Here is a 271020-nt window from a genome sequence, read left to right as displayed (position 1 = left end):
ATCTGCTTGTGTTTCCCACCCTGCCAGCTTATCTAGAGGCTGCAGAGGCCATCTCTGCCCTGCAACAAACTTGAGTGCAGTCACACAGCACTTACAGGATGGCCAAGGGCTCAGGCCCAGCCAGCATGGGTTTAGGAAGGGCAGGTCGGGCCTGACCAACCTGATCTCCTTCTATGAGCAGGTGACTGCCTGGTGGATGTGGGGCAGGCTGTGGATGTAGTCTACCTGGACTTCAGCAATGCCTTTGACACCGTCCCCCACAGCAGACTCCTGGCCAAGCTGTCAGCCCCTGGCTTGGATGGGAGCACACTGCGATGGGTTAGGAACTGGCTGGAGGCTGAGCCCAGAGAGTGGTGGTGAATGGTGCCACAGCCAGCTGGCAGCCAGGCACCAGTGGTGTGCCCCAGGGATCAGTACTGGGCCCTGTGCTCTTTAACATCTTCACCGATGATCTGGATGAGGGCATTGAGTCCATCAGCAGTACATTTGCAGATGACAGCAAGCTGGGGGCAGGAGTTGATCTGCTGGAGGGTAGAGAGGCTCTGCAGAGGGACCTGGACAGGCTGGAGATGGGCAGAGGCCAAGGGCAGGAGATTGAACACATCCAAGTGCCAGGGGCTGCACATTGGCCACAGCAACCCCAGGCAGTGCTACAGGCTGGGGTCAGAGTGGCTGGAGGGCAGCCAGGCAGAGAGGGACCTGGGGGTGCTGGTTGATGGTAGGCTGAACATGAGCCTGCAGTGTGCCCAGGCAGCCAAGAGGGCCAATGGCATCCTAGCCTGCATCAGGAGCAGTGTGGCAAGCAGGAGCAGGGAGGTCATTCTGCCCTGTGCTCAGCACTGCTGAGGCCACACCTTGAGTCCTGTGTCCAGTTCTGGGCTCCTCAGCTTAGGAAAGATGTTGAGCTGCTGGAAGGTGTCCAGAGAAGGGCAACAAAGCTGGGGAGGGGTCTGGAGCACAGCCCTGGGAGGAGAGGCTGAGGGAGCTGGGGTTGCTTAGCCTGCAGAAGAGGAGGCTCAGGGGAGACCTTGCTGTCTGCATCTCCCTGAAGGGAGGTTATAGCCAGGCAGAGGTTGGTCTCTTCTCCCAGCCAAGCAGCACCAGAACAAGAGGACACAGTCTCAAGTTGTGCCAGGGGAGGTTTAGGCTGGAGGTTAGGAGGAAGTTTTACACAGAGTGATTGCCCATTGGAATGGGCTGCCTGAGGAGGTGGTGGAGTCACCATCACTGGAGGTGTTCAGGAGGAGACTTGATAGGATGCTTGGTGCCATGGTTTAGTTGGTTGGGTGGTACTGGATGATAGATTGGACACAATGATCTTGAAGGTCTCTTCCAACCTGGTCTATTCTATTCTATTCTATTCTATTCTATTCTATTCTATTCTATTCTAAACAATTTTGAGGAACCCAACAACACAACCCTGAAGCTCTCACTAGCACCAAGAGAGCCACAGCAGTTTGCTGTTCATGAAGAGAAGCATGGAGAAATTGAGGTTTATTTAATGGTTTTGGGGCTATTTAGGAGTCCAACCACCTTTTTTTACCTTCCTCAAAGGCATTTTTAATCCCTCTCCACTAAAGGGGTAACAAATTCTGTCATCCACAGCATTCCTAACATCTTAAGCAGGTTTAAAAAGCTCCTATGAAACCCAGGTTCTCCCATAAGCTTAGCTAAGTCCACAGAGCAAGGCAGGGTTGGTTTTACCTTTCCTTTGCTGTAGTCCCAAAGTTTAAGAGTGCTAGAAAACAACAGGGGAGGGGGGAAAAAAAACACAAAGAAAGAAAGATGTTGAGTTCTTTTGACTATGGTGAAGAGCAGCAAAATCATTTTGTCTGATACTCAAAACACTTCCAAGCCTGGGAGATTTTTTCTTCCCTTGGGTTTATGAAATACTTACTTGTCCAAAGTTGCAGCTAAAATGTATTTGCCATTGGGGGAGAACTTCACAAAAGACACAGGAGGGTTATCATCATCTACAGGGAGAAGAAAACAACATCAAGCAGTGGCAAAGAAAAGCAAAAGCAGCATTAACCAGTGGGGAAAAAACCCAAATGGAAATCAAAAGCAGCATTAACCAGGCCACAGTTGTGCTGCCCCACAGCCAGAGGATTTGTTTGGACAACACTTTGCTGTGAATTGCTTCACTGAGTTAGACTGGACCTTAGGAAGGAGTTCTTCAGTTATCAAGGTGGTGAGACTCTGGCACAGGCTGCCCAGGGAGGTTGTGGCTGCCTCCTCCCTGGAGATGTTGTTCAAGGCCAGGCTGGATGAGGCCTTGAGCAGCTGAGTCTGAGAGATGTCCCTGCCCACGGTGGGGAGGTTGCAGTAGATGATCTCTGAGGTCCCTTCCAAGCTGAGCCATTCTAGGATTCTACTACACAACACTCAAAGCTTATTTCCACTCAGGAGAGGATAGTTCCTCTTACTGCAACAGAAAGGACAACACTCTACTAACAGAATGGTGGCAAGACAGTAAAATAGAGCTTAAAGAAGCCACTGTGCACAGTGCAAAACATCTGTGTCACAACTGAGGAGCAAAACACAGAGCACAAAGAAGAAACATGGATGGGAAGCTCAACATGTGCCAGCAGTGTGCTCTTGCAGCCCAGAAAGCAAATCACATCCTGGGCTGCAGGAAGAGAAGCAGAGCCAGCAGGGCCAGGGAGGGGATTCTCCCTCTCTATTCTGCTCTGGGGAGACCACAGCTGGAGCTCTGTGTCCAGTTCTGGAGCCTCTGTTACAAGAAGGATCTGGAGGTGCTGGAGCATGTCCAGAGAAGGGCCACAAAGGGCTGGAGCTCCTCTATTATGAGGACAGACTGAGAGAGTTGGGGCTGTTGAGTCTGGAGAAGGCTCCCAGGAGACCTAATTGTGGCCTTCCAGGATCTGAAGGGGGCTCCAAGAAAGCTGGGGAGGGACTTTTTAGGCTGTCAGGGAGGGATAGGACTGGGGGGAATGGAGCAAAACTAGAAATGGGGAGATTCAGGTTGGCTGTTAGGAAGAAGTTGTTCCCCAGGAGGGTGGTGAGAGCCTGGCACAGGTTGCCCAGGGAGGTGGTGGAAGCCTCCTGCCTGGAGGTGTTTGCAGCCAGTCTGGATGTGGCTCTGGGCAACCTGCTGTAGTGTGAGGTGTCCCTGACCATGGCAGGGGGGTTGGGACTGGCTGATCCTTGAGGTGCCTTCCAACCCTGACAGTTCTATGACTCTATGAAATGTTCCTACTCACCAATCAGTGTTTTCAAGCACTGGCCTGATGCTGTATCCCAGATTCGACTGTCAAAAAGACAGGAGAGTCATCACTGGGGGTTTGGAAGTCTCTGTTCTCATTTTAACATCACAAGCTTTAAGAAAACAAACCCAAATCTCCCTTTTCTTTATTAACTGCAGAGGATTGGAGCTGTGACACAGACTTACCAGAGTCCATCATAGCTACTTGACACTATCAGGGATCCATCCCGGTTAAAATGCACCTACAACAGCACAAAAGGGCAAAAGTCAACTTTCCTGCTGCTCAGAAGGATGACTTTCTAAGCTCCACTGGAAGCATTTCTCTCCCCTTACTGCCACTGTGGGTGGATGGGAGCAGTAAGTCCCCCTGAGACAAAAGCCAGGCAGGAGTTTGGAGGGATAACATCGTCAGCCCCACAATTTCTTTTCCCCCTCAGTCTGCCTGGCATGATTACAGAGAGGGAAGGATGTTCACAGCTGTTTATTCAAGCCTCAGGGACTCCAATCCATGTTTCTTCAGAAGCTAAGCACATGAACACACAGACACTGTGTTCAGAGAGCCTTAGCTGCTCAAACAACAGCAGGGAGATAGCACCTTATCATTCTGAGGGCATGGGATTCTTCACCTCAAGCAGCCCCATATCTTTCAAGATCAGTTTATTGCCTTGAACTGCACTCAGAATAATAACCCAGGCCCCAAATCCCTACCACTCTTACAGAGCTCATTTCATTTTGGCTGAGCAGTGGCCACTGGGAAATCCACCCCAGCCTATTCACTGCACTGTGCAAGGGCTTAAAAATAACAAGAGTTAGAGCAGAAAGCCACAAAGAGAGGCAGGAGAGGAGCTGTGCTAAGCCAAAGAAGCAGGGTTGGAGCATTTATTTAGCAGCAGGGACTTACAGCTGAAACTGGGTCAGAGTGAGCAGGCAACGTCTTGAGGCACTTCCCTGTCTTCACATCCCATATCCTCACGCTCTCATCAAACTGGAGATGGGAGAAAGGCACAAAGTGCTTTAATGAGGCACCTGTTTGAGGCCTGCAAGGTTAACACCTCGACTAGAGCTTGACACAGCTGGACTAGACACAGCTGCCCTGCCTCCAGCTGCGCTGCAGCAGCAAGGAGACCACCACCACCCAGGGCGAAACCGGCAGACCGGGGAAGAGAGCTCCCTGAGCTCTTCCCCTGCACACAGGAGAGCTGCATGTTGAGGATGGGTTAAGGGTGTGACTGTGTCCCCAGGCAGAGACAGCAGTGGCACTGGGCAGTTTCACCTGGCTACAAGCTGGGTTTGTGAAGGAAGGCAGAGGATTGAAATGGGAAGGGGTTGTGACTGGTAGCATCCCCTGCTGCCAGCCCTTGGCACCGTGGCTAGCACAACTAAGGCCAGTTTATAAGGCAAGCTGCCATTCTCTGTGCCTGAGCAGGTCATGTGTTCATTCCTTTTCCCTTGTTAACAGGCCCTGAAAATCCTGTGGAGCAAGCAGACAAAGCAAACAGATTTCTCCTTCCTCCCCTCCCCACCAGCCTCAAGATTCCTGGGCACTGGGCCGACTACTCCCTTCCTCAGCCTTGAAGGCTGCAGGCACTTGGCCAGCCTGGTGGTGCTGATCACCCATCCCAGGAGAGGGAAACATAATCACATCCAGAGCACTATGAACTCTATGAAACCAAGCAGCTTAAAAGTCCTAAGTGGGGAATACAGACCAGAGCTGCTGCTGGACAGGGAGATCATAACCCCTTCAGTAGCTGAGGACACCTTCCTCTGAGGATTGAGTGAGCCAAGTCTGGGTGATAATTGTTGTACTGAGACAGCAAACCCTGAATCAAGACCTGACCTGATCTGCAGAGGGTGCAGGTGATTAGAACTTGTGCTCCAAGCTAGAATCTAGGTGACAGAAGTGAGAAGTTGCACCATAAATTCTGCATGCCTACAAACTGCACCACATGGACCCTGCTGGAAGCAACCCAGTGCCACTCCAACCATAAAGTCTGTGCTACACTCATCATAACATCCTGCTAAGAAAATAAAGCTTTGACTGTGACTGTGATCTAGTGCTGTGCCAAGGATCCCTAAAAGGGCCTGCCTGTGCCCTTTGGTGCCAGCTGAGAGGGGTGTGCAGCTCTTGCTTTGCACAAAGGAGAAGGATAACAGCCAATCACTCACGGATCCAGAGACGATGAGGTTTGACTGAGGGTTGAAGTTGCAGCAGAAAACGTAGTTACTGTGCCCTTTCAATGTCTTCAAGCACTTACCCTGCAATAAAAGGCAGCAGAGTTAAATATGCAGCATCCTTCAGCATGATGAATGCAGCTGGGTGAGCTGCACTAAGGTTAATCACCCTGCAGCACCCAAGCCCTAACCCCAGACTGAGATGGGGAGAGGACCAGCTGCAGCAAAACAACAGGGGAGGAGAAAAGACCCAAACCTCAACCCATTGTTAATGACTGCAGCCAAGCTGGAAACCCTTTGGGCAACTCAGGAGGACCAAGAAGTTTAAAGCACCCACTCAAAATTCAACCCAATTGTCCACCTCTCATTGTGATCACAGAAAAGGATGAGGGAGAGAGGCAAGAAGTGAAGCTGCAATATGAAGGCTGCACCCTGAGAGGCTGCTTCCAGAAAGGAAGCCTGCAGTTGCACTGCCACCATAAGGCCTGAGTGCTCTCAGCAGATAACCAGACTCCTCATGGTGCCCAGAAGCATCCCAAAAGCAGAGAGCACAACTCCCTCATGGCCTCATTCAACCAGCAGCTCGTTGCAAGCAGGAAAGAACATCACCCAGAGAGGAGCCAGTGCTTCAAACTCTACCTTCTCACATCACAGCTGCCTCTCAGAAGACCATGAGTTAAGATGCCAAAGCAGAGGAGAAGGAAGGTGAGTGAGCTGCTACCCTTACCGAGCTTACATCCCAGATTTTGAGAGTTTTGTCATCAGAGGCAGAGACAAGAAGGTTGGAATCTGATGACCAAGCAACATCAGAGATGCCCTGAAACAAAAGGAAACAATTCTCATTCTCAGCTCTGTTTGTTCACTGGCACAGAAAAACAGGCAACACAGGCTGCATGTCATGTTCAGCTGGAGCCTGAGAGAAAACTCAGCACTGAGAGCTGGCAATTCAATGATCTCAAAGGTCTCTTCCAACCTGGTCTGGTCTGGTCTGGTCTATTCTGTTCCTATTCTATTCTATTCCTATTCTATTCTGTTCTATTCTATTCCTAATTCTATTCTATTCTATTCCTAATTCTATTCTATTCTGTTCTATTCTATTCCTAATTCTATTCTATTCTGTTCTATTCTATTCCTAATTCTATTCTATTCCTATTCTATTCTGTTCTATTCCTATTGTTCCTATTGTACTCTATTCTGTTCTATTCCTACTCTATTCTGTTCTATTCCTATTCTATTCTATTCTCTTCCATTCCTCCCCTCCCCTGCCCTCCCCTTCCCTCCCCTGCCCTCTCCTGCCCTCTCCTCCCCTCCCCTCTCCCTATTCTCTTCTATTCCTATTCTATTCTCTTCTATTCCTATTCCTATTCTTGAGAGCTCCTTTGACACTTGTCCATTTTAAGCTGAGCCACACACTCCAAAAACATCAGGGGCTTGTTCACATAGCTCTGACTGTGGCCACCACCACCCTTTCTTGGCACTCAGAGACTCACAGAGTGGTATGGGTTGGAAGGGACCTTAAAGACCATCTAGCTCCAACCCCTCTGCCTTGGGCAGGGGCAGCTTCCAGACCAGGTTGCTCAAGGCCCCAGAAATGACAAAAAGAAGTTTTGTAGGCCAAAGAAATGATTCCATTTTCCAGCCTGACAGTCCTGGATTTCATGCCAATTATTGTATCTAGAAAAAGGACCTTTTATGATACTCCCTGAGATGCACAGATGGGCAGGGTCCAAGGGCAGGAGATTGAACACATCCAAGTGCCAGGTTCTACATATTGGCCACAGCAACCCCAGGCAGTGCTACAGGCTGGGGGCAGAGTGGCTGAGAGCAGCCAGGCAGAAAGGAACCTGGGGGCAGTGGTTGACAGTAGGCTGACCATGAGCCAGCAGTGTGCCCAGATGGTCAAGAAGGCCAATGGCATCCTGGCCTGCATCAGGAACAGTGTGGCCAGCAGGAGCAGGGAGCTCATTCTGCCCCTATGCTCAGCACTGGGTAGGCCACACCTTGAGTCCTGTGTCCAGTTCTGGGCTCCTCAGCTTAGGAAAGAGGTTGAGCTGCTGGAAGGTGTCCAGAGAAGGGCAACAAAGCTGGGGAGGGGTCTGGAGCACAGCCCTGGGAGGAGAGGCTGAGGGAGCTGGGGTTGCTTAGCCTGCAGAAGAGGAGGCTCAGGGGAGACCTTACTGCTCTCTCCAACTCCCTGAAGGGAGGTTGTAGCCAGGTGGGGGTTGGTCTCTTCTTCCAGGCAGTCAGCACCAGAACAAGAGGACACAGTCTCAAGCTGTGCCAGGGGAGGTTCAGGCTGGAGGTGAGGAAGAAATTCTTCCCAGCAAGAGAGATTGGCCATTGGGATGTGCTGCCCAGGGAGGTGGTGGAGTCCCCATCACTGGAAGTGTTTAAGAGGAGCCTGGATGAGGCACTTGGTGCCATGGTTGAGTTCATCAGACGGTGTTGGGTGCTAGGTTGGACTGGATGATCTCAAAGGTGTTTTGCAATCTGGTTAATTCTATTCTATTCTATTCACTCTTTCACTGTGTAATTTGGTGTCCTGGCAGTATGCCACAGAAACCACTCTGGGTGGCTTCTCCTCATGGGAAATGCTTTGCTCTTTACATTCTGTGTCCCTAAAGGCTGGAGAAAAAGAAGATTCTATTCTTTTTATTTCTTTCAGGCAAATCCTTATCCTTGCTTAGGAAACTTCAGTGTGTAAGGAACTTCTGAACCCAAAGCCCAAAGGGTCTGGGATTTGTGCTTTCTTCAGAGCTGTGCAGAATGAGTAAGTGGTGTGTTTGTGTAGGCAAAGCCACAAGAAAAGGGCAGCCTCCTTAAATGGCATTCCCATCCCCCTCCATACACAGAGGGAAGATGGAGCAGGACACAGTGTTAAGAGCTGACAGGGACTTCCACCCAGGAAAGCCAGCTGCACCCACAGGGAGGCTGTCAATGGCTCCATGGCCAAGTGGAGGCCAGTGACAAGGGGAGTCCCTCAGGGATCAGCACTGGCACCAGGCTACTTTAACATCTCTGTTGGTGCCATGGACAGTGGCATTGAGCACAACCTCAGGCTTGTTTCATATCTTTGTTGGTGCCATGGACAGTGCCATGGAGCACACCCTCAGGCTTGTTTCATATCTTTGTTGGTGCCATGGACAGTGGCACTGAGCACACCCTCAGGCTTGTTTCATATCTTTGTTGGTGCCATGGACAGTGGCATTGAGCACACCCTCAGGCTTGTTTAACATCTTTGGTGGTGCCATGGACAGTGGCACTGAGCACACCCTCAGGCTTGTTTCATATCTTTGCTGGTGCCATGGACAGTGGCACTGAGTACACCCTCAGGCTTGTTTAACATCTTTGGTGGTGCCATGGACAGTGGCATTGAGCACACCCTCAGGCTTGTTTAACATCTTTGGTGGTGCCATGGACAGTGGCACTGAGCACACCCTCAGGCTTGTTTCATATCTTTGTTGGTGCCATGGACAGTGGCATTGAGCACACCCTCAGGCTTGTTTAACATCTTTGTTGGTGCCATGGACAGTGGCACTGAGCACACCCTCAGGCTTGTTTCATATCTTTGTTGGTGCCATGGACAGTGGCATTGAGCACACCCTCAGGCTTGTTTAACATCTTTGGTGGTGCCATGGACAGTGGCACTGAGCACACCCTCAGGCTTGTTTCATATCTTTGCTGGTGCCATGGACAGTGGCACTGAGTACACCCTCAGGCTTGTTTAACATCTTTGGTGGTGCCATGGACAGTGGCATTGAGCACACCCTCAGGCTTGTTTAACATCTTTGGTGGTGCCATGGACAGTGGCACTGAGCACACCCTCAGGCTTGTTTCATATCTTTGCTGGTGCCATGGACAGTGGCACTGAGTACACCCTCAGGCTTGTTTAACATCTTTGGTGGTGCCATGGACAGTGGCATTGAGCACACCCTCAGGCTTGTTTAACATCTTTGGTGGTGCCATGGACAGTGGCACTGAGCACACCCTCAGGCTTGTTTCATATCTTTGTTGGTGCCATGGACAGTGGCATTGAGCACACCCTCAGGCTTGTTTAACATCTTTGTTGGTGCCATGGACAGTGGCACTGAGCACACCCTCAGGCTTGTTTCATATCTTTGTGGGTGCCATGGACAGTGGCATTAAGTGCACCCTCAGCAAGTTTGCTGATGACACCAAGCTGTGTGGTGCAGCAGACAGCTGGAGGGAAGGGATCCATCCAGAGGGACCTGGACAGGCTGCAGAGCTGGGCCCATGACAACCTCCTGAGGTTCAACAAGACCAAGTGCAAGATCTTGCATCTGGGTCAGGGCAATCCCAGGCACCAGTATAGGCTGGGCAGGGACTGGCTTGAGAGCAGCCTTGAAGAAAAGGACCTGGGGATGCTGGTGGATGAGAAGCTCCACATGAGCCTCCAGGGTGCACTTGCAGCCCAGAAAGCCAACCAGAGCCTGGGCTGTAGCAAGAAAAGCATAGCCAGCAGGGCCAGGGAGGTGATTCTCTCCCTCTACTATGCTCTGGGAAGACCACACCTAGAGCTCTGTGTCCAGTTCTGGAGCCTCTGTTACAAGAAGGAGCTGGAGGTGCTGGAAGGTGTCCAGAGAAGGAAGGGCCATGAGGATGAGCAGAGGGCTGGAGCTGCTCTGCTGTGAGGACAGACTGAGGGAGGTAGGGTTGTGCAGTCTGGAGAGCACTCTGAGGAGACCTAATTGTGGCCTTCCAGTATCTGAAGGGGCCTCCAAGAAAGCTGGGGAGGGACTTTTGAGAGTGTCAGGGAATGATAGGACTGGGGGGGGATGGAGCAAAACTAGAAATGGGTAGGTTGGGATTGGATGTTAGGAAGAAATTCTTCCCTATGAGGGTGGTGAGAGCCTGGCACAGGTTGCCCAGGGAGGTGGTGGCAGCCTCCTGCCTGGAAGTGTTTGCAGCCAGGCTGGAGGTGGCTGTGAGCAACCTGCTGTAGTGTGAGGAGTCCCTGCCCATGGCAGGGGGGTTGGAACTGGCTGAGCCTTGAGGCCCCTTCCAACCCTAACAATTCTATGATTCAATTCTATGATTCTGTGAAAGCACAGCCCCATGACTGAGGTTGGTGCTACTGCAATGGAGGGAGTCAGGGAAGTGGGCAGGCAGTGTGCATGCAGGTACTTCACCAGCAGCCTGCACTTCACCCATATTTCCAGCCTGACCTGGTGTTACTTCAGCAACTCCAGTTGCAGGCTGCTGCACAGGGGCTGTGTAAACAATGTAGTGCAAAAGAGACTGAAAACCAAACCTTTTACAAGTCAAATGAACCAAGAATGAAAAATTTCTGGGGAAGGAAAAGCAAGCAAAACTCTTCCCAGGCAAATCCATGCCCACAGACACAGTGATCTCCTCATACTCACCAGCTTATGGCCAGATACTGTTTTTTCAAACTTGCCATCATATGCTCCCCAAATTTTAATGAGCTTGTCAGCAGCTGGAAAAGAATGTGCCAATTAAAAGATGAGCAGCACTCCAAGGCACAGCTGTCCCCTCCAGGTGGCATGAAATATGTTAGCTACCCTGCAGCCACTGAGCAGTTCTGCAGACCTGAGTGTCTCCATAGGATGTGATTGGTACAGAACAGTTTCTTACACACCAGGCTGCAACAGCTGAGATGACATAAACTGCCTGGAATGCAGAGAGTCTCCTGAGCTTTAGTTTCTCTCTGATGACAACTTGGGTTTCTACATTTGGTTTAGGCTGCCAGTGGTTAAGAGCAGCACTGCTCCAGAGGAATGCTGAAAAGGCTTTTGCCCCAAAAGGAACAAAAATCACACCCCAAGCTGGACTGAGTTAAGGCCTGCAAACCCCCCAGCAGATTTAACCATGTTAACCTGCAAAACACACCAGAGATTGGTATTTGCCAGGGAAAGAGGTTGCAAAACCTGGGTGGGTGAGAAGGGACTTTTGAGGATACATCCAGACAGAAAGGATTTTTACAGGGCTCACTGCACAGGTTTTAAAGCAACATGCAGTTGAACCAAAGATCTAAGTCATTCCCATGTCTGGAAGATGTTCAAGTGGCCCTCACCATCATATCCAACAATGTTCTCTCCAATTGCCCTTTCCTGACATCCAGATCCTCCCTGGATACCCCAGGGACAGATAATCACATTCTCAAAGGAAAGCTGTCAGCAATATTGACTGCCCAAAAACTTTTAGGAGACAGTAAAGCTGACAGGAAGAGGACTTGACCTGCCACTTAAGGCAGTAAATAGTGAAATGCTCTTGAGAATAACCTTCTGTACCCTTCAGTGGGGTAGTGAAAGGCTCTCAGGTATTAAACACCACAGGCATGCTGACAGAAGCATGTGGTCAGTCCTCCACACCACACTCTGCAGCCCAGTCCAGCAGCACAAAGCTACCTTCCTCACCTCCCAGAGCTAAGCTTTGCCTGAAGATGCTGCACACAATGTTTAATTTAAGAGCTTAGGCTGTGTCTTTACTGACTACAGAACAGCACCTGGGGTTTCTCTGCACAGGAGAAGAATCCTGTGTTTGCTTTTTGCCCATTTGCTCAGTAAAGGAAGGTGAAGACTCTGCAGCAAGGCAACACACAGACCCTGTGCTCAAAGCACCAGAGCTTAAAAAGCTTGAAGCACATTATGCCCAAGACTGACAGCCTGGGTATTGTTCCTTTTGAGCAAGACCCATGACATGCTTCTCCCATCTGATGGAGACAACACTAAAGACAGGCAGTTCTCAAAGGCCCCCCATTTAAATGAGATGCCAAGACAGCAATACTTACAGGAGCTGGCAAGCCACTCCCCATTGGGGCTGAACTTTACTGAGGAGACTGCTTTTGTGTGTCCTGCTAAGGTGAACTTGAGAGCGTAGTTTGGTTTCAGTGGTGCAGGCTGCAAGAAAATAGCCATGAATGAGCTGAGGAAATGCCCCACTTAGGATCTCAGCAACAAGCTCTGTGCCAGACTGGGTCACTACAGCCATGGACTGCATGGATCCCCACCCTATCAGATCCCAGTGTTTACATTCCTCCCCTCATCCCTCCTCTGAATCCAGAACAACAAACTATAGAATCAAATCAGAATCACAGAACTGATTGGAAAAGACCTTTCAGATCACTGGGGCCAACTCTTCTCTAACTCTACCAAGTCTGTTGCTAAACCACAGCCCTCAGCACCACATCTCTGTGTCTTTTAAACACCTCCAGGGATGAGGATTCAAACACCTCTCTGGGCAGCCTGTTCCAGTGTCTGAGAACCCTTCCAGTGAAGAAGTTTCTTTCAATGTCCAACCTAAACCTCCTCTGGCACAGCTTGAGCTGTTTCCTCCCATCCTATCACCAGCTGCTTGGAAGAGAAGACCAACCCCACCTGGCTCCAACCTCTTTGCAGGGAGCTGCAGAGAGCCAGGCAGCCTCCCCTCAGCCTCCTTTTCTCCAGGCTAAACAATCCCAGTTCCCTCAGCAAAAGATTTGTTCTCCAGACCCTTCACCAGCTTGCTGCCCTTGCTGTCTGGGGTTATAGGCACAAGACCACCTCATTTCATCCAAGCCAATAAAGCCCAGCTGAGAGTAAGCCAGCAGTCCGACCACAAAGCGCCTGACAGATCGAAATAACCCTCTTGGTATTGATCTGTGGAGTGCCTTTAAGTGTTTGCAGTTTTCATCCTTATCATGAATTAAATCACAGGCCAATTTCTCCATACTCCTGAAGAAACAAAACCCAAACCACCCTGCCTTATTCTTTTTCCCCTTTTCACCCCTTGTGAAGGCTTCACAGACAATAACAACTCCTTTGTGAGCACCTGCAGGCCTCAGAAGAGTCTCAACAACGACTGCTGCCCCACTTTGCACCTACAGTGGGGGATTCACCATGCCAGTCACCTTTAGGCATTCCAAGGATACAAACCTTTGGAAGGCTCAAAGCAACAAGAAGCATTTCCTTAGCAAGAACTTCCCCGAGGCCCTGGCACCGGGGAAGAGGCTGAGCTCCATCTGCCTTTCCCATCAAATCCTCTGCATGCTTTCAGACAGCAGCAGCAGCAGAGATCTGGAGAAGCTCTTGCTGAGGCTTCAGTCCTCTGGTTGTGGCCTGCCTGTTGCATATGCAGGTAGCTGCCATGTGTATTTACAGGGATATTGTTCGGAGCCGCACGCACGCACGCACGCACACACCTTGCTCTGATTGGTCGAGGAGGAAGGAGTAGATTGTGTTTTGGTGGATTCTGCATCTGGCTTCTTTTCTTCTGTTGCCATGGTTCTGGAGCTGGCAAGTGAGACTTATGGTGCTTGAAGGGGAGAATGAATGCACTGCTTCAGTTAAAAAAAAAAAAGAAGGCAGGCAGCGCTCGCCACGGAGAGGAGAACCGCGCTGCAAGGAAAACCTGGAAACCAAAGAGGAGATCCTCAGCAGCTGTCACACAGCTCCCCAGCAGCGAGAAGGGGCAGAGCAGCCCAACTGCAGGTGGCCAGCCAACTCATATTCCCCTAGCTGTTCAGCAGCACAGCAGGATTTTAGGCCCTCAGGCCTGCCAACGTGGAAGACCGAGATCCCTTCGGCACGTCTCGGGAAGCTTCTCTCCGCTCTGCTCCGCTCCAGGGAAAGGCTTCCAGAGGCAGAGGGGGTTTCACATCTCAGTGCCCAAAACATTACTACCAAGTTCTGAACACACAGAAGCACAGCATGGTTCAGGTTGCTGTTTGGGTAAAGACCTTTAAGATCAAGTCCAAACACTAAGCCAGGGCTGCCATGTCCACCAAAGCACACCAGTCTCTGTCAAAGGTGGGAGAACAGCCTCCAGGGCCTCCCTTTCCCTGATTTAATAAGGTGCAGAATACAAGATCACGACAAAGGCAAAACCCAGCAGGCATTGCCAAAGTTTAAGGCCTTTCCTTCATAGAAACACAGAATGGTTTGGGCTGGAAGGGACCTTCAAGATCATCCAGGGAAGGGGTACATACCTCCCACCAACCCAGGCTGCTCAAAGCCCGATTCCAGCCTGGCCTTGAACACCTCCAGGGAGGAGGCATCCACAGCCTGCGTGGGCAACCTGTTCCAGTGTCTCATGAGGACGAATTTCTTCCTGATGTCTGATCTAAATCTACCCTGCTTGCAATGCAAGTTATTTCAGGCTCATATTTCCACCCCCCTAAAATGGTTTGAGCATCAAATCACACCCTTCCCCACCTGAGACCTCCACCTGACTGAAAGCCAGCCTTGTCTTAGTCTCACCAGACTCGCTTTCTGTAACAGAACCTGACCCTGCACCGTGCCAGCGCTCAGCAATCAGGGTTGATGCTGCAGATGGAACAAATCTCCACTGCAGCTCAGCAAGGTTTAGCTCAGCATTGGGGAAGCCTCCAGCTCAAGCTGCAAGGGTCTGTCTCCAGAGTACGGTCCCCACGGCCCACCGCTGGCACCATTCTCTTCGGGGGTGGCAGCAGGTTTGGGAGCAGGAGCATTTGCTCTTCCAGCAACCGCTGGCATTTGAAGCATCTCCTCCTCGGGAGGGTGCAGAGCAAGGCACCACCAGTTGCCTGCCTGCTTTCCTCAGCCCTCTCCCCACACCACGGATGAACTGCTGGTCGCAACAATAAGAAACTCAAGTTTCCTAATGCAGATTAGATCTGTTCCATCCGGAATTAACCTGGGAACTTCGACGAGCATGGATCTCACTGCCAGCACTCAGCACCACAGCATCCCCCCGCACAACCCTGGGCTCCAGCAGCCCACACCCCTCCAACCATCTCCTCCAGCAGTCCCCAACCCTCCCTCTCCACTCCAGCACCGTTCCTCCATCAGCAGCTCCCGTCCCTTCACCAGCACCCCTTCAGCATCTCCCACCTCTCCAGCAGCTTCTATCCCTCCAGCAGCTCCCGCCCCTCCAGCATCTGCCACCCCTCTACCAGCAACCCCCCGGCATCTGCCACCCCTCCACCAGCAACCCCCCGCCCCGGCATCTGCCACCGCTCCACCAGCAACCCCCACCCCCGGCATCTGCCACCCCTCCACGATCGCCCTTCCAGAGGCTCGCACCCTTCCAGCAGCTCCCATCCCTCCACCAGCACCCCACCAGCACCCCACCAGCACCACCCCCCGCTTCCAGCAGGACCCCAGCTGCCAGCCCCGAGGGTCTCTCGGGGGTCGCGGCGCGTTCCCTACCACCTCGCAGCAGCGGCACAATCCCCACGGCTGCCCATGCGGTACCGACACGGCAGCACCAGGCCGCCGGCTACCAACCAACGCCCCTTTCCCACCCGCCCTCGCCTGGCCACGCTCGGGGCTGAGGGGTGAAGGCAAGTTTCCTTCGGGGACCACCAAACTTTGGGGGCGTGTGTGGGGGGATCCCGGGCCCCGGGAGGGGTCCCACCGGGCTGCGGAGCCTCCCGCCCGCGGCGCGCGCGGGCTCGGTGCGCGCGCCCCCCGCGAGGAGGAGGCGGGAAAGGAGCCGGAGAAGGAGGAAAGGGGGGGGGAAGGGGGGGGGAGAGAGAAGGGGGGGAGTGGGCTCCTGAGGGAAGGCGGCGCCGCGCGCGGGGAACGGCGCTTGCGGGAGCCCGGCGCTTGGTGAGGAGACGGGAGGAGAAACCGGCCCGAGCCCCAAACCCCCGCCCTGCGCTTCGCGGTGACTTACCGGGGGAAAGGGGGAAGGGAAGGGGAACAGGCGGAGGTGGCGGTGCCGCCGCCTCCTCCGCGGCGAGGAGGAGCGCGGCCGCGGGAAGGGGAGGGGGCAACGCGACGGCGGCGGCAGCTCCGGGGCCGCCAGGCGGGGGAATGTGGGACGGCGCATGCGCGGTGCGGGCCAAAGGCTGCACAATGCCGCTCTCTCCCGGGAGGGCTACGGATGGGCCCGAGAGCCAAAAGTGCTGCGAACGCGAGCGCGGGCGGGCAGGCCCAGGCTTGGCTGCGGCCTTTTCCCCTGCTCTCACCGGGAGGCTCTACAGGGGGGTGTAGGCAGGCAGAAAGGATCCGGTGGCTGAGGTCAGTGGGATGAGGCTCAACAAGGCCAAACGCTGAGTCCTGCACTTGGGTCACAGCAACCCCATGAATGAATGTGCTGCCCGGGGAGGTGGTGGAGTCCCCATCCCTGGAGGTGTTTAGGAAGAGCCTGGATGAGGCACTTGGTGCCATGGTTGAATTGGTCAGATAGTGTTGGGTGATAGGTTGGACTCAATGAGCTCAAAGGTCTTTTCCAACCTGGTTGATTCTATTCTAGTCTATTCTAAATGCTGCAGCCATGGGGCAGAGTGGCTGGAAACTGCCCAGAGGAAAAGGATCTGGGCATTGGGCAACAGCAGCTGAAGGGGAGCCAGCCTGTGCCCAGGTGGCCAGCAGGAGCAGGGTAGTGATTGTCCCCCTGTACTCAGCACTGGTGAGGCTGCACCTGGAGTACTGGGTTCAGTTTTGGGCTCCTCACTCCAAGAAGGACATTGAGGGGCTGGAGAGAATCTAGAGAATAGCAATGAAGTTTGTGGAGGGCCTGGAGAACAGGCTTGTGAGGGAGCTGAGCTTGTTTAGCCTGGAGAAGAGGAGGCTCAGGGGAGACCTTATTGCTCTCTACAACTACCTGAAGGGAGGTTGTAGCCAGGAGGGAGTTAGTCTCTTCTCTCAAGCAGCCAGCACCAGAACAAGAGGACACAGTCTCAAGCTGTGCCAGGAGAGGTTTAGGCTTGTGAGGAGAAAGTTCTTCACAGAGAGAGTTGTAGCTGTTGGAATGTGCTGCCCAGGGAGGTGGTGGAGTCACCATCCTTGGAGGTGTTCAAGAGGGGATTGGATGTGGCACTTGGAGCCATGGTTTAGTAGTCCTGAGGTGTTGGGTGGCAGGTTGGACTTGATGATCTTTGAGGTCTTTTCCAACCTTATCGATTCTATGAGTCTATCTCAGGCAGTTCTCATCATACCAGGGTACATGGGCCCTGACTCAGGAAAGTGTTTAACTTTGATTCATTAAGGCCAAACAGCCAACTTCCAAGTTCAGCACTTTTTCTGGAGAGCAGTGGTTTTGCTCCTGAACCACAACCCCATGCCACACAAAACACATTACAGTCTGCTCTCAGCTAGGAGGGAAGAAGAGGAGACACATGTCATTTGCAGGCCCTTTAACACAGGAAGATCTCTGGGCTCCAAAACTTCCTAGTGGCAGTTGAGGAAGCAAAACCAACAACATCCAAAAAAAACAGGCTGTGAAAAAGCTTGTGGTGCAGTGAAGCCAAAGCCCTTCTCTTCCAGCTTGCAAACCCCCCAGCAGAAGTCTGGGGAATTAATCCTCCCACCTAAACTCAGGGAGGTAAAGCACAGACAGATAGAGGAGCTGCACAGCCCTCCCACAACAGCATCAGGAAAGAAAATCCAGTGAAATTCCTGGTGCTGATTCTTTCAGGAGGTTTGGGCTTCAAGTTTTCACTCTTTTACAAAACTAAACCATGACCTAAAATGAGAGAGCAGGAATCAGATCAGCTGTGTATTTCTATCACTTTCCTGGGAGAGGGCCAGGGTGGGTTTGTTTCTTTCATGTTGGAGATCAAAGTTGGTCTTTTGCCTCTCTCCAGAGTGTCTGCTTTGGAAGTTTCTGTCTGATTTATATATAACTAGATATATGTATATGTATACAGCTATAAAATCCATCCATCCATATGTATACAAAACCCTATCTGTACTGAGCACTGCCTCTCTGGAACCTGAAAACTAGCCTCAGCTGCAAATTAATTCTAGTCCTAACCAACCCCTTAGCCTCTAAGTGTCCTGAGGTTTATTCTTTTAAACAAGTCTGAAGTATGATAAACTCCATTTGGCAACCTGCTGGGTCACATGCTGGGCTGGGATCTTGACAGCATGGCGCTTGCAGGGGAAGGCAGCTCAGTGAGCAAGGGCGCTCCTGTGGGGCTGCACAACGTGAGTACCTGGGGATTTGCACTGACAGCCCTTTGTCTTGGAATGAAATTGAACTTGTGGCTTATGAGTCATCTGTGAGGGGCTCTCTTGCTCTCCCAGCCACGCTGCCCCAGCTGGGGATCAGCAGGATGTGGTAGCTGTCCAAATTCCCTCTCTGGAAAGGAGCGAAGGAGTGGGGCTTGGCAGGCTTCTGCCTCACAAAACCTTTCATTCCATTTGGTTCAAAATAGCCTGAACTTGGAGACATGCCAGGTGCTCTGGGAACGACACCTGTCTGAGGGGAGTTTAGGGAGAGCAGCTTCCTGCAATCCTGAAAGGGAAAGGAAAATCCATGAGTGGCTCAGATTGTTTGGAAGGGACTGCTTTCAGTGCTCAGGTTGTATGGAAGGGACTGCTTTCAGTGCTCAGATTGTATGGAAGGGACTGCTTTCAGTGCTCAGGTTGTATGGAAGGGACTGCTTTCAGTGCTCAGGTTGTTTGGAAGGGACTGCTTTCAGTGTTGAGGTTGTTTGGAAGGGACTGCTTTCAGTGTTGAGGTTGTATGGAAGGGACTGCTTTCAGTGCTCAGGTTGTTTGGAAGGGACTGCTTTCAGTGCTCAGGTTGTATGGAAGGGACTGCTTTCAGTGCTCAGATTGTATGGAAGGGACTGCTTTCAGTGTTGAGGTTGTTTGGAAGGGACTGCTTTCAGTGCTCAGATTGTATGGAAGGGACTGCTTTCAGTGTTGAGGTTGTTTGGAAGGGACTGCTTTCAGTGCTCAGGTTGTTTGGAAGGGACTGCTTTCAGTGCTCAGGTTGTTTGGAAGGGACTGCTTTCAGTGTTGAGGTTGTTTGGAAGGGACTGCTTTCAGTGCTCAGGTTGTTTGGAAGGGACTGCTTTCAGTGTTGAGGTTGTTTGGAAGGGACTGCTTTCAGTGCTCAGGTTGTTTGGAAGGGACTGCTTTCAGTGTTGAGGTTGTTTGGAAGGGACTGCTTTCAGTGTTGAGGTTGTTTGGAAGGGACTGCTTTCAGTGCTCAGGTTGTTTGGAAGGGACTGCTTTCAGTGCTCAGGTTGTTTGGAAGGGACTGCTTTCAGTGCTCAGGTTGTTTGGAAGGGACTGCTTTCAGTGCTCAGGTTGTTTGGAAGGGACTGCTTTCAGTGCTCAGGTTGTATGGAAGGGACTGCTTTCAGTGTTTAGGTTGTTTGGAAGGGACTGCTTTCAGTGCTCAGATTGTATGGAAGGGACTGCTTTCAGTGCTCAGGTTGTATGGAAGGGACTGCTTTCAGTGCTCAGGTTGTATGGAAGGGACTGCTTTCAGTGCTCAGATTGTTTGGAAGGGACTGCTTTCAGTGTTTAGGTTGTTTGGAAGGGACTGCTTTCAGTGTTGAGGTTGTTTGGAAGGGACTGCTTTCAGTGCTCAGGTTGTTTGGAAGGGACTGCTTTCAGTGCTCAGGTTGTTTGGAAGGGACTGCTTTCAGTGTTGAGGTTGTTTGGAAGGGACTGCTTTCAGTGCTCAGGTTGTTTGGAAGGGACTGCTTTCAGTGCTCAGGTTGTTTGGAAGGGACTGCTTTCAGTGCTCAGGTTGTATGGAAGGGACTGCTTTCAGTGCTCAGGTTGTTTGGAAGGGACTGCTTTCAGTGCTCAGGTTGTTTGGAAGGGACTGCTTTCAGTGTTGAGGTTGTTTGGAAGGGACTGCTTTCAGTGCTCAGGTTGTTTGGAAGGGACTGCTTTCAGTGCTCAGGTTGTTTGGAAGGGACTGCTTTCAGTGCTCAGGTTGTATGGAAGGGACTGCTTTCAGTGTTCAGGTTGTTTGGAAGGGACTGCTTTCAGTGCTCAGGTTGTTTGGAAGGGACTGCTTTCAGTGCTCAGGTTGTTTGGAAGGGACTGCTTTCAGTGTTGAGGTTGTTTGGAAGGGACTGCTTTCAGTGCTCAGGTTGTATGGAAGGGACTGCTTCCAGCACTGCTGTGGATCCCTGTGGATGGTTTCAGGGATGTCAGAACAGAGCTGAGGCCCTGGGTCCTGCTCTGACCAACCTATACAATTTTTCCCACAGGTTCCACCGAGACCAGAACTAATCCAGCCCTGCAGATGTGATCCAAAGGACACTCATGTCTGTGGAAAAGCTCCCACTAACTTCAGCCCATGCTGGATCTGCTCTTTAGACCTGGCTGCTGCAAACAAGCTGGTGCTTACATTTGCAGTGGTGAGTAATAAGGCTCTAAGCTTACAAGCTGTGTGAGCCCACATTTATGTTTTGGCACAATTAGCAGTCTCAGGACTTTTATTTGCTTGGGCCCCTCAGCAGACAGAGGAAGCACAGAGCAGACTTGCTGTGTGTTACAGGCTGCTGAAGAAAGAGAGGGAGGAAGAACTCATAAGAGACCTGCTGCATCTTTAAGGCTTTTAAAGAGCAGCTGATCTCTGACATGGAGCTGTTTCTGTATGCTTGCTAATATTCTGCTCTGGTTTTCTCTAAGCCCCAGCTACATCACATTCATATGTTTCTTCTGGGATTCAAAAACAAACACTGAACCTTTTCCAGGCTGATATTTCTACCTCCCCCACTACAGTATGAACTTTACTTGCATCACTGCCAACATTTGTTCATTTAAAACTGGGAAACCTTACCCTGGTGGGGAGCAGGTAGGATTTGATACATTCTGCCCTGCAAAGGATGTGTACAAACAGCTATGCTGGGCACAAGGGGCCAGTGGGAGTTGAAGAACTCCTTCAAAATGGGATCATTGAACACTACATGTATCAGGACTCCATGTTAGTAAAAGACTGTTTAGGAGTCCATGGTTTTGAAGAGAAAGTAGGACTGCAGACAGGGTTGGAGTCCAGCAATGTGCTATAACGTAGCATTCAAAGCAGATTTCCTTCCCCCTCCCCCAGTGCATGTCACAGCCAAGTCAATGCAGAAAGGCTGCTGATGGGAGAGCCCCAGACTGCACCACACATGATCTGACTGCCAGATGTGATGACAGCCTGCCTCTCCCAGCCACTTCAACTGGAGCAGCAGGTTCTCAGCACTTCTGTGCATCAGGAGCTTCACTCTTGGCTGGTGCAAATGGTGGCAAGGCCAGTGGACAGGCAGTCCAGCACCATCCACTCATGCCCCTGGGAGGCTTTCTGGGAGATCTGAGTATATTTATTACTCCTTGTAATTCAGAAATCAAGATCTTTGCTGGGGTTACTGCTCACTTAGAGCACCTCTTGTCTTTCCAGTCTCTGCAAAAGGGCAGGAGGAAAAGTAAGGAGACACAGAGGAATCCATGTTAGGGCTTCAGCAGGTTCTAGTACCTGTTAGTGTAAACTGCCAGCTCAGTGGCACAAACTACTCACAAGCTTACTTACCTGTGCAAACCCCTCTGTTAACAGCAGGTGCTAGGTCTCTACATCACACTGAATGTGTAGCAGAATCACTTAGCTGCAGCTAATTTGGCCAAAGATATGTAGCCATATTGGCTGGGCAGTTTCTCTTCACCTCCCAGATCCTGTGGCTGTGTTCCTTTCTTCTCTCCCACAGTGCTTCAGGCCTTTGTTCTGCTTCTTTTCATGCACACAAATCTTAGACCATTGTGTCCCACCTTCCAGATTCTCCAGGTAATGTTTCTTGCCACATCCTGATATGAGACACCAAGGTCAGGCAGATTATTTTGTGGGCCCTTCACACCCTTCCTCTCCATTGCAGGGGCAGCCATTCACCTCTGTTTCTCTGGTTTGAGACCTGCCAATCTGGAAGGACATTATTTAAGCCCACTCTGGACCTTCTGTTGGATATTGGCTGTCTCCAGACCAGCATTTAAATCATCATCAAAACTTATATTTGAACATTTACAAGATCCTTTGGGGTTTGGAGAGCTCAATTCCTTCCTGCCTTCCCACCACTTACCTTAGTGTTGTGTCTTTTGGGGCTTATAGACATCCTGGCTCCTGGGTTCCCTCTCTGGGGGCCTTGCTAACCCTTTTTCAGATGAAGAGTGAAGACTGAAGGGACAAAAGTCCTGCAGGCACTGAGTAGCCAGGGTGGCCTCACCAACTGGTGTGTCCAGGTTCTCAGAACTACAAAGAATGAGTCAGAAGAGCTGAGCTCCAGTTTTGTCTCTGTCCATGATTCTCTGCATCATCATCATCATCATCATCATTCTTTCTTAGCTTCCCCAGCTGAAAAACAGGGCTCATAACATTTCCCTACCTACAAAAGCTGTTAGGAGGCTTATTGCATTGTTGTGAATTCCACAGATGAAAGGTACTGCAGAAGAGCAAACTGCAATTACTCTTTCAAACCTCTGCCTTAGTCCTGTCAGCCTTAACTCACTGAATAACACTCACTCAGTTGAGGAAATTCTACCACTACAGTGCAGAGAATCACTGGTGAAGATGAGTCCCTGTTGCAAGAGGAGGATTTATCCCCTTGTGTTCAACACCCTTCTCTCTTCCACTGGGATGATCAGAGCTGTATAATCCCAGACATTGACTGCATGCTCTTAAGCAATCTCCTCTTTGGGGAACTATTATTTCTTTATCCCAAACCTGACTGTTAGTGAATAAATTCTGGGTTTGTTTTGTGGGTTGGGGTTTTTCTTTTGCAATGTATAACACCATCCCCACTAGAGAGAGCAGCTTCTCTGCTCCATGAGCTCATGCTGCTCCTGGGCTCTGCTGGTGGCTGAGGTTTCTTGGAGCCCATGGTGGCTGTCAAAATGGTCAGAATGGCAAAATCTGCTTTGTTTTGGGGGGTGTGTAGCTCACACCAGCCTTTCATGTGCATATCCATGTAACAAAGATGATTAGGAGAGCAGAATGTCTCTCTTAAGAAGAAAGGCTGAGGGACTTAGGGCTTTTTAGCCTGCAGAGAAGACTGAGGGGGGATCTTATCAAGGCTGAGCAATACTTCAAGGGTGGGTGTCAGGAGAATGGGGCCAGTCTTTTTTGTTTTCAGTGGTGCCCAGTGGCAGGGCAAGAGGTAATGGGCACAAACTTGAACATAGGAAGCTCCAGCTGAACATGAAGAGGAACTTCTTTATGTTGAGGGTTGGTAGAGCACTGGAGCAGGCTGCTCGGAGAGGTGGTGGAGGCCCCATCTCTGGAGTGATTCAACACTGCCTGTGCAACCTGCTCTGGGTGACCCTGCTTGAGCAGGGGGCTTGGGCTGGATGATCTCCAGAGGTCCCTTCCAACCCCCCACCATGCTGTGATTCTGTGATCAAATGCATGGCTGGTGTGGTATCCATACCCCTCCACAGCCTTCTCCATTTGGAAATCATTGACAATTCCCAAGTGCAAACAGGAACAAAGAGCTCCCATGCAGGGTAACTATGGTTTTGCTGGTGAAACAAGCACTGGATGGTGAGGTAGAGAATTAGAAGCTCACAGGTAGTACCCATAGCAAAAGTGCTCCAGGTTAGTGCTCCCAGCAGTCCCTGGGGGGGTCATAGCAGACACTGAGTGTGGCCAGTTCTCACACAACTAACTCATCAGTCCCACAGCAACAAGCATCTGGGGTTTTGGGGTATCTGTTTGTGTCTTTTCTGCTTTTGTCCACCCTGCTTTTCAAAAGATTCAAGTCCTACCCTGGCCACCAAGAACAGAGAAGTAAAAAGAGTCAGCATTTGCCAGCCCTGAAAACCAGTCTGATTTTTCTCTCGTCAAAGCCTGTGCACAAAGCTCCCTGGAAGGATGTACCTTGTGTTAAGGGTTAAAAATAGTGCCATGACAAGGACTAAAGCCACTGCAGGTGTTAGGTAGCAAGGTACTAATTGGGTAACTGGAGGTGTGACAAGGGAGCACAGAGGCTCATCAAGAGACTTTGGGTGAATCTGGGATGTTCCTTCGAGCTTGGGGAGGAGGAGGAGAAAGTAAAAAGCTGCTGCTAGAGTCTTTTGTGTTATGGAAAAGCTGGGGTTAAGGTGAACTAGAACAGGCAGAGGGTTGCATCTGGTGTGTAAAAATGCTAGGAGACAATCAGATCAGAAATTAAAGGTTGCAATTTGTCCTTTCCTCAGAGGGCTTTTACTTTGGGCTGGGAATGTTGTGCTTGAATCGTGCTGCTCTGATTTCACTGCAGCTCCTGTGGGGCTTTTCCAAATGGAGTCAGCCTGTGCCTGTTTGGTTAAACCTTCCTCTAAACTCACTGCCTTGCACACAGGCAGATTTGAGGCTCCCTGGAACATGTTTGCTTTCCTTTTTCTGTTTGAAGGACGTAGTTGGGTTCCTCAAGCAGCCTTCCAGGTAGGTGTGTGAGTGAGTGCTATGTTCCAGGCTGAAAGCTGATAGTGGTGAACTCTCTGGGGACAGTCTCCCATGTGAATTGTTTTGCTTGCTCAGCCTGATGCATAGTGAGCATAACAATTTGGGATGAAACTGTCTTACACCCACTGTGGGTGAGATAAGGACGTGTGAGGTGTAGTTGGAGACTGCTTTGGAGTTTGTCACATTCTCTATCAATGAGCTGCTCCTAAAAGTGGATTTGCAGTGAGGCTCAAACTCCAACTTTTAACCTGTGGTTGTTAGAAAGAAACTGGAGATTAGATTATTTGTTAATAGTGAAGTGGTGAGACACTGGAACAGGTTGCCCAGGGAGGTCATGGATGCCCTGGAGGGGTTCAAGGCCATGATGCTGTGATTCTCTGATGCCCAGGACACTTGTGGTTGCACAAATGGATGGGTCCACATAGAAACCCCAGAAGTACTCCTTCTATGCTGGTGCTCAGATGTTCACAGCATCACCAAGGTTGGAAGAGACCTCAAAGATCATCGAGTCCAACCTGTCACCACAGCCCTCATGACTAAACCATGGCACCAAGTGCCACATCCAATCCCCTCTTGAACACGTTTCCTCTGGACTCACTGCTCTCTACAGCTCCCTGAAAGGAGGTTGTAGTGAGGTGGAGATTGGTCTCTTCTCCCTAGTATGAGGTGGTAGAACATGAGGTGGAGATTGGTCTCTTCTCCCTAGTATGAGGTGGTAGAACATGAGGTGGAGATTGGTCTCTTCTCCCTAGTATGAGGTGGTAGAACATGAGGTGGAGATTGGTCTCTTCTCCCTAGTATGAGGTGGTAGAACAAGAGGAAGTTGCCTGAAATTGTGCCAGAGGGGTTAGGTTGGATATTAGGAAAAAATTCTTAACCACAGGAGTGGTCAGGATTTGAAACAGGCTCCCCAGGGAGGTGGTGGAGTCCCCATTGCTGGAAGTGTTCAAGAAATGTGTGGCCATGGCACTTTGGGACACGGTTGAGTGGCCAAGGTGGTGTTGGGTTAACTTAATGACCTTAGAGGTCTTTTCCAACCAAAACAATCCCATGGTTTATTTTCCAACAGCACTATTAATTTCCCCCCCTCCCCCCCACTCCTTTTGCTCTGCAGCAGTTCAATCCTATTTTGGGTTCCATCAGCAGCTTTTCACTTCTTGTCAGTGGATTGACTTGGGGATCTTGGTCCCTGATCTGCTTTGTTTGGAGCAGCGTTTGATGCTCTTCTGGTGGGTCTGTTTATAAAAATCCCTGCTCTTATTATGGAAATGACTTCCTTGTTTGGAGCAGCTGACAATACCACGACACTTACTACTCCGACTCCATCAGCCCGTGGGTTTTCCCGGTGGATTTTTGGTTGGTTGTTGGTTTGTTTTTGTTGTCACTTGCTACAGCCTGCACCGGTCGCGTCTATTTTTATTGCAGCTCGCATTAGTCGTTGCGTAATAGCTGGGAGCGCGCATTGCCCAATGCCAACCGCGGCTGAAAATACAACAAAAATGAAAAAAAAAGGGGGAAAGAGCGAACCCGCAGCTGCGCTTTCAACCTCCACCCACCCCGCACCGCGCGTAACCCTGCGCGGCTTCCAGCCGCGGGGCTTTGTGGGGGGGGAAACCCGCACCGTTTGAGCTGCACTTTTAAGGGCTCTTGTACCTTTTCGAGCCCGAGAAGCGGCGGGGGGAAGCCGCGATGTTTCCTGGTGGTGTCTGCCCGGAGAGGAGCCTCCAGCCGCTCGCTCCCCGCGGCTTTCCCCCTCTCTTCCACCCGCCGACCCCCGGCCAGGCTCCTTCCCCGCCGAGGGCAGCACGTTCACCCACCCCGCCGCCCGCTGACCGGGGCATCACCCCCGCTGCTTCTCTCCCCTGCCCGCCGGCCCGGGGAGGGAGCGGAGGCACGGCGAGGGAGAGCTGCAGGCTTCTGGGACTCGTAGTCCGGGGGCCAACAGCCACGTCTGTCCCGGCCGGGTGCTGGACTACCGTCCCCACATGGCCTTGCGCCCCGGCGCATGAGCTGTCGGGCGCTGTAGCGCATCTATTATACTGCCTTGCCGAGGATAAAAAGAAGAGCAACTGGAGGGACTGTAAGGCAAACGTTGCTGGAGCTGCCGGGGCAAAGTAATCTATTTAATCTTTCCCTTTATTTGTTAGATGCTTGGGTGTGCATTGCTAGCGCTGGGCCGTGCTTTCCGGAGGGGAGGGGAGGCGGGAGGAGTGTGTGTGGGGGGGGAACCGGGGAAGAAGGGGGAAGGAAAGCAAAACCCACTTGGGAAAGGCCAATGCTGGCGGTTTATTTATTTATTTTAATTTTCTTTACAACCTCCCCCCCCACCCTCCCCCTTCCCCTTTCCCTCCTCTCTTCTTCTCTGCTCCTTCTTCTTGCGAGAGCCCCGCGTCTCTTTCCCCGCCGCCCCGCAGCCTTTTGTGCGCCGCCACAATGCAACAAAGCGCGGCGGGGCTGGCTGCAGCCTGGCCATTGATTTCCTCCCGGCCCCGCCGCTCCTGCCCACCCTTTTCTTCTTCTTCTTCTCCTCCTTCTTCTTCTGCCGCTTCTTCACCATCTTCTGCTTCCTTCCCCCTTCCTCCTTCTTCTTCTCGCCCAGCTCCCGAAGACACCCCCGGCCAGGCGCAGCCCCGGCCCCGCTGAGCCCCCGCGCAGGAGCGATTTTCTTTCTTGCCTCTTTATTTTTTTGTTGTTGTTGTTTTTCTTCTTCTCCTTCTTCTTCCCCCTTCTCTCGCTCGCTTTCCCTCGCTCTCTCGCTCCCTGCCCGCCATCTTTTGAAGGGGAAAAATTAGGGGCGAGGGAAAGGAGGGATTGCAGGAGCCCTGAAAAACAAGCGGGGGGGGGGGGTGGGGAAGGGGAGGGAGGGGAGGAAGAAGGGGGGGTGAGGAAAGGGGGGGTAAAAAAAGGGGGATTTAAAAAAAGAAAAAAAGAGATTGGGGAGGGCAAAAAAAAAAAAAGAGGGGAGGGGAAACACAAAAATCAATTTAAAAAATTAAAAGACAAAAAGCTGGGGAGGGCCGAAGCGGCAGCAAAGCCTTGCTCCGGGCTGTGCGCGGTTCCCGCGGCGGGGCGCGGAGCGAAGCGCGGGGCGAGCACAGCTCCAAGGCGACTCCCACCCGTGTCCCCCCTCCCTCTGTGTGTGTGTCCCACTGCATGTCCCCCGCCTGGGCCACTGGCCGGTGAGCTGGGAAAAGGTCTGAGCAGGCTGCTTACGATGGGCGAAGAGTGCGCGGTTCGCGTGTTGTCCGCGTCTGCGTGCGTATGTTTGCGCGTGTGTGTGTGTGTATCTCCGGCTGCTTCCCGCGCGTAAATAGCCGGCGTTTACCGAACTTCGGTAAATAAACGGAACCCCGGGGGTTCGCTGCCTGAACTCGATACGCTTTATAGGTGTAAAAAGAACCGCAGCTCCCAGATTTATATATAGCAGCCTCCCGCTATAAATAATGCCACTGATAATCGAATGTAAAACTCCCAAACTCGGACCTACTTTTTTTCTGCCGCCCCTCCTCCCTCCCTCCCCCCAGTTTGTGCTCCTTGTTTGGGTTTTGCCCCGCGCCCCTCCCGCCCGGGACACGGGGGTTGGAGCATTTGTTCGCCAGCCTCTTGGTTTCACTTTCAGACAAAGCTGCAGTGTTCAGGTGGCAGAGCTGAGCCTCTGAAGCCACACGGTCCAGTCGTGCGGGAGCTTTGGAGGGAACTCTCATTTCCTACAGCCTGGCTTTGACAGCGTGGAGCGTGCCTTCCCTGAGCTCTGTGCTAAAAAACCTCTTGACAGGTCCCTAGAGGGGATGGACCTTGCTGTTGTTGTCTTCAGGAACCGAAAGCTGGCCAAATAAACTCTTTTTGGGGGGGGTTTGGATGAGCGAATGCAGTGCTTCCTCTGATACTTCCAACGTTTATGCCTTGGTTTTGCATCTTAAGTTCCCTAGTGGGGATGGAGCTTTCTGTTGTTGTCTTCAGGAGTCAAAAGTTGGCCAAATAAACTTCTCTCAGCAAATCTGACGCTTCCTCTGATACTTGCAATGCCTATGTCTTGTTTTTGCATCTGAAGTTCCCTAGTAGTGGGGATGAACCTTGCTGCTGTTGTCCTAAGGAACTGAAAGCTAGACAAATAAACCTGTTCTTGTTAAGCAAACACGATGGTTCCTCTGATACTTCCAACGTTTATGTCTTGGTTTGGCATCTTAAGTTCCTTGCTGCTAGTAGTAAACTGTAGGTTGGGGGGGTGTGTGTGTGGGGGGGGGGGTTGAAGACAATTAGTAAAGCACACCTGCTGTTATTCCTCGCTGGGAATAGAGAACGTGGGGTGTTTGTTTCTTTCTTTTTAAGGTGCTTGTTAGTATTTTTAACGTGTTCACTGCATCTGGAAATTGAGGCTTGAAGCTGAAATTCCTTAATTCACCCAGTTAATAAGGGATCAGAGTGGACTCGGTGGCTGCCACATGGGCTGCACTAGATGAGTGAGAAGGGCAGAGTAAGTAGGAGTTAATTACAGCAAGCAACAAGAAATTCTCAAAGCAGTCTGGTTGCTTTACAAGCAAGGGGGAAAAAAAAAAGCCCCCAAACCAAACCCAAAAGTGGTCTGTATTGCTTACAACCACCCTGCTGCTGGAGTGCGCTGGGAATGCGACAACATCCTGCCCCCTCATCTGCAGATCTCAGCCTTCATCTGCAGACCCCAGCAGCAGACAGCTGTGGATCCTGTTTGATTAGTTTGGGGATTTTTGGGGGGGAATGCACAGGAAGGCTCCTGCTGGCACGGAGTGACTCTGATCCCAAAGCCTTTCTGCTTGGAAAGGAGAAATGCTCAGGCCGTGTGCTTGTTTCTCTGTAGTCCACATGGGTTAAAAATACTGCTTGATGCATGCATTGAGTGCTTTGAGACAGTGTTTAATAAGAGGGTTGGACAGAGGGTGACAGTCTGCTTCAGTGCTCAGCGTGAGCTTGATTGCAATATTGTCTTCTGCATTCCCTGCTCAGTGCTGAGACAGTGGAAGGCTTTTGAGTTGCAGTGACCTGTTGGTGTAGAGCTTAAATCCAGAAGGAATGCTCGTGCAACGTCGAGTGGCTGAGGTTTGGTCTCCGAACTTGGCTTTGGAGCATTAGGTCTGTTACCTGCAAATGAAAACTTGGCTCCCTTGCTGCTGGAGATAAAACTCGTGTCGCTTAAACACCGAGGTGCTTTCGAAAGCTTTAGTCCTTGTCATTTAAAAAGCCAAACCTATGTAGAGGAGCATGGTGAAGATGTCTGATGTTTCCAGTTCAGCGAGCGTGCAAGGCAGCAGTGCTCTTGGCTCTGTCTCCAGAGGCGGTTGTGTTGGTGGCTTGCGAGTGTGAGTGTTCTGGCGTGGCTTTGTTGTTGCTTTGCACCGGGTGCGAGGACTTCAATCACGGTTCTTAACAGTCCTCCAAAACGCTCCTTTTTCTGAGCTGAGAACCGTGTGTTTAAAACTTCATCCTTCAGTCTGCCCCTGAGAACGGTGAGGGGTCTGGCGGGGCTGCTTGATAACCACAAGGCCCAGCCTGCCTGGCCTGAAGGTCTCTCCCCTGAGCCTCTAGCGAGCTGGAGGAGCACACAGATGAAGCAGGTTGCCCTGGTGAAGGCAGGGGCTTCCCGCAGCTTTATACAGACATCTTTTAATTGGTACAAGTTCTGAGGGATGCTGTTAAATATTTACCTCTTAACGCGGAGGCAGGGGCACTTGTGCCCTGCTGCACGCCTAGAATCTCACTCCCTTCTCCCTGGAGTAATCTGGGAAGCAGATCGTTGACAGCACAAACAACTCGGGAGTCAAATCCCTCTCCTCTGCGGCAGCTGAAGGATGCGGCGAGGTCTCACGTTTCAAAGGCTTAATTACTTTTACCAAATATGTTTCTCTTTGTCTACTTCGGGGAAGCTTATCAGGTGCTTTTAGCACAGACAGAGCTACACTTGGCTAAACAAATGACCAGAGAGTGTTTTGCACCTCGCTGTTGTTTGGGTTAGTTAGTCCTTGGGTTCCCCCCCCCCCCCCCTTTCTTCTTTAATCCTGTTTGCTCGTCTGCTAATTTGCAACGTTCATTAATCTGCAGCGGGTTCCCCGCTCATTACGGTGAACTGCCTGTTTTGTTTTGCGGTGTGTGTTGGTTTTTGTTTTGTTTGGGGTTGGTTTTGTGTTTTAAATTGCCACATTCTTCTCCGGTAACAGCCCAGGACACCCTTGCAGGCAATGAGAGTTCTGGGAATTAGGAAGGAGCTGTGGTTTGCTGTGCTGCTCAGCGAGCTGTCAGGGGGCTTTGGAAGGCTGTGTGCATCTCCAGCTTTCTTGTTGCACGGTATCTCTGCGGCATTAAGTGTGGGTTTTGTCAATCATTAGCGCTCGTCGGAGGTGAACGACTTTCTTTGTGCCCGCCTAACTCTTTAACCCACTTGTTGCTAAAGCCAACGTTGGAACAGTTTAAATTCTTCTGGAGAGCAGTGTGGAAACTCACTGTAACATGCTGCTTTTTCTACTTGTTCTTCCACAACTCCTGTTATGATACCAACTGAGGAAACACTCACCTCTATGTGGGATTCCTTTTGCACTTCTTCAGGCCTCAGTCTCTTTCCAGCTCAAGTCTGATAAGAAGAGACCATGTCTGGAAGTATTTTAGCGACGTGGATAACCTGGCAGAAGAGAGGATTTGTCTCACCAGGGCTTGACATTCTCCTCTCCACCAGCAATGCAGCAGGTGTAGCAAAGACAGACTGAGGTGAAATCTCTGTGCCTGAGGGACCAATCTGGATCAGAATGCCCCGGCTGAACCGGTGCCGCTTGGATTCGTGCTTGGAGGTTTAGATTCAGTTCCAATTGACACTGCTCTGCTTTGGGAATGATCCTGTTTGCTCCTCTCTGTCCTTTACAAAGACAGAGGCAGAGCCAGAAAAGGTTTGCAGTTTTCCTTCTGGGCTTTGAGAGCTGTTCCTCTCCTGAAGTTACCCTTGGAGCACTTCACTGATGCAGCCACACTGATACCTTGCAGGGTGCGCTGACACAGATCCACGATGCGCTTGGTGTGCGTGCCTCGTCCGTCGTAACCAAATCCAACCTGTGGTGAAGGAAAGGCACATTTCTCCTTGTGTAACTCCTTTCAAGTCTCAGCTTATCCTTGTGTAACACTTTGGAGGGTGCCTGCTTGTGGATCTTGCATGCTCACAACCCACCAGCATGACTGTGCTGAGATAAATCTCTTTTCTGAAGCTGCCCCAGCCTGTAGGTTTGGCCAGGAGCAAGTGTGGGGTTTGCAGTCCTGGGTTAGTTTGCTGGGAGGGGACACAGGTCGTAGCAGCCTTTTTGCTTACCAAGGCTGGTTTAGGCCCGTGCTGTAGCCAGTCTGATGCACTTATAAATGTGTGTGTCCATGCTGTGTGTGCAGAGATTGTCTGTGGGGATCACAGAATGCCTGGTTGGAAGAGACCCCAAGGATATTCTGGTCCATCTCTCTGTCTTCTCCTTCCATGGGGATGATGGAGAGTGCTGTTCCTTCTAGGAAAGTGTTGCCTCTTCACAGCTGTTCTGTGTTGCTACAGTTCTGGTTAGGGTCTGGGAAAGTGCAGCTCTTCAAGATGCTGTGTGAAAGGAGGTGAAAATGTGCTGCTCCAGATTGTTGCTGGCATCGGTGCTTGTCTGACTCTGGGCACTACCCATCAGGTGGTAGGATGGAAGTGTGGTCATTTTCTGGACAGGAGTAAGCTGCACAGGAATAAATGAGCATACGTGTGTTCATGCTGTCATGGCTGTGCTTCCTTTGCCTTGAACTTCATCCATATGCAGGAGCTTTAGGAGAGGCTTAGGGCTTGTCTGTCCTCTCTGTGCAGGAAGCTAAGCCCTGGGTGCTGTCAGCAGGAGGTGTGCGTGGGGAGGCTCAGCTCTTCCTGTCAGGAGCCTGTCTGTCTGCCCCAGCACTGCTCCTCTGGGTGTGTGGAAGGAGACCACCCTTGGGTGTGTTAGGCAGTGGGGAGCACCCTCCTTTTGTCCCCTGAATTAGCAGCCTCTTCTTGCATAGGGAGGGGTATTAGACTCTCAAATGTAGATTTTTCCCTTTCTCATGGGCTGTTAGGGAGTTCCAGTCAGACACATAAAACTCAGGCAGCGGAAGCTATGCTGATGCTCTCTCAGTGACAGCAGCTTTGCTATCACAGTTTATTCACACCTTCACTGACCTGCAACTTCCTTGTGTAGCTGAGCAAATTTATGGAGCTGCCCAACCTCAGCAAGGCACTTCTCAGCTGAAATAACCGTGCCACATGCAGCCTTTTGCACTTGTTTGGCTGTGTTTGCTTTAACTTAACACCTTCAGTTATTCTGGGACCAGGGGCTTGTTCAAAGGCAAGGCACTTCACTCGGTGTGGAAACAGATAAAGCAAAGACAGTGCAACCCATTTAGGGGAATGTGTAAGGGATGAGTGGTGGCCCTGACTGGGAGGGCTACCACAGTGTAGAAGTTTCTGCTCTCCGTGGCTAAGCTGCAATAAAAACTTGGTGGGTGGGTGGTGTACTTACTCTGCCCATTACTAAGTGTAACATTACTGAGGCTCAGCTAATGAGTACTATATTTATGTCCTGGTAATTCAGTCACTTTCATTTCATTCTTCATCCCCTTACACCGACTGGACTGTTGTGTATTGATTTAGGAGGAGCTGGCCTGGGGAGGTTGCAGTGCTGGAGCTGGAAAGCCAGAGCTTGGTTAAACCAGTAGCAGCTCATTCACTCTTACCACTTGGAAAGCTGCTTTCTTTTTTTCCCCCCTGTCCTGCAACAGATCTGTTCTTTTTTTCAGTACACTTTAAAAAGTGCACTGAAAAGACACATGGAGTACTACTGCAACTTTTTTAAGTGAGGTTTTATGTATGTCCAGCTCTGGAGTCCTCAGCTCAAGAAGAAGGGCATTAGCCCTTTGGAGTGGGTCCAGAGGAGGTCACAAAAATGACCTGAAGGCTGGAACCCCCTTGCTGTGAGAACAGGCTGAAGAGAATGGGGGCTGCTCAGCCTGGAGGAGAGAAGGGTCCAGGAGACCTTCTTGTGGCCTTTCAGTACTTAAAGGGGTTGAGCAGAGTGATAGGGGCATTCTATCTATCAGGGCCTGTTCTGACAGGACAAGGTGTGATGGGTTTAAACTAAAAGAGGGAGTTTTAACCTGGAGAGGAGGAAGACACTTCCTCCCACTGAGCTTGGTGAGACCCTGGCTCAGGTTGCCCAGAGAAGTGGGAGCTGCCCCATCCCTGGAAGCATCCCAGGTCAGGTCAGGTTGTTTGGGGCTCCAAGTTATCTGCTCCAGTTGCAGTTGTTCCCTGCTGACTGCGTGGGGTTTGGCCTGGGTGAGTTTTAAAGATCCTTTCCAACCCTAAATATTTTATGGCTTGTGAAACAAATGAAAAACTGGAGGGGGAGCAAGCAGTGGAGCAGCAGAAGTGCACCAGGGAGGTCTGTTGGTGCAGGTATTTTCCCTCATGAATCGCTTTGGTTGTGCTGTGAAATGCTCCTAACGAGTCAACGTTGGGATCTGTGTCTGTTTACTACGAGCCTGTTTCCTCTGTTGACGTTTGCATGGAGCTGCCCCTGAGGATAACATCTGTAGCACTTGTAAATGATATTAATAATGCTGATGTATGGCCGTGCAGCGCTGCTGATGTAAGGGAGAGCTGCAGTGTGGGTTAGGAGCTACAAGAGAGAGCAGAAACCAAGCCTTTAATGAGGTAACACGCAGTAATTGAATGCTCTTGGCAAGGGCTCTGGATTTTATACTTTGCTGGGAATACTTTGTACTTTGCTTCATTATATAGAGGTAATCTTCCTGCCTCTTACATTCAGTTGGAAGTGGAATTTGGCTGTATCTCAACCCCCCCCTCCCTAACAGGTGTCATGAAGGATCTCATGGGTGTCGTGGTTTATCTTTCAGAAACGTGTTCAAAGAGCATTGCAGTGTGGGGGGAAGGGATAAAGCAGGCAGCACTTGGGAGCTTTGCAGTTGCTTCAAATGCCAATTAGTGTTGTACCTACTCAAGAACAGTTAAATGTGGCCAGAAACCCGCTGGGGGATCCGAACACCTTGTCCATAGAGATTCCTCTCCGTGTTTGCTTTTTAGCCTTACAGTAACACTGAGCAGGAATTACCCTGTTAAATGCATGAGACAAGAGTAAGGACGTTAATTGTGGACGGTGGTGGGACTCTTCCTGCCCCCCCCCCTTTTCACAAGTCCCACAGCATGGGCTGTCAAGGACTGAGCTGAGGTGTCAGCATCCTATTTTCCTACCTGGCTTTTGGGTGATTCTTTACAGGTACAGCAGGAGCTCCAGAGCTGCTCTGCCCAGCAGGGTAGCATCCGTGCTCTTGGGTCTTTTCTTTATTGCCTTTTCAAGACGCTTTTGTGTCCAATAATCTCCCTCTTTTCTTTTGGAAATCAAAATGTAGGAGGGTAAAAAAAGGAAAAGAAAAGAAAAGAAAAGAAAAGAAACAATCAGGACAAACCCTTTTGTGTAAAGACTACGTGTAATTTATTCACTACATGCTGAATCAGACCGAATGAGTGTCAGGGGTGGTTTTGTGGTGGCTTGGTGTTGTTGTTGGGTGGTTTTTTTTTCCCTTCCCCTGCGTTGTAAAAGTACACAGAGCACCATATGCTGATTAAAAAGGGGGGGGGGAGGGCAGACTCTCTCCTTTGCAGAACGTGAACGTTTAGCTCTGCAGCTTTAAAAAGCAAGGGGAGAAGCCTGCGAGGGTGTAGACCTGAAATAATCCCATTAGGAGTTCTGAAGGCTGCACGGGTGTTGCCACGTTGGGCTTTACTGGGTGTACCTCGAAATGCTTGTGTTGTGCACGTATCATCTGAAACCTGGCTTGCTGCCAGCCTCCGGGGGTTTGGTTTGGTTGGTTTGAAAGGATGGAACTGCAGCCTGCTTCCTTGGCCTGGAAGTGGCAAAAGCGATTGCTGGGGCGGCAGAGCCAACCAGTGTGCAGCGGCAGGAGAGGTCCTGCTTTGGAGGAGGTGGGCTGTGAAGGAGGAGGTGAATGGAGGGGAGTTAGGAGACAGAGGCCTGAAGGAGGTGGGTTGTGGTACTGTCCTGCACTGTGATTTTCTTCTTGTTGAGACTATTACTCCTTGGCACTTTGTGCCTCCTTCCTGGCCTGTCTAGACTGCTGACTCCTTAGGGCAGAAACTCGGTGGATGCTGTACTGTGTCCTAGTCAGGGCAGTGGAATCTCTTGGTCATAGTACACATCCTGATGAAACACAGCTAAGTGGAGTTGTTTGACCTGTCAACTCATTGCCTTAGGTGTCAGGCCCCAGATTTTCCTCATCTCTCCATCCCACTTGCAGTGTCTGCTCACAAGGACAGGCTGGAGGCTCCTACAGTGTGTTCTGTGCTCATCCAGTGTCTGGTGGTCACAGACTCACCAAGGGTGTAAGAGACCTTAAAGATCATCAAGTCCAATCTGTCACCACAGACCCCATGACGAAACCATGGCACCAACATCCAATCCCCTCTTGAACACCTCCGGGGATGGGGACTCCACCACCTCCCTGGGCAGCACATCCCAATGGCAAATGACTCTCTCAGTGAAGAACTTTCTCCTTACCTCCAGCCCAAACTTCCCCTGGCACAGCTTGAGACTGTGTCCTCTTGTTCTGGTGCTGGTTGCTTGAGAGAAGAGACCAATTCCCTCCTGGTACAACCACCCTTCAGGTAGCTGTAGAGAGCAATAAGGTCTCCCCTGAGCCTCCTCTTCTCCAGGCTAAACAATCCCATTTCTGCTTCATGCTGTATGGCAGTAAGAACCCTGACTAAGCCAGGATGAGCCCCACCAGGGCTTCCCTCCCCCTGTGGCCAACCCTGCAGGGTCTTTTGCTGTACCCATCAGCGAGGTTGGAATTTGGGATCACCTTTTTTTTCCCCCCCGTTCTCAGCTGGCTCTCCTGTAAACATGGAGTCTCCTCATCTTGACTAGGCTGTGGTTTCTTTTTGTGGTGTTGTAGGAAACAGGATAAAGAGGAGCAGGATCTCAGTGCTCTTGCATGCCTTGTGCAGTGGAACTTCTCTGGCTGGGTTCACCTGCAGCTGTCCTGCAGTGAGAGGATGTGTCTTCAGGGCTGGGTAGAGCTAACTAGATCAACTATCATGGCTATTATACCTGCAACAATGGCAGCACCCACAAGTCTAATCGCTCTGAATAGACTTTCCAACCCCTGATAACCAGCATTTAACCCCCTTTGATACTTTATCTCTTCCCAATAGCTAAAGAAGAGATTGACTCAGGTAGAGAGGCCAGAAAACCTGAAGAGCTTGAATTCCTGTCTTTGCTTGAACCTTCCTTAGAAAGAGATCTTTCCTGATTGACCAATTAGTTATATCTTGTAGGTGGTAAGTCAGCAAAACCCTCTGTGGGAAGGTGCTGAGCCACAGAAGCCCTGTAGCTTATCGAGAGGGGGAAAGTTGCTTAGCACTTAGCAGGTTGGAGCTTGAAGTGGTTACTGAATCACAGAGATCTGAGTTGCTGTGTTGTGGTTTCTACCATCCTTCCAAGGTGCCTTCAGCCTTGTGCCTGCCTCCCCTAGGTCCCCCACCCTTCTGTCTTGCTCCTGACATGTTGGGAGCTTGTATGATACGTGGCCATGTGCCAGCATCTTCCCAGTGCTGCTTTTTACCTGGTGTCCAAGGCTTCTGCTGGTCGTTCGTCATTGGGATGTGCTGCCCAGGGAGGTGGTGGAGTCACCGTCCCTGGAGGTGTTCAGGAGGGGATTGGACGTGGCACTTGGTGCCATGGTCTAGTCATGAGGTGTGTGGTGACAGGTCGAACTCGATGATCTTTGAGGTCTCTTCCAACCTTAGTGATACTGTGATACATGAGCTCTCGGGGGCTGCAGCGATCCCTGCAAGGTGCTAGAAATTGCTCAAGAGGCTTTCAGCGTGTTGCAGAGCATGAGATAAGAGAGATCTGCCCAGAAGCAGGTTTGCCTCCTCTCCTTTCTGTGTAAACCGTGCCTTGCCTGCTGTCTGGCTTTTTGCTGGCTCTTCCCTTGGTGGTGAGGTGGTGTGGGTTCAACCCTGTGGGTCATGCAAGGTAATTTCATTCTATCTCCACCTTTCCCCCTAGGAAGAAGTGGCACGGGCAGGCTCTGCCCAGACATGTGATTCTCCCAAACACTTCCCTTCCTCTGCCAAATCTCTCTTAGCAAAATGAAGGCTGAAACAGCCCACTGCTCCTTTTCTCTTTTCCCACTGCCACAAAGGTGTCGTTGGTGTGCTTCGTGAGGGGCACAGCCCCTGGCGTTAGGGCTCTCCACCACTGCAACAGGCTCCCCGGGGAGAGGCGATCGAATCCCTGTTCCCGGAGGCGTTTAAAAGACAGAGAGCTGCGGTGCCGGGGGACGTGGCTTAGCACCAGTCTTGGTAGGCAGATAATGGTTGGACTGGCTGCTCTTAGAGGTCTTTTCCAGCTGGAATGAGTCTCTGCTTTTCCTGTGAAGCACCAGCCCATTCCCATCCTATCGATTGGACTTTCTCTCCCCAGATTGATTTTTTTTTTTCAAGCCACCAGCTGCTCTCCGTCCTCTGAAGCCTGCTCCTAGCTGCTTATTTCCACTGCTGCAACGAAGCATTTGTTAACATTTTCATTAGAGGTCACCCAGTTAATTTGCTGAGGTACTTCCAGGAAGGTTTCTTTTTTTTCTTTCTGCCAGTGCAGTTCACTTTATTTTAGCAACCTCAGTCCGGTCCTCGCTGCAGAGGCAGGTTGCAAAGCTGTGGCTGAACTCCTCCAGTCAGGAAATCTCCAGCACAGGGTGAGCTTTTTCATCATTTACACTCTGCTTTCCTCCTCTAGCCTTGTTAACAAACCCATCTGTAACTCCAGAGCTTGCACAAAACCAACATATGTCCCTCCAGCTATTCAGAGGACCACAAAAAGCAGGGCTGCAAGAAATGGCCAGAGGTCACTCTGGTCTCCTCCTCCATCCAAAACAAGGTCAACCATACCTAATCCATTACCCAGGCCAGTTGTTTAAGCTGTGCTCAAAAGGGAATTTAAGGATGTGAAAATGAACTTGTTCCAGCCTGAAACATCCCTCCCTGCACGGGGAACTGCAGCTTGAGGAGGCAGTTGAGCCCCACATGATTTGTGTGCTGCAGGAGGTATGTGAGATGCACCTGAATTCTTGCTCAGGCTTGATCAGGAGGTGCTTCCAGTGGCATTACTGAGTGGAGAGAAATACTCTGGCCCATAATTATCAGGAGAGACCACAGTTTTAGTTGAGGTAACCAGAACAGTGCTTGTGAAAGTCCTGGGTTTTAGGACTTTTACAGATTCATAGATTGCATTGGGTTGGAAGGGACCCTCCAAGGTTGTCTGAACCCCTCCTGCAGTCATCAGGGACACCTCCAACCAGATCAGGCTGCCCAGGGCCACATCACATCTGATCTTCAATGCCTCCATGGACACCTTGTTCCAAGATAAAGTGGCTTTTGAGTACCCCTTAGTTTGAAGGCATGTGAGACATCTTAGAGCAGCCAGATTTGCAGGGGGCATCGAATGGGTATCAGAAGTGAAGGCCCTTAAGTGGGAACAGTTACTTCTTAACCTACTGGTTAGAAACCCACAGGCTCCTTACTGAGGAACCACCTGCTCTTGTAATAGCCAAGGAGAGACCAAGGGTGGGAAATCCATCTGCATAATCTGATGAGCATTAAACCAACCAAGTCAAAAGCCAAGGAACTGACTTAATCTTCTGTGACCTTTTTTTTTCCCCCTTCCCTCATCTCGAGGTAATTTCAGGATGCAGTTGCATCTCCCAGTCTCAGGGTGTTGCTGGGGCTGTGCTCAAAGTAACATGCATGAAGAGCAAATCTGATGGGTGGAATTAATGATTTGGGAGGTGCTGGGGACAGCTGAATGGTCTGTCACTGCAAAGCTGTGGTGTGCCATAGGGGCACTCAAGCCAAATTCCCATCTCCTGCAGCGAAGCCAAGTGCAAACGCTTCATCCCCAGGTCTTGAGGGAGTTGGCATGTTGTGTGCAGCCTGTGTGTGTCTGCCAAGGCAGTGTTGGATGGTAAAAATTCATCTGTCAAGGCTTGGCCTGAAATTGAAGGGGGGGTTTGAGTTTGATGAGAACATCCCTGCTGACATGGAGTTGGTAGGTAGTGAAAGCTGCCTGAAATTCAGTTCCTATATAGGGCTGTGAAGGGAAAGGAAGGCAGAGTAGGAAGAAAAGGAGAACATCTGCCAGGTTTGTTTCCTTCTGGGGAGCTTGGAGGAGTGGTGGTGTAGCCCACTGTAGAATGAAATGGGTACAGCTGCCCTCAGTCTTACCTGAGTTAAGGTTGTGCTGGGAGTAGTAGCAGTGGGCTGAGCCTCTCCTGCAGTTGTAGGAAAGTCTGAGCAAGGTGGTTGTGGGCCTGCTGCTTCTCTGAGATGGGGAGTAGCATATGGTGGCAAATCTGAGCAGGCTGCCAGGTATTGCTGCTGTCAGGGGAAAAGGGACTGAGCGTCTGCTTTGGTGGCTCTGTGCAGGGGAGTAATACAGCAGCGTGAGGATGCCTGCTCCAGCCGCCCTGCTGGCTCAGTGTGGTTCTGCCTGCTGCTTCCATCCTGCCTTCAGAAAGACTCAGTTGCTGCCTTTCATGCTTTGCTTCAGAGGTGCAGTTCCTCTGATGGGCTGGTTCATGAAGCTGGGTTCAGGGCTCTGCTGCAGGCTCCCCAGCTGGCCCTGGGCAGGTCACTTGAGCACGGTGTGCAGTGTGAGATGGGAGCAGCAGCTCTTCAAGGCATGACCAGGGTCTTGCTGTACTGCAGAATCACAGAATGGCTTGAGTTGGAAGGGACCTTAAATCATCTATCTTCAACCCCCCAGCCATGGGCAGGGACATTTCTCGCTAGACCAGGCTGCTCCAAGCCTCAACCAGGCTGGTCTTGAACACTTGCAGGGATGAGGCATCCTCAGCTTCCCTGGGCAACTTGTTCCAGTGTCTCACCATCCTCAGTGGGTCTGCAGAGTGCCAAGTACTGAGAGACCTTGGTCTCTGCCCAGCTTCCCTGTGCTACTGTAATGTAAATAATAATGTGGAGACAACGATGAGGTCAAGGAACCTCTCTTAAACTCGGTAATTCTGCCTGATGGGAAGATTCATGTTGCTGTTTCTGGCCGGGCTGGAGCAGCGCCAGCTTTTTGTTGGGTGTCTGTGGAACTAGGCAGCAACGCTATAGCAAGGAGGGGGAAAAGCAGGGTGGTGGGGCTGCCTTGCTAACCTAAAGCTTGCTACCTTCTCATTCTGCAATCCAAACAAATCCCACCCTGTGCTGCAGCCCCAGCAGCACGGGAGGGAGGGAGGCAGGCAGCCGTTAGCTAGGTGGGGAGCGCTGCCAAAGGAAGTGGCAGAGCCGTTAGCTGAAGCAGCAGGCTGGCTGGCACAGTGCAGGCTTCATGGGGCTTTAGAGCTTCTTTGAAAAGAGCCTCCACCACTGCAGACAGTCTGTGGGCTGCATCAGCTGAGTAAAATGCTAGCCTGCTAGTACAGGGAATTATTAACATGTTTTCCCCCTGCCAGCTGTCTCTGCGCTGAGTGACCCATGCGAGCAGCTCAATGAAAGAGAAGTTAGACGACAACAACAACAACAACAAGTCCTTTCCAACCTTAGCTGGGTTTGTGTGGTGCCTGGCTTGGCTGAGGGATGTCCCAGACCCCATAGCTTTGCTGGGTGCCATGCTGGGGTTGCAGCTTGGCACAAAGGACATCTCTCCTGTGAAGAAAGACACAGAGACCTGGGGCTGTTTGGGCTGGAGAAGGCTGAGAGGGGAACTGATCAGTGTCAGTGCCTCAGGGGTGGGTGGCTGTTGCATGTCTGTCTCCTGTGGACTCCACAAGCCTTGTTTTGGCTTAGTGATGAAAATGTGCCTGTGAAGAGGCAGTGCCTGTGAAGAGGCAGTGCCTGTCCAGGAGAGTTTGCAGGGTGGAGCAGATGAAGACATCAAGGGACTATCCCTATCTGCGTGGCGCAGATGAGGAGCTGTGGTGTGAAGATATTGAATGCCTTGGGCTAAGGTCAGAGGGAAAGAGTTTGAGAGAGGCAAGAGCTAGTCTGTGGGTTTTTTTAATTACAGTTGTGGGATTTGATACAAATTAATTAAAACCAGCTCTTATCAAATGGAGTTTGAGAGGCTGGAGGACACCAGGAAATTCAAGTGTGAAAGAGAATCGCTGTATTTAACCTCAGATTAAAGGGAAGACTTGGGGGTTACAAACTGGTGACCAAAATCCTTTACAGAAGTAGGAATTGCTCTCTGGGGGCCTTTTATTTCCCTTCCATCCTTGCAGTGGATTCAGTTTGCTAATCAAGAAGACAGCAAACAAAAGGCTTCAGTGGTGGTCACCCAGGGCCTGCAGTCAGCGTTGTGTACACTTGGATGGTGGATATTGCTCAGAGGCCTTGAGGTCTGAGGTCCATGCTGAGAGCTGCCCAGGAGGAGACTGAACAAAACTTCCTCATTATCTTCTTTTTATTTCTTGGTCTTAATCTGAGGATGGCATTTTGCAATACTTTGAATTGATGGGATGGCAGAAGAAGGTGCTGCCCCAGCCTCTTCCAAATCCGAGCTCCCAAGTAACATCCTAGTCTTGAAATTCCCTCCCCAGAGGGTGCCAGGGTCCCTCCTGGCTGCAGCAGCGGCACCAGCAGGTGTGAGGTCTGAGGAGAGGCTGAGGGAGCTGGGGTTGCTTAGCCTGCAGAAGAGGAGGCTCAGGGGAGACCTTCTTGCTCTCTACAACTGCCTGAAGGGAGGTTGTAGCCAGGCAGAGGTTGGTCTCTTCTCCCAGGCAACCAGCACCAGAACAAGAGGACACAGTCTCAAGCTGTGCCAGGGGAGGTTTAGGCTGGAGGTTAGGCGAAAGTTCTTCCCAGAAAGAGAGATTGGCCATTGGAATTTGCTGCCCAGGGAGGTGGTGGAGTCACCATCATTGGAGGTGTTCAGGAGGAGACTTGATAGGGTGCTTGGTTGCATGGTTTAGTTGATTAGGTGGTGTTGGATGATAGGTTGGAATCGATGAGCTTGAAGGACTCTTCCAACCTGGTTTATTCTATCCTCTCCCTATTCCTCTCCCTATTCCTATTCTATTCTATTCTATTCTATTCTATTCTATTCTATCATCCTCGTAGCCTCCTTTGGGCTCTCTCCAGCAGTTTCCTGTTCCCCTTGGACAGGGGAGCCCAGAACTGTACACTTCAAACACTTAAGAGCAGAAGTACCTTAAGGTGCCTACTGGAGGCAAGTATCTGTACTGACCCCTTGTCCTCTTCCTCTCCTTGGCTGCAGGTTGTATGACTGGACCCTGGAAATGGGATGTCAGTCCCGTTCAGGGAGCATAAAGGAAGCCAGAAGATCTCCCGGGTGCTGCCGCAGTGACCGCGAGTGAGCGCACGAGCAGCAAGATGTCTGCGGTCACCTCAGCCATCCAGGCTCCTCAGGGCCCTGTGAATCCGCCGCCCCCGGAGGTCACTAACCCCAACAAGCCTGGCAGGAAGACCAACCAGCTGCAGTACATGCAGAATGTTGTGGTGAAGACCTTGTGGAAGCATCAGTTCGCTTGGCCTTTCTACCAACCTGTCGATGCAATCAAACTGAACTTGCCGGTACGTGGCCGCCCTGCCCTGGCCTCGGAGGGCTTGGTGCTGCTGAGGTGCTTGCTGGTCGCTGCAGCAGAAGGGTTGGGTTGCATTCGGGGGATTTCCTTCAATGCTCTTCACTCACTGAGTTAGAAGATGATGGGTTTCAGAGCTGGAGAGGGGTAGGTGTCTGAAGGAGAAAGCTGCCCTCAGGTAGGAACGAGAGGTCTTGGGTTGCCCAGGGAGGTGGTGGAGTCAGTGTCCCTGCAGGTGTTTGAGAGTGTGTGGACATGGCACTTTGGGACATGGTTTGATGGCCATGGGGGTGCAGCCCAGAAAGCAAATCACATCCTGGGCTGCAGCAAGAGAAGCACAGCCAGCAGGTCGAGGGAGGTGATTCTTCCCCTCCACTCTGCTCTTGTGAGACCACACCTGGAGCACTGTGTCCAGTTCTGGAGCCCCTAGCACAGGAAGCATCTGGAGGTGCTGGAAGGTGTCCAGAGAAGGGCCATGAGGATGAGGAGAGGGCTGGAGCTGCTCTGCCATGAAGACAGACTGAGGGATTTGGGGCCGTTCAGGCTGGAGAAGGCTCTGAGGAGACCTAATTGTGGCCTTCCAGGATCTGAAGGGGGCTACAAGAAAGCTGGGGAGGGACTTTTTAGGCTGTCAGGGAGTGATAGGACTGGGGGGGATGGAGCAAAACCAGAAATGAGTAGATTGAGATTGGATGTGAGGAAGAAGTTGTTCCCCATGAGGGTGGTGAGAGCCTGGCACAGGTTGCCCAGGGAGGTGGTGGAAGCCTCATGCCTGGAGGTTTTTGCAGCCACCAGGGAGGTGGCTGTGAGCAACCTGCTGCAGTGTGAGGTGTTCCTGCCCATGGCAGGGGGGTTGGTACTGGCTGAGGCTTGAGGTCCCTTCCAACCCTGACAATTGTATGATTCTGTGATTGGACTCAATGATCTTAGAGGTCTTTTCCAACCTGAGAGCACACAGGCAAGCTGTCTCAGAGAACTGAAGCATGGTGCTCCGTTTGTAGCTTATTTCTCTTGACTTTTATGTGTCTTTACCTCCTGTCCCACCTCTGCCCAATTAGAGTGAGTCTTGAAGCCCAGGTTCCTCTGAGGATTTGGCACTCAGGGCAAGTTGTGGCTGTGCTGGGCTGCCCTGGATCTGCTGCTGACATCAGGAAGACAGGAGAAGCTAATGGGCAAGGGTGCTTTGGAGCTAGATATATTCAAATGCTGCACTGAATTGGAAAGAGCAGAACAACAACTCTTAGCCATCTGCTTCCTGGGCCTGATGGTAGACACAGTGTCAGACCAGAAAGCACAAGATCTGGCCTGGTTATTCACACATGACCAAAGTGCACTGAGCTGCATTCTTCCAGGGAAGAGCCACAGGCTCTTCACATCTTCAAAGGGGTCCTCTGAGTGTGAACACTCAGCAGTGGAGGCAAACCCCAGCCCACCTCCACTGAAATACAGACAGCAGCACCCCCATCCACCCTGCTCTCTGTTCTGCTGGGCAGCCCAGGAGGAATTAACTCTGGCTGCTTTGAGCAGGAGGGTTGCATTGTAGGATCTGGGGGGAGTGTGGTTCTGAGGTGGTTCAGGAGATCTCCAGTGACCACAGGTTAGAACCCAGTATTATGGACTGGATCAGGGAGCTTTTGAACTTCAGTGCTGTTGGTGGGTGCTATTTAAAGGGCAGAACATTTAGCACCTTTATAAACATTTCTCTAGGTCTGTGCTTCTTTGTGGCTGCTTCTTAATGGTTTTAGTTTCTCAGTGAGGCATTTTTGAAGTGATTTGAGGAAGTTTAAAGGGAGAGTCCAAGTTTTTCACCAGTAGAATAAATCTGCACAAGCCCTGTAGGCAGCTGGATTGCCTTTCCTGCCCCAGCCTGCCTTGCCTGGGAATATTGATGCCTCAGATGGTACTTGAGGGCTCAGCTCAGAGAGTGGCCAGTGGCTGTAGATGGCTTTGTGTGCATGTGCAGGGAGAGGACCTGCTGCTCTTCTCCAGAGTGAGAAAATTACAGTGTGGAACCTTGCATGCCTACAGCATCTGCAGGCTAATCACAGCCTCTGCAGATGCTTGAGACCAACCCAAAGAGAAACTGGGTTAATTTCAAGGGCTGAAATGCCCATAAAAGAGAGGCTGGGATTTCTAGCACTGTCTTAGCCAGTGCTGGCACTGATCAGCTTCCTTAAGTTCCAGTCATTTAAAAAGGGAGGCAGAAATAAATGCTGTTTGCCAAGCTCCCCATTAAACTGGACACCCTTCCAATGCTGGTGCTGACCCTGCTGCCTGACTTTGGATCCCACACAAGCAAGAAGCTCATGTCTGCAGAGTTTAGCTCTTGAGGTGGAAGCCCTCCACCCTGCAGCATGATCCCTACAGGGTTATCAGGGCTGCAAACAGCTTCCAGGGAGAGCTACTCATGAGGCATGCTTTAGGAAGGCAGTTTGTGCATGCAAGTAGAGTGGAATCATCTAAGAGCTGCAGAACATCAACATCTATCTTGGCTCCTCCAAGCAATCATGGTCAAGCAGGTTTTGAACCAATTGCTTTCATCATGAATGATTTGAGTGCCATGAGCAAGTGACTAGAAGTGTTTAAGACCAGGCTGGATGAGGCTTTGAGGAACCTGGGCTAGTAGGAGGTGTCCCTGCCCAGAGCAGGGGCTTGGAACTAGATGGTCTTGAAGGTCCTTTCCAACTCAAGCCATTCTATGAACCTGTGTTTTCCTCTGCACCTTACTCTTGGTGCCTTGCCAGTCCATCTGTCCTGACAAAAAGCAGATGAAATGATCAGGGTCATCTGTGTGTGGCTTTGAGCATGAGCTGGGGGGAGCTGGGGCATACTGGTGGTTGTAGATGGAGTTCTTATGCCTTTTAGTCATAGAATCACAGAATAGTTTGGGTAGTTTGACCATTTAGTTCCAACCCCACTGCTGTGGGCAGGGACACCTCTCACCAGCCCAGGCTGCTCAAGGCCTCATCCAAGCTGGCCTTGAGTGTGTCCAGGGAGGGGGCACCCACAGCCTCCCTGGGCAACCTGTCCCAGCTACACATCAGAAAAGAAATGAAAGCAAAGGTGATATGTGGCCACTGGAATGTGCTGCCCAGGGAGGTGGTGGAGTCACCATCACTGGAAGTGTTTAAGAAGAGCCTGGATGGGGCACTTGGTGCCATGGTTTAGTTGATCAGATGGTGCTGGGTGATAGGTTGGCTCTTTTCCAACCTGGTTAGCTCTATCTGCAGCTTCCAGTTGAATGTGGGGATGTGGGTTTTTTGGGAAGGTGAATGGAGGAGAAGGCTGGGGGTGGAGGGAGGTGTGAAGAGCACTCTGCTGGTCAGGAGGTGTAACATCTTGCCCGTTTTCTCCCCCAGGATTACCACAAAATCATCAAGAACCCCATGGACATGGGGACGATCAAGAAGCGCCTGGAACACAACTACTACTGGAGTGCCAGTGAATGTATGCAGGATTTCAACACCATGTTTACAAACTGTTACATTTATAACAAGGTAAAGAGCCCAGACAAGCTTGGAGCTGGGGCACTGCCTGCCAAAGACCCACCTACAGCTGTCAGAGCGCACGTTTCGAGCAGGGCCAGCTCTGCCGCGCTCTGGGCCCTCCTCGTCAGGATTTGAAATGCCACTAATTACAACCACATTACTTGAAACACACAAAGCTGTCTTTGTGCTGTGTCTTTCTTCCCCCCCCCCCCCCCAGCCTAGTTAAAAAGGCACATTTTTCCATTTTAATTTGAGGTAGGGGTTTTTTTTGTTGTTGTTTGTTCTGGGATTATGTAGCAAGTTTGGGGTTTGGGGTGGTTTTTTTGCTCCTTTTATTTCCAGTGAGGAGCTCTTCCAAGGGGAGCTGCAGTTTGTGCAGTGCTTTGCAGGTGTTGGTGCTGTGTGTTTGGCTGGTTGGCCAGCACTCATCAGCATCTCTTAGATGAAGAGAGGGCAGAGAGATCAGGTAGTAGAGTGCTGTCCTCTGCTGATGTCTCATCCATACTTGCACATCTTTAGAGCGCTGCTTATGATTTCGGGGTTAGCTTTGTTTGCTCTTTTTGTTGGGTTGTTAAGAGCCTCTGTTCTTTGTGTTATGTTTTCTGCAGTGGTTTCTCATCATTGACCCACACTGGAGAGCAAGCTGAAATAAACAAATTAATTAGTTTGAGCCACAGAGTATGTGTTTACACTCTGCTCTTGGACCTGCTGCCGAGCAGGGGAGGACAGCTCATCCGTTCCAGTTTGCTGCTTCCACTCTGTTGCACAGGATGCTAGTTATCAGGCTCTTACTGGAAGTCCTGATAACTCTGGATGCAGCATGCTTAGAGGCAGTAATTATTGCATGCTAGACCAGAGCAGAAGAGCAGGAGGGTAGTGTGCAAGGAGGGAGGGGAGTCTGTTTCTTGTCAGCGCTGGGGTGCCATCATCTATTTGAAGGGCACTGGCGGTGGGGATTTCAAAGCCTTCTCTTGAACCTCTCTGCTTCTCAATACTATGGATCATACAGCACAGGCTTGTATTCTTTCTGCAGCCCACAGATGACATTGTCCTCATGGCCCAAGCCCTGGAGAAGATTTTTCTGCAGAAGGTTGCCCAGATGCCTCAGGAAGAAGTCGAATTATTACCCCCAGTTCCTAAAGGCAAAGGTCGCAAGCCCTCAGCAGGCACTCAGAGTGCAGGTACTAACCTCACCTGGGGACACCGAGTGGTAGGAGCTTGCTGCTGAGGCCTGACCCACCTTCCAGACTGCCTGGCTTTGCAGGTGGTGGAGAGGCTGGCAAGGGAGCAGCATGGAGTCCAAGGGGTGAAGCAGTGGAGAGGGAAGTGTGAGATGTCTGGGTAATGTTCACCCAGTGTTTCAGGGTTTGTCTGTCTTAAGGTCACTCACCTTTTGTCATACTGGAGAAAAGGAGGCTGAGGGGAGACCTTGCTCTCTACAGCTCCCTTAAACTCAGGGCCAGTAAAGTGCTGAGGAGACTGGAGTGGGAAGGCTGAGAGAGCTGGGGCTGTTCAGCTTGGAGAAGAGGAGGCTGAGGGGGATCTTATTAATACTTATGAATACCTAAAGGGGGGGTGTCAGGAAGATGGGGCCAGGCTCTCCTCAGTGGTCCCCAGTGACAGGACAAGAGGTAATGGGCACAAGTTTGACCATGGAAGTTCCATCTAAACATAAGAAGGAACTTCTTTCCTTTGAGGGTGTCAGAACACCAGAACGGGCTGCCCAGAGAGGTGGCTGAGTCTCCATCTCTAGAGACTTTCAGGGCCCACCTGGACATGTTCCTGCATGATCTGCTTTAGGTGGTCCTGCTCTGGCAGGGATGACCCTGAGAGGTCCCTTCCAGCCCCTACCATTCTGTGAGCAGAGGTTGGAGTGAGGTGGGGTTGGTCTCCATCGGAACAAGCGCTAGGACCAGAGGGAATGACCTCCAGTGGCACTGCAGCCAGCAGCCCACCGCAGCGCCCTTTCCCTCTGTGCTTTGAAGGAGCGCAGCAAGCCGTGGCCGTGTCTTCCGTCTCCCCGCCGGCCCCGTTCCAGAGCGTCCCTCCGGCCGTGTCCCAGACGCCCGTCATTGCTGCCACCCCTGTGCCAACCATCACCGCTAACGTCCCGCCCGTCACCGCCCCCCCCGCCGCCGCGCCCCCTCCGCCCGCCGCTCCGATCATGCCCGTGGTGCCTCCTACACCACCGGTCGTCAAGGTAAATGGAGACCCCGACCCCTTCCTCGCCCGAAGTGCCCAGCAGTGCTGCCCCCCTCCCTGGAGGTGTTCGAGGCCAGGTTGGATGAGCAACCTGCTCCAGTGGGAGGTGCCCCTGCCCACGGCAGGGGGTTAGAACTGGGTGAGCTTTCAGGTCCCTTCCCACCCGACCCACTCTGGGAATCTGTGGTTTTCATCCCTTCACTGCTGGTCACGTGCAGTCCTCCTCTTCACACTCCACTCCTAGCCTCTCTGGCCAGCATTGTCCCTTTAGAGTGTGCTCAGACAAGGGCTTGTTGATGAGTTTGAGAGGCTTGAGGAAAGCTCTGCTGGTTTTACCACCCCCCAGTTGAGATGATGTCAAACTGTAATTGCTCTCAGCTCAGTTACAAGCTCCCATCCGACCATAGCCGATGCTGGTGCTCCACAGACCAGAAGCTGTTGGAGGCTGCCCCCATTTTGCACCCGTGAGCCCAAAGCATCTTCTCCCTCTCTGAGCCCCTGGTTTGGCTGGGACTATTCCTTTAAGGTTTGCAGACTCCAGCACTAGGAATGTTCCTCTCTGCCATAAACCAGTTCAAGACAAGCCTGTTGCTCCAGTCGGTGGAGAGTGATGTTGCCTGCAGGTTTTGGGTGCATTAGTTGTGTCTTACTGAGTAATCTGGGAGGTGTCACTGATGTTTTGCTATTTACTATGTTAATTTATGGGCAAATGAAAACATGGCTTAAAAACAATGGGGATTTTCCTAGGGAGCTCTTCTGTTGCTTTAAGAATGATGAAAGCACAGCTCAGAGAGAGCTGGGTTTAGCTAAACTGGGGAATTAAATTCCTCTCTCCTAACGTGAGGTTGCACGGAGCAGCAGAGCCACAGAAGCGTTTCGCTGCTTCAGCCTCATAGTTTGGGAGCTACTTAGAGAAATTTGCTAAGTCAGATCTTCCTGCACCTAAGCTGCCCTCCTCAGAAGCCTCACACTTCCAATTTCTCTCCACATAACTTGCTTCTGAGAATCAGTTTAATTTTTCAAGCTCAACGAGTTTGCCAAAATAATTCTGCTTGGGGTTTACCTAAGATTTCCTTAAGGAACCTTTTTTTTCCCTTTCTCTTTTTCTCTCTTTCTCTCTCTCTCTCTCTCTCTCTCTCTTTCTCTCCAGAGAAATAAATCCTTCATAGGAGCACAAGAGAGAGCTGACTGGACAGTCACAGCTTGAATTTATGTGAGAAAGGTTGTCTTTGCTTAAGGAAGAATCATTAAATTCTTGCTCTTGTCCATAAAACCATACAAAGCAATCAGCTTTAGCACCCCCACTGAATACAAGGGAGTTGAGGGCTCACAGGGGTCTTTGGTGATTTAATATGCTTTGGTTCAGAACTTAGAGCCTGATCCTGCCACTGGGGACTCAGACATGTGGTTAAGTTACTGACACTTACTAAGTCACGGTGCATCAGCTGAGCTGCAGTAATCGACTGGGCGCGCTCCTTTGCCTTGGCAAACCTGAGGTAAGAGTCCTTCAGTTTAACTCTCCGTGCGCTGCATAAAGAGCTAAGAGGTTTCTCTGCGGGGTCGGGTTGGAGCTGTGCAAGCGGCTGGTTACTGTGGCTCAGATGACCTGCTGGTGTTAAAGCCGGCGCGTGGCAGCCCGCTCGAGTCGTGTCCGGCAGCCTCCGCTCACCAGTCCCTTTTCTCCCCGCGCAGCAGTTGGTGTTTCTGGCAGGGGACAGGCAGGCCTCAGAGAGCAGGACCAGCTCTGCTAGGTTTGTGCCGCTGGAGCCCCCTCCCAGAGCCGGCCCGGGCGCTCACGACTCGTGTCCTCTTGCTGTTGCAGAAGAAGGGAGTGAAGCGGAAAGCGGACACCACGACCCCCACCACCTCGGCCATCACCGCCAGCCGCAGCGAGTCCCCCACGCCCCTCTCGGACCCCAAGCAGGCCAAGATCATCGCCCGGCGGGAGAGCGGCGGCCGCCCCATCAAGCCACCAAAGAAAGACCTGGAAGATGGAGAGGTCCCCCAGCACGCAGGGAAGAAGGGCAAACTCTCTGAGCACCTCAAGTACTGTGACAGCATCCTCAAGGAGATGCTCTCCAAGAAGCATGCAGCCTATGCATGGCCCTTTTACAAGCCTGTTGATGCAGAGGCCTTGGAATTACATGACTATCACGACATTATCAAACACCCCATGGATCTCAGTACTGTTAAAGTACGTCCACATTTACAACCTCTTTAGCACGGGGCTCGCAGCCCTCTGCTTGCAGGGGACTGGCTCCTCCTGGGGGAGGGGGAAGGGGCAAGGGGTGGAAAACAGAACCTGGTTGGGTATCACCTGGATATTTTTATATTCAGTTTCCTTTCCCTCCCTCCCTCTCTTATTTTTTTAAATATAGAATCATAGAATGGTTTAGGTTGGAAGGGACCTTCAGGATCGTCCAGTTCCAAGCCCCTGCCATGGGCAGGGACACCTCCCACCAGCCCAGGTTGCTTAAGGTCTCACCCAACCTGACCTTGAACACCTCCAGGGAGGGAGGCCATCCACAGCCTCCCTGGGCAACCTGTTCCAGTGTCTTCCCACCCTAACTGGAAGGAATTTCTTCCTAATTTCCAGTCTCAGTCTCCCTTCTTCCAGCTTCAATCCATGCCTCCTCATCCCATCACTACAGAGTGCCCCCCCCATAATCTGAGGCATCTGTTTGGGGTTTTTTTCTGCCCTGAAAAGCAAATAACGATGGCATCCTCTCCTCTCTGTGGATAGATCCAGCTCTTTAAATGGTGTCCTTGGGATTGTGTTGCACTCTGAGAAGAAGAGGTGCTGTGTTTCATAGGATTCACTTGATAGTATCCCATTTCCAGGAGCTGCTGCCTTGCCTGCTTGTTGGCATGATGTGTGGTCCAGATAGGCTCAGGCTGGGCGATTCCACCTGGAACGTGATGATCTCCTGGTACTTGGGGAAGGGATGCTTGTGTGCTTCACCTTTGGCTCTTCAAGAGCTGAGCTTAGCATGGTCCAATATTCAAGGTGGACTGGGAAATTTCCTGCATCTCCTCCTAAATACCCTTGGAGCAAACCCATGCTTTTCTAGTTCCCATCTTCTACTTGAGAGCCAGCCGTTGGCATTGGTGTTGGTGGAGGTGAGACTTCCTTCCACCTGCAGGAAGTTAAGGTATCTGCTGGCTTTCTCTAGCATCTCAGAAGTGGTTTGCTGCCAGCTGAGCTCATCTATGTGCCCAGGTAACAAAAGTGCAGCTGTGTTCCTGGTTCCTTGGCAAACCCTCCATAGTACCGGGGAGCAGCATGCCGTGCTCAGATGTGCCATGCCAGTCAGCCCGGATGCTGCAGGGGTTCCTACTGCAGCTGCAATACTTGTGTGAGTGTTTTTAGTTGCATTATTTAGTGGGGAGGGACTAGTTGTCATGGTCTCTGCATTGAGGATTAGACCAGGAGTTACCAGTGCCTGAGTTTTAATTGCTGTTCTGGTGCTACAGTCCTGGGAAGTTTCCTTGCAGCTCTGTGCTGTAGTTTTCCCAGCCTGGAAATGGAGTTAATAATACTTAACCTACCTCACAGGGCTGTTGTGAGGACTGATACCTGGAAGGCACTAACTCCTAATTACTATTATTGATTGAATTTGTACAGAAAAGACCCTCCCTAGGCTGGCAGGAGCATTGTAAGCAAGCTGTGGTGGAGCTAGGCTTGGAGACCATTCTCCTCCTGAGCCTTGCTGTGTCCTTGCTCTGTTTACAAGAGTCAGTGCAATGTGCAGGATTCTTGACTTGTAATTAAGCTGAGCTGTGTTAAAGGCCTGCAGCTTTTCCCTGGCAGGAGAGGGCAAGACAGTCTAGGAGAGGGAGCCTGAAACACAGTGGTGAAAGCAGGAGGAAGGGCTTGGTTATTCTGCACAGCTGGAGCACTACTGCCTGGCTAAAATGTTCTGGTAGAGGTAGGTCCCAGTGATTTCATGGGTAGCTTTCCATTTTCTCTTGCTCTTGAGCATGGATGAGGAAGGAAGAAGCTCCTCTCAGTTTTGGTATTGCAGGGTGTTGACCATCCTGATGAGTTTTTGGGTGTTCAGTGCTGAAGGGTTAATTAATCCTTGTAGTGTGGTTTTAATGACATGACTTTGTTGTCGAGGTCTGCTCACTTCACTTTGCATTGGAGTTACTCTTCTCCACTGGCTTGGAGGTCCTTGGAGGCTAATGAGTGATGTAGGTTGGTCAGGAGGTTTGCTTCCTGTTCAGAGCAGGGCCATTTCCACACTCTGCTCTGCTCCCTGCCAGGTGTCACCACTTTTGCAGCTGACTGGCTCTGACCTCGCTCCTCTGGTGCCAGGGAATGGGCTGGGAGCAGGAAGCAGTTGGATATGGGGGTGTTGGGTGTACTTCTGTGAGTCAGACCAGGGGTGCAGTAGTTGGGTGGCATCTACATGATGTTTTGGTTTGTTTGCTGTGCATCCAGTTAGATCTGTCCATGCTTATCCTAGGCTACACATCACAGTCTGCTCTTAAGAGTCTCTAAACTGAGCAGTAGCTTGTAAAGGAATTTCAGAGTGTGTCTGCTGACTGCAGGAGTGACTGAGATGGGAAGAAGCATCTCTTGCTCTGTGCCACTCTTCATTACCATGTTAGAGTGCTGAAGTGCCATTGATAGCCTCTTGTCTCCTAGTCTTGTGAACACAAGTTGTTAGATGATCACATCCTAGATGAATTCATTCAGTTGCTGTACTGACTGTAGTGGACCTGCTGGTAAACCTGATCCTTTCAGACCTGTCCTCAGCTCAATCACATTCCCTTGACTTGCTAGGGATGCTGTGTGTCTCCAGAGGTGCCTGCAGCCTTGGTAGATCAAGCCCTGAGTGAGTGCAGTAGGATTAGAGATGGAGAGAGTGAAATCCTGCTGCTCTCAGAGCTGGGGTTTCCACATGTGGTTAAGTGGTTTCTTATTGCAGGAGATTCTGTGCTGTGCTCTGCAAAACTGAGGTGCAGAGCTGTGGTTTTTGGGGTGGGTAACTTCTCCACACTTCAGTCTCCTTACAGCCCTCCCTTCAGTCTTACATGTGTACACCTCTGCCCTTTCCCTGCAAGTGCAAGTGATGTGCTCTCTCTGCACTCTACCAGTGTAGGGCAGAAAACTGGAGACAAGCCAAGGGCAGACCCAGTGGAGTCTTTTGTATGCAAAGACTCTGGATTTGTCTTTCCTCCTGGTAGTTGTTGGTTTTTGCCTTAATAAACTTGTTTGAAGTGCTGTCTGGTATTGTTTTTTTGTGGAGTGTTTTATTCTCGTTGCTCTTGGCCTGTAGCTCATGGTGTGACCCCTCTGGGGTGCAGCCTGTGAGATGTTAACTGCACAGAGCAGAAGCCTGCCAGTTACAGGCACTGTCATTCCTCAGTGCTGGGGCTTTCTCTGTGGCTCTGAAAGGCTGTAGATTCCTGCACAGGTGGCTGTGGTAAAGCAGCACACTCGATGGCCCTCAAATCAGCCTGGAAGGAATGATGTGAGAAAGTAAAACAGAAGCACTGCTGCAGCTGTCACACGTTCCCCAGGGCCTGGTTGCTTGTTGCTTTGGTTCTCTGGTTATGTGAGGTTGGATTTTCTTCAGAGAATACCTTCCATGTCCAGGAGCATTCTTTTTTCCCAGGCTTTGCAGCCAGCAGAGGTGTTCTTCAGAGGGGTGTGGAGGTTGTTTTCCCTTTGTGGTGGAGGAGGCAGGTTGGCTGTCGTGACTGTGCCGGTGGCAGGTGAGATACGGAGGGGCTGTAGCTGAGCTGCTTGTGGCCAGGAGCAGAGGGATGTGCTGGAGTGATGTGCTGGAGCTAGGACTGAAGTGGGAAGAGAGCTGAAGGGGCAGGAGAAGTGAGGTCATCTCCATCTCTGATAGTCACCACAGGGCAGGAAAGAGTAGGTCTGCTTGGAGTAGAGAGGCAGGGCTGAAAGGCCAAGGAGAGGCATGAGTTACACGTTAAAAACGTAGAGGCAGCAGCCCTAGCTCCCTGTGGCAGGTGAAAGGCTTGCTCTGAAGAGCAGCAGCACTGTGCTTCTGCTGCCCTATCCAAGGGCCCACTTGCAATGTGTTCCTGTCCCTCTCTGATGCTGGGGAGCTTTGGTGTGGGAGGCAGGATGTTGTACCTGTGACAGAGCTGGGGGGGGAACCTGAAGCACCTCTTCTCTCACTCCATCCTCTGGCTGCTGGCTCCACAGCAGCAGTGGTGTGGATGCCTCTGGCTTTGGTTAACTTGGTGGAGAACAAGCAGCAGTCCTTGCTGTGCAAGAGGGTTTATACAAGGTGCTTATTTCTGGAGTGAAGCACTACCTGCAGGCTCTGACTTGGCTCACCACTTAATTCCCTCGCAGGGAGCTGCTGTGGTTTCAGAGCAGCTGAATTCAGGCTCTTTTGAGGGAATTGCACCTATTTTGCAGTACAAACACAGCTTCACAAAGCAGTGCTCTTGTTGAGGCAGTTCTGTGAGGTGCAGTTTGCCCCCAGAGATGGGGCTGAGTCCTCATTAGCTGCTTGAGATGGCATTTTCTCTGCTGAAGTCACTGTGTGCCCCTGTTCCTCATCACCAGCTGCCCTGATGCCATGCTTAAGGCATGTTCATTGAGGACAGGCTGGTGTCCTGCTCAGTCTTGAGAATAAAGAGACTGAATTGGAGAGTAAGTTGAGAGTAAAGAGACAATGGGAAGGGCACATGTTAGGTCTTCAAACATGTAAGAGGCTGCTGCAGGGAAGGGGTCAAGGACGTTTTTTCTGCATCCTCAGTGTGTGGGACAGAGCTTCCCTTGAAGCAAGAGATACATCAGCCATGAGGAAAGACAGCTCTGACCAGACAAGACTGTTAAACAATTGAATTGATTGCTGAGAGGAAAATGAGATTGCTGTGGAACTTACAGCATGGGGCAGAGACTGGCCTAGCTGGCCTCCCAGTCCTGCTTCTCTATCACTCCTGATTGGCAGTTGTGAATGCAATAACTTCTCTCCCAGAGCTGACTATCTCCAAGTGAACTCATAACCCAAGGTATGCCAGCCCACCAATTCCAAGTCCTTTTTTCCCCCCTCCCCCTCTTAGGTTAATTATTCTTTACAAGAAAACAAAAATAAATCCCCAGATTAAAACTCTTGGGCTAGAAAACCATTGGGTTGGGATGAAAGCAAAGCCTCAGACACTGGAATGTATTTCACAGGCAGTAATCAGGCACTGAGTGTGCCAAACAAATAAAAATGCCTCAAGAAGGCCTTTCATGCAGTCAGTCAGTGTCTTAAAATAAATGGGCCCATTCCATGAGCCTCTGCTTGGCTGTGGAATTGTCCTGAGATCTGCTTCTAAAACAAGGCCAGCCAGGAGAAGCCCAAACTGCTCTCTCCCTCTCTGGCTTTGTGCTGTGGCTGGAGGCTGTCTCCTTGTTCATTCACCAAGGGAATGAGGTCTGGTGACAAAAGCTTGACAGATGTTTGGCTGCATGCAGCAAGGAGTGAGGCTGCAGGAATGCTGCATGCAGGTCCCTCTGGAGCTGCAAGCCCTGGAGGTGAAATTTTGCCCTGCTCAAAACAAAACCAGCCTTGGGAGTCAAGTTTCCAGCTAGGTCTGTCAGGTTGCTCTGAAATACCCTCAAACAAATGGGAGTCTCACTTCTGTTCAGAATGGCTTAATAGATTGGTTTGGGTTGGAAGGGACCTTAAAGATCATCTCCTTCCACCTCCCCTGCCATGGTAGGGGCACCTCCCATGAGACCACATTGCTCAAGGCCTCATCCAGCCTGGCTTTGAACACTTCCAGGCTTGGAACCTCCACAGCTCGTCTGGGCAACCTGTTCCAGTGCCTCCCCACCCTCATGGGGAAGAATTTCTTCCTCAGGTCTCATCTAAATCCAGCTTCTTCCAGTTTGAAGCCACCAACCCTTGTCCTGTCACTCCATGCCCTTGTGAAAACTCCCTCTCCAGTTCTCCTGTAGCCCCCTTCAAATACTGGAAGGCTGCTCCACGGTCTCCCCCAAAGCCTTTTTTCCTCCAGGCTGAACAACCCCAAGTCCCTTGGGGGTTACAGGGTGACAGACCTGCCACAGATGAGTGTTCTAAACCACTTAAATAACTTGTCACAGGGTCTTAGCCCCTAAGCCTCTCTGCTTTCTGCTCAAGATGGGAGTCTTCCCTGACCGTGCTTGCAACCCATCTGCCAGTCAACCCCTTCCCTTCCCTTGGGATACAGGTGCACAGGACACACAAAAGGGAGGCCTGCATGCACTTGGCAAGTAGAGAATTTCTTTAAACCCAGGGTTTTTTAATGCAAATGAAGTCAAGTGTTTAGCTGCATTTTCCTTTGGGTCAGAGTAATTGGAGGGAAGGTTTTATGCAGAGCAGTAATGTATGCATAAAATCAATTAAGTTCTGGGAATGGCAGGAACTGGTCTCTAAGCCCAAGTCATTCAGCCCCACACAGCAAGAGAAATGTTTGGAAGTCAGAGCTGAGACATCAGAGAAAGGAACAAGCTGCAAATACTTAGTTCCTAATATTTCTCTTTGCTACAGTAGGAAGCAACATGAAGAAGAGGCTCCCAGAGGGTGCATTCTACATCCAGATCAGTTAAGACTTCAAAATCAAGACTAGATCATGGAATCACAGGCTGGATTGGGTTGGAAGGGACCTTCAAGATCACCTAGTTCCAGCCCACCTGCCATGGGCAGGGACACCTCCCACTAGAGCAGGATGCTGGATGTTGTAATTTTAATACCTGTCTTGCTGTAGGAATCACCAAGCAAAGCTCCTGCCCTGCAGCAGCAGGAGGTCAGAGTAGGATGGTCATGATCTTTTCTGCTCTCCCACATGTACAGGGCAAATACACCCAAGCAGCAAAGAGAATACACACTCAAGCTTCTCCTCTAATCATTACCTTGTGGACTCTTGCCCTCCCCATCTTTTTACTTCAGTTTCAGATCCAGCAAACCCTTTCTCTAAAGGACTGTTTGCTAACAGAAAAACAGCTTTGATACTCTGAAGAAAAGAGAAAAGAAAACAACCCAAGCTTGGAATCTTGGTGTTCAAGGTCTCCTGGAGCAGTTATCAGCTTCTCTGGCTGCCTGGTGCTGGTTTGTTTCAGAGAGCAGAAAGTCTTGATTGGGATATCTTGACTGGAGTTTAGAAGGAACTTCTTTTCAGTGAGGGTGGTGAGGCACTGCAACAGGTTGCCCAGGGGGCTTGTGGATGCCCCCTCCTTGGAGGTGAGCAAAGCCAGGTTGGATGAGACCTTGAGCTAGTGGGAAGTGTCCTTGCCCATGTCAGAGGGGGGGGGGGGTTGGAACTGGATGATCTTGAAGGTCCCTTCCAACCCAACCCAATCTGTGAACCTATGAATTTGGGAGCCAGTAAGCCAGCTCAAACTCCTCTTCTCTGAGACAGATGCGACTGTTGAGGTTGCTCTGAGCTCTCTCAAGTCCTCCATGCAGCTGCCTTTTGCTTATGGCTTTTCTCTCCCCCTCTCCCCTTTCCCCTGTGGCTTGTTTGTCTGCAGAAAAAGATGGACAGCCGGGAGTACCAGGACGCCCAGGGCTTCGCAGCAGACATCCGGTTAATGTTCTCCAACTGCTACAAGTACAACCCTCCAGACCACGAGGTGGTGGCCATGGCCAGGAAGCTCCAGGTAAAGGTCTTGGCAAATGGCATCTTCCAAAGTATGCTGAGTTACAGAGTCACAGAATGGTAGGGCTTGGAAGGGAAGCTCTGAAGAGCCAACCTCCAAGGGTCCAACCTCCCTGCCAGAGCAGGATCACCTAAAGCAGCTCACACAGGAACAGGTGGAGGTGGGCCTTGAAGAGATGGAGACTCTACCACCTTGCTGGGCAGCCTGTTTCAGTGCTCTGCCACCCTCAAAGGAAAGAAGTTCCTTCTTATGTTTAGATGGAACTTCCTGTGTTCAAGAATCCTCTTAGAATCATGGAATTGTCAGGAGTGGAAGGGACCTGAAGGCTCAGCCAGTTCCAACTCCCCTGCTATGTCCAGGGACACCTCACACTACAGCAGGTTGCCCAGAGCCACCTCCAGCCTGGCTGCAAACACCTCCAGGGATAAGGCTTCCACCACCTCCCTGAGCAACCTGCTCCAATGTCTCACCACCCTCATGGTGAAGAACTTCTTCCTCTTGTCCTGTTGCTGGGGACCACTGAGCAGAGTCTGGCCCCATCTTCCTGATACCCACCCCTTAGGTGTTTGTCAAAATCATAGAATCAATAAGGTTGGAAAAGACCTCAAAGATCATCAAGTCCAACCTGCCACCCAACACCTCAGGACTACTAAACCATGGCACCAAGTGTCCAATCCCCTCTTGACCACCTCAGCATTAATGAGATCCTCTCTCAGCCTCCTCTTCTGCAAGCTAAACAGCCCCAGCTCTCTCAGCCTTTCCTTGCATGAGAGATGGTCCAGTTCCCAATCATCACAGGTTGTCAAATCAGAGATCCCAGCGTGGATCTGCTCATGGCACCAGCAAGGGAGGGCCTCTGGTTCCTCCAGCCTTGGAAAGAGCCACGTTCTTCGCTGCAGAGCTGTTGTGCTCTTCCCATAATGCCACATTCCACTCCTGAAGTGTTGCAGCCACTGCCCTGTAAAGTAATGGGAGAGTTTTCATGGGCTTACAGAAAATACTTGCCCATCTCTTCCTTACTGTTTAGTTGTACACCTCCTGTAGTGCAGCACAAACCCTGGCCCGTGGTGAGGGTGTTGGCAAGTGAGGTCTTTGTGGTGGAGGCTCCTTTTGTCACCGTTTCTTTTCGCCTTCTTGCAGGATGTCTTTGAGATGAGGTTTGCAAAAATGCCTGATGAGCCTGCAGAGGCTCCCCCCCCTCCTCCTCCAACAGCACCAGTGGTGAGCAAAAGCACAGAGAGCAGTCACAGCAGTGAGGAGAGCTCCTCCGACTCGGACAGCTCGGACTCGGAGGAAGAGCGAGCGACGCGGCTGGCTGAGCTCCAGGAGCAGGTACTGCAGAGGCCAGGCTCTGTCTGTGCAGTAGGAAGGGGGTGTTGTGTTTTCTTCCTAAACCACATGGAGGCTGGGATGCAGCAAAGCAACCTCCCCTTCTGCCATCTGCAAGGCAGGAATGCTCAGCTGTGCAGTAAGTGCACGGCTGAGGTAACGTTCGCTTCCTCTGAGGTGGCCGCTGGCCAGGCTTCTGCTTTGAGCTTCCTTCTGGGGTCCCAGAGCGTGAAGGGAGGTGCACACAATCACAGAATGGTTTGGGTTGGAAGGGACCTTAAAGGTCATTTAGTTCCACTACCTCTGCCATGGGCAGGGACACCTCCCACTAGCACAGGATGCTCGTGGCCTCACCCAACCTGGCTTTGAACACCTCCAGGAAGGGGGCACCCACACCCTCCCTGGGCACCCTGTGCCAGTGCATCACCCCCCTCATAGGGAAGAACTTCATTCTGATGTCTCAGCTAAATCCAGCTTCTTCCTGTTGAAGCTATTACCCCTTGTCCTGTCACTCCATGCCTTTTTAGAAGGTCCCTCTCCAGCTCTCCTGTAGCCCCCCTAAAACACTGGGAGGCTGCTCTAAGGTCTCCCCAGAGCCTTCTCTTCTCCAGGCTGAACAGATCCAGCTCTCTCAGCCTGTCTTCATTGGAGGGGTGCCCTCTGATCATCTTTGTGGCCAAGAGTGCAAGAGATCTGGGAAGAACAGAGACACCCCTTTTGTATGAGAGCTTGGGCACAGCTAAATCTGTCACAAGCTGCTTGTGGGGTATTGTTCCCCTGTCCCCCATCTGTAGAAGTGAGCTGTTGTGAGTGTTGTTAATTGCAAACACTTCAGCAACACAGAGCTGTTGAGCTGCATTTTCATTTGCCCCTGTACAGCAAGGATGATGTTTGCATTTGAGTCAGTTTCTGCACAATCAAACACATTTTGGGCTGCATGTACAGGTTGGGATGTAGAGGAAGGGTATGTGGAGCCATCAGTTATATTACCTTGAAGGCTGCTCAGTTTTCCCTCTGTTCCCCTCCCCAGCTAAAGGCTGTCCACGAGCAGCTGGCTGCCTTGTCACAAGCCCCAGTGAACAAACCAAAGAAAAAAAAAGAGAAGAAAGAAAAGGAGAAGAAAAAGAAAGATAAAGAGAAGGAAAAAGAGAAGCACAAAGTTAAAGTGGAGGAGGAGAAGAAACCCAAGGTGGCTCAACCACCAAAACAAACCCAACAGAAGAAGGCCCCAGCTAAGAAAGCAAACAGCACAACCACAGCTAGCAGGTGAGGCTGCCTCCTTACAGCTTGCCTTAAAGGGAATGCCAAGAGCTTCCAGCCCAAGTTTCCTGTCCCCACTCCCATCCCCACTGGATTCCTAGAGCAGCTGGATTGTCAGAGCAGTTAATTTGCCATTGAAGAGTGTCCCCACTCCCAGATGACTGTGGGAGTCTTTATGTTAGAGCTGGCAGTGGAACCACCCTACTGCCATTGTCCAGCTCACTTAGAACCCCTGCCTGATCCCTCTCAGATAAGGTTTTGCTTTCTGCCTTGAGAGAGCAGGCAGCCAGAATGTGCCCTTGCATTGCTGCCCCCCTGCTGCCTCTGCATGGGCTTCTCCTTGTGCCTCACAGGGGCTGCAGCAGCTGAGCTTGTATCATAGTATCAGTCAGGGATGGAAGGGACCACAAGGATCATCTAGTTCCAACCCCCCTGCCATGGGCAGGGACACACCACACTAGATCAGGCTGGCCAGAGCCTCATCCAGCCTGGGCTTAAACACCTCCAGAGATGGGGCCTCAACCACCTCCCTGCACAACCCATTCCAGGGCTTCAGCACTCTCATGGTGAAGAACTTCCTCCTCACCTTCAGCCTGAATCTCCCCACCCCCAGCTTCATTCCATTCCCCCTAGTCCTATCACTACCTGAGAGCCTGAGCAGTCCCTCCCCAGCCTTCTTGTAGCCCCCTTCAGATACTGCAAGGCCACAATGAGGTCACCTTGGAGCCTTCTCTTCTCCAGACTGAACAGCCCCAACTCCTTCAGTCTGTCCTCACAGGAGAGGTGCTCCAGCCCTCTGATCATCCTCCTGGCCCTTCTCTGGACACCTTCCAGCACCTCCAGATCCCTCTTGTCATAGGGGCTCCAGAACTGGAGGCAGTACTCCAGGTGGGGTCTCACAGAGCTGAGCAGAGGGGGAGAATCCCCTCCCTGGCCCTGCTGGCCACACTTCTCCTGATGCAGCCCAGGCTCTGGTTGGCTTTCCGGGCTGCAAGTGCACACTGAGAGCTCCTGGTGAGCTTCTCCTCCCCCAGCACCCCCAAGTCTCTCTCCTCAGGGCTGCTTTCCAGCCAGTCCCTGCCCAGCCTGGAGTTGTGCCTGGGGGTTGCCTCGCAGTGCAGAAGCTGTGGTGCTCTCCTCAAGCCGCCTGGCTAAGCTTCACAGCCAAGAGCGCTGGGTTACAAGAGGGGCAGATGAAACACCAAGGGGTAGAAAGAAGCAACGGCCTCCTGACTGTTTCCATGTTTGCCAACCCCCATCCAGGCAGCCCAAGAAAGGAGGCAAGCAGGCGTCCGCCACCTACGATTCGGAGGAGGAGGAGGAAGGTCTGCCCATGACCTACGACGAGAAGCGCCAGCTCAGCTTGGACATCAACCGCCTGCCGGGGGAGAAGCTGGGCAGGGTGGTGCACATCATCCAGTCGAGGGAGCCTTCCCTCAGGGACTCCAATCCTGACGAGATAGAGATCGATTTTGAGACGCTGAAGCCCACCACGCTGCGCGAGCTGGAGCGATACGTCAAGTCGTGTTTACAGAAGAAACAGAGGAAGCCCTTTTGTAAGTCACCTCCTGGGCCACCTGCTCCCTGCCTCCCCCCCAGCTCCTGGGCTCAGCTGCCATTTCTCTGCCCCATGGCAGGGATCAGTAGAGAGCCTTCGAAAAAAAGCCACAGTAGCACCGAGCTTGGAAGAGACCTCAAAGATCATCGAGTCCGAGTCCCTTCCTGGCGTTCTTGTAGGCATCCTGCAGGTGTCAGAAAGCTCTCCTCAATTCCCCCCCCCCATTTTTTATGTCTTTGTGGGACCAGAGCTGGTGCAGAAGATGTTTGGACTCTGCATCCTCTAATTCATAGAATCATAGAATCAGTCAGGGTTGGAAGGGACCACAAGGATCAGCCAGTTCCAACCCCCCTGCCATGGGCAGGGACACCCCACACTAGATCAGGCTGGCCACAGCCTCATCCAGCCTGGGCTTAAACACCTCCAGGGATGGGGCCTCAACCACCTCCCTGGACAACCCATTCCAGGGCTTCAGCACTCTCATGGGGAAGAACTTCCTCCTCACCTCCAGCCTGAATCTCCCCACCTCCAGCTTCATTCCATTCCCCCTAGTCCTATCACTCCCTGAGATCCTGAGCAGTCCCTCCCCAGCCTTCCTGTAGCCCCCTTCAGATACTGGCAGGCCACAATGAGGTCACCTCAGAGCCTTCTCTTCTCCAGACTGAACAGCCCCAACTCCTTCAGTCTGTCCTCACAGGAGAGGTGCTCCAGCCCTCTGCTCATCCTCCTGGCCCTTCTCTGGACACCCTCCAGAAACTGAGAGGTGCTTTTCCGGTCCCTCTTCCCGCGATGCCGTGTAACGGAGACCTGGAGGACCGTTGTGTTCCTCTGCAAGGCCTCTCTGATGCCTTTATTACTTATCTGGGATCTAGAAGGCAGTACAAAGGTGTCTCAGTCTCCTTGTGCTGGGTTGCAGTGTGCACACATCTGGAAGGATCAGGTTCTCGGCCTGAATAGTTTAGCATCTCATCAGGAAGGAAACAAAAGAGTGGTTGGGCTCCGAAACACCAAGGGAATAAGTAAGTTATTCAGAGCTACCTGAGCATTCTGGGTGTGCTTGGGTTACATGTGCACCCCAAAAAGCTGCTCTTCCTAGGTGGCCTGATCACCACACTGCCCTCAGCCTCTGTCAGAGCAGAGGATTAATGTTAATGCCCTGCTGAGTCTGTGGCTCAGCATGGGAGAGATTTTGTGCCTCGGCCGCAGAGAGTGAATTGTTGTGGCCCCTGGAGAGCTTAGCTCCAGCTGACCAGCAGCAGGATCGCTTACCTGAAGTGGTCCTGGCTCTGTCCATCTGCTTGTTGCTTAAGAGAGGGTTGTCCTGTTAAGAGTGTGACACAATAGCTGCTCACAGCACGTGCAGAGCACCTCCATGTCTTCAGCAGAGGATTTTCAGGTAGGCCTAAGCACAGCTCAGACCTTGACCCTTCAGTTTGGTGTTTTTCATGCACTGCTTTGACTTTCATTTTTCTCCATGTTCATTTTTCTCCTTCAAGTCCTTCACTGTTGGAATAGCTCAGGGAAAGGTTTTCCCAGAGTGGCTGGGACCAAGAATCATAGCATTGTTTTGGTTGGAGGAGCCCCTTTAGGATCATCGAGCCCAACCATTAACCCAGGCCACCACTAAACCATGGCCCTCAGCACCACAGCTCCATGGCTATGAAACCCCTCCAGGGATTGGGCCTCCACCACTGCCCTGGGCTCCCTGTCCCAAAGCTTGACAACCCTTTCAGAGAAGAATCATCCTTTTGTTTTGTAACCAAAGCACAGAGTAGCACAGGTAACCTCCAGCTGCTTGCTCCTCTGGGGCTGGCAGAGTGGCCCTGGCTGGGCTCTGGTGCTGCCTGCTGTGGTGCAGCGCTGGGTGTTCGGGGCACACCCTTCTAGGACCCTGCTTTCCAGGCTTCTTTGTCTTTGATTCATTGCTTTAAAGCAGCAGTCAGAAATGGAGGTATTTCCTTGCTGGATCAGGCAAAATAGCTGGCTCCTGTCTTGTGCTGCTGCCCCTGGCCAACACCTGTGTTCAATTACCCCTCCTTTGGAGGGATGTTTCTGCTGCTCAGGATGAGTGCTGCTGGTACCTCTCACCATTTCCATCCTAAGTGATTCAACTCCACTGCCAGCCTTGGCCTCAGTTCTTTTAACCATTTTCCCCCCCTCCCCCACCTTGGCTTTATCCTTTTTATTTTCTATTGAAAGCAACATAAACCAAGTAGATTGGTCCAGGAGGTGTCTTTACATTTTAATGGCAGGTGCTTTCTCCTGACAGCCTTTAATGGGGGACACTTTATTTTACAGGGCAGCAAACCCATGTAGCAATTCTGTAGTTACAAATGTCTTTAACTCTTGAGCAGATAAACTGGCTGGTAAGTAAGCTGTGACTGCAAGGTTATTCCATGGATATTTCTATCTCCTAAATTACTTTCCAGAAGGTCTCTCTCCCTCAAAAAAAACCCACCCCAAACAATAACCCTCCATGGTGATTGGATGATCTTGACAACTTCATGCTGTCCTCTCTCTGGGATGTGTAGCTGCTGTGTGGCCACTGCAGAGTGGTTGCCCAGAGGTACAGGCCCTGTAAAATAGTGATGTCCTCTCTCTTCTGTTTGTGTGTGTGTGTGTGTTTGTTTTCCACCTGCAACCATGCAGTTTCAGACACTGTGCATTCCTCCTCCTCCACAGCTGCAAGTGGCAAAAAGCAGGCAGCAAAGTCAAAAGAAGAGTTAGCTCAGGAAAAGAAGAAGGAGCTGGAGAAACGGTTACAGGACGTCAGCGGGCAGCTAAACAACAACAAGAAACCTGCAAAGAAAGGTAATGGCTTTTGGGTTCACTGTGCTGACAGTGCCCCAGAAGTTGTCTCTGTAGCTGGGCAGCCTCACTGAGACAAAGCTCCTGCTGCCTTGCAGCCTTGGGTGTGTTTGTGACACCCGTTTGGTCACTGCACAGAGAGCTGCTGCTGGGCGCTGAGCTGCTGCCTGGGGGCTGCTTTGGTCCCTGCTCAGGTGGAAGCTCTCCTGGGTGGTAGATGGGAGGTGTCTTGGAGGTGATTCATAGAACCATTAAGGTTGGAAAAGACCTCTAAGGTCATCAAGTCCAGCTTTCTACCTAACAGATCCATGACCATGAAACCATGCCCCAAAGTGCCACATTGACTCCTCTTCCAAGCACCTCCATGGACAATGACTTTGCCACCTCCCTGGGCAGCCTGTGCCACTGCCTGACCTCAGTGGAGAAATTCCTCCCAGTACCCAATCCAGACCTCCCCTGGCTGATCAGAGAGGTTGTGGGCTCTCCTCTGGAGACTTTCAAAACCCATCTGGCCTGCCCTAGGTGACCCTGCTTCAGCACAGCAGGGGTTGGACTGGATGATCTTCGGAGGTCCCTTCCAACCCCCTACCATTCTTTGATTCTCTGGTCACCCTGACAGGCTGTGGGTAAATGAGCTGCCCAAGCAAAATGAAGCAATGGAGGGTGGATCACAGAACCACACAGAGCATTAGGGGTTGGAAGGGACCTTGAAAGATCTTCCAGTCCAACCCCATTGCCAGAGCAGCTTCACCTAGGACAGGTCACACAGGAATGCATCCAGGTGGGTTTTGAATGTCTCCAGAGAAGGAGACTCCACAACCTCTCTGGGCAGCCTGCTCCAGGGCTCCAGGACCCTCACAGGGAAAAAGTTTTCCTTTCTGTTCCTGTGGCACCTCCTCTGCTCCAGCTTGTGCTGTCCTAGGACATCCCTGAGCAGAGCCTGGCTCTGTCCTCCCCACACTGCCCTGCACAGCTTTATCAACAGGGATGAGGGCACCCCTCAGCCTCCTCTGCTCCAAGCCCAAGAGCCCCAGCTCCCTCAGCCTTGCCTTCTGAAGGCTGAGGGCAAACCATCTCAGTTCCTTACCAGTAACCACCTCCCTGCCTCCCTCTCTGCAGAGAAATCTGGCTCAGCAGCCTCGGGAGGCCCTTCCAGGCTCAGCAGCAGCAGCTCCTCTGAATCTGGGAGCAGCAGCTCCAGTGGCTCCAGCTCAGACAGCAGCGACTCGGAATGACTTACGGACACTTAGCCACCAAATGGACATCACCCACCCTCCCTCCCCCCATGCTCTGCAGTGTTCCTTTCTCTCCTTCATTTTACTGCTCTCCTTCCACAGTGGTCAGGTTTGGGGCTTGTTTTTGGGGGGGGGGGGGGGTTGTTTTATTTCCCTCCCCCTCTGATTTATTGTTCTGGGTTTGTTTTAAAGTCAGTGTTACAAAAGGAATCTTTCCTCTCTTCTTTTTCCTGGGGTGGGGGTGGGGAGGGAGGTGACTCTTTTAATAGGTCAAAGATCTTTTTTGTCTCTCTCTGTGTGTGTGTGTGTGTGTGAGATTAGACTTTATGACAAATGCTTCCCTTTGCATAAAGTCTCTAAAAAAAGAAAAGAAGACAAGAAAAAGAACATTTTTATTATGCTGATGATTATTTCTTTTGTTGAACTGCAGAAGATTGGTTAGGGGCGGGGGGTGGGGGGGAAAGAAACCCCAACAAACTGAAAGAACTTTGGAACTCTTAGCTGGAGAGAAAAGGTTCTGCAAGGTTTGGAGTACAGTTTCCTCCTCACCCCTTATTTTTTTTCCCCCCCCTCCCCTCTATCCCCAGAATGTTCTCTTTTAACACTGCCTGACTCACACAAGGTGAAAAGAAAACAAACCAACAAACCTCTCTCTCTCTCTCCTTTTTTTATTGAGAAGAACTCTCTGTACAAAGGTACTGTTCAGAAAGATGTTAGCCTTTTTGGAGCTAGTTTGGTGTCTTTGTTATTAGCACTAGTGTTACTCTCCCAAGTCTTGCAGGGTGATGAAGGTGTCAGATCATCTTTTTTCCCCTCTCTTTGTTTTACAGACAAAACATCCACAAACAAGCAAAGGAATTCTCCTGTGCTGTGGGTTGCTAAGTTGCTTTGTTTGGTTTCTTTAGCCTCGGTTAGAGGCAGTAGGCACCTGGTCGGGGTGGTGTTTAAGCAGGGTTTTAATGTTCAGGCACATGAGCAATAGCAGTCGTTGCATTTCTGGCTTTTACTTCCTCCCCCTCCCTCCCTCTCTTGTAGTTTCCGTTTGCTTTGAGGCTGTGGCAGGAAGAAAGGAGCGAAGGGACGCTCGGTGTTGCCTGGGAATGTTACTGTTTTGAACACCAAACAGCTGATTGCCAGGAAATGAAGGCTATCGGAGTCTTCACTGAACTGAAAAGAGGTTTGGGGCTGAACGTTCTCAGCAGTGATCCCTGCAGAGTGACCAAGGCAGGTCATGTGCTCCTGATTAGCCACATGCTTAGGTATTTTCTCCATGACCAGCACCTCAGGCTGGGCTTAAAATAAAGGAGCTGAGGCTGAGCTGGCAGGGGAGTCAGAGAGGGATGGTGTGTGTGGTTGGGGGTTGTTCTGGTTTTTCCTTCTCTCTCTCTCTCTCTTTCTTTCTCTCCCTGTAGTGAGCTTCCAGTCTGGAAAGGAAATGCATCTTGTGTGTCACACGGGGCAGGTTTCCAGCCACTGAATTGTTTGCCTCAAAGAGAGCTAAGAAGAGAGGAGAGAGGGGGAAAGAAAGAGAAAAGAGACAAGGTGTTGGGTTAAGACTTCCACTTTTTTTTAAGGCTTTTTTTTCTTTAAGGCTTTATTTTATTTGTTTTAAGGCTTTCTCTCTTCTTTTAAGGCTTTCTCTCTCTTCTTTTTAAGGCTTTCTCTCTCCTTTTTAAGGCTTTCTCTCTCCTTTTTAAGGCTTTCTCTCTCCTTTTTAAGGCTTTCTCTCTCTCCTTTTTAAGGCTTTCTCTCTCTTCTTTTTAAGGCTTTCTCTCTCCTCTTTTTAAAGCTTTCTCTCTCTTCTTTTTAAGGCTTTCTCTCTCCTTTTTAAGGCTTTCTCTCTCTCCTTTTTAAGGCTTTCTCTCTCTCCTTTTTAAGGCTTTCTCTCTCTTCTTTTTAAGGCTTTCTCTCTCTTCTTTTTAAGGCTTTCTCTCTCCTCTTTTTAAAGCTTTCTCTCTCTTCTTTTAAGGCTTTCTCTCTCTTCTTTTTAAGGCTTTCTCTCTCTTCTTTTTAAGGCTTTCTCTCTCTTCTTTTTAAGGCTTTCTCTCTCCTCTTTTTAAGGCTTTCTCTCTCTCCTTTTTAAAGCTTTCTCTCTCTCCTTTTTAAAGCTTTCTCTCTCTTCTTTTTAAGGCTTTCTCTCTCTTCTTTTTAAGGCTTTCTCTCTCTCTTCTTTTTAAGGCTTTCTCCTCTTTTTAAAGCTTTCTCTCTCTTCTTTTAAGGCTTTCTCTCTCTTCTTTTAAGGCTTTCTCTTCTTTTTAAGGCTTTCTCTCTTCTTTTTAAGGCTTTCTCTCTTCTTTTTAAGGCTTTCTCTCTCCTTTTTAAAGCTTTCTCTCTCTTCTTTTAAGGCTTTCTCTCTCTTCTTTTTAAGGCTTTCTCTCTCTTCTTTTTAAGGCTTTCTCTCTCTCTCTTCTTTTTAAGGCTTTCTCTCTCTCTCTTCTTTTTAAGGCTTTCTCTCTCTCTCTTCTTTTTAAGGCTTTCTCTCTCTCTTCTTTTTAAGGCTTTCTCCTCTTTTTAAAGCTTTCTCTCTCTTCTTTTAAGGCTTTCTCTCTCTTCTTTTTAAGGCTTTCTCTCTCTCTCTTCTTTTTAAGGCTTTCTCTCTCCTTTTTAAGGCTTTCTCTCTCTCTCCTTTTTAAGGCTCTCTCTCCTTTTTAAGGCTTTCTCCTTTTTAAGGCTTTCTCTCTCTCTTCTTTTAAGGCTTTCCTTTTAAGGCTTTCTCTCTCTCCTTTTTAAGGCTTTCTCTCTCTCTCTTCTCTTAAGGCTCTCTCTTCCATTTAAGGCTTTCTCTCTCTTCTTTTTAAGGCTTTCTCTCTCTCTTCTTTTTAAGGCTTTCTCTCTCTCTCTTCTCTTAAGGCTCTCTCTCCTTTTAAGGCTTGCTCTCTCTTCCTTTTAAGGCTTTCTTTCTCTCTCTTCCTTTTAAGGCTTTCTTTCTCTCTCTTCTTTTTAAGGCTTTCTCTCTCTCTCTTCTTTTTAAGGTTCTCTCTCTCCTTCTCTCTTCTCTTTAAGAGGCTTTCAGTTCTTTGCAAGACTTAAGTTAAAAGAAAAACCAGTGTGTCATTTTTTTGTTGTTGATTCCAGCCTAGTATTTTGACCTGCACTGCTGCAATACTCTCTTTCCACTGTCCCTAGTTTCATGTATATATTCAACTGCTTCTTATTTATTTAACCCTTGAGAAACACAGAAGCCAAGCTGCACTGATGCAGGCCAGCAGAGGTGCAGCCCTTTTCAGTGTGGTCTGAACCAGATCAGAACCAACCAACCACAACCTAACCAACAGCAAGGCAGAGGAAAATCTCAGATGTGCATCTCAGTACAGTTGGACTTTCTGCCTAGAGGTGCTACAGTCCCCAGTGCTGGTGTGTCTGGTGCTCTGTCATGTTTGATGTGCTTCTTCTTGGGGGCTCTTTGCTCTCTCTTTTCACCCCAGCCCCCTTTGTTTCCCCCTGTTCTGTGCAGATTTTGTTGGAGACATGCAGGTAGATCACATTGTCTTGGTGCAGCACATTGTTATGTTCTCAGTATTTGCAGAGGTCTTTCTTTCCCCCTCCTCTGGTTGGTTGGTTGGTTGGTTGTAGAACAGTGAAGTGGTTTGTTTCTTCTTTTTCTTTTTCTGGTGTTCTGTTTTCAGTCCTTTTCTAATCCAGTGGTAGGAAACCACCAGTTCTAGAATTCTGTAACAGCTCTAACCTGAGGGGCAGAAATTCTATTGTAAATTCTTAACCTTTTATTGTAAAGAAGAGAAAAAAGAAATATACACAGAGTTTAACACAAAGGTTTTTTTGCCTTTCCCTCTCCCACCAGCAGCTTCTCCAGCTGCCCCTCTGCCCTGGGGCAGCCCCAAAGCCCACCCTGCTGCAGGCTCCAGGAGTGGTGTGCTGCAAGCCCCCACGCTGCAGGCTGCACCAGCTTTTGGGTTTCACCTGGGTGAGTGGCCCTTGGAGCCCCTCCTCAGCCCCAGCACCTGGTTTTCACTGCATGCTCAAGCCTCCAGTGGCTCAGCCAGGAGGAGGCTGTGTGCTGGGCTGTGAGGGGTCTGGGTGCTGTCCTTCAGGGAAGCACAGGGCCAGCCTGTTGTTAGCTCTGCACGGTGTGTGTGCGCTTCTGACTGCATCCAGTCACCTCCTGCCTGTCAGCTGAGGCTTTATGAGCCAGGCACTCACTCAGCTGTCTCTCAAGGTCTGCCTTTCCCAGGCCAGCATTCCAGGTGTCTTGCACAGCTGCTGTGTCTCTGTCCCTCTCTTACCTGTGCAGTGGCACCAAGGTGCTCTCCACAGTTTGCTGTTCCCCTTTCTGTTTTGCTGAAGACTGAGCACTATGCTGTGCTGCTGTGAGGCACCAGGTCCCTTCTCTGAGCTGCTGGGCATCTTCAGCTCATTTTACAGTCACCAAGGTGCTTGGCCTGGTGCAGGAGGCTCTCAAGTCTTTGCAGATAGCTTCCCATAGTAATTTGAGTGGGTGAACTGCAGTGTGGCAGTTCTTGCTGCAACTAGTGGTTTTCCCATCCACAAGGGAGTTATTTGAGTTCCCTTTTTTCCCTTCCCCCCCAGTTCTGCCCTTAAATCTTCCCCATGGCAGCTCCCTGATAATACATCTTCAGAATTCACTATGTGGAAGTGTAATCAACACCTAAACAAGAGCTTAGGTTGTCTTCCATGGGGTTGGGGTTCATCTGTGCTTCTCTCCTGTGGGCTGGGACTTGCATTACCAAAAGCAGCTGGGTGCTGAGTTGCTCCCAATTCCATCCCATCATAAAGCTGGATGAACAAATTCCCAGTGCTCCCTGCTTGAAGCCTTTTCCTGCACCCACTGATCTGAGCTGTGCCATTGCAGTGCCCTGGTGGGCCACTCCCCACCTGGAGAACCAAACCCCAGCCAGGGCTGGAGGCAGTAGCAGCCCACCCAGCAGCTGCTCCCACCAGCATCACCACCCCACGAAGCCCAGGGACCTGCCTCTGTGGCATGGCACCATCCTCCCACCCTGGGGACAGTCCTGCTGACCATGAGCAGGGTGCAGATGTTTCTCTAGAACATGCAGCTCTGTCCCACTGAAATCAGTGGAGAGTTAGAGCTAGGGAGCTGGGCACCAAGCCTGAAGCCCTGGGAAGGAGGCCTGGCCTGGGCCTGTCTGCAGTGCTGGAGGGAGGATCCCTGTTTCAGGTGGCAAACTCGTCCTAGCTTGGGGATTTGCAAGGAAAAGAAGCAACCAAACCCACCAAGGAGCACGAAGAGCCAGCTGCACATCTGTGGTACAGCCCAGCTGCCCCTTGGGCTGCCTTTCAGGGGGAGCTGCTGGCTGGGTTTGATGGAAAGCCAGGTGTGAAGTGGCAGTTCCCAGCACGTTTGGCTTGACTTGGACTTTGGCAGGGAAGAAACTGGTGGCTCTTCACCCCCAAATGTTCCTCTCCCTGTTGTTTGCAGTGCTCATTTCCCCTCCCAGAGTGTCACTCCTGGTGCCTCTTGCCCCTCCAAGGTCAGAGCACCTCCAGGAAAAGATCTTTGCAGTCCAGAGTGAGGAGCAGCAGCAGCAGCAGCCCTTGATGAGCTGGAAACTCCAACAGCAGTGTATTGGAGGTTGAATTTGCATGGCAGGGCGCTGCAGATGCCATCAGATCCCTTCAAAAGTGACCAAACACTTGGGAGTTAAGAACATTGTCTTTGCTTAAAGAGACTTTTTGGTTGGTTTATGGCAGAATTTGTCCTGAAGGAGCAAAGTTTTCACTTTGCTTTCCCAGGGGAGGAGAGTGCCAGAGATCACTCCTGGATTCCAGACACACACAGAAGTTGTCTTCAGTCTGGGCTTTTCTGCCTCCCTTTCAGCTTGGCCAAACCCAGCTCTCTGCCCAGGGCCCTGCCAGCAATCACTCAGCATTTCTGCACCTTGGCTGGGATGGTTGTAAGGCCAGCCTGTCCCCTGCCCATCAGGTGGAGGCTTGGTGGGGACCAGGAGCAGCCCCCACACATCCCATGGGCTTCAAGCCCCCCAGCCCTCTGCTCCCAGGGGATCCCTCTGCATCTCCCCAGGCTTTCCTGCTCCCCCCCAAGTGCTACCTGGAGCAAACCCATTTCAGTTTTGTGTTGATGTGATTGGAAAGGGTTTCCCCTCCCCCTCTACCAACAGGAAACTGGAGGACTGATCCTTCAGGACTGGTGTCACTGGTAGGGGGGGAGTGGGGAAGTGGAATCTCTGCACCCACCCCACCCCCATACACAGCCCCTGTGTGGGGGTGGGGACACAAAGTGGCCCCCAGTGAGCTCTCTTTCCATGGTCTCTGTGTGGTAGAAGCAGACTGCAGTTACCTAATCAGTTCTCTCTCTTTATTTTGGGGGGTGGGGGTGGGGAGGACTCTTTAGATCCTTTTTAACCCTTTGTTTTGAAAGGAAGCTTTTTAAAGCTGGGGGGTGGGGGAGGGAAGGGATTGAGGCACACCACGCTCCCCAAACCTACCTTTTTAGTGCTGCCTTGTAAAAGACACAACCCAGGAGCAGCTCCTTGGGGGGGGGGGGGGGGGCTGAAGGTAAAATTTGTGTGGGGGGTGGGAATGGGGGGGGGGGGGGTGCAAAGCATCTTGCTTGTCAAACAACCAAGGTGCCACTTTTGTAACTCTTTTCTGGATTATTTAAAAGAAGAAACCCTTGGCATCTTTTTCTGAGCCTCCCTTTCCCCACCCCACCCCCCTCCACCAGCTAAGATTTAACCCCCCCCACCCCCTTCCCCTCCTTTCTCCCCCTGTGCCCTGCTTGAGCCTGGGCCTAACCAAGCCAGAAAAGTTTTGTTGTTGTATTTTCTTTCCCCCTTCTCTTGTGGGGGGGCTGGAGGGGGTGGGGGGGATTTGATTTGAGTTCTCTGGAGGGGGTGGGAATTATTTTTTACTATTTAAAAGAAAGGCAAACCCCCAACCCCCCCCCTAAAAAAAAAGCTGATTTTTGTTATCTGCATGCAAATTTCCTGTAAACTACTTCTCTCCTTTTGTTTTTTGGGGGGGGGGATTGGTTTTTTCCTGGGGTTTTTGTTTGTTTTCTTTCCCTCCCCTCCCCTCCCCTCCCCCCCCCCAACTTTTTTTAGTGCCATTTCTAGTCTGTAAATTGTCAAGTGGAAAAACAAAAGAGGTGAGTCGGTGTAAAGTAGTTTTTAGCTCGTTCCTGGCCTCAGAACACGACAGAGTGGAGAGGAAAAAAAAGAAAGAAAGAAAGACAAAAAAAAAAAGAGAGAAAAAAAAAAAGGAAAAAAAAAAAGAAAATTAAAAAAAAAAAGCAAACAACAACAACAAAAAAAAAAGGAGTTAGAAAAAAAAGTAATCTTTGATGTTCCTGGTAATTATGGACCCAGGTCCTGGGGCATTTGTTTTGTTTTCATAATAAAAAGGAAAATTGTTTTGTGTGTGCAGTTTGCTCCTGTGTTTTCCCCTCTCCCTTCCCCTCTCCTCTCCTCTCCCTTCCCCTCTCCTCTCCTCTCCCTTCCCCTCTCCTCTCCTCTCCCTTCCCCTCTCCTCTCCTCTCCCTTCCCCTCTCCTCTCCCTTCCCCTCTCCTCTCCTCTCCCTCCCCCTCTCCTCTCCCCTCCCTCCCCCTCTCCTCTCCCCTCCCTCCCCCTCTCCTCTCCCCTCCCTCCCCCTCTCCTCTCCCCTCCCTCCCCCTCTCCTCTCCCCTCCCTCCCCCTCTCCTCTCCCCTCCCTCCCCCTCTCCTTCCCCTCCCTCTCCCTCTCCTTCCCCTCCCTCCCCCTCTCCTTCCCCTCCCTCCCCCTCTCCTTCCCCTCCCTCCCCCTCTCCTCTCCCCTCCCTCCCCCTCTCCTCTCCCCTCCCTTCCCCTCTCCTCTCCTCTCCCTTCCCCTCTCCTCTCCTCTCCCCTCCCCCCTCCTCTCCCTCCCCCTCCCCTCTCCCCTCCCTTCCCCTCTCCCCTCCCTTCCCCTCTCCCCTCCCTTCCCCTCTCCCCTCCCTTCCCCTCTCCTCTCCCCTGATCCCCAAGGTGAAGGCTCCAACAGCTGGGTTTCCCCAGGGTTAATCTTTCTCTCACCCTGTTCCTGCTCACTGGCTTTCAAAGCCACCATCTTTCAACGGTGCCAGCAGACCTCTTTTCTTTCCTTGGTGGGGCAGTGGAGCTGTGGCTTGTGGCATTTCCCAAAGCAAAGGTTCAGCCTGGCCTCTAAAGACCTCCTGGGAGCGCCCCCCGGGGGAGGCTTTCCTTTGGCATTTATTAGTGAGCTATTTCTAGGTGCATTTCAGCAGGGCTGCTTCTCATGGGCTTGCAGGAGGTGGAGGACAGGCAGAAGGTGGCTGAGGTTCAGCTCATGCCCAGTGTCCAGGTGGAGAGAGGTTGTCCTCAACCCTGAGCACACCAGCAGGGCTTGCCAAGGGCTGTTGGGCTTGGGACCCCGAGGAGCCTTGTCCTTCACAGTGTGACTTTGGGAGGGAGAAGTCCCCCACAGCCCCACCAGTAACTGAAGCAGTCCCCAGCTGGGAGGAGCTGTTGCTGTGCTGAGCTTTCCCTCTTGTGCTTGGGTGGGGACTGGGAGCAGCCCTGCCTGTCCATCCTTACAGGTCCCAGGGTGAGGGAGGTGCAGAAGAAAACCAGCTGCTCCTGGAGATGCCTTCAAACGATTTTAATGCACTTTGGAGGCTACAAAACCAGCATCTGAAGCAAGTGCACCAAACCCCACACACCCCCAGCTCCCAGAAGTGCTTGGAGCAGCCACTCCACAAACCTCCTGTGACTTGAGGAGGACCCAGAGGTGGGGAATGACCTGAAGGTCAACCTTCAGAGGGATGGAAGAACAAGTCCCACTCTCCTCCCATCTTCTCTCATGTCCAACCTCAATCCTGCACAGGCTTTCAGGTTTTTCATTCTTGTACAGCCCAAGAAACTCTCTGTAAAGGACTCAGGTTTTGCTTTGCCAGCCACAGAAACACAAAGAGGCTGATTCTACTCAAAATAAATTAACAGTAATAATTAATAGTTAATAAATCTCTGTGGTTTGGGTTTGGTTTTTTTCTGTGGTTTGGGTTTTTTTTTTTTTCTATAAGAAAAGAAAATGAACAGCTAAGTGTTGGGGATGGGCTGTTCCTTAAACTCCCAGAGTTCACATGCTGCCCTAGGCTGCTGGGCAGGCCCTCTCCTGCCCCTCCAGGTTGCCTCCAACCTCCAGTTTCCCCAGGGGGAGCTGTGGGAGCGCTCAGATAGACCAGCAGCTGGATCTCAACCATCCAGACCTGGAGCTTTAGGCAGGTCCAGCAAGCTCAACCATCAGCTGGATCAACCATCCAGACCTGGAGCTTGGGGCAGGTCCATCAGGATAAACCATCAGCTGGATCAACCATCCAGACCTGGAGCTTTGGGTAGGTCCATCAGGATAAACCAGCAGCTGGATCTCAACCATCCAGACCTGGAGCTTTGGGCAGGTCCAGCAAGCTCAACCATCAGCTGGATCAACCATCCAGACCTGGAGCTTGGGGCAGGTCCATCAGGATAAACCATCAGCTGGATCTCAACCATCCAGACCTGGAGCTTTAGGCAGGTCCAGCAAGCTCAACCATCAGCTGGATCAACCATCCAGACCTGGAGCTTTGGGCAGGTCCATCAGGATAAACCAGCAGCTGGATCAACCATCCAGACCTGGAGCTTTGGGTAGGTCCATCAGGATAAACCATCAGCTGGATCTCAACCATGAAGACCTGGAGCTTTAGGCAGGTCCAGCAAGCTCAACCATCAGCTGGATCAACCATCCAGACCTGGAGCTTTAGGCAGGTCCATCAGGATAAACCATCAGCTGGATCTCAACCATCCAGACCTGGAGCTTTAGGCAGGTCCATCAGGATAAATCATCAGGTCCCACATCCCTATCCCTGCCCTGCCTTCCCCACCACACTCAGTAGAGGAGCAGCACTGCCAGCAGCCCCTCTGAGTCTCCCCACTTTTATCCAGCTCATCAAATGCTTTCCCCCCTCCCCAGACTGCAAAGCATCCACCCAGCAAAAGATTGCCCATCCAAAGCTACTCCTGGCAAGGCCAAGAGGGCTTTGTGAGCGTGCAGAGCGACACAGTAGCCTGCAAAGCACAAGTGGAGCAGGTTCAGTTTTAAGAGCACACACACACAGAGGGTACCCAACATCACCACGTGCACAGACAGCACTTGGAAAACAATGAGCAAGGCAGCTGAGCACAGCAAACCCCCTGGGAGCTGCCGGGAGAAGCCCTGCCTGCAGCAGCCTGGGGGATGTGTGCCTCTGTGTGTGGGGTAGCATTTGACCTGCGAGGGAGAGGAGTGGTGGAGGAGGAGGAGGAGGAGGAGCTGCTGCTGCTGCTGCTTTGCTGAACCATAAAGAAATCAATAAAGTGCTTGGAAAATGCAAAAGAGGTTGGAGATAAAGAGAGCAGAAGCAACACCTGGGCCTCGTTTTTAGGCAGGCAGCTAATCCATGCTGAAGGCAGCACCAAATGCTGGTTTGCTGGAGGTTAAAGCCTCTCTGAGTGCTGCTGGATGAGGCAAGCAGGGCAGTGGGAGGATGGCCTCAGCAGGGCATGGAAGGGGCTGTAACTTAAGCCCAGGGCTGTCCTTTCATGCTGAACCCTGGGCACAGGAGGAGCAGCCCTGGGAGTGGTACTGCTCTGTTCTCAACGCAGGTTCAGGTGGGTTTGGGTTTTCATCGTGCCCCTGAGCAAGTCAGGAAATGATCTGACAGCAGCTTCTATTCCCCAGCAAGTGCAGCTGTGGTTAACTTCCCCTCCCTCCAATCCTTCAGCTGGTTGAAGCAAACATTCCCAGCCACTTCCAAGATGCATGCACTGACCCTACTACCCGACCCCAGCTGAAGACAAACCCTTCCAAGCCGCTGCATGCATTGAAACTCGAGATGCAATCCCCCATCAGGGGAGTTGTTTCCTTCTCTAACCCATCTCTGGCAGTGTAGGAGTGTCCCTTCTGTCCCTCAGCTCTGTGTATTTACAGCAGCTCGCTTCCTGCTGCCCTCCTGGCCCTCCCTCCCAGGTGGGTCACTTGGTGATCCACTCCCAAAGCCTGGCCTGGGCAACCACCTGCCTGAAGGAAGCTCAGGTTCCACCAGCTCTAGGAGTCCTGTCTGTGGCATCAGAGAGGGCTTTGCAGGGCACGAAGCTGCGGCTCACCTTTCCTGCCAGCTGCTGTGAAGGCTCAGGTGGAATTCTCCATATGGTTTTAGCCCTCCCCACAATAAATCACTTCATTAGCTGGTGGTTAAGAGACCACTTCCAGGGCAGCAGGGAGGGGGAAGCAGAACACCTTCTGGCCAAGCAGTTCTGCTGATCACCTTCCTCAAACCTTAGCCTCCATGGAAGTGGATTGGCACTCACCTCTCCCCCACCAGCTCTGGCAATGCCTAAGGGCTGGAGAGGCAAAGTGCCTGCTGCCACTTTGGGATGGCTCCCAAACCACACCAGGAGCTCCTCGTGGCACCGCAAGCCACTAACAAGCCACACATGGTCCAGCAGGGACCCTGCCAAGCTGCCAGGCAGCAGCACACAAGCTCAGGAGCTGGGGGCTGCTTTTTGCCACACACACTCAATGACATGCAAAACCTGACTCTAACAACAACAACAACAACAAACACAAACAAACACCACACAGAAACTTCAGACAGCCCTTCTGGCCTGTCCCCTACACATGGGGCTTGAGGTCTGTCCTGAGGATGGTACAAAGCCATCTCACCCCCTGCCCCCCAACTTGATGCCAGTCTGCTTTGCTTTTTGCTTTTCAATGTCTCTGTGTGTGGCTTGCTGCTGCAAAGCCACCACCACCACCCCTGCCCCCCTCAACAAAATAAATAGTGATTAAAAAGGATCACATAATGGCACAGAACTTGGACTGCCCTGTGTCCCTGGGCACGTCCAGCTTGTTCTTGTCCCTCACCAGGATGGCTTCGTTGCCGTACTGGGAGTACCACATGCTCCGGCTCCTGCTCAGGTAGGTGTTGGGGGGCGCCGACTCCAGCTTCTGCTGCTGCTGCTGCCAGATGAGCAGAGAGGTGTCCCTGTAGCGCAGCCGCGCGTAGCCCTCCGACAGAGCCTTCTCCGGCAGGGGCACCCTCCCGTTCACCACCTTCTCACTCATCTGCTCCAGGGAAGCGCCAAAGAGGAGAGCTCCTCCCCAACAGCTCCCAAACGGACCCCGACGGCTGGCTCCGGGTCGCCTGCTGCTGCTGCTGCTGCTGCTGCTGCTGCTGCTGCTTGGAGCTCACAGGAGAGCATCCCCAGCGGCACAGCTCTGGGGAGCCGTGAGCCGGTGGTTGGTGTCAGCGCCGCTCAGGGATGGCAGCAGGGAGGCAGGAGCCCCCCCGAAATCGCAGCAGACAGCTTGGCCTCGCTTACACAACCAGCCAGGACTTCCAAAAGCTCAGCCAGTGGTGATGCCACTGCGTGGCTCATCTTGCGAAGGGGCCGCGCAAGCTGCTGGCTGCTGCGAGCCCATGGAGGAGCTCAGGAGGATGCAGTGGGGGCTCCACGGTGCTGGGCCCAGGAGCTCCGGAGGACTTCTGCTGCCCTGCGGAACTGATGCCAGAGCTGCAGGGCAGGCCTAAGGGGTCAGGTCCGTCTGTGAGCCCTCCTCAGGCTGCAGGCTGATGGACAGGAGCTCAGCAAGGGACGGCCTCAGGGATGCAGGAGATGCTGCTCCGGCCCCAGCTGTGCCAACCCGACCCGCGATGCTCATCACCTCCTGACCACCGCTCCGGGGCTCCGACCTGGGGGGGCACAGCGAGAGTCACCCCAAAGCCTGCCAGCGGTGAGTGCCTACCCTCCGAGGGCCCCTTTCCCACCCACGCCCCCCATGCCCCCCAACCCCCCCTCCACCCGGTACCGCGCACCCACCCCCGGCCTACCGAGGGTTCCCTGCCCCGCGTGGGGCTCCTCCACCCGCTAAGGGTCTCCTAAAGGCCCCCCCGCACCCCCTCTGCCCGTGCCCCCGGCCCCACCGTGCTCTGCGCTGCCCGGCCCGGCCCGGCTCGGCTCGGCTCGGCCCCGGCGCTGCCGGCGGAGCAGCCGCGGAGCCGCCCCCCGAGCGCATCACGGCGGGGAGGAGCCAGCGCCGGGCCGGGGGGGCCGTGGCGGGGAGCGGGCAGCGGCGAGGGGGTTGCGGTCGGGCTGCCGGCAGGGGTTTGCGGGGCTGGGACACGGCAATGGGGCTGCTGGAGTGGGGCGTGGGGCTCTGGGGTGTGCGATGGGAGCAGCTCGAGTGGGGGGCGTGGGTCTGGGGTATGGCAGTGGAGACCTTGAGTGGGGTGCATGGGTCTGGGGTGTGGGATGGAGCACCCCGAGTGGGGTGTGTGGGTCTGGGGTACGGAATAGAGCACCCTGATGGGTGGCTGGAGCTGGGGCACGGCAATGGGGCTGCTGGAGTGGGGTGTGTGGGTCTGGGGTGTGCAGTGGAGCACCCCGAGTGGGGTGTGGGGCTCTGGGGTGTGCAGTGGAACACCCCGAGTGGGATGTGTGGGTCCAGGACATATCAATGGGGCTCCCACGGCTGTCAGCACCCTCTGGCTACGTGGAATCTCTTATAGGGACACCCAGCCCTGGGCACACCAAGCCCATGGCATGGTGCATGAGAGCCCAGGGACTGAGCTGGGGGAGCTGGTGTTGCCCACCCAGTCCAGCACTGCCTCGGGAGAGGTTTCATTGCTGATGCTGGGTGGGGGGTCCCAGCCCTGGGATTGACAGCCAAGGCAGAGCCTGTTGCTGCCCAGTCTCCTTCCTGAGGGGGTGACTGTGTGGCAGACTTTGAGTCACCATCCCTGGAGGTGCTTAGGGAGGAGACTGGCTGGGGTGCTTGGTGCCATGGTCATAATATCCCAGACTGGTTTGGGTGGGAAGGGACCTTGAAAACTCATCCAATCCCACCCCCCTGCCATGGGCAGGGACATCCCCAGCTAGAGCAGGCTGCTCAGAGCCCCAGCCAGCCTGACCTGGGGTGGTTCCAGGGATGAGGCATCCCCCACCTCTCTGGGCACTCTGGGACAGAGTCTCACCACTCTCAGCATCACAATTCCTTCTCTCCAGTCTAAATCTCCCTCTTTTAGTTCCAAACCATCCCTCCCTTGTCCTGTCACGACAGGCCCTGCTCTAAAGTCTGCTCTCCACTTCTCCAGGCTCTCCAGTGAGCCCATCCATGGGCTGCAGGTGGGGAGGGGACAGCCCTGTGTGTGCTGACAGCCACCTGGGGGTACCCCTCTGGGGTGGGCTGCATGGAGCAGGAGTGTGGCTGAGCAGCGCCTCCTCTACCTCCACTCCTCGCTGCCTCCTCCAGCACCTTTCCTCAGCCCAGCTGGCCCCTGGCAAGCACAGCAAGAAGGAATGTTTTGAAGAAAGCTGTGAGAGGCTTGTGCTGCTGCTGCTGCTGCTGCATTTAAGCCCTCAATCTTCTTATCTCCTGTGGAGGCAGTGCCATCTAATCTCCTGCCCAGGACCTGATACCCTTATCCGTGGCAGAGCCACTCATCCATTCCACTTGGCCTGCAGGGACACAAAACAATCGGTGGTGGGTTCCTTCCCTCAGATAAGAGGCACTCTGCAGCTCCTCGTTCCCAGGAGGCTCAGACCAAACACCAAAAAATGACAGAGGAGGAAGAAAGGAAAAATCAAACTACGGAGGAGGACAGCAGCAGAATGTTTACTGCCAGAACCGTCCTGGCTTGGCTCCTTAATCCCTCCGGCGCAGAGCAGCCAGCCCCAGCCCCACCTGCTGGAAGCTGCTGAGAGGAATGCAACATGGTTCAGTGCAACCAAATTTAGGTGCTTTGGGTGTTTCTTTAGCACAGAGGAGGTGTCCTGGGCTTGTCCAAAACGCTGTCAGTTCTGTCGTGGGCAAAGGTGGGGCATAACAGAGGCAGGCAGTGAGTGGAGTGGTTTGGTTGCCAAGATAAAGCAAGGAGGAGGACTGGAAGCTGCAGAGCCTGCAAAGCCAGCAGCTGTCCCCCAGCATCCTTTGGTGGGAGTCACCAAGACCTCTGCCAGCAGGACCCTGCTCAGCTAAACCCTGGCAGCAGCAGTGGTGGCAGTGGGTGAGGTGAAATCCTGGTGCTTCCCAGCTGGTGCTTAGCCTCTCTCCTCCTTCCTCCAAGGAAACCTCTGTTTGCTTTGCCTTCCCTCTGCTGGGAGATGTGGGGCTGGGCTGGGGGATTTCCCTCTCCCTCAGCTCCTCAGGAAAGGCTGAGAGAATTGGAAAAGAGCAGGCTGAGGGGGGAGCTCATGGTGCCATGGTCTAGTAGTCAGGAGGTCTTGGGTGGCAGGTTGGACCTGATGATCTTGGAGGTCTTTTCCAACCTTATTGATTCTATGATCAATACTGTCAGGAGGGTGGGACCAGGCTGTTCTCAGTGGTGCCCAGGACAAGGGGTAAGGGCCACAAACTTGAGCATCAGAAGCTCCATCTAAACATGAGGAGGAACTTCTGGGACTTGAGGGTGATGGAGCCCTGGGAGCAGGCTGCCCAGAGAGGTGGTGGAGTCTCCATCTCTGGAGAGATTCCAGACTTGCCTGGCTATGCTCCCGTGTGACCTCCTCTGGCTGACCCTGCCTTAGCAAGGGGGTTGGATTTGGTGATCTCCAGAGGTCCCTTCCAATCCCTACAACTCTGTGATTCTGTGAAATGAGCCTCTCCCACACAGGAATGCCCAGGGAAGTGCCAGCTTCAGCTGGTACCCACCCTGAGAGCCCTTTCCCAGTGGAGCTGCACTGCCAGGAGCTACCTTTTTAGACAAAGGATATCTGTGTCTGGCTGCTCCTGTTGCACCAGTCCAAGAAGGGAATCCAGTTCCTCCCTCCTGCCAGCACTGAGCTGTGCCAGGTTCACTTCTTCCCCTGCTCTCCCTTCACACATGGTGCCAGCAGCAACCTCCAGCAGCTCTGCCAAGGGGGAAGAGCAGAAGACAGAAGCAATCCTGGCAGGAGCAGGGAGCCCTTGGCAGCAGGATGATTGCAGTGCCTGCTCCAGGGTGCACATTGTCTGGGCAGCTAGGTCAGGTGTTTGGAGCAGCAGATGAGCCAGACAGAGAATTATTGTCTGTAGCCAGGGACTGTTAGGAGTTTAAGATGGGTTTCATAGCTGTAGGGTCTGCCCCTTGCTGACAGCTGAGCTGCTGCTGAGCAGGGAGTGGTGGCTCGCAGAGGCTTCCCAAAATAGATGGTGAAAGGAGAGGACAAAATCTAAGGGCATGCAGGCTGCAGGGGTCACTGCTGGCAGCTGCTGCTGTCACAGCAGCAGGGAGGCCTCTCCCTCGGGCGCCCTGGCTGCAGCTGGGGACGTGTCTGGCTTTGGTGCACGCTTGCTCTAATCCAGAAGGTGGCAATGGCAATCCACAGATGCTGGCCGAGCTCTGAGGATTCCTTGCTGGAGTGGCTCCGGTGTTCCAGGGGTGTTTTCAGATGGCTGCTCCAAAGTGGCAGTGCTGGGGCCGGCTCCCCTGGTGTGCTGAGCATGGAGCCAGCTCTTCTCCCGGGAGAATAACGCTTGGGTGTGAAGTGTGGCAACGTCCCAGGGCTCCTGGGGTGGTTTGCAAGGCAAGCTCTCCTTGCACATGTCCAGGCAGTTCAGTTTTCTTCCTTCCTTAGAGCCACAGAATGGTCTTGGCTGGGAGAGACCTTTCAGGCCGTCACCCAGCACCGCCAGGTCAAACCATGTCCCTCAGCACCAAGGTTTGTAGTGCCCCACTCCCTGCTGGGCTGCGATGCTCCCGAGCAGCTGCTGCTTCACCAGCCACGAACCCCTTCACAGCCTCTCTGCAAAGGCACCCAGGCTGCGGTGGCTGCCTGCCTGCCTCCTCGTGTCTAGTTCCTGAGGCATCTGGGGATGAAGCAAGCCGTAGGTTCCTGCTGTTCCACCTTGCGAGTGCCTCCAGTCGCCTCTCGGGCGAGGAAGCAATGAGAGCACACAGAGCGAAGGGGGAGAGCAGAGAGGAGAAGCTTCGCACTCGGTCCCCAGCAGAGGGTAGTGTCAGCCTCTGTGTGTGGGACAGCAGGCTCAGCCCTGGCTGTTTGTCCTGTCCTGGTTGGCTGTCCCTCCTTCCCTGGCTGTCCCTCCTTCCCTGGCTGCCCATCCTTCCCTGCCTCTCCCTCCCCAGCTGTCATTCCCAGCAGTGCCCAGGGGCAGGAGAAGAGAGCACCAGCTCCACCACAAACCAAATCCTCTCTAATTTAAACATCCTTTCTAATTTACTCTCCCTTTTAGCTCTAGGATCCATCCTCCAAGCAGTGTATAGCCCCCCTCCCAAGCTCCCCTGTCCTCTTGCAGCAGAAAGGGACCTGGGGGTGCTGATTGACAGCCAGCTGAACATGAGCCAGCAGTGTGCCCAGGTGGCCAAGAAGGCCAAAGGCATCCTGGCCTGCATCAGGAACAGTGTGGCCAGCAGGAGCAGGGAGGTCATTGTGCCCTGTGCTCAGCACTGCTTAGGCCACAGCTTGAGTCCTGTGTCCAGCTCTGGGCTCCTCAGTTTGAGAAGGACATTGAGAGACTTGAAGGTGTCCAGAGAAGGGCAACAAAGCTGGGGAGGGGTCTGGAGCACAGCCCTGGGGGGAGAGGCTGAGGGAGCTGGGGTTGCTTAGCCTGCAGAAGAGGAGGCTCAGGGGAGACCTTCTTGTTCTCTACAATCCCCTGTAGGGAGGTTGTAGCCAGGAGGGGGTTGGTCTCTTCTCCCAGGCAACCAGCACCAGAACAAGAGGACACAGTCTCAGGCTGTGCCAGGGGAGGTTCAGGCTGGAGGTGAGGAGAAAGTTCTTCCCAGAAAGAGGAACTGGCCATGGGAATGTGCTGCCCAGGGAGGTGGTGGAGTCCCCATCCCTGGAGCTGTTCAAGAGGGGATTGGATGTGGCACTTGGAGCCATGGTTCAGTTAGTCAGGAGGTCTTGGGTGACAGCTTGGACTTGCTGATCTCTGAGGTCTTTTCCAACCTGATTGATTCTATGATCTGTGGAGCCTGCAGGCAGCCTGTGTGCTGGGCACCTGCTCTTCTCTCAGCCTCACCTTGCAGGTTTGGGGTTGGTTGGTGTCTTTTGCTTTTTGGTCTCTGCTCTCAAAACTCCCTCAGCCTTCAGCCCTTTGGAATCACTGCAGAGGCAGGTGGGAACCCTCTTGCCTCAACACCTCCCACGCAGGAGCTGGCTCTGCAGCTGCCAGTGATTGTTCCTCAGTGGCCAGGGGCCATGCACACTTTTTATGGCACAGTTAAGAAGAGAGCCAGGCTGCAGCCAGCAGCTTTAATTACACAGAGTAAACTCCCCTCTTGCCATCTACTTACAGCCCTGACCTCACAGGGCAGAGCAGTGCAGAGTCAACCAAAATTAGTCCTGGCAGGACTTTGCTCCTTGCAGCAGCCTCATGATTCCTGCCCAGTGGCTGCTGCTGGCGGACCAGAGAGGAAAGGAAAGACAAGAAAGGAGAGGAGGGAGAGGGGGAGAGGAGGAGGGAGAGGAGGGAGAGGAGGAGGGAGAGGGGGAGAGAAGGAGAGAAGAGAGCATAAGAAGAGAAGGAGAAAGAAGGAGAGGAGGAGAGAACAACATCAGCTGAAACAAACAACCCAAAAACTGCATGAAGAACTCAAAGAACTGTTCTGAGAAAGCACCTCTGCAGGGTCTGTGGAGGTGAGGATGGAACCAGCACGTTCCTGAGGACACCCAGGGCAGGCTGTAGCTCTGATGGTGAGGCTGAGACATCTGGATGCTGCTCCTGCTTGGAGCATGCCACTCTTTGTGTCCTGGCAGGGGTGCAGAGAGTGGAGAAATCCACTCCACTAAGCTTGGTTTGGAGTATTAAACAATTAATTATTGTTCTTTGAATCCCAGGCTGCCAGGTTGGAAAGGATGCTCTGGTCCAACCTTTCTGGGTAACAGTGGAACTGAAAGGAGCTGGCCCAGCACCCTGGCAAGCCCAGTCTTCAAACTGTCCCATGGAGGGGACCCCACTGCTTATCTTGGGAGGTGATTCCAGTGCCCAACTCTTCCCTTGGGGAACAATCTTTGTGTTGAGACCAGTGGGAATCTCCCCAGCAGTGACTTGTCCCCATCACCCCCTGCCTTCTCCTTGCAAAAAGGGAGTCTCCATCCTCCTGGGAGCCACCCTTTATGTCCTGGGATGTGGTGATAAGGTCTCCCCTAAGCCTTCCCAAGGCTGAGCAAACCCAATTCTCTCAGTCTCTCTTCCAGTCCTCTGATCCTTTGGAAGGAATCCTCCTTCCTGCTTCTAATGCTCCTGTCTCATTCACACTTGGAAGAGAGAAGAGCATTCTGCAGAGCCCCAGCAGTACCCTGGAGAACGAAGGTCACTCCTCACTCTACATCCTAAGCCTCCACACAAGAGAGCAAACACTTCCAAGATCCTCTTCCCCCACCTCAGTGATTCATGCATTGAGAAATGTGAATTAACTACTACTGACTGCAAAACCAGGCAGATCAGCCTGCCCAGGGAGGTGGTGGAGTCCCCACCCCTGGAGCTGGCCAAGAGATGTGTGGCCATGGCACTTGGGGACGTGGTTTAGTGGCCATGGAGGTGCTGGGTTGATGGTTGGGCTGGATGATCTTGGAGATCTCTCCCAACCCAGACAATTCGGATTCCTAACACTGGAAATGAAGGCTCAGCCCAGCAGAGTTGCTCTTTCTTCTTTATCTCCACTTGGCTCCATTTGGAAGAGATTAGCATTGCATTTGTTTGACATCCAGGTTAATAGCTTCCCTTAGTCCCAGTCCCAGCTTCCTGTTTTGGGCTATCTGGAAAGCCAGGCTGGAAATGAAGCCACAAACTGAGGAGGGAGAGAGGGAGAGAGAGAGAGAGAAAGAAAGAGAGAGGCTCTTGGAAGCAAACTGAGAGGCAGCTTTGAAAAGAGGCTGTTCTGAACTGTGCTGATTTGGATGGAAGCCACCAGTGAAAATGAGAGATTTGTCAAGAGTTTGCTGCCAAGGAGATAATGGCTGAGAGCTGAGGGTTGGGGGTTTTTTTTCCCCCTCATAAATACACTGGTAATGAATTCTAGGAGTTGTCCTCGTGTGGGAGAGGCAAGGAACAGGATGGCCTGTTTGGGTTAAACATCTCCCTCCTGTATTTGCAACCCAAACACGGGATGCAGAGTGGGAGTCAGCAGGCAGACAAAGCCTGGTCTTGTGTGTGAGGGCAGAGGGAGGGTGAGGAGGCCTTGGAAGGAGTCTTGCTGGGGTCCCTCTGGCGTGTGTGGGCAGGGGTGGTGGGGAGGAGGGGGATGATGGGGAACCTAGGCTGCAAAGTGGGGATGGCAGCTCTGCTCCCCCCTGAGCTGGGAGGGAACAGCAGCCTGGGGAGGTTTTCATGGGCAGGGAGAGAGGCAGGAGTGGCAGGAAGGAGGGAGTGATACAGGGTGGGGGGAAGGAGAAAAGGGAGAGAAAAGGAAGGCAGGAGAAAAGGGAGAGAAAAGGAAGGCAGGAGAAAAGGGAGAGAAAAGGAAGGCAGGAGAAAAGGGAGAGAAAAGGAAAAATGGGAAAAGGGGTGAAGAGGGAACAGGGGAAAATAAAGAAAAAAGGGAAAATAGGAGAAAAAAAAGAGGAAAACAAGGAAAAGAGAAAATAAATGGAGGAAAAAAGGGAGCAAAAAATTAAAAGGAAAAAAGGATAAGAAGGAAAAATAAGGAACAGGGAGAAAAGGAAAAACAAGGAACAGGGAGAAAAGGAAAAACAAGGAACAGGGAGAAAAGGAAAACAGGAAGGAAAAAACAGGGGCGGGGGGGGAAGGGAGAAAAGGCCAAAAGGGAGGGGAGGAAAAGGAGGAAAAGGGAAAATCAAATGGGTGTGCGTGTGTGGGGAGAATAAAAAGCAGAAAGCAAAGAGCTGTGACCCACTGGAAGGCAGCGCGGAGCGCAGCCAGCCTCAGCCCGTGCCGCCGCCCCCCCGCCCGGGCCGGGCTCCCGCAGACAAAGGGCGGCGGGGGCGGGGGGCGGTCCGGCGGCTCGTCCCCGCCTGCCCGGGGCGGGGGCACGGAGATCCCACCCGCGGCAGCGGCATCCCCGGCGCCAGCTCCGCGCCCGCGCAGGTGGGGTTCGGCGGAACTTTGCTTCGGGGCACCGGGGGGGTGTGTGTGGAACGCGACACGAAGTTACCTGGGGGTGACCCCCGCCGTGCCCGCTTCTTTCCCACCACCTTCCTTCTCCCCCCGCCCCACTCCGCAACACTCCTCCCGCTTTGTTCCCGGGAGGATGCGGCGCGCCTAACCCCGGCCGAGGCGGTGGGGCCGCGGCGGGGGCAGGGGCAGCCGGAAAACTCCGCGCCGCCCCTCTTCCTCCTCCTCCTCCTTCTCCTCCTCCTCCTCCTTCTTCCTCCTCCTCCTCCTGCAAGCCCCGGCGTGGAGTGATGCTTCTCCGGGCGGCGGGCGGCGATGGAGCGGGGCCGTAGCGCGGTGGAGCCGCGGTGCAGAGCAGCCGCCCGCTGCCCCTGAGCGAGGAGGAGGAGGAGGAAGAGAAGGAGGACGAAGGCCGGCGGCCATGGAGGAGTGGAGGCAGTGCGGGCGCTGGCTGATCGACTGCAAAGTTTTGCCCCCGAACCACCGGGTGGTCTGGCCTTCGGCGGTGGTCTTCGACCTGGCGCAGGCGCTGCGGGATGGGGTCTTGCTGTGCCAGCTGCTCCACAACCTGTCCCCCGGCTCCATCGACCTCAAGGACATCAACTTCAGGCCGCAGATGTCCCAGGTAGGAGGGGATGGGTGCGGTGGGTGGGGGGAGCTCTCAGGGGTAGGAGGTTAGGGGGACCCTCCCACCCCCCCTTTCCCCAAGTTTCTCCTGGATGCGGCTGTTGCACTCCGGCACAACTTGGGGTGCGTGAATGCGAGTGGGCTTGGGGAGGGGGTGCGTGGGAGAACGACTGCTTCAGCGCCCCCCACCCCTCTTAAAACTGCCCTTCAACCCCCCCATAAGCTGCCCTTAAGTCGCCTCCTAACTGCCCTTCAGCCCTTTCCCCCTAAAACTGCGCTTAAGCCCCCACCCCCAAGGCTGCTTTTCACCCCCTCCAAATTACCCTTTAGCCTCCCCCCTCCCCCCCAACTGCCCATAAGCCCTCTCAAGCTACCCATAAGCCGCCTCCAAACTGTTCTTCAGTCCCCTACTTCAAGCTGTTCTTCCCACCTCCCCCCTCCAAGCTGCCTTTCAGCCCCTCCAAATTACCCTTCTGCTCCCCCCTCCCCTAAATTAACCTTCAGTCCCCCGTCCCCCACCCCCGCTTGCATCCTCCGGTCGTGCCCGGAGCAGGCTCAGCCCCGAGGGCTCCGGGCAGGGGAGAAACATTTCCCCCCTCCCAACGCCGCTCCGTGTGTCATCTGCAAACAAAAGCAAACGCTGGGGCTGTGGGGAAGAGGAGGGAGGACTCCGGGGGCTTTGATGTGTTTGAGGGGGGGGCAGGAGGTGCTGACCTCGAGGGCAAAAGTTTGACCAGAAAGATGAAAAGCAAAATAAGCAAATAAATAATAACCCTCTGCCCCCCACACCCACACAACCACCACCCCCCCCCCCCCCGGTGCTCTAAAGCCTGGGGGGGGGAGTGTCTGTGTGCTCTGTGTCCCCTCCATAAGCCCAGCCTAGGGGTTGCCTGTCCCTGTGTGTCGTGGACCCCCCCCCAAATCCAGCTCAGGGGTTCTGCGACTGCAGCTGCTTGGGGTGATGGGGAGGAAGGGACTTGGTTCAGCGAGTCCAGCTGCTAGTGTGCCCCCCCTTTATGTGTGCACCCCCTTTTTTTGTACCCACTCCCCTTTTTTCCTGCAGGTTTCGTCCCCCTCCCCCTTTTTTTTTCACCCCCTTTTCCTGCACCCAGCTCGTTCATGCCTTGGGGGGGAAACTTCACCTCCTGAGGGTGACTCCATCCTCGGAGGGGTTCCTCCGCTTTCTGGGAGGTGTTTCCAGTCTCCGGTTGGGTTTTTTTTTTTGGGGGGGGGTAGGGGGCAGGCTGAAACATTACCCCCCCACCCCCCAAAAAACCCCTGATAAGTAAGCAAACGACTTAGTTTGGGTTGTTCGGGGTCCAAACACTCCGCTGCTGGGTTTGCAAGCTGAGCTGCGGCGATATTTGCATGGGAATCGGGAAGTGAAATCGATGAGAAGCAAATGAAACAGGGCACGTTGGCCTCCCTTCCACGGGGGGAAGTGTGGGGGGGGTTACTTTGGCCTCCCTTCCCCGCCAGCTCCTGTCTGGACGAGCGGGGAATGAAAGCTCCTATTTTAGTCTGGAGCAAGGTGGGATTTGAGTGGGAAAAGGGAAGATTTGCCGCTGGCCGCGGCGGGCAGGCTGCTTGCTCTCTCTGGAAGCTCTCGGGTAACAATGCTGGGAGCCCTGGATCGCGCTGCTCAGCCAGGAAGTGCCTTTTCCCCTCTTCCCCCAGAGTTTTGTCCCGGGGTGGTGGTGCTGGTTTGGGGCTGTTCCGTCTCCTCCCCGAGCGAGATGCGTCTGGGGACGGCCGGGAGCTCGCCCCGCTGAGGCGTTCGGACCCCGAGCTCGGGACGCTTTGGCGGGGGGCAGAGGGCGTTGGAGCTCCGTGGGGATGAGGCTGTCGCTGCTGGCCGGCATCCGGAGACCTTGATCTGGAGGGAAGCGGCAGGGTGGGAAGTCCCAGCCGTGTGGTGACAGCCAGCCTGGGCTCGGCACCGATGGGTGAGACCTGCTGGCACAGAAGTAAACAACAACACATCCCCGGTGCCTCCTCCCAGGGCGGAACGAGGCTGTCGAGATTTCCTCTCGGCTCTCCAGGCTATAAAGAGATCAAACTGTCTTCTCCCCCAGCTGATGCTTCCAAATATAAACTGTGGCTCCTGGGGACTGGTGAGAACACCCCGAGAGTGGCAGGCTCTGTGCTCTGGGCTGGAGCCCTCCAAACCTGCTTTTCAGAGGTGGACAGAATGGCTTGGGCTGGAAGGGACCTTCAAGATCATCTAGTTCCAGCCCCCCTCCCCCCTGCCATAGAATCGTTTAGCCTGCAGAAGAGGAGGCTCAGGGGAGACCTTCTTGCTGTCTACAGCTCCCTGAAGGGAGGCTGTAGCCAGGTGGGGGTTGGTTTCTTCTCCCAGGCACCCAGCACCAGAACAAGAGGACACAGTCTCAAGCTGTGCCAGGGGAGGTTTAGGCTGGAGGTGAGGAGAAAGTTCTTCCCAGAGAGAGTTGTTAGCCACTGGGATGTGCTGCCCAGGGAGGTGGTGGAGTCCCCATCCCTGGAGGCGTTCAAGAGGGGATTGGATGTGGCACTTGGAGCCATGGTTTAGTAGTCAGGAGGTGTTGGGTGACAGGTTGGACTTGATGATCTCTGAGGTGTCTTCCAACCTTAATGATTCTGTGATAGAATCAGTAAGGTTGGAAAAGACCTCAGAGATCATCAAGTCCAACCTGTCTCACCCAACACCTATATGCTCAAGGCCTTTTCTGACCTGGACTTCCTGGGGCATCCTCCACAACCTCCCTGGGCAATCTGTTCCAGTGGCAGGGTGGGGACAGAGGTCCATCCCCACGGTGCCTCAGCCTGGCTGCAGCTACCAGGGAGCACTTCAGCCTCTCTGGGCTGGATCCCAGCAGAAGGTTGTAGGACCCCATCTTTGTCACAGGGCTGGGATCCATAGAACCAACAAGGTTGGAAAAGACCTCAAGGATCATCAAGTTCAACCTCTCACCCAAGACCTCATGACTACCAGGCTGTGGCACCAAGTGCCACATCCAATCCCCTCTTGAACACCTCCAGGGATGGGGACTCCATCACCTCCCTGGGCAGCACATCCAATGGTTAACAACTCTCTCTGGGAAGAACTTTCTCCTCACCTTGAGCTTAAACTTCCCCTGGCACAGCTTGAGACTGTGTCCTCTTGTTCTGCTGCTGGTTGGCTGGGAGAAGAGACCAACCCCCAGCTGGCTACAACCTCCCTTCAGGGAGTTGTAGGCAGGGGGGGTAGGGATGTGCAAGACAGAGCGTGGCTGGAAACTCCAGAGGTGGCTTTTGATGAGCAGTGCATGCTTGGCCCTGATTGCCAGGGGACAAGACAGTGCTGCTAGACGTGCAGCAGCCAGGAGCAGTCTGTCCTCCCCTTCCTGGGTGAATGGAATGCTGCAGGTGTGTAAGCAGGAACAGGTTTTTAGCCCGAGGTGAGCCTGGTGTCAGAGCCTGGAGGTGGAATCACATCTCTGCAGAGAAACCCTCTCGGCTCCAGACACTGCTCTGTGCTTGCCTGCTGCCTTTGGCTTGGTTTCCCTTTGTTTGTTTGTTGTTGGGCCTTTGTTGTTGCTTTTTTTTCATCCCCTGCTGTGCTGATTTGTTTTCACTCTCAGCTGTGGAAGGTCTGAGGCTTTGGGGAGGATGGAGATCCAGCTCCTGCTCGCAGCACAGTCAGGCCAGCCGTGGGTGAGGGACTTGTGGTTCCAGCTAGGGGTGAGGTGGTGTCCTCATAGGTTTATGGAATGGTTTGGCTTGGAAGGGACCTTCAAGGCTGCCTCCTCCCTCAGGGGCTTCAAGGCCAGCTTGGATGAAGCCTTGAGCAGCCTGGGCTGGTGAGAGGTGTCCCTGCCCACAGCAGTGGGGTTGGAACTAGATGGTCTCTAAGGTCCCTTCCAACCCAAACTATTCTGTGATTCTATGACTAGAAGGCAGAAGAACTCCATCTACAACCACCAGTATGCCCCAGCTCCCCCCAGCTCATGCTCAAAGCCACCCACAGATGCCCCTGCTCATTTCATCTGCTTTTTGTCAGGACAGAGCAGCTGAGTCTGGTTGAGAGGTGTCCCTGCCCATGGTGGAGAGGTGATTGGAGGAGGTGATCTCAGAGGTCCCTTCCAGCCTGAGCCCTTCTATGATTCTTGCAGCTGTCTCAGCCAGAGGCAGCCCCCTCTCCTCAGCTCTTTGGTGAGGTTGCAGTGTAGACCTGCACATAGATCATAGAATTGTCAGGGTTGGAAAGGGAGCTCAAGGCTCAGCCAGTTCCACCCCAGCTGCCATGGCCAGGGACCCCTCACACTGCAGCAGGCTGCCCAGAGCCACCTCCAGCCTGGCCTTAAAACCCCACAGGGCTGGGGACTCCACCACCTCCCTGGGCAGCCTGTTGCAATGCCTCAGCACTCCTGCATCCCTCCCTTCCTTTAAGGCTGGCCTGGGCACTACTGAATCTTATTTTCTTTGCTCCTGCCTCCCAGTTCCCTCTCTGCTCGCCCCGAAGCAGCTGCGGGCGCGCTGCCTGTGTGCTTTAAGGTAGCAGTGACGGTCAGCTCATTAAGGATTCTTGTTTGGAAGCATATTGACATCTCTCTAGAGATAATCCAGCTCTCTGTGCAGGGCCTGGAGGTTTTATTGGAGCTCTGGAGACTGATGAGGCACAGCCACTGTAATTGGCATCGTGTCTTGGCTGCCCACCACTGTATTGCTCTTATTAAGGAGCCAAGGCAGACGACCGACTCGCCACGATTGATGGCTGTGATGTCCTCCACACCTCACTGAGCTGTCAGATGGCTTTGATTTGATTTGATTTCTTTTTTTTTCCCCCCCATTCTTCTGGGGGATGACAATAATTTGCCCTCAAAGGCTTGTTTATTGATGATGGAGGCACTCATTTGCAGTGACAACCGAGAGCAGCTGCTTCGTAGCACCCTGCTTCCCCCAGGTGTATGGGAGAGGAAGGAACATTGGAGTGCTTGGTGCCAGTAATTATTCAGGAGGCTCTGGGGGACTTTTTGAAGGTGCCACCTGAAGGTTTTATAGCTCCTGTGCTTGTAGCTGCTTCCATTTGTCAGGATAGTTAAATATGATCCAGCATTACCTGGGGAGGTGGCTTGTTGGAGCATGGTCTGGAGGTGGCTTGTGGGAGCATGGTGTAGCTGCACTCCAGTTTGCCCTGCTCAGCCCCTCTGGCTCTTTTATTTACTCTCCAGCTTCTTGAAACTGAGTTCTGTTCCAAAGCAGGCTGTAAAAAGAGAGGGGGGGTGGGGGGAAAATGGCCTCATTGCATCTCAGTGTTTGCTGTGTCTCAGTGACTTCCCCTTCGGATGTGCTGAGCTTCACAAAGGGAAGAAAGGTGCTCTGTCTTCTGTGGCCCAACTGGGGAGCTCCTTGCAAAGAGGAACTCATTGCAGCCCTTCTCTCTGCCTCCTGCATCTTAAACAGCACCCTCAAACCATGTCTTAGCCTAGAGGCAGCCCCCCTCTCTTCAGCTCTTGGGTGAGGTTGCAGTGTAGACCTGCACATAGGTCATAGAATTGTCAGGGCTGGAAGGGAGCTCAAGGCTCAGCCAGTTCCAACCCCCCTGCCATGGCCAGGGACACCTCACACTGCAGCAGGTTGCTCACAGCCACCTCCAGCCTGGCTGCAAACACCTCCAGGCATGAGGCTTCCACCACCTCCCTGGGCAGCCTGTGCCAGGCTCTCACCACCCTCAAGGGGAACAACTTCTTCCTCACATCCAATCTCAATCTCCCCACTTCTACTTTTGCTCCATCCCCCACAGTCCTATCCCTCCCTGACACCCTCAAAAGTCCCTCCCCAGCTTTCTTGGAGCCCCCTCCAGATCCTGGGAGGCCACAATTAGGTCTCCTGGGAGCCTTCTCTTCTCCAGACTGAGCAGCCCCAACTCCCTCAGTCTGTCCTTAGAGCAGAGATTCTTCTGTTGGGGCAGAAGAAGGTGGGAAATGTAAGATGGATCCTGGTAGCAGTGCCAAAAAAGCATGGAAAGCAGTGAAAACTCTTCCCCTCCTCCCCCCCTTTTCCCTCCTTCCTTGAATGATTGATGAGAGTTAAATACCTGCATTAATTACCTAGCAGGAGCAGAGTCTGGAATGAATAGATGCTTTTGAAAGCACAAAGCCAAAGCCACCCCAGTCAATTTGGTGGCTTTTCAAGTGGGGAGCAGTCTTGGAAGCTGCCTCCTATCTCAGCAGCATGTTGATGAGCTGTGAAAAATGCTTGGCTTGTCCATCCTCCTGGTGCTGGGTGTGCTGCCAAGAGCACACAGGTTACCCCGGTGCTTGGTCCCTCCAGGGACACACTGTCCCCATCCCTGCAGGGCTTCCCAGGCCCTGGAGATGTGATGCTGAGGGACGTGGTTTAGGTGGGGAGCTGGCAGTGCTGGCTTAAAGGGTTGGAGCTGAGGATCTGAAAGGCCTTTTGCAACCCAAAGGACTCCCTGCTTTGGGGGCATTCAGCTCTCATAAGGAGCCATGAGGTGCTGCTGGTGGGCTTGGGGGGCCTTGGCCACCTCCACATGACAGGAGGCTGGAGGGAGGTGGGACTTGGTCTGTTCTCCCAGGGGGCAAGTGATAGGACACGAGGAAATGGCCTCAAGTTGCCCCCAGGGGAGGTTTTAGGTTGGACCTGAGGAACAATTTCTTCCCCCCAAGGGTTGTCAAGCTCTGGTCCAGGCTGCCCAGGGCAGTGGTGGAGTCCCCATCCCTGCAGGGATCTCTGAGCTGTGGAGCTGAGGGCCATGGCAGTGCTGTAAGGGCTGGACTTGGTGATCTGAAAGGACTCTTCCAACCACCACAATGTTTCTGGGATTCCAAAGCATGGAGCCACCTCCTTGGGGTTGCCTCCAGCTTCTCTCCTGCCTGCTCACACTGCCCTTGACTTCCACTGCATCCTCTGTGATGCTTAAGTGCTGGCAGCAGTCAGCACAGCGCCCCAGCTCTCTCATCCCACCCAAAGACTTGCTTGGTGCCCCATCAGGGCACCCCACTCTGCTGTTGGTGCTGAGTCCATCTGTCTGCCCCAGCTGCCTGTGCAGCAGCCCAGGAGCCATGGGGCTGACTGCTGGTGCTTGGGTGGTCACTCAGCCGTCCCTGCTGCCATCCTGCAGCGAGTCACCTCCAGCTCTCCATGGCTCTGAGGGCTCTGATTTGGGCTGTGTGCTATGGCTGCAGCAGCCTCCTGGGTGCCCCTGCCACCCCCATGGTGTGTCCTGCTGCTTCTAAGCCACGTGTCCTGCAGTGCTCTTCTGATAAGGAGGGGAAGGGCCTTCTGTGTCAGTCTGCATTGGGCAGCTTCAGGCTCAGCTTCAATTCTTTCCCCCAGGGTTGCATCTGCCCTGCAAGAGGCAGGCTGGAAAAAGGTCTGTTTCTAATCAAAGTGCCTTCTCCCTCCCCTCTTCTGTTTTCTTTGGTTGCTTCATCTGATGATACAACTGAAATGCAACCCCTCCTTGCCCTCCACCCTCTGTGATGGCTTGGAGCCTCCTGGCTTGGCAGTGCAGGGGCCAGGCAGGGCTGGGGCTCTCCTGGCTTTGCCTCAGTGCAGGTGGAGGTTGGTCAAGCCTGCAAGAAAAGCCTTCAGCTTGATGTGTAACAAAACTCTGCTGCTTTTGAGCACCTGCTGCCCTCACCTGCTCTGCCTTGGGTAACTGCTGAGCCCTGGGGCTGTGCTCTGCCTGCCCTCTGTACGTGGATGGCTTGTGCTGCTGCTGGGAGTAGTCAGCTGGGATCCCATTCTGGGCCAGCTCAGCACTGTTGAGTCCAGCCCCTGTTAATGGGAAGGTTTGGCTAAGGTGCCCTGAGCTGGAAGCTTTTCAGGTCTCTGGCAGGTCATCTGGCCATCTGAGTCCTCTCCTCCGGTGTCAGAGGATGTTCATGCTGCAGCAAAACCCAGGAGGACTCCACCACAGGGAAGGGCTGGCAAAGCTCTAGGTGCAGGGGGGTCAGGCTGCTGCTCAGGGCTCCAAAGCCTCTTGCTCTGAAAAATGAACCACCCAGAGAACATCAGGAGAAGTCACTGGGGAGAAAGTAGTAGCTGGCCATGCAATCCCCCAGCCTGCCTAGTCCTGCAGAGCAAGTCTGGGACCATTTCTAGTCCTGAGAGCCCCTGCTCTCCTCAGGTCCCTGAAGCAGCTGAGGTGAGGGCTGCAAGCCCTGCCCCCTCACACCCCTAAGGACAAAGGATGCTGCCTGCCCCTTGTGTCTCTTCTCTTGCTTGGGCAGCCAGAAGGGATGTGCAGTCTGTCCTGGTTTTGTAACCCTGTGGGCCTGCCCTGTCTGGACAGCAAGGATTCAGCTGGAAGGTCCTGCCTGGAAAGCCAGCAGCCTGACTCACATCCTGACTCGCTCTGCTCCTGGGGGGTGGGGATCTGCTCTCTCTAGCTCTGCCTGTGGTAGAGGCTCAGTTGTAAGTCAGATTGGCTTTCTTGTGCTGCTGCTGGACTTCTCAGGAGGGACTTGGCCAGGCTTGCTGGACCTGGGGAGCATCTCCCATCCCGCATCAGCTCCGTGCTCTCTGCTGGTCCACGCTGACCGCCGATGCTCCAGGTCCTGGCTGGGCTCAAGGAGCTGCTGCCTGTGCCTGCCTGCACTGGGGGCTTGGCTCTTGCCCACAGATGAGTAGGGTTTTGATGTATGGGGAGAGGGAGAAGGTTAAAGGGTCCTCATAAAGGCAATGTACTCCTCCTCCTCAAGCCTGGCTGTAGCACCGATGGAGGGGGGCAGTAAATTGGCCCTTTTATAGCCTTCAGATCTTTTGTTGTGTTTTATGGTGGTTTACAGCTCAGTGGAACATCTGGTATTTGAAAAGGGCTGAGGAGGGAACAGAGGAGGCTTGTAGATCAAGAAGGGGAGGAGCAGGAGAAGTGATTTGTGTTTGCTGCCACAGACACAGACTGATCTGTGAGAGGCTCTGAGCTCAGCTGCCTGACGGAAGCCTCCGGCTGCCTGCAAACCAAACCTGAGCTGGGAGCAGGCAGCGTCTCCTGGGCTCTGTCCTCAAGCTGGGGCAGGGTGAGAGCTGGGGGTCACAGCCTCCCAGTGTGGTAGGGGGTTGGCAAGGACCTCTGGGCGTCATCCAGTCCAACATCCCTGCTCCAGCAGGGCACCCCCAGCAGCTTGCCCAGGAGCACGATGCCCAGCTGGGGTTGGAAGCTCTGCAGGCAAGGAGACTCCACAGCCTCCCTGGGCAGCCTGCTGCAGGCCTCCAGCAGCCTCACACCAAAGAACTTTCTCCTCCTGTTCAGCTGGAACCTTCTGGATTCCAGTTTGTGCCCAGTGCCCCTCGTCCTGTGCCTGGGCACCACTTGGAAGAGCTTGGCCCCAGCCTCTTGCCTGCCTCAGGTCCTTTAGTTCTTTCAGAGCATCAATCAGATCCCCTCTGGGGCTGCTCTTCTCCAGGCTCTCAACCTTCCCTCCTCACAGAGATGCTCCAGGCCCCTCAGCATCTTCATGGCCTCCATTGTTCTCTCTCCAGCACTTCCCTGTCCCTCTTGACCTGAGGAGCCCAGAACTGGACCAGATACTCCAGCTGTGGCCTCACTAGGGCAGAGCAGAGAGGGGAGGAGAACCTCCCTTGACCTGCTGGCTCCACTCCTCTTTAGTGCACCCCAAGAAACCATTGGCCATGAGGGCCACAAGGGATGGGAGCTGCTCCACCATCCCTGTGGGAAAGCAGGACCTGCTGGTGTGTCCTTGCTGAGGACATGTCTCCTGGACTCCTCTGCAGGGAGATGTGCTGGGTGACCTCTTCTGCTGCCCTGGGACAGCTTGTTTGGCTGCTTTGGGGTTTATCAGGTTCTTGAGGTGTTCACAGCTGGGCTGGGAGCATCCAAGTTTGTGCAGGGATCCAGATTTCCCCTACAGCAGAGCCCTGCTCCTGGGAGGCTGTGGCAGAAGCAGCAAGAGTTGGGAGATGCCTCTCCCCTCCCTCCCCCTGCCTCTCCCCCTGCCTCTCCCCCTGCCTCTCCCCCTGCCTCTCCCCCTGCCTCTCCCCCTGCCTCTCCCCCTGCCTCTCCCCCTGCCTCTCCCCTCCCTCTCCCATTTAATACCTATGAAATGGCCTTTTTGTTGAGGGCTGGAGTGTGGCAAGCTCTGGAAACCCCACGTGGAAGGAGAGGAAATGTGGACAGCAGCAGGGCAGCCCCCTTGCATGCTTGGGAAGCACTTTCTCATGTGAGTGCTCTTTCAAGAAGGGCTCTTGTTAAGCCTCAGAGAGGGGAGGAGGCACAACAAGAGAGAGGGAAGTCTCATCTTGGCTGTGGGAGAATTGTGACTTGAAAGGGAAAATAAACCCAGAGCTTTCCTGCTCTCCCCCACCCCTGCCCAGGATCTGCCTTGGAAGAGTTTGGTTTATGCTTTCCCCCCTTTTATAGCTCAGCTTCTCCCTTCTAATCTGCTGCAAGGGGTTTTTTGGGGGGGCTGTTGCCTGGGAATTCCTGCTGGAGCAGTTGGTGGGCTCAGGGTGGGCAAGCTGGGTGCAGGTTTCCCCTGCAGTGCTTCCTCTGGCAGTGGGTGATTGCTGTGTGCAGTGGAATGTGCCCTGGTGGCTGGCACCAAACCAGGCTGGGCAGGTCTCCAGCAGCATGGCCATGAGCTGGGGAGCTCTGGGGGAGCTGAGGAGCAGCTCAGCTTCTGGGGGGGACTGAGCAGTATCTGTCCTTGGGCATCTCCTTAACCTGTGTTGCCTGCAAGGACAACATGTAACACTTCCAGGTCACTGCAGGGCATGGTTTGATGGCCATGATGGTGTTGGGTCACCAGTTGGAAGTGATGCTCTTGGAAGTCTTTTCCACCACAAACAATTCCATGAGTCCATGGCTGTGGTGCTGTGGCTTCTAGCTCTTGGGAGGCATTTGCCCAGGGAGGTGGTGGAGTCCCCATCCCTGGAGGTGTTCAAGAAGGGGCTTGGATGTGGCACTTGGTGCCATGGTTTAGGTAGTCAGGAGGTGCTGGGTGACAGCTTGGACTTGCTGATCTCTGAGGCCTCTTCCAAACTTGTTGATGCTATGATTCTACATTCAAGGTCAGGCTTGGTGGGACTCTGAGCAAGCTGCTCTGGGTCAAGATGTCCCTGCTGACTGCAGCAGGGTTGGACCAGCTGGCCTTTGAAGGGTCCCTGCCTACCCAACCCATTCTGTGGTGCTTGCAAGACCAGCTTGAGCTGGGCTGGATGACCTGCAAAGGTCCCTTCCAACCCAGGGCATCCTCTGCTGCTTGCAGGGCCAGCTCAGGTGGCTGCTTCTGGGCAGATGTGCAGCTTCCCAGGTGGGCTGTGGGCAGGGACACCTTCCCACTGCAGCAGATTGCTCAAGGCTTCATCCAGCCTGGCCTGGAGTGTCTCCAGGGGTGGGGGCTGGCCAAGGGGCTTTAATTACTGCTTCCCACCTGCTTTGTCTGGTGGCCTTCTGCATGATGCAATCAGTGAGAACCTGGCCTGAGCTGGAGCAGGCTTGGGGCAGAGTGGCCAAACCTGTTCCTTGCAACACAAGGGGTGGCTGTGGGGGGTGGGGAAGGAGGGCTGCTGATGAAGCTGGGAAAGGGGAGTGGAGCCATGCAGAGGGCTGGCTCATGCCCTGCTGGAAGGCTTTTGAGCCTTGGAATGCTCAGGTGCAGGTCACCAGGCTTTGCCCACGTGGAGGAGCATGGACTTCTTCCCAGGGCTTGAGATGGGAGGAGAGGGAATGGAGCTGAGCTGGAGATCAGGAAGAAGTTCTTGACAGTGAGGGTGGGCAGACACTGGAACAGGCTGCCCAGGGAGGTTCTGGCTGCCCCTGCCTTGGAGGTGTTCAAGGCCAGGCTGGACAAAGCCAAGAGCTGAAAGCCAGCCCCAAGTCCTGCTTTGTCCTAGCCCAGAGGTCTGTGGCCAGAGGCAGAGCTGCTGCTTGCAAAGGGCTTGGTGCCAGCTGGGGCTTGGACTGGGGCATGCAGGGGTTAAATAGAAGTAACTCAGATAACATCTCAGTGTCTTGGGTGGGGGTGCTGAGCTCTTGTGTGCACTGCTGAGGGAGGCTGGAGGTGGTCAAGGCCAGGCTGGGGGTGACCCAAGCCAGGCTGGAGGTGGTCAAGCCCAGGTTGGAGGTGGTCAAGCCCAGGCTGGGGGTGACCAAGCCCAGGTTGGAGGTGGTCAAGGCCAGGCTGGGGGTGACCAAAGCCAGGTTGGAGGTGGTCAAGCCCAGGCTGGAGCTGACCAAAGCCAGGCTGGAGGTGGTCAAGGCCAGGCTGGGGGTGACCAAAGCCAGGCTGGAGGTGGTCAAGCCCAGGCTGGAGCTGACCAAAGCCAGGTTGGAGGTGGTCAAGGCCAGGCTGGGGGTGACCAAAGCCAGGCTGGAGGTGGTCAAGGCCAGGCTGGAGCTGACCAAAGCCAGGCTGGAGGTGGTCAAGCCCAGGCTGGGGGTGACCAAAGCCAGGTTGGAGGTGGTCAAGGCCAGGCTGGGGGTGACCAAAGCCAGGCTGGAGGTGGTCAAGCCCAGGCTGGAGCTGACCAAAGCCAGGTTGGAGGTGGTCAAGGCCAGGCTGGGGGTGACCAAAGCCAGGCTGGAGGTGGTCAAGGCCAGGCTGGAGCTGACCAAAGCCAGGCTGGAGGTGGTCAAGCCCAGGCTGGGGGTGACCAAAGCCAGGTTGGAGGTGGTCAAGGCCAGGCTGGAGCTGACCAAAGCCAGGTTGGAGGTGGTCAAGCCCAGGCTGGACAGAGCCTTGAGCAACCTGATCCAGTGGGAGGTTTCCCTGCCCATGGCTGAGGGTTGGAACTGGATGATCTTTAAGGATCCCTCCCAACCCAACCCATTCTATGATATCATTTGAGTTGTGGGGTTGGGTTTTTTTTTTCCCCCTTAGGGGTGACAAAGGTTAGAAGTAAATTTCCCTTCTCTTGGCAGCTTGGTTATCTCAGGGAGGATAATGAGGAAGCTTTAATGAAGCTCCAGGATCTGCCTGGGAGAGGGTTTCTCAGCCAGGTTGTCACAAGCAGCAATCTCTAATTAGAGGGAGATTTAATTCTAGCTTTTTTTTCTGTCAGCCTCTCCTCCCTCCCTCCCTCCCTCCCTCTCCCCCCTCCTCCTTTTCCCCCTTAATTATATTTGCTAAGGTGTTTAACAGCTTTCCCTTCAGAAAAGAACAATTTATTCAAAGGTCATAAATAGATTCTGGCATTAATTACTGCAGGAGCCACCCTGGAGACATCAGCTCCGTGGGGGATGCTGAACCTTTTGCTGCTGGATCTGCCTGTGCTTGGAGAGAAGGCTGTGCACACAGCCAGCCCCACGGAGGCAGGCACCCCTCCCCCCCAAACCAGAGGAGCTTCCTGCATCCCCCTCGGGGCCCAAGCTCTGGAAAGCCCAGGGGGATCTTCTGGCTCACTGTCAGTCACAGCCTCTCCCTTGCTCTCTCCCTCTCTCGTTGCCTGGGGGTGGTTTTGTTGGTCACTTTTCAGTCCCATTGTGGCTGGTGATCACTTGGACCTGGCTAGCCTGGAGAGGAGGAGGCTCAGGGGAGACCTTCTTGCTCTCTCCAGCTCCCTGAAGGGAGGCTGTAGCCAGGTGGGGGTTGGGCTCTTCTCCCAGGCACCCAGCACCAGAACAAGAGGACACAGTCTCAAGCTGTGCCAGGGGAGGTTCAGGCTGGAGGTGAGGAAGAAATTCTTCCCAGCCAGAGAGATTGGCCATGGGAATGTGCTGCCCAGGGAGGTGGTGGAGTCCCCATCCCTGGAGGTGTTCAGGAGGAACACTGCCTGGGAGAGGAGACCAACATCCACCTGGCTACAACCTCCCTTCAGGCAGTTGTAGAGAGCAAGGAGGTCTCCCCTGAGCCTCCTCTTCTGCAGGCTCAGCAACCCCAGCTCCCTCAGCCTCTCCTCCCAGGGCTGTGCTCCAGACCCCTCCCCAGCTTTGTTGCCCTTCTCTGGACACCTTCCAGCAGCTCAACCTCCTTCCTGACCTGAGGAGCCCAGAACTGGACACAGGACTCAAGGTGTGGTGAGGACCAGCTCCACACATACTGTTAGAGGAGAGGAGAGGAGGGATGTGAGCCTGGGTGGGCACAGGAGAGGAGCTCAGCTGGCTGGAGACCAGGCAGATGTGCATTCCCCCTGCTGAGACCCCCCTGCAGTGCTGGGGTGGCTCTGGAGTCCTCAGCTCAGACAGGGAGCTGCTGGAGCAGGGCCAGGGGAGGCCACAGCAGTGCTGGGAGGATGGAAGCCCTCTGCTGTGAGGTCAGGCTGAGGGAGTTGGGGTTGTTCAGCCTGGAGGAGAGAAGGCTCCAGGAAGACCTTCTGGTGGCCTTTCAGTGCTTGGGGGTGTCCTCCCTGTGGGGAGCCCCGAGGGGGAGCCCCCAGGGGGTGTCCTCCCTAGCTCCTCATTATTCCCCCAAGCAGGGCTGCTATTAGTCTGACCCTTGGTGCTGCAGGAGCAGGGGGAGCTGCCCCTTGCCAGAGCACAGGAGGAAACCAGAGGCACACACACACACAAGCAAGGTATTTAAGTTGTCTCTGTGCTGCAGGAGACTTAATAACTGCTTGGGGTTGTCTCTGTCACGCTGGCAGCCAGGCTTTGTGGTGGGGTTTGTGTGCTGGAGGAGAGCTGTGGAGCTTCCCCTCCCTCCACCCACTCAGTGTTTTACTCAGAGCAATGGAGAAAAATGCCTTCTAGGGGTGGTTTGGGGGGCATCCCCACCCCATCCCACCCTGCAGCCAGAGCCACAGCCCCCTTGCTGGCTCCTTTCTCTGGGGTTTCTTGCTTTCAGTGTCCCTCGGGGCTGGAGAGAAGCTTTCACTTCCTCAGCTTCCCACCCCATGCTCCTTGTGCTCTTCAGCATCCTCCTGCCAGGCTCTGGGAGACTGCAGGCTAATGAGGGCTGACTGGAGCTGGAGCAGCTTCCAGCCTAGGGGTTGCTGTTGGCTGCTCCAGCTCCCAGCTTGCTCCCTGGGTGTTTTTTTGGCCTCATTTTTATCCCCATCCTCCCCTCCCCCCCTGCAGTTCTTTGGGAAAAGGAAACTTCTGCAGAACTTTTCTGTGGGTGGCTTACAATGAGAAGGAATTTAAGGCACAGGGAGGAGATGTTGTTAACACAGCCCTGTGGCTTTGAGGCAATGGCTGGAAGCTCCCCCAGGGCTCAGCCACTGCTGGGGGCTGCTCCCAGACCCTGGTTCTTCTGGAGGCATCATGGAATGGGATGGGTTGGAAGTGGAATGGGATGGGTTGGAAGGGACCTTAGAGGTCATCCAGTTGCAAGCCCCAGCCGTGGGCAGGGGAAACCTTCCACTGGATCAGGTTGCTCAAGGCTCTGTCCTGCCTGGCCCTGGCCACCTCCAGCCTGGCCTTGGTCACCTCCAGCCTGGCCCTGGCCACCTCCCATCTCCTTTAGCAGTGTCCCCACCCAAGACAGTGAGAGGTTATTTGAGTTGCTTCTGTTTGCCTCCTGCATGCCCAGGCCCAAGCTGGCACCAAGCCCTTTGCAAGCAGAAGCTCTAATCATAGCATCACAGAACTGTCAGGGTTGGAAGGGAGCTCAAGGCTCAGCCAGCTCCAACCCCCCTGCCATGGCCAGGGACACCTCACACTGCAGCAGGTTGCTCACAGCCACCTCCAGCCTGGCTGCAAACACCTCCAGGCAGGAGGCTGCCACCACCTCCCTGGGCAGCCTGTGCCAGGCTCTCACCACCCTCCTGGGGGACAACTTCTTCCTCATCTCCAATCTCAATCTCCCCACTTCTAGCTCTGCTCCATGCCCCCCCAGTCCCTTCCAACCCTGACACTGCTATGATTCTCTGCCTCTCTGCACCCCAGCATGCTGTGATGGTTCACATCCCTCTGCACAAGGACAAAGCAGGACCCAGGTCTGACTTGCAGCTGGTGTGCCCTGGGAAGCCTTCTTGGTGGTGTGAGGTTGGCTGAGGGAGGTTGTGAGACTTGTGCCTGAGCAGAAGCTCCCTTCCTGGGACATCCATCCTCTCCCAGCTGGATGTTGCCCCTTCTCCAGGCTTGCTCACTGAGCTGCCTGAGTGATGGCTCCCCTAACCTCATAGCCTAATGGAGGTGGCAGCTGGAGAGGAGGTTGTGGCTGCTGCAAGGGAGCTGAGCTGCTGGTGGTTTAGGAGCAGAGCTGGGGCTGGTTTGCTCTGTGACCTGCAGTGGGACCTTAGGGCTTCTCATGGAGGAAAAGGTCTTGCTGAAGAATGGAGCTGTGCAAGCTGAAACCAGTGGCTTGCAGGTGCTGTGTGCCTCTGTCCCACTCAGCTTCTGGAGGGGCTGCATGAGAGGTTCTCCTGGGAGCTGGAGGTGTCCATGGCTAAGCTGCCCATGAGCTGTTGTGTTCTCAGCTCTCACACCCCAGTGTCTGCAGCAGATGGGCTGGGGGGGATGGGGAAGGAGGATGTGATCCTGGTGCTTGGGTAGCCATCAGGGAGGTGGATGTGTGGTTGGTGGCTCAGGTGCCATGGCTGGGTGGGAAGCAGCTGAGAGCTTTGTGCCTGGTGGTGAGGAGGAGAGCCAGGAGTTCAAAAGTTGAGTGTCTGAGTTAGAGCAGAGGCTCAAGACCAAGGAAGAGCTGAGATGGCTGGAAACCAGAGCTGGAGTTTGATCTCAGATTGTGGCTGGGTTTGCATCACTCTTAATTGATGTTCCTTGGGTTATTCCAGGCTGCATGAAGTCAGTTTCTGAGGACTGAAGGAGGTTTTCTGTTTGGCAGGGGTGAAAAAACCTCAGACAAACCTCTTTGATCCCTTCTGCCCAGCTGAGGAGTGAGTCAGAAGCCTCTGTCCATCCCTGGGGGTGTGAGGTCAGGCATGCACAGGGACCTCAGCTGCGTGTGGGACCTCTGTCTGTGCTCCTCAGCTGGTAGCAAACACTTTGTGATGCTGGGTCTGGGATCTTCCTCAAGAGCTGTCTGAAGGTGTTCCTGGGTGACCTGCCCTGGGTGCTCCTCCTTTGGACTCAATGATCCCTGGAGGTCCCTTCCAACCCCTACCTGTCTGTGACTCTCTGTGGGGAGAGCCACCATGGGCAGACCAGGGCTGCTCTACCTCTCATGGAGTCAATCAGGTTGGAAAAGAGCTCAGAGCTCATCAAGTCCAAGCTGTCCCCCAGCACCTCCTGACAGCCAAACCATGGCTCCAAGTGCCACATCCAATCCCCTCCTGAACACCTCCAGGGATGGGGACTCCACCACCTCCCTGGGCAGCACATCCCAAGGGCCAATTCCTCTTGCTGGGAAGAACTTTCTCCTCACCTCCAGCCTAAACCTCCCCTGGCACAGCTTGAGACTGTGTCCTCTTGTTCTGGTGCTGCTTGCCTGGAAGAAGAGCCCAACCCCCAGCTGGCTACAACCTCCCTTCAGGGAGCTGCAGAGAGCAGTAAGGTCTGCCCTGAGCCTCCTCTTCTCCAGGCTGAGCAACCCCAGCTCCCTCAGCTGAGTGAGAAGCCTTGCCTGGAAGGCTCATTACTCACCCAAGAGTGAGCAAGGCTGAGCAAAGGCTTTCCTCTCCTCTTGCCTCCTGGGGAGGGAAGGCTGCTGGTGTGTGTGTGTGTGGGGAGAGTGTGCTCCACAAAACCCCCAAGCCCCAGAAGGCTCAGTCTTGAATGCAGCTGAGAGTGAGGGGTGATGATGACTTGCCATGAGCTGTTACTGCTGCCCCCCTCTCCCAGGGAGGCCCTGGGCAGCTGGAGGATTCTCCTCTCCCTCTGTGGAGCCCTGCCTCGAAGAAGAGCTCTCTGCATTGGAAGCTACACCTCAGGGGGAAAGATGTTTTATTTCCCTGGGTGTTTATGGCCCTGTAAAATACTACAGAGCCTTCATTTATTTTAGGGTGTGTGGTGTGGGGTTTTTTTTTTCCCCCTCTCTTCCTCCCTCCCTCTCCTTTTTATAGCCTCAATTGCATTATGCAGAGGAGCAATTTATTCCTAACAGCTCAGCCTAATATGTGCCATGGCTGTTTTCACAGGAGCCAGACCTGGCTTAATGTTTGCTGTCTGCCTCCCTTTTAAAAGTCTCCTGCTGGCTTCCAAACAAATGTTTTTAATAACTTCCAGCTCAGGGCTTGCACAGAAATGGAAGGGTGCATTAATCCTGACCAAATAAAAGCTGCCTGGCTGCTGCTGCTGCTGCTGGAGCCTTCCTTCCGTGCTGCTGGGGAGAGCCTCAGTGTGTTTTAGGCTGGGTTGTTGGGAGGTAGTTGCTAAGGGGAGGATTAATGTGAAGCAGAAGCAAAGGCAAACAAGAAAAATCCCTCTTGAGGGGATGTGCAGGCAGGTCAAGGAGTGGAAGTGAACTTCAGTTGGGTGGCACTTAGGGAAATGAGGAGCAGCTGGGGGAACCTGGAGGGAAGGAGGATGAAGGAGGTTGGAGTGGAGGTTGGGGTTGGTCTCTTCTCCCAAGGAGCAAGTGGTGGGTTGGGAGGAAATGGCCTCAAGTTGCACCAGGGGAGGTTTGAGCTTGGAGATTGGGAACAGTTTCCTGGCTGCAAGGGTGGTCAGGGATTGGCACAGGCTGCCCAGGGAGGTGGTGGAGTCCCCAGCCCTTGGAGGTGGTCGAGAAGCCTGTGGCCATGGCGCTTGGGGCCATGGTGGTTGGGTTGCTGGTTGGACTGGATGATCTCAGAGAGCTTTTTCAGCCTTAATGATCCTGTGAAAATGGGACAGGGCTGCTGCTGCTAAAAATGGGCAGAGGCTGTGTTTGACTGCATGGAGATGCTGTCAATGAAGTGACCTCAATTTGCAGGTCAATGAGCTTCTGGTTTTAGGACCACAGCCTGCTCAGCTGCATTGATCCTCTCCCATTTGAAGCTCCCAGGGTTGTCCTTTGGTGCCCAGAGAATTTGCATCCCACTGAAGCCAAGCTGGGGGGTTGGGGTAGGGGAGGCTTTGGAAGGAGAATGGAGATGAGCAGCTGAGCCGAGGGTGGGATCAGCTGCAGCATCCAGCTCCCCTCCTCACCCCTCCGGCTGCAATCCGGCGTTAATGGCCCAGCCCAGCACCTCCCGGGGGCCTCATCTCCCTGCTCGAGTTGTACCAAATTAATTAGACCAGCACAGCAAAAAAAAGCAACACAGCCTGCCCCAGCCCTCCCTGCTCTGCAAATGCAATTAGGGCTGCTGGAGTTTAGCTCAGATCCTCCGATCAGCAGAGGAAGCTCTGCTCCTGTCTGCTGCAACCGGAGGCTGCAGCAGGTTCAGCTTCCAGGGGAAGCTGTCCCAGGCAAAGGCCTGGGTTGGACTGGGCTCAAGGTGAATGTGGGGATGGAGAGAGGGACAGGCAGCTGAAGGGGGTAGGTGGCTTTGCTCCTTGCCCCTCAGTGAGAGCTTCCTGTCCTGGGGGGCACTAAGAGTGTGGCCAGGGGGTCAAGGGAGGTTCTCCTCCACCTCTGCTCTGCCCCAGCTGGAGCCTTGGGTGCAGTTCTGGGTTCTCTAGTTCTGGAGAGGCAGGGAACTACTGGAGGTGTTCAAGAGGGGACTGGATGTGGCACTTGGTGCTGGGTCTGTGGTGCCAGGACTCGATGATCTGTGAGGTCTCTTCCAACCTTGGTGATGCTGTGTGATAAGATGATGTGAGCACCTCTGTGAGGACAGGCTGGGAGCCCTGGGGCTGAGAGCCTGGAGAAGAGCAGCCCCAGAGGGGATCTGAGCCATGCTCAGCAAGAGATAAAGGCTGGGGGGCAAGAGGCTGGGGCCAGGCTCTTCAGTGGTGCCCAGGACAAAGGGCAAGGGACACAAACTGGCACCCAGGAGGTTCCACCTGAGCAGGAGGAGGAACTTGTTTGGTGTGAGGGTGCTGGAGGGCTGGAGCAGGCTGCCCAGAGAGGTTGTGGAGCCTCCTTGTCCACATAGCTCCCAACCCCCCCTGGCCACTGTGATTCTGAGCAAGCTGCTGTGGGTGCCCTGCTTTAGCAGGGGTGGGATTGGCCTGGTTCATCTCCAGAGCTTCCTTCCAGCCCTGCCCATGCTGGGATTCTGGTTTGTTTGCTTGCTGGAGTGAGAGTCAGTGTGGGATCAGTGCAGGAGCCTTGCTGTTTGTGATTGCACAGAGCCACTGAGCCTTCTGCTAAATAATTGAACAGAGCATCAATTAAACAATATTAATGAGGGGGGAAAAAACCAACCCAAAACCCAACCACAAACCACCACCAAAATGGTGTTCAGCCCTGCTTGTGAGAGACTGAAATAGGTCCCTGCCTGTTTTTCAGTCCAGCTTCAAAAGGAGCTCTGAAAAGCGCTAAGCTAAATGCTGGGAGGGCCAAAAGGATGAGCAGAGGGCTGGAGCTGCTCTGCTCTGAGCACAGGCTGAGGGAGCTGGGGTTGTGCAGGCTGGAGAGGAGAAGGCTCCCAGGAGACCTAACTGTGGCCTCCCAGGATCTGAAGGGGGCTACAAGAAAGCTGGGGAGGGACTTTTGAGGGGGTCAGGGAGTGAGAGGACTGGGGGGGATGGAGCAAAACTAGAAGTGGGGAGATTGAGATTGGATGTGAGGAAGAAGTTGTTGCCCAGGAGGGTGGTGAGAGCCTGGCACAGGCTGCCCAGGGAGGTGGTGGCAGCCTCATCCCTGGAGGTGTTTGCAGCCAGGCTGGAGGTGGCTGTGAGCAACCTGCTGTGGGGTGAGGTGTCCCTGCCCATGGCAGGGGGGTTGGGACTGGCTGAGCCTGGAGCTCCCTTCCAGCCCTGACAGTTCTGTGACTCTACCACGAGGCAGAGGAGCATCAAGAGAGCAGTTGAAAGCACTTCTAAAGCTGGAAACTGTTAAGGGGGTGGGGAGGGTAAAGGCAGAGATTTGGGACAGGTCTCTGGACCCCTCTCTGCCCTCAGATGCCACTTTTGGCTGCACCCCTGCTGCATTCCTCTGAGGGAGAATCGAGTGCCACGAGCTGCCCAGGGGGGTGAGGTGGGGCTGGGATTAAAGGGTCCTCTTGATCTTGTTACAGCCCCCAAGTATTAATTCATATAAATATCCAGAGCCTTCTTTCCCATAATCTCCAGGATCTGTTTTCAGTGCTGCTGCTTCTTGTTCTTTTTAAGCAGCTTAACAAATTAAGTGGCCAGTAGATTAATTTCCCTGCAGCCTCTTTCTCCCCCTGCGCTGGGTGGCTGCAGGAGCTGTGTGGTGGCAGCAAAGTTTGGTCCTGAGCTTTGGGGGGGGGGGGGAGTGGGGTGGGGGAGGGGGAGGGGGGAAATGTTCCAGATAAAGTAAAGTAGTTCCTTCCTCAGGGAGAGATTAAAGTGAACTGGGTCAGAAGTGAAGCTCCCCTTTGTTTAATTCAGCTTAAGCCTCTCCCTGGAGTGAAGGGAAGGGTCTGGAGAGCAGGGCTGGAGAGGAGCAGCTGGGGGTGGTTCAGCCTGGACAAGAGGAGGCTGAAGGGAGACCTCATTGCCCTCTACAGCTCCCTGAGAGGAGGTTGGAGCCAGCTGGGGGTTGGTCTCTGCTGGTGGCAGTGAGAGAAGCAGAGGAATCACAGCACTGTCAGGGTTGGAAGGGGCCTCAAGGATCATTCAGTTCCAACCCCCCCTGCCATGGGCAGGGACACCTCACACTACAGCAGGTTGCTCACAGCCACAAATGGCCTTTAATTAGCCCAGGGCAAGTGTAGGTTGGCCATGAGGAGCAGTTTCATCCCCCAAAGGGTTGTCAAGCTCTAGCCCAGGCTGCCCAGGGCAGTGCTGGAGTCCCCATCCCTGGAGGGCTTTCAAAGCTGTGCTGGTGTGGTGCTGGGCACCGTGGGTGAGTGGTGCCCTGGCAGTGCTGGGCTAAGGGTTGGACTTGATGGTCCTGAAAGGTCTCTTCCAACCAACCCAATTCTCTGATCCTGTGACTGGACCCTTGCCTCACTTAGGCTGGATCAGAGCAATTCCACTCTTGCAGTGAACAGGGGGATAAGAACAGAGAGATGATGGAGTGTCCAGGACTTGGGAGAGGGCTTCCTGGAGCGGCCAGGCTGGAGCAGAGTGGCTACAAGAGCTGGCACCTGCTGCATCCCAGTGATGCCACACCTGGGAGAAGATGCTTGCTGCAGTGTGGGAGTGTTCCCCATGCCAAGGCACAGTGTGGGGCTGCTTAGGACAGCTCCATGGCTGCTGTGGCACCCAGCATCCTTGGCAGAGCTGGGATTATCATGCCAGGCCCAAGGGGTGATGGCCTCTGCCTCTCCTCTGCCTCTCCTCTGCCTCTCCTCTGCCTCTCCTCTGCCTCTCCTCTGCCTCTCCTCTGCCTCTCCTCTGCCTCTCCTCTGCCTCTCCTCTGCCTCTCCTCTGCCTCTCCTCTGCCTCTCCTCTGCCTGCCACCTGTCTTTTGTTCCAAAGTGATTTAGGGACAGGAGGGATGGAGCAAAACTAGAAGTGGATAGATTGAGATTGGCTGTCAGGAAGAAGTTGTTGCCCATGAGGGTGGTGAGAGCCTGGCACAGGCTACCCAGGGAGGTGGTGGAAGCCTCCTGCCTGGAGGTGTTTGCAGCCAGGCTGGAGGTGGCTGTGAGCAGCCTGCTGTGGTGTGAGGTGTCCCTGGCCATGGCAGGGGGGTTGGAGCTGGCTGCTGCTTGAGCTCCCTTCCAGCCCTGACAGCTCTGTGCTTCTGCCAGGAGGCAGAGGAGCAGCAAGAGAGCAGCTGAGAGCACTCTGTGGGCTTCATCTTGCAAGATGCTGCTCCATTGCCTCCTGCAGGTCTGCAGCAGTTCCCCAGAGGGTGGGAAGGAGCATTCTGGATCCAATCCCTCCTCTAGGAAGAGGCTGGGGGTGGGGGGGATGTTTCAGCATCATTACCTGGGGTCGTTAAGCACTTTCCTAAGTGTTTGTTGTCTCTTTCCAGTAAAGCCATCCTGGTCCCCAGTGTGGCATTTAGGAACTGTTTGTCACTGAAGCTGCTGGCAGCCACTGGCCTGGGGTTTTTTTTTTAGGAAGGCTTTGTGAGTAGATAAGAAGCTGGGCAAGAGTCCAGGGAGGTGTAACACAACCCAGGTGGAATGGTGTCAGCAGCTGTCACCATGAGCAGGCTGCCTCCAGCTTCTGGGCTGCGTAACTCCTCTGCCAGCAGCAGCTTTGGGCTCCTTCAGAAGCTCTCTGGAAGCTGAACTTAAGCATCTCCAGGGCTGCTCTGGCCACACAGGGCTATGCAAAGCTCAGGAGCACAGAGGGTTTGCAGGGGTTCGAGGTCATTGCTTCCTCCAGCACCAGGTTAAAAGGTAAAAGCTGTGGCAAACAGAATGCTCTGAGTGCTTCTCATGGCTGGGCTTTGGCTTGGGAGTGATGCTTTTCCCCTGCACAGCTTGGGCTTTGGGGGCATGAAAGTGGGGGGAGGGAGCTTGGTTTGTGTGTTCAGGGCTGCTGCTTCCTGGCACTCCTTGCAGCAAGGAGAGTGACACTCTCAGCTGGGATTTCTGAGGCTTTCTCCAAGTGCATTGAGTCTGAATTGGAGGCAGCTTGCTCAAAGTCATCGACTCCTAGAATGGCTCAGGCTGGAAGGGACCTCAGGGATCATCTCCTCCAACCTCCCCACCAGGGGCAGGGACACCTCTCAGCCCTTGGATCATCTTTGTGACCTCCTGTGGACTCTCTCCAACATCTCTGCTCTGCTGTGAGGACAGACTGAGGGAGCTGGGGCTGTTCAGTCTGGAGAAGAGAAGGCTCTGAGGAGACCTAATTGTAGCCTCCCAGTGTCTGAAGGGGGCTACAAGAAAGCTGGGGAGGGACTTTGGAGGGTGTCAGGGAGGGATAGGACTGGGGGGGATGGAGCAAAACTGGAAGTGGGGAGATTGAGATTGGCTGTGAGGAAGAAGTTGTTGCCCAGGAGGGTGGTGAGAGCCTGGCACAGGCTGCCCAGGGAGGTGGTGGCAGCCTCACCCCTGGAGGTGTTTGCAGCCAGGCTGGAGGTGGCTGTGAGCAACCTGCTGTGGTGTGAGGTGTCCCTGCCCATGGCAGGGGGGTTGGAACTGGCTGAGCCTTGAGGTCCCTTCCAACCCTGACAGCTCTGTGATTCCCCTCTCCCCCTCCACAGTTCCTTTCTGCCTGCAAAGCCTCAGAGCTTGGCTCTTCAGCACTGACCTGGTGCAGCTTGCTTTTAAAGAGACAAAATAGAGGTTCTGTGAGTTTCCTGAGCCAGCCCAGACCTGCAGGCTGCCTCCTGGGGCTTCCTCTCTTGGGTCTGGCCTGAATACTTGACGTGACAAGGCTTGATTTCATGGCTTGGCTCCTGCTAGTCAGCTCAGAGACACAGCAGAACTGTTCTCACTGCTGCCCTGCCAAGAGTTCATCCTGGTCCAGTTCCCTGTGGCATCCTGGAGAGCAGGAGAACAATGACTGCTTGGAAAGCTGTGGGTGAGCCAGCTGATTGCAGTGCCACTGGAGATAACCCTCCCCCCAGTCCCTCATTCTCCTGAGCAGCAGCTGAGGTCTCTCTGCTCATTTGGTTGTCATGGCTCAGGTCAAGTCCTGGCTCCAAGCTTTCTTTTTGGGCTGGCCCAAATGTGGTGAGTTTGCTGAGTGCCTGGGAAGGTCTCAAATGCTTCACCAGCTGCAAGCAGAATTCCCCCCCCAGGGGAGTTCTCAGATCCCTGTCCCCCAGGGGTCAGTGCTGGGCCCCAGCCTGTTCAATATCTTCATTGATGATCTGGAGGAGGGGATGGAGTCAGTCAGCAGTAAATGTGCAGATGACAGCAAGCTGGGAGCAGATGTTGGTCAGTTAGAGGGCAGGAGAGCTCTGCAGAGGGACCTGGCCAGGCTGGGCAGATGGGCAGAGGCCAACAGGATGGCATTCAACAAGTCCAAGTGCCAGGGGTTGCACTTTGGCCACAGCAACCCCAGGCAGAGCTACAGGCTGGGGGCAGAGTGGCTGAGAGCAGCCAGGCAGAAAGGAACCTGGGGGTACTGATGGACAGCAGCTGAACAGGAGCCAGCAGTGTGCCCAGGCAGCCAAGAAGGCCAAGGGCATCCTGGCCTGCAGCAGGAACAGTGTGGCCAGCAGGAGCAGGGAGCTCATCCTGCCCTGTGCTCAGCACTGCTGAGGCCACACCTTGAGTCCTGTGTCCAGCTCTGGGCTCCTCAGGTTAGGAAAGAGGTTGAGCTGCTGGAAGGTGTCCAGAGAAGGGCAACAAAGCTGGGGAGGGGTCTGGAGCACAGCCCTGGGAGGAGAGGCTGAGGGAGCTGGGGTTGCTTAGCCTGGAGAAGAGGAGGCTCAGGGGAGACCTTCTTGCTCTCTGCAACTCCCTGAAGGGAGGTTGTAGCCAGGTGGGGGTTGGTCTCGTGCTGCCCAGGGAGGTGGTGGAGTCCCCATCCCTGGAGGTGTTCAGGAGGGGCTTGGATGTGGCACTTGGAGCCATGCTTTAGTTGTCAGGAGGTCTTGGGTGACAGCTTGGACTTGATGACCTTTGAGATCTTTTCCAACCTTATTGATTCTGTGATTCCCTTTTTCCTTCTCCCACCTTTCATCTCTGGGCATGCTTGGAGTGATGAAGTGGGAGGCCTGATGCCAAGAGTGAAAGCCAAGGCTGAGCCTTGAGCTCCCTTCCAACCCTGACAGTTCTGTGACTCAGTGACTGAGTGGACTTCACCACTTGGCCCTGGGCTCTGCCTCTCACTCTTCCCAAGCCCTCTCAAAGTCTGCCACCTTGGAGGTGTTGGCCTCCAGCCCTCTCTTTGCTGCAGCAGCTCCTGGCTGCTCTGACCTCCAGCAGCCCTGGCTGAGGTTTGTGCCCTCCCTGAGGAGTGCTGCCAAGAGCTGTTCCTCCACCTCCCAGGCTCCTGACCTGCTGGCTGGGTCACTCCAGAGCATCCAGCTGGCTTGTTTTGGATTGTTTTTTCCCATTCTATATATATGCTGGCTTCCAGTTCATGAGCTTGATGTTGTTATCTGAGAGACCTCTTCCCTTGGAGAGCCCAAACATGGGGGTGGGAAGTTGCTCCAAGGTGACTCTTGGTCTGCCTGACCAGGGTGTGATGAGTGATGCTGAGCAAAGGTTGGGAGGATGAGCAGGGCCCTAAGCTGGGCTTGTCAGCTTGTCCTGGTGTGCTGCAGTGCTGGGGCAGGAGGAGCAGCAGCTTGAGGGACTTGGGGGTGTTCAGCCTGGAGGTGTTCAAGAGGGGACTGGATGTGGCTCTTGGAGCCATGGTTTAGTAGTCCTGAGGTGCTGGGGGACAGCTTGGACTTGATGAGCTCTGAGGTCTCTTCCAACCTGATTGATTCTATGGCCATTAAACCATGTCCCAAAGTTCTATGCCCCAACAGTTCTTGAACACCTCCAGGGATGGGGACTCCACCACCTCCCTGGGCAGCCTGTGCCATGCCCAGAAGTGCAGGCTGGTAGGTTCTGAGGTTGCTTTGGGGGTGGAGGGAGGCAAGGGCAGGAGCGAGACGCGCGGCGCTGGGGCTCTTGCGCCGAAGGAGCTCGCAGGGCTTTGCTTTCACAGTGCTGGTCTCACTGGAAGCATATCAATGACAGCATTGATTTGGGGCCTGGCAGGTGGTGAATAAGCAGCCCCATGGAGAGCATTGATTCCTCTCTCTCTCTTCCTCCTGGGGAGTGTTTGCTTGTCAAAGGTGGGATCGACTGGGGAGCGGAACGGCCTCGGCGCGGCTCGATTGCAGCTAATTTTGATGCGCGGCTGTCGAGCAGCACTGTTGAGCCAACAGCTCCTGGGCTTCCAGCAACAGCCAAGCACCCTCCCAGCTGCCTGCAAGGAGAAGGCCAAGGAGCTCTTTTGCCAGAGAGAAAGAGCTCAGGAGCAAAGGGTGGTGGTGTCGGCCGCACGTGGCTTGCGCGCGCCCTGCCTCCCCGTGCGTGGAGAGCGGAAGCTGCCAGGGCGGTCACTGGGGGACTTCAGCATCTCTGCTGTGAGGGCTGAGAGCCCTGGGGGCTGTTCAGCCTGGGGAAGAGAAGGCTGAGAGGGGACCTGGTCAATGTCTATAAGTATCTGAGGGATGGGTGTCATAGGGTCACAGATGTCAGGGGCTGGAAGGGACCTCTGGAGATCATCGAGGGCCATGGAATCCAGCGCAGGGCACCCAGGAGCACATCCAGAGGGGGCTGGAAAGGCTCCAGAGAAGGAGACTCCACCACCTCTCTGGGCAGCCTGCTCCAGGGCTCTGGGACCCTCACAGGGCAGAAGTTCCTCCCCATGTTGAGGTGGAACCTCCTGGGCTACAGTTTCCATCCATTGCTCCTTGTCCTATCCCAGGGTGCAGCTGAGCAGAGCCTGTCCCTGTCCCCTCCCTCTTGACCCCCAGCCCCAGATCCCTTCTCAGCCTTCTCTTCCCCAGGCTGAACAGCCCCAGGGCTCTCAGCCTCTGCTCACAGGGCAGTGCTTCAGTCCCCTCAGCATCCTGGTGGCTCTCTGTTGGACTCTTCTCCAGCAGATCCCTGTCCCTCCTGAACTGGGCAGCCCAGAGCTGGATGCAGTATTCCAGGTGAGGTCCCACCCCAGGGCAGAGCAGAGGGGGAGGAGAACCTCCCTGGATCTCCTGGACACTCCCAGGATGAAGGTGCCAGGCTCTTGTCAGTGGTGCCCAGGACAAAGGGCACAGACTGGAACCCAGCAGGTTCTGCCTGAAGGTGAAGGAAAACTCTGGTGTGAGGGGGGCTGGAGCAGGCTGCCCAGAGAGGTGGTGGTGGAGTCTGCTTGTCTGGAGAGCTTCCAAACCTGCCTGGATGTGACTGTGGGTAAAGCACTTCCAAAAGGCCCTCTCAGTCTAGACAGGGCTGGGGAGCCAGAGGAATGCCCTAGCAGAACAACCTGCCTTGCAGTTTGTGCCTCTGGCACTCACTTGGCTAAGGAGGTTCTGATGTGTGCTGGGGATGTCCTGTGCTGGGGGAGCCCTGCAGCTTCCTGGGCAGGCTGGGATGGGGGAGAAGGGTTAGAAGTTGGCCTCGTTTCTCTGGGGGGGTGAATCAGGCTGTGGTTGATGAGGTGCTCTTGCTAACCAATCCCCCACAAACCTCCCCTCTGACCCCTGGTGTGTGAGGATGACAGCAAGCTGCACCAGGCTCAGCTCCATGCAGACAGGGCTGCCCCAAAGACTCTGCTTTGGCTCTTTGAATGGGAAGAGAATGGAGCTCTTTTCTCTCTTCTGCTTTCAGCTCTGCCTCTGCCAGCAGTGTTTTACCGGGGGGGGGGTTTGGTGACAACCTGGGGGGGTCTAGGGGGGAGCAGGGGGAATGCTGAAGGCAGTGGAATACCTCCAGGCTGAGGGAGCTGGGGCTTGGTGCAGAGGAGCCTGAGGGGTGACCTCACTGCTGGGGATCAAGCTGAGCCAGGCTCTGCTCAGGGATGTCCCAAGGACTGCACAAGGGGCACTGGGGGCAAGCTGGAGCAGAGGAGGTGCCACAGGAACAGAAGGGAAAACCTCTTCGCTGTGAGGGTGGCAGAGCCCTGGAGCAGGCTGCCCGGGGGGGTGTGGAGCCTCCTGCCCTGGAGACATTCAAGCCCCACCTGGGTGCTGCCTGCCCCGGGGGGGTGCTGCTGCCCTGGCAGGGGGCTCGGACTGGATGAGCTCCTGCAGTCCCTTCCAACCCCTAACAGTTGTGGTTCTGTGGCTGTCTTGCTCACTTCTCCCCCTCCTCTTCTTTGTGTCTCCTGCAGTTTCTCTGCCTGAAGAACATCAGGACCTTCCTCAAAGTGTGTCATGACAAATTTGGGTTGAGGAACAGCGACCTGTTTGACCCCTTTGACCTCTTTGATGTCCGGGATTTTGGCAAGGTAAGAGGCAGCTCCTGAGCTCTTGGAGGTGATGATGGCCCCAGGGTGGCTCTCTGGCCTTGTGCTGCAGGCTTTGGGTGGAAAGATGAAGGTTTCTGGCTGGCTGAGCAACTTCTGCACCCTCAGCCCATGCACTGGGCACCTCTTCCTTTGGCAGACTGCATCTGGAGGTTGATTCTGCTGTGTGCTTAGAGGAGGGAGATGAAGCCTTCAACCTTTCCTGCCTTAGATTCCAAGGCCTCTGGGATCAGTGTCTAAAGCAGTTGATTAGATGATGTTAGGTGGTAGGTTGGACTGGATGATCTCAAAGGTCTTTGCCACCCTGGTCTGATCTCTTCTGTTCTGTTCTCTTCTGCTCCAAGTGCATGGTGAAGAGTCCCTCCCCACCTTCTCAGAAGGTTTCCCTGGAGCCTTCTCTTCCCCAGGCTGAACAACCCCAACTCCCTCAGCCTGACCTCACAGCAGAGGGCTTCCATCCTCTCCTGGCCCTGCTCCAGCAGGTCCCTGTCTGTGCTGAGGACTCCAGAGCTGGCCCAAGCACTGCTGGGGAGGTTCTCAGCAGAGCAGAGCAGGTTGGGCAGAGTCCCCTCCCTAGACCTGCTGCCCAGGATGTTTCCAGCCAGGGTGGAATGAATAGAATAGAATAGACCAGGTTGGAAGAGACCTTCAAGATCACCAAGTCCAACCTCTCACCCAACACCACCTAATCAACTCAACCATGGCACCAAGCACCCTATCAAGCCTCCTCCTGAGCACCTCCAATGATGGTGACTCCACCACCTCCCTGGGCAGCCTATTCCAAAGGGCAATCACTCTCTCTGTGTAGAACTTCTTCCTAACCTCCAGCCTAAACCTCCCCTGGCACAGCTTGAGACTGTGAATGAGTCCCTTGAGCTTCCCAAAAGGATGTTGTGGAGGCTTTGTCCTCCCAGCCATTGCTAGGTGCTGGATGGGAGAGGACAGAGCTCGGGTTTTGTGCTTTGCTGTGCTTGCTGGGTGGCACCAAGGGCTGAGTGAGCCCCAGCTGCCTTCCCAGGGGTGGGAAAACCCCAACGTGGCTTTGACAAGCAGCTGAGGGAGCTGGGGTTGCTTAGCCTGCAGAAGAGGAGGCTCAGGGGAGACCTTCTTGCTCTCTCCAACTCCCTGCAGGGAGGTTGCAGCCAGGTGGGGGTTGGGCTCTTCTCCCAGGCACCCAGCACCAGAACAAGAGGACACAGTCTCAAGCTGTGCCAGGGGAGGTTCAGGCTGGATGTTAGGACGAAATTCTTCCCAGCAAGAGAGTTTGGCCATGGGGATGTGCTGCCCAGGGAGGTGGTGGAGTCCCCATCCCTGGAGGTGTTTAGGAGGAGACTGGATGGGCTGCTTGGTGCCATGGTTGAGTTGATCAGATGGTGCTGGGGGATAGGTTGGACTTGGTGATCTTGAAGGTCTTTTCCAACCTGGTTAATTCTGTTCTGCTCTGCTGCTGGCTTTTGCTGGGTGCTGGGCTCAGGGAAGCCCTCAGGCAGCACATTTGCTGCCGCGCTGGGCTGCAAAAGGTGCTCAAAGGCTTCTTTGAGTGCTTCTATTGTTTCACTGCTTTGCAGCTACCGGGCAGGAGCTGCTGGAAAGCATCTTCTGATTACCCAAAGAGAGCATTTTCGCTGCTGCTGGTGGTGGTGGTGGTGGGGGGGATGTGGGAAATGTATTATATGATATTTATTGCCTAATTTATTTCTGGAGCCATTATCTGGAAGGTGCAATTGCAGAGGCTTTGTTTTATGTCTTGGAGGTTGTTGCTTTGGGGGTTTTTGAAACCTTTTATTCCTTTCTTTAGGTGATTTATGGAATGCGGGGGGGGGGGTGTGGGGAGGGCCCTTTCGTTGTGCTGGGAATGCACAGAAGGAACCTTTTGGGCTGGGGAGGGGGGAAGGGGGGGAGAAAAAGAACCGTTGCTAATTAAAACGCTGCTTTATTGTCACATTGTGTCTCTTGCTTTGTGCTGCTGCTGCAAATTGGCTGTTTAACAGAGCCTGGTCTTAAAGACACCACTGCTGGGGGATGGCAGCTTGAGCGCAGCCTGGCTTCTCCTCCTTGCTCTGGTTAGGCTCTTCCCTGCTCCTGGCCACTGTTGAGGGTCGGGGGACACAGCCTGGCTTCTCCTCCTTGCTCTGGTTAGGCTCTTCCCTCCTCCTGGCCACTGTTGAGGGTGGGAGAACACAGCCTGGCTTCTCCTTCTTGCTCTGGTTAGGCTCTTCCCTCCTCCTGGCCACTGTTGAGGGTGGGAGAACACAGCCTGGCTTCTCCTCCTTGCTCTGGTTAGGCTCTTCCCTCCTCCTGGCCACTGTTGAGGGCATGGGGACACAGCCTGGCTTCTCCTCCTTGCTCTGGTCAGGCTCTTCCCTCCTCCTGGCCGCTGTTGAGGGTGGGAGAACACAGCCTGGCTTCTCCTCCTTGCTCTGGTTAGGCTCTTCCCTGCTCCTGGCCACTGTTGAGGGTGGGAGAACACAGCCTGGCTTCTCCTTCTTGCTCTGGTAAGGCTCTTCCCTCCTCCTGGCCACTGTTGAGGGTGGGGGGACACAGCCTGGCTTCTCCTCCTTGCTCTGGTTAGGCTCTTCCCTGCTCCTGGCCACTGTTGAGGTTGAGAGGGGGGACACACACACAGGTTGTGTTGTGACTTTGGAAGGCTGTTTGCCATCCCTTCCTCACCTCATTTTGGGCTTTCCAGAGGCCTCCTAAAACACTTGAAGCTTCCAAGGAATCCAAATCGCCTGGGTCTTGATGGTTTTGATGTGAAACCTCCTCCTCCAGCAGCTCTAAGCTGTGGCAGGGCACAGGTCCTGGTTGAGCTTTTCTTATCAGTGTCTGGTGTATGAAACCACTGCTGGGAGATGGCAGCTTGAACACAGCCTTCTCCTTCTTGCTCTGGTTAGGCTCTTCCCTCCTCCTGGCCACTGTTGAGGGTGGGAGAACACAGCCTGGCTTCTCCTCCTTGCTCTGGTTAGGCTCTTCCCTCCTCCTGGCCACTGTTGAGGGTGGGAGAACACAGCCTGGCTTCTCCTCCTTGCTCTGGTTAGGCTCTTCCCTGCTCCTGGCCACTGTTGAGGGTGGGAGAACACAGCCTGGCTTCTCCTCCTTGCTCTGGTTAGGCTCTTCCCTCCTCCTGGCCACTGTTGAGGGTGGGAGAACACAGCCTGGCTTCTCCTCCTTGCTCTGGTTAGGCTCTTCCCTGCTCCTGGCCACTGTTGAGGTTGAGAGGGGGGACACACAGACTGTGTTGTGACTTTGGGAGGCAATTTCCCATCCCTTCCTCACCTCATTTTGGGCTTTCCAAAGCCCAGCACCTCCTAAAACACTTGAAGCTTCCAAGGAATCCAAATCGCCTGGGTCTTGATGGTTTTGATGTGAAACCTCCTCCTCCAGCAGCTCTAAGCTGGGGCAGGGCACAGGTCCTGGTTGGGCTTTTCTTATCAGTGTCTGGTGTATGAAACCACTGCTGGGAGATGGCAGCTTGAACACAGCCTTCTCCTTCTTGCTCTGGTTAGGCTCTTCCCTGCTCCTGGCCACTGTTGAGGGTGTAGGGACACAGCCTGGCTTCTCCTCCTTGCTCTGGTTAGGCTCTTCCCTGCTCCTGGCCACTGTTGAGGGTGGGAGAACACAGCCTGGCTTCTCCTCCTTGCTCTGGTTAGGCTCTTCCCTCCTCCTGGCCACTGTTGAGGGTGTAGGGACACAGCCTGGCTTCTCCTCCTTGCTCTGGTTAGGCTTTTCCCTGCTCCTGGCCACTGCTGAGGTTGAGAGGGGGGACACACACAGGTTGTGCTGTGACTTTGGGAGGCAGTTTGCCATCCCTTCCTCATCTCATCATTTTGGGCTTTCCAAAGGCCTCCTAAAACACTTTAAGCTCCCAAGGAATCCATAATTGCCTGGGTCTTGCTTGTTTTGAAGTGAAACCTCCTCCTCCAGCAGCCCTCAGCTGCGGCAGGGCTCAGGTCCTGGCTGGGCTTTTGGTATCGGCGTGCGGTGGGGAGGGGAGAGGCATCAGCTGTGTGGGTCTGCACCGCCCTAAATCCCTCTGGAAGCCTGTCAAAACATTCCCATTGTCTTTGCCACCTTTCATTCCCACATTCTGTCCTCAGATCTGTGTTCAGCAGTGGCAAAGCAAATAAACAGGGCCGGGGGGGGGGGAGGGAAATCTGTTGACCGAAGCTGTTTTCCGTCGTGAGTCACAGCGAGGGCGAGAAAGGAGCCTCCAAGCCACCTTCCCACTGGCCAAACACAGACTTCACACACACACAAATGTCTTCCTGGAGCTCTTCATGCCTTGGATCAATAGTATTTTGAGGTACCAGGCACTTACCCCACGCAGGAGGCTGCTCTGAGCAGGGCACGGGAGCGAGCCGCCCGTTTGATTCCACCGCCGGCTGGGTGCAGTGGGGTTGGGTTGGGTTTCTGGATGCCACTGAAGCAGCTCTTTGTCTCCTCCAAGCCAGGAGAGCAGTAAGGCAGTGATTACTGGGAGCATTTGGGGTTTGCTGCAGTGTAATTAGGGAGGAGGAAGGCCAGGGGCTGGTGCCTGTGCAGTGCCAGCCGCCCCGCGGAGGGCTCGGGGCACGCAGGGTCCTGCAGGGCTGCTCCGTGTCGGAGGAGCTGCAGTGCTGGAGGAGAGGGATTGGAGTCAGATCCCTCAGCCTTGCCTTCACCAGCTGCTGCTCTCAGAGAGCTTTCCATAGGATCAGGGCATTGTTTCAGTGGGAAAAGGCCTCTAAGGTAGAGCCCAGCCATCAACCCAGCACCAGCACGGCCACTAAAACACATCCCCAAGTGCCATGGCCACAGGTTTCCTGGACACCTCCAGGGCTGGGGACTCCACCAGCTGCCTGAGCAGCCTGTGCCAATCCCTGACCACTCCTGCAGCAAAGGAATCTTTCCTCATCTCCAGCTTAACCCTCCCCTGGCACAATTTGAGGCCATTTCCCCTCCTTCTATCACCTGAGACTAGGGAGAAGAGACCAACCCCTACCTGTCTGCAGCCTCCTTTCAGGGAGCTGCAGAGAGCAAGGAGGTCTCCCTTCAGCCTCCTCCTCTCCAGACTAACACCCCCAGCTCCCTCAACTGCTCCTCTCCAGACCTTTCACTGCTTTGCTGCCCATCTCTGGACCTGCTCCAGCCCCTCAGTGTGATTCTTGTAGATCCCTCTGACTTCTGAGCCAGGGCTTCAGCAAGCAGCAGCTGCCACAGGTTTGCTGGAGCCTGCTCCGAAGGGCTGAGTGGGGCTGGGGGCTGCAGCACCCGGGTAGGTGGGGGGTTTATCCTGGGGTATTAAGCTTGGGAAGTGACTTCCTTGCTTGTCCCCACGATAACAGCTGGTGAAATGGGATCTGGAACCATGAGGGGGGGACTGCAAAGCTCCATCCCAGCCTGGGTGGGAGGTTGGGCAATGGGCAGGTGTGGGACTTTGCCAAGCAGCTGCGTCACGGTTCCAGGAATCCAGGCTGCAGAGCTTCCCAACTTACCCAAGGGAGGCAAAGGCCAGTTCCAGCTGCTCACAGCCAGGGCTTCCCCTGCCTGCCTTTCCTCCTTCCCTGCCTCCCTCTGTGTCCAGCTGTTAAAGCAGCCCCACAGGGACCAGGGACATGTGGTGTGGCAGAGCTTCCCCTGAGGTGCTGAGCTGTGCTTCCAGCTGTGCCCCTGAAGGACACCTCTGAGGGAAAGGACCTTGGAGTCTTCTGCAAGTTGGCTCTAATTACTCTAATTACTATTGGGTTTAATTGTTATAGGGGCTTTTTGACCTTTGTTTTTTTAACCTTATCCCTTCTAATGTGGCTCAAATCTCTCCATGATCACCAGGGGCATCTGCAGCAGGGCTTCTCCCTGGCTGTGCCTGCACTGCAGGATGCAGAATAGAAGAGAAGAGAATAAACCAGGTTGGAAGAAGCAGCACAGTGGAGCAGTGCTCTGAGGAGGAAACCCTTTGCTGATCATGGAATGGGTTGGAAGGGACCTTCAAGATCATCCAGTTCCAACTCCCCTGCCATGGGCAGGGACACCTCCCACCAGCCCAGCTTGTTCTCATCTCTCATTAGGGTCTGACCTGACAGAGGTGAGCAGTGGTTGTCCATGGGGCAGCAATGTGGCCAAGGTCACCCGGGGGAGTGTGGGCAGCAGGTGCAGAGAGGTCCTGGGGTGCACCCAGGGGAGTGTGGGCAGCAGGTGCAGAGAGGTCCTGGGGTGCACCCAGGGGAGTGTGGGCAGCAGGTGCAGAGAGGTCCTGGGGTGCACCCAGGGGAGTGTGGGCAGCAGGTGCAGAGAGGTTCTCCTGTCCTTCTGCTCTGCCCTGGTGAGACCACATTTGGAGTATGGTGCCCAGCTCCAGGCTCCCCAGTTCAAGAGGGACAGGGAACTACAGGGGAGAGGCCAAGGGAGGCTGTGAGGGTGCTGAAGGGACTGGAGCACCTGTGTGAGGAGGAAGGCTGAGAGCCCTGCAGCTGCTGAGCCTGGAGAAGAGAAGGCTGAGAGGGAATCTGCTCCCTGTCTACCCAAACATCTGAGGGGTGGGTGTCAGGAAGGGGCCAGGCTCTCTTCAGTGGTGTCCTGTGACAGGACCAGGGGCTGTGGGCACTAACTGCAACCCAGGAGGTTCCACCTGAGCAGGAGGAGAAACCTGTTTGGTGTGAGGGTGCTGGAGCCCTGGAGCAGGCTGCCCAGAGAGGCTGTGGAGCCTCCTTCCCCGGAGACACTGAAAACCCACCTGGATGTGTTCATGCCTCAGGCTAGGGTGAGCACAACCCCAGTTGAAAGCAAGCATCCTGACCTCAGGCCCAAGGAGGTGCTCTCAGGCTGGAGGCTTTCACCTTTCTTCTTTCCCCACCAGATAGATTTGGGGTAGGTCAAAGTTGCCCAAATCGATTGGAGGGAGGTTCTCCTCCCCCCCTGCTTTGCCCCCAGTCAGGGCATGGCTGGAGGACTGGCTCCAGTTCTATGTTGCCCAGTTCAAAAGGGACAGGGAACTGCTGGAGAGAGTCCAGGGGAGGATACAGAGATGCTGAGGGGCTTGGAGCAGCTCTGTGAGGAGCAAAGGCTGAGAGGCTGGAGCAGAGCAGCCCCAGAGGGGAGCTGAGCAATGCTCAGCAAGAGCTAAAGGCTGGGGGGCAAGAGGCTGGGGCCAGGCTCTGCTCAGTGGTGCCCAGGGACAGGACAAGGGGCAAGGGACCCAAACTGGAAGCCAGGAGGTTCTGTGTGTCCCTTCCAACCTCTAAGCACCCTGTGATCCTAAGGGGTCCTTTGCAAGGGTGCTGGCCCCAGTCTGTGCTGGTGGAGGCCAGCTCCTGGCTGAGAAGAGGACAGCAATGAGGAGCTGGTGGAGGCTGTGCTGCTTGCAGGGTGCTCCATGCCCAGCTCACAGCAGGGCTGGCATGAGGTGGAGCTGCTCTTGGGCTTGCTAATTTATTGGCACCAGGTCTAATGAGCTAAAACCTGCATAAATCTGGATTAAAGCCTTTATCACTCTATTAGTCAGCATGATGGGAGCAGGGCTCATTAAAAGGAGTTCCTCATTTTCAGTAACTCCCTGCAATGGCTTTTATTATTATTAGGTTGTTGGCTGGTGGGGTTTTTCCCCCCTCCCTTAAAAGAAATACAGCTCAAATGTTCCTGCAGCTGGGGAGGGTGGCATTTATTGGCCTCCCCCTCCTCTCTGCTCTCCTGCCTTGGCTTTAATTGCCCTGCCTCTCTTTTTTGACCTTCCTGCACTGCTCAAAGGAAGCAGAAAGCCAAAGGTGGCTTTCTTCTCTTTTTTTTCCCCCTCTCTCTTTTCCTTCCCCCCCCACCCAGACCCATGGGCACCCAGGGCTGCTGCTGCTGCTCTAAAAATAAAGGAGGGAAGTGGCTCACAGCTGAGAGGTGAGGAGAGAACTCAAGGCTGAAGGTGCAGGTTGTGGTGGTGGTTTTTTTTCTTCACTGAGTTGGTTCTGCTCCAGAGGTTGGGGAGAATTCATAGACTCAGCCAGGGTGCAACCTCCAGCTGCTTGGTCTTGGCCCAGAAGGGAGCAGGGGGCCACAGCATCACCCTCCTGGGGGGCCCCAGCAGCACCTTCCACAGCCAGCATCCTCCCAGCACCTCCAGCTCTGATTGAATTCATAGAACCACAGAATCAATCAGGTTGGAAAAGAGCTCAGAGATCATCAAGTCCAAGCTGTCCCCCAGCACCTCCTGACAGCCAAACCATGGCTCCAAGTGCCACATCCAGTCCCCTCTTGAACACCTCCAGGGATGGGGACTCCACCACCTCCCTGGGCAGCACATTCCCATGGCCAATCTCTCTTGCTGGGAAGAACTTTCTCCCCCCCTCCAGCCTAAACCTCCCCTGGCACAGCTTGAGACTGTGTCCTCTTGTTCTGGTGCTGCTTGCCTGCCTGGGAGAAGAGCCCAACCCCCACCTGGCTACAGCCTCCCTTCAGGGAGTTGCAGAGAGCAAGAAGGTCTCCCCTGAGCCTCCTCTTCTGCAGGCTAAGCAACCCCAGCTCCCTCAGCCTCTCCTCCCAGGGCTGTGCTCCAGCCCCCTCCCCAGCCTTGCTGCCCTTCTCTGGAAGGGCAAGGCAGTGAGCCAGCAGCTCAAGCAGGGCTCTGAGGGAGGTGGCTCTGCAGCAATCCTCCCTCTCAGTTAATTGCATCCATCAAGGTTTGCTGCCATGTGTGACCTGGGGGGGTGGCTGCTGGGGGGCTTGTACCTGGCTTGGCCTGCAGGGCTGAGGTGCTGGGGAGGAGATGATGTGTGGTGGGGAGGGTGACCCTGGGCACAGCATGCTCCAGTAGGAGCTGCCTTGGCAGGGGGAGGGGGCAGGGGATGTGCTGGTCCTATCAGAGCTGCAGGGAGGAAAGCATTTGTGTCTTCACCATCACTTGGAGGGGGGTAGAGGTCTCCTGGACCTCTTTGTAGCCAAGAACAAATCTCAAGTGGTGCATTTCTGTGCATGCATCAGTGAGAGCATGGACTGATAGCTCCCTGTGAGCCAGCATGCAGGAGGCTGCTGGGGGCAGGGCTGTGGCTGTTGCCCTGAAGCAGCTGTGGGACTGTGGCTCTGCCTCTCTGCATGGCATGGCCACTGCTGGGAGGGCCATGCTGGGCTGTCCTGGGGGCAAGCTGCTGGTGAAGGCTTCCACTGCACCCCCAGCAAACCCCTCTGAGAGCCACCCAGCCCAGGTGGAGCTGCACCAGCAAGCTGTGGCACTGCTGGGAGGGCCATGCTGGGCTGTCCTGGGGGCTCCAGGAGGTCAGCAGCAGCACCACATGGAGCACAGGCAGCGAGCTGCTGGTGAAGGCTTCCACTGCACCCCCAGCAATCCTCTCTGAGAGCCACCCAGCCCAGGAGGGCTGCCTGGGAGCTGAAGCACCAAGCTGTGGCCTCAGTGTCACCTCCTGTCCCAGCAACCCAAAGGAAAGGGCCTGCCCCTGGTGCTGCAGGAGGGGAGGCTTTGCTTGCAGCCAGCTCTCTCTGCCTGGGCTCAGGGCTGGGGAGATGTTGCACGGCCAGAAGCAGACTCCCACCTTCAGCCAAGGTCTCTGCTTATCTAGGCTGGCTTCCCTGCCAAGAAATGCTTTGTGGCATCAGGCCTGCTCCTCTGATGCCCAGAATGGTGCCCAGGGGCTGGGCACCAAGCTGCCACAGCCCAACCCCTTGGCAGGCTCCTTGCAAAGGGACTTTGTGCATCGCAGAGCACCGCTGAGCGCCGAGCTGGCAGCTGCCACCCTGTGCAGAGCTGCTCTGGCTTTTGGAGGCAGGCAGGAGAGGTGCTGCAGAGCAGGTGAGAGTTTGCAGTGAGGCTGAGGAGACACTGGGATGGGCTGCCCAGGATGGTTGTGGCTGCCTGCTCCCTGGAGCTGTTCAAGGCCAGGCTGGAGGAGGCTTTGGGCAGCCTGGGCTGGTGGGAGGTGTCCCTGCCCGAGGCTGGGGGGGTTGGGACTGGATGATCTCGAAGGTCCCTCCCAACCCAACCCATTCCAGGATGCTCTGGAAGTGCCATGTGCCAGCAAGCAGCTCCTGGGCTGGAGCAGGAGCTGGGCTCCAGCCTGTGGTACTCTGCAGCAGAAGCTTTTAGCTGTGTCCCTCTCTCTCTGCTTTCCTCCCCCTTCCTCTCTGCCCTGCTTACAAATCTGCTCTGTTTATAGATGTGAAGCTTCTCAGGGAAACCAAAAGAGCCAGAAATGTTCCTTCTGGGAAGCTTTGCTTCCCTCCCTCCCCCCCCCCCCCCTTTACTTCTTGGCTTCTTTCCCCAGTGTTTTTCCAAGGGGTCAGGTTAAGGGGTGTTGTGTTTCAGATCAAACAAGCCCAGGCAGGATCCTTCCTAACTCCCAGAGCAGAGTTCTGCTGCTTGGCCCTTTCAGGAGTGATGGAAGTGTTTTAACATGCAAGGAATCCAAGCTATTGATCAGGACATGGATAAATGCAGAGCCTTAATGTGTAAGCCATTGATTTTCCTTTACCTGCCTGGCTGGTCTGTGAGCTCCCTTTGCAGTCATGTTAGGCAAGACTGGAGAGGGGAAGAGGATTTCCACCCCCACCTCCTCCCCTCTCCTTTAATACATTTTCCACTTCATGCCTCCAAAAAGGGAAAGGGGAAGAAGTGAGGTTGCTTTGAGTGACCCAACAGGTTTGGGCTCTTGTTGCAGTTGGAGCCCTGGAGGTGGTTTGGGGTTTTTTCTCCTCACCTTTATTATACCCAAGGGCAGGAGATTGAACACATCCAAGTGCCAGGTTCCACACATTGGCCACAGCAACCCCAGGCAGTGCTACAGGCTGGGGGCAGAGGGGCTGAGAGCAGCCAGGCACAAAGGGGCCTGGGGGGAGTGGTTGAGAGTAGGCTGAACATGAGCCTGCAGTGTGCCCAGGTGGCCAAGAAGGCCAAGGGCATCCTGGCCTGCAGCAGGAGCAGTGTGGCCAGCAGGAGCAGGGAGCTCATCCTGCCCTGTGCTCAGCACTGCTCAGGCCACACCTGGAGTCCTGTGTCCAGCTCTGGGCTCCTCAGCTTAGGAAAGATGTTGAGATGCTGGAAGGTGTCCAGAGAAGAGCAACAAAGCTGGGGAGGGGTCTGGGGCACAGCCTGGGAGGAGAGGCTGAGGGAGCTGGGGTTGCTTAGCCTGCAGAAGAGGAGGCTCAGGGGTGACCTCATTGCTCTCTGCAACTCCCTGCAGGGAGGTTGTAGCCAGGTGGGGGTTGGGCTCTTCTCCCAGGCAGAACAAGAGGACACAGTCTCAAGCTGTGCCAGGGAAGGTTTAGGCTGGAGGTGAGGAAGAAATTCTTCCCAGCCAAGAGGGAATCAATAGAATCAATAAGGTTGGAAAAGCCCTCAGAAATCAGCAGGTCCAACCTGCTCCTCTTTCCCAGCAGATGGGCAGTGCACCCCCATCCCCAAAACCCCCAGGCTGACCCCTCCAGGTGCCAGCAGAGTGTGGTTTGGGTGAGGTTTGCTGCTTGCAGCCCCACCTCTCACCACCCCTGGGTCACCTCTCACCCCCCCTGGGTCACCTCTCAGCCCCCCTGGGTCACCTCTCAGCCTCCTGGTTTTGGGGGGAAGACTTCAGACTGCTGGGGGGTGCTGCCCATCTGCAGGGAGAGCTTTGGAAACCAGCTCTCCCCTCACCCAGGGAGGAGGAGGAGGAGGAGGAGGAGGAGGAGGAGGAGGAGGAGGCTTCCTCCTGTCCCTCCCTCACTTCTTCGTGGGATCAAGTTTAAAGGGGGGTGGGGGGGGAGGGAGGGAAGCCAATAATCAGCATCTGAGACAATTTTGTTCCACTGGCTGTCAGAATGGGCTGCTTGTTTGCTCTTGGAGGCCTTCCAGAGAGGGCATTTTAGTTCTTTCTGTATTTTCCTCCAGAAATGAAAGGTTCCTTCAAAGGCTCCCTGGGTACCCTCGGGGCTCTCCCACGTGCCCAGTGCGGGCACTGGCCAGGCACACGTGTGAGGGGTCCAGAGGGGAGGGGAAGGGGGGCAGAGAAGGGTCCTGGAGCTGCAGGGAGGTCTGTCTGTCTGTCTGTGCAGAGGGGCTGTGCAGGGTGCAGCAGGTCAGGAGCAGTGCTGGAGGGATGGCAGGGCTGGGCTGCAGCTGCAGGGCTGGTGGGGAGCAGCTTGGCCCTGAGGTGGTTTCAACAAGCTTCTCCCTAAACACCTCAGGTGAGGCTGGGATGGCTGAGGCATGCCAGGAGCACAGCATGGGACCCCTGGAGAGCAGCCAGCCCAGCCCCCTGCCCCAGCAGGGCACCCCCAGCAGCTTGCCCAGCAGCACAGTGGCCAAGGGGGGTTGGGAGCTCTCCAGACAAGGAGACTCCACAACCTCTCTGGGCAGCCTGCTCCAGGCCTCCAGCACCCTCACACCAAAGAAGCTTCTAATCCTGTTTGGATGGAACCTCCTGGGTTCCAGTTTGTGCCTCTTGCCCCCTGTCCTGGGCACCACTGAGCAGAGTCTGGCCCCAGCCTCTTGCTCCCCAGCCTTTAGCTCTTGCTGAGCATTGCTTAGCTCCCCTCTGGGGCTGCTCTTCTCCAGGCTCTCAGCCCCAGGGCTCTCAGCTTTTCCTCCTCCCAGAGCTGCTCCAGGCCCCCTCAGCATCTCCAGAGCCTCTGCTGGACTCCCTCCAGCAGTTCCCTGACTCTCTGGAGCTGAGGAGCCCAGAAAGCCATCTCCAAGGCTTGTGTAATGATCTCAAGTATCAGTTTCCCTTAGGGAAAGTGTGAGGGCTTCACTTGGCTCTTTCCCAGCCCTGCCAGACCTTTCCTTTGCCCAGCTCCAAGCCTGGCAGAGAGGTTGGGGGTGGGGGGGGAGGTGGTGGGGTGGTGGTGCTGAGGGTGGCCAAGCAGCCAGAGGCTGTGGCAGCAGTGGGCCATCCCCACTCCCCTCCACTCCATGCTTTGCTGCTCTGCTTAATGAGCCTCAGATGCTGCTGCTGCTGCTTCATTTATGCTGTGTCCTAATGGGGTGGAGTGAGACATCCTGCTCTTCAGCATCCCTTCTCTTCTTACTAATTAGGTATTAAAGCATAATCATGGTAGCAGGAAAGCAGCTCTAATGCACTCTGGGCAGAGCTAATGATGTGGACACCCTGCTCTTAGCTGCATTTGTCAAGGTTTCCCATTGCAGACCTGCTGTGAGTAATTGCAGCAGTGGTTTGGGGGTGGTTTGCATGGCCTTGGTGAGTGCCTGCAGTCAGCCCTGCTATAATGAGTGAGGCTTGGGGGGGGGGGCTGCTGGAGCTGGGCTGGAGATTCCTCCCCTGCTTGACAGATGGTGGGGAGCTCACTGCCTGGTACTGGAAGTTGTGCAGAAGGGGTGGTTAATAGTTCAGAGGAAGGAGTGATGTGCAGATGGGCTGGAGGTTGCACCCAGGGGGGCTGGAAGGGAGCTGCACCCAGGGGGGCTGGAAGTTGCACTCAGGGAGGCTGGAAGGAGGTTGCACCCCAGGTGGGTTGGAAGTTGCACCCCAGGTGGGTTGGAAGTTGCACCCCAGGTGGGTTGGAAGTTGCACCCCAGGTGGGTTGGAAGTTGCACCCCAGGTGGGTTGGAAGTTGCACCCAGGTGGGTTGGAAGGGAGCTGCACCCAGGTGGGAGCCAGGAGTTAGCGTTGGGGGGGGGGTGGGGGTGGTCCTTTGTGTCCTCATCCTTCCCCTCTTGGCATTGATCTCTGTGCCAGCACCTTCTCTGCTGCTCCACGTGGAGCAGCTCCTTGCCACCTCCTCCATTTGCCACCTGTGAGGTCACTCAGCCTTTGGGCAGCTCTGGAGCACCTCTCTGACCTCCAGCACATGAAGGGGCTCAGAGCTGTAGTGTGATGCTCAGCTGCTCTGCCACAGGCTGAGTGTGGTGAAGCAGTGAGGGCAGCTTACAGCAGGCATGGCTGCTGTGTCGACTGAAGGGCTGGTGGAGCTGTGATCCAAGAGCCACAGGATCTGTTCTGTTGACCTTTGAGGTCATTGTGAGGCCATCTGTTAGCCCAGCACTGCCAGGTCACCACTAAATCATCACCCTCAGCACCACAGCTGGGTGGCTCTTAAGTCCCTCCAGGGATGGAGGCTCCAGCACTGCCCTGGGCAGCCTGGGCCAGGCCTTGACAACCCTTTGGGGCAAGGAGTTTCTCCTAATGTCCAACCCAGGTCCTGCAGAGTGGTGGCAGTGGAGCAGTGGCAGAGCTGGCAGTCCTGTGCCCTGCAGCCCTCTCACATCCTTCAGGAGGAACCTTGCTGGAGACAGTTAATTACTCCTGGGAGTAGGGAAATGGCTCCACAGCTCTTTGCATTGCATGGCCCTTGGAGGTGGATGGATGACTCCTCCAGCTGTGGCTCTCCAGCTCTTTTCTCCCTCTTGGTTGTGTGCCTCTCTTGCAGGGTGCACATCTGGAGAGCTCTGAGGCAGAAGTGGAGCTTTGGCAGAGCAAAGCTTTGTGGAGGTTGCTCAAGGGAAATAAAGTCACAGAATCCCAGAAGGCAAGGGTGGAAGGGAGCTCAGGGATCACCTGGTCCAACCTTTCCAGGTAACACTCAAGTAGAGAGGAGCTGGCCCAGCACCCTGGGGAAAACAATAAGGAGAGATTCTTTTCCATGCAGAGAGAGCCCTTTGGGTGCTGGGAATTTTGGCCTGGAGAAGAGGAGGCTCAGGGGAGACCTTCTTGCTCTCTGCAACTCCCTGAAGGGAGGCTGCAGCCAGGTGGGGGTTGGGCTCTTCTCCCAGGCAAGCAGCACCAGAACAAGAGGACACAGTCTCAAGCTGTGCCAGGGGAGGTTCAGGCTGGAGGTGAGGAGAAAGTTCTTCCCAGAAAGAGGAATTGGCTATTGGGATGTGCTGCCCAGGGAGGTGGTGGAGTCCCCATCCCTGGAGGTGTTCAAGAGGGGATTGGATGTGGCACTTGGAGCCATGGTTTAGCTGTCAGGAGGTGCTGGGCGACAGCTTAGACTTGCTGATCTCTGAGGTCTTCTCCAACCTGATTGATTCTGTGGTTCTATGAATTCAATCAGAGCTGGAGGTGCTGGGAGGATGCTGGCTGTGGAGGGTGCTGCTGTGGCCCCCCAGGAGGGTGCTGCTGTGGCATTCAGGAGGGTGTTGCTGTGGCATCCAAGGTGTTGGTGTGGCATTCAGGAGGGTGATGCTGTGGCATCCAAGGTATTCCTGTGGCACCCAGGAGGGTGATGCTGTGGCACCCAGGAGGGTGATGCTGTGGCACCCAGGAGGGTGATGCTGTGGCATCCAAGGTGTTGCTGTGGCATTCCAGAGGGTGATGCTGTGGCATCCAAGGTGTTCCTGTGGCACCCAGGAGGGTGATGCTGTGGCACCCAGGAGGGTGCTGCTGTGGCATCCAAGGTGTTGCTGTGGCATTCAAGAGGGTGATGCTGTGGCATCCAAGGTGTTCCTGTGGCACCCAGGAGGGTGATGCTGTGGTATCCAAGGTGTTGCTGTGGCATTCAGGAGGGTGCTGCTGTGGCATCCAAGGTGTTGCTGTGGCATCCAAGGTGTTGCTGTGGCATCCAAGGTGTTGCTGTGGCATCCAGGAGGGTGATGCTGTGGCATCCAAGGTGTTCCTGTGGCCCCCAGGAGGGTGTTGCTGTGGCCCCCAGGAGGGTGTTGCTGTGGCATCCAAGGTGTTGCTGTGGCATCCAAGGTGTTGCTGTGGCATTCAGGAGAGTGATGCTGTGGCATCCAAGGTGTTCCTGTGGCCCCCAGGAGGGTGATGCTGTGGCACCCAGGAGGGTGTTGCTGTGGCATCCAAGGTGTTGCTGTGGCATTCAGGAGGGTGCTGCTGTGGCATCCAAGGTGTTCCTGTGGCCCCCTGCTCCCTTCTGGGCACATGCCAAAGACCAAGCAGCTGGAGGTGGAATTGAAGGAAGGCTTTGGGGAGCTGGGGTGGGAGGCATCAGCTCCGGGGCGCTGCTCTGCTGTCCCAGTGATGTGCCTGAGCTGATGGGGTGCAACAGCCAGGGATGGGAAGGAGCAAACTCGGCCCTTCCAAGCCAGTGGGCTGTGAAGATTGTTGTTAAGGGGGAAAAGCCAAGAAAGATTTTGCTTCTCTGATGCAGAAGTGGTGCTGAAGGCTCTCTGCAGAGAGGTTTGTCAGAAGGACCTCTCTGCTCCAGCAGCCAAGCTGAGATCCCTGGGCCAGGGAGCTGTGCTGCCCAGGGAAGTGGTGGAGTCCCCAGCCCTGGAGGGGTTTCAAAGCCATGGAGATGTGGTGCTGAGGGATCTGAGGTGTGCCAGGCCAGGCTGGATGAGGCCCTGAGCAAGCTGGGCTGGTGGGAGCTGTCCCTGCCCGTGGCAGGGGGGCTGGAACTGGATGATCTGGAAGGTCCTTTCTGACCCAACCCCATCCTGTGACCCTGTGAAGCGTGCCCTGAGGTTTGCCAGTCGCTGGGAGAGGGCAGCAGGAGCAGGGGCAGGCAGGGTGGAGGAGGCAAAGCCCCCAGGCTGGCCTCGGGGGTGGTGTTTGGAGGCGAAGCAGGCAGCTGGCTCGGGGTCAGCAGCTCAGCTTTGAGCTACAGCACAGCATTTCATGGACACCCACTGCATGTGGAGAAAGGCAAGAAACCCCCAGCCCTGCAGCTGGGAGGTGGCTCAGCTCCCGGGTTCAAGTGCAGCCTGCAGGGAAGCCTTGTGAAGGGCTCTTGCCCCCGGGTCTCGCTTGGCTCCGTTTGTTTGCTCAGCCCCTTCCTCCTGCAGCCAAACCCCAGCGTGGGCTCTGCCTCCTGCCCTCCCTCTTGCCTCTTACCCCCCCCCTCCCCCTCCATCATATTGTTCTAATTACTGGAGTGTGAAGAATGGACTCCTGGAATGCCTCCTGGCAAATTCCATCGGTGCCTGGCTGCCGCCTCCCCGCGCCGCTGCCCCTCCTCGGCCTGGCCCCGGAGCACAGCTGCCCCACTGCCCTTCCTGGGCACACTGGGGCACACTGCTGGGCCTGCTGGATGCAGATGATGAAGGCCAACAGGAGACTGGGGGGGGAGGAAAGAAAAGGAGTCTTAGAATGGCTCAGGTGGGAAGGGACCTCAGAGAGCATCTCCTGCGACCGCCCCAGCGTGGGCAGGGAGAGCTGCTGGGCAGGGGGAGCTGCTGGGGCAGGGGGAGCTGCTGGGCAGGGGGAGCTGCTGGGGCAGGGGGAGCTGCTGGGGCAGGGGGAGCTGCTGGGGCAGGGGGAGCTGCTGGGCAGGGGGAGCTGCTGGGCAGGGGGAGCTGCTGGGCAGGGGGAGCTGCTGGGCAGGGGGAGCTGCTGGGCAGGGAGAGCTCTGCACTGCTGGCAGCCCCTGCATGGGACCAGGACTGGTGGCCAGGACAGAGCTGTGGTGTGAGGACAGCCCAGTTCTCTGCTCCTCAGTGGGAGCCTGGTAAAGAGATGCCCCAGCCCCAGTCTGTGCTGCTCTGCTCCCCTCTGCAGGTGTGTTGGGGCTCACCAAGGCCCTGGGCAGCTTCTCCTGGCCCTGGGCAGCTTCTCCTGGCCCTGGGCAGCTTCTCCTGGCTCCACAGCTGTTTCCTGGTCCATAAAGGGGGTTAATTGTCCCTGGGAGGGGTGCTTGGCACATCTGCTGGCATCTAATGTGCCTCTTCTTGGCCAATGGCTCACAGAAGAGCAGTTATCCTTCAGGGGAGCCACAGAGCCTGCACCTTCCCCACCTTAGCACGCTGTGCTGGCAGCTCATCAGTTCTAACCTTGATAAGGGGAGGAGTGGGGAAGCAAAGGAAGGTGAAGAAGCCTGCCTGGGACTAGGCTAGGGAGAAGCTGGCTGGAGATGCTCTGGGGATGGCTGACCTGTGGCCAGGGCTGCTCAGCTTTGGGCTTCTGCTTTTCACAGGACCTGCAGGATGCAGGGAGAGGGCAGTGCTGAAAGCCCTGGGAGCAGAGAGAGAGAGCTGCAGCCACTTGGGCTGGCAGGTGGTGACCTGCCAGAGAGCAGCTGTGGATGCCTCATCCCTGGAGGAGTTTTAAGCCCAGGCTGGATGAGGCTTTCAGCAACCTGCTCTAGGGGGAGGTGTCCCTGCCCGTGGCAGGGGAGGGATGGAGCTGGATGATCTTCAAGGTCCCTTCCTAGAATTGGGGCTGTGAGAAGAGGAGGCTCAGGGGAGACCACCTTGCTGTCTGCAACTCTCCCTGAAGGGAGGTTGGAGCCAGGTGGGGGTTGGGCTCTTCTCCCAGGCAAGCAGAACAAGAGGACACAGTCTCAAGCTGTGCCAGGAGAGGTTTAGGCTGGAGGTGAGGAAGAAGCTCTTCCCAGCAAGAGAGATTGGCCCTGGGGATGTGCTGCCCAGGGAGGTAGGTGGTGGAGTTCCCATCCCTGGAGGTGTTCAGGAAGAGCCTGGCTGAGGCCCTTGGTGCCATGGCTGAGCTGATCAGATGGTGCTGGGGGATAGCTTGGACTGGATGATCTCCAAGGTCTTTTCCAACCTGCTTCATTCTATTCTGCTGTGTTCTGATACCACCTCAAGCCATGCCCCCAAATCCCCTGCCTCTGGGGGGGGTGATTTTCCCTTGTCCTGTGCAGACAAGAGCTGGGCTGGCACCCTCCCAGCCTCCTCTTGCCCTCTGGTTCAGCTCCTTGGGGTGGGGGGGGGAGGGAAGGAAGGATCCTTCCTGCATGGGGAAAGAGTAAACCAAACTGCTGCCATCCAATGGTTTATGCATGAGGAGGCCTGGGCTTGTCAATAACCCTGGATGCTTTTTAATGCAGGCTCTCTCCTGTGCTGCCTGCTGGTGGCTGATGACACCAATTAATCTCATTGCAGGGCAATAATCTCCTGTGCTGGGTGCTCTGCACGGCCCCAGCCTCTCCCCCTGCCTAATGAGGCCTCCATTCGTTGGGCTGCTGCCACCCAGCTGACAAAGATGCCTGTGGAAAGGAGGGGGGGAAGGGAAACATGACCTAGCAGCATGGATAAAACATTAGCCAGAGCAAATGAAGCCCTGGTTAAGCAGTGGTAGGGACCCCAGCAGCTGAAGGCAGCAGAGCTGCTGGAGCGTGGCAGCGAGAGAGGAGCTGCTGGGGGGGCAGGGAGCAGCAGCAGCTTGGACATGGACCTCAGAATCAGGGCTTGGTTTCCTTTGACCTGGGGGTGCTGGTTGGAACAGGAGCCAGCAGTGTGCCCAGGCAGCCAAGAAGGCCAAGGGCACCCTGGCCTGCCTCAGGAAGAGTGTGGCCAGCAGGAGCAGGGAGCTCATCCTGCCCTGTGCTCAGCACTGCTGGGGCCACACCTGGAGTCCTGTGGCCAGTTCTGGGCTCTTCAGTTTAAGAAGGACATTGAGACTCTCTGCCCCCTCCCCCTCGCCCCTCTCTGCCCCCTTCCCCTGCCCCTCTCTGCCCCCTCCCCCTGCCCCTCTCTGCCCCCTTCCCCTCGCCCCTCTCTGCCCCCTTCCCCTGCCCCTCTCTGCCCCTTCCCCTCGCCCCTCTCTGCCCCTTCCCCTCGCCCCTCTCTGCCCCCTCCCCCTCGCCCCTCTCTGCCCCCTTCCCCTGCCCCTCTCTGCCCCTTCCCCTGCCCCTCTCTGCCCCCTCCCCCTCGCCCCTCTCTGCCCCCTTCCCCTGCCCCTCTCTGCCCCCTTCCCCTGCCCCTCTCTGCCCCCTCCCCCTCGCCCCTCTCTGCCCCCTTCCCCTGCCCCTCTCTGCCCCCTCCCCCTCGCCCCTCTCTGCCCCCTTCCCCTGCCCCTCTCTGCCCCCTCCCCCTGCCCCTCTCTGCCCCCTTCCCCTCGCCCCTCTCTGCCCCCTTCCCCTCGCCCCTCTCTGCCCCCTTCCCCTGCCCCTCTCTGCCCCTTCCCCTCGCCCCTCTCTGCCCCTTCCCCTCGCCCCTCTCTGCCCCCTCCCCCTCGCCCCTCTCTGCCCCCTTCCCCTGCCCCTCTCTGCCCCCTCCCCCTCGCCCCTCTCTGCCCCCTTCCCCTGCCCCTCTCTGCCCCCTTCCCCTGCCCCTCTCTGCCCCCTTCCCCTGCCCCTCTCTGCCCCCTCCCCCTCGCCCCTCTCTGCCCCCTTCCCCTGCCCCTCTCTGCCCCCTCCCCCTCGCCCCTCTCTGCCCCCTCCCCCTCGCCCCTCTCTGCCCCCTTCCCCTGCCCCTCTCTGCCCCCTTCCCCTGCCCCTCTCTGCCCCCTTCCCCTGCCCCTCTCTGCCCCCTTCCCCTGCCCCTCTCTGCCCCCTCCCCCTCACCCCTCTCTGCCCCCTCCCCCTCGCCCCTCTCTGCCCCCTCCCCCTCGCCCCTCTCTGCCCCCTCCCCCTCGCCCCTCTCTGCCCCCTCCCCCTGCCCCTCTCTGCCCCCTCCCCCTGCCCCTCTCTGCCCCCTCCCCCTCGCCCCTCTCTGCCCCCTCCCCCTCGCCCCTCTCTGCCCCCTCCCCCTCGCCCCCTCTGCCCCCTTCCCCTGCCCCTCTCTGCCCCCTTCCCCTGCCCCTCTCTGCCCCCTTCCCCTCGCCCCTCTCTGCCCCCTTCCCCTCGCCCCTCTCTGCCCCCTTCCCCTCTCTGCCCCCTTCCCCTCTCTGCCCCCTTCCCCTCTCTGCCCCCTTCCCCTCTCTGCCCCCTTCCCCTCTCTGCCCCCTTCCCCTCTCTGCCCCCTTCCCCTCTCTGCCCCCTTCCCCTCTCTGCCCCCTTCCCCTCTCTGCCCCCTTCCCCTCTCTGCCCCCTTCCCCTCTCTGCCCCCTTCCCCTCTCTGCCCCCTTCCCCTCTCTGCCCCCTTCCCCTCTCTGCCCCCTTCCCCTCTCTGCCCCCTTCCCCTCTCTGCCCCCTTCCCCTCTCTGCCCCCTTCCCCTCTCTGCCCCCTTCCCCTCTCTGCCCCCTTCCCCTCTCTGCCCCCTTCCCCTCGCCCCTCTCTGCCCCCTCCCCTCTTTTCCCCTCCCTTCTGGTCCCTGCTCTGGCACTGGGAGGAGCAGTGAGGAGCAATGGAGCTGTTGGCCTGTTTAAATATGCATGAACTTCCCAGGGCAGGCAGAGAGATGAGGAGCAGGGAAGGCAGCTAGCAGATGCAGGATGCTCTCATGACCATGGCATCTGACATGCATGCTGGTGGCTTACTTCCCCTCCCCTCTCCTCCTCTCCCCCCTCCTGGTGGCCTAACCCATTATTCATGGGCAGAGCATCATGTTTCTGTGTCCCTCATGGAAAGATGATGATGATGATGGTGATGATGATGATGATTTTTAAGCAGGAGCCTGGCTCTGGGTTGCAGCTGTGATGAGCTCACAGAAAGCTGATGGTGCAGTTCCTGCCTCTGGCTTGCTGGGGGTTTGCTGCTGGCAGACAAAGAGGTTTCTCTGCCTCCTGTCAGTGTCAGTCTGGATGGGGGCTGAGGGGGAAGGGGCTGAGGGGGATTCAGGGATTTCTGTGGTTTGCTCTGGTGGTCAGGTTTGGGTTCTGAGTGTCACAGGCTCATGGAATCACACAATGGGAGACAGGGGTTGGGAAGGGACCTCCAGAGCTCATCCAGTCCAAGCCCCCTGCCAGAGCAGCATCACCCAGGGCAGGGCACACAGGGCTGGGAAGTCTGCAGGGAAGGAGACTCCAGCACCCCTCTGGGCAGCCTGCTCCAGGCCTCCAGCAGCCTCACAGGGGAGAAGTTTCTCCTCAGGCTGGGGTGGAAGATCCTGGGCTCCCTGTCCTGTCAGTGGGCAGCACTGGAAAGGGCCTGGCACCTCCAGCTGGGCACCCAGCCCTCAGCTGGTGGCAGCCACTGCTCAGCTCCCCTCTCAGCCTTCCCCTCTGCAGGGTGAGCAGCCCCAGGGTGGTGTCTGTGGGGGCTGAGCACCAGCCCCTGGCTTGGTCCTGCTGAGGGATGCTGGAGGAGTGGTGCTGGAGCTGAGCTGTGCTGTGTGTGGGGATGCACTGAGCTGAGGTCCCAGGCTGCCCAGAGAGGTGAGAGATGCTCCATGCCTGCAGCCACCCCAGCTCAGCTTGTCTGGGGCTCTGAGCAACCTGCTCCAGTTGCAGCTGTCCCTGCTGGCTGCAGGGGGCTTGGGCTGGATGGGCTTTAAAGGCCCCTTCCAACCCAGACCACTTTGTGATCATCTGCCTGGCTCAGGGAGCAGCCTAGCTCCTCCAGAAGACCTAAACCCAATTCCCTGCCAGATGCCTCTCAGCAGAGAACATCCAGCCTGGGATTTGGCCCCATCAGACACATCAGCTGGGCTGGGTTTGGTTTTGCTGGGGAAGGGAAGCTTTGTCCCTAGGGGAGAGAGGGGAAGCAGCAGGGCTGGCTGGGGGGGAGAGGGAAAGCAGCAGGGCTGGGGGGGCAGAGGGAAAGCAGCAGGGAGGGCTGGGGGGCAGAGGGAAAGCAGCAGGGAGGGCTGGGGGGCAGAGGGAAAGCAGCAGGGAGGGCTGGGGGGCAGAGGGAAAGCAGCAGGGCTGGGGGGCAGAGGGAAAGCTGCAGGGAGGGCTGGGGGGGCAGAGGGAAAGCAGCAGGGAGGGCTGGGGGGGCAGAGGGAAAGCAGCAGGGAGGGCTGGGGGGCAGAGGGAAAGCAGCAGGGAGGGCTGGGGGGCAGAGGGAAAGCTGCAGGGCTGGCTGGGGGGCAGAGGGAAAGCAGCAGGGAGGGCTGGGGGGCAGAGGGAAAGCAGCAGGGCTGGGGGGCAGAGGGAAAGCTGCAGGGCAGGCTCAGGGTCTGCTTTCAGGGAGGCAAAGGATTTGCTTGCTGCCCCTGGGGCAGGAGCCCCTGGGGTGTCCCAGAGCTGTGCCTGCAGCCTGGCTGGGGCTGGTGGGAGCAGGGCAGGCTCTGCAGAGTGCCTTTGCCCGGCTGGGGCTCTTCGGGCCGTGGGGCACTGAAGGTGTGCTGGGTACCTGCTGCCAGGCGCTCAGCCAGGCAGAGGGGGTCATGCAGCTCGGGGTGGGCTCCTGTTGCAGAGACACTCGGGGAGGGAAGCTGCCAGGCAGAGGGGAAAGGCCTGCGGTGCCTGTCAGCTGCAGACAAAAGCCTTTTGTGCTGTCAATCAGCTGGAGGCTTTATCTTGTCAATCAGGAGGAGAATTCCTCCTCCTCCTTCTCCTCCTCCCTCCCCTCCTCTCTTCTGCCAGGCTTTCCTCCAGCCTCAGCTCTCCCCCAGTCAACCAAACCAGCACTGGGGGGGAGGAGGCTTCTAAATGAAGGGGGGGGGAGAAAATAACTGAGCAAGAGACTCAGTGTTGTTTTTATCTGCATTCAGCCCTGAGAACAAAGCCTCCTGCAGCCTAGCTGGGGTCCTCCTGTCCCCCAGCTGAGCCTGGGGGATGTGGCAGGCTGGCAGCTGGTGTCCTTCAGTGTCTCCTCTGCTCCCTGCCCCCCCTGTGTGCCACTGGAGCCCCTCCTGCCTGTGCTGTGTCTGGGGGGGCTGCACTGTGCTGGCTCAGGGGGTGGCTGAGGTGGCCTGGCTCTGCTGGAGGTGGCTGCAGAGGCAGGAGATGCCAAGCTGTCAGTGCTCTGCCATCCCTGAGCTTCTCCCAGCTGGCTGCTCCCCAGCAGGCTCCTGCCCCCCACAGTGGTAGACAGGGGTTGGGAAGGGACCTCCAGAGCTCATCCAGTCCAAGCCCCCTGCCAGAGCAGCATCACCCAGGGCAGGGCACACAGGGCTGGGAAGTCTGCAGGGAAGGAGACTCCAGCACCCCTCTGGGCAGCCTGCTCCAGGCCTCCAGCAGCCTCACAGGGGAGAAGTTTCTCCTCAGGCTGAGGTGGAAGCTCCTGGGCTCCCTGTCCTGTCAGTGGGCAGCACTGGAAAGGGCCTGGCACCTCCAGCTGGGCACCCAGCCCTCAGCTGGTGGCAGCCACTGCTCAGCTCCCCTCTCAGCCTTCCCCTCTGCAGGGTGAGCAGCCCCAGGGGGGTGTCTGTAGGGGCTGAGCACCAGCCCCTGGCTTGGTCCTGCTGAGGGATGCTGGAGGAGTGGTGCTGGAGCTGAGCTGTGCTGTGTGTGGGGATGCACTGAGCTGAGGTCCCAGGCTGCCCAGAGAGGTGAGAGATGCTCCATGCCTGCAGCCACCCCAGCTCAGCTTGTCTGGGGCTCTTGTTGGTGTCAGTCTGGGTTGGGGCTGAGGGGAGAGGGCTGAGGGGGGGTCAGGGATTCCTGTGGCTTTGCTCTGCTGGTGGCTGAGGCCACATCTCCAATGCTGCCTTCTCTCTGGGGCTCCTGACTCCAAGAAGGACATGGAGGGGCTGGAGCAGGGCCAGAGAAGGGCACTGAAGCTGGGGAAGGGGCTGGGGAGGGGCAGCTGAAGGAACTGGGGGTGTGAAGTCTGGAGGAGAGGAGGCTGAAGGGGGAGACCTCACTGCTCTCTGCAGCTCCCTGAAGGCAGGCTGGAGCCAGGTGGGGCTTGAGGTCTTCTTCCAAGGAACAAGTGAGGAAATGGCCTCACCAGGGGAGGTTTAGGTTGGACATGAGGAGCAATGTCACCCCCAAAGGGCTGCCAGGCCCTGGCCCAGGCTGCCCAGGGCAGTGGTGGGGTCCCCATCCCTGGAGGGGTTTCAGAGCTGTGGTGCTGAGGGCTGTGGCTTGGTGCTGCCCTGGCAGTGCTGGGTTAAGGCTTGGACCTGCTGGCCTGCAAGGTCTCTTCCAGCTAAAATGCTTGTGTGTTCAGCTTGCAGTGCAGCTCAGTGGCTGGCAGCTGCTGGGTAGCTCGGAGCAGCGCTGCCTGTGCTGAGGGAATGGTTCAGCTTCGCTTGAGAGGGGCAGAAACTGCCCCCTGGAGCCACACCAGCAGCCTGAGCACAGCCTGCTGCTCTCTCCTGCCCTCAGCTTTGGCTCAGTTGGGCTTTCCCTGAAGCTTCCATGGAGCTGTAGGAAGCCTGGGGGGAACCTTGTGGCTGTGGGGAAGAGCCAGTGCTCCCCAGTGCAGCGGGGCTGATGCTGCTGGGTGAGCATCCAGGGCTGAGGGCTCAGGGCAGCTGAGCTTTCCTCCTCCTTAGGGGCTTGTTAGAAGCCCTGCTGCCTTCTCCACCTTCTCCATGGTCAGAGCTGCATCCTGCTGAGCTTTGGCATCTTTGGGGGCCAGCAAAGCCAGGCTTGAGCATGGCTGGGGAAGGCTGTGGTGCTCAGACAGGAGAACCTCACCGAATCAGCCTGGAGAGGAGAAGGCTCCCAGGAGACCTCATTGTGGCCTCCCAGGACCTGCAGGGGGCTGCAAGAAAGCTGGGGAGGGACTTCTGAGGGTGTCAGGGAGGGATAGGACTTGGGGGGGGGATGGAGCAAAGCTAGAAGTGGGGAGATTGAGATTGGCTGTGAGGAAGAAGTTGTTGCCCATGAGGGTGGTGAGAGCCTGGCACAGGCTGCCCAGGGAGGTGGTGGAAGCCTCATCCCTGGAGGTGTTTGCAGCCAGGCTGGAGGTGGCTGTGAGCAACCTGCTGTGGTGTGAGGTGTCCCTGCCCATGGCAGGGGGTTGGAGCTGGCTGAGCCTTGAGCTCCCTTCCAACCCTGATGATTCTATGATTCCAATCTGCCCTTCTGCCAGGTCCTGCTGGGCTGATTCTCCTTCCACTGGTGGTAGAACCATTTGGGTGGGAAGAGACCTCTCTGACTGAGTCCAACCCAGGCTCAGCCTGGATGAGCTAATGGCTGTGGTGCTGTGACCTTGAATGTCATCTGGCCTCATTTCTGCTCCCAGTTCAATTGGGGGGTGGGGGTGGGGGGAATAAATCAATCACATTTGTAACCCAGTGCCACCCCTCACAGGGAAGGAGGCAAAGTCATTGCAACTTCATTGGTTTTTCCATTTGCACAGCCAGGAAAAAGGCCAAGAGCAGTGGGGAGCTGCAGCCCCAGCCCTTAATGGAGCCTCTTTTCATTCCTCTGTGGGGCTCACCGATAGCACAGCCCTGGGGGGGTTGCTGTTTATCTCCACCAGCAGCACATTACCTCAGCTGCCTCCCCCAGCCCCCCTGGCTGCCTCCCCCTGCCCCCTTCCTGCCCCACCACATCTCCTGCTCCAGCCAGGAAGCTTGGGAGGGCTCATCACAGACTTCCAGAGTGGCTTAGGTTGGGAGAGACCTCTGAGATCACCTGCTCCAACCTCCCTGTCATGGGCAGGGACTCCTCTCAGCTCGGCTTGGCTGCTCATAGCTTTAGCTGGTTAGGAGGAAAGGCATCTGCTGAGTGCATGAGGCAAGGGGGGGCTGCTGGGGGGTTCATTTATCACATGTTGGGGAGTTCTATCCCCTGCCTCCCTCTCTCCCCCCCTTTGCCTCCCTCTCTCCCCCCCTTTGCCTCCCTCTCTCCCCCCCTTTGCCTCCCTCTCTCCCCCCCTTTGCCTCCCTCTCTCCCCCCTTTTGCCTCCCTCTCTCCCCCCTTTTGCCTGCCTCCCTCTCCCCCCTGCCTCCCTCTCCCCCCTGCCTCCCTCTCCCCCCTGCCTCCCTCTCCCCCCTGCCTCCCTCTCCCCCCTGCCTCCCTCTCCCCCCTGCCTCCCTCTCCCCCCTGCCTCCCTCTCCCCCCTGCCTCCCTCTCCCCTTTGCCTGCTCAGCTGTCAGTTTATGTTTGCCTCTAGAGGTTTCCCCTTGACAGGAGATTGGAGCCAGGTGAGCCTTGGTCCTTGCTCCCAGGGAACAAGCAACAGGACAAGAGCCTCAAGCTGCACCGGGGAAGGCTTAGGCTGGATGTGAGGAACAATTTCTTCCCCCCTCCAAGGGCTGTCAAGCCCTGGGAGAGGCTGCCCAGGGCAGTGGTGGAGTCCCCATGCCTGGAGGGGTGGCAGAGCCCTGGAGATGTGGTGCTGAGCGCCAGGGCTGAGCAGAGCCCTGGCAGTGCTGGGCTGCTGCTTGGAGCTGGTGATGTGCAGAGCCTCCCCCAACCAACCCAACCCCATGGGTGTCCCCCCCCTGCAGCCTGCTGCTGCTGGTGGCTGGCCCCCAGGTGCCCTCCCAGCACAGAGGGCTGTGTGGCAGCTCTCCAGCCTGCCTTGGGTCCCAGCTGGAGCTGCTGCTGCCTCCCCCCAGGCTCTGCTCCTGCCTGAGCCAGCAGGAATTCTCTGTATCTGCTGGCAGCAGATGAAAAGGGCTGGCCACAGGATGTGTTTGTGCACATTCTGCTGGGGAGAGCAAAGGGAAGGGTGGGTATGGAGGAGGCAGGGAGCCTGCAGCCAGGCCCTGGAGCCTCTCAAGTTTGTTTTGCAGTACTTCCCCTCCTCCCCCCCCCTCTCATTTTTTGGCTCCTCCAAGTGTTAAGAACTGTTTCCATCCCCCCTGCTTCTGCAGTGATGTCCTGGGAGCTCCATTCTGCCTTCTCCAGCAGCAGTGCCACCAGGGCCCCAGCCCTGGGGCTGGACCCAGCTGCTTGGCACAGGGGCAAAGCTTGAGCTGCCAAGAGCAAGTGCTGCTCACCCCCTGCAGCTCTCAGCCCCCAGGGACTGGGGGGCACTGGGTGAACATTTCCTGCAGGGGATCTGGAGGACCATGCAGGAAAAGGTAGGAGGCTCTGCCTCATCCCTGAGCTTCCCTCCCTCCTTCCCTCCCTCCTTCCCTCCCTCCTTCCCTCCCTCCTTCCCTCCCTCCTTCCCTCCCTCCTTCCCTCCCTCCTTCCCTCCCTCCTTCCCTCCCTCCTTCCCTCCCTCCTTCCCTCCCTCCTTCCCTCCCTCCTTCCCTCCCTCCTTCCCTCCCTCCTTCCCTCCCTCCTTCCCTCCCTCCTTCCCTCCCTCCTTCCCTCCCTCCTTCCCTCCCTCCTTCCCTCCCTCCTTCCCTCCCTCCTTCCCTCCCTCCTTCCCTCCCTCCTTCCCTCCCTCCTTCCCTCCCTCCTTCCCTCCCTCCTTCCCTCCCTCCTTCCCTCCCTCCTTCCCTCCCTCCTTCCCACCCTCCGTCCCTCCCTCCCTCCCGCCCTCCTTCCCTCCCTCCGGCCCTCCCTCCTTCCCTCCCTCCGTCCCTCCCTCCTTCCCTCCCTCCTTCCCTCCCTCCCTCCTTCCCTCCATCCCTCCTTCCCTCCATCCCTCCTTCCCTCCTCCCTCCCTCCCTTCCTCCTCCCTCCCTTCCTCCTTCCCTTCCTCCTTCCCTTCCTCCTTCCCTTCCTCCTTCCCTTCCTCCTTCCCTTCCTCCTTCCCTCCCTCCTTCAGTCGCTCCCTCCTTCTATCCCTCCCTCCCTCCCTCCCTCCCTCCTTCCCTCCCTCCCTCCTTCCTTCCCTCCCTCCCTCCTTCCCTCCCTCCCTCCTTCCCTCCCTCCCTTCCTCCTTCCCTTCCTCCTTCCCTTCCTCCTTCCCTTCCTCCTTCCCTTCCTCCTTCCCTTCCTCCTTCCCTTCCTCCTTCCCTTCCTCCTTCCCTTCCTCCTTCCCTTCCTCCTTCCCTTCCTCCTTCCCTTCCTCCTTCCCTTCCTCCTTCCCTTCCTCCTTCCCTTCCTCCTTCCCTTCCTCCTTCCCTTCCTCCTTCCCTTCCTCCTTCCCTTCCTCCTTCCCTCCCTCCTTCCCTTCCTCCTTCCTTCCTCCTTCCCTTCCTCCTTCCCTTCCTCCTTCCCTTCCTCCTTCCCTTCCTCCTTCCCTTCCTCCTTCCCTTCCTCCTTCCCTTCCTCCTTCCCTTCCTCCTTCCCTTCCTCCTTCCCTTCCTCCTTCCCTTCCTCCTTCCCTTCCTCCTTCCCCTCCTCCTTCCTTCCTCCTTCCCTTCCTCCTTCCCTCCCTCCTTCCCTCCCTCCTTCCCTCCCTCCTTCCCTCCCTCCTTCCCTCCCTCCTTCCCTCCCTCCTTCCCTCCCTCCTTCCCTCCCTCCTTCCCTCCCTCCTTCCCTCCCTCCTTCCCTCCCTCCTTCCCTCCCTCCTTCCCTCCCTCCTTCCCTCCCTCCTTCCCTCCCTCCTTCCCTCCCTCCTTCCCTCCCTCCTTCCCTCCCTCCTTCCCTCCCTCCTTCCCTCCCTCCTTCCCTCCCTCCTTCCCTCCCTCCTTCCCTCCCTCCTTCCCTCCCTCCTTCCCTCCCTCCTTCCCTCCCTCCTTCCCTCCCTCCTTCCCTCCCTCCTTCCCTCCCTCCTTCCCTCCCTCCTTCCCTCCCTCCTTCCCTCCCTCCTTCCCTCCCTCCTTCCCTCCCTCCTTCCCTCCCTCCTTCCCTCCCTCCTTCCCTCCCTCCTTCCCTCCCTCCTTCCCTCCCTCCTTCCCTCCCTCCTTCCCTCCCTCCTTCCCTCCCTCCTTCCCTCCCTCCTTCCCTCCCTCCTTCCCTCCCTCCTATCACAGAGTGCCTCAGGTTGGAAGGGAGCCTCAGAGGTCATCTTGTCCAAGTCCCCTGCACTCAGCAGGGACATCTCCAGCCAGAGCAGGCTGCCCAGGGCCACAGCAAGGCTGACCTTGAATGTCTCCAGGGATGGAGCCTCCATCACACCCCTGGGCAGCCTGCTCTAACATTTCACCACCCTCACTGGGCAGAACTTCAGAGAATCAATCAGGTTGGAAGAGACCTCAGAGATCATAAAGTCCAACCTGGCACCACAGACCTCACAACTGAGCCATGGCTCCAAGTGCCACATCCAATCCCCTCCTGAACCCCTCCAGGGATGGGGACTCCACCACCTCCCTGGGCAGCACATCCCAATGGCCAACAACTCCCTCTGGGAAGAGCTTTCTCCTCCTCCTGCTGTCCAACCTAACCCTGCCCTGCTCCACTTTCAAACCCTTCTCCCTCCTCCTATCCCCACAGCCCCTTCTGAGCAGCTCCTCCCCAGCCTGCCTGTAGGTCTCCTTCAGATACTGAACTGCAGCTCTGAGGTCTCCTCAGGGAGGGCACAAACCTCAGCCAGGGCTGCTGGAGGTCAGAGCAGCCAGGAGCTGCTGCAGAAAAGAGAGGGCTGGAGGCCAACACCTCCAAGGTGGCAGACTTTGAGAGGGCTTGGGAAGAGTGAGAGGCAGAGCCCAGGGCCAAGTGGTGAAGTCCACTCAGTCACTGAGTCACAGAACTGTCAGGGTTGGAAGGGAGCTCAAGGCTCAGCCAGCTCCAACTCCCCTGCCATGGCCAGGGACACCTCACACCACAGCAGGCTGCTCACAGCCACCTCCAGCCTGGCTGCAAACACCTCCAGGGGTGAGGCTTCCACCACCTCCCTGGGCAGCCTGTGCCAGGCTCTCACCACCCTCATGGGCAACAACTTCTTCCTCACAGCCAATCTCAATCTCCCCATTTCTAGCTCTGCTCCATCCCCCCCAGTCCTATCCCTCCCTGACACCCTCAGAAGTCCCTCCCCAGCTTTCCTGTAGCCCCCTGCAGATCCTGGGAGGCTACAATGAGGTCTCCCTGGAGCCTTCTCCTCTCCTCCAGGCTGAACAGCCCCAGCTCCCTCAGCCTGCCTTGGCAGGGGAGGCTCTGCAGCCCTCTGCTCATCCCTGTGGCCTCCTCTGGCCCCTCTGCAGCAGGTCCTTGGCCTTTTGTTGAGCCCTGCTGTGGGACCACTCGCTGCAAGGGCCCAGGGTGTGCTTGGCTAATCACAAACATTCCTCAGCTCCAGAGCTATCCCTCTGCCCCTGTGAGGAGCTGTGCTGGCTCCCAGCTCTGTGCTCTCACACCTGCTGCTCCCTGCTCCTGCCTGTCAGTGCAGCTCAGCTTTCCTTGGCTGCTCCAGGGATGGAGTTTGGCTTCCTCCCCCCCCCTCAGCACTCCTGCAAAATGCAGCCCACAGCCTTCAGCCTCTTGTTTTTCCCTCCTGCTTCAAGCAGTGCAGCATCTTTCAGCCTCAGGTTTCCCACTAGGGGGAAAACCAAAGGAGGGGTTTGGGGATGAATTAGCTTCTTACTGGTGCTGAGAACTGCTGGGAGCAGCAGTGCTGGCAGGCAGCAGGGGGGTTGTGTGCAGGACCTCGTGGTGATGGGGGGCTGGAAGTGCCCTCTGGGATCATCTAGTCCAAGCCTCCCCCCCCTGCCAGAGGAGGTTCACCCAGAGCAGGGTGCACAGGACCATGTCCAGGTGGGTTTGGAAGGACTCCAGAGTGACTCCCCAAAGCCTTTTGGATGCCTTGCTCTAGAGAAGGCAGAGCAGCTCACTGCCCCCTGGGCTGGGGGCAGTTTGCTTTCTGCTTCCTGGGGGGCTTGAAGAAGAGTGTGGCCAGCAGCTCAAGGGAGGTTCTCCTCCAGCTCTGCTTTGCCCTGGTGTGCTTCCATCTGGAGGACTGGGGCCAGTTACAGGCTCCCCAGCTCCAGAGAGGCAGAGAGCTGCTGGAGGGAGTCCAGAGGAGGCTCTGATGAGATTGAGCTTGGATGAGCTTGGATGTTAGGAAGAGGTTCCTCCCCATGAGGGTGCTGAGGGGCCTGGAGCAGCTCTGAGAGGAGCAAAGGCTGAGAGCCCTGGGGCTGAGAGCCTGCAGAAGAGCAGCCCCAGAGGGGCTAAAGGCTGGGGGGCAAGAGGCTGGGGCTGTGCTCAGCAGTACCCAGGGACAGGACAAGGTTTCCTTGTCTGGAGAGCTTCCAAGCCCAGCTGGGCACTGTGGTGCTGGGCAAGCTGCTGTGGGTGCCCTGCTTTCGCAGGGGGGGTTGGAGGGGATGACCCCCAGAGGTGCCTTCCAACCCTCCCCCTGCTGGGATCCTGTGGCAGCAGGGCTGGGAGATGCCAGGTGGTGCTGTGGGGGGTGGTGCTTGGCAGTGCTCTGCTCCCTGGGGGCTCTCTGTGCCCAGGCTGGCAGTGCCTGGCTGGGCTGTGTGGCCTGGCTGGGTGCCTCGAGCTGAGCCTGGTTCAGAGGTGCATAAAAATCTTCTCCTCTGCCCTTCTCATTTAGGTCTCACCACTGCTGTCCAGGGCAGATGCTCCCTGCCTGCCCTGCTGCTTCCCTCCTGCCACCCTTCTGCTTGGGCCACTCTCCAAGAGGAGACTTCTTTATTCCTCTGCTGGGGTGGATGGACAGTGTGAGCCATTGTGTCCCAAGCTGCTTGGGAGGCAGGGAGCCACTTCCTCTTCTCATCTCTCGTTTCTCTTTTGGCTTAATCCCTGCTCCCTGCTCACCCAGAGCAAAGCCACAGAGGAGACCTGCTTGTGGCCTCCCAGGATCTGCAGGGGGCTCCAAGAGAGCTGGGGAGGGACTTGTGAGGGTGTCAGGGAGGGATAGGACTGGGGGGGGATGGAGCAAAACTAGAAGTGGGGAGGTTGAGATTGGATGTGAGGAAGAAGTTGTTCCCCATGAGGGTGGTGAGAGCCTGGCACAGGTTGCCCAGGGAGGTGGTGGCAGCCTCCTGGCTGGAGGTGTTTGCAGCCAGGCTGGAGGTGGCTCCAGCTCCCTTCTCCCCCCTTGTATCCAGCCCCCTCCTCCCCCTGGGTGCCCAGGAGAGGGGGATCTCTGGGTGCCCAGGAGAGGGGGATCTCTGGGTGCCCAGGAGGGGGATCCCTGGGGCCCCAGGAGAGGGGGATCTCTGGGTGCCTAGGAGGGGGATCTCTGGGTGCCTAGGAGGGGGATCTCTGGGTGCCCAGGAGGGAGCTCCCTGGGGGCCCAGGAGAGGGATCCCTGGGGGCCCAGGAGGGGGATCCCTGGGGGCCCAGGAGGGGGATCCCTGGGTGCCCAGCTCCCCCAAAGCATGCTCCAGCTCCCTGTGCTGCACTCCTTGCTGTGGGAAGCCAGGCTGCAGGGCTGGGGCTGTGCTAGGTGAACTTGTTGATGGTGACTGCTGCAGGGTTAGTGATTGGCCTTGGTCTCAAAGGTCTTTCCCAGCCTCAATTCTGCTGCCTGCTGCCCCAGTCTCTGGTTGAAGCTGGTGAGGAGAGGCTGAGGGAGCTGGGGTTGCTTAGCCTGGAGAGGAGGAGGCTCAGGGGAGACCTTCTTGCTGTCTACAACTACCTGAAGGGAGGCTGTAGCCAGGTGGAGGTTGGTCTCTTCTCCCAGACAACCAGCACCAGAACAAGAGGACACAGTCTCAAGCTGTGCCAGGGGAGGTGTAGGCTGGAGGTGAGGAGAAAGTTCTTCCCAGAAGGAGTGGTTGGCCCCTGGGAGGTGCTGCCCAGGGGGTGGTGGAGTCCCCATCCCTGGAGACGTTCAACAAAGGGTTGGAGCTGGCACTTGGAGCCATGGTTCAGTTAGTCAGGAGGTGCTGGGTGGCAGCTTGGACTTGCTGATCTCTGAGGTCTTTTCCCACCTTACTGATTCTTTGATTCTGTGCTGGAAGCCTGGAGGTGTTTCCCCCCCTGCAGCTGGTGCTGTCCCTCCCTGCAAGCCAGCTCTGCTGGGGCAGGATGCTCCTGGTTGGAAGTCAGCCATCCTCCCTCGTTGCCCAGCCCTGCAGCCCGGGTGCCCCTCGCACAGCCCTGCCGCCGCCTCTGGCCGCCCCCGGCCTCCCCGGGCGGCGCTCGGCACAGCCCCTCCGGCGCTCGGCACCGGCCCTCGGGGGTCACTGCTGCCCCCGGGAGGATGCTCCAGGAAGGATGTGACCCTGCTGCGTTCGCTAGCAGAGCTTCCTGCCCGGAGCAGTTGGGTTCGTGTTCCTCCCCCTGCCCTCGCAGCCTGAGCATCCAAGGGCTCAGCCCATTTCCTGCCCTGCGGCTCGGGAGCGCTCAGGGCTTGCGGGGATCTTCCTGGCTGGCAGCATCAGGCTGTGTGGGGAGGGGTCTGAGGCTTCAGGATGTGCCTGGGCAGCACGGTCCAGCGGTTCAGGGAGGGTTATTTGATGCTGTCTGTTAGCTGGGTCCAGCTGATAAACTCCGGAGGGATGGGGAGGTCAGGGCAGGCTTGGCTGAGAAGCCCAGGGGAGAGCTGGCTTCCAGTTGTGGTTGTGCTGCCCCTGGCCTGAAGGGTGAAGCTGTTGCTGCAAGTGCAGCTCTCCTGCTTGGCTGGAGGGATTCTTTCTGAGTGGGGAGGGTGGGGGGGAAGCAGAGGATGAGAAGAGAAAATGAACCTTCCAACCCCCCCCGGCACTCAGTGAAGAGAAAACCTTGCCCTGTGGGTGTCTGCTGGGGAAGGCAGTGGGCTGGGGGCCCGGGGGGGAGGGGGAGCTGTGCCCATTTCAGAGCCCCCTCCTCGCCCATCAAGGGATCTCTGTGTTCCCAGCAGTGCTGCCTGTACCCCCAGGTCTGAGTGGCACCTTGCAAAGCCCCTTGGCTTGAGCTGAGGGAAGAAGATTCCACTCCCCCTGTGCTGCCTGCAGGTTCCCATGGAAACCACTCCAGTGCCCAGGCAGCTGCCTGCACTGGGCACCAGCAGCAGGCAGGGCTGGGAGAGGGTGGCAAGAAACCCCCCCCCCCAGAGGGCAGGGGGGAGGCTCTGGGCAGGCTGGGCCCAGTGCCTGGAGAAGTCAGCTTAACGGGGGGAGGGCTTGCTGGGGGGGTGCTGGACTTGGAGGAGGGATGCTGGACTCAGTGGAGGGGTGCTGGACTTGTTGAGGGGGTGCTGGATGTGCTGGGGGGTGCTGGACTCAGTGAGGGGTGCTGCACGTGCTGGGGTGGTGCTGGATGTGCTGGGGGGGTGCTGGACTTGTTGGGGGGGTGCTGGGTGTGCCAGGGGGGTGCTGGGCTTGGTAGGGTCATGCTGGACTTGCTGGGGGGGTGCTGGATGTGCTGGGGTGGTGCTGGACTTGCTGGGGGGGGTGCTGGGTGCTCAAGCTGCTTGGTTTAGCATCACAGAATCATTCAGGTCCTTTCCAACTGCTGCCATCCTGTGAGCACAGTGCTCTGGCTCTGAAGGGCTGGAAGAAGGAGCAGGTGGTGGTTTGAGCTGCATTTGCCTTTCTCTGGGTGGTTGTGTGATGCTGGTTGTGTGTTTCTGGCCCTCCTTCCCCAGGCAGGGGCTGGAGCTCCTCTCCCTCTCTGCCTCTCTCCCTCCTCTCCCTCCTCTGCCTCTCTCCCTCCTCTCCCTCCTCTGCCTCTCTCCCTCCTCTGCCTCTCTCCCTCCTCTGCCTCTCTCCCTCCTCTGCCTCTCTCCCTCCTCTGCCTCTCTCCCTCCTCTGCCTCTCTCCCTCCTCTGCCTCTCTCCCTCCTCTGCCTCTCTCCCTCCTCTGCCTCTCTCCCTCCTCTGCCTCTCTGCCTCTCTGCCTCTCTGCCTCTCTGCCTCTCTGCCTCTCTGCCTCTCTGCCTCTCTGCCTCTCTGCCTCTCTGCCTCTCTGCCTCTCTGCCTCTCTGCCTCTCTGCCTCTCTGCCTCTCTGCCTCTCTCCCTCCTCTGCCTCTCTGCCTCTCTGCCTCTCTGCCTCTCTGCCTCTCTGCCTCTCTGCCTCTCTGCCTCTCTGCCTCTCTGCCTCTCTGCCTCTCTGCCTCTCTCCCTCTCTCCCTCTCTCCCTCTCTCCCTCTCTCCCTCTCTCCCTCTCTCCCTCCTCTCCCTCTCTGCCTCTCTCCCTCCTCTCCCTCTCTGCCTCTCTCCCTCCTCTCCCTCTCTGCCTCTCTCCCTCCTCTCCCTCTCTTGCCTCTCTCTCTCCCTCCTCTCCCTCTCTGCCTCTCTTTTCCAACCTGGTCTATTCTATTCTATTCTACTCTACTCTACTCTATTTCCCCTCCGTCCCCTCCCTCCCCTCCCCTCCCTCCCCTCCCCTCCCTCCCCTTTCAACGCTGCACGCTGCCGGCTCCTGCAAGCCTCTGGCCCCTGTGTGTGTTCCACACTTGCTCAATCTGTTCCTATGAATTTTTAAAGACAAGTGAGCAGCAGCTCAGCAGCAGCTGCCACGTGCAGAGTGGTGCTGGGGGAGCTGAGGAGCCGGTGGGACTCTGCCAGCATCCCCTGTGGAGCTGGGGGGGCAGAGGGAGCTGCGCCGGGGCCAGCAGCAGCTTGTTCCTGCGGGGTGTGGAGGCTCCCTGGGTGATGCCTCACAGAAGGCAGCAGGTCAGAAGGGAGCCTTGAAGGTCCTCTCATCCACCCCCCCTGCACTCAGCAGGGACATCTGTAACTAGTTCAGGTTGCTCAGTTCAACCCCCCTGCCATGGCCAGGGACACCTCACACCGCAGCAGGTTGCTCACAGCCACCTCCAGCCTGGCTGCAAACACCTCCAGGCAGGAGGCTGCCACCACCTCCCCGGGCAGCCTGTGCCAACAACTTCTTCCTGACATCCAATCTCAATCTCCCCACTTCCAGTTTTGCTCCATCCCCCCCCAGTCCTCTCACTCCCTGGCAGCCTCAAAACTCCCTCCCCAGCTTTCTTGGAGCCCCCTGCAGACCCTGGAAGGCCACAGTGAGCTCTCCCACACTCAAGTCCCTCCGGAGATGCTCCTCGGTGATCCCCACAGCCTGCAGAGATCCAGGGCTTGGACCTTCTGGAGACACAGCAGGCACAGTGAAAGCTGCTCTCAGCTGGTGCCATTTCTCCTCCCCATGCATGGCAAGCAGCCTGCTGGTGTTTGCCTGCTCCCCATGCTCAGATGCCTCTGTGGCAGCCGGGTGCCACGTGGCGGTGGAAGCCGTGCCCCGAGCGCCCCAGGCAGCTTGCTGGGGGCCAGGGCTTTGCAGGCTGCCTTGTGCAAACCTATTGAGCAGTGGTTGAAGCTAATTAGTGTCCAAGGGCCTGGGTGTTGGTTTGGGTTTGCTTTGCCTTCCTCCTGCTCCTCTTGAAGCAGGGTGTGGGGGCTGAGGTGTAAAGGAGCCCCAGGTCGGTGGCTTGCAGCAGGGAGTCCATCAGTGTGCAGGAGCTGAGGTCGAAGCTGCCAGCACCCACTGCCTCCTAGGTGTTAAGGACTTCCCAGCACCATCTGGGGGGTGCTGAAGCAGCAGCAGCCCTGCTTGTGTGGTGTCTGGGGAGGGGCTTGGGAGGTGGCTGTGGGTTTGGTGCTGGCTGTGAGCACCACACTCGTGCTCTGAGGTCCTGCAGGTTGATGCTCTGGGCAGCAGCAGACACGGAGCAGGGTGAGAAGGTTGTGGCTGGGGTTGGCTCTCCTGCTCAGGGCTTGGCCAGCCTGACTTTCCAGGGCTGGTCCAGCTGAGGTAGGAGTCATGGGAGAGGCATGTGCCAAGGGAGGGAGGGGGTGGGAGGCTGGGAACTGCTGGTGACACTTTGGCTTGCAAATAGCAGGATCCTGGCTGTGCACAGCCTGATTTGTGTCTGTGTGTGTGTGTGCAGCTGGGTGCAAAGGGCTGGGGGGGCTGAGATGCTCCTCAGAAGGTGAAGAGCAGCACAGAGGAGCTGCCCATCCACTGCCACCTGCATCAGGGGGAGGAATCAGGTGTTTCTCCAGCACCATAAACTGGAGGCAGCTGGGTCAAACCCTACTTGCTCTCAGGGCTGCTTTAGTCACAGAATGCTAGGGGTTGGGAGGGACCTTCAGAGATCCTTGAGTGCAACCCCTGGGCAAACAGAACAGAATTAACCAGGTTGGAAGAGAGCTTTGAGATCACTGAGTCCAACCTCTCCCCCAGCACCATCTGATCAACTCAACCATGGCACCAAGGGCCTCAGCCAGGCTCTTCCTGAACACCCCCAGGGATGGGGACTCCACCACCCCCCTGGGCAGCACATCCCCATGGCCAATCTCTCTTGCTGGGAAGAATTTCTTCCTCACCTCCAGCCTCAACCTCCCCTGGCACAGCTTGAGACTGTGTCCTCTTGTTCTGGTGCTGGGTGCCTGGGAGCAGAGCCCAACCCCCAGCTGGCTGCAGCCTCCCTTCAGGCAGCTGTAGAGAGCAAGAAGGTCTCCCCTGTTGCTGGGAGGGGAAGCAAACCTTCCTGCTCTTTCTGGGGCAGCTGCTGTCGAGTCAGGGCTGCTTGGCTGGGGGGTGCCAGGCTCCTCTTTGTACCTGGTGCCTCCAAGTGGGTCACTGCTGGGGCCCAGCATCCCTCTGGGAGCCGCAGGTGTGTCTGTGCGTGCCGGCTCCTGGCTGCCACCGGCTGCCAGGCTTTGATGTGCCAGGCTGTCTGCAGCATTTGGGGCTTTTCACTCAGGGGAAGAACAGAAAGGGAAGGAGAGAACAAAGCCAAAGCTGTTGGCATGGGGAGCAGCGTGCTTTAGCTCCTCAGCTCCCCTGCAAGTCAGACCCTGCGGTGCTCGCTGTCTGATTCATCAGCTGAGGCCTCCTCCTTCAGGAGTCTAATAATAGAGCACAGAGCAGACTCAGCCAGGCAGTCTAGGGCTTCCCTTGGACTATTTTAAGCCCTCCAGAGCAGGGTGGGGGATGCCAAGGGGGGGGGCTCTCCAACCTCTGTGCCCCACTTGGGCGCGTGGTGATCGACGGTCTGATGCCTTGAGGAGCCCTGGAGGCTTGCCTGGATGCTCAGGAGCTCAGTGCCTCCTCCTCTCCCAGGCTGGGGAGGGCTTCAGCACAGGGATTGAAGATTCTATCCTCTTCTGGCCTGTCCTCTTCTGTTCTGTCCTGGTCTCCCCTCAGCCTCCTCTTCCCCAGGCTAAGCAACCCCAGCTCCCTCAGCCTCTCCTCCCAGGGCTGTGCCCCAGACCCCTCCCCAGCTTTGTTGCCCTTCCCTGGACCCCTTCCAGCATCTCAACCTCTTTCCTGACCTGAGGAGCCCAGAGCTGGACACAGGACTCAAGGTGTGGCCTGAGCAGTGCTGAGCACAGGGCAGGATGAGCTCCCTGCTCCTGCTGGCCACACTGTTCCTGATGCAGGCCAGGATGCCCTTGGCCTTCTTGGCCACCTGGGCACACTGCAGGCTCATGTTCAGCTGCTGTCCACCACTATCCCCAGGTCCCTTTCTGTTTGGCAGCTCTCAGCCACTCTGCCCCCAGCCTGTAGCTCTGCCTGGGGTTGCTGTGGCCAAAGTGCAGCCCCTGGCACTGGGACTTGTTGAATGCCATCCTGTTGGCCTCTGCCCACCTGTCCAGCCTGGCAAGGTCCCTCTGCAGAGCCCTTCTGCCCTCTAACTGACCAACATCTGCTCCCAGCTTGGGGTCATCTGCACATTTGTTGATGCTGGACTCCATCCCCTCCTCCAGATCATCAATGAAGATATTGACCAGGCTGGGGCCCAGCACTGATCCCTGAGGGGCACCACTGGTGCCTGGCTGCCAGCTGGCTGTGGCACCATTCCCCACCAGGGGCCATGATCCCATCTTTCACAGCCAGGAGGGACTGGCCCCCCCATTCTTTGTCTTCCTTGACAACTCCACGTGGCAGCTCCACTCCTCCAGCCCAAACTGAGAGCTTTCAGCCCAAGCTGGTGGTTTCCCCTCCTCCTGAGTGCGAGGCTGCTGCTCATAGCTCGGCGTTGAGTCACTGCTGGCTCTTCCCTGCCAGCAAAGGGCGAGGGGCTGCACTCACCTCTGACAAACAGATGATGCATCTCCACTGAAATGCAGGGAGTCCAAACCCTTTGGTCTTGGCAGGCCTGCCTCAATAAGATCATGTTGTGTGGGGAGAGATGAAAGGAGTTGTGAAGCTCTTGCACCAACAGGGAGAGCAAGAGGGGCTTCAGGGCTTCCCAGCGCTGCTTCAAGCCTGCCAGAGCAGGCCTGGGGTGTGTGATGGGGAGTGGGGGGATGGAGCTGCATTGGGTGTGTGATGTGCAATGGATGGCTTGAAAGCTGAGGGGATTCCCCCACCAGAGGAGTTGGAGGTTGGAATCCTCTCCCAGGGGGAAGCAGTGGAGTCCCCCAGCAGGGACAGTGTTGAGACTCAGCTTGCCAGGGTGCTGGGCCAGCTCGTTGCAGCCCTCCTGTGACCTAGGAAGGTTGCACCAAGTGATCCTTGAGGTCCTTTCCAGGCTGGCATTCTGTGGCACAGGCTGCCCAGGGAGGTGGTGGAGTCCTCATGCTTGGAGGTGATCAAGAACCCTGTGGCCATGGCACTTGGTGCCAGGGTTTGGTGGCCATGGTGGGGTTGGGTTGCTGGTTGGACTGGGTGAGCTTGGAGGTCCTTCCCAACCAAATCAATTCCAACCTGGTTAATTCTGTTCTGTTCCTCTCCCCTTTCCTCTCCCCTTTCCTCTCCCCTTTCCTCTCCCCTTTCCTCTCCCCTTTCCTCTCCCCTTTCCTCTCCCCTTTCCTCTCCCCTTTCCTCTCCCCTTTCCTCTCCCCTTTCCTCTCCCCTTTCCTCTCCCCTTTCCTCTCCCCTTTCCTCTCCCCTTTCCTCTCCCCTTTCCTCTCCCCTTTCCTCTCCCCTTTCCTCTCCCCTTTCCTCTCCCCTTTCCTCTCCCCTTTCCTCTCCCCTTTCCTCTCCCCTTTCCTCTCCCCTTTCCTCTCCCCTTTCCTCTCCCCTTTCCTCTCCCCTTTCCTCTCCCCTTTCCTCTCCCCTTTCCTCTCCCCTTTCCTCTCCCCTTTCCTCTCCCCTTTCCTCTCCCCTGAACCCACTTTGGAGCTCAGTGTCAAACCCAACAGCAATGTTTGCACTGCTGGTGTCCTCCCAGCCCTGGTGGTGATGTGCTGTGGCACTGAGGGTGTGTGTGGGGGTGGGGGGACAGGAGAACATCCCTTGCAGGGGGTGCTGAGGTCCCTGAGTCCCCACCAAGCCTTCCTCTGTCTCCAGCATCCTTTTCTCTCTCCTTTCCAGGTGATCTCTGCAGTGTCCAGGCTCTCCTTCCACAGCATTGCTCAGACCAAAGGAATTAGGTAAGATCCTCTCAATGGGATGCTTTGGAGGTTTCTTTCCCCTCCCATCCATCTCCCTGGACTCCAGAAGCATGAACAGGGCTGGGAGATGGCAGGGTCAAACAGGCAGCAAGGATGTCATCAAGGGCTGATGGTTAGGAGCTGAAAGAGACTGGGGGGAAGGAAGACATGTAGTACACTTGAGGGTGGCAAGACCCTGGCCCAGGCTGCTCAGAGAGCTAGGGCATGCCCCATCCTTGGAGCCAGTGCTGGCCAGGTTGGTTGGGGCTCTGAGCAAGCTGCTCTGGCTGCAGGAGGGTTGGATCAGATGAGCTTTAAGTGGTCCCTCCCAACCCAAAGCAGTCTGGGGGCCTGTGGTGGCTCAGTGCTGCATGTGGGAGCTAGAGGAGGTTTGGGGGCTGCAGGTGAGGATGTGGCACTCCAGGGGGTGGCTTGATGGCTGTGGTGGCCACAGCTTGGTGCTTGGGTTTGGTGACCTCAGAGTTCTCTCCAAAGCCAAACAGTTCTGTGCCTCTGTGGGGCTGGATTGTGGCTGGCCCCTGGGAGCAGCACAGGCAGAGTGTGGGGGGACATGGGCTGGGCTTTGGGGGGGGTTTTGCTTGCAGCCCATGCCCACCACCCCAAACCCCCATTCCCACTGGTGGAAGTGATTTTTCTCTGCCTTAACTGAGCTGATAGTGCTGGAGGGGTGGGGGTGGAGGGGGGCTGGGAGCAGCTTCTCATGTGTAAAACCAACTTGGAGCCTTCCCATCTGCTAAGCACAGATCTGACAGATCCCAGCAGGGCTGCTGGGAGGGGTGGGGGTGGGGGGGGTGGAATTCAGGGGGTGAAGGTTGGAGGAATAAGGCTGTGCTGCAAGTTCAGGGCTGGTTGTTATTAAGGGTATAGCCCCCAGCCCAGGAGCAGCCTGCAGTGAGGATTATTTCAAGGGACAAGAGCATCCAAGGCATTTGGAGGCAGGGAGCGGTGGGGGGGAAGCAGCGTGCAGGAGGGTTGGGGGTTGAGTCCTGGGGCATCACAGGGTGGGGGGAGGCTGGGATGTGTCACCCCTGGCAAAGGCCTTCCTGAGGCAGGGAGCCCCTGGTGTCACCTCAGGCTGAAGGAGCCTCTGGGAAGGCTTTGGCTGAGCCCTCGGCGTTCCTGCTGAGCTCTCCTGCTGCCAGGGGCTGGGGTGGGAGCCAGAGGGAGGGGAGGAGGGAGGGAGGCTTTGCTATTCCTGTGCATGTGTGGCTTTCTCTCATTCAGTTTTACAACCAGCATTCACAGTTCCCACTCAGATGCCTTCTCTTGGTAAGCCTTTGGCACCACAGTCACACAAGAACAGCACAGGGCTCAGCAAAGCCTCTGCTGCTAGCTCTGCTTTGCCTGCCTCTGAACCCTGCTTCCCCTCCCCACTGCCAGCTCTGCAAGGAGAGAAAGTGCTGGAAAAGGACCCCCACAGCCCACCTGGGGCTGTCCCCTGACCCCCTCTGCTGTCCCCTGCAGATGGAGAGCCCTCACTGTGGCCACTGCACCTTGCTGTGCTCTGCTTTTCCTCCCCCCTCCCTTGTGATCAATGTCTTGCTACACCATCACAAAAGCCTCAGTGACCAGAAACTAACCTCAGGTGAATTGATTTCATCTGTAGGAGCCAGCAGCCGCTCTGGCTCCTCCAAAGGGTTGGCCACCACCACCCCTCAGCTCACTGGGGTTCCCTGCTGCTGCTTTGGGGCTCTTCCCTCCCCCTCCAGGGAGGATGCTGCCATTGAAAAAGGAATGGGAGAAATCTTGTTGGCTTTGGGCATGGAGCTGCAGCCCGTGGCTGGGAGCAGGGCAGGTAGGGTGCTGGATGCTGTGTGGTGCTCAGCCCCCAGCATGGAGCTGCAGCCCATGGCTGGGAGCAGGGCAGGTAGGGTGCTGGATGCTGTGTGGTCCTCAAGCCCCCAGCATGGAGCTGCAGCCCATGGCTAGGAGCAGGGCAGGTAGGGTGCTGGGTGCTGTGTGGTGCTCAGCCCCCATGGAGCTGCAGCCCATGGCTAGGAGCAGGGCAGGTAGGGTGCTGGGTGCTGTGTGGTGCTCAGCCCCCAGCATGGAGCTGCAGCCCATGGCTGGGAGCAGGGCAGGTAGGGTGCTGGGTGCTGTGTGGTCCTCAAGCCCCCAGCCTGGAGTGTGGCTCTGCTCCAAGCCCTATTTTGGGGTCTTCTAATCAGGATCATGCCAATTAAGGAGGAAATAAATCCTATTACTTAGAATCCTATTACTCAGAATCCTAACAGAGCCTCCTGGAAGGGTTTTGGTGGGAAGAGTCCTTGGAGATCATCAAAGCCAGCCATCAAGGCAGCATTATTAGGTCAGCACTAAACCCATGGCCCTCAGCACCACCATCTCCTTGGCCTTCAATCAGCTTGGTGGCCCTGGAGGGCTGAAAATGCCACTCAGGCCTGTGGAAAACAGACCAAAGCTAACCAAATCCTGTTCAGCATCTTCACTGATGATGTGTAGAAGAGAGAAGTTTCTCCTCCTGTTCAGAAGGAACCTCCTGGGTTCCAGTTTGTGTCCCTTGCCCCTTGTCCTGTTGCTGGACCCCACTGAGCAGAGCCTGGCCCCAGCCTCTTGCCCCCCAGCCTTTAGCTCTTGCAGAGCACTGCTCAGCTCCCCTCTGGGGCTGCTCTTCTGCAGGCTCTCAGAGCCTTTGCTCCTCACAGAGCTGCTCCAGGCCCCTCAGCAGCCCTGTAGCCTCCTCTGGACTCTTTGTGAGAGAGATGTCTGTGGAGTCCCCTTTTGCTTCTCCTCCATCTGTTCTCCTCAGCCTGGAGCTGAAGAGAGGGAGGGAATCATTCTGCTCTCCTGAGCAGGGCACTGCAGGAAAGAAGCCACAGTGTGGTGCAAGGGGAATTCACAGGGGCTGTTATTTCCTTGTCACCTGAAACCCTCAGCTGAGAGCTGGGCTGCAGCTGGGGCAGGGGGGTGCAGCTAACCCCCCTGTAATTAAGCTCAGCAGCTTTTTGGTGGGCCCTAATCTGTCTCCTTCTGCAGGCAGAGGACTGATTCCATTCTGCTCCATGCAAGCAGCTCAGGGAGGGCTGGAGGCTGCTCTGCTCTGAGCACAGACTGAGGGAGGTAGGGTTGGGCAGGCTGGAGAGGAGAAGGCTCCCAGGAGACCTCATTGTGGCCTTCCAGCATCTGCAGGGGGCTCCAGGAAAGCTGGGGAGGGACTTGTGAGGGTGTCAGGGAGGGATAGGGCTGGGGGGGATGGAGCACAACTAGAAGTGGGGAGATTGAGATTGGCTGTGAGGAAGAAGTTGTTCCCCAGGAGGGTGGTGAGAGCCTGGCACAGGCTGCCCAGGGAGGTGATGGCAGCCTCCTGCCTGGAGGTGTTTGCAGCCAGGCTGGAGGTGGCTGTGAGCAACCTGCTGTGGTGTGAGGTGTCCCTGCCCATGGCAGGGGGGTTGGAACTGGCTGAGCCTTGAGCTCCCTTCCAGCCCTGACAGCTCTGTGATGCTATGGACATTAGTGGTGTGGTTTGCATCCATCTCACACCACCCTGCCATGATAGGAGGAGAGGGAATGGATTGAAGCTTGAGGAGAGTGGATTTAGACTGCAGATAAGGAGGAAAGTCTTGAGAGTGAGGCTGGGGAGGCACTGGCACAGGCTGCCCAGGGAGGTTGTGGCAGCCCCCTCCCTGGAGATGTTCAAGGCCAGGCTGGGTGAGAGCTTGAGCACCCTGGGCTGGTGGGAGGTGTCCCTGCCCATGGCAGGGGATTGGAAGTGGCTGAGCTTGAAGATCCCTTCCAACCCAACCCCGTCCATGAAGCTGTGCCCATGCCCTGATGCTGCTCTCATGTCCCAGACGGGAACCAAATCTTGGAGGTCAAGAGCAGGGCTGGGGAAGCAGCTGTGGGTGACCTCTTAGCTCCTCCCTGATAAGCTTACAGCCACCTCTTGGTCCATTAGCAAATTAAATGCTGCTTTAATCTGCCTTAATCCCTCCCAAGCCAATTTTCAGTTGCATGGCAGTGCCCTGTGAAATCAAGAGGAGTGTGGCCAGCAGGGCAGGAGAGCTGATTCTGCCCCCTCCACCCTGCTCTGCTGAGAGCCCCCCCCCAAATCCTCTCTGCAGTCCTGCTGCCAGCTGCAGCTCCAGGCTGCAGCTCCCATGCTGTGCCTTTGGGTGGCAGGGCAGGGGGGTGATGCTTTCAAGGTCCAAGAGGGAGGCTTAGGCTAGAAAGAAGGAAGAGAGGGTGGTGAGCCCCTGGCCCAGGCTGCCCAGAGAGCTGGGAGCTGCCTCATCCCTGGACCCACCCCAGCTGAGGTTGTTTGGGGCTCTGAGCAGCCTGCTCTGGTTGGGGATGTCCCTGCTGGCTGCAGGGGGGTTGCACTGGGTGGGCTTGAAAGCTCCCTCCCACCCCAGACCAGCCTGGGATTCTGGGCTGTGTTTTCTGGCCACATCCTGACCCAGGAAGGCTCAGCACAGCCCTGTCCATCCCAGCAGAGCTGTGGAAGCTCCTCTGCAGCACCCTGAGGCTCTGGTCCTCTCCATTTGTGAGAGAGGCCTGGCAGAAGGGGCAGCAGATGGAGGCAGCTCAGATTTCAGGGGGGGTTCACCTCCTCTGTCTGCTCCTTCAAGCACTGGCTCTGCCAAAGCCTGGATCAGGCTGCCCAGGGCTGTAGTGGAGTCTCCATCCCTTGGGGGAGCTCAGAGCTGTGGAGATGTGGTGCTGAGGGCCCTGGTTTAGTGGTGCCCTGGCAGTGCTGGGTTGATGTTTGATGGCCTGAAAGGTTCCCTCCAAGCAAACCAGCTCTGTGATTGCCTGATTGGAGGCTGAGCTGCTGCTGTGCCAGATGATCAGACCCAAGCTGCCCCTTCCCTGACCCTCTCTTGCCTGGGGCAGGCCCATGGAGGTGAAGAGCTGGCTTGGGGCAGGGGCCTCAGATGCTGCTGTGCCTTCTTGCTCCTTGCTGTGAGGCTCAAAGCTTCCCATGCAATCCTTGAGAGGAGTGAGCACAGGCAGGGCAGAGCTGTGCCTTCTGCAGAGAGGGTGGCTGGGCAGGAGCTGGTGGGGGCTGGCTCTTGGGGTGGCTCACAGGATGGCTCAAGGGGCAAGCTGGGACTGAGGGGAGAGGTTTGGGACCCAAATCAGAATAGAACACAGAAGGAAGCAGGTTGGCAAAGACCTTTGAGACCATCCAGTCCAAGCTATCACCCAGCACCATCTGATCAACTCAACCATGGCACCAAGGGCCTCAGCCAGGCTCTTTTTCAGCCCTTCCAGAGGTGGTGCCTGCACCACCTCCCTGGGCAGCACATCCCAATGGCCAGTGCCATGTGAAAGAGTCCTTGATTGTCCCCCACCCTGTGATGTGGTCTGGCCACAGTCTGCTCCTTGGGGAGGCTTAGAGTAGGTGTTAGGAACACCCAGAGGGTCACCTTCACCCCAGAAGGGGTCACTGAGCACTGGCCCAGGCTGCCCAGGGCAGTGCTGGAGTCCCCATCCCTGGAGGGGTTTCAAAGCTGTCTTCATGTGGTGCTGGGGGCCATGGCTGAGTGGTGAGCCACCCTTGGAGGTGTGGAAAAGAGGTTTGGGTGAGGAGCTCAGGGGCATGGCCTCAGAGCTGTGCACAGGGAGGTGCTGGCTTATGCTTGGGCTCAAGGATCTTAAGGTCTTCCCTGATTCTCCCTGTGAGAGCAGGTTGAGTTTGCTGCCTGCTGTGCGCCTCTGAGCTCTCCCAGCTCTCAGAGGGAGCAGCCAGGAGGGTTTGGGAGCCCCAAGGGGGTGCTTTGCACCACACATCAAGCACCACCAGCCAGCTCAGGCTCTTGTCCTCAAGAGCCAGCCTCCCCACCTGCTTGCTTCCTCTCCTGCCATGCCCAGGGGTGCCCAGGGGAAGCAGCCGAGACGGCAGTGCCCTGGGAGCTGGGGATTCACCAGGGGGTGGGAAAACCCAAACCCACTCCATTTACAGTGACTCTTTTGTTGCAGACCCCCCTCCTGCTGGGGGCAGGGGCTGCAGGGGACCTTCTGTGGGCACTAATGTTGTCATCCCTCTCCTTGGCCAGGCCCTTCCCGTCCGAGGAGACCGCGGAGAACGACGATGACGTGTACCGGAGCCTGGAGGAGCTGGCAGAGTAAGGGGCCTGGCACTGCCCTGGGGACAGGCAGGGGGGCACCTGAGAAGGGAAAGCTGGCAGTGGAGTCCCAGCAAAGTCAGGGCTGGGAGAGCCCAGGCTGGCTGCTTTCTGCAGGTCTGTGTGCTGCCAGAGGCCATCGCTCCACCTGTGCTGCCCTGCGAGGGGACACTTCCCAGCAGCATAGGGAGAGGAGAGGAGAGGGAGGGGAGAGGGAGAGGAGCAGAGAATAGAATAAGAATATAATAGAATAGAATAAACCAGGTTGGAAAAGACCTTCAAGATCATCCAGCCCAACCCAGCACCCAGCACCATCTGATCAACTCAACCATGGCACCAAGGGCCTCAGCCAGGCTCTTCCTAAACACCTCCAGGGATGGGGACTCCACCACCTCCCTGGGCAGCACATCCCCATGGCCAATCTCTCTGGGAAGAGCTTCTTCCTAACATCCAGCCTAAACCTCCCCTGGCACAGCTTGAGACTGTGTCCTCTTGTTCTGGTGCTGCTTGCCTGGGAGAAGAGACCAACCCCCACCTGGCTACAGCCTCCCTTCAGGTCTCCCCTGAGCCTCCTCTTCTGCAGGCTAAGCAACCCCAGCTCCCTCAGCCTCTCCTCCCAGGGCTGTGCTCCAGACCCCTCCCCAGCTCTGTTGCCCTTCTCTGGACACCTTCCAGCATCTCAACCTCTTTCCTGACCTGAGGAGCCCAGAACTGGACACAGGACTCAAGGTGTGGCCTCAGCAGTGCTGAGCACAGGGCAGGATGAGCTCCCTGCTCCTGCTGGCCACACTGTTCCTGATGCAGGCCAGGATGCCCTTGGCCCTCTTGGCCACCTGGGCACACTGCTGGCTCATGTTCAGCCTACTCTCCACCACTATCCCCAGGTCCCTCTCTGCCTGGCTGCTCTCAGCCCCTCTGCCCCCAGCCTGTAGCTCTGCCTGGGGTTGCTGTGGCCAATGTGTAGAACCTGGCACTTGGATGTGTTCAATCTCCTGCCCTTGGGCTCTGTCCATCTGCCCAGCCTGGCCAGGTCCCTCTGCAGAGCTCTGCTGCCCTCTCACAGATCCACTCCTGCCCCCAGCTTGGTTTCTGAGTGGCTGGGGGCGGGGATGAGGAGCTCCAAGCCCATGGAGGAGGTCCCTGCTAGGTCCCTGGGATGCAATTCCCTCTTTCTGCAGACCCCAGCTGAAGGCCTGGGATCCCCACTGGTTGTCACTCAGGGCTGGCTCCCCCCCATCATGGCATTTCTGTGGCCTGGGCTGTGGATCTGCATCCCCTGTGAGCGACCTCTGGCCCCCACCAGCACAGGGAGGGACTTGTGATAAGGGCTTGGACTGAGGGGATGAGGGCAAATGGCTCTGAGCTGGAAGAGGGCAGAGTGAGACTGGAGATGAGGAAGGAACTCCTCAGAGTGAGGAGGGTGAGGCACTGGGGCAGGCTGCCCAGGGAGCTTGGAGGCTTTCAAACCCCTCCTGGATGCCTTCCTGAGTGCCCTGCCCTGGGTGACTCTTGGACCCTGGAGCTCCCTTCCATCCCCTTCCACTCTGTGATTCTCTGACCAGCCCCAGTTTTCCCTTCCTGCCTTTGCTGGGCAAGGAATCTTGGACTGGGGATGTGCTGGTGCCAGTGGGGCAGCCTGGGCACCGGTGCTGGGCGCTGCCAAGCCACAGGGCTGCAGGGGGAAGCTCTTCCTGAGCTGCTGCTGCCTCTTCAAACAGCTGAAACAAGGGCAGCATTCATCAGCTGGGGCTGACTCAGTCCATCCAGCACCTTGGCATGGAGCACTGCTGCTGAGCCAGCGGCCCTGGGAGCATCCCAGTGCAGCCTGAAGGCTTTGCTGGAGGCGAGGGAGCCCCTGGGCAGGGCGAGGGAGCCCCTGGGCAGGGTGAGGGAGCCCTGGGGAGCCCCTGGGCAGGGTGAGGGAGCCCTGGGCACAGGGAGGGAGCCCCGGGGCAGGGCGAGGGAGCCCCTGGGCACAGGGAGGAGTGGAGTGGCCCAAAGTGTGTGGAAGGAGCTGCTGCCCAGCAGCTCAGCCAGGCACAGCAGGCTCGGGCTGAAGCTTGAGGAGGGCAGATCTGCACTGGAGAGTGGAAAGGGATTCTTTCCAGTGAGGCTGGGGAGACACTGGAGCAGGTTGCCCAGGGGGGGCTGTGGATGTCCCCTCCCTGGGGGTCTTCGAAGCCAGGTTGGCTGAGGGCAACCTGGGCCGGTCCAAGGTGTCCCTGCCCGTGGCAGAGGGGCTGGGACTGGGTGGTCCTGAAGGTCCTTTCCAACCCAAACCGTTCTATGCATCTCCCAGCACACAGCTGTGGGGGTGCTGGTGTGGAGGGAGGATGCTCCTGCCTGGCTGAACCCTTTGTGCTCTCCCCTTGGGCTGGCAGAGAGGTGGCAGCAGGCTGTGTGCAGCTCCCCAGCGCTGGCTCAGCCACCCAGCAGAGCCAGGCAGAGAACTGCCTGGAAACAGCAAACCCTCCCCCCAGAAAAAGCCCAACCAAGAAGAGCTGCTGGTGGTGGAAAGGGGAGGGGGAGTAAAAAGGCTGTCAGGGGAGCTAGGAAGTGCTCAGCTTCCCTGTCCTCAACCCAGTGGCCCTGGGGTTAGCTTGGCCAGATGGCAGCTTGCAGAGAGCCTGGGCAGATGGTGGGGGCTGGCCAGGTTGCAAGTGGTGCCTGATCCATCCTGGGAGCAGCAGTGAAGGGACATTTGTCCTCTGCTGCCTGATTTATTCCTGCAGGCCCTGCTGGCAGAGCCTGGAGCAGCAGCTGCTTTTCCTTTTGGGGGTTGCCCTGGAAACATGCAGGGCTTTGTGAGGGGTGCAGTGGCTGGAGCCTGCTTCCCCCCCCCCCCCGAAATCAAAGCCTCCCTGGTCCTGAGGATGCTCCTGGGGGGCCACAGGGCTGTGAGTTGCTGCTTCCCACTTGGCTACAGCTGCTGGCTGCTGGTGTAGGCAGTTGCCCACCTACTGCTGAGCATCTTCCCTGCCAAGCACCTCTCCACCTCTCTTCCTGGCTGGGTCAGCTGCCTCAAGCCATACCTGGAGCAGGGTAGATTGAGGTTGGACATTAGGAGGAAGATCTTTGCTGTGAGGGTGGGGAGACACTGGAGCAGGCTGCTCAGGGAGGTTGTGGATGCCTCATCTCTGGAGGTGTTCAGGGCCAGGCTGGATGAGGCCTTAAGCAAGCTGGTGGGAGGGGTCCCTGCCCGTGGCAGGGGGCTGGAGCTGGCTGAGCTTTAAGGTCTGCTCCAACTGCAGCCAGCCTGTGACCCCATGATGGGTGCCAACAGCTTTCTCTCCTGCACAAGGCTGTTTGTGCCAGCTGGTTAAAGCTGCCATCAGGGTGCTGAACACTGGGACAGGTTACCCAGGGAGGTGGTTGAAGCCCCAGCCATGGAGATGCTCCAGGTGAGGCTGGGCAGGTGAGGCTCTGGGCAGCCTGATCTAGTTGAGGATGTCACAGAATCAATCAGGTTGGAAAAGAGCTCAGAGCTCATCAAGTCCAAGCTGTCCCCCAGCACCTCCTGACAGCCAAACCATGGCTCCAAGTGCCACATCCAATCCCCTCCTGAACACCTCCAGGGATGGGGACTCCACCACCTCCCTGGGCAGCACATTCCAATGGCCAATTACTCTTTCTGGGAAGAACTTTCCCTTCACCTCCAGCCTAAACCTCCCCTGGCACAGCTTGAGACTGTGTCCTCTTGTTCTGGTGCTGCTTGCCTGGGAGAAGAGCCCAACCCCCAGCTGGCTACAACCTCCCTGCAGGGAGTTGGGGACAGCACTAAGGTCTCCCCTGAGCCTCCTCCTCTCCACAGCTCCCTCAGCCCTACCCAACCAGGCTCATCCCCCTGCCATCAACCCAGCCAGAGGCTTGCTAACGAGCCTGGAGCCAGGGAAATGATGTATGGAGAGGCAGCCAAGCAGCCTGAGAGGTGTGGGGAGGGAAGATCAATCAGGAAGCAGGAGCTGGGCAGCTCTGGATCAGGGAGTGGAGCTGAGAACATAAATATTGGTGCAGATAATCCCAGCAAGGCTGGGGAGGGGGAAGATGGATCACCAGCTATTAGTGGGCATCATTAGAGCAGCTGTAATGCATCACCCTGGAAGAATGGGGCTGGATACAGCCTGCCAAGGTAGCTGTTTGAAAGCCTCTCCTCCCCCACCCCCCCCTTCCCCAAACTTGGTCTTTTTTATTCACTAAATCTGGGTTTAAGAGCAGGAAGAGCTGAACTGGGGAGAGGAAAGCAAGCCCTGGGCCACTCCTGCTAGCAGAGAGCTCAGGGGGGCCCAGGCTGCTGTCTGCTCTCCCCAGCTCCCTGAAGGGAGGCTGTAGCCAGGTGGGGGTTGGTCTCTTCTCCCAGCCAAGCAGCACCAGAACAAGAGGACACAGTCTCAAGCTGTGCCAGGAGAGGTTTAGGCTGGAGGTGAGGAGAAAGTTCTCCCCAGAGAGAGGAATTGGCCACTGGGATGTGCTGCCCAGGGAGGTGGTGGAGTCCCCATCCCTGGAGGTGTTCAGGAGGGGATTGGTTGTGGCACTTGGAGCCATGGTTTAGTTGTCAGGAGGTGCTGGGTGACAGCTTGGACTTGCTGATCCCTGAGGTCTTTCCCAAGCTGGTTGGTTCTCTGGTTCTCTGGCAAGGAAGTAGCTAACAGCATCACCTCTGCACCCCTGCTGGCTTCCCGGGCAGGGTGCTGCCTGCAGGTGCGGCCAGCTGGGGCTGCTGGGGTTCCCCTTCTGCCTAACTGCTCCCTGGGGTGAATATTCTTCCTGGGCTCTGCTCAGCTCTGAGGCTGAGCACTTTGTGGCACTTGGAGCTCTGGTTTGGTGGTCATTGAGGTGTTAGATATTAGCTAATAGCATCACAGAGCTGTCAGGCCTGGAAGGGAGCTCAAGGCTCAGCCAGCTCCAACCCCCTGCCATGGGCAGGGACACCTCACACTACAGCAGGTTGCTCACAGCCACCTCCAGCCTGGCTGCAAACACCTCCAGGGATGAGGCTGCCACCACCTCCCTGGGCAGCCTGTGCCAGGCTCTCACCACCCTCCTGGGGAACAACTTCTTCCTCACATCCAATCTCAATCTCCCCATTTCTAGTTCTGCTCCATCCCCCCCAGTCCTATCCCTCCCTGACACCCTCACAAGTCCCTCCCCAGCTTTCCTGTAGCCCCCTGCAGATCCTGGGAGGCCACAATGAGGTCTCCTGGCAGCCTTCTCCTCTCCAGCCTGCCCAACCCCAGCTCCCTCAGGCTGTGCTCACAGGAGGGCTGAGCAGCAAGTGGGGGAAGCAGAGCCTCCCAGCGCAGCCAGAGGAGGAGGCTTGCCCGTGCCAGGAGGGCTTCCTTGCTGTGGTGGCTGCCCTCCCTCCTTGGTGTGAGAGCAGTGTGGTGTGTCCCAAGTGGCAGGGGAGCTTCCCCCTGTTGCCACCACTCAGTGCTTTCTCCTTCTCCTTGCAGTGAGCACGACCTGGGGGAGGACATCTACGACTGCGTCCCCTGCGAAGATGAAGGTGATGATATCTACGAAGATATCATCAGAGTGGAAGTCCAGCAGCCCATGGTACCCAGCCCTGGCCACTCCTGAGCCTGCAGCTCCAGGGCAGGGGAGGGGGCAGAGGGTTTGCTTCAGTAAGCAGCTGGGAGGTGCTGCTCTGGGGGACCCAACTGCCTCCCCAGGAGGTAAAGCTGAGGCAGGCCGGGATGGATGGTGCTGGCCTCGGAGGGAGTGCTGTGAGGAGCTCCCCAGCCTGTCACCAGGAGGAGGAGGAAGGGAAAGGGGAGAGCTAACAAGCCCTAGAAGCTAACAGTGGTGATTGGCTGCCGAGCCCAGGCAGCCTGTGTGAGGCCAGCCCTGGCTGGGGAGGGGGCAGCAGGGGCTCTGCCTGCTCCAGTGGCTGCCACAGACACCGAGATGGGGGCAAGTGCTGACAGACCCCTCCCTGTGTGCAGCACCCAGCTCTTGTCTGGGCCTGCTGCTGCTCCTGCCTGGCCCTCAGGGCAGGGGGATGTTGGCAGTGGAGCTCAGAGGGGCAGTAGAGGCTCAGGTGGCTTTGGGGCCGAGCAGCTGAGCCCATTCCTCAGCCCTGGAAGCCTTTTGGTGCTGGGGAAATGCCCCCTGAGGAGGGGCTCACATGAGGGCTCTGGTGCAAAAGTCATGCTCCATGGGTGAGCCAGGAAGGTGCTGGTGGCCCTTGGATCTCCTCAGAGGTGCTCAGAGCCACCCTGGCTGTGTCCTGAGTGCTGACCTGCCCTGGCTGCTGCTGGTGCAGAGCGGGGAGAGACCTTCCCACCAGAGCATGACCTTCTAAATGCTCTCCTAGCCTGATGTTTGCCACCCCACCCCCCCAGGCAGGCTTTGTGCAGACTCTAATGACAGCCTCCTGGCTGCAAGCAGCTCTGGCACTGGTGCCTAACTCCCCAGAGCAAAGAGGGATCAATGGGTGAGTTGGCTGATCAATGAAATCCCTGGAGCAGGGTGCATGGCTGTGCTGGGTGAGGTGCTGGGAAGCTGGCAAGGCAAAGCTTCAGCCTGTGGAGCCAGGCAAAGAAGCCAGGCTGTGCAGCTGTGATGCCCCCACGCTGCTTTCTCACCCATCCTAAGCCTGGCTGCAGGTGGCAGCAGGCCCAGGGTGATGCTGGTCGAGACATTTCCTCCCTGCCTGCCTTGTCTGCAGCCCTGAGGAGCTCCCAGTGCCCCAAACTGCTGCCTGGATCCAGGCATCAGGCACAGCACATTCCCAGGGATGCTGCCCAAGGCCTTGGAGCTGTCTCCAGGCACTGGTGGCAGTGCCAAAGTCAACACAGCTGGCTGGCCACCAGCAGCTGCACTGTGTGCCAGCAGCTGCCAAAGCCCTTTGGCCCAGAACCTGCCCCTGGGGAAGGCTCTGGGGAGGGATTCCTGGCACAAATGGCAGAGCCAGGGGGAAGCTCCCACAGAGTGGGTGTCCAGCAGCTGGGGAGGGCAGGGGCAGGGCTGCCCCTCCACAACGTTTGCTGTGTTCTTGGATGTGCTGGGAAGTGGTGGAGCTGATGGCTCTGACTCCTCCTCCTCCCCTTCCTTGGGCCAGAGGCTGCTTTGCTTACAAGCACTGAGTGTGTGCCTGCAGCCCAAAGCCAGCCCTGGGCTGCAGCAGGAGCAGGGAGAGCAGCAGGGCAGGGAGGGGATTCTGCCTTCCCCTCTCCTCCTGTCTCCTCTTCCCCTCTCCTCCTGTCTCCTCTTCCCTTCTCCTCCTGTCTCCTCTTCCCTTCTCCTCCTGTCTCCTCTTCCCCTCTCCTCCTTTCTCCTCTTCCCCTCTCCTCCTGTCTCCTCTTCCCCTCTCCTCCTGTCTCCTCTTCCCCTCTCCTCCTGTCTCCTCTTCCCCTCTCCTCCTGTCTCCTCTTCCCCTCTCCTCCTGTCTCCTCTTCCCCTCTCCTCCTGTCTCCTCCTCCCCTCTCCTCCTGTCTCCTCTTCCCCTCTCCCCCAGTGCTGCATCCAGGTGTGGTACCCACAAGACAAGGAGGACATGGAACTGTTGAAGCAGGTCTGGAGGAGGCCACAAAGATGATCAGGGGGCTGGAGAGCCACCCCTGTGGGGACAGGATGAGGGAGTTGGGGCTGTTCAGCCTGGAGAAGAGAAGGCTCTGGGGAGACCTCAGAGCAGCCTTCCAGTACCTGAAGGGGCTCCAGGAGAGCTGGGAAGGGACTCTGGGCAAGGGCTGGGAGTGCCAGGACAAGGGGGAATGGATTGAAGCCTGAGGAGGGGAGACTGAGACTGGAGATGAGGAAGAAATTCTTGCCAAGGAGGGAGAGGAGACTCTGGCACAGGCTGCCCAGGGAGGCTGTGGCTGCCTCCTGCCTGGAGCTGTTCAGGGCCAGGCTGGATGAGGCCTGGAGCAGCCTGGGCTGGTGGGAGGTGTCCCTGCCCATGGCAGGGGGTTGGAACTGGCTGAGCTTTAAGCTCCCTTCCAACCCAAAGGCATTGTGTGAGTGTCAGTGTGTGTCAGCACCGGGATGTCTCGGAGCAGTGCCAAGGGGTTGATGCTAATTGGTCTCTTGTGTTTCTGCATGCTGCAGATCAGATACATGCAGGTAAGACCCTCTGACTCAAACACTGATTTCCATCCAGCTCTGAGAGCTCTTAAAGGATGCAGAAGGTGCCCATGGCTGTGCCTGGTGCACTGAACCCCCAGCTCTGAGCCACCTGCCCAGCTCAGAGCCTGCCCTGCCAGGTGCAGCTCTTCCCAAGGCTTCATTTCAGCTCTGCTCTGCAGAGGGCAGAGCCAGGAGAAGGGACCCCAGGAGCTGGGGCTCTAAGGGATGCAGAAGGTGCCCATGGCTGTGCCTGGTGCACTAAACCCCCAGCTCTGAGCCACCTGCCCAGCTCAGAGCCTGCCCTGCCAGGTGCAGCTCTTCCCAAGGCTTCTTTTCAGCTCAGCTCTGCAGAGGGCAGAGCCAGGAGAAGGGACCCCAGGAGCTGGGGCTTGGAGAGGAGCTGCCATTGTCAGCTCTGACCTCACACCACCAGAGCTGGCAGCCTAGCAGGGGATTTGTCTAAGTCTAACCTCTTGTGTATGACCCCATTCAGGCTCTGTTGTGGATTTCAGCTGAAGTTTAGGTAAATAAGTGTGGGGGAACCCCAGGCCTGAGCTCTCACTTAGGGCTTCCTGAGCTCAGGCTGCCTGGCAGCTCAGGCTGTGGTGCCTGCAACACCCCCAGCAAAGCAAGGCTTGGTGGCTGGGAACCTGCTGGCTGCTCCAGCCAGGGAGCTCCTCCTCACTGGGGAGGGGAGAAGAGATAACAGGAGGTAGGAGTTCCTAGGGAGAAATGAAGGATTTCTAGCAAGGAACTACACATTTCCAGGAAGGAGCTGAGAGAGCTTCCAGGAAGGAGCTGAGAGAGCTTCCAGGAAGGAGCTGAGAGAGCTTCCAGGAAGGATGCTGAGAGAGTTTCCAGGAAGGAGCTGAGAGAGCTTCCAGGAAGGAGCTGAGAGAGCTTCCAGGAAGGATCTTGAGAGAGTTGCCAGGAAGGATCTTGAGTGTTTCCAGGAAGGAGCTGAGAGAGTTGCCAGGAAGGATCTTGAGAGAGTTGCCAGGAAGGATCTTGAGAGAGTTTCCAGGAAGGATCTGAGAGAGTTTCCAGGAAGGATCTTGAGAGAGTTTCCAGGAAGGATCTGAGAGAGTTTCCAGGAAGGAGCTGAGAGAGTTTCCAGGAAGAAATTCTCCCCAGGCTGCCCAGGGAGGCTGTGGCTGCCTCCTCCCTGCAGGTGTTCAAGGCCAGGCTGGATGAAGCCCTGGGTACCCTGGGCTAGCAGGAGGTGTCCCTGCCCCTGGCATGAGATGATCTTGAAGGTCCCTTCCCACCCAGTGCAGTCCATGGTTCTCTGCCAAGCCAGTGCCAGCCCTCTCCTGGCTTCCCAGCCTGCTTCCTGGCTTCCCAGGCTGGTTGTTGCTTTGGGTTTTGCTGTCACCCAAAGCAGAAGTGGAGCTCTGCAGCTTGCTGGAGCCCTGAGCCTCTCCCCTGCCTGACCCTGAGCCTCTCCCCTGCCTTCCAGAAAATGGGAATGACAGAAGATGACAAAAGGAACTGCTGCTTGCTGGAGATCCAAGAAACAGAGGCCAAATACTACAAGACCCTTGAAGACATAGAAAAGGTGAGCAGCCAGCCAGCTCTGCTTGGCCCTCCGCCTTGCTCCTCAGCCCTTGAGCCTGCCCTGCTCTGGCTGTGGCAGCTCTCTCAGCCAGAGCTGGCAGATGTGGGGAGGCAGCCTCAGAAGGCTCTGTGGCCGTTCAGTGAGGCTTGGGCAGGCTGAGAGCTGGGCAGAGAGGAACCTAATGAGGGTCAGCAGGGATGAGTGCAGAGTCCTGCAGCTGGGAAGGAAGAATAAGCTGCAGCAGGACAGGTTGGGAGGAGAGCAGCCCTGGGGAGAGGGACCTGGGAGTGCTGGGGGGCAGCAAGCTCTGCCTGGGACAGCAATGTGCCCTGGGGGCCAAGAAGGCCAAGGGGATCCTGGGGGGCATTAGGAGTGTGGCCAGCAGAGCCAGGGAGGTTCTCCTTCCCCCTCTGCTCTGCCCTGCTGAGACCTCACCTGGAATACTGCATCCAGCTCTGAGCTGCCCAGCTCAGGAGGGAGAGGGATCTGCTGGAGAGAGTCCAAGAGAGGGCTCCAAGGATGCTGAAGGGACTGCAGCACTGCCTGGGGAGGAGAGGCTGAGAGTTCAGTCTGGAGAAGAGAAGGCTGAGGGGGGATCTGATCAATGTTTATCAATACCTGAGGGCTGGGGGTCAAGAAGGAGGGGACAGGGACAGGCTCTGCTCAGCTGCACCCTGGGATAGGGTAAGAGGCAATGGAGATAAACTCCAGCCCAGGATGTTCCACCTGGGGGTCTGTGGTGGCAGGTTAGACTTGATGGTCTTTGAGGTCTCTTCCAACCTTGGTGAGTCTGTGAACATGAGGAGGAACTTCTGCACTGAGAGGCTCACAGAGCCCTGGAGCAGGCTGCAGTGGAGCTAAACTCCAGCCCAGGAGGTTCCAGCTCACCATGAGGAGGAACTTCTGCACTGAGAGGCTCACAGAGCCCTGGAGCAGGCTGCAGTGGAGATTAGCTCCAGCCCAGGAGGTTCCAGCTCACCATGAGGAGGAACTTCTGCACTGAGAGGCTCACAGAGCCCTGGAGCAGGCTGCCCAGAGAGGTTGTGGAGTCTCCTCCCCTGCAGCCTTTCCAGCCCTGCCTGGATGTGTCCCTGTGTGACCTGCTTTAGGTGATCCTCCTCTGGCAGGGGGAGGTTGGCCTGGATGACCTCCAGAGGCCCCTTCCAACCCCTGGGTACCATTCTGTGACCTGAAACCTCTTCTCTCTCTCTTTCTTTCCCCCTCTTTCCCCTTTCCCTCTTGCAGAACTACATGAACCCCCTGAGGCTGGTGCTGACTCCCCAGGACATGGAAGCTATTTTCATCAATTTGGAGGTAACAGCAGCCCAGACAGCTTGGACCTCAGCCTCTGCTCTCCTCCTTGGCAGCTCAGCTGCCCCCCTGCTCCAGAGCAGAGCCTTCAGATTGGTGCTTCCAGCTGCAGAGCCTCAGCCCTGCATGTGCTGAGCAGCTTGAAGGCCTCTGAGGAGCTGTTCCTCTAAGACTCGAGTTTTAGAGCTGGGGATTAGATGAACTCTAGGTAGGAAAAGCCAGCTGGGTGTGGAGGCTGCCCCAGGGCTGCAGCTGTGTGGTTTAGCTGTGCTTGGAGCTGGTTTGGGCACACTGTGGCCAGTTTGGGGGCCCCCTCACTTCAAGAAGGGACATTGAGGTGCTGGGGTCCAGAGAAGGGCAACCAAGGTGGTCTGGAGAGCAGGGCTGGGGAAGGGTCTGGAGAGCAGGGCTGGGGAAACCAAGCTGGGGAAGGGTCTGGAGAGCAGGGCTGGGGAAGGGTCTGGAGAGCAGGGCTGGGGAAACCAAGCTGGGGAAGGGTCTGGAGAACAGGGCTGGGGAAACCAAGCTGGGGAAGGGTCTGGAGAACAGGGCTGGGGAAACCAAGCTGGGGAAGGGTCTGGAGAACAGGGCTGGGGAAACCAAGCTGGGGAAGGGTCTGGAGAACAGGGCTGGGGAAACCAAGCTGGGGAAGGGTCTGGAGAACAGGGCTGGGGAAACCAGGCTGGGGAAGGGTCTGGAGAACAGGGCTGGGGAAGGGTCTGGAGAGCAGGGCTGGTGGGGAGAGAACAGGTTGGGAGGAGAGCAGCTCTGTGGAGAAGGACCTGGGAGTGCTGGGAAGTGCTGGGGGTGTTGAGCCTGGGGAAGAGGAGGCTGAGGGAGACCTCCTTGCTCTCCGCAGCTCCCTGAAAGGAGGCTGCAGTGAGGTGGGGGTTGGGCTCTTCTCCTTAGTCTCAGGAGAGGAAATGGCCTCAAATTGTGCCAGGGGAGGGTTGGGTTGGAGACTAGGGAAAGTGTCTTTGCTGCAGGAGTGGTCAGGGATTGGCACAGGCTGCTCAGGGAGGTGGTGGAGTCCCCAGCCCTGCAACCTGTGGCCACTTTGGGGCCGTGGTTTGGTGGCCATGCTGGGGCTGGGCTGCTGGTTGGACTGGATGACCTTAGAGGCCTCTTCCAGCCTTAGTGATTGTGGAGCTTGGTCATCTCCTCCTCTCCACCCAGCCCTGCAAAAGGGGCTCGGAATGGCCATCCCGGGGCGCTCCTCCCTGTGGAGCTCCTGCCGGCCTTGCAGCCAGCTTGCTGCTGGCCCTTTGGGGCTGCAGCTCCCTAGAAGGACTGATTGCAGCTTAAAAAGCCCTCACACACATCCCCCCCGAGGTGAACGAAAGAAAGGCAGAGCCCCAGGAGTGCCTGCTGAGGTGGTGGCTGTGTCCCTCTCGGCTTTGTTTGCCCTCCGGCTCGGGCTGTGTTTGAAGCATCGATCGTTCCTTGCCTTTCAGGACCTCATTAAAGTGCACTTCAGCTTCCTGCGAGCCATTGATGTCTCGATGATGGCTGGGGGCAGCAGCCTGGCCAAGGTGTTCCTGGAATTCAAGGAGAGGTAACAGCAAACCTTGCTGTGTGGGCAGCGCCAGCCGGGCCGGGGCAGGGCTCCTGCGGGCAGGGCTCCTGGCTGAGCCTGCGCCAGGAGTGCCTGGAGGGGAAGGGAGGCTGAGAGCAGGGCTGGGGAGGAGCAGCTGGGGGAGGTTCAGCCTGGACAAGAGGAGGCTGAAGGGAGACCTCATTGCCCTCTACAGCTCCCTGAGAGGAGGTTGGAGCCAGCTGGGGGTTGGGCTCTGCGTCAGTGAGAGAACTCACAGCACTGTCAGGGTTGGAAGGGAGCTCAAGGATCGTTCAGTTCCAACCCCCCTGCCATGGGCAGGGACACCTCACACTACAGCAGGCTGCTCACAGCCACAAATGGCCTTTACTTACCCCAGGGCAAGTGTAGGTTGGCCATGAGGAGCAGTTTCATCCCCCAAAGGGTTGTCAAGCTCTAGCCCAGGCTGCCCAGGGCAGTGCTGGAGTCCCCATCCCTGGAGGGCTCTCTGCAGCTCTCTGAGGGCAGGTTGGAGCCAGCTGGGATTGGTCTCTTCCCTCGGGTGGCAAGCACCAGGACAAGAGGGAACCACCTCAATTGGCACCAGGGGAGGTTTAGGTTGGCCATGAGGAACAATTTCATCCCCAAAAGGGTTGTCCAGGCCTGGCCCAGGGCAGTGCTGGAGTCCCCATCCCTAAAGCCGTGGGGATGTGGTGCTGGGGGCCATGCTGCAGTGCTGGGTTAAGGGCTGGGCTTGATGAGCTGAAAGGTTTCTTCTTCTGCTCCCATGTGGGACTGGCTCTTGGCAGACTGAGCAGCCAGGCATGGGGCAGAGGGGACAGAGCTGAGATCAGGGCAGCTGTGGTGAGTCAGGAGGCAGTCAAACCTCCCTGACCCTCAGGGGCTCGTTCCATGTTGTCCTCCCATGCCGGCAGCAGGGGGGCTGTGGGCAGCTGGGGTGTCAGGGGGATGACTCCTTTGCAGGGGGAGGCTTTGCTCTGGCCAGATCAGCGTGGTGGCTCAGCCTTCAAAAGCTCCCATGGCTGGCACAGCCTCCTGTCCCTCGCCTGTGGCATGGGGAGCAAAAGCTCCAAGCCCCTTCCCCAGGCATCCTGTGCTGTGGCAGCTGCCGAGCAGGAGGACCCCCAGCAGCACCAAGAGAAGGTCGATGGCAGCCTTTAATATCCTTCAGTGGTGATCCAAGGCCTTGATTCAGTGTGGGAATGGTGCCAGGGGGTGACTTCAGTGGGATGAAAGCAGTGTCTAGACACAGCAATGCCAGGCAGGAGTCAGTCAGAAGCTCCAGCAGCTGCCACCTGCATTCCTAACACACTCTGGGGCCCCCAGGCCCAGCAGTGCTGCTGCCTCTTGCAGGATGATTTCTGGGTCAGAATAAACCCAACAGAAGAATGCAGAGAAAACATTCCTCAGAGTCACCCAGGTGGTGCTGAGCCTAACTCCCTGGCTTGGCCCCTTGCAGGCTGCTGCCATCCCAGTGCACACAGGGAGCAGGGGAAGGCACGTGGGAGGGCTGTGGAGGTGGCATTGCTCCCCTGGAAGGTCTTTCCCCCTTTTGTTCTGCTCTGCTGGAGACCTCACCTCCCATCCTGCCTCCAGGTCTGGGGTCCCCAGCAGCAGAAGGAGGACACAGAGCTGCTGGAGTGAGGCCAGAGGAGGCCACAAAGATGCTCCAAGGGCTGCAGCAGCTCTGCTGGGAGCACAGGCAGAGCACAGGGAGCTGGGGCTGTGCAGCTGGGCTCCTCTGGCCACTCTGCCCCCTCTGCTCATCTTGCTGGGCTCCAGCTCTGCCACGTGGCAATGCCTGAGGTGTCCAGGAGCCAGCAGCCAAAGGCTGTCAGGGCTTTGCTGGGTGGGTCTGGGCTTGGGGAGGGAAGAGCTGCTTGCCCCTCTGCCTTGCCTGGACATCAAGGGTCCAGATTCTTCCCCAGCAGGCTCTCCACAAGTGTGTCTGATGGAATCTCTGCTTTCCCCTCTCCCAGGCTGCTGATTTATGGCAAGTACTGCAGCCACATGGAGTATGCCCAGAACACCCTCAACCACCTCCTGGCCAACAGGGAGGATGTCAGGCAGAAGGTGGAGGTGAGTGGGCTGGGAGGGTCCAGGGTGAGTGCCCCTTCTCCCCCCTTGTCCTGGGCTTGCCTCAGCCCCTGTCCTGGCTTTGGAGAGGGCTGGCTGGGGCTGGGGAGTGGTGTGTTGGAGAGGTTTGGTTTAGCAGGGGGGATGTGGGGGTGAGGCTGTGGTGCCCAGAGAGGGAGCAAGGCTGGGGGGTGTCTTGTCCTGGTGTGGTGCAGCAGTGGCCCTGGCAGAGCTAAGTGGTGGCTGGGCCTGAGGAGCCCCCTCAGGGGCAGCTGAGGGAGCTGGGGGTGGTTAGTCTGGAGAAGAGGAGGCTGAGGGGAGACCTCACTTGCCTCTACACCTCCTGAGAGCAGGCTGGAGTGAGGTGGGGGCTGGTCTCTTCTCCCTAGGATCAAGTGATAGGAGGAGAGGAAATGAGCAGAAATTGTGCCAGGGGAAGGTTAGGTTGGAGACTGGGAACATTTTCTTGGCTGCAAGAGTGGCCAGGGCTTGGCACAGGCTGCCCAGGGGGCTGGTGGAGCCCCCATGCCTGGAGGGGTTCAAGAAGCACCATGGCACCTGGGGACAGGGTTGAGTGGCCATGGTGGTGCTGGGTTGCTGGCTGGACTCAATGACCTCAGAGGCCTTTGCCAGCCAAAAGAGTTCTGTGACTCTATGTTCTTAAAGGTCCTTTCCTCCCACAGTGATTCTGTGATCCCCTGCTAGGCTCTTCCACCTCCCCCCCTCAGCTCTGTCCACTCTCCCCCAGGTTTACCCAAGTTAAACCAAGCCAGGTGACTCCATTGGAGTGGGGCTGGCTGGGGGCAAAAACTCTCCTTTGAGTGGTGCAGGGAGACCCAAAGGCCCCAAACATCCCTGGGCCAGGAGCCTGGTGGCTTTCCAAGGTCAGGCACAGCCTGGGGGACAGGCAGAAGCCAGCCCCAAGTCCCCAGGGGTGGCCTGGACGAGTGTCCTGCCCTCCTTCCCCAGCATCAAGGCTTGGTGTAAGTAGGGGCTGAGCCCAAGGAGGCCTGGCAGGGCTGCAGTGGTGGAGCTGCTGTTGTCACCCAGCCTTAACTCCTGCTTTGCTCTTGATGCTAATCTGAGTTTGCTGGGCTGTCTCTCCACGTTTGCCTGGGCTGCTGCAAGCCTCTTTGGCTGCCCTGCAGCAGCAGCAGCCCAGCTCAGGGATGAAAATGCACTTAATGAGCTGCTCAGAGGGGCTTGCTGCATCTCCCATCAAGCCAGTGGCTGGAGCAGGCAGCTGCTCCTCTGCCTTGCCCTTTCCTCTTAGCTGCCCAAGCCCTGGGACAGGCTGTGCAGGGCAGGGGGAGGCCCCATTGCTGCTGGGGGTGTGGGGCTGAGGGGAGGGGGTGGGATGGAACGGGTTGGAATGGAATGGAATGGAATAGGATGGAATGGAATGGAATAGGATGAAATGGGATGGAATGGGATGGAATGGAATAGAATAGAATTAACCAGGTTGGAAAAGACCTTTGAGATCATCCAGTCCCAACCTCTCACCCAGCACCATCTGATCAACTAAACCATGGCACCAAGGGCCTCATCCAGGCTCTTTTAAAGCCCTTCCAGAGGTGGTGACTCCACCACCTCCCTGGGCAGCACATCCCCAGGGCCAATCTCTCTTGCTGGGAAGAATTTCTTCCTCACCTCCAGCCTAAACCTCCCCTGGCACAGCTTGAGACTCTGTCCTCTTGTTCTGGTGCTGCCTGCCTGGGAGAAGAGACCAACCCCCACCTGGCTACAACCTCCCTTCAGGCAGTTGCAGAGAGCAAGAAGGTCTCCCCTGAGCCTCCTCTTCTCCAGGCTAAGCAACCCCAGCTCCCTCAGCCTCTCCTCCCAGGGCTGTGCCCCAGACCCCTCCCCAGCTTTGTTGTTCCAGCAGCTCAACCTGGTTTCATAGAATCACAGCATGGTTGGAGGAGGAGGAGGAGGAGACTGAGTTATTGCTGGCAACACTGCCAAACCCCCTGCCCAGTGCCACCAGGGCTGCCCCCAGAAGGAAGATTGGCACTGGCACCCCCAGTGCCCCCAGAGCCCCATTCTCACTCCTGCAGGAGCAGCCCCACAGTAGGCTGCAGCAGCCCAGGGGGGGTTGGCCTCAGGGCTGCTGGCTCTGCCCCAGCACATCAGAGTCATGGAGTCAAGGAATGGGTTGGGCTGGAAGGGACCTCAAAGCTCAGCCAGTCCCAGTGCCACCCCCATGGGCAGGGACACCTCCCACCAGCCCAGCTTGCTCAAGGTCTCATCCAGCCTGGCCTGGAGCAGCTCCTTGGAGGGGGCATCCCCAGCCTCCCTGGGCAGCCTGTTGCAGTTTCCCCTCTCTGGCAGGAATTTCTTGCTGATCTCCTGTCTGCTCTACTCCCCTAACCATCTGCACAGCCCTTTACTCTTCCCTGTGCCTCTGGAACTGGGGGAGCCCAGGACTGGACCCTGTCCTCCAGATGAAGCCTCCCCAGGGCCGAGCAGAGAGGGAGGAGAACCTCCCTCAGCCTTCTGGCCCCGCTCTTGATGCCACCTCAGGATGCCATTGGCCTTCCTGCCCACCAAGCCACCTCTCTGGCTCATGGCCACCCTCTGGTCCCCCAGTGTAGCTTTGGAGGCAGCTCCTGGGTGGGGAGCAGCTGCCTTCCCCCAGCTGCTGCCCTGCTGATGTCTGCTTTCTCCCTAGGAGTGCACCCTGAAGGTCCAGGAGGGGAAGTTTAAGCTGCAAGACCTGCTGGTGGTTCCCATGCAGAGGGTTCTCAAGTACCACCTCCTGCTGAAAGTAAGTCCCTTCAGCTTTGCCCCTTCCCTGCCAGTCCTCTGCTGGAGCATCTTTCAGCTTTTCCCCTCAGTGGAGGAGGGAATTGGTGCCAAATGCACAGAGCAAGAAGCTGTTTTCCTTTCCCCTTCCCCTCCCTCCCCTCTTCTTCTTCTCCTCCCTTTCCAATGAAATAATTACAAGAGCTCCTTAACACCACACAGTGTTTGTGCTGCTCTTCAGCAGCAGAGTGACCCAGGGTAATTCTCCACTTGTTAGCCACAAGAGGCACTTAATGAATATCAAATCAGCTTGCATATAATCTGATTATCTGTGAAATTCCTTCCTGCAGCTGCCTGGAGCAGAGCAGCCCCAGCCCCTGGCATCCCCCCTGGCAGCAGCCATCCATTATGGGCCACAGCAACCCCAGGCAGTGCTCCAGGATGGGGGCAGAGTGGCTGGAAAGCAGCCAGGCAGAGAGGGACCTGGGGATAGTGGTTGATGGTAGGCTGAACATGAGCCTGCAGTGTGCCCAGGCAGCCAAGAGGGCCAAGGGCATTCTGGCCTGCAGCAGGAACAGTGTGGCCAGCAGGAGCAGGGAGGTCATTGTGCCCTGTGCTCAGCACTGCTCAGGCCACACCTTGAGTCCTGTGTCCAGCTCTGGGCTCCTCAGGTCAGGAAAGATGTTGAGCTGCTGGAAGGGGTCCAGAGAAGGGCAACAAAGCTGGGGAGGGGTCTGGAGCACAGCCCTGGGAGGAGAGGCTGAGGGAGCTGGGGTTGCTTAGCCTGCAGAAGAGGAGGCTCAGGGGAGACCTCATTGCTCTCTGCAACTCCCTGAAGGGAGGTTGCAGCCAGGTGGGGGTTGGTCTCTTCTCCCAGGCAAGCAGCACCAGAACAAGAGGACACAGTCTCAAGCTGTGCCAGGGGAGGTTTAGGCTGGAGGTGAGGAAGAAATTCTTCCCAGCAAGAGAGATTGGCCATGGGGATGTGCTGCCCAGGGAGGTGGTGGAGTCCCCATCCCTGGAGGTGTTTAGGAGGAGACTGGATGGGCTGCTTGGTGCCATGGGTTAGTTGCTTAGATGGTGTTGGGTGAGAGGTTGGACTTGATGATCTTGAAGGTCTCTTCCAACCTGGTCTGGTCTATTCTATTCTATCCCATTCCATCCCATTCTATTCTATCCCATTCCATCCCATTCTATTCCATCCCATCCCATCCCAGGGCTCAGAGCTTGCCCAGTGCAGGCAGGGGCTGGGCAGCATTCCCAGCACTGCCAAGTTCTTTCCCTTTGCCTTTGTCTGAGTTGCTCTCTCTGCCTTCCAGGAGCTGCTCAGCCACTCCTCGGACCGGCCAGAGAAGCAGCAGCTGAAGGAGGCTCTGGAAGCCATGCAGGTACCAGGAGGGTGAGGAGGCTGTGCTGGGCTTGCAACAGGGCCAGGAGGGAGGAAAACAAAGGATGGAAAACTGATCCCACAGCCCAAGGGAAGGCAGCAACTCCTCTGGGAGAGGAGGGAGTGTGTGCTCACAGAGCCACAGAGTGGTTTGTGCTGGGAGGGACCTTTGAGGCTCATCCAGTCCAAGCCCTCTGCAGTCAGCAGGAGCATCTGCAACCAGGCTGCTCAGAGCCCCAACCAACCTGACCTGCACAGGGCAGGGGGCAATGGGCACCAGCTGGAACCCCAGGAGGTTTCCAGCTGAACAGGAGGAGGAACTTGTTTGGTGTGAGGCTGCTGGAGGCCTGGAGCAGGCTGTGGAGCCTCCTGCTCTGCAGAGCTCCCAAAGCCAGCTGGGAGCTGTGCTCCTGGGCAAGCTGCTGGGGGTGCCCTGCTGGGGCAGGGGGGGGTTGGACTGGGTGATCCCTTGCACCCCCTCCGTGCTGGCATTCTGTGCACACACTGAGGCTGTGCTGCAGGCTCAGCACTTGTTGCAGGCAGCTGCCTGCAGCCAGCAGGGAGGTTTCTCCCTTGCATTCCACCCCTGCCCCGCAGGTGCAGCTCAGACTGTGCTGGGTTCAGCAGCACTGCTTGCTCCTAACTGGTCTGTAAGCCAAAGCTTAACTGCCCAGTCATGTCTCTCACCCCCAGCCCAGCCTCTCTGGCTGCTGGGCAGCAGGGCTTGAAGGGGAAGAGCTGGGGGGGGTGGGGGTGGGGTGTGAAAACCCTGCAGCCAGAGCTACATCTCCCAAAGGAATTCACTTCCCATGCATTTGGCCACAGGTTGTTGTCTGAGCTACAAGAGGGAGATTTAGGCCAGAGAGGAGGAAGAGCTCACCCTGCTCTGCTGAGAGCCCACCACAAATCCTCTCTGCAGTCCTGCTGCCAGCTGCAGCTCCAGGCTGCAGCTCCCATGCTGTGCCTTTGGGTGGCAGGGCAAGGGGGTGATGCTTTCAAGGTCAAAGAGGGAGGCTTAGGCTAGAAAGAAGGAAGAGAGGGTGGTGAGCCCCTGGCCCAGGCTGCCCAGAGAGCTGGGAGCTGCCCCATCCCTGGACCCACCCCAGCTGAGGTTGTTTGGGGCTCTGAGCAGCCTGCTCTGGTTGGGGATGTCCCTGCTGGCTGCAGGGGGGTTGCACTGGGTGGGCTTGAAAGCTCCCTCCCACCCCAGACCAGCCTGGGATTCTAAATGCTCCAGGGGGCAAAGCAAGTTCCCAGTCACAGCCCAGAGCCCCCAGAGCTGGTTTGCCTCCCAGAGTCAGAGCTGGTTGGGTGGGAAGTGCCCTCTGAGACCACCCAGTCCAACCCCACACCAGCGTGGCCATCAACCCTCCCTCCCCAGGGGCCATGGCTAGAGGCTTTCCTGACCCCCTCCAGGGCTGGGGACTCCACCACCTCCCTGGGCAGCCTGTGCCCATCCCTGCAGCGGAGAATTTCCTTCCTGACCTCCACCCTAACCCTCTCCTGTCATGCTCCCTCCTGGGGGCTTGCTTCCCCTTTGCAGAGGGGATGGCCTGGCTGGCAGGAGGGGAGAAGGGGGGAGAAGAGGCTCAGGAGGATGCAGCTGCATAAAGCTTTTGGTCTTGTCACTCTCCATAACCATCCCTGCCCCCCTCCTGCTGGGCTCCTGGCTGAGCTTCCCGATATTGTCATGCAGATTGGTGCTGATCAGCTGTGATTAACCCTTCTGCTGGGGGGGGAGGCTGAGGCAGGGCTGACCTCGAGGGGATGCCTTCAATAAACAAAATCCCCTGGTCAGATTTAATCCAAGCTGACAAGAGCTGTTGTGGAGGACAAGGGGGCAGGGAGCAGAGAGGCAGCCAACAGGCACTGGAAATCCTCTGGGAGGGTGGAAGAAGTCGTTTAGAGGGCAGGGATGGAGCTGCCCTGGCTTTGGGGGGGGGCAGAGCCTGGGGAAGGAGGGAGATATGCAGGGCAGAGCAAACCCCATCAAGGGTGGCCTTGTGCCTTTGGGTGGTGGGAGACCAGAGGGCCATAGAATTGGTGGGAAGAGGCCTCTGAGGTCATCCAGTCCAACCAGCAACCAACCCCCCCATGGCCACTGAACCCTGGCCCCAGGTGCCATGGCCACAGGCTTCTTGAACCCCTCCAGGGCTGGGGACTCCACCACCCCCCTGGGCAGCCTGTGCCAACCCCTGACCACTCTGGCAGCAAAGAGATTGTTCCTGATCTCCAACCTGAGCCTGCCCTGGCCATTTCCTCTCCTTCTCTCACCTGGTCCTAGGAAGAAGAGACCAACTCCCTCCTCACTGCAGCCTCCTTTCAGGGAGCTGCAGACAGCAATGAGCTCTCCCCTCAGCCTCCTCTTCTCCACACCAAACACCCCCAGCTCCCTCAGCTGCTCCTCCCCAGCCCTGTCCTCCAGACCCTTCCCCAGCTTGGTTGCCCTCCTCTGGACCTGCTCCAGCCCCTCCATGCCCTTCTTGGAGTGAGGAGCCCAAAACTGAACCCAGGATCCCTGGTGTGCCCTCCCCAGCACTGATGCTGGAGGCCCAGAGGTGTTGGAGCCAGGGGGGGTCACTTGGGAGGACAGAACTTGAGCATCCCATGGCCCTCCCCTGCTCAGGAGTGACCCAGAGCACCCAAGGAGGTCAGCTGGAGGCCAGCAGGACAGAGCCAGGTGGGAAATGTTGTTCAGAGCTGCAGGAGTGTGGCCAGGGCAGTGGTTTTACAGGCATGGATGTTCTGCCAGCAGAGGCTGGTGCACAGCTTCTGCATCCAGAGGGGGGGCTGAAGGGAGTGGAGGTGATGAGAGCTGGGAAGGAGGAAGGCTGCTGCTGGGACAGAGGAGCAGAGGCTTGGGGCTGGCTGCTCCCCCTGGCCTGGCTTTGCTGTGCTGCTCTGGGCTCATTCATTGCCATCTTCTGGGAAGTGCTCACAACTGCAGCTGCTGCCTGGCTCAGCACTGCAGGCACCAAAGGATGTGGGCAGGGAGTCCTGGGCTGCCCCTCGAGCCCTGCCCTCGGGGAGCAGGGTCCTGCACTTTGCTGCTCTGATGAGGGCCTCTGGGCCAGGAAGATGACCAACTGCCTTTGCTTTGCAGGACTTGGCCATGTACATCAATGAAGTGAAGAGGGACAAGGAGACCCTCAAGAAAATCAGTGAGTTTCAGAGCTCCATAGAAAACCTGGTGAGTTGGAAGCTCCTCTTGCTCCCAGCTGGGACTTGCAGTCACATCCTGCTTGGGGTTTGCTTGGTTTGTCTTTTCTCCTGAGCATTTGCTAGCCAGGAAGGTTCCCTGCAGGTTTGGGCCCTCCCTGAGCATGGGCAATGCTTTTGCTGATGGTCCTGAGGGGCTTTGCTACCTGACACAAACTGATTTGGCCAGCTTGGGCTCGATGAGCCTTGAGGTCTTTTCCAACCTTATTGATTCTGTGGTTCTCCCTCTCTGCTCCTCTCTGCTGAGACCTCACCTGGAGCTCTGGGTCCAGTTCTGCAGCCCCCAGCACAGGAAGGGTCTGGAGGGGCTGGAAGGTGTCCAGAGAAGGGCCAGGAGGAGCAGAGGGCTGGAGCTGCTCTGCTGTGAGCACAGCCTGAGGGAGTTGGGGTTGTGCAGGCTGGAGAGGAGAAGGCTCCCAGGAGACCTAATTGTGGCCTTCCAGGATCTGCAGGGGGCTCCAAGAAAGCTGGGGAGGGACTTTTGAGGGTGTCAGGGAGGGATAGGACTGGGGGGGATGGAGCAGAACTAGAAATGGGGAGATTGAGATTGGCTGTGAGGAAGAAGTTGTTGCCCAGGAGGGTGGTGAGAGCCTGGCACAGGCTGCCCAGGGAGGTGGTGGCAGCCTCCTGCCTGGAGGTGTTTGCAGCCAGGCTGGAGGTGGCTGTGAGCAACCTGCTGTGGTGTGAGGTGTCCCTGCCCATGGCAGGGGGTTGGAGCTGGCTGAGCCTTGAGCTCCCTTCCAACCCTGATTCTGTGATCTCCTCCTGCTTGCTGGAGGCTGGAGAAGTCCAAATGCTGCCTGACATGAGCCCTGCTCCCAGCCCAGCCCTGCTCCCAGCCCAGCCCTGCTCCCAGCCCTGCTCCCAGCCTGGCTTCCCTTGGGGCTGTTGCACTGGAAGTGTTTCTCCACGTTGTGAGTGCAGGGTGGACCTCAGCATCCCCCACTCTGCTACCTGCTTGCTCTTTCTAGTGAGCTGCCTTTTGCTGCTGAGGGGTTCCCTGCTTGTGCTTGCACTTGGAGGTGTCCCAAGGCCTGTTTGGAGGAGCAGGGCCCAGAGGATAATCTAAACCTAATCCCCCCAAATCCCAATCAGCTATTTTCAGGAGCCCCTCATCCTGCAGGCTCCAGAGGCAGCAAAGCCTTGCTGCCATTGCTGTGCACCAGCCCAGGCTGTGCAGCCTGTGGCCCCTTTCAGCCCTGGGGAAGCTAATTAATTGATATTGAGTGACAATGTTCAGGCTAATGAGCTTTTCTTCTTCCCCACTCTGGCTGGAGGGTGGCAGGGGGAGGGCTGGGCAGCTGGGGGTGCAGCTGCTCCCCTGTCAGGCTTTGTGCTGGGGGAATGCAAGGTGGAAGCTGACACCTGAGATGATGCAGAGAGAGGATGGTTGGAGGGAAGGGAGCTCTGGGGATCACCCAGTCCAAGCCCTCTGCTCCAGCAGGGCACCCCCAGCAGCTTGGCCAGGAGGGGTTGGAAGCTCTGCTGCAGAGCAGGAGACTCCACAGCCTCCCTGGGCAGCCTGCCCCAGGCCTCCAGCAGCCTCACACCAAGGAAGTTTCTCCTCCTGTTCAGCTGGAACCTCCTGGGTGCCAGGTTGTGGTCCCTGTCCCTTGTCCTGTCCCTGGGCACCACTGAGCAGAGCCTGGCCCCAGCCTCTTGCCCCCCAGCCTTTAGCTCTTGCTGAGCAGTGCTCAGCTCCCCTCTGGGGCTGCTCTGCTGCAGGCTCTCAGCCCCAGGGGCTCTCAGCCTTTGCTCCTCACAGAGCTGCTCCAGGCCCTTTGTAGCCTCCTCTGGACTCTCTCCAGCAGTTTCCAGTTTCTCTTGAACTGGGGAGTCCAGAACTGACCCCAGTCCCCCAGCTGTGGCCTCAGCAGAGCAGAGGAGGAGAACCTCTCTTGAGCTCCTGGCCACACTCTCCTTTCTGTGCCCAGCCCCTGCAGTGCTGGTCCAGGGTGGGACTGGAAACTGCAGGAGCTCTTGTGGTGGAGAAGCCTCTGGAAAATGGCTTGGTTTGAGGGCTCCCAGCTGGGATCTGCATCCCCAGCCTTGCAAAAAAGGCTTTGCCTGCTGAGCTTTGCCCTGGGAGGGCAGTGCAGGAGCTCCAAGGGATCTCCCATGGTCCTGATGCCAGAGCCTCGCTCAGCTCCAGGCATCATCCCTCGCTGAGCACGATGCTGCTCCCAGGAGTTCCAGCAGCTGGGGGCAGGGCTGGAGGGGATTCCCCCACTGATCTGGGGCAGGTTTGGGTTTCCAGCTCTCCAGGGCATCATCCCAGGCCTGGCTGCAGCTCTCATGCCCTGCTTTGCTTCCTGCAGCAAGTGAAGCTGGAGGAGTTTGGGAGGCCGAAGATCGATGGCGAGCTGAAGGTTCGCTCCATCGTCAACCACACCAAGCAGGACAGGTGAGCAAGCAGCAGCAGGCAGAGCCCTCCCCAGCCTCAGTGGTCCCTTCCCTAGGTGAGCAAGCAGCAGCAGGCAGAGCCCTTCCCAACCTCAGTGCTCCCTTCCCTTGGTGATTCCTCCTCCTGCTCCTTTCTCCAATCGCTGCCTGGAGTCCACCCCGGCTGTGATCTCGGAGCTGCGCTGCAGAGCATCTCCAGCTGCTTCCCCCCCTCCAGGGAGGGCTGAGAGGAGAGGGAGGCCTGAGTGTGGGCTCCTTGTTGCTGTGCTTGCTTTGGGCAGGTACTTATTTCTGTTTGATAAAGTGGTGATTGTCTGCAAGAGGAAAGGCTACAGCTATGAGCTGAAGGAGATCATCGAGCTGCTCTTCCACAAGATGACCGACGACCCCATGAACAACAAGGACATCAAGAAGGTAGCAGGGGCAGGGCTCAGCTCTGCTGCAGAGCATTTGGGGGCCTCTCCTAGGGCAGGACCTTCCCATCAGCCCTTCATAAACAGAAAGAGGGCTTGGTAGGAAGAGCTGCTGGGCCCTGGGGGCAGCCTCGCAGAGCGCACTGGGAGAGGTTTGCTAACGTGGGGCAGGGCTCGAGCCTCGACCTCCCTCCTTGGAAAACAGCCCTGGCATGGATGGTGTTAGGAGAGAGGAAGCTGCTCCCTGGTTTCTGGCCCACCAGCTGGGAGCTAAAGTCAGCTGGGAGAGGAGGTCAGGCAGGGGGAAGGTCCATCTGGGATGCTTATGGTCCCACAGGCCGTGGGGTGGAGGCACCTGGAAAGGCAGCGTGGAGGCTGCCTGCCAGGGCTGGCACTCAGAGCACTGGGGGAGCACCACTGTGCTGCTGGCTTGGGGCTCAACCCTGGAGGGAAACCTCCCAGCTGTCTGTTTAGCAGGCAGCCATCAGCTTAATCCCAGAACCATTTGGGCTGGGAAAAGCCCTCCAAGGCCATCCAGTCCATCAGCAGCCCAGCACCACCATGGCCACAGTTTCCTGACCACCTCCAGGGCTGGGGACTCCACCACCTCCCTGGGCAGCCTGTGCCAGTCCCTGACCACTCTTTGCTGTGAAGCACTTTTCCCAGTCTCCAACCTAAGCCTCCCCTGGCACAGTTTCAGGCCATTTCCCCTCATTCTACCACCTCATCTTGGAGGGAAGAGCTCAACTCCCACCTCGCTCCAACCAGCTTTCAGGGAGCTGTGGAGCTCTCCCCTCAGCCTCCAGGCTCAACCCCCCAGCTCCCTCAGCTGCTCCTCCCCAGCCCTGCTCTCCAGACCCTTCCCCAGCCTGGCTGCCCTCCTCTGGACCTGCTCCAGCCCCTCCATGCCCCAGTAACCCACTGACAATCCCCTTGGATGCCCTGGGAAGAGCTCTGGTGTGGATGGGAGGAGCGTCAGTGGGCTGAGCGTGGCTGATTCTGCCACGGGGGTGCTGCAGAGGTGCTGCTGGCTTTGTGTTCTAACCCAAATGTGTTTCCACTTTGCTCTCCTGTGCTTTCCAGTCTCATGGGAAGATGGTAAGCAGAGCACTCAGCTTCTTTCCTCCCTCTCTTTTGCTGTGTGGGGCTCTAATGAGGCAGGCAGGACATATGTGCAGTGGGCAGGTCAGATGCTGCTCCTGGGCTGTCAGTTGCTGTCAAGGAGAGGGAGAGACAATGGCCAGGGGGGGATCCAGTGGAGCAGAAAACCAATGTGAGTTGTCTCATCTGCCACCACAAACTGCTGCCTGGCCTCAGTGAGCAGCACCAAGCTGGTTCAGGCAGCATCAGCTGTCCTGTGGTGGAGGAGCAGGGTGGCCTCCATCCTCTCTCCCTTTGCCAGGGGTCAGTGGGGCTGCAGCAGGAGGGATGGGGCAGGCCCTGAGAGCAGTTGTGAGGACAGCCTGAGTGGAAGTGAGATGTGTGCTGCTGCTGCTGCTGCTGAGGTGCCAGCAGCTCTCTCCTTTCCTCTTGCAGTGGTCATATGGCTTCTACCTAATCCACCTCCAGGGGAAGCAGGGCTTCCAGTTCTTCTGCAAGACAGAGGAGATGAAGAGGAAATGGATGGAGCAGTTTGAGATGGCAATGTGAGCACTGAGTGGCTGCTCCAGCAGCTTGCCAGGCCTGGGGGAGCAGTGTCTGGCACCAGCAGCTGGCTGGAGACCACCTCTGGTAGCAGAGCCTTTGGTGGGGGAGCTCAGGAGGGCTCTGCTGGAGGGGTCCCTGCTGTGCAAAGGGAGCTTGGGTCCAGCAGGACATCATCTCCCCTGAGCATCTGCACCCAAGCACGGCTGGCACAGCTCTGCAGGGCTGTCAGAGCGGGTGTGCAGCCCCTGGGGCTGCAGGAAGGGCTTGCTGCCTCTGCAGGGAGCTGGTCCTGAGCAGAGCAGGACTTGGCCTCCACGCTGGCAGGTCCTGGCTGATGGTTGACTCAGGCAAGGGCCAAATCCAGGGGGGGAGGTTGACCCAGGAGGCAGGGAGGTTCTCCCAGGGGGGAGGGAGGGTGTCCCAGGGGGGAGGGAGGTTGTCCCAGGAGGGAGGGAGGTTGTCCCAAGGGGGAGGGAGGTTGCCCCAGTGGGGAGGACCCCAGGGGAAGGTTGCTGAGCACAGTCCTCCCTCTGCAGAGCCAAGCCCTGAGCCCCCTGTCACACTTGGTTGTGCTCCTGCCCCAGTGGCTTCCCAGGGGAGACTGCAGAGCCAGCAGCAGCTGCTGTGGCAGGTCAGGAGCACAGCCTGGCTGCTGGGGGCAGGCTGATAAAGCCCTCCCTGGTCCTCCCCCTCAGGTCCAACATCAAACCAGAGAAAGCCAATGCAAACCACCACAGCTTCCAGATGTACACCTTTGAGAAGACCACCAACTGCAAGGCCTGCAGGATGTTCCTGAGGTGAGCAACCCCCAGGCAGCTTCTCCACACCTCCCAGGGCAGCACAGCAGGGGCAGCATCCCAACAAGCTGAGGCTGAATCAGGACTCTTCTGACTTCTCTTTGTGCAGAGGAACCTTCTACCAGGGCTATCTCTGCCCCAAGTGTGGAGCAGGTGCTCACAAGGAGTGCTTGGAGATCATTCCTCCCTGCAAGATGGGTGAGTGAGCCCCACACCAGCAGCAGCTTGTGCCAGGGAGGGGAAGGGCTGTGAAGGAGCTGAGGAGTTTGTTCTGCAGAGCACTGATGGTTGGCAATGCACAGCAGCATCCAAGTGCAGAGGCAGGGAGTGGTTGGGCTTGGAAGGGATCTTCAAAGGTCACCCAGACCAACCCCCCTGGCATGGACAGGGACATAGAACCATGGAATTGTCAGGGCTGGAAGGGGCCTCAAGGCTCAGCCAGTCCCAACCCCCCTGCCATGGCCAGGGACACCTCACACCACAGCAGGTTGCTCACAGCCACCTCCAGCCTGGCTGCAAACACCTCCAGGCAGGAGGCTGCCACCACCTCCCTGGGCAGCCTGTGCCAGGCTCTCACCACCCTCCTGGGGAACAACTTCTTCCTCACAGCCAATCTCAATCTCCCCACTTCTAGTTTTGCTCCATCCCCCCCAGCCCTATCCCTCCCTGACACTCTCTAAAGTCCCTCCCCAGCTTTCCTGGAGCCCCCTGCAGACCCTGGAAGGCCACAATGAGGTCTCCTGGCAGCCTTCTCCTCTCCAGACTCTCTCAGTTCTATCCTCATAGCAGAGAGGGCATCCCCAGCCTGCCTGGGCAGCCTGCTCTTCAGCAGCAGCTGTTGGTCACTGGAGGTCCATGCCAGGCATCACACTTCCAGAGAGGAGAGACCTCCCTGCCAGACCCCAAGCACCTCAGAGTGCAGCAAGGAGATGCTCTCTGTGCTCTGAACTTGGCACTCTCCTCTGCCCACCTGGGGCTGAGCCCTGCTGGCACAGGCAGGTTCTGGGGCTGGGGAATGGGTGGAGGAAGCAACCAAATCACAGAACTAACTTCATGCAAGTGAGGAAATGTCCCTGCCTGGCTCCAGTCCACCCTCAGCTCCTGCCCAGCAGGCTGATGGCTCAGGGCAGCCCAGCCTTGTGCTTCCTCCACCATCACCAGGCTCTGCTGCTGGTTCCTTGGCACTCCCAGCATCAAGGCAGGCAGCAAATGGGCTTTGTGGCCTGCTCAACTTAACCTCTTGCTTCACCCTTTCTCTTGCAGGCTCCTCAGCAGACCAGGTATGTTGTCTGAAGGCCCCCAGCCCCTTCCCTGCCTTGGGCAGAGCCTGTGTCCTGGCTCAGGCTGGGTGTGAGCAGCCCTTGGGAAGAGCCAGCACTGCCCCTGGGGGTCCCAGCAAGCTGGGGAGGGGGCAGACTTGGGGAGCAGAGGCTGCTTCTCCAGCCCCAGCCTGGCCCCAGCTGAGCAGCACCACAGCCCTTGAGGGGTGCCAGCACCCACCTGGGGGAAGCACCCCGGGGTGGGGAGGTGCCAGGGGAGGGTCCAGGGCAGGGTTTCTCATCCCAGTGCCTTCAGCTGGGGGCTCCTGGAGGGTGCTGAGACTGCCATGTCCTCATGGAGGCTTTTTTCCCTCTCTCTCTGCAGGATTCACTGGGTGCTGGACCTGGTAAGACCATCCCTGTGTTGCAAGGGGGAAGCAGCTAGAGAAAGCATCTTGCTTGTGCCTGCTGTGGGCCCTGGCATGGAGCAGGCTGCAGGGGAAGCTCCCTCTGAAACCTGAGAGGAGCATTAGCAGGCAGTGGGGCCCTGAGGTCCCCTCTGTCCCTGCAGCAGCTTGGGTCTCCTGCAGGCAGATCCAGCTCCTCTCTGGGCTCACCCCCAGCTTGTTCCTTGGGGTCTTCTCCTGCCCCTGGGCTGCTCTGCCCTGTGGCTGAAGCCTCTGGGCCTCACAGCAGCGAGCAAGGAGAGCCTGGCAAAGCTCCTCAGGCCACATCATCCTTCAAAGCAGACCAAACCCCTCCTGGGCAGGGAGGTTGGCTGCTGATGGGGAGCATCTGCCTGCCCCTCTGCTGGGGCTGTTGGCTGTGGGGGTTACCACAGCACCTTGGTTTGTTTTCCTCTGCCCCAAAGCAGCCTGCAGAGAGTGCAGGACCTGCCCTGCCCCTGCCCTGCCTCAGAGGAGAGAGAACAATTTGTTTCTGTGCCTCTTCCAAGGAGAGGGAGGCCAAGGCTGGCAGACAGAGACCTGAACCAAACCTGGTGCTTGCAAAAGAATAGTAAAGCCCAGCTTGGCCCTTCCTGGGCAGGGAGAGGCTGGGATGGGAAAGCTCTTGGAAGCTGAGCCCTGGGGGCTTGGAGAGGCTGGTTGGTGCTGTGCAGCTGCTGGCCTCACCAGCTGGACTTTGCCCATGAGCTTCAGGGCTGTTTGGGTCCCAGGTCCAGCTGAAGCTCAGTGGAAGCCAAGAGTTCACTGCTCCCTCCTGCAGCCCTGGCATGGCTCAGCACTCAACCCAGCCAGGCATTGCCTGGGGGAGAGCCAGGCTGCCCTGGCAGGGGTCAAGTCCGGAGCTGGGGAGCTTGGAGAGCTCCAGCTTGGGCTCCTGAGTCCTTCAGGGGTTTGGTTTTTTGTTGCTTGGAGCAGTCAACCATCCCTGGAGGGGCAGGAGCCAAGGCTGTGGGCACGGTGCCCTCCTGCTGGCTGCCCCCAGACTGCTGCTGTTGGGCTTGGGGCTCAGAGGAAGAGGATCAGCAGGCTTCAGGAGGGGCTTGGGTTGGGTTTTTTCTCTTCCTAACAGGGGCTGGGGGATGACATCTCTGCTTCTCTCCCAGGTCCCAAAATGGTGGCTGTGCAGAACTACCATGGGACCCCAGCCCCCCCCGGGAAGCCGGTGCTGACCTTTCAGCTGGGGGATGTGATCGAGCTGCTGAGGGGGGACCCTGACTCACCATGGTGGGAGGTGAGAGCACATCCCCTGGGCAAATGCCCAGGGAGCTTTGAACCAGGGACTTCTGCACCACCAGGCACTGGCACAGCCTGCCCAGGGAGGTGGTGGAGCCCCCAGCCCTGGAGGTGTCCCAAGAAAGCTGTGGGCATGGCACCTGGGGAGGTGGTTTGGTGGCCAGGGTGGGGTTGGGGTGAAGGTTGGGCTCTCAGAGGTCTTCTTAGAGGTCTTAGAGATTTTCTTCTACCAAAGCAGCTCTGCCTGCAGCAGGACCCTGTGGTGCTGGGCCAGGCTCTGCAGGCAGGGAGGTGCACAGCCAGCAGCTTCTCCCCCTGGCAGGAGCCCCAGCCTGCCCTCCCCAGAGCGGTGGTGAACGTCTCACGGGGTTGTGACTGCCAGGGGAGGCTTAGGTTGGAGATTAGGGAACAATTTCTTCCCTGCAGGAGTGGTCAGGGATGGGCAGAGGCTGCCCAGGGAGGTGGTGGAGCCCCCAGCCCTGGAGGTGCTCCAGAACCCTGTGGCCCTGACACTTGGGGCCATGGCTTGGTGCCCATGGTGGGGTTGGGTTGAAGGTTGGCCTGGATGACCTTGGAGGTCTTTTCCAACCCAAGCAATTCCATGATCCCTTTTATCTTTGTGGGTTTGGAGCTGGAGTTTGGGGGGGGGGGGGGGGGGGGACTGTGAGGCAGTTTGGAGCCTGTCCCCCACCCCTGTGTGCCAAAAGCATTGCTGCCAGTCTCACCCCCAGCTTGGCTTTGCAGGGCAGGCTGCTGCAGACCAAGAAGTCAGGTTACTTCCCCAGCTCCTCAGTCAAGCCCTGCCCTGTGGATGCAAGGGTAAGTGCCAAGGAGGGGCTGGAACTGGGAGCACTGGGGGGAGCACTGGGGGCTCTCATGGGAGGTGCTGCTCTGTTGGTCTTCTCAGCCTTCTGCTCAAGACCTTGGTCCTTCCAGTTGGTCCCTGGAGACCTTGGTCCTTCCAGTAACCCCCTGGAGACCTGGGCTGCATCAGGAGCAGTGTGGCCAGCAGGAGCAGGGAGCTCATCCTGCCCTGTGCTCAGCACTGCTTAGGCCACCCCTTGAGTCCTGTGTCCAGTTCTGGGCTCCTCAGGTCAGGAAAGAGGTTGAGATGCTGGAAGGTGTCCAGAGAAGGGCAACAAAGCTGGGGAGGGGTCTGGAGCACAGCCCTGGGAGGAGAGGCTGAGGGAGCTGGGGTTGCTTAGCCTGCAGAAGAGGAGGCTCAGGGGAGACCTTCTTGCTTTCTCCAACTCCCTGAAGGGAGGCTGTAGCCAGGTGGGGGTTGGTCTCTTCTCCCAGGCAAGCAGCACCAGAACAAGAGGACACAGTCTCAAGCTGTGCCAGGGGAGGTTTAGGCTGGAGATGAGGAAGAAATTCTTCCCAGCAAGTGAGATTGGCCATGGGGATGTGCTGCCCAGGGAGGTGGTGGAGTCCCCATCCCTGGAGGTGTTCAAGAGGGGATTGGATGTGGCCCTTGGAGCCATGGTTTAGCTGTCAGGAGGTGCTGGGTGAGAGGCTGGACTTGCTGATCTCTGAGGTCTTTTCCAGCCTTATTGATTCCATGATTAACCAAAGCTCCTCTCTGCAGCCCCCCAACAGCCGCCCGCCCTCGCGGGAGATCGACTACACAGCCTACCCCTGGTGAGTCTGCCCCTGCCCCCATGGCTCAGAGCAGCCCCTGCCCCCACAGCCCCTGCCCCCACGGCTCAGAGCAGCCCCTGCCCCAACAGCCCCTGCCCCCACAGCCCCTGCCCCCACGGCTCAGAGCAGCTCCTGCCCCCACAGCCCCTGCCCCCATGGCTCAGAGCAGCCCCTGCCCCCACGGCTCAGAGCAGCCCCTGTCCCCACAGCCCCTGTCCCCACAGCCCCTGCCCCCACGGCTCAGAGCAGCCCCTGCCCCCACAGCCCCTGCCCCCACGGCTCAGAGCAGCCCCTGTCCCCACAGCCCCTGCCCCCACAGCCCCTGCCCCCACAGCTCAGAGCTGCCCCTGCCCCCACAGCCCCTGCAGCAGGCTGCCCACACAGGCTCTGGAGATGCTCCAAACCCACCTGGAGGTGTTCCTGTGTGACCTGCCCTGGGAGAAGTCCTTCCCAGGAAGAGAGATTGCCCCTTGGGGTGGGCTGCCCGGGGAGGTGGTGGAGTCACTGTCCCTGGAGGTGTTTAGGAAGAGCCTGGTTGAGGCACTCAGTGCCATGGTTTAGTTGATTGGATGGTGTTGGGTGGTTGGTTGGACTTGGTGATCTTGGAGGTCTCTTCCTCTCTGCCCCTCTCTGATCCTGCTCTGGCAGTGGGGTTGTATTGGCTGACCCCTGGAGGTCCCTTCCAACCTCGACCATTCTGTGGTCTCTCAGCCCTGTGACTTGCTCAGGAGTCCCCTCTGGTGCTGGGTGATGAATGCAGAGGGTCCATGCTTCATGGCCCACCTGCCTCGTGGCCATGGGCTGGTGGCATCTGGGTGCTGCCACCTGGTGTAGCCCTCCCAGCATCAGTGGGGATGGAGAAGAGCAGAGCCAAACAAAACCAGAGGCTTGCTGCTTTCCCTTCCCATTGTCTGGGCCCAGGAAAGTGGTTTGGGAGGAAGGAAGCAATTCCTGCCTTGGCAGGAGAGGCTGTGCCTGGCTTAGTCTTCTGCTCCTTCCCTCCAGCTGGGTTTGCAGACTCAGGAGTCTCAGCTCTCCCTACTCTCCAGCTCCCACTGCAGCCTCTTTGACCTGGGGATTGATTCCTGATCTGTGGAGTTCCCTAGGTGTAAAATACTTCAAAGGGAAGAGCTTGCCCTCTGCATCCTCTCTGCTCTTGTGCACCTCAGGGCACTTTCCCTTTCTGCTCAGGAGGGTTTGGGATGAAGCCTGGGTTGCCCTCTGCATCCTCTCTGCTCTTGTGCACCTCAGGGCACTTTCCCTTTCTGCTCAGGAGGGTTTGGGATGGGGCCTGGGTTGCCCTCTGCATCCTCTCTGCTCTTGTGCACCTCAGGGCACTTTCCCTTTCTGCTCAGGAGGGTTTGGGATGGGACCTGGGTTGCCCTCTGCATCCTCTCTGCTCTTGTGCACCTCAGGGCACTTTCCCTTTCTGCTCAGGAGGGTTTGGGATGGGACCTGGGTTGCCCTCTGCATCCTCTCTGCTCTTGTGCACCTCAGGGCACTTTCCCTTTCTGCTCAGGAGGGTTTGGGATGGGACCTGGGTTGCCCTCTGCATCCTCTCTGCTCTTGTGCACCTCAGGGCACTTTCCCTTTCTGCTCAGGAGGGTTTAGGATGGGACCTGGGTTGCCCTCTGCATCCTCTCTGCTCAGGGGCTGAGCAGCTTCTTGTGCACCTCAGGGCACTTTCCCTTCCTGCTCAGGAGGGTTTGGGATGGAGCCTGGGTGAGGCTTTTCCTAGGTGAGGCTTTTCCTTCTCAACCTTCAGGCCTGGAAAAGCAAAAGGCCTCACAGAACTGTCAGGGCTGGAAGGGAGCTGAAGGCTCAGCCAGTTCCAACCCCCCTGCCATGCCCTGGGACCCCTCCCGCTGGATCAGGCTGCTCAGAGCCGCATCCAGCCTGGCCTTACAAACCTCTCTTTGCCTGTTTTGGTGAGAGGCAGGGAGCTGTAGTGGGCTGGAGTGCATTTCTCAACCTCTGGGCTCAGGTTTGCAGGGAACATGGAGAGGCAGCAGACAGACAACCTGCTCAAGTCCCACGTCAGCGGCACCTACCTGATCCGGGAGCGGCCGGCCGAGGCCGAGCGCTTTGCCATCAGCATCAAGTGAGTTGTGCTTCGGGGGTGAGGCTTCACTGGCTGCTTCAGCTCTCACTCAGGGGAGGCAGGGGGAGGCTGGGCTCATCCCTGACTGCCTTTGCTGCCACTGGCAGGTTCAACGAGGAGGTGAAGCACATCAAGGTGGTGGAGAAGGACAACTGGATTCACATCACGGAAGCCAAGAAGTTTGAGAGCTTGCTGGTAGGTTTCTGTAAGCCTCCTTGGAGGGGGCCCTGAAAGCCTTGCAGAGGGTGGCAGAGACAGCCCAAGTGCCTCTCCAACCTTTCCCAGGAGCTGGTGGAGTACTACCAGAGCCATTCCCTGAAGGAGAGCTTCAAGCAGCTGGACACCACCCTCAAGTACCCCTACAAGTCTCGAGAGCGCTCGACCTCCAGGACCTTCACTCGCTCCCCAGGTAAAAGCCAGCTCAGCCCCGCAGCTGGGCACCCTTAGGAGCCCTGCTGGGGCATCTCAGCCTGGCAGCAAGCTGCAGGAGGGATTTTGGGCTTTGCTGGAGGGTTCCAGCCTCCCAGTTTGCAAACAAGTCTTCTGCTGGTGGCATCTTGAGGATGGGCCTCGGAGATGGGGTCTGGCGGGGGGTCCGGCGCCTCCATGCAGAGAGGTTGTGGAGGTCTCTGGAGGCATTCAGACCCCACCCTGGACATGTCCTTGAGTGATTCACTTTAGGTGATCCTGCTCTAGCAGTGGGGTTGGCCTAGGTGATCTCCAGAGGTCCCTTCCAAGCCCTATGATTCTGTGAGCCGAGCCATGGCACCGCTCCTCTGAGCTCCTGCAGCTCCCCAGGGGGGAGGGTACAGCCCCCCAGGGAGAGCTTTTGCTGGGGGAGGTTGGTGTCCTCCCTCCTGTGGTTCCACAGCCTCTGCTCTGGGGGTGGTTTTCCACCCCCTGGTCCTGCTGGGAGAAGAGCTGTGGCTGGAGGAGCAGCCCAGGGGTGGTGAGCAGAGATGCGATGCTCTGTATCGTGTCTTCCCTGCCCACCTGAGCCTCTGTGGCCTGTGTTTGGATGGCTCCAGATCCAGTGGGGCTTGGGCTTGGTTGGCTTCAATCCCAGTAGGACTCTTGTAGTGGAGAGGGTGGGAGAAATGGGAAGCCTGGACCTAGAGAGATTATTAACAATCACTGCTGAAAGGAGAGAAAATAATCAGAGGGGAAGCAAAATGAGCACTGGCTCAAAATGGGCTGAGTGCAGGAATGGTCATTTTGGGGGGAAAAAGGCATTTTTCAGACCTTCTTCCCTGCTGTGTTTGAAAAGAGCACCAAAGGAAGGTGGTTTTTGGAAGCTGGCTAAAGATCCTTTTGCCTAAACTACAACCTGTGGGAGAGACAGGACCAGGGGAAAAGGCCTCAGGTTGCTCCAGGGGAGGTTTAGGTTGGGACATGGGGAGCAATTTCTCCCCCCAAAGGGTTGTCAAGGCCTGGCCCAGGCTGCCCAGGGCAGTGGTGGGGTCTCCATCCCTGGGCTGTGGAGATGTGGTGCTGAGGGCCATGGTTCAGTGCTGGGTTGGACCTGGGGATCTGAAAGGTCTCTTCCAGCCAGCTCCTGACTGTGGCTGGAGCTGCTGCCAGCTGTCCCAGCTCCAAGCCTCTGTGCAGACCTCCTGCCTGCTTTGCTCTGTGCTCCTCTGTTGGCTTTTAAAACGTTGTGCATTGTGAAATGTCTCTCTGAGCCTTCTTAATTTCCCTTTTAATTCCTCTTCTGCCTCTTTCTGTTTCTCTCTAACCTCTTGCAGCCTCCTGTGCTTCCTACAACTTTTCTTTTCTCAGTCCTCAGGGCCTCAACTTTTCTTCTCAGAGCTCCTCCAGTCCCTTCTGGTCAGGTACCAGTGGCAGAGAGACCTGCTGCCATCCCCAGGCTGCAGCATCCCCAGGCTGCAGCATCCCCAGCTTGAAAGCCATCAAGCAGCAGGACCTGTGGGGTCTCTGCTGTGCCTCCATCACCCACAGGCAGTTCAGAGGATCCCCAGTGGGGACCAGCCTGGAAATGAGATCATGAACCAGAGCTTGGCTGGAAGCAAATTGCACTCCCCCCCTCTCTCCCCAGCACTGAGGCAGGGAGGAGATGGAGTTGTGACTATTTGAGGCCAAAGGGGCTAAAATTAGCCCAAAAGTGAATCCTGGCACATTGGGATCTCATGATGTACTTCAAGCTTGACCCTGCTTCTCCCATGTGTTTCACCCACCAACCACTGGCATCACCCCATCCTCCACACCATTCCTCCTTGCTGCACAAGGAGAACATCTCAGTGTCCAGCAGTTGTTGAGCCCTGGTGTCTGAGGCTGCTCAGGAGCCCCTTGCTGGGGGGAGGGGGGGGAAATCAGATGTGTTTGGGGGGGCTCAGGGCTTCCTGCAGAGAGTGCTGGGGGGGCTCCAGCTTTTTGCACCCCCTCACAGACTGCTGTCTTCCTGCCTGTTTGGCAGGGACCAGAGCAAACTTGTGGCAGTTTGGTTCCTCCCCTTTCAGCTTTCCAGTGCTGTGTTTAGGCTGGGCAGGGGAAGCGGTGGGCAAAGCCCCAGCTGCCTTGCTTGCTGCTCTCCTGGGGAGGAACCCTTCATTGTTTTTCCCCCTGAGGGACTGGACCAAGAGTCTGGGAATCTGGGATCCTTGAGCTGCACAGAAAGCCTCCCAGCAGGTGCTTTGTGCAGCAGTGGGCTCTGAGCAAGCTCCTGATGCAGGAGCTCAAAGCTGGACGAGCCCCCTGGTGACTGCACGCCGTCTGTCTGCCTGGAAGCATCCTCATCACCATCCTCATCCCCTTCCATCCTGAGAGCTGAAAACCTGGGCAAAGCTTTCCCTCAAGCTGTAGTTCAACCTTGGTTTGCCAACTTTTCACCTTGACAGCCAATGCTGGGACAGCAGGAGGAGCTTCACCCAAAGCTGCTGTCCCTTCAGGGTGGGGGGTTTGCAGTGCAAGCTTCAGAGGAGCTGCATTTTCCCTCCTCCTCTGCCCATCCCATCCCCTCCCTCTGGTGCTTTCCAGCCTCCTTCCCCCATGCCCAGTCCCTGCAGCAGGCTTGCTGAGCACTGGCCCTGCCTTCCCCTCCTGCTGCTCCTCCTGTGCCATCCCCCTGAGCATCCCCTGCCTGAAGTGATGGAGATCCTTGGTGCTGGGGCTAATCCAGGAGGTCTGGACCGGGGAGGGCTCCTGGGGCAACGCTGCTTATCCCAGGCTGTTGGTCAGCATTAGGGTCTGCAGGGTGCTGGTCTGCTGGGCAGCCAGGTTTGCAAGGCTCCTGGTTGCTCCCTGGCAGGGACAGGAGCAGGGAGGAACAGAGGCTTTGTGGCTCCTTCCTCTCTGAGGCTGGAACACGGAGCCTTTGCTCAGCGTCTCTAGGAGAAGCCAGTCCAAACAACTCACTTTTTTTTGGGGGGGGGGGGAGGAGGAGGAGGAGTTTAAATGCCAGCTGCTGATGTGTGAAATCCTCTCTCAAGCTGGTCCTGAGGAGCAGCCAGACCTCACTGTGACAGTGGAGCAGGAATTTCCCCTCCTTTCACCGCTGCATATCCCCCTGGAGCCCTTCACCACCTCCTCACTGAAGCCTCCCTCAGCCCAGCACTTCCCCCAGCCAACCCCCTGCTGGTCAACAGAGAGAAGCTTCCCAACCCCCACAGAGCTGTTTCCAGCCCAGCAGGAATCCCCTTCCCCCCCCCACCCCCCAGCCCCCTGTGGCGCTGAGCGGTTGGGATGAGGCCGGCCCGGAGCCGCTCAGCGACGGGAGGCGGTGGGGAGAAACCCAGGTTGAACCTCAGCGAAAGCTTTCCCCAGGCTTTGGCTGGTGCCAGGTGGGTGGTGGGGCAGGTGCCAAGCTGTGCTGTGTCTGTGCCCTGGCAGTGTTCACCCCCCGGGTGGTAGGCACGGCGGTGGCGCGGTACAACTTCGCGGCGCGGGACATGCGGGAGCTGTCGCTGCGGGAAGGAGACGTGGTGAAGATCTACAGCAGGATCGGTGGGGACCAGGGCTGGTGGAAAGGGGAGACCAATGGAAGAGTAAGTGCCAGCTGGCCCCTGGTCCTGCCCTCTTCCTGCAGCTCCTGCTCCCTCCCTCCCTCCCAACCTGCCCACCGTTGAGTGGAGGCTGAGGGAAGTCCTCCTCACCTACCCCGAACGGGGTCGGAGCCAGGTGGGGCTTGGTCTCTCCTCCCAAGCGATAGGAGGGGAGGAAATGGCCTCAAGTTGCACCAAGGGAGGTTTAGGTTGGACATGAGGAACAATTTCTTCCCCCAAAGGGTTGTCAAACCCTGGAGCAGGCTGCACAGGGAGGTGGTGGAGCCCTCAGCCTTGGAGGGGTTGTAAAGCTGTGGAGGCCATGGGGCTGAGGGCCGTGGTTTAGTGGTGCCCTGGCAGCGCTGGGTGAAGGCTGGAGGTGAGGAGAAAGCTCTTCCCAGAGAGAGTTGTTAGCCCTGGGGATGTGCTGCCCAGGGAGGTGGTGGAGTCCCCAGCCCTGGAGGAGTTCCAGAAGGGATTGGATGTGGCGCTTGGAGCCATGGCTGAGCAGTCAGCAGGCGTTGGGTGACAGCTTGGACTCGATGAGCTCTGAGCTCTTTTCCAACCTCATTGATTTCTATGATTCTAAGGGTTGGAGCTGATGCTCTGAAAGGTCTCTGCCAAGCCAAGCAGCCCTCTGCTGCAGTTCCCTGGTCCCCAGCTCACCTCTGCCCTTTCCCCCGCAGGTCGGCTGGTTCCCCTCGACGTACGTGGAGGAGGAAGGGGTGCAGTGACCGGGGGCTGTCTGCTGGAAAGTTCATCAAGTGCCCAGAGCAAGCCACTGCAGACCCTGCACGCTCGTCCCAGCGCCCACAGCTCCTCAGGAGCCAGGGCTGGACACCTCCAGGACTGCTCCTGCAGCCTCTTTAGCAACCTGCTCCTCTGTACAGCGTGTGCGCGCCGGGGCCGCCGCCGGCCTCTTCCCCGGATAGAAGATTGGTGGTCTGTTGGCTTCACCTTGGTGTAGCAGCTGCAGAAGCCCCCCAGGAAAGCCACATTCTGCTGCATGGACAGAGCTGAGAGACTCTGTGCAGTGCCCCCCCCCCCGCGGGTGGGGGTCTTCCAAAGCCCTTCCAGTCGAGGCAGATGGTGGCGGAAGGGCGAGGCTGAAGGTCGGCGCCTGGGGCGTGCCGAGGTCAGCGTTTGGGGGCTTCAAAGCGGGGGGGCCTGAGGGGGTGGGGGTGGACCTCCTGCCTTGCTGCTCCAGTGGGCTCCCCAGGCTGGGATTTTGACAGCCTCCGTGGATGCAGCTGGGCCGAGAAGGCAGAGCGGGGATGGCCCAGCCTGGGAGGAGCCAAGGGCCGGGGCTGCGCTCTGGAGGCTGCGGCACCAGGCGCACGCTGGGACCGCCACAGCTCGGCTGGCAGCGGACCTCCGGCTCAGACAGGAGAGGAAAGAGCCAGCTGGGGGCTGCCAAGGGCCATTGGCTTCCCAGGCAGCCTCATTCCCTTGCTGTGGGGGGAGGGGGGAGGCCGGGGGGCACTGGCCAGACTGGAGCTGCGCTCTGCCACACGAGGGCTGTGGAGGCCACCAAGGCTCCGGGAGCGGGCAGGAGACCGCAGCCGGGGCTCTGCGCTGCCCTCGCTCCCAGCCTGGTGCCCTGAGCCGGGCTGCCCCCTCCCGCCGCCACCTCCCAGCTGGCCGAGCTCCGGGGCTGACCCCACCTGGGGAGGGGCTGCGCCGTGGACTCCTCACTTCCCTCAGCCAGCTGTGAAAGCTTCCATCTCCTCTTCCCCGGCTGTGTGCACTCTGGGGGGGCTGCCAGCACCTCCCCCTCTTCCTCCCACAGCCTCTCACTGCTGCTGCTGTCAAGTCAAGGTCCGTCTGTCCTGGCATCGCCCTGGGCACCACCCCTCCCGCTCTGCCCTCTCCCTGCTGGGGGGGCAGAGCTGCTGGGGGGAGCCCCCCAGCCATCACCTCCTGCCAGGCACTGGCTTTGCTCCCCAGCCCCACAGTTTCCTTCCAAAGTGCAAATAGAGAGCAGAAAGATGTGTGGCAGAGAACAGCTTCCCAAGGACCTGAGCCCCAGGAGATGCCCTCCAGCCTCTCTCAATAAAGTGGCATTTCCAGCTGGTGCCTCCTGCTGTTGTTCCCCTGGGACTGGGGGGGTCCTGCTCTTGGATCACACTGGTGCAGGTCTGGGAGATGCCAGCACTGGGTGGGGGGTGAGTGGTGATGGTGCCCTTGGTCCTTGGCTGGCTCTGGGGAGCTCCCTCTGAGGCAGGGAGGCTCTGCAGAAGGATGTGGCCAGGCTGGATCCATGGGTTGAGCTTCAACGAGGCCAAGTGCTGGGTGCTGCCCTGGGGTTTGGAGCCTGAGTGCTCTCCTGCCAGCACTGAGCAGGGCAAGGATGGCTGAGGGATGCCTGTGGTGGAGCCTGGAATTGGCTGCTGGCTCCAGGAGCAGGTAAGTGCAGCAACCTGGACATGGGAAGCTCCTTCTAAACGTGAGGAGGAACTGCTTTGGTGTGAGGCTGCTGGAGGGCTGGAGCAGGCTGCCCAGAGAGGTTGTGGAGTCTCCTTGCCTGGAGAGCTTCCAACCCCCCCTGGCCATTGTGCTCCTGGGCAAGCTGCTGTGGCTGCCCTGCTCGAGCAGGGCTGGATGGTCTCCAGAGCTCCCTTCCAGCCCCAACCACCCTGTGATCTGTGAGCAGGCAGGGTCCTGCCCCTGGGGACATCCCTGCCACTGCTGGGGCTGGCAGACAGTCACCCCTGACCCTCAGGAGGCTGCTTCCACTTTGCTCCACATGCAGCCCAGGCTGGGGTGTGCCCTGGTGAGGGGCTGGCACCTCCAGGATAGATGGGGCAGGGGTGTTGGGGGGGGTGGGGGTGTTTGTGGTTTAGCCACTGTAAGCAAAGCAGGAGCAGCATTCCCAGGGCAACAAATCTCCAACCTTGGCCAGCACAGGTGGCTCCAGCCCTGTGTGGCTGCCCCAGGCTGGGGGTGCACCAGGCACAGTTTTGCTTTCCAGTTGTGATGATTTCCCTCTCCTCTCCCCACCCCCAGCAAGAGCAGCTGCTGCCCTGACCCCCCCTTGGTAGCTGGGCTGGCCAGGACACTGCCTCTGCTCTGAGCAAACACAGCCCAGGGGGTGGCATCTGCAAACAGCAGGTCCTGCTCCAAGCTGCAGGATGTGGCAGCCAGCCCAGGATGTGCCCCGAGCTGGCTGTGCCTCCAGCACGCCCCACGGGCCTGCTGGCCTGTGGCTGGCCAGAGTGTGGTCACCTCCCTCTGCCCCCTGGGCTGCTCCTGCTGGGAGCAGCAGTTGTTGCCTGGCTGAGAGCTCCTGTGCCACCCAGCTTGGTGGGCACCAGAACTGCCATCCAGGGGGAGCTGGGCTGGGTGGCTGGAGGGGAACCTCGTGAAGCCCAGCAGGGGCAAGTGCAGGGTCCTGCACCCCAACAGGGGCAGGTGTAGAGTCCTGCACCCCAACAGGGGCAAGTGCAGGGTCCTGCACCCCAACAGGGGCAAGTGCAGGGTCCTGCACCCCAGCAAGGGCAGGTGTAGAGTCCTGCACCCCAACAGGGGCAAGTGCAGGGTCCTGCACCCCAGCAAGGGCAGGTGTAGAGTCCTGCACCCCAGCACCAGTACAGGTTAAGGGGTGAGGAAGGCAGCTCTGCAGAGAAGGACCTGGGAGTGCTGCTGCTCAGGTTCACCATGAGGCAGCAATGTGCCCTTGTGGCAAGCAGGGCAAATGGTCTCCTGGGGTGCATGAAGAAGAGTTCTCCTTCCCCTCTACTCTGCCCCAGTGAGGCCTCATCTGGGGTGCTGGGTTCAGTTCTGGACTCCCCAGTTCAAGAGAAACTGGAAACTGCTGGAGGGAGTCCAGAGGAGGCTGTGAAGATGCTGAGGGGCCTGGAGCAGCTCTGTGAGGAGCAAAGGCTGAGAGCCCTGGGGCTGAGAGCCTGCAGAAGAGCAGCCCCAGAGGGGAGCTGATTGATGCTCAGCAAGAGCTAAAGGCTGGGGGGCAAGAGGGTGAGGCCAGATTCTTGTCTGTGGTGCCCAGCAACAGGACAGGGGACAGGGACCACAACCAGGAGGTTCCACCTGCTCAGGAGGAGAAACCTGTTTGGTGTGAGGGTGCTGAGCCCTGGAGCAGGCTGCCCAGGGAGGTTGTGGAGTCTCCTTCTCTGCAGAGCTTCCAAGCCCAGCTGGGAGCTGTGCTCCTGGGCAAGCTGCTGTGGGTGCCCTGCTGGAGCAGGGGCTTGGGCTGGGTGACCCCCAGAGGCTCCTTCCCTCCCCCACCACGCTGGGACTCTGTGACAAGAAGGATGGTGAACCTGAGGCAGGAGGTTACCAAGAGCAGAGCTCAGAGAGGCTCTGCCCCAGCAGGGCTGTGCAGGATTTGGGCTGTTTCAGTCTGGGGACAGGGACCACATCCACACTGTGGTGCAGGACAGAGCACAGCCTGCTTGTGGGGATGATGAGAGTGGAGTTGGGGATGAGGCTGGGGCAGGCTGGCAGCCTGGTGCCCAGGATGATCAGCTGCAGTTGTGCATCGAGCCTGGTTAGCTCCTTCCTGCATCAGCCCTCACGGTTCTGTGACCCAGAAAGCTCCAGCTGGTGCCTGCAGACCTCTCTGCTGCTTGGGTTTAGACTTCATCTAAGACAGAAAGGGCAAAACTGGACTGGGTTAGGCTCCCTCTGCATTGGATTCACCACCAAGAACAATCCAAGCAGCCTCATTCCAGCTCTGCAGCCAGAGTAGATCCTGGGGCTTCGGGGAGCTGAAGGCACCACTGTCTTCCTCCACTCTCCATCCTGAGCTTGGAGCATGGCTCAAGCTTCTAACTCTCTCCCTGGGCTTGCCTGGATGGTTTAGGCCTGGTCTAACACAAAGGTCATGCTGATAATTAGTGCCTGCTGATGAAATGGTTCTGGCCTCTCACACAGAGCCACCCCACTGCAAACAGGAGTTTAGACTTGTCTGCATCCCTGTGGTTAGTGTGAGCAATTCAAGGCAGGGAGAAGCTTAGGTTGGCCATGAGGAACAGTTTCTGCCCTCCAAAGGGTTGTCAAGCCCTGGAGCAAGGCAGTAGTGGAGCCTCCATCCCTGGAGGGGTCTCAAAGCTGTGGAGATGTGGTGCTGAGGGCCATGGTTCAGTGGTGACCTGGCAGTGCTGGGTTAAGGGTTGGCCTTGATGAGCTGCAAGCTCTCTCCCAACCAAAACCAAGTCTCTGAGTCTTCAAGATGCTGCCTGAGACAGGAGCTACTGCTGGGCCAAGTGGGACCACTCCACTCCCAGCCAAACTCTTCCCAAAGTGGGGCTGGGCACTGGGAAGCAGGCTGGGACCTGGGAAGCAGGCTGGGACCTGGGAAGCAAGCTGGGACCTGAGAAGCAGGCTGGGCCCTGAGATGTGTTCAGTGTGCAAGAGCAGAGGTGGGGAGCAGTAGGGAGGCACTTCCCAGGATCCTGGGGCTGTTGAATGCCAAAAGCCTCCCCCAAAACACCATCCCTGGGCTGCTCCACGGGGCCAGAGTGAGGATACTGCAAGGGTGCTGCTGCTGCTGCTCAGCCCCTGGTGCTGCTCGGCCCCTGGTGCTGCTGCTGCTCAGCCCTGCTCAGCCCCTGGTGCTGCTGCTGCTGCTGCTCAGCCCTGCTCAGCCCCTGGTGCTGCTGCTGCTGCTGCTCAGCCCTGCTCAGCCCCTGGTGCTGCTGCTGCTCAGCCCTGCTCAGCCCCTGCTGCTGCTGCTGCTGCTGCTGCTCAGCCCCTGGTGCTGCTGCTGCTGCTCAGCCCCTGGTGCTGCTGCTGCTGCTGCTCAGCCCCTGGTGCTGCTGCTGCTCAGCCCCTGGTGCTGCTGCTGCTCTTCAGCCCCTGGTGGTGCTGCTGCTGCTGCTGCTCAGCCCCTGGTGCTGCTGCTGCTGCTCGGCCCCTGGTGCTGCTGCTGCTGCTGCTCGGCCCCTGGTGCTGCTGCTGCTGCTGCTCGGCCCCTGGTGCTGCTGCTGCTGCTCAGCCCTGCTCAGCCTCTGGTGCTGCTGCTGCTGCTCGGCCCCTGGTGCTGCTGCTGCTGCTCAGCCCCTGGTGCTGCTGCTGCTGCTGCTGCTCAGCCCTGCTCAGCCCCTGGTGCTGCTGCTGCTCAGCCCTGCTCAGCCCCTGGTGCTGCTGCTGCTGCTGCTGCTCAGCCCTGCTCAGCCCCTGGTGCTGCTGCTGCTCAGCCCTGCTCAGCCTCTGGTGCTGCTGCTGCTCAGCCCCTGGTGCTGCTGCTGCTCAGCCTCTAACCCCACCAACCCCCAGCCAACCCCTGACTCCACCCCAGCTTCTGCTGCTCCGAGATAGCCACATCAGACCCTTCAGAGCTGCCTTCAAAGGACTTGAGCCTCCTGCACATCCTGCCCAAACAGGCCCTGATCTCAGGGCTGAGTCCTGAGCAGGAGCAGCAATAAACCTTCCAGTTGGGAGACTGAAATCCACACGTGGTGGGTTGGTTTATTTAGCTGGGATTTTTTTTCCTCCTCTCCACCTTTACATTAATTTTCTTCTCTTTATTTGCTGTCCTCAGCTTCCCTTTGAGCTTTCTCTGCCTTAGGAATTTTTTGTCAGTTCACTTCTTTTTGTTTTGGGGTTTTTTTTCCCACCCCCCCTCCTCTTCCATTCTGCTCTTCGAATGGACCTGCTGGGAACAGCAGCAGGAGGAGGGTCAGATGGTGCCGTTCCTCACCGTGTTTGCTCTCTGGCATCCAGCTGACGGCTCCAGCCCGGGGAGGCTGCAAGTCCCCGCTGGCCCCGGCCGGGCTGTTTGCTCTTTGTTGGGCACCGAGCCGGGGAGAAAAAGCTCCATTTTTCCCCTCCCTCTTTGGAATCTCTCCCTTCTGCCGGAATCTTCTCCTTCCTTGGGGAGCTGCGGGGCTGCAGGAAGGTCTGAGAAGGGGGGAGGTGAGTCCCCGCTTCCCAGCTGGCCGAGCTGGCGCTGCGCGAATTCAGCGCTGGTTAATGTTTTGATGTGGCAGGGGCTGAAGGGGGAAGAGGCTGTGTGCGGAAGAGGAGGAGGAGGAGAAGAGCATTGGAGGAAGGCAGGGGCCCCACAGCCGCGTCGGCAGCCTGGAGTGAGCCCAGCCGGTGAGCGGAGCCCAGCGAGCTGCGGCCGGGGGCGGTGGGGATGTGCCGCGGGGAAACTCCTGCGGGTCCTGGGGAGTTCCCGAGGGGCAGTTTGCAGCTCGGCTGGGCTCGGGGCTGGGGGGGGAGGGAAACAAGGAGGGGACAGCAGAGGGCTCGGCGGGCTGAGCTTTGGGGCAGCCCCCGTGGGAGGGGCGCTGCTGACCTGCCAGCTCCCCCCTGCACCTCAGCTTGTGCCCCCCACTCCCCCCGACCCCAGGCACCGGGAGCAAACCCCGCAGCGTGTCCCCTGCCAGCAGCCCCCGCTGCGTGCAGGAGCCTGGGGTGCCTGCAGGCAGCGTTGGGCCCCTGTCCCCCACCCCCAGCAGCCATTGCACCACCCTCTGTAGATAAGGAGCAAACCTTGTGCCTTCCTTGTGGCCTCTGGATGCGGGGGGGTTGGGGGTGAGAGACAAGCAAAGGGCACAGGGGCTGCTGCAGGCACCAGTGGGCACAGCCCTGTCCATGCCTCCTGCTTTTCTCAGCCCCCTTCCCAAGTAGAGCCCCTCCGGGGAGGGTGCTTGGGAGCTGCACACAGCTGCAGCTGGGATCCCATTTCACTGCTGCAATGGGGGGCTGGAGGGGAGGGGTCCCAGGGATGCATCCCAGGGCTTGCTGCAGCTGCTCAGCCCCTTGCACAGCACCCCGAGGTGTTGCCACCGCCCGGATGGTGGTGACCCCCAAGGTTGGCTGGGGAGGGAGGTGTGTGGGGGGTGGGCTCATATCCATGCCAGCCAGGTGGTCTGGGGGCTTTACAGGTGGAGATGTCCTACGTGAGCTGTGCCTGGAGGGTGGCCGCCCCCCGCTGCCTGCCAGCCCCCTGGAGAAGCCCCCGGGGAAGCCCCTTCAGCAGTGCCTCGGGCCCCACGGCCAGGAAGAGCGTCCCCTACCAGAAGACGCTGAAGGAGGAAGGCTCTGGGAGCAAGGAGCCCAGCCGGCCCCTGCCGTCCTCAGCTGAGGTGGTGGTGGTGGGAGGGGGCAGCCTGGGCTGCCAGACCACCTACCACCTGGCCAAGCAGGGGGTCACCAACGTTGTGCTGCTGGAAAGGGACCGCCTGACCTCGGGGACCACTTGGCACACGGCTGGTGAGGCGATGGGCACAGCATGGGGGGTGGGGTGGCCATGGCCAGGGATGTGCTGCTGCCCAGGGAGCAGGTCCGGTGCTCAGGCTGGCTCCAGAGGTGCTGGAGAGGTTTGGCTTTGGATGTGGAGAAGTTGAGGGCTCCTCTTTGTCCCTTGGCCATGAAAGTGTCCTCCAGATCCCCACAGCGAAGCAGTCTGGATGTGGAGAAGTTGAGGGCTCCTCTTTGTCCCTTGGCCATGAAAGTATCCTCCAGATCCTCACAGCAAAGCAGTTTGGATGTGGAGAAGTTGAGGGCTCCTCTTTGTCCCTTGGCCATGAAAGTATCCTCCAGATCCTCACAGCAAAGCAGTTTGGATGTGGAGAAGCTGAGGGCTCCTCTTTGTCCCTTGGCTAAGAAAATCAGAGAATCTATAAGGTTGGAAACGAGCTCAGAGATCAGCAAGTCCAAGCTGTCCCCCAGCACCTCCTGACAGCTAAACCATGGCTCCAAGTGCCACATCCAATCCCCTCCTGAACGCCTCCAGGGATGGGGACTCCACCACCTCCCTGGGCAGCACATCCCAATGGCCAATCTCTCTTGCTGGGAAGAACTTTCTCCTCCCCTCCAGCCTAAACCTCCCCTGGCACAGCTTGAGACTGTGTCCTCTTGTTCTGGTGCTGCTTGCCTGGGAGAAGAGACCAACCTCCACCTGGCTCCTTTCAGGGAGTTGGAGAGAGCAAGGTCTCCCCTGAGCCTCCTCTTCTCCAGGCTAAGCAACCCCAGCTCCCTCAGCCTCTCCTCCCAGGGCTGTGCTCCAGACCCCTCCCCAGCCTCGTTGCCCTTCTCTGGACACCTTCCAGTGTCTCAATATCCTTCTTAAATCGAGGAGCCCAGAACTGGACACAGGACTCAAGGTGCTCCATCCTCCAGCTCCTCAAAACAAAGCAGTTTCTTTTCACAGCTTGCTCAGGGCCCCATCCAGCCCGGCCTTGAATGACTCCAGGGCTGGGACATCCACAACTTCTGTGGGCAACCTGTTCCAGTGTCTCCCCAGCATCACAGGGAAGATTTTCTTCCCCCTTCTCTCTGGTCTGAATCTCCCCTCTTCCAGTTGAAAGCATCACCCTCTGTCCTATCACTACCAATCCCTTGTAGTAAGTCCCTCTGCAGCTTTCTTGTGTTTCCCTTTAAGCACTGAGAGGCCACAATAAGATCTCCCTGGAGCCTTCTCTCCTCTCCTCTCCTCTCCTCTCCTCTCCTCTCCTCTCCTCTCCTCTCCTCTCCTCTCCTCTCCTCTCCTCTCCTCTCCTCTCCTCTCCTCTCCTCTCCTCTCCTCTCCTCTCCTCTCTCCTCTCTCCTCTCTCCTCTCTCCTCTCTCCTCTCTCCTCTCTCCTCTCTCCTCTCTCCTCTCTCCTCTCTCCTCTCTCCTCTCTCCTCTCTCCTCTCTCCTCTCTCCTCTCTCCTCTCTCCTCTCTCCTCTCTCCTCTCTCCTCTCTCCTCTCTCCTCTCTCCTCTCTCCTCTCTCCTCTCTCCTCTCTCCTCTCTCCTCTCTCCCTCTCCAGCTCTCTCAGCTGTTGAAAGCAGAGATGCTGCAGCCCCTTGATCACCTTTATGACCACTCCAACACGTCCTTGCCCTTATGATGCTGGCAGCCCCAGAGCTGAAGGCATTGCTCTTAATGCCCAAGACAAGCAGAGGAGGACAATTTGTGTCTCTCCACATCACCACGAGATGGAGCAGGAGCCCTGGGAGGAGGATCCACACCACCCACCACAGAATCCCAGAGCGTTAGGGGTTGGGAGGGACCTTGAGAGCTCATCCGGCCCAATCCCCCCTGCCACAGCAGCATGGCCCAGGGCAGGTCCCACAGGAACACATCCAGGTGGGTCTTGAATATTTCCAGAGAGGGAGACTCCACAGCCCCCCTGGGCAGCCTGCTCCAGGCTTCTGTCACCCTCACAGTGACAAAATTCATCCTCATGTTCACATGGAACTTCCTCTGCCTCAACTTCCACCACTGCCCCTTGAGCTGGCACTGGGCATCACCCAGCAGAGCCTGGCTCCAGCCTCTGGCCACTCACCCTGCACAGCTTTACAAACACTAAGGAGGTCACCCTCAGGCTCCTCCTCTCCAAGCTACAGAGCCCTCAGCTCTCCTCCTAAGAAAGATGTTCCACTGCCTGCAGCATCTTTGTGGCTCTGTGCTGGACTCTTTCAAGGAGTTCCCTGAGCTCCTTCTTAGAAGCAGCTTCTCCCCATGAGGGTGGTGAGAGCCTGGCACAGGCTGCCCAGGGAGGTGGTGGCAGTCTCATCCCTGGAGGTGTTTGCAGCCAGGCTGGAGGTGGCTGTGAGCAACCTGCTGTGGTGTGAGGTGTCCCTGGCCATGGCAGGGGGTTGGAGCTGGCTGAGCCTTGAGCTCCCTTCCAACCCTGACAATTCTGTGATTCCCTGAGCTCCTCCTTACAAGCAGTTCCCTGAGCTCCTTCTTGAACTGCAGGTCCCAGGGCTGGACCACAACGTTTCCAGGCGCAGCCTCAGCGGGGCAGAGAGGAGCAGGAGCAGAACCTCTCTGGAAACCTACTCCCCGCATCCCGCTCCTGCCCTCCCCGTCCCGGGGCACGATGAGGGTGCTGGGGGGGTGGGTGGCGGAGCCAGCTGTGAGCCCAGCGCCTGTCCCCCCGCTCAGGTCTGCTGTGGCAGCTGCGTCCCAGCGACGTGGAGGTGGAGCTGCTGGCGCACACGCGGCAGGTGGTGAGCAGGGAGCTGCCGGCCGAGACCGGGCTGGACACAGGCTGGCAGGAGAACGGAGGCCTCTTCATCGCCTCCAACAAGCAGCGCCTGGATGAGTACAAGAGGCTCATGTCGGTACGGAGAAGCCCCCTCCTCCCCCCACCCCCCACCCCTAGCCCCCTTCCCTCCAACCCTGGCCGCGTCCTCCCCGGCTGGGTGGGCTGCAGGAGGAGGTGGCTGCCGCCCTGCCCCTTATGGAATGATGGAATCAGTCAGGTTGGGAAAGAGCTCTGAGATCATCGAGTCCAAGCTGTCACCCAGCACCTCCTGACAGCTGAACCATGGCTCCAAGTGCCACATCCAGTCCCCTCTTGAACACCTCCAGGGATGGGGACTCCACCACCTCCCTGGGCAGCACATCCCAGTGGCTAACAACTCTCTCAGTGAGGAACTTTCTCCTCACCTCCAACTTAAAGGTCCCCTGGCACAGCTTGAGACTGTGCCCTCTTGTTCTGGTGCTGGTTGCCTGGGAGAAGAGACCAGGGAGGGTCTCTGGTTGCCTGGGAGAAGAGGGTCAGGGAGTTGGAGGACCAGGGGCTGAGCTGATTGAAACCCAAGCTTGGATTTTTTGCCTTGGATGATGCTGGCATCGTTTTCCCAGCTGCACAGATGGCTTGCATGGGAATGTGGCATCATATTCCCTAGAATCCACCTCATGCTGGATTTCAGGCTTGACTTCAGCAGTTGCCTCATCTGGGAGATAAACAGACCCTGGGGGGGGGGTGTGTGTGTGTGTGGTGGTGGTGTCTTCTTCTCCTTCTCCTCCTTCTCCTCCTTCCCTTCTCCTTCTCCTCCTTCCCTTCTCCTTCCCCTCCTTCCCTTCTCCTTCCCCTCCTTCCCTTCTCCTTCCCCTCCTTCCCTTCTCCTTCCCCTCCTTCCCTTCTCCTTCCCCTCCTTCCCTTCTCCTTCCCCTCCTTCCCTTCTCCTTCCCCTCCTTCCCTTCTCCTTCCCCTCCTTCCCTTCTGGGTCTCTGGTTGCCTGGGAGAAGAGGGTCAGGGAGTTGGAGGACCAGGGGCTGAGCTGATTGAAACCCAAGCTTGGATTTTTTGCCTTGGATGATGCTGGCATCGTTTTCCCAGCTGCACAGATGGCTTGCATGGGAATGTGGCATCATATTCCCTAGAATCCACCTCATGCTGGATTTCAGGCTTGACTTCAGCAGTTGCCTCATCTGGGAGATAAACAGACCCTGGGGGGGGGGGGGTGTGTGTGTGTGGTGGTGGTGTCTTCTTCTCCTTCTCCTCCTTCTCCTCCTTCCCTTCTCCTTCTCCTCCTTCCCTTCTCCTTCCCCTCCTTCCCTTCTCCTTCCCCTCCTTCCCTTCTCCTTCCCCTCCTTCCCTTCTCCTTCCCCTCCTTCCCTTCTCCTTCCCCTCCTTCCCTTCTCCTTCCCCTCCTTCCCTTCTCCTTCCCCTCCTTCCCTTCTCCTTCCCCTCCCTCCCTTCTCCTTCCCCTCCTTCCCTTCTCCTTCCCCTCCTTCCCTTCTCCTTCCCCTCCTTCCCTTCTCCTTCCCCTCCTTCCCTTCTCCTTCTCCTCCTTCCCTTCTCCTTCCCCTCCTTCCCTTCCCCTCCTTCCCTTCTCCTTCCCCTCCTTCCCTTCTCCTTCCCCTCCTTCCCTTCTCCTTCCCCTCCTTCCCTTCTCCTTCCCCTCCTTCCCTTCTCCTTCCCCTCCTTCCCTTCTCCTTCCCCTCCTTCCCTTCTCCTTCCCCTCCTTCCCTTCTCCTTCCCCTCCTTCCCTTCTCCTTCCCCTCCTTCCCTTCTCCTTCTCCCCCAGCAGCAAGCAGTGAGCAGAGCTTTTGTTGCCTTTGTTTCTCCCGGTTGGCAGCTGGGGAAGGTGTATGGTGTGGAGTCCTACGTCCTGACCCCGGCACAAACCAAGGAGCTGTACCCACTGATGAACATCAAGGACCTCTATGGCACCCTGTACGTCCCCAAGGATGGCACCATGGACCCAGCTGGTACCTGCTCGACCCTGGCCAGGGCAGCGACTGCCAGAGGCGCTACGGTACCTCCTGATGAGGAACTGCTGCTTAGTGCTCTCCTGGGAGGAGCTCTCACCCTCTGCCTTCCTCAGCTCCTTCCTTCCCACTGGAGCCAGACTTGCTCCAGGTCTTTGCTCCACAAAGATGTTGTCTTGCTTGGCTGCTAGCCAACAAAGCTGGCAGGAGCCATGAGATCCAAGGGGAAAAGAGGACAAGGCTGGTGGGAATGATGAGATCCAAGGGGAAAAGAGGGCAAGGCTGGTGGGAATGATGAGATCCAGGGGAAACAGAGGGCAAGGCTGGTGGGAATGATGAGATCCAGGGGAAAAGAGGACAAGGCTGGTGGGAATGATGAGATCCAGGGAAAACAGAGGACAAGGCTGGTGGGAATGATGAGATCCAGGGGAAAAGAGGACAAGGCAGGTGGGAATGATGAGATCCAGGGGAAACAGAGGACAAGGCTGGTGGGAATGATGAGATATAAGGTGAAAAGAGGACACAGCTGATAGGGACCATGAGATCCAGGGGCAAAGAGAAGGCTGGTAGGAGCCATGAGATCCAGGGTGTGGCACCACCCTTCTGCCCCTGCCCTGACTCTGCTGCCTTCCTTCTGCCACCAGATCATCGAGAACTGCCCTGTCACCGGCATCCAGGTCAGGACTGATGACTTTGGGGTGAAGAGGGTGCATGCAGTGGAGACAGCCCATGGCACCATCCAGACCTCCTGTGTGGTGAACTGTGCAGGTACTGGGGTGCAAAGCCTGGTGGGGGAGGGGACAGTCTGGGGCTGTGGCTGCAGGGCAGGAGGGGATTCTGCATCCTAAGGAGCCGGAGGGACTCCATCAGTCCCCATCCCCCTTCCCTCCCACACCCATTTGGCCTTCCTCTCCAGACCACCACAGGTCTCCAGTGGGGGTGTGGAGGGTGGAGAGGTGCTGAGCCCAGGGTGGTCTCTCTGCAGGTGTGTGGGCACAAGCCCTGGGCAAGCTGGCTGGCGTGCAGGTGCCCCTGGTGGCCATGCACCATGCCTACGTGGTGACCGAGCGCATCGAGGGCATCCAGGTCAGTGCTGCACAGCTGCTCTGCAGGGGCACATGGGGCAGACCGCCCCCTGGGCACCCCCAGGACTGCACCTCCAATCCTGGGCTCAGTTTCGGTGCCAAGAAGGACACTGAGGGGCTGGAGCAGGTCCAGAGAAGGGCAACCAAGCTGCTGGGGAAGGGTCTGGAGGGCAGGGCTGGGGAGGAGCAGCTGAAGGACCTGGGGGTGTTTAGTGTGGAGAAGAGGAGGCTGAGGGGAGAGCTCATTGCTCTCTCCCTGGAAGGAGCTTGGAGCCAGGTGGGGGTTGGTCTCTTCTCCCTAGTCTCAGGTGATAGAACAAGAGGAAAAGGCCTGAAATGGTGCCAGGGGAGGGTTGGGTTGGAACAGTTTCTCTGCTGCAGGAGCGGTCAGGGACCGGCACAGGCTGCCCAGGGAGGTGGTGGAGTCCCCAGCCCTGGAGGGGTTCAAGAAACCTGTGGCCATGGCACTTGGGAGCATGGTTTAGTGGCCATGGGGGTGTTGGGTTGGTGTTTGGACTGGGTGATGCCCAGAGGGTCCCTCCCAACCCCCACCCTGCTGGGATTCAGCTCCTGCTGCCCAGAGCATCCCTGGTGCCGGGGAGGAGCAGCCGCAGAGCCAAAGACTCGTGCAAGCCTCAGCTTCCAGTTTGGGTGCTGGGGTCATCCCAGAGCCCCAGCTCACCCCCCTCAGCCTCAGCAGGGTGATGCTGGGCTCTCCCCAGAGCTCTCAGCCCCCTCTCAGAGCTCTGCTCCCCCTTGCTGTGCTGCAGAACATGCCCAACGTGCGCGATCACGACGCCTCGGTGTATCTCCGTCTCCAGGGAGATGCCCTCTCCGTGGGTGGCTATGAGTCAAACCCCATCTTCTGGGAGGAGGTGAGTGCTGCCAGCAGGCTTTCCTGGGGAGTGAGGCAGGCTGCCAGGGAGCCCACCCGTGAGCACCTCAACCCCCAGCTCCCACAGGGCTGCTGGGGAAAGCACAGGAGAGCATCTTCCATTTGGGTCTGTCTGCGGTGTAGAGGAGGTGCAGGGACAAGGCAGGGAGAGGAGATGCAGGGACAAGGCAGAGAGAGGAGGTGCAGGGACAAGGCAGAGAGAGGAGGTGCAGGGACAAGGCAGAGAGAGGAGGTGCAGGGACAAGGCAGAGAGAGGAGATGCAGGGACAAGGCAGAGAGAGGAGGTGCAGGGACAAGGCAGAGAGAGGGACAAGGCAGAGAGGAGGTGTAGGGACAAGGCAGAGAGAGGAGGTGCAGGGACAAGGCAGAGAGAGGAGGTGCAGGGACAAGGCAGAGAGAGGGACAAGGCAGAGAGGAGGTGTAGGGACAAGGCAGAGAGAGGAGGTGCAGGGACAAGGCAGGGAGGAGGTGCAGGGACACGGCAGAGAGGAGGTGTAGGGACAAGGCAGAGAGAGGGACAAGGCAGGGAGAAGGTGCAGGGACAAGGCAGAGAGGAGGTGTAGGGACAAGGCAGAGAGAGGAGGTGCAGGGACAAGGCAGAGAGAGGAGGTGCAGGGACAAGGCAGAGAGAGGAGATGCAGGGACAAGGCAGAGAGAGGGACAAGGCAGAGAGAGGAGGTGTAGGGACAAGGCAGAGAGAGGAGGTGCAGGGACAAGGCAGAGAGAGGAGGTGCAGGGACAAGGCAGAGAGGAGGTGTAGGGACAAGGCAGAGAGAGGAGGTGCAGGGACAAGGCAGAGAGAGGAGGTGCAGGGACAAGGCAGAGAGAGGGACAAGGCAGAGAGGAGGTGTAGGGACAAGGCAGAGAGAGGAGGTGCAGGGACAAGGCAGAGAGAGGGACAAGGCAGGGAGGAGGTGCAGGGACACGGCAGAGAGGAGGTGTAGGGACAAGGCAGAGAGAGGGACAAGGCAGGGAGAAGGTGCAGGGACAAGGCAGAGAGGAGGTGTAGGGACAAGGCACAGGTAGGAGATGCAGGGACAAGGAACAGACATGGACAAGGCACAGGCAGGAGATGCAGGGACAAGAGGAATGAGATGAAGAGGGTGGGCCTGGCTGGGGGAACTCTGAGGCCAGCATGCAGCCCCTGCCCTGCTGCACCCTCCCTTTCTGCAGCTGTGCTCTGTCCCAGCCCTTTGGCTTGCTTGGGCTCTCCTTGAAAGCCCAAAGCACCCAGGGTCGATTTTCGAGGGCTGTCCAAGGCGGTCAGAGCCGAGAGGTTGTTCCTCCAGCAGCTGCACTCTTGGGTTGTGTCTCCTGATTCCCTTGTTCCCCACCTTCAGGTGTCTGAACAATTTGCTTTTGGCCTTTTTGACCTGAACTGGGATGTTTTCATGCAACACATCGAAGGGGCCATCAACAGAGTGCCGGTGCTGGAGCAAACGGGGATCAAATCCACCGTCTGTGGGCCAGGTAACGTGGCACCTGGGCTCCTGCAGGGGCTGTGCTGGAGGCGAGAGGAAAGCCTCCTAACCTGGGAAGGAAGAGAAACCTTGAGAGGAGAGCAAGCAGCTCTGCTCTGGCTGCAGTGCTGCCAGCTTCCAACGGGGGGCAGCCCAGGCTCAGTCTAGCTGCAGGCACAGCTGTGGAGCTCCTTGCCTCGGGCCAGGCTGGAGCTGGGCAGTGCAGGAGTGCAGCCAGAGCTGTGGCCACTGGGCTGAGAGGGCCAGGGGCAGAGCTTTTCTTTTCCCAAGCAGTGGCCACTCTTCTCCCAAAGGGTTAGCTTGGAGTAGTGTTTGTACTACTTACTGCTGGGCTGCTGGCATTAGATTGAGCCCAGTTGTTACCCCCCAGTCCCCAGTTGTTACCCCCCAGTCCCCAGTTTTTAGCCCCCAGTCCCCAGTTTTTACCCCCTGATCCCAGTTTTTACCCCCTGATCCCAGTTTTTACCCCCCAGTCCCCAGTTTTTACCCCCCAGTCCCCAGTTTTTACCCCCCAGACCCCAGTTTTTAGCCCCCAGTCCCCAGTTTTTAGCCCCCAGTCCCCAGTTTTTACCCCCTGATCCCAGTTTTTACCCCCTAGACCCCAGTTTTTACCCCCCAGACCCCAGTTTTTACCACCCAGACCCCAGTTCTTACACTCCTGGTCCCAGTTTTTACCCCCCTGACCCCAGTGTGCACCCCAGACCCCACTTTTTACCCCCCTGACCCCAGTTTACACCCCACCCCCCAATTTACATCCCAAGCTGTCTGGTGTGGGTGCTCTCCAGCAGGGGTTTGCACAGGGCCCATGGCTGCTAGCCCAGTGGGGAGCAAGAGCTGGCAGCAGGAGGCATCATTAGCACAGGAGCCCTGGGTGGCAGCAGCAGCAGCAGCAGCAGCAAGCCCTCAGCTGAATCAAGCAGCTGAAATGCATGGAGTTTGCCATCAGAAAATCAATGGAGGGGGAAAAAAACCCCAGAGGCCATAGAAATGAAATCTGAGCCCAGCTGGTGAAGAGGCAACCAAGAGGTCTGAGCAGCTCCTGCCTCTGCCAGCAGCAGTGTGATGTGCTTACAGAGAGTCATTGGCTCGTTTGAGTTGCAAGAGGCCTCTAAGATAGGATAGGATAGAAATGGAATAGAACAGAATTGAATTGAATTGAATTAACCAGGTTGGAAGAGACCTTTGAGCTCATCCAGTCCAACCTCTCACCCAGCACCATCTGATAACTCAACCCTGGCACCAAGCAGCCCATCCAGTCTCCTCCTAAACACCTCCAGGGATGGGGACTCCACCACCTCATGTGTGTGGAACCATCCCAGCTCAGGGTGTTTGGGGCTCTGAGCCCTGCTCTGGCTGCAGGTGTCCCTGCTGAGTGCAGGGGGTTGGGCTGGCTGAGCTTTTAAGGTCCTTCCAACCCAAACCAGGGTAGGATTAGCCTGGAGGAGAGGAGGCTCAGGGGAGACCTTCTTGCTCTCTCCAACTCCCTGAAGGGAGGCTGTAGCCAGGTGGGGGTTGGGCTCTTCTCCCAGGCAAGCAGCACCAGAACAAGAGGACACAGTCTCAAGCTGTGCCAGGGGAGGTTTAGGCTGGGGGTGAGGAAGAAATTCTTCATAGAGAAAGAGATTGGCCATGGGGATGTGCTGCCCAGGGAGGTGGTGGAGTCCCCATCCCTGGAGGAAGAGCCTGGCTGAGGTCCTTGGTGCCATGGTTTAGTTGATCAGATGGTGCTGGGTGAGAGGTTGGACTGGATGATCTCAAAGGTCTTTTCCAACCTGGTTAATTCCATTCCATTCCATTCCATTCCATTCCATTCCATTCCATTCCATTCCATTCCATTCCATTCCATTCCATTCCATTCCATTCCATTCCATCCCATTCCATTCTCCTGTGTGTGTGTGCAGGCAGCCAGCCCCAGGCAAGCCCCCTGCATGCTGCTGGGCATCCCAGTACCAGGGCAGCCTTCCCTTTGGTCTCTTCCTTGGGCATTAATGGAGAGGTGCAGATGAGGGATGCCTGGGCTGAGGTGCTGGGGAGGGCTCAGGGTTGGTGCAGTCCTGGCCCCATCAAGCTCCCTGGGGGCAGGGGCTGGCCAAGGCTGCAGGAGCCCTGCTCCTGAAGTGTGTGCTGTGTCCTGGCCCTGCTGGCACATCCCTCTCTCCCTCTTGCAGAGTCATTCACAGCTGACCACAAGCCACTCATGGGGGAAGCCCCAGAGGTCAGAGGCTTCTTCCTTGGCTGTGGCTTCAACAGTGCTGGTAAGAGAGTCCTGAAGGGATCACCCCTCAGCCACCCCAGAGCCTGGCACCCACAGCCAGGCTGGGCCTCCTGGCCTCACCTGGGCCCTCGCCTCTTGCCCCAGGGATGATGCTGGGAGGTGGCTGTGGGAAGGAGCTGGCTCACTGGATCATCCATGGGCGGCCAGAGAAGGACATGTATGGCTATGACATCAGGCAAGTCACCCTGCCTGCCACAGGGCCCTGGGGGCTCCTGCTCTGACCCCCCTTGTGCCTGGGTGGTCCCTGGGGATGGGTTTGGAGGCAGGGCTGGATGCTGGCATCAGTAGAGGTCACCCTAGCTGCCACAGGTCCCCATGGGCTCCTGCTCTGCCTCCCCATGTCCTTGGGTGGTCCTTGGGGATGGGTTTGAAGGGAAGGTTGGCTGCTGGCATCAGGAGTGGAGGTCACCCTGGCTGCCACAGGTCCCTGTGGGCTCCTGCTCTGCCTCCCCATGTGCTTGGGTGGTCCTTGGGGATGGGTTTGGAGGCAGGGCTGGCTGTGGGTGTCAGGCAGCATCCCTGCCACAGCCTGTGTCCCTCTGAGGAGCTGGAATCAGTTAGGCTGAATGGCTTTAATGGATCTCCACGTGGGGTTCATCTCATCTGCCTCATCCCAGCTTCCAGCACAAACACTTTCCACCAGGCAGGAGATGGCAGCCAGGGGAGAGGGCAGGGTAATGAAGTTTGGGCTCTGTTGTTGTTCAATTAGTGCTGTGCCTAATCCTCTAAGTCAATAATTGGGGGGGGGAGGGTGATGATTTTAACAGCAAAGAGATTGGCTACCCCCCACCCCCCCCCTCTGCAGCACCACACGGGCCAGGAGCTCAGGCTCTGCAGATGCTGGCTCAGTAATTGCTGCTGACTTGCTTGGGTGTCTCTGACTGGGGCTGGGCTTTCCTCTGGGGCTGCCGGCAGCCAGCTCCTCAGGGACCAAGCTGTGACAGCCTCGGTGGGAGGCTGCTGCACAGCTCAGTGACTCGGGCTGGGAGAGAGGGGAGGAGGTGCTGATCACTGCAGAGGGCAGGGGGAGAAGCCTCCAGCTGCCTGCCTCCAGCTGCCTGCCTCCAGCTGCCTGCCTCGTGGAATGCATCAGGTGGGAAGGGACCCCCGGAGGTGACCCTGCCCAAGCACAAGGATGTCCTGAACTGGAGGCCACACCAGCTGGCAGCTGGGCTGTCTCCTCAAGCACACCTCTGGGCAGCCTGCTCCAGCATTTCACCACCCTCACTGTGCAGAACTTCCTCCTGCTGTCCAGCCTGAATCTCTCCTGCTCCAGTGTCAAAGCCTCGTCCTTTGTTTTATCCCCACAGGCCCTTCCCAGCAGTCCCTCCCCAGGTTCCTTCCAGGTCCCCTTCAGGTGCTGAAATGCAGCTCGAAGGTCTCCCTGGAGCCTTCTCTTCTCCTCCAGGCTGAACAGCCCCAGCTCTCCTCACAGGAGAGGTGCTCCAACCTCTGGCATGGCCAGCACCAAGCCCTGCCTGGTTCCCCTCCTCTCCTACCCACCAAGTGAGCAGAGGAACAACAAGAGGAGAGCTCTGCAGAGGGACCTTGCCAGGCTGGGCAGATGGGCAGAGCCCAAGGGCAGGAGATTGAACACATCCAAGTGCCAGGTTCTACACATTGGCCACAGCAACCCCAGGCAGAGCTACAGGCTGGGGGAAGAGTGGCTGAGAACAGCCAGGCAGAAAGGGACCTGGGGGGAGTGGTGGACAGCAGCTGAACAGGAGCCAGCAGTGTGCCCAGGTGGCCAAGAAGGCCAAGGGCATCCTGGCCAGGGTGAGGAACAGTGTGGCCAGCAGGAGCAGGGAGGTCATTCTGCCCTGTGCTCAGCACTGCTGAGGCCACACCTTGAGTCCTGTGTCCAGTTCTGGGCTCCTCAGGTTAGGAAAGAGGTTGAGCTGCTGGAAGGTGTCCAGAGAAGGGCAACAAAGCTGGGGAGGGGTCTGGAGCACAGCCCTGGCAGGAGAGGCTGAGGGAGCTGCGGTTGCTTAGCCTGCAGAAGAGGACGCTCAGGGGAGACCTTCTTGCTCTCTCCAACTTCCTGAAGGGAGGCTGTAGCCAGGTGGGGGTTGGGCTCTTCTCCCAGGCAAGCAGCACCAGAACAAGAGGACACAGTCTCAAGCTGTGCCAGGGAAGGTTCAGGCTGATGTTAGGAAGAAATTCTTCCCAGAGAGAGATTGGCCATGGGGATGTGCTGCCCAGGGAGGTGGTGGAGTCCCCATCCCTGGAGGTGTTGAGGAAGAGCCTGGCTGAGGCCCTTGGAGCCATGGCTGAGTCGGTCAGACGGTGCTGGGTGCCGGCTTGGACCTGCTGACCTCTGAGCTCTTTCCCAACCTGGCTGATTCCATATGGTGTCATTTCAGCCCCCAGCAGCTGCATGCACAGCTGGCTGTGGCCAGGAGGGCCATGCCCCTGGGGAGGAGGCCTGCTGTGGGCCGGAGGGCCGATGGCAGCGCTGCTGTGCCCTGCCTTGCAGGAGGTTCCACCGCTCGCTCGCGGGCAGCCGGCGCTGGGTGCGGGAGCGCAGCCACGAGTCCTACGCCAAGAACTACTCCGTGGTCTTCCCCCACGACGAGCCCCTGGCAGGGCGCAACGCCAGGAAGGATCCTCTGCACCAGGTGAGGCCACCACCCCCCACCCCAGCCTGCTGGCAGAGCCTCCCAGCGTCCTGGCACCGCAGCGGCTCCCTGGCGCCGCACCCTCGCGCCCGTCCGTCCCGCCGGGGAGCTGCGGCCCTGGGCGCCGGAAGGGACCGCTGGGCATCGTCTGCTCCAAGCAGGGTCCCCCCCAGCAGCTTGCCCAGGCCTGTGGTTCACAGAGTGACAGATGGCATTGGGTTGGAAAGGAGCCTCGAAGGTCACCTTGTGCAACCCCCCTGCAGTCGGCAGGGACCCCTCTGACGAGAGCAGGCTGCCCAGGGCCACACCAAGGCTGATCCTCAGTGTCTCCAGGGCTGCAGCCTCAAGCACATCCCTGGGCAGCCTGAGCCAGCATTTTACCACTTGCATTGCAAAGAACTTCCTCCTCCTGTCCAACCTAAACCTACCCTGCTGCAGCCCCCAACCTCTGCTGCAGCCCCCAACCTCTGCTGCAGCCCCCAACCTCTGCTGCAGCCCCCAACCTCTGCTGCAGTCCCCAACCACTGCTGCAGTCCCCAACCACTGCTGCAGATCCCAACCACTGCTGCAGCCCCCAACCACTGCTGCAGCCCCCAACCTCTGCTGCAGCCCCCAACCTCTGCTGCAGCCCCCAACCTCTGCTGCAGTCCCCAACCTCTGCTGCAGTCCCCAACCTCTGCTGCAGCCCCCAACCTCTGCTGCAGCCCCCAACCACTGCTGCAGCCCCCAACCTCTGCTGCAGCCCCCAACCACTGCTGCAGCCCCCAACCACTGCTGCAGTCCCCAACCTCTGCTGCAGTCCCCAACCACTGCTCCAGACTCCAACCATTGCTCCAGATTCGAACCAGGTCCAGGTGGGTTTGGAAGCTCTCCAGAGAAGGAGACTCCACAACCTTTCTGGGCAGCCTGCTGCAGGGCTCCAGCAGCCTCCCACCAAAGTTCCTCCTCCTGTTCAGCTGGAAGCTTCAGCCTTGCAGCTGAGAGTGGCTGATCTTCGAAGCTCCCTTCCAGCCCAGGCCACCCTGTGCTTGATTCTCAGGCTGGCAAGCAGGAGCTGAAGCAGCCCCAGAGCCAGCCCCTGGTGCCTGGTTGAGAGCTGAGCTGTTTGCTGTCACCGAGGAGATTTCTCCTTGTCCTGGCACCTCTGAGGAGCGAGGCTCCCTGGAGTGCCAGCCTGGGGTTGGTACCCACAGCTCCAGAGCATGGGGCTGGGTTTTATAAAGAGCCAACTCGAATCGCTTCTGAAACCTGCAGCAGCAACCACAACAAAAGCAAATCCTTTCCCCCCTCCCTCCCCTCCCCTTCTTCCTCTCAAAGGAGGCCCCGAACAAAACCCCAAAGCCCTCTTAATGGAGCCCTAATGAACTGCCTGCTGCGAGCTCTTTGTGTCCTGAGAGCACAGGGGAGGCTGCAGCTCTCCCCTCTCCCCTCTGCTGTTATATAATTACCCTTGGAAACATCGCGGGGGGAAGGAGGGAGGAATCTTCCCGGCTGTGTTGAACATCTCTGGGGCAGTCATTCGTTGCTAGGGTGCCACAGCTGGGATGCCAGCAGCCTGCCCACTGAGGGTTTGGGCAGGTTCCTTTCCTTCTGGCTTTGCTTCTGAGGAGAAAGTTCTTCCCAGAAAGATTAATTGGCCCTTGGGATGTGCTGCCCAGGGAGGTGGTGGAGTCCCCATCCCTGGAGGGGTTCAAGAAGGGATTGGATGTGGCACTTGGAGCCATGGTTTAGTTGTCAGGAGGTGTTGGGTGATAGGTAACAGGTTGGACCTGGTGGCCAGCTGGAGCAGGGAGGTCATCCTGCCCTGTGCTCAGCACTGCTGAGGCCACACCTGGAGTCCTGTGTCCAGTTCTGGGCTCCTCAGGTCAGGAAAGAGGTTGAGCTGCTGGAAGGTGTCCAGAGAAGGGCAACAAAGCTGGGGAGGGGTCTGGGGCACAGCCCTGGGAGGAGAGGCTGAGGGAGCTGGGGTTGCTTAGCCTGCAGAAGAGGAGGCTCAGGGGAGACCTCATTGCTCTCCCCTGAAGGGAGGTTGTAGCCAGGTGGGGGTTGGGCTCTTCTCCCAGGCACCCAGCACCAGAACAAGAGGACACAGTCTCAAGCTGCACCAGGGGAGGTTTAGGCTGGAGGTGAGGAAGAAATTCTTCCCAGCAAGAGAGATTGGCCATGGGGATGTGCTGCCCAGGGAGGTGGTGGAGTCCCCATCCCTGGAGGTGTTTAGGAAGAGCCTGGGTGAGGCCCTTGGTGCCATGGTTGAGTTGCTCAGATGGTGCTGGGTGAGAGGTTGGACTTGATGACCTGAAAGGTCTTTTCCAGCCTGGTTGATTCTGTTCTGTTCTGCTCTGTTCTGCTCTGTTCTGCTTTGCTCTGCTCTGCTTTGCTCTCTCTCTGAGGTCTTTTCCAACCTGGTTGATTCTGTTCTATTCTGCTCTGTTCTGCTCTGTTCTGCTCTGCTCTGCTCTGCTCTGCTCTGCTCTCTCTCTGAGGTCTTTTCCAACCTGGTTGATTCCCTGACTGCTTCTGCAGGAGCTGCTGCGCCAGGGCTGCGTCTTCCAGGAGCGCCACGGCTGGGAGAGGCCAGGCTGGTTCCACCCTGGGGGGCCAGCCCCGGTAAGCACAGCTCATGTTTTGGTGGGGGGAGAGGAGGCATTCAGCCCAGAGGGGTTCCACCTGGGGCCCAGCACACCTAGGGTGAACAGGCTGCCCAGAGAGGTGGTGGCAGCCTCCTGCCTGGAGGTGTTTGCAGCCAGGCTGGAGGTGGCTGTGAGCAACCTGCTGTGGTGTGAGGTGTCCCTGGCCATGGCAGGGGGTTGGAGCTGGCTGAGCCTTGAGCTCCCTTCCAGCCCTGACAATTCTGTGGCAGGGATAAGGCCCATCACTGTGGGCAGGGGTACTGGGATGGGGACACATCACCACAGGCAGGGATGCTGTGGTGCATCACTGTGGGCAGAGAAGCTGTGGCTGTGACCTATCACCACAGGCAGGAATGCTGGGGGCAGGAACCACCACCATGGGCTGGGGATGGGCACCCATCCCTGAGGGCAGGGGTGTGGGGATGGGCACCCATCCCTGAGGGCAGGGGTGCAGGGATGGGCACCCATCCCTGAGGGCAGGGGTGTGGGGATGGGCACCCATCCCTGAGGGCAGGGGTGTGGGGATGGGCACCCATCCCTGAGGGCAGGGGTGTGGGGATGGGCACCCATCCCTGAGGGCAGGGGTGTGGGGATGGGCATCCATCCCTGAGGGCAGGGGTGTGGGGATGGGCACCCATCCCTGAGGGCAGGGGTGTGGGGATGGGCACCCATCCCTGAGGGCAGGGGTGTGGGGATGGGCATCCATCCCTGAGGGCAGGGGTGTGGGGATGGGCACCCATCCCTGAGGGCAGGGGTGTGGGGATGGGCATCCATCCCTGAGGGCAGGGGTGCGGGGATGGGCACCCATCCCTGAGGGCAGGGGTGTGGGGATGGGCACCCATCCCTGAGGGCAGGGGTGCAGGGATGGGCACCCATCCCTGAGGGCAGGGGTGCAGGGATGGGCACCCATCCCTGAGGGCAGGGGTGTGGGGAAGGGCACCCATCCCTGAGGGCAGGGGTGTGGGGATGGGCACCCATCCCTGAGGGCAGGGGTGTGGGGATGGGCATCCATCCCTGAGGGCAGGGATGCTGGAACTGGGAGCCATCACCACAACCAAGTCCTGCACAGCCCCAACTCCTCTCCTGGCACGGAGTGAGTGCAGCTGGGAGCTTCAGCCTCACATCTTCTTCCTCCCTGCCCAGGTCCTGGATTATGACTACTACGGTGCCTACGGGCGGGAGCGGCACAGGGACTACAGCTACCACAGGCTGCTGGGGGCTGAGTACACCTTTGACTTCCCCCCACACCATGACATTGTGAGTGGGGCTCACCCCCCCCAGGCCTCTCAGCCTTCCCCCCTCACAGACCTGCTCCAAGCCCCTCAGCATCTCTGGGCTCTCCCCAGCAGTTCCCTTTCTCTCCTGGGCTGGAGAGCCCTGAGCTCCAGCTGTGGCCTCACTGGGGCAGAGCAGAGCGGGAGGAGAACCTCCCTCAGCCTGCTGGCTCTGCTCTTCTTCATGCCCCCCAGGCTGCCTTGCTGGCTCTTGGGGAGCTTGTTGCCCACCAGCACCCCCAGGTCCTTCCCTGCAGAGCTGCTTTCCAGCAGGCCACCCCTCAGCTGTGCTGCTGCAGGGGGCAGCTCCTCCTCCCCGGGTGCCAGGCCCTGCTCTCGTGGGCTTGCTCTGTTTGCATGGCTCTCCCAGCACCACAGAACATCAGGGGTTGGAAGGGACCTCCAGAGAGCACAGAATCATGGAGTCAATAAGGTTGGAAAAGGCCTCAGAGCTCATCAAGTCCAATGGCACCATGGCACCAAGTGCCACATCCAGTCCCCTCCTGAGCACCTCCAGCCATGGGGACTCCACCACCTCCCTGGGCAGCACATCCCAATGGCTAACAACTCTCTCTGGGAAGAGCTTTCTCCTCACTTCCAGCCTAAACTTCCCCTAGCACAGCTTGAGACTGTGTCCTCTTGTGCTGGGTGCCTGGGAGACCATCCAGTCCAACCCCCCCTGGCAGAGCAGAGGCACCCAGGGCAGTCTGCACAGGCTGCTTTGGAAGCCTTGCAGCCTTCTGAAGGCAGCAGGGGAGGGTCCTGGTGTGCTTTCCCATCACAGGGCTGGGTTTCCTGCCTGGGTGGCTCCAGCCCAGCCCTGTGCCTGCCTCTCCTTGCAGATCAAGAGGGAATGCCTGGCCTGCAGGAACGCCCTGGCTCTCTTTGACATGTCCTACTTCGGCAAGTTCTACCTGGTTGGGCCTGAAGCAACCAAAGCAGTGAACTGGCTCTTCACAGCTGATGTCAGCAAGGCACCAGGTACTGACTGGCTCAGCACCAGGTACTGACTGGCTCAGCACCAGGTGCTGACTGGCTCAGCCCCAGGCTGGGAAATCACAACTGGCACCACCCCAACCCCAGATGGCTTTGCCTGTCCATGCTGGAGGTTGGAAGGGGCCTCAAAAGGTCATCTTGGCCAAGCACCCTGCAGGCAGCAGGGACACCTCCAGCTGCAGCAGGTTGCTCAGAGCCACATCGAGTTTGGCCTTGAATGCCTCCAGGGATGGAGCCTCCATCCCCCCCCTGGGCAGCCTGTGCCAGGCTCTCCCCAGCCTCACTGTGCAGAGCTCCCTCCTGATGCCCAACCTCACCCTGCCCTGCTGCAGTTTCAAACCATTCTCCCTCATCCTATCCCCACAGCCCCTCCCCAGCTTCCTTCCAGGTCCCCTTCAGGTACTGAAATGCAGCTCCAAGGTCTCCCTGGAGCCTTCTCTCCTCCTCCAGGCTGAGCAGCCTCAGCTCTCCCAGCCTGGCCCTGCTGGAGAACGGATTCTGCTCTCAGTTCCCCTGGGTCAGCTGTGCTGAAGGGGTGGTGGAGTGGGGGTCTGACCCTCTGGCCCCAGATGTGGCTCAGCTGGCTGACAGCTGGCAGTGTGATGGCTGCCAGAGGGAATCAGAGCCCAGCCATGGTTTGCATGGGGAGAAGCTGCCCCTCCTCCAGGGCCAGCAGGCAGCTTCTGGCAGTCCCTGAGGAATCAGCTCCAGCTCCTTCACACAGATCTCAAGGGGGAAGAGCCCAACTCCTCTCTCCCTGCTGGTGCTGGGACCTCCAGGGCTGGCCAAGGGTCACCCAGAGAGTGGCAGCTGCTGTAGGGGAGGGAACTCCTTTCCCTGGTCCCCTGCAGTGCCAGACCCATGCCCCTGTGCCCATCTCCTCCCCAGGCTCCACGGTGTACACCTGCATGCTGAACAAGCAGGGTGGTGTGGAGAGCGACCTGACTGTCAGCAGGATCAGCCCTGGGCACCCAGGCTCCCCCCTGGCCCCTGCCTTCCAAGGTAAGAGCCCTCAGCATGGAGCTGCTGGAGCTGGGCATCTTCTGCAGCTGCCAGGAGGCTGGGGTGGGGGTCACTGGGGTGGGGGTCACTGGGGGGGTGACTGCCAGCATCCCCTGCTGCCTGCCTTCTTCTGCTGTGTCAGTGCACACAAAGCCATCTCCAGCCCCTGGAAGCTCGCTGGGAGGCCCAGCAGCATCTCCTCCATCCCCAGCAGGCTCAGGGGCCCCAGGCAGTGATTGCATTTCCCTAATGGCAGCTGCCTGGCTCTTTCCACCTGCAGCCCTTGGTCCCTGTAACCTGATTATGCCCCTTGCCCCCCGGGGCCTGCACTGCTCAGTGGCATTATTGGGTTTGGCCAGCCCCAGCTGGCAGCTCTGACCTTCTCCCCAAGTCCTTATCAGCTGCAATGAAGAGGAATTGAAAGGCAGCAGAGCAATCAGCCCCAGGGGCAGGAATGGCATTAGGGGGGAGGAGGAGGAGGAGACTGAGTTATTGCTGGCAACACTGCCAAACCCCCTGCCCAGTGCCACCAGGGCTGCCCCCAGAAGGAAGATTGGCACTGGCACCCCCAGTGCCCCCAGAGCCCCATTCTCACTCCTGCAGGAGCAGCCCCACAGTAGGCTGCAGCAGCCCAGGGGGGGTTGGCCTCAGGGCTGCTGGCTCTGCCCCAGCACATCAGAGTCATGGAGTCAAGGAATGGGTTGGGCTGGAAGGGACCTCAAAGCTCAGCCAGTCCCAGTGCCACCCCCATGGGCAGGGACACCTCCCACCAGCCCAGCTTGCTCAGGGCCTCATCCAGCCTGTCCTGGAGCACCTTCAGGGAGGGCACAGCCACAGCCTCCCTGGGCAGCCTGTGCCAGAGTCTCCCCTCCCTCCCTGGCAAGAACTTCTTCCTCATCTCCAGTCTCAATCTGCCCTCCCCAGGCTTCAGTCCATTCCCCCTCAGCCTATCACTCCCAGCCCTTACCAAAAGTCCTTTCCTGGTTCTCTTGTAGCCCCCTTCAGGTACTGGAAAGCTGCTCTAAGGTCTCCCCAGAACCTCCTCATCCCCTCCCTCCCTCATCCCCTCCCTCCCTCATCCCCTCCCTCCCTCATCCCCTCTCTCCCTCATCCCCTCTCTCCCTCATCCCCTCTCTCCCTCATCCCCTCTCTCCCTCATCCCCTCTCTCCCACATCCCCTCCCTCTCCCTCTCCCTCCCCATGGCAGGCTGTGGTGAGCTCTCCCCTTCCCCTGGGAGGATCCTGCATCCCTCTGTCTGGGGTGGCAGAGCCAGAGGCTTGGTTGGGCTCTGGGGGAGTTCAATTGCAGCCAGGTCTATTTTCCCAATCCCAGTAGGTGGCTGCACTCATTGTGGTGCTGAGAGATGCTCAGGGAGGGATTTTGGAGTGGCAGGGAAGACAGAGGGAAGACTGGCTCTGGGTTTGTCAGCTCCCAGCCTCCTGGGGGCTTTTCCAGCCAGGGTCACAGGCAGGATGAAGTTCCTCCCCTTTCTGTGGGCACCACATCTGGATGGACTAAATCCATCCAAGGCTGAGGAGCCAAGCACTGCCCTGGGCAGCCTGCTCCAGCCTTGGAGGACCCTTTCAGTCAAGGAGTTCCTTCTAGTGCCCAACCTAAACCTCTCCTGCTGCAACTTGAGAGCATTTCCCTCTTGTCCTATCAGTTGTGATCTGTAACAAGAGACCAAGACCCAACCTCTCCACAGCCCTTTTTCAGGTGCCTTCACCTAGAAGCTGTTTGATCCCCAGTTTTGTTGATGATCCCCCCTGGGCTGCACCAGCTGGAGGGGCTCAGGGCTGCATTTCAGCCTCTGGAGAGCACAACTAGCCCTGGCTTGAGCTGGGCATTGGCCTCAGCCCAATGCTCTTGAGCCTGACAGGCTGCTGGGGCTTTGTGTTCCAGGAGATGGCTACTACCTGGCCATTGGTGGGGCTGTGGCCCAGCACAACTGGTCACACATCACCACTGTGCTGCAGGACATGAAGTTCCAGTGCAAGCTCCTGGACTGCTCAGAAGAGTTGGGCATGATGAGCATCCAGGGCCCTCTGAGGTGAGCATCCTTGCACCATGGCTGGGGAGGGAGGGGTGGAAAGGGGGAGGGAGGGATTCATGGATCCCAGAACTGTCAGGGTTGGAAGGGAGCTCAAGGATCAGCCAGTCCCAACCCCCCTGCCATGGCCAGGGACACCTCACACTGCAGCAGGTTGCTCACAGCCACCTCCAGCCTGGCTGCAAACACCTCCAGGGATGAGGCTGCCACCACCTCCCTGGGCAGCCTGTGCCAGGCTCTCACCACCCTCATGGGGAACAACTGCTTCTAAGAAGGAGCTCAGGGACCTGCTTATAAGAAGGAGCTCCTCCTTCCTGTCCCTGGAGCCCCCTTCCCTTCCCTGGAGCCTCTTTTCCTTCCCTGGAGCCCCCTTCCCTTCCCTGGAGCCCCCTTCCCTTCCCTGGAGCCCCCTTCCCTTCCCTGGAGCCCCCTTCCCTTCCCTGGAGCCCCCTTCCCTTCCCTGGAGCCTCTTTTCCTTCCCTGGAGCCTCCTTCCCTTCCCTGGAGACCCCTTCCCTTCCCTGGAGCCCCTTTTCCTTCCCTGGAGCCTCCTTCCCCTCCCTGGAGCCTCTCAAAGCCTGCCTTGGTGCTGCCCTGTGCTCCAGGTGCCCCTTCTTTAGCAGGGGAGGCTTTGGACTGGAAGCTCTCCAGGGGTGCCCTCCCTCCCCCCCTGCCCTTCTGTGGGAGCAGGTTTTTGGGGGGGTACCCTTCAGAGGGTGCTGCTGAGCTCTGTCCCTTCCCCTCAGCTGCTTTGCTCTTCCCCCCCAGCCGAGCTGTGCTGCAGGAAGTGCTGGACACCGACCTCAGCAACGAAGCCTTCCCCTTCTCCACCCACAAGCTGACCACGGCTGCAGGCTGCACGGTAGGCTGGGGCTGAGCCTCCCCTGCTGCAGGGAGCTCTGCTCCCTGGGCTGAGCCCTGGCTGGCCAGCCCCTGCTGGAGGAACCCTTCTTGCCTCCAGGTGGGCTGCAGGAGGCAGCTGGGAGGTGTTGCTGGGCTTTTCCTGATGGCAGAAGTCAGCCCCCCCAGGCTGGGAGCTGGCTTTGCAAGTCCCTTCCCCAGCTGCCTGCCAGCTGCCAAGCTGCTCCTGCCTGCCCCAGGAGCCCCCCAGCCTGCCCCAGCAGTGTCAGAGCTGGGGGGTGGTGTCTTAGGGCTCTGCAGCGCTGCTGGAGGAGCAAGAGAACACTTGCATGGGTGAGGGGGGGGAGCACTGGCCCTGGAGAGGTTTATCTGACACTTCAGACACTTCCCAATTCCTCCTGCTCCTAGAAACAGCCCCACTTGGTGCCATGGTTTAGTTGATCAGATGGTGCTGGGTGACAGCTTGGACTTGGTGATCTCTGAGCTCTTTCCCAACCTTATTGATTCTGTGATTCTGTGAAGTGGTTTGGGTTGGAAGGGAGCTTAAAGCTCAGGCAGTCCCAACCCCCCTGCCATGGGCAGGGACACCTCCCACCAGCCCAGGCTGCCCAAAGCCTCATCCAGCCTGGCCTTGAACAGCTCCAGGGAGGAGGCAGCCACAGCCTCCTTGGGCAGCCTGTGACAGAGTCTCCCACCCCATCCCTGGCAAGAATTTCTTCCTCATCCCCACCCTCAGTCTCCCCTCCTCAGGCTTCAATCCATTCCCCCTTGTCCTGGCACTCCCAGCCCTTATCAGAAGTCTCTCCCCAGCTCTCCTGCAGCCCCCTTCAGATGCTGGAGGACTTTGGTGCTGCCTTGCTCTGCCTCACCTCTCTTGCTGAGCTGCTTGCTCACTGCCACCCAGCAGGGATGGTTTGAGGGGAAGGTTCTCTCTGGAGTAACCTGCTCCTCCCAGCCAAGTGCACTTCAGCCGTGGTGCTGAGCTGCAGGCCAGGGTAATGAGGCAGGCAGCTGCCTGGCAGTCCCCAGGGCATCTCCTGCCATCAGGATGGGAGCTGGCAGCAGCTGCTTGACCCCTGGCTTGTCCCTGGTTGGGTGGCACTTCTGTGTGGAGTCAGAAAAGCTTCTGCACACCCCTTGGGTCTGTGCACCTCCAAAAGCCTCTGTGCCTGGCTGGGGGGCTGGGGCTGCCTTCCCCTCAGCAGCCTCCAGATCAATTCCCAGGGGTGTTCCTCCCTCCCCTCCATTCCTGTTGTGAAGGCTCAAGTGCCCTAAAAGCCTCCTTAAGCTTAAAAGCCCTTAAGCCCTGCTTGAGGACATTGGTTTTGCAGTGCCACCGGGGCACAGGGGGAGCCAGGATGGGTTGGGGTTCTCAGCCACCAGCCACTGGCTGCTCTCACAGGGGAGAGCTCAGGCAGCCCTCTGGGACCTCAGAACTGCCTGCCTGGGGCAGGGGCTGCTGCTGGCTGCTGTTGTTTAAGCCTGGGATTGAAGGATGGGGCTGAGACCAGCTCCTGGCTGTAGCTGGGGAACAACAAAAGGCAAGATGCAGCTTCTGCCCCAAAGGCCTCCAGAGCCACCCCCGTGGGCAAGACAGCCCCAAAGCTGTGCAGTGCAGCAGAACCAGCCTGGAAGCCTCCTCCTAGCTGCAAACTGCTTTATGAAGGCTGCAGATCACAGCCTGGCCCTGAAGCTCTGCAGTTCCTCTCTCTCCCCAAGCCAGCTTTGAGTTTGCAGTTGGTGTGCAGCTGAAGGGATGAGCCAGAGGGGGGCTTGTGGGGGAGGAAGTGGAGAAATCCCAAGGGATGAAGCAGAGGGAAATGCAGCTCAGCTGCAGGAGGTGTCTCCAGGGAAGGTGCCCGAGCTGGGGTGTCCTCAGCCAGTCTGGGAAGCTGTGGGGATGAGGACTGGTTCTGTAGGGACAGCAGGAGGATGCAGGCAAGCCTGTCTGGGTGAGAAGTGAGGAGGGCCATGGGCAAGGCAGCCCCAGCACGGCCAGGAAGAGGTCCCAGGAGTGCAGGAGGTCTCCAAGGGTGAGGCTTCCCCTGAGAGGCACCGAGGTCCCCTTGCTGACCTGCTCCTTCCTCCTCAGAGCTTCATGCACGAAATGTGGAGCTGCAGCAATGCCTTGGGGGGCACCCCCAGCACTGGGGCAAACCTGAGCAGCCCCTGGGATGAGCAGGGGGTGGGCAGGGACGCTGGGCTCAGCCCTGCCCGGGAGTGCAGGGCCTTGGGGTGCCTCTGCCACGGGAGCACCGTCCCGAGTGGGGGACGTCCACCATGAAGAGCCCCAAAGCACAACAGTCTTGCTGGAGAGCAGCTTCCCTGCCTGCTGGCTGGGCTGGGGAGGGGAAGGGCTGGGGGGGCCTGGGGGCTGTATTGGGTTTTTTTCCCTGGAGCTGCTGGATCAGCAGAGGGAGACAAAAGCCCAGCTGGAGCCGGAGCATCGCGTCCAGCCCAGGGCCAGCCCCGGGATCCCCGGCCAGAAGGATGCTGGCTGCCTGCTGGCCATCCCCCCTGGGCTCTGGCAAGAGCTGGGCTTGAGGTGCCAAGCTCAGCCTCGCCCTGGCTTCGTGCCCTGGGGAGGGCAGAGCAATGCCTCCCACCGCAGCGGGGCCTTGGCACCAGGCTCCTGGGCCGGCCGCTGCCTCCGCCCCAGCCAGGGCGGCTTCCCCCGCGGCCCGGTCTGACCTCTTGCCCCCCACAGGTCCGTGCCATGAGGCTGTCCTTCGTGGGGGAGATGGGCTGGGAGCTGCACGTGCCCAGGGAGGACTGTGTGAAGGTGTACCAGGCGGTGATGCAGGCGGGTGCCCGGCACGGCATCGCCAACGCCGGCTACAGAGCCATCGACAGCCTCAGCATCGAGAAAGGTCTCTTGCTTCCCTTGCAGCACCTCCTCTCGCCCTGCCTCGGGCTGCTGGGCCACCACAGAGGAGTTATTCCCCAGCCTGGAGGGGGGGTCAGTGTGGCTGGAGCTCTGGCAGCTGCTGGCAGCCCCACAAGTCCTTGCTGAGACTCTTCCCAGCCCTCTCCAAGGTGCTTTGTCCAGAGCCAAGGGAGCTGAGGGCAAGAGGAGCGTCCAAGTGGTGATGTCTTGGTCTGCTGGCAGGGGCATTGGCACTGCCCTGGGGCTGCTGAGCCTGGAGAGGAGCAGCCCCAGAGGTGTTAGGCATGAGGTGATAGGTTGGACTGGATGATCTCTGAGGTCTTTTCCAACCTGGTTGCTGGTTCTGTGATTCTGTCATCTGCTCACTGCTCAGCATGAGCAAAAGGGAGGGGGGGCAAGAGGCTGGGACCAGGACAAGGGGCAACAAGGATCAGTTTGGAGCCCAGGAGGAGAAACTCGTTTGGTGTGAGGCTGCTGGAGCCCTGCAGCAGGCTGCCCAGGGAGGCTGTGGAGTCTCCTTCTCTGCAGAGCTTCCAACCCCCCCCTGGGTGAGCTGCTGGGGGTGCCCTGCTCGAGCAGGGGGGTTGGTCTGGGTGGTCTCCAGAGGTCCCTTCCAACCCCCAGCCTCGCTGGGGCCCTGTGGGCGCTCGGTGCCGCGGCCCCCGGGGCCGGCTGCCGCGGCAGGGCGGCCCCGGTGCCCCACGCTGTGTCTCCGCCGCAGGGTACAGGCACTGGCACGCAGACCTGCGCCCCGACGACACCCCCCTCGAGGCCGGCCTGGCCTTCACCTGCAAGCTGCAGGCCCAGATCCCCTTCCTGGGCAGGGAGGCTGTGGAGGCTCAGAAAGCCAGAGGCATCTTCCGCCGCCTCGTCTGCTTCACCACCGAGGAGTGAGTGCCGCCGCCAGGGCCCAGCGGTGCCCGGCCCCCTGCCCGGCCACCTGCCTGCAGCTGGAGCTCCAGCCAGCCCAGCTCAGCTGCTTGCCATGCTGAGCCCACCTCTCATCTAAACCCCACCACGAGTTCCCTGCTGGGTGCTGGGAGGGGGGTGGCAGGGACTGGGTTTAGCTTTGTGCATCCAAACCAGGTGCCTCTGCTGGGCACCAGGCAGCCCCCAGCGGTGCCCGCCCGGCCCCCTGCCCGGCCACCTGCCTGCAGCTGGAGCTCCAGCCAGCCCAGCTCAGCTGCTTGCCATGCTCTAGCTCCACCTCTCATCTAAACCCCACCACGAGTTCCCTGCTGGGTGCTGGGAGGGGGGTGGCAGGGACTGGGTTTAGCTTCATGCACCCAAACCAGCTTTGGCCAGTTGGGCTGGGGGGAGCTTTGCCAGCACCTGGCATGGGCACAGGGGAGGGGAATGAGCCTGAGGGCAGAGTGAGCCTGGTGCAGGGTAGAGCAAGGGATCCTGTTCCCACCTCAAGCCCCTCTGCCCCGTGGGGTCCTGGTGTGGAGCTCTGCTGATGGCAGCCCAGAAAGCCAATCACATCCTGGGCTGCAGCAAGAGAAGTGTGGCCAGCAGGGCCAGGGAGGGGATTCTCCCCCTCTGCTCTGCTCTGCTGAGACCCCACCTGGAGCTCTGTTCTGGAGTCCCCAGCACAGGAAGGATCTGGAGGTGCTGGAAGGTGTCCAGAGAAGGGCCAGGAGGATGAGCAGAGGGCTGGAGCTGCTCTGCTGTGAGGACAGACTGAGGGAGTTGGGGTTGTGCAGGCTGGAGAAGAGAAGGCTCCCAGGAGACCTCATTGTGGCCTTCCAGGATCTGCAGGGGGCTACAGGAAAGCTGGGGAGGGACTTTTGAGGGTGTCAGGGAGGGATAGGACTGGGGGGGGTGGAATAAATCTAGAGGTGAGGAGATTCAGGTTGGATGTGAGGAGCAGCCCTCAGCTCCCTCAGGCTCTCCTCCTAAGGAAGATGTTCCACTGCCTTCACCATGTTTGTGGCTCTGTGCTGGACTCTTTCAAGGAGTTCCCTGAGCTGTTTCTTAGAAGCAGCTCCTCCCCATGAGGGTGGTGAGAGCCTGGCACAGGTTGCCCAGGGAGGTGGTGGAAGCCTCATCCCTGGAGGTGTTTGCAGCCAGGCTGGAGGTGGCTGTGAGCAACCTGCTGTGGTGTGAGGTGTCCCTGCCCATGGCAGGGGGTTGGAACTGGCTGAGCCTTGAGCTTCCTTCCAGCCCTGACTGTTCTGTGACTCTCCTTGCAGGAAGGTGCCAATGTTTGGCCTGGAGGCAGTCTGGAGGGACGGCAAAGTGGTTGGCCACATCCGGAGGGCAGACTTCGGCTTCGCCATCGACAAAACCATTGCCTACGGCTACATCCGAGACCCCGCGGGGGGCCCGGTGAGTGCAGCCCCCCCTGCTGCCCCCAGCCCTGGGGGCAGCTGCCAGGGGGAGTGGGTGTGGTGCTCATTCACTTATGATGCTGCATGCAGGATGTGGGCAGCAGGATGGGGCAGCCCCCACTCTGCTTCCCCCCCCTGCCCCCAGGTAGAGGCTGGAGGGTGAGGGAAGCCACAGCTTGGTGGCAAAGGTGGCCTCATGGAATTGTCAGGGTTGGAAGGGACCTCAAGGATCAGCCAGTCCCAACCCCCCTGCCATGGGTTCCTCACACTAGATCAGGTTGCCCAGAGCCACATCCAGCCTGGCCATCAAAACCTCCGGGGATGAGGCTTCCACCACAGCCTCAGCAGCTGCTGGGCTGTGGCCCTCTCTGTGCTGATGCTCTCCAGCTCAAGCCCTGCCTCAGATGTCAATTGCAACCAAGCAGTTAATTGCAGCAGTGAATTAACTTCTGCTATAGGGAGCAGTGGCCAATAGGAGCGCAGCAGGCTCTTAATTAACCCTGGGAGACCCCTGGCTAGTTAATCAGATGCCCTCATTAAGCAGCATGCTGTAGGCAGAGGCCAGGGAACCCATGTGGGGAGAGAGGGTTGTGGATGGCATCCCCAGGGACCTTCCCTGCTGCAAAGCATCTGCTCAGCCTTTCATCCTCTTGCTTCCCTTGACTTCTACTCCTGCACCACTGCAAGCCCCCCACACCCAGTGCTTTGTGTTCCAGTTGTCCCCCCCAGCCCCTGGGGGCCTTTTCTCCCCACAGTGAAGGTTCCAACCCTAAGACCTTCCTTTCCATTCCCCCTTTCCCATTCCTGGCCTGCCCTTGGTGAATCTGCTCTGCCAGGGGGGTTGGACTCGATGGTCTCAGACTTGATGTGGCCCTGGGCAGCCTGATTTAGTTGCAGGGGGGTTGGACCAGATGACCTTTGGGGTCACTTCCAACCTGATGCACTCTGTGAATCTCCAGGGGTCCCTTTAACCCCTACCCTGCTGGGGTTCTGTGGTTTTCCCTCTCTCATCTCACTCTCCCAGCCACCCAGACCTGCTCCAGGCAGCATGAGGGAGGCAGCAGGATGGAGCTGGGGGCCCCTCCTGCCTGCAGTGAGGCAGTGGGGTGGGGAAGCTCTGCTGAGCACATTTCCCCCCCAGACCCATCCATGGCTGAATCTTCAGCCTCATTCCCAAACCCACTGCTGCAGGCAGAGCTCTGCTGCAGGGCTGGCAGCAGGCAGCTGCCTGCTGGGCTTCCATGGGAGCTGAAACTGGAATGGTGGGAAAAGGCCTGGGGAAGAGCCCTGCAGCTCCTTTCCATGGCTGCTCTGGCTGGTTGCAGCTGGGAAGCAGCACTCATGGAGCAGATGGAGTGGCAGAATCATTTAGGTTGGAAAAGACCTTCAAGGCAGACTGAGTCCAAGCATTAACCCTGCTCTGCCAAGTGCAGCACCAGCCCACGGCCCCAAGCACCACATCTGCAGAGCTTTGAAACCCCTCCAGGGCTGGGGACTCCACCACCTTCCCTGGGCAGCCTGGTCCAATCCTTGACCACTCTTGCAGCAAAGAAATTGTTCCTCAAATCCAACCTAAGCCTCCCCTGACCTCCAGACCCTTCTCCGTCCTCCCTTCTCTTCTCCATCCTCCCTTCTCTTCTCCATCCTCCCTTCTCTTCTCCATCCTCCCTTCTCTTCTCCGTCCTCCCTTCTCTTCTCCATCCTCCCTTCTCTTCTCTGCAGAGCAGCTTCAGACCCTCAATGTTTGAAAGCTCTTTGCCCATCCAGGCAGTTCTGTGCTTCTGTGGAAGTGGTGTGGAGGGCTGGAAGTGGGAGGGGGGCTGGTTAATTCTGTTCTGTTCTATTCTATTCTATTCTATCCTATTCCTATTCCTATTCCATTCTGTTCTGTTCTATTCTATTCTGTTCATTCCTATTCCTATTCTATTCTATTCTTTCCTATTCCTATTCCAATTCCATTCTATTCTAATCTCTTCTGTTCTATTCATTCCTATTCCTATTTCTATTCTATTCCTATTCCATTCTGTTCTATTCTTTCCTATTCCTATTGCTATTCTATTCCCATTCCTATTCTTATTCTATTCTATTCTTATTCTATTCTATTCCTATTTCTCTTCTCTTCTCTTCCTATTTCTATTCTATTCACCTAGTGTGTGTCTCCCTGTGGCTCTGCCTTGCAGGTCTCCCTGGACTTTGTGAAGAGTGGCAGCTACCAGCTGGAGAGGATGGGGGAGACCTTCCCTGCCCAGGCACACACCAAGTCCCCCTTCGACCCAGAGAACAAACGAGTGAAAGGCTTTTACTGAGGGGGAGGCAGAGCTGCAGCTGTGGCTGCTGGGCTGAGGAGAGGAAAGATGCCCCTGGGTAACCCCCAGCTGCATCCAGGAGCCGCTGGGAGAGCTGGGCAAAGGTCTGCAGCGAACTCCTCGAGCAAATTTGGGTGGAATTAGAGGAGAAGAGGAGGAAGAGAATCCCAAAAGTGCAGAGCTGTTGTTCTGCCTCCTGACTGAAGCAGCTCCATGGCAGCAATAATTCTCTCCCTGGGGTTAATTGGCCTGCAAAAAGTGCTTTGCTTGACTGCAAATGAAGTGGATTCCATCTCTGACTTTGCTAGAAACCTTTCCCCCCCCAAAAAAACCCCCACCCCATGTCGTTTCACACTGCCTGGAAAAGGACTTTCTGTGTTACACTAACTCTGCTGTTCCTGCAGCTGTAGCCTCCCAACCCCACCATGGCCACCAAACCATGGCCCCAAGTGCCATGGCCACAGGTTTCTGGCATGGGGGCTCCCTGGGCAGCCTCTGCCAATCCCTGACCACTCCTGCAGCACATCCTTCCCCTGCCAGCACCTTGGAGGTGGCTCCTGACAGAGAGGGAGATGCAGGCAGAGGCTGAGCTGGTGCTGCCAGCCCTCCCCCCAGCCTCCAGAAGTGTTCTAAGAGGTAGGTGTCAGGGAGGGCTTTTCATCCCCTGCCCACTACCCATGAACCCACCCAGCAGTGAAGGAGAAGGGGAAGCTGCTCCCAACCCAACCCCACTGCTCTGATCCCCTTGCTGGGCTCCATCTCCAGCAGCTTAGGGAAGGTTTGAATCTCAGCTGAAGCTTTCCCCTGCCTGCTTTTTATCTGATTCAGAGTCACAGAACTGTCAGGGCTGGAAGGGAGCTCAAGGCTCAGCCAGTTCCAGCCCCCCTGCCAGGGGCAGGGACACCTCACACTAGATCAGGCTGCTCAGAGCCACCTCCAGCCTGGCCTTGAAGACCTCCAGGGATGAGGCTTCCACCACCTCCCTGGGCAACCTGTGCCAGTGGATTTCCCTCCCCTAGGTTTGTTTGCTCTGTGCCCTCTTTAGTGCTGATTTCAGTGCCTGAGCCTCATGCAAGAAGCACCAGGGGCAAGGGTTTGAGCTCCCAAATGCTTTGGGTTTGCTGGAAACATCATCAACCCCCCCTCCCCCCACACCTGGTTAGGATGAATCTTGCTCTGAGCAGGAGGTGATTGCTCTCCCTGGTGCTGCCTGGGTGGAGGAGGGGGTGGCTGGGGCCTGTTTGTCCTGGGGGGGCAGATGAGGGACTGGCTGAAGAAGAGGAGGCATGAGGAGTGTGCTGACTCCCCACCAAACCAGGCCTCTGGTGTGAGCCTGCAAACATCAAGTCTGGCTTCACAAAAACTCAAAGCCAACCTTTCTGATCAGTGTCCTGACCTGAGGCTTCCCCCTTGAGCTCAGGGTGCCAGGGAGGGCAGGTTTGGGCTGCTGCCTTACCCTGCATCCAGAATACAGAATCAACCAGGCTGGAAAAGACCTCCTTGAGATCATCCAGTCCAACCCCTCACCCAGCCCCATCTAATCAGCTAAACCATGGCCTCATCCAGGCTCTTTTTAAACACTCCCCACCCACCCCAGGCCACCAAGTGCCTCATCCAGTCTTATTTTAAACACTTCCCACCCACCCCACCCCCCTGAGGGCCGTGAGGGGCTGGTGCCCAGCTGGGATGGACAGATGATCCTTCAGCACCTCCAGCCTCCCCTCTGCTCCTCAGGACTCTGCTCCCTTCCGAGCTCACCACCAAAAAAAGAGGAGCAGCAGCTTGTGCCTCTTTATTTCGTAGGGTAACACTCAGCTGCTCGGTGGAGTCATTTCCTGCCACCAGGTTTGTCTTCCACCCCCTGTGTCCCTTCCCACCAGCCTGTTCCCTTTCTAAACCCCATCCCAGAGGTGTCATTTGTTCCTGGCTCTTGGCGTCGGGTGGCCTCAAGACGAATAATCCTCAGCCTGGAGGAGTGGGAGGAGGAGCAGGGTGGAGAGCTGAGTCCCTGCCGCGGGGAGGCGAGCGCTGGGTGGGCGTCGCAGCATCCCTGCCTCCCTCCCTGCCTGCCCAGGGTGGGAGAGCACCTGGATGGGACCACGGGAGGCTGGGGAAGGTTTGAATGCTGCTCCCACACAGAGCTTTGCTGCCTTGCCTCAGTTTTCCTGCTGGAAAGCAGGCTGCTCCCCACCCCCCTCCCCGGGGCCACGCTGGGTTCCGCACAATAGCAAACCCTCCACGTTATTATTCCGGGGGTGGAAAGCAGCATTACTCAGAGCCAGGATTGCTAATAACACACTAAATATAGCACTTGCCAGCTCCAGAGCACTTTCTGAACTCCAGCTCCTGAGCCCTAACCCCCTCGGGAGGCAGGGGCCAGGGCGCTGGGCAGCGGCTGGCAGTGCAGTGGGGGCAGGGGTGCCAGGAGCCCGACGAGCCAGTGCTCCCCAGGGGGGGCTCTGCCTGGAGCTGCTGCCGGTCGTGGTGGGAGCTCCTCTTGGCGTGATGCATTTCAGTCCCTCCTGAGCTTGCCCAGGTCGAGGGGGATGGGGGCAGCTGGCTGAGGGGCTGGGCCGGGTGGGCACTGAGGGACTGGCTCCGGCAGCCTCTTGGTGATGGTGGGAAGTGGCTGCTTCTCCCACTGCCCCTGCAAGAGAGAGATCAGCACCATGAGACCAGCTTTGGGTTCCAGCTACGGGGAAGCTCTGTGGTTTCCTCCCTGCTGCTAAAAATGAGCCAGTCTGGGCTGTTTAAGGTGTTTCTCAGGTACTTGGAAGCTCCTTTTTTTTTTTTCCCCTCCCTGATTCTAAAAACAACCCCAAAGAGGAGGCCATCTGGGCTGTTTGGAGTGCTCTGAGCCCCAAACAGGATGTTTGCTTCCCAGACATTACTAATTGTTTGTGTTGCAGGAGCACCCACACATCCCCTCGGCACTGCAGATGCCTGTGCTGCACCAGGTTGCACAAACCCACCACGCTGAGGGGGATTTCCCCCCCAGCAAAGTGGAACCCACCGAAGCCAGATGGAGGTAACTCAAACCCTGGAGCCCCACCACCAACTCACCACCTTCTCAGGCCAGCCTTGGATGCTGCTCTCTGCCAGGGGGGTTGGGTGGAGGCAATGTTGGCAGCCTGCTGACACAGAATCCCTGAATGGTCAGGGCTGGGAGGGAGCTCAAGGCTCAGCCAGTGCCAACCCCTCTGCCATGGCCAGGGACACTTCACACCACAGCAGGTTGCTCACAGCCACATTCAGCCTGGCTGCAAACACCTCCAGGCAGGAGGCTGCCACCACCTCCCTGGGCAACCTGTGCCAGGCTCTCACCACCCTCCTGGGGAACAACTTCTTCCTAACATCCAATCTCAATCTCCCCACCTCTACTTTTGCTCCATCCCTCCCAGTCCTATCCCTCCCTGACACCCTCAAAAGTCCCTCCTCAGCTTCCTTGTGGGCATGGATGTCCCTGTGGCAAAACAGGAAGGATGCAGCATCCTGGGTGAGATGCTGCAGGGCAGAGCCTGGGAAGAGCTGTCACAGCCCCCAGGGCTCCAGGTGACCACAGCCCCCAGGGCTCCAGGTGACCACAGCCCTCAGGGCTCCAGGTGACCACAGCCCTCAGGGCTCCAGGTGACCACAGCCCCCAGGGCTCCAGGTGACCACAGCCCCCAGGGCTCCAGGTGACCACAGCCAGGACAAACCCCCTGGCTGTGTGCACGAACTGGGAGCAGGTCCTGGGGATGCTCCCTGCAAGGAGCAATCTGCTGGAGTCAGACGGTGCCGAGGGCTGAGCCTGCTGGGCAGGTTCTAGCTCAGATGTGACATTTTGGTCTGGCTTAGTGGCTGGGTGAGATGCAGGCAGGGGCTGGGGGGGGTGGGGGTGAAGTGGGCTCAGTTTGGGCTGAGCTGGGGCTCGGTGATGCTTCAGTTTGGCTGCCGGCTGCGTGCTCATGCGGAAATGTCAGCGAGCAGCAGGAGGAGGGAGGTCTGGAGAGGAGAGGTAGAGCTGTGAGTCATCAGTGAGATGCTGAATTTGTGTTTACAGATTAAATTCCTCGTGGCATGGCAAGTGAAACGGGCCCAGAGCCTGCACCAGCACCAGGAGAACCCTGGGCAAAGGGGGGAGGGAGCGACCCTCCCAAAGCTGGTAGGGAGCAACCAGAGAGGGGACAGCATCTGTGGGGAGCACCAGCTGGAGAAATGAAGCTTCCACAGGACCTTCATGGCTGTTGAGCGTGTTTAGGGCCCACCTACTGCAGGGCTGGAGCCAACCTTGAGCCCAGCTTTGTGGTGCTCAGCCCTCAGGGCTGAAGGGGGCGATTAAACACGGTGAGGGTGCACCGAGCGCAGGGCTCGAGCCAAACCTGAGCCCAGCTCCGTGGTGCTGCACACAGCCTGCTTTGGGGCTGGATGAAAGGCAGTTGGAGTGCCTCAGGGGGTGTTGTTTGCAGTGCTTTTGAGTGGAAGTCTGAATGCAGAGAGCTTGCTGCGAGGCCAAGCAGGTGCAGGAGGCTTGGGGACGGTGATGTCCCTGCAGCCCCTCACGCAGTGCTGCCTTCAGATGCTGCTCAGTAATTAGCAGCTCTCAGTCCTCCCAGAAATCTTCTCAGGCTTGAGCTTAATTAGGAGCTGCTTGGTTTGGGTTTCTCTCCTTTTTTGTTGTTGATTCTCTTGGCAGAGAGAGTGTGGAATAAATGAGATGCCTTCAACTCAGGCTCCCTCTCCCAACCCCAGCAGGGCAGGAGGGGCAGGGCAGCTCCTTCAGCCTCATCGAGATGCTCCTGACCCACTTTGCACTGGTGTTGGATCTGCTCTGCTCAGATCACTTCTTGGCTGCTCCCCAGGCCCCTCTGAAATCAAGAGCATGGCCTGGACCATGATTAAGAAGGCTTAATTCCTGATTCTGCTGCTGTACAAATCTTCTGCCTTCGCTTCTGGCCCTGCAGCAGGGCTCTGCCTGGCTGTGAGGGGCTGGGTCTCCAGCTCCAGGGAGCTGGGAAGGCTTCTGCCCCTCCAGAGTAGATTTTGCTGAAGGAGATTCAGCAGGAGAGGGAGGTGATGGTCTGCCCCCCATCACCTCACCATCCTCCAGTGCTGCAGGGGTCTGTGGGTGTTTATGACCCTGATAAACGGTGGTGGTAGGGACCAGCAGTGGATTTAGGTCTTCATCACTGTCACTGGCTCTGTTCCTCCTTCAAAGCTCTCACAGCCCTTTCCCCTTGTGCTGGGTCACTGTCTTTGGAGGCTGCCCAGCTGGCTCTGCTGGGTCTTGCCCACATCCTGACAATCCCCTCACGTTTCTCCTTGGTTCTGGAACCAGCCCTGCTTAAAGCTCAGCCAAAGGAGCCTCAAAATTGCTTTATGCAGATGCATGTCCTACGTGGATGTGGCCAAGCACATCCCCAGCGAGCTGCTGTCTGCTTTGGGCTGTGCTCAGTGTCATGCTGATGTTCCCCAGCACCTCCCTGCTCTGAGCCCACCAGGCTCAGCCATGTCCTGAGCACCACAGGCTCGACCCAGTCCCTTCAGGGTGATGGAATCATAGATCTGTGGAGTTTGGAAGAGACCTTTGAGATCACCAAGGCCAACTGCTTGCCTAGAGCTCACGATGCCACCACTGCTGCTAAGCCATCACCACTAAGCCAAGTCCCTCAGCACCACCTCCATGCACCTTGAGCACCTCCAGAGGCAGTGACTCCACCACCTCCCTGGGCAGCCTGTGCCAGTGCCTGAGAAGCCCTGCTGGGAAGAAATTCTTCCTGATATCCAACCTGAACCTGAACAGTGTGGCCAGCAGGAGCAGGGAGCTCATCCTGCCCTGTGCTCAGCACTGCTCAGGCCACACCTTGAGTCCTGTGTCCAGTTCTGGGCTCCTCAGGTCAGGAAAGATGCTGAGATGCTGGAAGGTGTCCAGGGAAGGGCAACAAAGCTGGGGAGGGGTCTGGAGCACAGCCCTGGGAGGAGAGGCTGAGGGAGCTGGGGTTGCTTAGCCTGGAGAAGAGGAGGCTCAGGGGAGACCTTCTTGCTCTCTCCAACTCCCTGAAGGGAGGTTGTAGCCAGGTGGGGGTTGGGCTCTTCTCCCAGGCACCCAGCACCAGAACAAGAGGACACAGTCTCAAGCTGTGCCAGGGGAGGTTTGGGCTGGATGTGAGGAGGAAATTCTTCATAGAGAGAGATTGGCCATGGGGATGTGCTGCCCAGGGAGGTGGTGGAGTCCCCATCCCTGGAGGTGTCTAGGAAGAGCCTGGATGAGGCCCTTGGTGCCATGGTTGAGTTGATTAGATGTTCTTGGGTGACAGGTTGGACTTGATGATCTCAAAGGTCTTTTCCAACCTGGTTTATTCCATTCCATTCCACTCCACTCCACTCCACTCTAAGAGGCCTCAGAGATCACCAGGTCCAACCTATCCCCCAGCCCCTCCTGACTAACTCAACCATGGCCCCAAGTGCCACGTCCAGTCCCCTCTTTGAACACCTCCATTCTGTGGTTCTGTGAATGCCCTTCTCAGAGGTGGGGGGGCCCAGAGCTGAGCCCAGGGCTGGAGGTGTGGCCCCAGCAGTGCTGGGCAGGGGGCTGGGGGCTGTACCCACCGGGAAGCGGACGGCTGAGGACTCGTTGCAGTGCACGGAGATGGGAGCGAAGGCGTAGAGGGAGCTCAGGACCTCTCTGTTGAAGGAGTTCCAGGGGACAGAGTAGAACTGCTGTGGGATGGAGACCTGTGGGCACATGCAGACCTCCTCGTCGTTGAACCTGGGGCGGGGGAAATGCCACAGTGCCGCTGTCCAGCCCTGGAAGTGGCTGACGCCCGAAGCGCAGCTCGCAATGGCCCCGAGGTCGGCGCTGGGAGCCAGGAGAGCCGCTGTGGAGGGAAGATCTGGGACCAGCCAGGCTGCCTGTGCCCAGGACACCCTGTGCAAGGTCAGTGCCTTACCCTCTCCTCATAGATCCACAGAATGGGTTGGGTTGGAAGGGACCTTAAGGATCATCCAGCTCCAGCCACCCTGCCATGGGCAGGGACATCTCCCACCAGCCTCACCCAGCCTGGCCTGGAACACCTCCAGGGAGGGGGCACAGCCACAGCCTCCCTGGGCAAACTGTCCCAGTGTCTCCCCAGCCTCCCTGGAAAGGATTTCTTCCTAATCTCCAGTCTCAATCTGTCCTCCTCAGGCTTCAGTCATGGGTGAGTGAGCTGCAGGCTGCTTCTCTGGCAGGGATCCCCAGGGCTCAGGGCTTTGAGAAGTTTTTGGCCCATAAGCACTTGGCCATGCACTGACTTGGGCTGGGAAGCTCCTCCCTGGGAATGTTCTCCTTTCCCAGTGGATCTCAGCACACAGCCATCTGTAAAGGCTTGGCTCTGGGGGGCAGGGAAGTTGAATAGGCACTGGCACAGGCTGCCCAGGGAGGTAGTGGAGTCCCCATCCCTGGAGGTGCTCAAGAACCCTGGGGCCATGGTTTGGTGGCCATGGTGGTCTCAGGTTGATGTTTGGACTCAGTGATCTCAGAAGGCTCCTCCAGCCCAAAGCATTCCATGATTCCCAGTGCAGCACAGTGCCCCAGCACACAGCCAGCCCCCCTGAAACCCAAGTGCCCCCCACCCCCCTACTGCACAGCCAGCACCTCCAACCCCACTGGCTGCTGAACTCTTCTTGCCCTTGTCACCTGCAGGAGGCTCAGGCAGGGTCCCTCTCCCCTCAGCAGGGGCTCAGTACCTGTTGACAAGGTTGAAGTATCTGTGCAGGTAGCCTGGGTCCACAGCACTCTTGCAGAGCTCCAGCTGTGTCTGGGGGTAGTAGTGCACGTAGTTGACACACATCTCCTCCATGATGCCAAACCCACCCTGTGCACAGACACAGACCTGTTGGCAAGGGATCCAGCTCTGCCCTGCCCAGGCTGCACCCCTGGGGAGGGCAGAGAGGCTGTAGAGGCGTGAAGCTCACACACAGATGTGTGCACACACAGATGTGCAGAGACAGCCATAGAGATGGTGGGCAGCACATTCCCCGTGGGCCAGCGACGTGCTCTGGTGGCCAACGAGGCCAGCGTGGCCAGCAGCTCAAGGCAGGGTCTCAGCTGCTTCTACTCTGCCCCAAGGAGGCCACAGCTGGCATCCTGGGTGCAGTTCTGGGTACAAGAGTGACAGGGAACTACTGGAGGGAGACCAGAGGAGGCCACAAAGCTGCTGAGGGGCTTGGAGCATCTCTTTGAGGAGCAAAGGCTGAGAGCCCTGGGGCTGGAAGCCTGGAGAAGAGCAGCCCCAGAGGGGAGCTGAGCAATGCTCAGCAAGAGATAAAGGCTGGGGGGCAAGAGGCTGGGGCCCAGGGATAGGAAACTGGAACCTGGACGGTTCCATGTGAGCAGGAAGAGAAACTTGTTTGGTGTGAGGGTGCTGAGCCCTGCAGCAGGCTGCCCAGGGAGGTTGTGGAGTCTCCTTGTCTGGAGAGCTTCCAAGCCCAGCTGGGAGCTGTGCTCCTGGGCAAGCTGCTGGGGGTGCCCTGCTGGGGCAGGGGGTTGGACTGGGTGATCTCCAGAGGTGCCTTCCACCCCCTGCCCCGCTGTGGCTCTGTGGTGTGCCCCCTGCAAGCGGATGGAGCTGGCTGCACTCCTCTGCCCAGCCAGCCCTTACGTAAGGACAGGCTTCCAGGCTCGATCCTGTGGTTCACATTAAAATGCAGATTTCCTATAATCCCTCAGCTATCTTTAGCTTTGTCCCTGTTGCTGGTACCTCTGACAGGCTCTTTTGTTGCTGCCTGGGTGAGAAAATAACATGCACTGTCAAAAACTTGCCACTTCTCTTTAATTACAATTAATGCCTGGTGGAACAGCCTGTGATGGAAGCAGTGGCACCCTCAGCCTCTCAGCGAGCACCTTCCCAGCCCCTCTGCAGCAGCACAGCCTCCTGGCTTCTCTTCCTCACCACCCTCCCCTCTGCTTTCAGGCTGGCTTCAGCCCCTCTGTGGCTGCCCCCACCCCCTGGGGGCCAGCCCCAGGGCAGCTGCTCGGCTCAGCCCCCTACTCACCACCGTGGCTCTGCTCCGGTCCTCCGTGTTGTAGGTGCAGGTTGTGATGAGTTCATCGCCCTGGGGGGGGTTCAAACACAGGCACGGGGAGGTGTCAGGGCAGCTGCCACTCCCCAGCCAGCCAGCCTGGGATCAGGGAGCTTGCAGCATGGCAGAGCCTCTGCTCTGTGGGCAGGCTGTTTTCCCACCAGCGCCAGGTGCCACGGGGAGCTCCTGCGGAGCCTGCATCTCCTGGGGAGATTCCTGGGGCTGCATCCCAGGGAGGGGGTTTCCTGCTTTCCTCACTTCCTAAGAATTGCTGCACAGCTGAGGAACCTAAAAAAAGCCACTGAGGCAACGCTGGGAACTGCCAGACCTGTGCCCAGCTCGATGGCACAACGGTCTCTCCGTCACAGCCAGTGCCAGGGCCCCCAGGGGCTCCCTGGAGAGGGCTTCAGTAGGTGCTGAGGCTTCTGAGCATCCTCCCAGGCCACCAGGCTCCCACAGCTGACCTCCACTTGGCAGCCAGGTCCTTCACCACCCATACAGCCCTTGGCCACACTCAGCCTCTCTTTTACCACCCCCCTCCCCCCAGGTTTGCTGCCAAATCTCTTCCTCTTGCCCTGCCAAAGGAGGAGGGGAAGGGGCACCTCCAGTGTGCCCTTACCCCCCTGAGGAGCCTCCCTCTGCTGGAGGCAGAGCAGCTAGAGCAGGGGCTTCATTTAGCTCCTGGCACACTCTGGCTTTGTCCACACACTGCTTTTGTGCCATGCTAGATGAATCCCAGCATCTTCAAGGCATCTGCACGGGGTGGGGGCAGATAGGCCCTGGGCACCATGGGGTGTGCTGTCCTCCTGCAGCACCCCCCCAGGAGGTCCCAGCTGGCAGCTGATGCCCGTGTGTGGGCAGGGGCTGGCAGCAGCAGAGGGGATGAGGTGAGGTGAAGGATGCCCAGGGGCTGTGGGCTCAGGGGAAGCTGCTTTGTGCTCTTTGGAAGCCACCACAGGTTTGGGAGCCACTCACTGGGAAAACTGCGACCACCTCCTTCAGCATGCGGATCTCCTGGGGGGCAGGGAGAGCACCACGTCAGGCCAGGGCCTGGGGGGGATGCCCAGCTTGGAGCACCCCCCCTCGGCCCTGCAGACCCCCCTGTACCTGGAAGTGAGGGCTGTAGTGACCATCAGCATTCACAACCTGCTGCTCTCTGCCAGCCCTGGCCAGCACTGTCACCACTTTCCTTCCTGCCAGGTGAGTGTGCAGCTGGGAGGCAAAGATCCTGATGCCAGCAGCAGGTAGAGCCTGGGGGAGCAGAGAATGCTTTGGGTTGGAAGGGAGCCTAAAGCTCATCCAGTTCCAACCCCCTGCCATAGGCAGGGACACCTCCCACCAGCCCAGGCTGCTCAAGGCTTCATCCAGCCTGGCCTTGAGCACCTCCAGGGAGGAGGCAGCCACAGCCTCCCTGGGCAGCCTGTGCCAGTGTCTCAGCACAGCTCCATCCCTCTCCCATCCTCTTGCTGCCTGCTCAGCACTGGGTGTCCCTGCACAACTGCAGGCATGGGGGGGATTCAGCCACCTCCCTGTGCAGCCTGTGCCAGAGTCTCAGCACAGCTCCATCCCTCTCCCATCCTCTTGCTGCCTGCTCAGGACTGGGTGTCCCTGCACATCTGCAGGCATGGGGGGGATTCAGCCACCTCCCAGTGCAGCCTGTGCCAGTGTCTCAGCACAGCTCCATCCCTCTCCCATCCTCTTGCTGCCTGCTCAGCACTGGGTGTCCCTGCACATCTGCAGGCATGGGGGGCATTCAGCCACCTCCCTGTGCAGCCTGTGCCAGTGTCTCAGCACAGCTCCATCCCTCTCCCATCCTCGTGCTGCCTGCTCAGGACTGGGTGTCCCTGCACATCTGCAGGCATGGGGGGCATTCAGCCACCTCCCTGGGCAGCCTGTTCCAGTCCTTGAGAACCCTTTGGGTGAGGAAGTGTCTTCTAATAGCCAACCCTAAAGCTTCCCTGGTGCACAAAACCATAGCATTGGTTGCGTTGGAAAAGTCCTCTGAGATCCCTGAGTCCAACCAGCAGCCCAACCTCACCATGGCCACTGAACCATGGCCCCAGGTGCCATGGCCACAGGGACTCCACCAGCACCCTGGGCAGCCTGTGCCAATCCCTGACCACTCTTGCAGCAAGGAAAGAAACTGCTCCTGATCTCCAGCCTTAACCTCCCCTGGCACAGTCTCAGGCCATTAAACAACTCCTTTTGGGGAGGTCCTACCAAAACCTCCTCTCAAACTTGCCTGAGAGCACTTTAAAACCACCTCTGAGAGAGCTCTTGGCAAAGCTCCTCGGCAGCCAGCTCCAACCTTCCCATCTCCAAGGGGGAAAGCACCACTGGGCCGCAGCCAGCTCTGCAGGAGGCTGAATGGGAACGGTCCCCGTGGGGAACTGGAGCAGATGGCTCCCCAGGAGAGCTGCTTCGAGAGGGATTCAGAGCATCCCAAGCAGCTGCTCTCTCCTTGGGTTTTTTTTCCTACAGCAGATTTGTTTTTCTCCTCTCCTTTGCAGCGCAGCCTCCGGGCCAAGGGCTTGGGAGCGGCAGGGGGGAGCCTGGGGCTCGCTGCTGCCTCCCTGCCGCCTGGGAAGAGCCCGGAGGAGCCTCTCCTGCCTGTTGAAGCTGGGGAGGGGAGGGCAGGCACTCACCAGCTGGGTGCACTTGTCGGTGCAGTAGCCAGTGAGGGTGAAGCTGTGCTGCCCCGGGGGGATGGCCATCACGGGGCTGTAGACCAAGCCCAGCTCCATGATGCCGGCGTCGTGGGGGCGCAGCCTGGCGGTGTAGTACAGGCGGATCCCCGAGGAGTCTCTGCGGCCTGCGGGGCGACAGGGCAAGGCTGCGGGGCACCAGGGCAGAGGGGATGGCTGCTGGCACCAGCAGCACAGGGGTGGGAGAGGCTGGAAGGAGAGCAGCCAGTCCAGTTCCCCCCCACACACACCGCTCTGCTCACGCAGGGCACCCACAGCAGCTTCACAGCATCATAGAATCACTCAGGGTTGGAAGGGACCATGAGGATCATCCAGTTCCAACCCCCCTGCCATGGGCAGGGACACCCCTCACTAGATCAGGCTGGCCAGAGCCAAGCTTGTCCAGGAGCACAATGGCCAGGGGGTGGTTGGAAGCTCTCCAGAGCAGGAGACTCCACAACCTCTCTGGGCAGCCTGCTGCAGGGCTCAGCCCCCTCACACCAAACAACTTTCTCCTCCTGCTCAGGTGCAACCTCCTGGGTTCCAGTTTGTGCCCACTGCCCTTTGTCCTGGCACTGGGCACCACTGAGAAGAGCCTGGCCCCAGCCTCTTGCCCCCCAGCCTTTCTCTCTTGCTGAGCATTGCTCAGCTCCCCTCTGGGGCTGCTCTTCTCCAGGCTCAGCAGCCCCAGGGGCTCTCAGCCTTCCCTCCTCAGATGACTGTGCTGCAGTGGGGAGAGGCAGAGCAGCCCCTCTCTCACTGCTCTCTTCAAGAGTGTGCTTCTCACTGCACTTAAATCCCAGATACTTCCACTGAAGTCCTTACTGAGTGGCCCCAGACCTGTGCCTGCTCCTCTAGAGCTGCCACCAGCCTGAGGCTCCCAGGACAGTAAGGTAAGAAGTGCTTTTGGGGAGCCCAGAGCAGCAGGACAGATTTTGGGGGTGCTTTGGAGAGCTCCCTCAGGATTATGACTCATTTCATCTGCTTTCACTGAGACAGCAGAACAAACCAAACCTGAGACCCTGCTGGGGGGCCTGGCAGGAGGAGGGATGCCTGTGGAGCAAGTGCTCCTTGCTTTTGGAAAGGTTCTGATCCCTCCAGCACTCCATTTAACCTCCCCTCAGGGGCTGGTGGGAGCTGGAGAAGACCCTTTGCACCTCCCCTCAGGAGCTGGTGAAGACCCTCTGCACCTCCCCTCAGGGGCTGGTGAAGACCCTTTGCACCTCCCCTCAGGGGCTGGTGAAGACCCTCAGCACCTCCCCTCAGGAGCTGGTGAAGACCCTTTGCACCTCCCCTCAGGGGCTGGTGAAGACCCTCTGCACCTCCCCTCAGGGGCTGGTGGGAGCTGGAGAAGACCCTTTGCACCTCCCCTCAGGAGCTGGTGAAGACCCTTTGCACCTCCCCTCAGGGGCTGGTGAGAGGTGAAGACCCTCTGCACCTCCCCTCAGGGGCTGGTGAGAGCTGGAGAAGACCCTTTGCACCTCCCCTCAGGGGCTGGTGAAGACCCTCTGCACCTCCCCTCAGGGGCTGGTGAGAGGTGAAGACCCTCTGCACCTCCCCTCAGGGGCTGGTGAGAGGTGAAGACCCTCTGCACCTCCCCTCAGGGGCTGGTGAGAGGTGAAGACCCTCTGCACCTCCCCTCAGGGGCTGGTGAGAGCTGGAGAAGACCCTCTGCACCTCCCCTCAGGGGCTGGTGGGAGGTGAAGACCCTCTGCACCTCCCCTCAGGGGCTGGTGGGGGCTGGAGGTGACCCCATGCCCCTGCTGTGTCCAGGCAGGCGCTGGCTGTGGGGCAGGCAGGGGAGGCAGCAGGGACGCAGCCCGAGGTCTGGCTCCCCCTTACCACCACCTGGCTCTGTGAGCCAAGGGAAAGGGCAGGTTGAGGAGGTCAGGAGGGCTTCAGGCTGGCTTTGCTCTGCCTGCCTCTGGGCTGGAGCCCAGCAGGGGCTGGGGCCAGCAGGGGAGACCCTGGTGGCTGAGCAGCAGAGGCAGTTGGGCTCTGCCAGTCTGGAGCTCTGTATTTATAGCCTTGTTTCTTCTCGAGCTGCTGAATGTGCTATGATTGATCTACAGCACATATGCTCTGGCCTCCTAAAAATACCCTTGGTGAGGCAAGGAGCTGCTTGTTTTTTATGGTAATGAAGGCTCTGGGTTGGTTGGAACCTTTTCATGTAGCTGTTGGTTGGGTTTGGTGGGGTTTTTGGGGTGTGTTGTTTCCCCCCCCCCAGTGTGTCTCCTGACAATGTTAGCAAAGCAGAAGGAGCAGGAAAACAACCTCTCAATTCCAGCCCCCTCCACCCCATCCCCAGCCAGCCTGCTCCTGCCTCTCTGGTGACCTCAGCTCTGAGCTCAGAACCAGCCACCACCCTGCACCAAAGCTGGAGGCACACTCCATGCCCACCCCCCAGAAAGGTGCTTTGCTCTGAGCCCCAGAGCAGGCTGCCCGCAGCCTCCTTGGCTGGAGGGATTCCAACCCCACCTGGACCCTGGGCAGGCTGCCCTGGGGGACCCTGCTCTAGAAGGAGGAATGTGGGGTTCCAGAAAGCTGCCTGCAGGGAGCTGGCTTGGGGCAGGTTTCTCTCTGGGTATGCACACAAGGATGAGGTCCAGCCCCTGGAGGGGGTGAGGTCCAGCCCCTGGAGGGGGTGAGGTCCAGCCCCTGGAGGGGGTGAGGTCCAGCCCCTGGAGGGGGTGACTTTGCTGAGCCCAGAAAGGCAGCAGCAGGGTGAGGATTTAATGTGGTGCTCTCTCTAGGACAGGTCTGGACCATCAGCTCTCCAGAAAGCTGCCTGAAGGGAGCTGGCTTGGGGCAGATTTATCTCTGGGCATGCACACAAGGGTGAGGTCCAGCCCCTGGAGGGGGTGAGGTCCAGCCCCTGGAGGGGGTGAGGTCCAGCCCCTGGAGGGGGTGACTCTGCCCTCCCCAGCCAGTCCCCTGGTGTTTGCCCAGCTCTGCCAGTCCCCCACTGGGGAGGCTCTGGGACCCCTCCACTCACCTTTGATGACCAGGGGATTGTGGTAATGAACCTCGAGGCGCAGGTACCTGGAGGAGCCTGGCCCCCCAAAGGCCAGCCCTGCTTCTTCAGGGTAGTAGAAAGCCTGGAAGCAGAGGGGAGGCTGTGAGGGGAGCAGGGGGATGGCTTTCCTAGGGGAAAGAAAAGGCTCCAAAGGCTGGCCCCAATCCCTAACTTGCCCCCACCATGGGCTGAGGAGAGGGTTTGTGCTCATGGTGGAGCTTGCTGAGCTGGGCTGGCTGCCTAGAGCCTCTCCAATGCCTCCCCCCCGAGCAGGGCTGCACCCTGATTCAGGGCACCAAGGAGGGGGAGGGGGGAGGCTCAGGGACCTCCAGGCAGAGGGTGGGGAGGTCAGGGAGGGCTGACCACAAACCCCACACAGAGCAGTCCCGTGAGGGGGCTGGGACAGGTTGGGAGGCAGCAGCCCCACAGCCAGGAGCAGAGCTTGCAGGCAGGGGCTGTGTGGGGTGGTCCCCCCCCTCTTGCACCCACCTGTGCTCCCATGGCCCACGCTGCAAGCACATGCCTGCAGTAGTTGAGTCTCTCTGGCTTCATCTTGGAGTCGCAGGGGCCGCTGTAGTGGGGGAAGCTGTCGAACTCTGCAGCGCACTGGAAGACCTCCATGTGGTGCACCAGGGCCTCGTTGCCTGCTGTGATCACTGCCTCGTACTGCAGCACCCAGGCCAGAGGCAGAGAGTCACAGAACTGCCAGGGCTGGAAGGGAGCTCAAGGCTCAGCCAGTCCCAACCCCCCTGCCATGGGCAGGGACACCTCACACCGCAGCAGGTTGCTCACAGCCACCTCCAGCCTGGCTGCAAACACCTCCAGGCAGGAGGCTGCCACCACCTCCCTGGGCAACCTGTGCCAGGCTCTCACCACCCTCCTGGGGAACAACTTCTTCCTCACAGCCAATCTCAATCTTCCCACTTCTAGTTTTGCTCCATCCCCCCCAGTCCTATCCCTCCCTGACACCCTCAAAAGTCCCTCCCCAGCTTTCTTGGAGCCCCCTGCAGATCATGGAAGGCCACAATGAGGTCTCCTCAGAGCCTTCTCCTCTCCAGCCTGCACAACCCCAACTCCCTCAGTCTGTGCTCACAGCAGAGCAGCTCCAGCCCTCTGCTCCTCCTCGTGGCCCTGCTCTGGACACCTTCCAGCACCTTCCTGGCACAGAGGCTCCAGAACTGGACCCAGAGCTCCAGCTGTGGTCTCAGCAGAGCAGAGCAGAGGGGGAGAATCTCCCCTCCCTGGCCCTGCTGGCTCTGCTCTTGCTGCAGCCCAGGATGTGGTTGGCTCTCTGGGCTGCCAGTGCTCACTGCAGGCTCCTGTTGAGTTCACACCAAGGCCATGCCCTGAGAGCCCCTCCCTGCAGGCTGCTGCCTGTGCAGGCTCCACCAGAAGCCCAAGGCTCTGCTCTCCATTCCTCCTGCCCCATGGTGGGAAGGGCATGAGGCACCATGAGCCAAGAGCTCTTGATTGGCTTTGGGACCAACCCAGAGAGAGGCATCTCCTCCCTTCTCCAGGGGTAGGTGCAGCTGGTCAACAGCAGGTCCTGGTCTGCTTTGTGAAGCCTGAGTCCTGTGCCAGTCTTGCAGGGCTGGGGTGACCCTGGAGATGCTCTCTCCTAAAGCTGGCCACGTTGTGGTAGCTCTAAATGCAGCCCTGGGGGGTTGTTTCTAGCCAACAGCTGCTCAAGGCATGAGGAGGAGGATCTGAGGGTAGGAAGGGTGACTCCAAACAAGCCTGAGGAACAGCTCTGGCTCCAAGTGCCAGCTGTAGGAATGATCTGCAGCAGCAGGAAGGTAGCAGGAGCTGCACACCCTCTGCTTGCACACAGATGATTCACTTCACACCATCTGCTGGGGGAAGATCCTCCTTTGGAGTGCTCCTCTGCAGCAGCATCTCTCCTCTCTAAGCCACAGAGCTTGGGCTCCTGTGTCAGGTTTCCCTTCTCCCCCTTGTGTGGCTTTGACTGGGGGTGTGCCAGGTCCTCTGCTGAGCCCCCTCCAGGGTGATGCTCTGCCAGCAGCTCCTGATGGCTGGTTGGACTGGTGGTGCCTTGCCTTGGCACTAGGCTGCCTGCTGGCTCTCCTGTGAGGGAGGTGAGCCCACAGAAGTTGTGTTTATGTCTCTGACCCTTTTCATTTTGCAGTGTTCCTAACCTTTGAGGAGCTGGTTCCCGTCCCAGCCGCCCTGCCCTGCTCTCACCAACTCTCCCTTTGCTCCCCAGGGTTCTGTGCTCCTCATGGCTCCCTCTGTGGCCTCAGCCTGCCTCAGGTCTGCCCTTGATGGCCACAGCACTGCCTTCTGCCCGGGGTTCAGCTCTGCAAAGGAGCTGCCCTGAGCCTGCCCTGGGCTTGATGTGCTGGGTGGAAAATGGCCAACCTGCCTCCCCCTGCTGAGAAACTTCTGCTGTGGCCTTCTCTGAAAGGCAGGAGGAGGATGCTGCCTGCTGGGATGGCCCTGGGAGAGGTTTTGGGACCGTGCTGGGGAAGATGTGTGGCTCTGAAAGCCTCCCTGTGGAAGGGCAGGGAAGAGGTGGACTTTGCAGAGTGGCTGAAGATGACTGCGGCAGGGACAGCAGCCCCTGCTGCCTCTCACCTTGATGATGTGATGCTTGGGGAAGCCGTCCGGGAGCTCTGCCATGTAGCACCAGTAAGTAGTCTCCTGGCTCGGAATGACCACGCCGGGGGCTGTGATCTCCATGGTCTCCATGTCCCTGGGCAGCTCGGGGATGCTGATGTTGGGCTTGAGCAGCTGCACCCTCTGCAGTCCCCTGGGCAGGGCAGAGACGTTGATGGCCTGGAGGGAGGGCACGGGTTTCTCCAGGATGCCGTAGATGAGGTGCACGGTGCCGTCCTGCAGGGAGAGCGGAGCGCCTGGGGCAGCCGTCCCGGCAGGAGCGGAGCGCCTGGGGCAGCCGTCCCGGCAGGAGCGGAGCGCCCGGGGCAGCCGTCCCGGCAGGAGCGGAGCGCCCGGGGCAGCCGTCCCGGCGGGAGCCGAGCGCCCGGGGCAGCCGTCCCGGCGGGAGCCGAGCGCCCGGGGCAGCCGTCCCGGCGGGAGCCGAGCGCCCGGGGCAGCCGTCCCGGCGGGAGCCGAGCGCCCGGGGCAGCCGTCCCGGCGGGAGCCGAGCGCCCGGGGCAGCCGTCCCGGCGGGAGCCGAGCGCCCGGGGCAGCCGTCCCGGCGGGAGCCGAGCGCCCGGGGCAGCCGTCCCGGCGGGAGCCGAGCGCCCGGGGCAGCCGTCCCGGCGGGAGCCGAGCGCCCGGGGCAGCCGTCCCGGCGGGAGCCGAGCGCCCGGGGCAGCCGTCCCGGCGGGAGCCGAGCGCCCGGGGCAGCCGTCCCGGCGGGAGCCGAGCGCCCGGGGCAGCCGTCCCGGCGGGAGCCGAGCGCCCGGGGCAGCCGTCCCGGCAGGAGCCGAGCGCCCGGGGCAGCCGTCCCGGCAGGAGCGGAGTGCCTGAGCCGTGCCCGGCCGGCAGCCACCCACCCGGCTCTCTCTGCCGTGCTGGCCCACCCAGGCCGGCATCTGGGGGCACTTCTCTGCCTGCTGCCATCACAGAGGGTCCCCTGCTAGCTGGGGGAGTCTGCAAAGCTTCCACTGAATCCTGGCAGCACTTCCATGGGGCTCACATCCCCTCTCTGCTGCTTCAGATCCCCTCACCCTGGCAGCACCTCCATGGGGCTCACATCCCCTCTGCTGCTTCAGATCCTCTCACCCTGGCAGCACCTCCATGGGGCTCACATCCCCTCTCTGCTCCTTCAGATCCCCTCACCCTGGCAGCACCTCCATGGGGCTCACATTCCCTCTCTGCTCCTTCAGATCCCTTCATCCCTCCTGAGCTCCAGGCCCTGTTGGTTCAGGGCTCATCCCACCCTGCAGTGGCCCTGGGCAGCCATCTGGGGAGGAGCAGCAGGACCAGAACTGCTGCCTGCAATCCCTCCTTTCTCCCAGCTAATTTAGGAAAGAATACCTCCAGCAGCTCTGCTGAAAGTCTGCTCCAGGTAAGGGAAGTGCAGCTGAACCCAGAGAGCTCTGGGCAGGAGATGAGGGAGAAAGGAAAAGGAGAATGTATTTTTTCTTGCAGGACCAGAGGATAAAGCCCTGCAAGCCTTCTCCTGCTTCACACACAGACTTTTGTCCTCCAGGGCTCTCTGCTTTGGCAGCCAGAAGACATTTCTCCAGCTTTTGAAAGCCAGCAAAAAAAGCTGAAGGACTTTCTGTGCCTGTGTTGGCTTTAAAATATCCTTCCCAGCAGAGGCTTTCATCTGAAATGAGCCTTGCACCAATTCCTGCCCACAGCCAGGGCTCATGCCTGACACCTTCAAGCTCTCCAGCATCCCCTCTGGGAAGGCTTCCTCAAAATTCCATCTCATGGAGGAGTGGAGAATGCAGAGCCAGAGAGGCATCACCCAAACCCCATCTCCTGGGGCTGTGGTGAGTGCAGAGCCAGAGAGGCATCACCCAAACCCCATCTCCTGGAGCTGTGGTGAGTGCAGAGCCAGAGAGGCATCACCCAAACCCCATCTCCTGGGGCTGTGGTGAGTGCAGAGCCAGAGAGGCATCACCCAAACCCCATCTCCTGGAGCTGTGGTGAGTGCAGACCCCAAGAGGCTTCACCCAAACCCCATCTCCTGGGGCTGTGGTGAGTGCAGAGCCAGAGAGGCTTCACCCAAACCCCATCTCCTGGAACTGTGGTGAGTGCAGAGCCAGAGAGGCATCACCCAAACCCCATCTCCTGGGGCTGTGGTGAGTGCAGAGCCAGAGAGGCTTCACCCAAACCCCATCTCCTGGAGCTGTGGTGAGTGCAGAGCCAGAGAGGCATCACCCAAACCCCATCTCCTGGAGCTGTGGTGAGTGCAGACCCCAAGAGGCTTCACCCAGACCCCATCTCCTGGGGCTGTGGTGAGTGCAGAGCCAGTTTGACCTCACCCAGCCACACTCAAGCAGCCCACAGCAGCTCCATCTGCCAGCCCTTTGCTCCAGCTCCTGCCCCAACCCTCCTCTTTGCCTCCCATTGAGCAACACCTCCTTGGGACACTCCAGACTGTGTCACCAGAGTGGTGTGGGAAGGCATTTATGTAGCCCTAACCCATCCTTAGAGGGAGTGGATGAGGCAAAGCAGCCAAAACCTCCCCATGCTGGGGGTTTACAAGGGCTTGTGAATAGATGGTGCCACACACTACTGACACCTGTAGCCAGCTCCCCTGCTGCCCAGCACCCACTCCTGATGCTGTGCCCACACCAAATCGCTGCTCAGCTGCAACCACGCAGGCTGGGCTTCAGAGCTCTGCCCCAGGGCTGGCAGGGCACTGGGTGCTGCTGCAGTGGGGGGAGGGTGCTGCTGTACCTCTATCAGGTAGTCCTTGGGGTCACAGGTGCTGAAGGCTCTCCTGAAGAGGAGGTAGAGCCCCTCAGGAGCCTTCCGAGCCCCGAGGAGCTGGTAGTCCTGCTGCGAGTCCAGGTGGAGCTGCCCCTTGGCATCACTCCAGGCATCCTGTGGGCAGAAGAGCACCTGGGTCAGCTGGGAGGCTCCCCTGGCCCCACTCAGCCCAAAGAGCCCATGGTGGTGACCTTCAGCAGCCCCCACAAGCCATGGGATCCTCCTGGTGTTTAGGAAGAGCCTGGCTGAGGCCCTTGGTGCCGTGGTTGAGCTGATCAGATGGTGCTGGGGGAGAGGTTGGACTGGATGGTCTCAAAGGTCTCTTCCAACCTGGTGAATTCTGTGTTCTGTGTTTTCACACCCCAGCAGCAGGGAGGTTCAGGCTGGAGGTGAGGAGAAAGTTCTTCCCAGCAAGAGGAATTGGCCACTGGGATGTGCTGCCCAGGGAGGTGGTGGAGTCCCCATCCCTGGAGGTGTTCAGGAGGGGATTGGATGTGGCACTTGGAGCCATGGTTTAGCTGTCAGGAGGGGTTGGGTGACAGCTTGGACTTGCTGATCTCTGAGCTCTTTTCCAACCTTATTGATTCTATGATTCTATATTAGGCTGGGAAGAACCTTCTGGAATGGAATGGAATGGAATAGAAGAAACCAGGTTGGAAGAGACCTTTGAGATCATCCAGTCCAACCTCTCACCCAGCACCATCTGAGCAACTCAACCATGGCACCAAGCAGCCCATCCAGTCTCCTCCTAAACACCTCCAGGGATGGGGACTCCACCACCTCCCTGAGCAGCACATCCCAAGGGCCAATCTCTCTTGCTGGGAAGAGCTTCTTGCTAACATCCAGGCTAAACCTCCCCTGCCACAGCTTGAGACTCTGTCCTCTTGTTCTGGTGCTGCTTACCTGGGAGAAGAGACCAACCCCCACCTGGCTACAGCCTCCCTTCAGGGAGTTGGAGAGAGCAAGAAGGTCTCCCCTGAGCCTCCTCTTCTGCAGGCTCAGCAACCCCAGCTCCCTCAGCCTCTCCTCCCAGGGCTGTGCTCCAGAGCCCTCAGGGCTGCAGGGCTGATGTGCTCTCCAAGAGTCACTTTATGACCCTTTGCTCTCGGCCCTCCTCGAAATCCCTTCAGCCGCTGTGACCCCAGCCAGACCTCCCAAGATGTTGGTGGTGGTGCCAAAGCCACACCAAGGAGTGAAGCAGCAGGGAGGTGGCTGAGGCCCCATCCCTGGAGGTGTTTAAGCCCAGGCTGGCTGAGGCTCTGGCCAGCCTGATCTAGCGTGGGGTGTCCCTGCCTGTGGCAGGGGGGTTGGAACTGGCTGATCCTTGTGGTCCCTCCCAACCCTGACTGATTCTGTGGTTTGAAGGCTTGGAGCATGAGAGCCTGCAGGAACTTGGAGCTGCACAACGTTGCTGTTGCTGCCTCCATCTCTTTGCCTCTCCTGTGGGCATCTTTTGGTGCACTGAGCAGAGGCTTTTAAGAAGGCCCTCTCTGCACGTCCATGAGTGGCATTGATTCTTTTAGCCTGGGGGGAGGAAAGAGAAGGAGAAGAAGAAAGCAACTGGGAGCTATTCCAGCCAGAAGTAGAGAGTGATATTTTGAGAACATGTTGTCCTCAGAGGAGGAGAGCAAAATCAGTGACATGAAGCTAGCTATGACATTTGTCTTCAGAGGAGGGTGGTGTGCAGAGCAATCTCACAGGCCAGGGGAGGTTAAGCAAGTCTGGAGCTGAATTTGTGCCTTCCAGCTGAACAGAACCACCACAGAATCAACCAGGTTGCAAGAGGTCTCCAAGATCATCAAGTCCAACCTATCACCCACCCCTAGCAAGCCCTGTGAGGAGAGGCTGAGGGAGCTGGGGTTGCTCAGCCTGGAGAAGAGGAGGCTCAGGGGAGACCTTCTTGCTCTCTCCAACTCCCTGAAGGGAGGTTGTAGCCAAGTGGGGGTTGGGCTCTTCTCCCAGGCAGGCAAGCAGCACCAGAACAAGAGGACACAGTCTCAAGCTGTGCCAGGGGAGGTTTGGGCTGGAGGTGAGGAAGAAATTCTTCATAGAAAGAGAGATTGGCCATTGGGATGTGCTGCCCAGGGAGGTGGTGGAGTCCCCATCCCTGGAGGTGTTTAGGAGGAGACTGGATGAGGCACTTGGTGCCATGGTTGAGTTGATCAGATGGTGCTGGGTGATAGGTTGGACTTGGTGATCTCAAAGGTCTTTTTCAACCTGGTTAATTCTATTCTATTCTATTCTATTCTATTCTATTCTATTCTATTCTAACTAATCAACCAGACCATGGCACTGAGTTCCTCATCCAGGCTCTTCTTAAACACCTCCAGGGATGTTGTCCCCATCACCTCCCTGGGCAGCACATTCTCTGTCTGGGAAGAATTTCTTCCTCACCTCCAGCCTAAACCTCCCCTGGCACAGCTTGAGACTGTGTCCTCTTGTTCTGGTGCTGCTTGCCTGGAAGAAGAGCCCAACCCCTGCCTGGCTCCAGCCTCCCTTCAGGGAGCTGTAGAGAGCAAGAAGGTCTCCCCTGAGCCTCCTCTTCTGCAGGCTAAGCAACCCCAGCTCCCTCAGCCGAAGTGCTCCACGCAGGCACCACTGTTTCAAACCATCCTCCACACCTCCCACCCACCCCCCCCCACAGGAGGAGACGACCCCCAGAGCAGCCAGGGAGGCGCAGCAGTGGCTCACCCCGAAGTAGGAGCTGCGTCCATCGCTCCAGAGCACAGCCAGGTCTGCGTTCTCGAACTCGCCCCGGTCCGACATGCCGAAGAGGAGCCCTGCCCGCGGCTCCCTGACCAGCAGCTGGAAGTGCAGGGCTTGCTGGGGGTAGCTGACGTTCCAGGAGAGCTCCAGCAGCCCCTGGGGATCCAGGGGCACCTTGTAGGGGAAGTCATTGCCCCGAGGAAGCGAGCCCTGCAGGGCCACCACCAGGATGACCATGAGGACGGCGACGGCGGTGAAGTACATGGAGGCCACTTCCCGCAGCTTCAAGCTGAGGCAGGGTTTGCTGGGGGTCTGCATGCTGGCCAGGGCAGCAGCCACCCTCCTGGGCTCTGCCCATTTATGTACTGGCCCTCCTGGGCAAGCTGGGTAAGTGAGACTCTCTAATTGCATTTGGATGTTGGGAAATTGGCTTCGTTTATTGACACCCCCCCCAGCTCCCCCCTGCCCCAGCCTCCTGGCCAGACACTTGTCATTGGCTGCCTCCCCCTTAATTGGCTCTAATTGCACATGGACATCATCAATAGCAATTGAATTTGACTGGGCTGATGTTATTTGCTCTTAAATCTTCCTTGGTGGCTGCAGAGGGCTGCTTGCTCCTACGTGGCTTTGGCTGAGCCCTGCCTGGACGTGCTCTGCCCTGCCCCAGGTGCCTCCCGCCCAGCACTGCAGCCTGTCCTGCCTCTGCCCTGCGGGGCAACAGCTCCAGGGGGACCCAGGGACGATGCCAGCCACAGGTCTCCACTTCCCACAGCCTGGGCTCACATCACCCAAGAGGTGGCCAGGCTAGGGGGAGCCAAAGCCTGGGGTCTGCTGCCAGGTGGAGGCAGATTGCCAGTGCTGCTCCCTTCCCATGCCCTGAGGGGTGCAGGTCAGGGTAGCACCAGGTCTGTGCCCTGCTTTGGGCTCTTCCAGGACTCAGTTTGACAGGGTGCTGGGCCAGCTCATTTCACCTAGCCTCTGAGCTAGCAGGATTGCACCAGCTGACCCCTGGGGTCCCTTGGCACCTGGCATTCTGTGAGCCTTTGAGGTGGGTGGCTTGCAGGCAAGCTGAGCCAGGCACAGGCAGAAGACCCCTCCTGAGGTTTAGGCTGGAAGCTCTTCCCAGCAGGAGAGGTTGGCCACTGGGATGTGCTGCCCAGGGAGGTGGTGGAGTCCCCATCCCTGGAGGTGTGCAAGAGGGGCTTGGATGGGGCACTTGGAGCCATGGTTCAGTTAGTCAGGAGGTGTTGGGTGACAGCTTGGACTTGATGATCCCTGAGGCCTTTTCCAACCTGCTTGATTCTATGATTCATAGAATGCCAGGGGTTGGAAGGGACCTCTGGAGCTCACCCAGTCCAAACCCCTTACTTGGAGGGACATCCTCAGTGGATCAGGTTGCCCAGAGCCTCCACCATACCCCCAGGAAACTGCTGCAAGGCTTTACCAGGATCCCCATGCACTGCTCAGCTCCTTTCCCACCCAGATGTGGCTCCCACTGAGGCTCCTCCTCGCCTGGGCCTTTGGAGATGTGAAATATTTGCCATTCCTTTGCTTTCCTAGCAGCTGGGACTGCGCTGCCAGCTCCAAGATACCTTTCGGCTCTCCCCTCCCTTCCCTTCCCTCCCCCTTCCCCTCTCCCTCTTCTCATTTGTTTAAAGTGATCTTTTGAACTTGGTTGTTAGCTTTTCTCCATTCATTGGAGTGCTAATGAGCTGCCCTGAGCTCTTGGTGCACACAGGGGGAGCCTTGCTTCGGTCTCGGGGCTTGTGGCCCTGCTTTGGTCGTGCCTGGCGATGCTCTCCGCCGCGGGGTCCCCTCTGAGGCTTGGGTTTCACTCTTTGGTCCTTGCAGCACTGCCGTGGGGCCAGAGCCACGGTTCCCAGCCCCTGTGTAATGAGAGGAGATGGATTCAGCTCAGGGCTCTGGGGTTTGCATGAATCAGCAGCCTGTGCCTCTTGCTGCTGAACCCGAGCAGGCTTTTCCTGTCCTCTGCAGCCGCTCCTCAGGACTGCGGCGATTGATCCTCTGCTTGTGGGGTGACCCTGCTGGGGAGGGGGCTGCTCTCAGCCAGCACCACCAGGCACAGAGCCAGAGCAGAGAGAGAGGCAGAGAGCTGAGCCACATCCCAGAGCTGAGCTCTCCCAGGCTGCCACATCCCAAAGCTGAGCTCTCCCAGTCTGGCACATCCCAGAGCTGAGCTCTCCCAGGCTGCCACATCCCAGAGCTGAGCTCTCCCAGGCTGCCACATCCCAAAGCTGAGCTCTCCCAGGCTGCCACATCCCAGAGCTGAGCTCTCCCAGGCTGCCACATCCCAGAGCTGAGCTCTCCCAGGCTGCCACATCCCAGACCTGAGCTCTCCCAGGCTGCCACATCCCAGAGCTGAGCTCTCCCAGGCTGCCACATCCCAGAGTTGAGCTCTCCCAGGCTGCCACATCCCAGACTGACTGGCTGCCTGCTGGGGTAGGTGTTTGGCTGCTGGGGTAGGTGTCTGGCTGGCTGCTGGGGTAGGTGTGTGGCTGTGGGGTAGGTGTGTGGCTGCTGGGATAGGTGTCTGGCTGGCTGCTGGGGTAGGTGTGTGGCTGCTGGGGTAGGTGTTTGGCTGTTGGGATAGGTGTCTGGCTGCCTTACAACCCCCTCTAAGAGCAGGTTTTTGCTTTGCCCCATTTCTCATCTCCTCCAAGCACAGCTTCCCCTTCTCCTGCTCCTCCTCCCTTGGCTTTGCTTCCTCTGTAAAGCCCAAGCAGCTGAGGTGGCAGCAGGGCAGGCTGAGCCTCAGCAGAGGCCGGGAGGGGGGCTTTAGCTGAGGAGTTCTGCTGTTAGAGATGAAGCCCCAGGTTGCTGGCATGTGCAAGTGGAGCTCCTGAGCTTTCCTGCAGAGAAGGAATGTGCAGGGGAACAGCAGAGCACAGGGCAGGGCTGCCTGCAAGCAGATGAACTTTGCAGATAAGCAGGGAGAATTTAGTCAAAGAGGAAGAAATTCTCTCTCCCTCTCTGCCCCTCTCTGTTCCTCTCTGTTCCTCCCCAGCTGTCACTCACAAATCCAGGCAGGGAGCAAGGATCCAGCTTTCCACTCCCTGCTCAGGGGCTTCATTTTCAGACTTCAAGGAGCTGTGGAATTGTCAGCTCCCTGACACCAAAACTCTGACCCCCCTGAGGGCTGAGGCAGAGCTCAGGGTCCCCTGGGCTGGATGCTGGGAGGGCTGTGGGATGTGAGCTGTGGGATGTGAGCTGTGGGTTCAAGCCCTTCCTCGAAGGCAGAGCAGCAGCCACAGCTTTAGACTCCCAGGATGGGAAGGGTTGGAGGTGACCTCTGGAGATCAGCACACCCAAGCCCCCTGCCAAAGCAGGGCAGGGCACCCAGCTCACCTGCAAGCCCTTGCCAGAGCTGATGCCAGCAGGGCTGTGCTGCTGCTGCCATGGGGGGGAGACTCAGATGTCCCTCACACACCAAGGGCAGAGCTTCTCAAATCTCCCAGCAGAAAAGAGCTAAGGGTTCCTGGGGTGCCCAGAGAACCTGGGGGTGCCTCATCCCTGGAAGTGTTGAAGGCCAGGCTGGATGAGGCTTGGAGCAACCTGGGCTGGTGGAACCTGATGATCTTGAAGGTGCCTTCCAACTCATGCCAGTCTATGATTCTCAGGGCTGTTCTGGATGGATGGTGCTGAGATGTGTCCCCCAGGCCCCAGCCTGGCACTGCTGAATGTGCAACCCCCAGCAGGGCATTGATCTGCTGGGGGAGAACTTATCAGTGAGGGGATCTGAGCGATGCTCAGCAAGGGCTGAAGGGCAGGGCAAGAGGATGGGGCCAGAGGCTTGGCAGTGGTGCCCAGGGACAGGATGAGGGGCAAGAGGCACAAACCAGAACCCAGGAGGTTCCACCTGAACAGGAGGAGAAAGTTCTTTGGTGTGAGACTGCTGGAGGCTTGGCTGCCCAGAGAGGTTGTGGAGTCTCCTTCTCTGGAGAGCTTCCAACCCCCCCTGGCCATTGTGCTCCTGGCCAAGCTGCTGTGGGTGCCCTGCTTGAGCAGGAGAGTTGGACTGGATGATCTCCAGAGGTCTCTTCCAACCCCACCATGCTGGGATGCTGGGATGAACCCCCATGGAAGTGCTGCTGGTCCCATCCTCTGCAGAGCTGCACATCCAAACCCTCCTGCTGATGGGACTGTGGTTGCTTTTCATTGCCACTGACGACTCTGGATGCAAACCCAGCCCTGAAGGCAGCTAAAATGTGGTTTCCAGAGCCCTGGAAGCAGCAGTGCCTGACATTTGTGGCGAAGGGCTGGAGGAAGCAGCTGCCTCCACGGGCAGGAGCAGAGCCTGGCTCGCAGGTAAGTAGGTTTAGACACAATTGATTCACCAAATGAGGGCTTGAAGCAGGCAGCAGCCCCCCCCCAGCTACAATCCATTGCCACTAACAGAAATGGAAATTCAATTTGGGTGAGGGCAGGGAGGGAAGGGAAGCTTGATGTCTGCCGGTGCAGCTCTGGGTGCCCCGGGGGCTCTGCCATTCACAGCCCCCACCCCTGCCCAGCCATCAGCAGGATCGAATTTGCCTGCCTGCTGATGAGGTTAGGCAGTGTCTGACTCCAGCTGCACCCCACGTGGGATGGGCAGGGGGGGAGGAGAGGGCTGGCACGAGTGGGAAGCACTCATGGGGTGGTGTAGGGTCCCAGGGACCCCTGCCCTGAGTGATGCTGTGAGCAGCTTCTCTGCTCAGCTCCAGCTCTCACCCTTCACACCAGGGCTGCAGGCTCTGGGCCACCCCCTGGCTCGCAGGAGCTGTCCATGGGTGGGAGAAGTGCTTGAGCTTTTAACCTTAGAGGTGTTTGGCTTGGAAGGGAACCTCTAAGGTCATCAAGTCCAACCATCAACCCAACACCACCCTGCCCACTCAACCCTGTCCCACTACTGAGTGGCAGGCAGGTGGCTGAGCTGTGCCTAGCAGCGTGCCACGGGGAGCCTGGGGATGGGCAAGCAGGAGAGAGGCCAGAGCTGGTGGAAGGAGAGCATCATTTGCTCGTTGGGAGGTGCTGGCTCCACATGGGCAGCCAGACCCCTTCCCACCAAGCTGCTTCTCCTGCTTCCCAGAGAAGTTCCCTCCCCGGTGCTGCCGCAGCTGAGGCACCTAATGAGATGGAGTCGCCTGTGCATGCTATATTAGGGTTACCATGGATATGGTGTCACAAACACTGGGCTCTGGCTTTGTTACATAAACAGGAGAGATTGTCACAGCCACCCAAAATATCTGAAAAGGCCAGGAAGAGACAACAGCCTTCTCAGGGTCTGCTGGGAACAGGTTGGGTGATCCAGTGGATAGTGCCGGTGGGAGGTGGAGAGAGATTTGTGTTAGCTCAGAGAAGTGGAGCAGAACCAAGCAGTGGTCCTGGGCTCAGCAGTTCTGGAGGCTCCCTCTGAGCTCCAGCAGGAGCTAAGGTGATCACAGAGGTGCTGCTGGGTAGGCTGCTTCCTGCCCCTTCCCCCTGCCCAGCAGCTGGGCTCCCTGCAGGCGATGCTGTGGTGTGCACTGTTCCTCCTGCTCAGGTTCATCCCAGCTGAGCTTCCTGCAGGTCTTGACTCTGCCTGGTCCTTGGAGGTGCTCAAGAGGGGATTGGATGTGGCCCTTGGAGCCATGGTTTAGCTGTCAGGAGGTCTTGGGTGATGAGCTTGGACTTGATGACCTCTGAGGTCTTTTCCAACCTTATTGATTCGGTGATTCCATGGTTTTGGCCATGTGCAAGGAGACCTTGCTGCCTGCAGCTTTTGAGGCCAGGACTGGTGCTGCTGCTGGTGCTGCTGCTGGTGGAGACACAGACTCAGCAGCTCTGCCAGTCCTGCCCACACCTGACCCTGCTCAGCAAGACCATCCAGCTAAGCCTGCAGCACCTCAGGCACAGAACGTCCCTGGTGCGCTTCGAGGAGCGCCGTGAGCCGAAGGGGGGGACAAAAAAAACCCACCCAACTTCTCAGGCAATGGAGGTGGGATGCAAGGGAGATGGAGACATCAGAGTGGCTAAAATTGTATTGCACTCCCACTCCCCTGCCAATAAAACCACCAGAAATAAAGTGGCTTTGCAGTCCCCATCTCCACGCGCTGCCACACAGGCTCCTGTGTCCCTGCAGAGGATGCTCCCAGCAGCAGCCCTGCTCTGCCAGGGAGGCCTGGCAAAGCCTGCTCCAGTCCCATCCCTCTCATGACTCCTCTCTTCCCAGTAGCTCCCAGCCCCAGGCTCCAGCAGTGCTTCCTCTTCCCACCCTCTATGCTCACCTATGGGTGATGCTTCCAAGCCTGCCTGGCTTGCTTCCTTCCTTCTGAATCCCTTCCTAATTCCTTCTTTTCTTCTGAATTCATTCCTAATTCCTTCTTTTCTTCTGAATTCATTCCTTTCCTCCCTTTCTTTCCTCTCTCCCTCCCTTCCTTCCAAATTTCTTCCCAATTCCTTCCTTCCTTCCTTCCTTCCTTCCTTCCTTCCTTCCTTCCTTCCTTCCTTCCTTCCTTCCTTCCCTCCTTCCTTCCTCCCTTCTTCCTTTCCTCCCTTCCCTTCCTTCCTCCTTTCCTTCCTTCCTCCCTTTCCTCCCCCTCTTCTCTTCCCTTCCTCCCCCTCTTCTCTTCCCTTCCTCCCCCTCTTCTCTTCCCTTCCTTCCTCTCTTCTCTTCCCTTCCTTCCTTCCAGCTTCCTTCCTTCCTTCCATTGCTCTCCCTCTGGGTCCAAGAAGTCCTCTTTCCATGCTTCACTTCTCCTTGCCAGGGAAAGCTTCTTCCTGCTTCCTCCTTTAAGCCCACACCAAACCCAGGCTTTGGCTCCTCAGGCTGGGGACCCCTTGCCCTGCCCTCCCTCCTCCCCTGCCCTCCCTCCTCCCCTTCTCCTCTGTCTCCCCTCCTCCCCTCCTTCTGCAGGACCCAGCTGAAGTTTCCTGAGGTGCTCTCCACGTCTCCAGGGCAGTGGGGAAGAGCTGTGCCTGGGTAGGGAAGAAGAGCAAAGGGACTGTGGAATGTGCTGTGGGCACAGGGCCAGGGGCAGGGCTGGCTGCCATGTGTGTGCTGGGGGTGGGTTGGTGCTGAGCCCTTCTGTGTGGGACTCTGCTCTTTGCTGCCAGCCCTTGCTTGCTGCTTGTCCTCCAGCCACTGCTTTCTGGCACTAAGCTGCTTCCTGAAGATTACACAGCAAGCCAGGATCAGCATCAGGAGGAGCTGATCCAGGAGAGGCCAGAAGAGCCTGAGCAGGTTGAAGATGGAGCTTTGTCAGCTTAGCAAGCGTGTAGGTGCACTGAATGGCAAAGGCTGCAGGCCCTGCACGCTTGAGCCTCCTAAGAGATGAGTTAGCAGAAGGTCTCCCAAAGGCTGGGAGCAGTGGATCGATGTGATTGCCTTCAGAGAAGTCACCACAGCCTCTGCACAGGGGGCACCTGCCCTGCAAAGCTCCTGACAGCCTTACAAGGCTCAGTAGGGCTGAAGGAGTTCCCAGGAGAAGTCCTTCCAGGGCTGCAGCACAAAGCTCTGCACTGTCCCCACCACGGCTCCCCCAGCTCCTCTCATGTCCCTTTCAGTCCACCAGCCCCCCAAGATTCGTGCCTCTGGGGTGAGGGCTGACCTGTGTGCAGGAGCAGGAGGCAATAATCCATGGTGCGCATCCCTGAACTCCCCCCCTGTGCCTCCCCAAGCTCCCCCCCTGTGCCTCCCCAAGCTCCCCCCTGTGCCTCCCCAAGCTCCCCCCTTGTGCCTCTCCAAGCTCCCCCCTGTGCCTCCCCAGGCTCCCCCCTGTGCCTCCCCAAGCTCCCCCCTGTGCCTCCCCAAGCTCCCCCCCTGTGCCTCCCCAAGCTCCCCCCCTGTGCCTCCCCAAGCTCCCCCCCTGTGCCTCCCCAGGCTCCCCCCCTGTGCCTCCCCAAGCTCCCCCCTGTGCCTCCCCAGGCTCCCCCCCTGTGCCTCCCCAAGCTCCCCCCCTGTGCCTCCCCAAGCTCCCCCCCTGTGCCTCCCCAAGCTCCCCCCTGTGCCTCCCCAAGCTCCCCCCCTGTGCCTCCCCAGGCTCCCCCCTGTGCCTCCCCAGGCTCCCCCCTGTGCCTCCCCAAGCTCCCCCCCTGTGCCTCCCCAAGCTCCCCCCCTGTGCCTCCCCAAGCTCCCCCCTGTGCCTCCCCAAGCTCCCCCCTGTGCCTCCCCAGACTCCCCCCCTGTGCCTCCCCAAGCTCCCCCCCTGTGCCTCCCCAGGCTCTTCCTTTGGCTGTCCCTTGAAGCTGTGGCTGCTCAGGATGCTGTTCCAGCCCTGCCACGCTGGGTGCAGGGGCAGGAGCTGATGAGACACGACATGCCACCCTGCCTCCCAGCTGCCTGCCAGCACACTGCCCCTCCCAGCACCTCCCAGCCACGTTGCTCTGGCTGGAGCTGATCTCTGGTGAGGTGAGGTGAGGCTGATGTGCCTTGGCATCCAGCTTGGGGCCACAGGCTGGAGAGGTTGCCACAGTGAGCACGGGGCACGCTGGCTCCTGGCGTGAGGTAACTCATCTGCTCAGGGTCAAACCCCTTCTCTAAGGGGCAGTTTCTCTCTTTAGTTGCTTTGTTTGCTCCTGCAAGCAGATGCAGCCCTTGGCAGTCTCTGATTGTTGCCCTCAAGGACAGAAACTTCTCACATGTGGCAGGACATAGCAAACCCAGCTCCAAGCTGTGGCCCCAGAGCAGCTCCAGCTCCAAGCTGTGGCCCCAGAGCAGCTCCAGCTCCAAGCTGTGGCCCCAGAGCAGCTCCAGCTCCAAGCTGTGGCCCCAGAGCAGCTCCAGCTCCAAGCTGTGGCCCCAGAGCAGCTCCAGCTCCAAGCTGTGGCCCCAGAGCAGCTCCAGCTCCAAGCTGTGGCCCCAGAGCAGCTCCAGCTCCATACCTGCCTGAATCAGTGCTGTAAGCCACAGCAGCAGAGAGCAGTAGGCTGCAGCCCTTGGCACTCTGAGGTGGTCTCCTTCAAGGCTAGAAACCTCTCAGAGTGACATGAGGCAGACCTTCAGCTTCAGCCCATGGCCCCAGAGCAGCTCCAGCTCCATGGCTGGCTGTAGGCCACGGCAGTGGGGAGCAGCAGGAGCCAGAAGGATACCAAGCAAGGTCCTGGTTCTGTGTTTATGAGCCAGATGGTTTCTACACCGTGGGTGATCAAAGCAGGGGGAAGAAAGGCTGCTATGGAAGAGCACAAAGCTGGAGCTCAGGCTGCTGCTCTCACCCAGACACAAAGCTGGCATTTAAACCCAGCCAAGGGGGCTGAAGGGCTGTGGGTGCCTACCCAACACCCAGTGAGAAGAGAAGCAGGACACAGGGGAGAGCTCTCAGGCTGCCATCAGGAATCTTTGGGCTCAGCCTGGAGGTTATCCAAGAGCAGGCTCCTCCAGAATGGAGAGGAAGAGGCAGAGCAAAGTGCCTGGAGAGCAGCTGTCACGGTGAGGAGGTGAA

General features: G+C 57.3%; 6 protein-coding genes across 12 annotated transcripts in view; 3 read left to right on the top strand and 3 right to left on the bottom strand.

Annotated features, from left to right (window-relative positions):
• The window catches only part of WDR5 (WD repeat domain 5), an 18602-nt gene extending 2452 nt beyond the window's left edge, over window positions 1-16150 (bottom strand). Inside the window, exons 1-11 of the mRNA XM_054174427.1 lie at window positions 16016-16150; window positions 13560-13768; window positions 12171-12279; window positions 10783-10856; window positions 6126-6215; window positions 5393-5482; window positions 4128-4211; window positions 3413-3468; window positions 3225-3271; window positions 1898-1973; window positions 1705-1738 (exon numbers count right to left, since the gene is read on the bottom strand). Coding sequence (XP_054030402.1) covers window positions 1705-1738; window positions 1898-1973; window positions 3225-3271; window positions 3413-3468; window positions 4128-4211; window positions 5393-5482; window positions 6126-6215; window positions 10783-10856; window positions 12171-12279; window positions 13560-13640 — 741 coding nt within the window. The 5' untranslated portion in view covers window positions 13641-13768; window positions 16016-16150. The remainder of the gene's footprint in view (window positions 1-1704; window positions 1739-1897; window positions 1974-3224; window positions 3272-3412; window positions 3469-4127; window positions 4212-5392; window positions 5483-6125; window positions 6216-10782; window positions 10857-12170; window positions 12280-13559; window positions 13769-16015) is intronic.
• Window positions 16151-26517: 10367 nt separating this feature from the next.
• Window positions 26518-66778, top strand: BRD3 (bromodomain containing 3). 2 transcript variants are annotated; one of them, XM_054174242.1, is made up of 12 exons: window positions 26518-26622; window positions 42832-43148; window positions 46516-46653; window positions 47678-47825; window positions 48630-48844; window positions 50669-51040; window positions 58337-58465; window positions 59606-59797; window positions 60825-61060; window positions 62318-62610; window positions 65295-65423; window positions 66540-66778. In XM_054174242.1, the coding sequence occupies exons 2-12, from the start codon at window positions 42948-42950 to the stop codon at window positions 66653-66655; spliced, it is 2169 nt and encodes a 722-aa protein (XP_054030217.1). In that variant the 5' UTR covers window positions 26518-26622; window positions 42832-42947; the 3' UTR covers window positions 66656-66778. The 2 variants fall into 2 exon arrangements, with proteins under 2 accessions (XP_054030217.1, XP_054030215.1); XM_054174240.1 differs by having other exon boundaries at window positions 65262-65423.
• A 10164-nt stretch (window positions 66779-76942) lies between these two features.
• On the bottom strand, window positions 76943-79622 carry BRD3OS (BRD3 opposite strand). The gene is made up of 2 exons (XM_054174217.1): window positions 79588-79622; window positions 76943-79356 (listed from the first exon to the last, which is right to left on the bottom strand). The coding sequence occupies exon 2, from the start codon at window positions 78726-78728 to the stop codon at window positions 78459-78461; it is 270 nt and encodes an 89-aa protein (XP_054030192.1). The 5' UTR covers window positions 78729-79356; window positions 79588-79622; the 3' UTR covers window positions 76943-78458.
• Window positions 79623-87552: 7930 nt separating this feature from the next.
• Window positions 87553-202223, top strand: VAV2 (vav guanine nucleotide exchange factor 2). 6 transcript variants are annotated; one of them, XM_054174211.1, is made up of 30 exons: window positions 87553-88305; window positions 116842-116958; window positions 157147-157205; window positions 163244-163312; window positions 168763-168865; window positions 171359-171373; window positions 172836-172934; window positions 174180-174248; window positions 175700-175800; window positions 177780-177879; window positions 180548-180643; window positions 181941-182009; window positions 185112-185198; window positions 187546-187631; window positions 187912-188044; window positions 189127-189141; window positions 189580-189689; window positions 190386-190487; window positions 190597-190685; window positions 191751-191767; window positions 192132-192153; window positions 193317-193444; window positions 194191-194265; window positions 195035-195087; window positions 197072-197188; window positions 197296-197383; window positions 197474-197597; window positions 198934-199020; window positions 201035-201189; window positions 201873-202223. In XM_054174211.1, exons 1-30 carry the CDS (start codon window positions 88102-88104, stop codon window positions 201918-201920), a joined length of 2637 nt encoding a protein of 878 aa, XP_054030186.1. In that variant the 5' UTR covers window positions 87553-88101; the 3' UTR covers window positions 201921-202223. The 6 variants fall into 6 exon arrangements, with proteins under 6 accessions (XP_054030186.1, XP_054030187.1, XP_054030188.1 ...); XM_054174212.1 differs by lacking the exon at window positions 189127-189141; XM_054174213.1 differs by lacking the exon at window positions 171359-171373 and having other exon boundaries at window positions 87554-88305.
• Window positions 202224-209044: 6821 nt separating this feature from the next.
• SARDH (sarcosine dehydrogenase) lies at window positions 209045-238836 on the top strand. Its single transcript, XM_054174472.1, has 20 exons — window positions 209045-209367; window positions 212033-212211; window positions 213958-214137; window positions 214735-214858; window positions 215076-215176; window positions 215946-216050; window positions 217411-217540; window positions 219720-219806; window positions 219911-220001; window positions 222303-222444; window positions 224968-225051; window positions 226218-226331; window positions 227191-227329; window positions 228233-228346; window positions 230250-230397; window positions 231165-231258; window positions 233965-234127; window positions 234866-235034; window positions 236340-236475; window positions 238658-238836. The coding sequence occupies exons 1-20, from the start codon at window positions 209046-209048 to the stop codon at window positions 238781-238783; spliced, it is 2748 nt and encodes a 915-aa protein (XP_054030447.1). The 5' UTR covers window position 209045; the 3' UTR covers window positions 238784-238836.
• Window positions 238837-241295: 2459 nt separating this feature from the next.
• DBH (dopamine beta-hydroxylase) lies at window positions 241296-262015 on the bottom strand. Its single transcript, XM_009896214.2, has 12 exons — window positions 261590-262015; window positions 258866-259012; window positions 256121-256378; window positions 254015-254191; window positions 253505-253607; window positions 250471-250637; window positions 248933-249076; window positions 248801-248839; window positions 247799-247858; window positions 246491-246618; window positions 245372-245531; window positions 241296-241430 (listed from the first exon to the last, which is right to left on the bottom strand). The coding sequence occupies exons 1-12, from the start codon at window positions 262013-262015 to the stop codon at window positions 241296-241298; spliced, it is 1944 nt and encodes a 647-aa protein (XP_009894516.2).
• Window positions 262016-271020: the final 9005 nt, after the last annotated feature.

The sequence above is a fragment of the Dryobates pubescens genome, chromosome 29 (assembly GCF_014839835.1).
Source record: "Dryobates pubescens isolate bDryPub1 chromosome 29, bDryPub1.pri, whole genome shotgun sequence".
Taxonomy (NCBI): Eukaryota; Metazoa; Chordata; class Aves; order Piciformes; family Picidae; genus Dryobates; species Dryobates pubescens.
The sequence above is the reverse complement of the archived record's forward strand: the minus strand, read 5'-3'. Positions and strand labels throughout refer to the sequence as shown.

Excerpts from the sequence above, each read along its gene's own strand:
- BRD3 (XM_054174240.1), top strand. The coding sequence starts at position 42,948 with ATGTCTGCGGTCACCTCAGCCATCCAGGCTCCTCAGGGCCCTGTGAAT. Across the intron at positions 46,654-47,677 it reads ACTGTTACATTTATAACAAG|CCCACAGATGACATTGTCCT; the intron begins GTAAAGAGCCCA and ends TTCTTTCTGCAG. Across the intron at positions 65,424-66,539 it reads CAAGAAACCTGCAAAGAAAG|AGAAATCTGGCTCAGCAGCC; the intron begins GTAATGGCTTTT and ends CCCTCTCTGCAG.
- BRD3OS (XM_054174217.1), bottom strand. The coding sequence starts at position 78,728 with ATGAGTGAGAAGGTGGTGAACGGGAGGGTGCCCCTGCCGGAGAAGGCT.
- VAV2 (XM_054174211.1), top strand. The coding sequence starts at position 88,102 with ATGGAGGAGTGGAGGCAGTGCGGGCGCTGGCTGATCGACTGCAAAGTT. Across the intron at positions 88,306-116,841 it reads TCAGGCCGCAGATGTCCCAG|TTTCTCTGCCTGAAGAACAT; the intron begins GTAGGAGGGGAT and ends TGTCTCCTGCAG. Across the intron at positions 199,021-201,034 it reads CTCCAGTCCCTTCTGGTCAG|TGTTCACCCCCCGGGTGGTA; the intron begins GTACCAGTGGCA and ends GTGCCCTGGCAG.
- SARDH (XM_054174472.1), top strand. The coding sequence starts at position 209,046 with ATGTCCTACGTGAGCTGTGCCTGGAGGGTGGCCGCCCCCCGCTGCCTG. Across the intron at positions 214,138-214,734 it reads CGACTGCCAGAGGCGCTACG|ATCATCGAGAACTGCCCTGT; the intron begins GTACCTCCTGAT and ends TTCTGCCACCAG. Across the intron at positions 227,330-228,232 it reads TGATGTCAGCAAGGCACCAG|GCTCCACGGTGTACACCTGC; the intron begins GTACTGACTGGC and ends TCTCCTCCCCAG.
- DBH (XM_009896214.2), bottom strand. The coding sequence starts at position 262,015 with ATGCAATTAGAGAGTCTCACTTACCCAGCTTGCCCAGGAGGGCCAGTA. Across the intron at positions 249,077-250,470 it reads CCGACAAGTGCACCCAGCTG|GCTCTACCTGCTGCTGGCAT; the intron begins GTGAGTGCCTGC and ends CTGCTCCCCCAG. Across the intron at positions 241,431-245,371 it reads CCTCAGCCGTCCGCTTCCCG|GGGCAGTGGGAGAAGCAGCC; the intron begins GTGGGTACAGCC and ends TCTCTCTTGCAG.